General features: G+C 47.0%; 6 protein-coding genes, 1 long non-coding RNA gene, 2 other non-coding genes and 2 pseudogenes across 20 annotated transcripts; 6 read left to right on the top strand and 5 right to left on the bottom strand.

The window, feature by feature from the left end:
- Positions 1-2986: 2986 nt before the first annotated feature.
- On the bottom strand, positions 2987-3746 carry LOC105730263 (translationally-controlled tumor protein-like; annotated as a pseudogene).
- A 16103-nt stretch (positions 3747-19849) lies between these two features.
- PATZ1 (POZ/BTB and AT hook containing zinc finger 1) lies at positions 19850-40474 on the top strand. 4 transcript variants are annotated; one of them, XM_012471336.3, is made up of 5 exons: positions 19850-21859; positions 23220-23283; positions 30942-31113; positions 37420-37492; positions 38965-40474. In XM_012471336.3, the coding sequence occupies exons 1-5, from the start codon at positions 20589-20591 to the stop codon at positions 38996-38998; spliced, it is 1614 nt and encodes a 537-aa protein (XP_012326759.1). In that variant the 5' UTR covers positions 19850-20588; the 3' UTR covers positions 38999-40474. The 4 variants fall into 4 exon arrangements, with proteins under 4 accessions (XP_012326759.1, XP_012326755.1, XP_012326756.1 ...); XM_012471332.3 differs by having other exon boundaries at positions 37355-37492; XM_012471333.3 differs by lacking the exon at positions 37420-37492.
- On the bottom strand, positions 25691-74533 carry LOC105730265 (uncharacterized). The gene is made up of 4 exons (XR_001110446.3): positions 73036-74533; positions 39256-39435; positions 38067-38383; positions 25691-28804 (listed from the first exon to the last, which is right to left on the bottom strand). It is a non-coding gene; the product is annotated as an uncharacterized LOC105730265 (long non-coding RNA).
- Positions 57809-57949, top strand: LOC135271342 (U4 spliceosomal RNA). Its single transcript, XR_010339446.1, has one exon. It is a non-coding gene; the product is annotated as a U4 spliceosomal RNA (small nuclear RNA).
- PIK3IP1 (phosphoinositide-3-kinase interacting protein 1) lies at positions 73207-86451 on the top strand. The gene is made up of 6 exons (XM_012471338.3): positions 73207-73472; positions 74479-74595; positions 74700-74819; positions 76065-76265; positions 76371-76449; positions 84768-86451. Exons 1-6 carry the CDS (start codon positions 73403-73405, stop codon positions 84970-84972), a joined length of 792 nt encoding a protein of 263 aa, XP_012326761.1. The 5' UTR covers positions 73207-73402; the 3' UTR covers positions 84973-86451.
- A 1500-nt stretch (positions 86452-87951) lies between these two features.
- On the bottom strand, positions 87952-153519 carry LIMK2 (LIM domain kinase 2). Of its 4 annotated transcripts, XM_064367911.1 has the most exons (17): positions 153378-153519; positions 143264-143357; positions 139574-139677; positions 108688-108823; positions 107883-107992; positions 107042-107230; positions 104906-105011; positions 104369-104565; positions 101342-101528; positions 100408-100494; positions 99560-99691; positions 99266-99322; positions 95987-96052; positions 94417-94591; positions 93621-93676; positions 91822-91979; positions 87952-89778 (listed from the first exon to the last, which is right to left on the bottom strand). In XM_064367911.1, the coding sequence occupies exons 3-17, from the start codon at positions 139669-139671 to the stop codon at positions 89634-89636; spliced, it is 1899 nt and encodes a 632-aa protein (XP_064223981.1). In that variant the 5' UTR covers positions 139672-139677; positions 143264-143357; positions 153378-153519; the 3' UTR covers positions 87952-89633. The 4 variants fall into 4 exon arrangements, with proteins under 4 accessions (XP_064223981.1, XP_012326763.1, XP_012326767.1 ...); XM_012471340.2 differs by lacking the exon at positions 143264-143357 and having other exon boundaries at positions 139578-139677; XM_012471344.2 differs by lacking the exons at positions 139574-139677; positions 143264-143357; positions 153378-153519 and adding an exon at positions 118402-118845.
- LOC135271366 (U6 spliceosomal RNA) lies at positions 142905-143007 on the top strand. Its single transcript, XR_010339464.1, has one exon. It is a non-coding gene; the product is annotated as a U6 spliceosomal RNA (small nuclear RNA).
- A 5973-nt stretch (positions 153520-159492) lies between the features above and the next one.
- Positions 159493-203161, bottom strand: RNF185 (ring finger protein 185). Of its 3 annotated transcripts, none has more exons than XM_012471346.2 (7): positions 203034-203161; positions 178473-178696; positions 172815-172833; positions 170029-170141; positions 168460-168514; positions 163902-164019; positions 159493-162005 (listed from the first exon to the last, which is right to left on the bottom strand). In XM_012471346.2, exons 2-7 carry the CDS (start codon positions 178646-178648, stop codon positions 161908-161910), a joined length of 579 nt encoding a protein of 192 aa, XP_012326769.1. In that variant the 5' UTR covers positions 178649-178696; positions 203034-203161; the 3' UTR covers positions 159493-161907. The 3 variants fall into 3 exon arrangements, with proteins under 3 accessions (XP_012326769.1, XP_012326770.1, XP_064223980.1); XM_012471347.3 differs by lacking the exon at positions 203034-203161 and adding an exon at positions 202611-202881; XM_064367910.1 differs by lacking the exon at positions 203034-203161 and adding an exon at positions 185749-186718.
- Positions 202762-207023, top strand: LOC110567162 (small nuclear ribonucleoprotein-associated protein N-like; annotated as a pseudogene).
- Positions 207024-218847: 11824 nt separating this feature from the next.
- Positions 218848-224513, top strand: PLA2G3 (phospholipase A2 group III). Its single transcript, XM_012471354.2, has 7 exons — positions 218848-219518; positions 220549-220681; positions 220943-221077; positions 221344-221627; positions 222290-222422; positions 222527-222646; positions 223386-224513. Exons 1-7 carry the CDS (start codon positions 219005-219007, stop codon positions 223594-223596), a joined length of 1530 nt encoding a protein of 509 aa, XP_012326777.1. The 5' UTR covers positions 218848-219004; the 3' UTR covers positions 223597-224513.
- On the bottom strand, positions 224359-236065 carry INPP5J (inositol polyphosphate-5-phosphatase J). Of its 4 annotated transcripts, XM_012471350.2 has the most exons (14): positions 235804-236065; positions 233425-234103; positions 232935-233112; positions 232460-232573; positions 232227-232335; positions 231911-232027; positions 231412-231587; positions 230884-230995; positions 230622-230731; positions 230293-230476; positions 226077-226214; positions 225816-225893; positions 225586-225690; positions 224359-225395 (listed from the first exon to the last, which is right to left on the bottom strand). In XM_012471350.2, exons 1-14 carry the CDS (start codon positions 235990-235992, stop codon positions 224889-224891), a joined length of 2796 nt encoding a protein of 931 aa, XP_012326773.2. In that variant the 5' UTR covers positions 235993-236065; the 3' UTR covers positions 224359-224888. The 4 variants fall into 4 exon arrangements, with proteins under 4 accessions (XP_012326773.2, XP_012326771.2, XP_012326775.1 ...); XM_012471348.2 differs by having other exon boundaries at positions 232935-234103; XM_012471352.2 differs by lacking the exon at positions 232935-233112 and having other exon boundaries at positions 224362-225395; positions 234042-234103; positions 235804-236061.
- Between the last annotated feature and the right edge of the window lie 7728 nt (positions 236066-243793).

The following is a 243793-nucleotide window of genomic DNA, read 5'->3' as shown; positions in this document are numbered from 1 at the left end:
GGGCGTGGTGGCTCAAGCCTGTAATCCCAGCACTTTGGGAGGCCGAGGCGGGTGGATCACGAGGTCGAGAGATCGAGACCATCCTGGTCAACATTGTGAAACCCCGTCTCTACTAATACAAAAAAATTAGCTGGGCATGGTGGCGCGTGACTGTAATCCCAGCTACTCAGGAGGCTGAGGCAGGAGAATTGCCTGAACCCAGGAGGCGGAGGTTGCGGTGAGCCGAGATTGCGCCATTGCACTCCAGCCTGGGTAACGAGAGCGAAATTCCGTCTCAAAAAAAAAAAAAAAAAAAAAAAAAATTAGCCGGGTGTGGTGGTCCATGCCTGTAGTTCCAGCTACTCAGGAAGCTGAGGCAGGGAAATCGCTTGGGCCCAGGAGGTTGAGGCTGCAGCAAGCCGAGATCTTACCACTGCACTCTAGCCTGGGCAACAGAGTGAGACTCCATCTCAAAAAAAAACAAAAAACAATGGTTAAAGGGCACCAAAAAATAGGATGAATAAGACCTATTTGATAACATAATAGGGTGACTATAGTCAATAATAACTTAATTGTACTTTTAAAAATAACTTAGGCCGGGCGCAGTGGCTCACGCCTGTCATCCCAGCACTTTGGGAGGCCGAGGCAGGCAGATCACCTGAGGTCGGGAGTTCGAGACCAGCTTGACCAACAAGCAGCATGGAGAATCTCTGTCTCTACTAAAAATACAAAATTAGCCAGGCATGGTGGCGGTGCCTGTAATCCTAGCTACTCAGGAGGCTGAGACAGGAGAATCGCTTGAACCTGGGAGGCGGAGTTTGCAGTGAGCTGAGATCACGCCATTGCACTCCAGCCTGGGCAACAAAAGCAAAACTCCATCTCAAAAAAAAAAAAAAAAAAAAGGCCAGGCGCAGTGGCTCATGCCTGTAATCCCAGCACTTTGGAGGTGGGTGGATCACCTGAGGTCGGAAGTTCAAGACTAGCTTGACCTACATGGAGAACACCCATCTCTACTAAAAACACAAAAATTAGCTGGGTGTGGTGGCGCATGCCTGTAATCCCAGCTATTTGGGAGGCTGAGGCAGGAGATCACTTGAACCTGGGAGGCGGAGGTTGCAGCAGCTGAGATTGCATCATAGCACTCCAGCCTGGACAACAAGAGTGAAACTCCACCTCAAAAAAAAAAAAAAAAAAAAAAAAAACCAAGCAAAAAAAAAAAAAAAAACTAATGTTCCTTGTCCCCTACTAAGCAAAAAAAAAAAAAAGTCAGGTCTGCACAGGAGGGAGCTAGAGAGTCAAACTAGGAAGGAATCTCAAGGGGTTTGAGAGTGTTTTTGTGAATGTGGACGGTGGACTGCAAGCTTCTGCTTATATCTCCACCTACCCCTCACCCTAGCCCGGGCCTGAGACAGTTGACCATAAAACACTACAAATTCCTGAGCTGGAATGGATCTGAGGCTCATTTAGCTAATAATTCTTTTTTTGTTTGTTTTTTTTAAGACAGGCTCTCTATAACCCAGGCCGGAGTGCAATAGTTCAAACACAGTGCACTGCAGCCTCAACCTCCTGTGCTGAAACCATTCTCCTGGCTCAGCCTTCCGAGTAGCTGAGACCACAGGCTCATGCCTCCATGCCGGGCTAATTTAAAATTTTTTTGAGATGAAGTCTCACTCTGTCACCAGGCTGGAGTGCAGTGGCGCGATCTCAGCTTGAACCACCTCCCAGATTCAAGTGATTCTCCTGCCTCAGCCTTCCGAGTAACTGGGACTACAGGCACGTGCCACCATGCCCACCTAATTTTTATATTTTTAGTAGAGACAGGGTTTCACCATGTTGGCCAGGATGGTCTCGATCTCTTGACCTGGTGATCTGCCCGCCTGGGCCTCCCAAAGTGCTGGGATTACAGGTGTGAGCCACAACGCCTGACCTATAAAAAGTTTTTTTTGTAGACACATAGTCTTGCCATATTGCCCAGGCTGATCTTGAACTCCTGGGCTCAAGCAAGCCTCTTGTTTTAGCCTCCCAAAATGCTGGGATTAAAGTTGTAAGCCATGGCACTGGGCTATGATTCTTTTTTTTCTATTTTTGAGACAGAGTCTCACTCCATCACCCAGGCCAGAGTACAGTGGCGCAATCTCAGCTCACTGCAACCTCTGCCTCCCATGTTCAAGTGATTCTCCTGACTCAGTCTCCTGAGTAGCTGGGATTACAGGTGCGCGCCACCACAGCCAGCTAATTTTTGTGTTTTTAGTAGAGATGGGGTTTCACCATGTTGGTCAGGCTGGTCTCGAACTCCTGACTTCATGATCCGCCCACCTTAACCTCCCAAATTGCTGAGATTACAGGCATGAGGCACTGTGCCCGGCCTCTCTATTGCTTTAGAAATGACAAAAGTAACAATTTACATTGTAAAAATAAAATAAAATACTATATGAGTATTTTTTTTTCTTTGACAGAGTTTCACTCTTGTTGCCAGACTGGAGTGCAATGACACGATCTTGGCTTACTTCAACCTCCACCTCCTAGGTTTTGTTTTTTTTTTAATTACCTCCCAGGTTTAAGCAATTCTCCTGCCTCAGCTAAGTGAGTAGCTGGGATTACAGGCATCTGCCACCATGCCTCGCTAATTTTTGTATCTTTAGTAGAAAATGTTGTATCTTTAGGATTTCACTATGTTGGTCAGATGACCTCGGGTGATCCACCCACCTCGGCCTCCAGAAGTGCTGGGATTTTAGGCATGAGCCATCTCGACCCACCTCTTTATTGCTTTTCTTTTTTTTTTTAAGCACAAAACTTCAAGGAAATCATTTTTTTATCTATTGCTTTTCAAATGACAAAAGTAACCATTTGCGTTGTAAAAATAAAATAAGCACTATATAAATCTTTAAGGTAAAAAGTGAAAGTGCCCCACAAACATACTTACCTACAGTCCCCGTGTTAATCTGCAACATATTCATAATATACTGATTCATTTTTTTTTTAGTTTAAATGCATTTTATTTTTAGAGAAACTACATGACATGTTTTTCTTAAAAATAATGCCTCCACTCCAAATAAATCACGGTCAAAATAAATGAAGACCTCAAGATGACATCAGTCCCATTTGTCTTAAGTCCTGGTGTGTGGATGACAAGCAGAAGCCAGTTATGATGACAGGTGATAGATCCAAAGTAATTGCCAAATTTGTTAACATTGTTCCATTTCTAAACCATCCTTAAAGAAAATCATATATGGGGTCACACCATCCTCACGGTAGTCCAATAGAGCAACCATGCCATCTGGATTCATGTTTTCACCAATAAAGAACTGGTAGTTTTTGAAATTAGCAAGGATGTGCTTGATTTGTTCTGCAGCCCCTGTCATAAAAGGTTTTACTCTTTCTGGTCTCTGTTCTTCAAGTTTGCCTTTGATTGATTTCATGTAATCTTTGATGTACTTCTTGTAGGCTTTATTTGTGAAACTTGTTTCCTGCAGGTGATGGTTCATGACAATATCGACACCAGTGATTACTGTGCTTTCTGGTACCTTCACCCTCGGGGCCTTCAGCGGAGGCCTTTCCACCAATGAGCGAGTCATCAATGTTACATTCTGTCCTACCGACCATCTTCCCCTCCACCTCCAGGCATAGTCCATCCGCGATCTCCGGGATCTTGTAGATGTCAGAGAACATCTCATCGTGGCTGATGAGATCCCGGTAGATAATCATGATGGCGGCTGACGGGAGAGGACGGCGGCGCTAGCTTAGCAGGAGCCCGGAGCGAGCGCTGTGCAGCCTGAGCGGCGCTAGCGGGGAGCAGGGAGCGGGCGGAAAAAGCTATACTGATTCATTTAAGAAGCAGGAGAGGCCAGGTGTGATGGCTGGTGCCTCTAATCCGAGCTACTTACTTGGCTGACGCAGGAGAATTGTTCTTAACCCACAAGTTCAAGGCTACAATGAGTCATCAGTGCACTCTAGCCTGGGTTATAAAGTGAGACACTCATCTCTTAAAAAAAAAAAAAAAAAAAAAAAAGTATATCTTCATTAGTAGCATTTTTTTTTATTTCTTTCTTTTTTTTTTTTTAATAGAGACAGGGTCTCGCTATGTTGCCCAGGCTGGAGTGCAGTGGCTATTCACAGGCCCGATCCCACAACTGATCAGCACGGGAGTTTTGACCTGCTCCGTTTCCGACCTGGGCCGGTTCACCCCTCCTTAGGCAACCTGGTGGTCCCCCGCTCCCGGGAGGTCACCATATCGATGCCAAACTTAGTGCGGACGGACACCTGATCGGCATAGCGCACTATAACCCAGAACTCCTGGGCTCAAGCGATCCTCCCACCTCAGCCTCCCGAGTAGCTGGGACTACAGGCACGCACCACCGCGCCCGGCCATTAGTAGTATTTTTAACAACTATGCACTGAAACAGAAAAAAAAAAAAAAGTCTGAATGAAAATATACCAACATTTGGCTGGGCGTGGTGGCACTTTGGGAGGCAAAGGTGGGTGGATCACCTGAGCTAAGGAGCTGGAAACCAGCCTGGGCAACATGGTGAAACCCTGTCTCTTATCAAAAATACAAAAATTGGCTGGGCGCAGTGGCTCACGCCTGTAATCCCAGCAGTCTGGGAGGCTGAGGCGAGCGGATGACGAGGTCAGGAGATCGAGACCATCCTGACCAACATGGTGAAACCCCGTCTCTACTAAAAAATACAAAAATTAGCTGGGAGTGGTGGTGTGCCTGCAGTCCCAGCTACTCAGGAGGCTGAGGCAGGAGAATTGCCTGAACCCGGGAGGCGGAGGTTGCAGTGAGCCGAGATCGCGCCATTGCACTCCAGCCTGGCGCCTGGCAGAATGGAGATTCTTTCTCAAAAACAGAGCGAGACTCTTTCTCAAAAAAAAAAAAAAAAAAAAAAAAAAAATTAACAGGGCATGGTAGTACACACCTGTAGTACCAGCTACTCGGGAGGCTGAGGGGGAAGAATTGCTCGAGCCCCAGAGGCGGAGAATGCAGTGAGCTGAGATTACACTATTGCACTCCAGCCTGGGTGGCACAGCAACACCCTATCTCAAAAAATAATAATAATAAAAATAAAAATAGCCAGGCGCGGTGGCTCACGCCTGTAATCCCAGCACTTTGGGAGGCCGAGGTGGGTGAATCACCTGAGGTCAGGAGTTCGACACCAGCCTGGCCAACATGGTGATACCTCATCTCTACTAAAAATACAAAAATTAACTGGGCATGGTGGCATGGGCCTGTAGTCCCAGCTACTTGGGAGGCTGAGGCAGGAGAATTGCTTGAACCTTTGAAGCAGAGGTTGCAGGGAGCCAAGACTGTGTCACTGCACTCCAGCCTGGGTGAAAGAGAGAGACTCTGTCTCGAAAGATAAGAAACAAAAAAATAGGGCTGGGCGCGGTGGCTCACGCTTGTAATCCCAGCACTTTGGGAGGCCGAGGCGGGCGGATCACGAGGTCAAGAGATCGAGACCATCCTGGTCAACATGGTGAAACCCTGTCTCTACTAAAAATACAAAAAATTAGCTGGGCATGGTGGCGCGTGCCTGTAATCCCAGCTACTAAGGAGGCTGCGGCAGGAGAATTGCCTGAACCAGGGAGGCGGAGGTTGCGGTGAGCCGAGATCTCACCATTGCACTCCAGCCTGGGTAACAAGAGCGAAACTCCGTCTCAAAAAAAAAAGAAACAAAAAAATTTAAAAAAATAATAAAATAGGCTGGGCGCAGTGGCTCACGCCTGTAATCCTAGCACTTTGGGAGGCCGAGGTGGGCGGATCACCTGAGGTTAGGAGTTCAAGTCCAGCCTGACCATCATGGTGAAACCCCATCTTCAAAAATAATAATAATAATAATAATAAATAAAATAAAGTAAAATAAAAAATGTGTGGCACCTACTCTTATGCTCTGTCACTTGCTCCTGTTTTCACCATGTGACTTGCCTGATCCCCCTTTGTCTTCTGCCATGATTGAAAGCTCCCTGAGACTTCACCAGAAACTGAGCAGATGCCAGCACCATAATTCTATAGAGCCTGAATAAATGTGAGTCAATTAAATGTCTATTCTTTTTTCTTTATATTTTTTTGAGATGGAGTCTTGCTCTGTTGCCCAGGCTGAGTGCAGTGGTGTGACCTCAGCTCACTGCAGCCTCCACCTCCCAGGTTCAAGCAATTCTTCTGCCTCAGCCTCCCGAGTAGCTGGGAATACAGGTGTATGCCACCACGCCCAGCTAATTTTTGTATTTTTAGTAGAGACAAGTTTTCACCATGTTTGCCAGACTGGTCTCGAACTCCTGACCTCGTGATCCATCGCCTCAGCCTCCCAAAGTGCTGGGATTACAGGTGTAAGCCACCACGCCCAGCATCTTTTTTCTTTGAGAGGAAATTTCTCTTGTCACACAGGCTGGAGTGCAATGGTGTGATTCCAGCTCACTGCAACCTCTGTCTCCTGGGTTCAAGTGATTTTCTTCCCTCAGCCTCTGGAGTGGCTGGGATTACAGGCACATACCACCATGACCAGTTAACTTTTGTATTTTTAGTAGAGATGGGGTTTTACCATGTTGCTCAGGCTAGTCTCGAACTCCTGATCTCAGGTGATCTGCGCACCTCAGCCTCTCAAAGTGCTGGGATTACAGACATGAGCCACCATGCCCAGCCTAAACCTTTTTCTTTATAAATTACCCAGTCTCAGGTATTTCTTTGTAGCAAGGCAAGAACAACCTAATACAGTTACCCTTGCCCATGTCTTGTAGTCTCTCCATTCAGGTCACTTCAGTCAACAATCTTGAAATATATCAAGCACCTACAGGCTTTGTGTCCTGTGCTGAGGGCTGGAGAACAGAAGGGACCTAGGGACCACTCTGTCTTCTCACAGTCTGATTGTACTGACACAAAGTGCTCAAAGGAAACTGGTTGCTGAACCAAATGTCACCTAGGAATCTCACCTAAAAAGCTTAACTCACACAACACCATAAACTTTCTTTTTTTTTTTTTTGAGATGGAGTCTCACTCTGTCACTCAGGTTGGAGTGCAGTGGCGCGATCTCAGCTCACGACAACCTCTGCCTCCCACCTCCTGGGTTCAAGTGATTCTCGTGCCTCAGCCTCAAGAGGCTGGTCTCGAACTCTTGACCTCAAGTGATCCGCCCACCTTGGCATCCCAAAGTGCTGGGATTACAGGCATGAGTCACCATGCTCAGCCAAGCACCATAACCTTTGTTCATTGCTAGCAATCCTTACAACTGACGGTTTAGCTGGTTTCCAGTTTTCATTATTAAAAACAGTGCTCTGGCAAATCTACATCTTGGAGCACAGCTGTACTTATCTCATCAGATTTCTACAAATGAAATGACTGTGTTAAAGGGTAAGCATATTTTCAAGGTTTTACAACATATATTCAAATCACTGTCTAGGAAGTTGTACGAATGGCTGGGCACGGTGGCTTACACTGTAATCCCAATACTTTGGGAGGCCAAGGTGGGCAAATCACGAGGTCAAGAGTTCAAGACCAGCCTGACCAATATGGTGAAACCCTGTCTTTATTAAAGATACAAAAATTAGCCAGGCATGGTAGTGTAAGCCTGGAGTCTCACCTACTCAGAAGGCTGAGGCAGAAGAATCACTTAAACCCAGGAGGTGGAGGTTGCAGTGAGCTGAGATCGAGCCATTGCATTCCAGCCTGGGTAACACATTGAGATTCCGTCTCAAAAAAAGAAAAAAGAAAAAAGAAAACTACTAATTCAGCCTTCCAGCAGCAGTGTATGAAAACACTAGGTCCTTCCCATGTTAGGTTAGCTTTAATGGTGGTTAGTGAAATATCTGACAATTTAGAGCCAAAAATCATTTTTTCATTTATTCATTCAACAAGTGTTTATGAGTGTCTTCTGTGTGCCATGCATCGTGCTGGGCAATGGAGATGCTGTGGGGACAAAATATTTAGGGTCCCTGCCATCAGAGCCTCTGTCTAGTGGAAAAGAAAACAATTTAAGAGGTAACTATTGGCTGGGCACAGTGACTCACGCCTGTAATCTCAGCACTTTGAGAGGCTGAGTTAGGCGGATCACTTGAGGTAAGGAGTTCAATACCAACATTGTGAAACCCCATCTCTACTAAAAATACAAAAATTAGTTGGCATGGTGGCACATGCCTGTAATCCCAGCTACTTGGGAGGCTGAGGCATGAGAATCGCTCAAACCCAGGAGGCAGAGGTCACAGTGAGCCAAGATTGCACCATTGCACTTTAGCCTGGGTAACAGTGAGATTCCATTTAAAAAAAAAAGAGATAACTATTACCTCAAGGAATATAGCAACGTTAAGAACAGCCTAATATAGTCATCGTTGCTCAGCTCTTGCAGGCTCTCCATTCAGGTCATGTCAGTTAAACAAACATGAAATGTGCTGAGTACCTACAGTGTGGGGGTCTTTGTCCCGTGCCAAGGGCTGGAGAGCAGGAGTGACTTTGGGATCACCTCACCACAATGGTCAGGCTGGCCTCAAACTCCCGACCTCAGGTGATCTGCCCGCCTTGGCCTCCCAAAGTGCTAGGATTATAGGCATGAGACACCGTGCCTAGTCTCAAAATGTTTAATTAATCTTTAAAGATTCTTCTTTTTTTTTTTTTTTTGAGACAGAGTTTCGCTCTTGTTACCCAGGCTGGAGTGCAATGGCGCGGTGCGATCTCGACTCACCGCAACCTCCGCCTCCTGGGTTCAGGCAATTCTCCTGCCTCAGCCTCCTGAGTAGCTGGGATTACAGGCACGGGCCATCATGCCCAGCTAATTTTTTGTATTTTTAGTAGAGATGGGGTTTCACCATGTTGACCAGGATGGTCTCGATCTCTTGACCTCGTGATCTACCCGCCTCGGCCTCCCAAAGTGCTGGGATTACAGGCATGAGCCACCGCGCCCGGCCCGACTGCCTTTTTTTTAACTGAGCAATTCTCCTGCCTCAGCCTCCTGAGTAGATGAGATTACAGGCGTGTGCCACCACACCCGGCTAATTTTTGTATTTTTAGCAGAGATGGGGTTTCACCATGTTGGTCAGGCTTCTCTCAAACTCCTGACCCGGTGATTCGCCCTCCTTGGCCTCCCAAAGTGCTGGGATTACAGGTGTGAGCCACCTCACTTGGTCTTCTTTGAAGGATTTTAAACACTTAATGCGAAAGAAACCAGGAAAAGAACAAACATGGGTGAGCTACAAAGCAGAACAAAGTCTTATACAGTCCTTATCATTATGATTACTGTTCTTTTGCAAATGTGCTTCTGATCACAGCCTGGGCTCTTTATGTCTGATTGTACGAATTTTTTTTTTTTTCCTAAGAGATGGAGGTCTCGCTCTGTTGCCCAGGCTGGCAGGATCATAGCTCACTGCAGTGTCAAAATCCTACTCTCAAGTGATCCTCCTGCCTTGGCCTCCCAAGTAGGGATTACAGGTTGAGCTGCCATGCTGGCTGCAGGCAAATTTCTAATCTTGCTGGACTCCAGTCTTTCAGTCTATAAAGTGGGAATAATAGAATTTGCTTATAGGAATTTGGTGAAATGTGTAGTTCCGGCCTTAGCTGAAGACCTCTGCCTTTCTCTGCAGTAGGTTCATAAATCAGATCAGAGCAGACAATTGGTGTCTTTTAAAAACGGTATTTATCAGGGTCTTCTAACTATATAGGGTGTGAGGCAGAAATTCATATTTATTGAGTATTGGCCAGGCGCAGTGGCTCATGCCTGTAATCGCAACATTTTGGGAGGTGAGGCATGTGGATCACTTGAGATTGTGAGTTTGAGACCTGCCTAGTTAACATGGTGAAACCCTGTCTCTAGCTAAAAATAAAAAAATTAGCTGGGAGCGGTGCCTTGCGCCTGTAATCCCAGCTACGTGGGAGGCTGAGGTATAAGAATTGCTTGAACCTGGGAGGTGGAGATTGCAGTAAGCCGAGATGACACCACTGCACTCCAGCGTGGGCAACAGAGCAAGGCTCTGTCTCAAAAAAAAAAAAAAAAATTATTGAGTATTTAGGTGCCAAGTAAGGCACACTGGATCTTGTTCATAGTTAACTCGTGGAAACAGTTCAGCACGCACATTCTCTCAATTTTTCAGGGAGTAATTGTACTAAAGGAATCGTTTCATGGTCTCTAAGTCGAAATGTCTGACCACCAAGTCTCCATAGTGCGCCTCTGCCAGGAAGATCTTAAGGCACTTCTGGATATTCTTTCTCTGTAATGTGTAGCTGATTTTTTTCAGTTAGACAGTTGCCTTTCATGTGTATGTGTGTGTGTGACCATGTTTCCCGGCCCCATGTCACCAGTGATACCTTGACTCTCTCTCCTTCAGGTAATCTGGCATACACACAAAAAATCCTGGGCCAGCTGTGGTGGCTCATGCCTGTAATCCCTGCACTTTGGGAGGCCAAGGCAGGCGGATTATTTGAGGTCAGGAGTTTGAGACCAGCCTGGTCAACATGGTGAAACACCATCTCTGCTAAAAATACAAAAATTAGCCAGGTGTGGTGGCACATGTCTGTAATCCCAGCTATTTGGGAGGCTGAGGCAGGAGAATTGCTTGAACTCAGGAGGCGGAGGTTGCAGTGAGCTGAGATCGAGCCATTGTGTGAGCTGAGATCGAGCCATTGCACTCCAGCCTGGGGAACAAGAGCAAAACTCCAACTGAATAAAAAAGAAAAAAGAGGCCGGGCGCGGTGGCTCACGCCTGTAATCCCAGCACTTTGGGAGGCCGAGGAGGGTGGATCACGAGGTCAAGAGATGGAGACCATCCTGGTCAACATGGTGAAACCCCGTCTCTACTAAAAATACAAAAAATTAGCTGGGCATGGTGGCGCGTGCCTGTAATCCCAGCTACTCAAGAGGCTGAGGCAGGAGAATTGCCTGAACCCAGGAGGCGGAGGTCGCGGTGAGCCGAGATCACGCCACTGCACTCCAGCCTGGATAACAAGAGCGAAACTCTGTCTCAAAAAGAAAAAGAAAGAAATCCTCCCAGGTTAAAGTATAGAAATACAAACTTACATTTACTTTCATTTTTGGGCCTCATAAATGAAAAGAAAGAGTGTTAAAGTCTCTGCTACTGACCCAGAGGCAGGAAACATGGCCGATGATAACCTGTGGTCCACTGGGTCCCTGTCGGGCCCTGAAGACCACAGAACAGAAGGGCTGAGATAAACCAGGCAGAGGCAGGAGGCAGGAACTGCTGAGCCTCTGCCTCCTGAAAGATCCTTGTGTAGGTCAAGGAGCCAGGCCTCCGTGTCAGTTAGAGGATTTGCCTGCTCCTCCTAGTCATGAAGGAATCCCAATTATTGAGAAAGAAAAGAGGTCCACGGTGCAGGGGAAAGAACCTGGCTATTGGAATCAGGGAGATCTGCGCTTAATTTGGACTGCACCCTTCACAAATGCAGGCTTGCATGAATCCCCTAACTTTCCAGTTAGCTCACCTATAAAAAGTGGGCAATGGCTGGGCATAGTGGCTTATGTCTGTAATTCTAGCCCTGTGGGAGGCTGAGGCATGAGGATTGCCTGAGGCCAGGAGTTTGAAACCAGCCTGGGCAATACAGTGAGACCCCATCTCTACAAACATTTTTAAAAATGATCTGGGCATGGTGGCATATGCCTGGAGTCCCAGCTACTCCGGAGGTTGAGGCCAGAGGATCACTCGAGCCTAAGGCTTTCCAGACTGCAGTGAGGTATGATGGTGACAGTACATGCCAGCCCAGGTGACAGAGTAAGACCCTGTCTCTGAAAAAACAAAAGAGAGGGGCAATGATCCTGCCCTCAGAGGAAGGCTGTGGGGGTTAAATGAACTCCTGGCACTGTTCACCCAAAGCCAAACTATCACCAAGGGCAGACCTGGAACTTGAACTTGTGTCTGTCTGGCTCCAAACTCTGAACTTTGTTCTGCTTGAAGCATCAAGATTGTTCAAGGAATGGTCTTGTTGCTATTGCTATTAAGAAGCCAAACAGCACGGCACTGAAGAGAGTGAAGGAAGTGGGTTGGCTTCACATGCCTTCTAAGCAAGCCTGATAAAGGCTAAAGGCGAGTGGGGCAGAAACTAGGGCACCTCATTCCTGTGTTTCCCTCCATCATCTCCTCCTATCAGGTCCTCAATAAAGCTTGGCAGCCTGGATTTGTGCTGAAAGCCCCTGGAGCAGGTAGAGGTCCCCACACAGCCCTGCTATTCAGCATGGTTTGGGCCTTCCTCTCCCTTCCCCATCTGCTCATTTCTCAGTTTCCACACCAATAAAATGGGAATCATCAGAGTAAGTGCCTCATAGGGTCATTATGAGGATTCCAGAGGGTAAACCAAGGAGTACTCTCAGCACCATGGCTGGCACGGTTAGTGCTTAACAAATTTGTTATTATTAATGCCCTGTCTCTGCCCTTGGGGAACTTAAAAATGTGTTGTGAAAAAAATGCTTTTTTGCCAGACATAGTGGCTCAAGCACTTTGGGAGGCCGAGGCAGGAGCATCACTTGAGGTCAGGAGTTCGAGACCAGCCTGACCAACATAGTGAAACCCTGTCTCTAGTAAAAATACAAAATTAGCTGGGCTCGGCAGCGTATGCCTGTAGTCCCAGCTACTTGGGAGGCTGAGAGAGGAGGATTGCTTTATCCTAGGAGGCTTTGCAGTATGCCAAGATCACTCCACTGCACTCCAGCCTGGGCAACAAGAGCAAAACTCCGTCTCAAAAACAAACAAAAGAGAGAGATCCAAGATGGCCGATTACTAGCAGCTCAGGATTGTAGCTCCCAGTGAAAGCGCAGAGAACAAGAGGACGCCACACTTTCAGACAAATTTTTGCTGCTCATGGACCAGGAGATTCCCAGCGGAGGAGCCCCACGGGTCGCCAGCGCGACTCTTATGGCTGGCGCGGCGGTTCTCAGTGCAGAGTAAACGGGACTGGGTCCCCTTTCGGTCGAGGTTTGGAGCTCCGGGAAGGCAGAGTCACCCATTCAGCTGATTGAAAACAGGACTCAAGAGGGAAGCCAGACTGGAGATTCCCAGGCAGAAAAGCACCATGAATCTTAATGCCACTGTTTTGGCCGGGGCAGTGGATTGCTCAGATTCCGGCACTGGGAATCAACAAGTTGGACGTCCACTCAGAGACCTAATTTGAAAGTCAGTAATTACAAAGACGACAGGTGGATAAATTTACAATGACGGGAAGAAACCAGCATAAAAAGGCTGAGAATAGCCAAAATCAGAATGCCTCTCCTTCTACAGGGGATCACAGTTCCTCATCAACAGGGGAACAAGGCCTGATGGAGAACGAGTGCATTCCATTAACAGAATTAGGCTTCAGAAGGTGGATAATAAGAAACTTCTCTGAGTTAAAAGAACATGTTCTAGCCCAACGTAAAGAAACTAAGAACCTTGAAAAAAGGTTTGACGAAATCCTAATGAGAATAGACAATTTAGAGAGGAATATAAGTGAATTAATGGAACTGAAGAATACGAGACCGCCGTGAAGTATGCACAGGTTTTAACAGTCGAATTGATCAAGCAGAAGAAAGGATATCAGAGGTCAAAGACCAACTTAATGAAATGAAATGAGAAGACAAGATTATAGAAGAAAGTAAAAAGGAATGAGCAAAGTCTCCAAGAAATATGGGACTATGTGAAAAGACCTAATTTATGATTGATAGGTGTACCTGAATGTCATGAAGAGAATGAATCCAAGCTGGAAAATATTCTTCAGGATATTATTCAGGAAAACTTTCCTAACCTAGTAAGGCAGGACAATACTCAACTCCAGGTAATACAGAGAACACCACAAAGATATTCCTCAAGTAGAGCAACCCCAAGACACATAATCATTAGATTCACCAGGGTTGAAATAAAGGAGAAAATTCTAAGGGCAGCTAGAGAGAAAGGTCAGGTTACCCATAAAGGGAAGCCTATCAGACTCACAGCAGATCTCTCAGCAGAAACCCTACAAACTAGACGAGAGTGGGGGTCAATATTCAATACCCTCAAAGAAAAGAATTTTCAACCCAGAATCTCATATCCAGCCAAACTAAGCTTCATAAATGAAGGAAAAATAAAATTTTTCACGAACAAGCAAGCACTTAGAGATTTCATCACCACCAGGCCTGCTTTACAAGAGCTTCTGAAAGAAGCACTACACACAGAAAGGAACAACCACTATCAGTCATCCCAAAAATTTACCAAAAGGTAAAGAGTATCTCCATAATGAAGAATCTATATCAACTAATGGGCAAAATAGCCAGCTAGCATTAAATGACAATATTAAACTCACAAATATCAATATTAATCCTAAATTTAAATGGATTAAATGCCCCGATCAAAGACACAGACAGGCAAATTGAATAAGAAGTCAAAACCCATTGGTACGCTGTATCCAGATCCATCTCATAAGCAAGGACACACAAAGACTCAAAGGATTGGAGGAAGACTCACCAATCAAATGGAGAGCAAAAAAAACAAGAACAGGAGTTGTAACTTTTGTCTCTGACAAAATAGACTTTAATAGTAACAAAGACTAAAAGAAACAAAGAAGGACATTACATAATGATAAAAGGATCAACGCAACAGGAGTCAATGATCATAAATATATAAGCACCCAATATAGGAGCACCCAGATACATAAGACAAGTTCTTAATGACTTATAAAATGAGACTTGGACTCCCACACAATAATAGCGGGAGACTTTGACACCACATTGTTAATATTCGACGGATCAACGAGATAGAAAATTAACAGGGACATCTATGATTAGAACTCAGACCTGGAACAAGTAAACTCAGTGAATATTTATAGAATTCTCCACCCCAGGTCCACAGAACATACATTTTTCTCAGTATCACATTACACCTATTTTGAAAGTGACCACATAATTGGAAGTAAATCACTCTTCGGCATTTGCACAGCATTTCACAGACTTATATGAAATACTGGTTGGCTGTTTGTTTGTTATTTTCTTCCCTTATTCCTTCCTGTCTCCGCTGTTATGCACAATTATTGGCATAAAAGAGGTTTTTAATACCTATTTGTAGACTGCATTCCAGCCTGGGCAATAGAGCAAGACTCCTGTTCTCTCTTCCCCTTTTTCTTTCTCTTTTTTCTTTCTTTTTTTTTTTTTTTTTTTGAGACGGAGTTTCGCTCTTGTTATCCAGGCTGGAGTGCAATGGCGCGATCTCGGCTCACCGCAACCTCCGCCTCCTGGGTTCAGGCAATTCTCCTGCCTCAGTCTCCTGAGTAGCTGGGATTACAGGCATGCGCCACCATGTCCAACTAATTTTTTGTATTTTTAGTAGAGATGGGGTTTCACCATGTTGGCCAGGATGGTCTCGATCTCTTGACCTCGTGATCCACCCGCCTCGGCCTCCCAAAGTGCTGGGATTACAGGCGTGAGCCACTGTGCCTGGTGCTCTCTTTTTTCTTTCAAAAAAACAAAAACAAAAACAAAAACAAAAAAACCCAAAAAACCCAAAAGTTTGGAATGTGGATTTGCTGCTTGGATCATTCTGATAATGGTAGAATGAAACAGAACAGCTCTGTGACCCCTGGAAACTCTCATGTGTAAAAAAAAAAAAACCACAAAAAAAACAAACAAAAACAAAAACCAACAAAACTTTTTAATGAGACAATTTTATAAAGCATTATGTAAAATAAGACCCAATTAAAAAAAAAAACAACACAAAAATATACATATGTAGAAAGAGAAAAAGGCCAGAAGGAAATGTTGGCAGCGCTTAACTCTCAGTGGTGAAATTATAGATCTTTATTTTTCTTCTTTGTGCTTTCGTGTATTTCCTACATTTTCCACAATGCACATATCACATTTACAAGCAGGGAAAAGCAATAACAACAAAAAATGCAATGTAAATGCTGAGAGGAGCTATCACCTGCTTCTGGGCTCTTTGGTGGGGGATGGTCCAGGGGAGTGGATTTGAGCACAGCCTGAAAGGTTGGCAGAATGTGAATTGGGGAGGCGAGCCAGGTGAAGTCTTTTTTGTTTCTTGGTTTTTGTCTGTCTCTTCTAGACTACGGGTTCCTTGAGGGCAGTATCTGTGGTCTGGCTTGTTCACTGCTGTATCCCTAACATCTTACAAAACAAAAGCCTGGTGCTTAGTAGGTGCTCAATAAATACAAATCTAGTGAATGAATATATGACCTTGACAGCTCAGCTTAGCCTAGGAGACAAGGATGTTCTCAGTTCGCTGTCCAGCTGGTCTGCTGCCAAAACTGAGGTGCATGGTTTCCATGGCAACAGAATAGGGCCTGACAGGCCAGCAGCAGAAGGCAGATGCAGGGATTGCAAACTCTGCATGTTTTCAAGGTGTGGCCTAGAAATCAGGAACATGGCGGTGGGTTCTTTCAACAGATATTGAGGGAGAAAGAGCTTCATAAATACAGCTAACTCAGTTGTTCAACAGGCAGTTTTGTCAAATCAATCAATGAAAACTCGGGCAAGTAGTCGAGGTCTTTAAAGGTGACGTGGGAGGCTCTTAGTGTTTGAAAGGCTAGCAACTCGGAAAGTTTGGTTTTAGTCTGGACCCTAAGGGTGTGACCTTGGGTAAGTTACTTAACCTCTCTGGGCTTTAGCACGCGCATTCATAAAATGGGAGTTTCGACCAGCACTGAAATATTTATAAAAAGATGTGTGGTAGTAATGTAAAATGGTGCAGTCACTGTGGAAAAGAGTATGGTGGTTCCTCAGTAAGTTATACACAGAACTATCATATAACCCAGCAATTCCACTCCTAGGTATACACTCGAGAACTGAAAATAGGCATTCAAATAAATACCTGTGCACAAATGTTCATAGTTGCACTATCCCATAATAATCAAAAGGCCATCAATGGATGAATGGATAAAGGTAGTATATCCATACAATGGAGTATCATTCAGCCAGCCATAAAAAGGAACGAAGTACGTATACATGCTACAACATCAATGAACCTTGAAAACATTAAGAAGCCGTACCTAAAAGATCATGTATAGTATTGTATAATTCCATCTAAATAAAATATGCAGGCCAGGTGTGGTGGCTCGCACCTGTAATCCCAGCACTTTGGGAGGCTGAGGTGAGCGAATCACCTGAGGTCAGGTGTTTGAGACCAGCCTGGCCAACATGGCAAAACCCCGTCTCTACTAAAAATACAAAAATTTTTATGGGTGTGATGGTGCATGCCTGTAATCCCAGCTACTTGGGAGACTAAGGCAGGAGACTCGCTTGAACCCAGGAGGTGGAGGTTGCAGTGAGCCGAGATCGTGCCACTGCATTCCAGCCTGGGTGACAAAGAGAGACTTCATCGCAATAAATAAATAAATAATCCAGAATAGGTAACTCCATAGAGGCAGAATGCAGATCGGTGGTTGCCATGGGATGGAGGGAGAAGGGAATGGAAAGTGACTTTTTAATGTGTATGGGGTTTTCTTTTGGGATGATAAAATTGTTTTGCAACTCGACAGAGTTGGTGGTTGCAGAACATTGTAAATGTACTAAGTGCTAGTGAATTACACACTTTAAAATTGTTACTTTTATGTCATGTGAATGTTACCTCAAAGAACAAAAACCATATTCTGCAAGCATGCTTTGAAGCCTGAAGTTACATAATGGGAGATGGGCAAGACAGGGCGTAATGGATGAAGTGGAGAGGTTATTCCCACCCCCACAATAACACTGCCAAGGCGACATTTGGAAAATATCTCCCAGGTGGGGTCAGAATGGCATCTGGACTGTCTCTGGCCACTTCCCCAAGGTGGGATCCTGGGTCACTCTGGCTCCTTGAGCCTCAGGCTTTCTATCTGCAAAATAGGGCTGATGCATGTTCTGTCTTCCTCAGAGCACCATGGATGAGGGTCCTGAGAGCACACCATGAACCATCTTCACAGGGTGAAGCCGCTGAAATGGGGTCAGTCACGGCACCCTGTTTTCTAAGCATGGCAGGTAGAGAGCCAGTTCCTGGTTCAAGTGGAGCCATGGACGGGTGACAGGTTTCAGAAGCCAACTGGTGAGAAGGGGCAGTTAACCAGTTTGAATCCTGGCTCCATCACTATCTGTGTGGCCTTGGGCAGGTCACTCACCTTCCCCAGTTCCAACGGTAGAATGGGAATATCTATACCTACCATGGAGAGACGATGTGTATACGTATACAATGGACACTCAATAATCAACCCCCTTTCTCTTTCGTTGTGGATGTTCCCAGCGGCTCTCCAGAAAATAAAATGTGCCAGTTCCCAAAATCTGCTCAAGAAAGCTGTGGCTCAGAGGGAGGCACTAGCCCAAGGTGACAGTGAGTTTGGGCTTAGAACACAGATCTCCTGGCTTCAGGTTCAGGGAACTTAAGTCTCTAAGGCTCACTCATTATCTCCAACAGGCGTTTGGCATATACTATGCCCTAGAGCATAGGTGTGCAAGACAGGTGCTGTTGTCCCTGTGTACAGATTAAGAAACAGTTTAAATGAATCTCAGGGAAGCCAAGTGACTAAGCACCAGGACACAAAACCAGAACGAAGGGGTCTCGAATTTGAACTCGGATCATCAGCCAGGGCAACGCCCGGAAGCCCCCGGGCGCGCGTGGCTGGGCGCGAGCTCCGCGCGCAGCGGTGGGAATTCCGAGCGGAGTTGGAAGCCGGGCCCGTTTATTTGCATGCTAATACCCAGAATGCTTTTCCCCCGCACACCACTTCTCTTAATGGAAGCGCTCAGTTTGGAACCGTGGAAAGTTTGGAACACATACTTCGCTCCCTCTTTGCAACTGTGGGAACTTCCCGCCCGCACACGCGGCGCCTGAAGCCTGGGGCTCCGCGCCAGGCGGCCCAGCGGCGGCCGCCAGCGCTTCCCCGGCAGGCAAACCTTGGAGTCCAACTCTAGCGCGGTAGCATCCCCGGGCGGGCCGGGGACAAAGCACTGAGGCCTGGCGGCAGAGCCCATGGCCAGAGCACCCAGCGTCTCACAGGGCTGCGGGAGCAGGGGATGTTCCAAGCTTGGAGAGGCCCGCGGGTGTCCCCGACTCCTCCGGCACCCCCACTTCCCTGAGGACTCCTGGGGCTCCCTGCCCCGTCCATCGCCCTCATATTGCCTCCCGGAGCCGGTGACTTCACGCTCCCCAGGGACAAAGCTCGTCGTGCTGTGGTTTGGGGGAGAAGCTGGACGCTGGCCTCATCTACCCAGCTCTTCCGGGCGTGCAGCCCGTCAGTTCGGTCAGTGTACGGGGTGCCGAAGCAGCTCCGGAGGTTCGGCCTGACTCCGGCCAGGACCCCGGGCCCTCTCTGGTGGTTGAAGCAGGGAGGCGGTCACAGACGACTTCTGGGGATTTCGCGCATGAAAGCGGGGCTCCGAAGCGTGGACGACGCCCGCTCGACCTGCTAGTGCGCATCGCAGGCTGGGGGGGCCCGGATCCGCACCCCTCAGTTCCTGCCCCCCCACCCCCTCTCGCCGCCACTCTCAGCGGGCAGGGGAGGGGCAGTGGGAGCTGGTTTGCTGGCTCGGCGCTACGTTTGCATTGGTCCGGGGGGGCTGAGACTGCAGCCCCCGGCCCCGCGGGCGGGGTGGGGAGGCGGGGGCCGGACGGGGGCTCAGGCTGCTCTAGCATTGGCGGAGCTGGGGAATGGGGAGGGGGGGCAGGAAGCGGGGGGAGCGGAGCTGTGGGGGGGGTGTATAAATAGGGAAGGGGGGACGTGCATCCTCGGCTTGGTGAGGGGGGGGCGCTCGGCACAAAGAAAGTGGAAAGTTTGCAGCGCCGGGCGGCCGGGGCTAGGCATCCGGGCGCGCACGTGCAAGGACCGGGGCGCCGGGGGGCCCCACTCCGAGCTCGCCGTTTCTTTTTTTTTCTGCAAGCGACGGGGGGGGGTGTTGTTGGTATCGCCCCCTCCTTCTCCTCCCCCCAGGGGTGAAAGTGCAAGAGGAAGTGCAGCCGCTGCCATCTTTCCTCCGCTCCGAACACACGGAGCCCGGGGCCGCAGCGCCGCCGCTCCGCCACCGCCTTCTCCCGGCCCGGGGAAGGGCCCACTCTGACGCCGCTGTCGCCGCCCGCCCGCTCCAGCCGCCGCCGCCGCCACCGCCCTCCAGGCTCCGGGATCCGGCCCGCGCCGCCGCCCCCGTGCGCGCCCCGCCGCCGCCGCCTTCGCCTTTTGTTTCCTCCGCTCCGGCGCCCCCGCCCCGGCTCGCGCTTTGCAGGGGACGAAGCGCGCGCCCCCAGCGGGCCCGGGAAAAGCCGCGGCGCGCGCGCGCGCCTGCGCGGCGAACCCCTCCTTCTCCTCGCGTGCGCGTGCCCCTCTTGGCTGAGCGCCGGCGCCGCCTGGCGGGCGGGAGGGGAGGTGGCAGGCGCGTTTGCTGGAGGGGCGCACCTCTTTGCTCGCGCACCCCCCCGGAAGGTAGACCGGGAAGGGGAGACGGGCGGGCGGAGATTAGAGAGCAGCGCGCAGTCCAGCGAGGGCGGGGGTTGGCTATGTGTCGGGGGGTGGTGCACCCCGCAGTCTAGACAGTCGGATCCGGGCTGGGGGCGTGTGCGCTCAGCGCACCTGCGAGACTACAGAGCCCCGGGCCGGCACGTGTGGAGAGTGTGGACACGTCTGCTGCGCCCCACTTCTCGCTGCCTAGGGGAAGGGAGGGGGCGGGCAGGTGCGGCGGCCGGGCTAGTGGGAGGGGGCGGCGGCCATGGAGCGGGTGAACGACGCTTCCTGCGGCCCGTCGGGCTGCTACACCTACCAGGTGAGCAGACACAGCACTGAGATGCTGCACAACCTGAACCAGCAGCGCAAAAACGGCGGGCGCTTCTGCGACGTGCTCCTGCGGGTAGGCGATGAGAGCTTCCCAGCGCACCGCGCCGTGCTGGCCGCCTGCAGCGAGTACTTTGAGTCGGTGTTCAGCGCCCAGTTGGGCGACGGCGGAGCTGCGGACGGGGGTCCGGCTGATGTGGGGGGCGCGACGGCAGCCCCTGGCGGCGGGGCCGGGGGCAGCCGGGAGCTGGAGATGCACACTATCAGCTCCAAGGTATTCGGGGACATTCTGGACTTCGCTTACACATCCCGCATTGTGGTGCGCCTGGAGAGCTTTCCCGAACTCATGACGGCCGCCAAGTTCCTGCTGATGAGGTCTGTTATCGAGATCTGCCAGGAGGTCATCAAACAGTCCAATGTGCAGATCCTGGTACCCCCTGCCCGCGCCGATATCATGCTCTTTCGTCCCCCTGGGACATCGGACTTGGGCTTCCCTTTGGACATGACCAACGGGGCAGCCTTGGCAGCCAACAGCAATGGCATCGCGGGCAGCATGCAGCCAGAGGAGGAGGCAGCTCGGGCGGCTGGTGCAGCCATTGCAGGCCAAGCCTCCTTGCCTGTGTTACCTGGGGTGGACCGTTTGCCCATGGTGGCTGGACCCCTATCCCCCCAACTGCTGACTTCCCCATTCCCCAGTGTGGCATCCAGTGCCCCTCCCCTGACTGGCAAGCGAGGCCGGGGCCGCCCAAGGAAGGCCAACTTGCTGGACTCAATGTTTGGGTCTCCAGGGGGCCTGAGGGAGGCAGGCATCCTTCCATGTGGCCTGTGTGGGAAGGTGTTCACTGATGCCAACCGGCTCCGGCAGCACGAGGCCCAGCACGGTGTCACCAGCCTCCAGCTGGGCTACATCGACCTTCCACCTCCCAGGCTGGGTGAGAATGGGCTACCCATCTCTGAAGACCCCGATGGCCCCCGAAAGAGGAGCCGGACCAGGAAGCAGGTTGCTTGTGAGATCTGCGGCAAGATCTTCCGTGATGTGTATCATCTCAACCGGCACAAGCTGTCCCACTCTGGGGAGAAGCCCTATTCCTGCCCTGTGTGTGGGCTGCGGTTCAAGAGAAAAGACCGCATGTCCTACCATGTGCGGTCTCATGATGGGTCTGTGGGCAAGCCTTACATCTGCCAGAGCTGTGGGAAAGGCTTCTCCAGGTGAGGAAAGGCCCCCTCTTCCTCCCCTGCTCCCCTGCCATGATGTATCTTAGTCCTGAGAAGGCCCCTGCCAAGATCTGGGGGTGTGGGATTTGTAGGGGGTCACTTGACCTTATAGAGCCATGCCAATTTTGGGAAGAGTGATTTAAGGGCCCTTATTTTGCGATGGTATGCCCAAGACCTGTTTTCTCTTCCCTCAGGGAAGTTCTTTGACACTAAGTGTGCCCTACTGTCTCTCCTGGGGCCAGATTCCTCAGGCCAGAGCCACCGGACCTCACCATTCTTCTCCCTGGGCTCCCTTTGTGTTTCTGGCACCAAGCGTGGGGCCCCCTCTGGGGGCGGGAGACTGGGCTCCTCAGCGACTTCCCCGCTTGAATGGCTGCCGAGGGAGGGACTGGAACAAGTGCATCTGGGACTCCCTACACTCCTGAGGCACCAGATTCCCCAACACGGAACACTAGCCATCCTGATCAGTAGACTCCAGCTATGCCTCTTACACCACCCTGGGATCATGGGACACAAAACTGGGCATCCAGAGCTACTGCTTATAACCAAAAGCTTTGATCTGCTCTGACCTGGTAGCTCTAGAGCCTAATGGGCCCCACAGAGCCCCTTTATGTTCTCAGGACAGAAAGAAAGCGGGACAGGATCCCTATGTAGGTTCACTTTCTAGTTAGCTTGTTGGGGAACTGAGAACTTGTCTGGGAGCAGAGGGTTGTTTTGTTTTTCTCCTAAAATGCTGGTTTTAACTTGGAGGACCTTGTGCATGTGAACACAGGGATGGATAACTCCCTCAGAGGGGCCCCAACCAGGAACCAGTCTTACCGGTCAGGCAGCCCCTGCCCACCTGCTCAGGCGGGCATCTGGCTTACCAGCCCAGCTGGGGACTTAAGGCTCCACTGCTGGCCTCTGGGGACTGAATTCCATCCGGGTGGCATTCATTGGCTGCCCGCAGCGGGAGAGGCTGGGGGAGGGGAATGCTGAGTTTCTAAGGGGCTTTAGTGTGGACAATGAATCACACATACCCCCTCCTGGAAAGGCTGCAGTGAGGCAGCTCTGTCTCATTCTACTGCCACCGCCTCTGGTCCTAGAAATCATTGAGTTTCTGGTGGGGGGAGTTGAGGGGGTGGGGAGGCGAGATCAGAGACAAATGCCCACTTCCCTTCCCCCTCCAGAGAAAACCAGGGCAGAGAGGCCTGGGCCTGTGGAGCCAGATCTGGGTGGTGACTTTGTCTTTGTCATGCTGGGGTGGGGGAGAGGGAGTCCTCTCCAGCAGTGAGTGTGTGTACACGTATGCATGTGTGCCTGTGTGGTGAGGTCTGGCCAAGTTTCTAAAGTCTCTTGGTTCTCTGTTTTCCAGGCCTGATCACCTGAATGGACATATCAAGCAGGTGCACACTTCTGAGCGGCCTCACAAGTGTCAGGTAGGGGCTGGGCCAGGGCAGAGAGATGGGCTGAAGGAGATGTTGCTGTTCTCATGGTCGCAGCCATGAGCCAGCTGCCGTGTGCGCCGGGGGCCCGGCTGACTGCCCACCGCTTTGCACACCTCCCCTCCTCTGTTCCTCCACCCTCCCTCTGCTTTCCTCCTTTGTTCTTCCCCCAGTCCCCCTTCCCCCACGGCTGATGTTCCCTCTTCCTGGTTGCTTGGTCCTGGTTCCCACCTTTGCCTTCGCTCTGTTGCTTGGCTTTCCTCTCCTGGTGTTTGCTGGCTCCTTGGATGGTGGGCCATATCACACAGATGTTGTCTTGGGAGATGCGGCGGTGCGCAGGGCCTGGCTGTTGGTTCCCAGCAGTTTGTAGGAACTGCAGGTTTTTTTTAAAAGGGCTCCTGGTGGTCCAGCCAACCACTCTTCTCCTTTTCTGACCTGAGTTAGATCTCTTCCTGAGTCCCCTTAGCTTAGGGCACAAGGCAGTGGGGGAGGTCGGAGGTAGGGAGTGGGTGGTCCCCTCTCCCACACTGGCATCTGTTTAACCCATCCTGAGCCAGGGTTTCTGGAAGACTGGAGAGCAAGGTAGTCTCCTCTTCTCTTGAGCTCTTTGCAAAGTAGCAGGTAGGGAAGGCTGGACCAGATAGATTCTCACCCTTGGCTTACCTGCTTGAACAATATCTGGGGGCCCTGCTGGTGCCCAGAAGATTGAGTTTCCTCTCCTGGCCACTGAGCCTTCCTGTGTGGATAGTGAACACACCTCTGTCGTCTCCTTGGTTATCTCCCCTCTCCCATGCCAAGTTGCCACCAACTGAGGGCAAGCCATGAGTGTGGGGTGCTCACTACAGCCTCTGATAGGATAACCTACTTCTCCTTATCCGGGTGGCAAGGGGAGAGGGTTCAGGGAGATCGGCAGGGAGGGATGAATGTGCTGTAAGTAGGGCAGAGCCCCTGGGGGCTAGGCGTGGACAGTGTTCACAGGTGCTGGGCTAAGCAGTCTCCCTGGAGGAGGATAACCCAGGGTGGGCCTGCTGGGATCTGTCTTTGCCTTGCTGCCTTCTCTCTCTCTCTCTGTCTCTGATTCTCTCATCACAGAGCATACATTCTGACTCAGGTAGTATGCTGAGCAGCCCGGGCAGAGTAGGAGGAGCCCAGAGGGCAGTGGGGGCAAGCCCGGTGGCCTGGGGGGGTAACCTGCACTCTCTGCCCTTTTTCCAGGTGTGGGTTGGGAGCAGCAGCGGCCTGCCGCCCCTGGAACCTCTTCCTAGCGACCTGCCATCATGGGACTTTGCCCAGCCTGCTTTGTGGAGGTCGTCCCATTCAGTTCCTGACACCGCCTTTTCCCTTTCTCTAAAAAAATCATTCCCAGCCCTTGAAAACCTGGGCCCAGCACACTCCAGCAACGCTCTCTTCTGCCCAGCCCCGCCAGGATATCTGAGACAGGGCTGGACCGCCCCAGAGGGCAGCAGGGCCTTTACCCAGTGGCCTGTTGGCTAGCCTGGGCTTCCCTGGAGAGGTTTGACAGTGGAGGGGAACAGGAGTGGCAGCTGGCCTGAGACCCCTGCTTTGGGAGAGGCTAGCAGGGTTACGGTCCTGCCCACCATGCCCAGCTCCTCCCTGGGCGACTTGGAGTCTTTCCCATCTCAGAGCCCCCAAATGGGGGTAGCAAGGAGCACCTTTCTGGACCCCCCTATAGCATCCAAGTTTCTTTCTGGGCTCTCTTGCCTTTTCCCCCCTTTCACAGGTGGCACACCTGGGTATCTGTCCTTGCCTGTGTGATTTTGGAGTTTGGTGCCTTCCTGGGAACTAGCCACTAGCTTATCTGCTTCCCCTCCCCTGGTGTCACTTCCTATAGGCCTGGGGTTTCTAGACTGGGGCCTGACCACCCCTACCCCCACTCCAGGAGTGAGTCGGCCTCCAGAGAAGACTCTGGCACAATTCCAACTAGAGTTAACCCATGCTGCCCTCTGCCCTTCCCACTCAGATCTAGCTCCTGCTTTCATTCTGGCTAGTGAAGTAGACTTCTGTGTTTTGAGGTTTATTAGCAGGTCTGCTCAGGAACTATGAGTAGCTTTATATTGGGCCACCCCAATATATGGCTTTGGGGGCTGATAAAGCAGATGTAGACCCCCTTCCTGGGATCCCATTGGTGTGCCCTTTAGCACCCCGCAGAGTCTGCGGGGTGAACAGGAGTGATGATAAAATTTTTCATTCTAACATTTGAGGCTTTGTGTGTTTTGTCCTTGGTCTGTGTCGTAACACTGACATCACTGTCCCTTGGTGTACAAACGCGCTCCTGCCCTGCCCCTCCAACATACACTCTCACAGACCTGCTGGCCCCACCTCCAGCCTCATAGCCAGAACTTCCCTAACAGGGACCCAGCAGGTGAAGACGTGCTGGCTCTCGTGCTCTGGGCTGGCTAGCTGGGTGTGCCTGGGCTTGGTTAAACAGCAGGGGCATCTGTTTGGCATGGTGTGGGGATGCTGAAAACATCAGAGGTGAAGAGACATCTCTCTGTGAGTTTATTCCTTGGGCCCCCCACTGGCTAGGCACAGTCTATACCTCTCATCCCCTCCTGAGGCCAGAGAGAAAGAAAAAGGCCAGTTCCAGAGACTGGTGCTATAGGGGCAGGAAGCCTCAGGCTTGACAGTGGGATGTGTCCTTCGGGCTTGGCCTAAGTGTCTTTAACTGGCCCAGATGCCCTAGGCATTGCTGGATTTATGAGCTTAGTGGGCTGGGACATTTCCCCCACTTGGAGTTCACCCTGAAGCTGAGAGTCTGGAGCAGTTGAGATCTCCTCCCTAGCTTTCACTGGCTCCACTTCTTGGGGGCTGGTTAGAGAAGGATGAATTGAGATGGGCATGTGCTCAAGAAGAAGGGGGCCAGAAAAGCTGAGAGAGCTGGACCTTAATGCATTGCCCTTACGAGTTTTCCAGGGCTGTGGGAGAAGGCTGCTTCAGACTACCGTTGAGGCTTCCAGAGTTCAAGGGCCACCAAGGGTGGGGGTGTACACTAGTGCCCTTGGTACCATTTGGGCCCCATTCCCAAGCTGCTCAATCCTTAGGAAGAAAAGCTTTAGGAAATCTGTGAAGGCAGCAAGACTGGGGCTCAGTGTTGAGTGGTGATGACCTGCACTCAGGGAGACTGGGCCATGACCTGGCAGGCATGGCCCCTAACTACAGCAGGGTGTCTAAGCGCAGGGCTGCGGGCAGGGCAGCTCTTCTGAGTGCCACAGGCAGTCACAGCATTCTGCCCCTGGCTCATTCTCTTCACATCAGCCTCCCTCTGTCTTCTCTCTATCTCTAGGACAAAGACTGCTTTTCTCCTGAGGCCCCAGCATGGAAGTTCTGGATGTTCCCTTTGAGATCTGTCTCCCTCCACCCCTTCTCTCCTGGGTTGTGTAACCAAGCTCTTTCATGTTCTGTGTTGTCTGAACTTACGCTGTGCCTAGACTTTGGACTTTCATAGGCTCCCCAGAAAACCTGGGGACTGCAGCCACAGAGGGTCAATCCTGGCACAGAGAAGCCAACAATCACTTTAGCTTGGTTTTGTAACACAGGGAAAGCTTTTGTCATGTTTGTGTTTTTTCCCCCAGCAGCAGATTTACATTCCTAATTCTGTTTGCTCAGGCGAAAGTTAGCTTTCCTTCCTTGAGAGAGAATCAATGGAGGACAAGGTGGGGGAAGCCAGCCCAGTCTGAGATTTTAATTTTGCTTAGCTAATCTCTAAATGGATAAGCCACTTGTGGATAATTGAAGTTTGGCTGTCCATCATCTTTAGGTAGCAAAAGCATGACAGGCAAAGCCTTTAGAGGACAGATCCCAAACGAAGGTTGGCAAAAGAAACCAGGCATCTCTTTCCTATCCCTCTTGTGGCTCCCTCTCCTAGGGACCATGGAGTACAGAATCCTGAATGTGCTTTCAGCCCCTGCCTCACCCTCCCAAGTAGCTGGGACTGTAGGCATCCACCACTACGGCAAGCTAATTTTTTTGTATTTTTAGTAGAGATGGGGTTTCACCATGTTGGCCAGGCTGGTCTCGAACTCCTGACCTTGTGATCTGCCCACTTCGGCCTCCCAAAATGCCGGGATTACAGGTGTGAGCCACCGCACCTGGCCTCAGCCTCATTTTCTTACACTTGATCCACTTGTTCCTGTGAGTTCTGAGGCTTAGAACTCACCCCTCTCTCACCATTGGAGGGGTGATCTTTGGGTCACTGCCTGGCAAAGCTAACTCTTGTCCCCAAATAAACCAACAGGTGCACCTTTCTTTCCTGGGGTGGAGTGTTTATGCAGCCTCTGCCCTGGTTTACTGATTATAGACTGCTGGGCTATGTAGAAGCTCTGAGTGTTTTCTGCCACTGTGGCCTGTCACTGGGTCATGAGGTCCTTGGCTGGGGTGGGGCCCACCTGTGGCCATGAGAGCAAGCATCCATGGTGCTTTCTTCTTTTTCTTTTCTTTCTTTCTTTCTTTCTTTTTTTTTTTTTTTGAGGAGAAGTCTCTCTCTGTCGCCCAGGCTGGAGTTCAGTGGTGTGATCTCGGCTCACGGCAACATCTGCCTCCTGGGTTCAAGCATTTCTCTGCCTTAGCCTCCCAGGTAGCTGGGATTACAGGTGCCCGGCTCCATGCTCGGCTAGTTTTTATATTTTTAGTAGAGACAGGGTTTCACTATCTTGGCCAGGCTGGTCTCAAACTCCTGACCTTGTGATACATCCGCCTCGGCCTCCCAAGGCACTGGGATGACAGGTGTGAGACACTGTACCTGGCCCATGGTGCTTTTTAACTCACCTACATGCTGGAATTTCCTTGGACAAATCTGTTCAACGTTCCCTTTTAGGAGTCCTGGCTGCCAAGTACTATACACTGTGTTATAAAGTATGAGCACCTTTCACTCTCCAGAAGCTCCCTCTCCTGAATCTGGAGACGGTAAGAGCACAGGCTGTGGGACAGGTTCTTAGTCCAGCTGTCTCATGTCCTCTCAGAGGCCTCCACTGGCCCAGCCGTGAACTGGGAGGGATCAGAATATCCCAGAGTGGCCAGGAGGATTGGTAGAGTATTGGCCTGGCTGGTGAGGGTGGGTGTGCTAGACTTTCTTTAGTAGCTGAGTCTTGTGTTTTAGGCAAGTTCATTCTCAAGTTAGTTGCCTCATCTGTGATATGAATACACTGAATATATAAAACACATAAAAGCAGTATGTCATTGCTACAAATGCAATTCAAATGTGTAATGTTTACTTAAAAAGACAATGACAGAAGAGCTAGGTAAGGCTGTGCTAATGTGCACAGATATTTGGGACTGGGGTAGTAAACAGCGGTGTCTTCTACCTTGACGGCATTGCATGTGTTTGTTTCTCGCTTTGGTTGTACGGTAAGGAGATAGCTAGCTGTCTGTATGTGGTGACAGTGTTCAGACCCTTACCTTGAGCTCTCAGGTTCTCAGGATGTGCTTCTGTTAAAGAGAGATGGCAGGGGCAGTTCCATTCTAGCACAAGGTAGTCTTCAGTGGGTTACCATTTGATCTGTAACAAACACATTTAAAGGTGAATGTTGCTTTCTCTTACAGTTCTGTAACAGTAAACACACACACAGAAAAAAAGAAGTGAGTCAAAATTGACTAGAACCCCTGAAACATCTCCCTGGTACCAAAATAGCTTGAAAGCCAACAGACACATCTTTCTCAGGGATTTCCCCATATTCTGTGACCCCCATGGCTGGAATGCCTTTGTAAGCTCCAGCTGAGGAAGGGATGTTGTTGAGATACTGATCACTGATACTAAGTCAGGTCCTCAGGTACAGGAAATCCTGCCAACCTGGGTCCTTTCAGGGTGCTGGTCCTGACTCATCCAGCCTGGGGGCCTGGCTCTGAGTTGGTGCTCAGCTCACACCACAGCTTTCCAAAACCACACTCTCTTGGTGGGTGATCACACAGCTTGCCTCAGAGGGCTGCCATCAGGATGGGCTGCATGAGATAAGTGCCTCTAAAAGGCTGAGCATGGTGCCTGCCTGGCACACAATGTATCATCATCTTTGCTGTCACCAGCACTTCCCCAGCTTAATGTTTCACAAACACTTTTTTTTTTGAGTGGAGTTTTGCTTTTTGCCCAGGCTAGAGTGCAATGGCATGATCTCAGCTCACTGCAACCTCTGCCTCCTGGGTTCAAGAGATTTTCCTGCCTCAGCCTTCCGAGTAGCTGGGATTACAGCCACGCACCACCACTGCCGGCTAATTTTGTATTTTTAGTAGAGATGAGGTTTCACCATGTTGCCATGTTGGCCAAGCTGGTCTTGAACTTCTGGCCTCGGGTGATCCGGCCAACTTGGTCTCCCAAAGTGCTGCGATTACAGGTGTGAGCCACGGTGCCCGGCCAATTTTTTTTTTTTTTTTTTTTTTTGGGACAGAGTGTCACCTTGTTGCCCAGGCTAGAGTGTAGTGGCACAATCTCAGCTCACTGCAACCTGTGCTTCCTGGGTTTGAGTGATTCTCCTGCCTCAGCTTCCCAAGTATAGATGGGATTAACAGGCATCTGCCACAATACCTGGCTAAATTTTTTGTATATTTAGTAGAGACAGTGTTTCACCATGTTGGTCAGGCTGCTCTTGAACTCCTGACCTCAGGTGATCCACCCATCTCAGCCTCCCAAAGTGCTGGGATTACAAATGTGAGTCACCTTGCCTGGCCCACAAATGGCTCTTGAAGCCTCCGGCCCTTGTTCTGTATGCTAATTCTCAGGTCATTAGAATTGCCACTATCTTTTGTTTTGTTTTGTTTTGTTTTTTGAGATGGAGTCTAGCTCTGTCGCCCAGGCTGGAGTACAGTGGCACAATCTCGGCTCACTGCAACCTTCGCCTCCTGGGTTCAGGTGACTCTCCTGCCTCAGCCTCCCAAGTAGCTGGGATTACAGGCACTCAACACCACGCCCAGCTAATTTTTGTATTTTTAATAGAGACGGGATTTCACTGTGTTAGCCACGATGGTCTTGAACTCCTGACCTTGTGATCTGCCCGCCTTGGCCTCCTAAAGTGCTGGGATTACAAGCGTAAGCCCCTGCGCCCAACTGCCACTATATGGGCTGCTTTTTAAATTCAAACTCACGAAAATATTATGAAGAATTATCTCTGTGCTTTGTCCTGCCTTTCCTTTCCATTTCCCTGGCCAAGACTAATGTCACTTTTGAATAAAATGAATAAATAGAATTCTTTGTGTAAAACAACTAGGGAAAACCCAGGGATAGAGAACAGGAAGGCTGGTTTATATGCCAATAACTCATCTGTAAGTTCATGTAAATGTAATTCTGTGCTGCATTATAGCCAATGCACCTAAAGTCAATTCTCAATGTCTAAGGATGAGCGAATGTATAACTCTTTATTGTGTAGAGGGGTGTAGAACTTAGCTTGCCATGTCCTGGGCACATTTCCAGTAGTCATTTAGTTAGTACCAGTGATTTCCACTCAAGTGTCCTGTAAGGAGGCACCATGAAAAACAAGAACAGCTGCTTGGCATTCTGGGTAGAGAGCCCAAGCCAAACTCTAAAGCTCTCTTTATAAAGGGAGGTCATGTGATGGCCAAAAATTGCTCTTGCTTCATGGTGCACTTGGTAGGGAGTCAGGTGTGGTGTGCTGGGTTTCACCTCATCCTGTTTTCTTTTCTGCCTTCAGACTTGCAACGCTTCTTTTGCCACCCGAGACCGTCTGCGCTCCCACCTGGCCTGTCATGAAGACAAGGTGCCCTGCCAGGTGTGTGGGAAGTACTTGCGGGCAGCATACATGGCAGACCACCTGAAGAAGCACAGTGAGGGGCCCAGCAACTTCTGCAGTATCTGTAACCGAGGTAATCTGCCCACTGTTTCCTCACTTCCAGAGGATGGGCCTGAGCGTGTATGGGAGGCCTAGGAGTGTCTTGATGACCCTACCTCAGACTCCACACAGCCCTTCCCTTCCCACTGAATGATAAACACCTTCATCACCCAGCTAGCTGTTTGCGACCCCTTACTTTCCAAGCTTGGAGTGCTTAGAATGGGAGGTCCCAGGAGACCAGCAGGTTGGAATGGAAGGAGAGAAGTTCTTCCCAAGCTTGGGCCCATAACTCCCACCTGCTACTCAGGTGGCAGGATGGATGCATTTAGCAGACACCACTGAACTATTGAGGTTGGTCAGGGAGTTAATAGGTCCCAAAGTGGGAGAAAAAGAGGTCGGTCTGGCTTGAGAGCTTTTGTTGCTGGTTGATTCACTGGCATATGAAATTCAGCAGCCAGGGAAGGAGGCTGAGTCTGGAGATAAACAAGGAGCAGTCATTTGCTACCACAGGTGGTCAGAAGAGAGCCCAAACTCAGGTAGATTGTGGCCTTGATGAGAGAGGAAAGTGGAAGGTACTCTGAACAGGGCAGTGTGCTTGAGGACAAGGCGGGCCTAGGTAGTGTCTAACTCTGTGTGTGGCAGTGATGTGTTGGGTGAAGTCAAGCCTGTCCCCAAGGTTCTGCCGGTCTAGTTGGCTGTTGGAAGTGCTAGATGTTTGTGTTTGGCGAGCACAGCATCAGTGGAGGCTTGCGCTGTGTCTGTGCTAAAGGAGGTCGAGGCAGCTGTCTGTGAACATGAGGATGCTTCTGCATGGTGTGCATTGCTTTGACCAGGTGGGGAGGTCGCTGGGATGTCCTTCTCTCCTGGGGCATTTTTGCTCCTCCCAATGCTTCTGAGAGCCTGGGGTATGGCTTAGTGGGTTGAGCACTGAACCAGGAATCAAGAGACCCAGGGTTTTGTCTCAGCCTCTCACTAGATGGCCTTGAGTTCTCCCGTTCCCTCTCTAAGCTTCAGTTTCTTTATCTGTCAAATGGGGTTAAGAATACCCCCCTTTCCCACCTCACAGCGTTATTATGAGGATCCCAAGAGACAAGGTAGGTGAAAGGAGCTGCACACTTCGGAGGCCCTATCCTTGCACTTTGTCACAATGTTGGGAAAGACATGCTTGTTGACACTCTGGGTTGGACCAGGCACAACACTCCTGCAGGCCTTGGCGGAATCGTTGGGTGCCCGTGATGTGTTCATGTGCCCTGAGGTCCACGGTGGAAGGAGATTGCTGAGTAGCTGGGTGTTCTTGGTGTCCTGGAACTGGGTCCCTCCTTGCAGCTTCATACCTGGGGTTTGTACCACCAGGACACCTGCAGGGAGGTATTAGTAAAGGCCTTTTAAGCTGTCTGTTCTGTTTTCTGACATATCAGTAGAGCCCATTTCTGACAGGAGCTTCCTCCAGGTTGCAAGCAGTGGGCTTGCACATGTAGGGAGAGTTATCAGGCTGTGGCTGACTGTCTTGACTGAGGCTGCCCCAGCCCTAGATGTTGTTTCTTGTCTTGCTTCATCCTAACCTGGCTTCCTGACAGCTCCCCGAGATAACTCAAAACTTGCTGGAACAGGGATTTTGCCAAGTTTTCAATGTGGAAGTTCCCAGTATGAGAACTGGGGTCAGAGACCAGAGGCTGAAAACTGTTGAGTGGAGAAGGGTGCTCATGATAAAACTCAGAAAGCCCAGCCCAGATGATGGAGTAGGGCAGGAACTGGACAGGAGACCCAGGTCCACAGCCCTTGGGAGTCCAGCTCAGGAGGAAAGAAGAACTGAGAGCAGCAGGGATAGTGGGAAAGTTGGCCCAGTTAGGAAGCAGCTGATGTCGCAAAGCCAACAACTATTGTATGTCAGGATTTCTTTTCTAAGGGCTGGTAAAGAGAACTTGGGCAACAGCCATAAGCTACATGACTGGAATGGAGAATCTAGAAGAGTAAACCAGAGTCTACTTTTTCTCAGAAAAGCCAAGACTGGATCTGATCACAGGCCAAACATCTTTGGTCCCAGAGCCAGAGTGGGAAGTCCCTTTCCTGCAGGAAGACTAAAGAAGGTTCTGGTCCAACCCATGCTGGGTACACAGAAGGAAGAGAAAACAATTGCAGTTTTTATCAGAAGAGGAGGAGCTGGATTATACTCCTGGACTCATTCTTTGGGCAGAAATAAGAAGAGACAAAAAAAACAAAAAAAGGAAGAGGATAAAGTTCTTTCTGAGCACCGAAAACATTGAGATTAAGACATTGGAGTCAGAATGCAGAGAGCTCTGTGTCCTCCTTTGCCCTGCTGCCACCAAGCCTATACCTATAAGAGGAATTGCACAAATAAATGAATGTTCTTATCTCTGCATGCGTTCAAGCAAAGGCTAAATGTCAGCCAGCTGATTAGAACAGTTATGATTCAATCAGGTGAACTTCCAGGTGCCTTCAGATCCTTCACTCCCAACAATTCTTAGTTGACTTGAGTATCTACCTATAGATCTGTCTTTTTTAGTCTTTGCCATAAAAATGACTCCTGGCTGTGAAGAATGGGAAAGAGGGAAGGCAGCCTGACTCCTGCAGCCTCACACGTGAGTCAGATGCAAGTTGATGAGAGAGATAACTCTGGCTTTGTCATACAGACATATCAGGATGTGTATGATACTATTTGTAGAGGAAGATCATTTGCAGTAGAGGGAATATTATGGCTAGAAAAGCTTGTTCCCTCATTTTCGAGTTGAGGAAATCAGTTTAGTTTAACAGTTGAAAAGGAAAAGGCCCTGTCTGGTCACCATGGTTTTCTTCCTTTAAAATTTCTGTAGCAGGATCTTTGTATATATGCCTATGTGTTGGTATGGGGAAGAGGAATATATTATCAGGAATCTGCCTTTGACAGAGACATTTGGATGCAAACATCATTGATTGAAAGGTAGAGGAAGCCTTCTCCCATCAGAGGTAAGCACACAAGTAGATGGATGCAGAGAACCTGCCATTCTCCTGATCTCAGATAAAGCTACGTAGGCCCACTCCAACATAGTGCAGTTGGGGATGGCCTCTTCAGGGTTTGGACGAGGAGAAAGCAGTCCCCAAATCCCTGCATGGATGTGGAATCTGCCAAAAGATTATTTGCTTCTGAAGTGCCAAGTGCAGGCACGCAGTCAAGAAAACGCAACTGAGGAGCAGTGGCCTTTTGCTAATAAGCCTGTCATCTCTGGAGTGAAAGGGCCAGTGGCTTATTGGTTGTAGTGGCAGTCACATGTGTGCTCAGCATCTCCATTGCATGGATGGCTGGATCAAGCTGCCTCTTTGGCTCTTGATTAAATCGGTGGTGAATGGGTGGGTAAGTTTAGAATTCCGGCTAAATATGTCTGGCTTTAAAGATGTATTCTGCTCAGAAACTCAGCTTCTGTTTCATCCTAACACTTGGCTGCTGAGTTGCTCTGTGTTTAAATTCTAGGCTTTAAGTGGCAGCTGTGGATCCACTCCTACCAGCCCGCCATGTGGTTTTGCTATAGATAGTACAGTCTGCAGCTGGGGTAAAGTCAAGAGGACTCAGCCACGTGTTTCAGACTGTTTTTCAGGAAAACTCAGCAAGTTTTTTTTTGAGACTGAGTTTCACTCTTGTTGCCCAGGCTGGCGTGCAGTGGTGTGATCTTGGCTCACCGTGACCTCCGCCTCGGGTTCAAGTGATTCTCCTGCCTCAGCCTCCTGTGTAGCTGGGATTACAGGCATGCACCACCACACCCAGCTAATTTTGTATTTTTAGTAGAGACAGGGTTTCTCCATGTTGGTCAGGCTGGTCTCGAACTCTTGACCTCAGGTGATCCACCCACCTAGGCCTCCAAAGTGCTAGGATTACAAGCGTTGAGCCACCGTGCCCAGCTGAACTCTGCAGGTTTTTATTGAGCATCTGCTGTGTTCTCCTGGTGTAGCTCTCCCAGTAAGGAGTAAACATAATAATTCCTGGTACTCTCCCACTCCTTTCTGTCCCCTTTGATTGCAGCAGACTTGCTCTGGTTCATCATGGGGAGAGCTTCTTGCTACTTTAGAGACCTCACAAGGGATTAAAAACCAAAGGAAAAAATTCCCTTCTAAAGTGGTATCATCATATTACCAGAAAGTTCTGTTATCTTGTGCTGATTGATGGGAGCCAATGTCTCCTGGTTCTACTTTGTTTTGGGGGGACTCCATAGTACCACCCCAAGGGGCAGGGCTAAGAGCCTCTTTCACATTAACCTTGTCTCCTCACTCCTGACTACAGCCTCCCTCTTAGGGACATCTACATGGGACCCTCTTAGACTAATCTGTACCCGTGATCAGCCTTAGGCAGACCACTTCGGTCATAGCACAGGACAATTTGCTCTACTGGGCAAGGCAGGACACTAGCATCTGGTCTAGACAGATCTTTGAAGTGGCTGTATTGGGAAAGGAAGGAAAATTGGCCCAATCCCACATTTCCCTTCAGAACCACTAACTGCTGTCAGAGGAGTACTTGTTAAATAAAGTTCCCACAGCGTAGCCCTGTTTTTCCAGCAGCTTCCATTCTAACCTACCATTATGGCAGAAGAATACATGAGTATAAATGGTCATAATGAAACTTATTGCAAAAGTCCACTGGATGTTTCTAGGGCTCCGGGCTAAGACACAGGAATCAATAACCCATTTATGCTGGACGTTGCAAATTTTTTTTGTGAAAATCAGAACTTGACTATGATCTTGAGCAGTAGGATATAAATAACTCCTACAAGGTTAGGGTTCCAGTAATGGAACATGAGACATAAGTGGGTTAAAGCATCTGCCCAGTAGCTAAGGGCCAAATTCTGGTGGCACATGATCCCGGGGTTGGACTCTAGGCTCTGCCACTTAGTAGCTATATGTGTGACCAGGTTACTTAACCTCACCAAGCCTCTTATTTCTTCATCTGTGAAATGGGCATAATAGTGATCTGTAGCACATAGGGTGTTGGGCAAATTCTGTAGAATAGTGCATGTGTTGTGCTGGGCCCTGGTGTGCCATCAGCATTTGCTAAAGGTGAACCTTTATTACAGTTTCAGCAGCATTCAAAATGCCATGCCATTTCAGACTTTTTAAAAACAAATCTCGTGCAGACATTACATAGTACTCTTCAGCCGCCGACCCTTTAGCAGTGGATCTCACTGTTATCCTGTGACTGTGTAATTTTAAAAGTGAATGGAAACACCTGATAATGAGTCAACCTGATCTGAAGTGGATTAAAGGGACACTGTCAGGGCACTGGCACCCTAAGTGGGCCTTATACTAAAAAGCTTCAGTTCCTGCTAAAGGCACCTTCTGATCCTTGACCACAGTGGGGTTCGATGGCATACCTCCTTCCTGTGAAATCCAACACAAAATCCTTTTATCGGCCTGCCTGATTCTGTATCCTTGGACTTGTGGCTGCTGTGGAAATTGGCCCAAGATCTACTCTTCGTGGCTCAAACTGACCGAAGCATATGAGAGGTGGGCTGGAATAGTCCCAAGACGGCTGGATTGTCCTCCCCCCAAAATAAAGACAAAGATCATTCCTGTTTCTTCTCCTGTACGTGAACCTGGTGGATGCTCCAAAATCAAACCAAAACACTACCATGAATAAGAGATGACCGCACCCCTTTGATACAACTTCCTATTTTTGTCTTTGTTCTTCAAAAGATCTAAACAGTTACTAAATCCTGTTATGCTGAAGGTGGAGAAGTTAGAAAAATAGAACATCTCCTGACAGGTAGAAGATGGGATCCCTGGAGGCATTCCTTTGGGATTCATTTTATCTCCATCTCGTTTGTTGTCCAGTTTCCTTTTACAAGGATTAAGCAGGCTTCCTGCTGGCTAGAATCCTGTGGCTTCCCTGGAGCCTCAAATTCTTGTCTAACCACATTTCTAGTCATGGTTCCTGCAGGAGACATTCACTCAAACCACCTGTTACTGAGGCATCAAGCAAGCCTAGAGGCAGTGGGCCTCTGGCCCTAGCAGGAGCAGGATCTCAGGCCATCCCACTAGGTGGCCAGCCTAGGCTTCTCACCGCAGCCTTGCAGAGTGGGCTCTGCAGAGAAGCCGATTTGTGGACAGTGCCACCCTCCATCCTGAGCCACATGGCTCATGTGGTTGCAGCCATTTTTGAGCCAAGGAGGGGGCCCCCTCTAGGTGCAGCTGAACTGGGAATGCTAGCCAGAGCGGCCAGAGGAGAGGCGTGGGGGAAGGAGATAGGTATCTCTTGCTGGCCTCGGGATCTCATCTCCTTTTGTCTTGTTTAGGTTTCTCCTCTGCCTCCTACTTAAAGGTCCATGTTAAAACCCACCACGGTGTTCCCCTTCCCCAGGTCTCCAGGCACCAGGAGCCCATCCTGAATGGGGGAGCAGCGTTCCACTGCGCCAGGACCTATGGCAACAAAGGCAAGCGACCCCTTGCTCTGCACTTTGCTTCTCTGCGCAGACTGTGTTGTGGGGGCGCTGGGCTGGGCGTGGGGAGACGGGAAGGCTGCCGGCTTTCTGGCTGCCTTGAGGAGGTTCAGAGATCTCAGTGGCAGTGGCCTGCAGGACAAAAGTCACAGTGGGTATCCCACTTCAGGGCAGTGAGTGAGGCTTTAGGGCACTGCCAAGATCCAGCCTCCGCCTCCTCTTCCCCAGTCCTCCTCCTTTCCTCCTGGCCAGCCCTCACCGTCTGGAGCCCTGCAGGAACGCCCCAGGCCCTGGGCAGAAGAAGAGCCCTGCATGATGAGTCACTCTGGGCCTGTCCACTGCCTGTTGCCCTTTAGGATGGTGTGGAACTGCGGCTGAACGCTTTCTCCTCTTTTGACCCGGTGGGCCGGTGGGAGCCAATGTCTGACTTCTCTCACAATAGGGGTGATTGGTTGCTGTGAGTGGCCCTTTCCAGAGAGCCTCTGGCTGTGGTTGTGAGATGCATGGCAATAATGAGCTATCTGACTCCGACTTGGGAGTTGGTTTGTGGAGAGCTCCCCGGGCCTACCTTCACTTGTTGATTCAGGTCGTTTTATGGTATGTCACATTGTTGTTGCCTTGGGGATGAGGCCAGGGGCTTGGCAGATGGTAGAAACAGCAGAGATGGCATGCTCCATGCTCCCATCACAGACCTCCCTTCCCGGCATGGCTCTCTGGACCCAGGCAGGAAGCTGCTGATTGGTGGAGGACTCCAGTCTGCGCCAGGCAAGGCAGAGCAGCCAGGGTTGTCTCTTGGCCCAGCTTGTCTGGGGCCTAGGGTGGGGACACCCAGCTGACTGAGCTGTTCAGAGTTCCTTTCAATTTCTGTGCTTCTGCTGCTTGGCCCTGGAAGGGTTTTGGCAGAAGGAAGGCAGTAAGGGCAGGGCTTGTGTTTGCAGCATTAGGAGAAGGATTGGCTTCTGTCTGAGCCATTGATGGGGTCTACCCAGATTGAGGACCTCATGGCTCTGGTTTTGCCTGCCTCGCTAGGGTGTAGCTAGTCTGGTGTAGGAGACAAGGCCACTGTTACACTGGTTTGGCATCATCAGAATACCAGTTTTACTCTTTTACTCAAAAGAGTGCCTAGGAGTTGGGGGTCTTTGAGTTGTTCTGAGCAGCAGTAGTAGAGGTGCCCTCTCTGTATCCCTTCCTTGAAGCAGGCCGAGATGATGGTGAGCAGTATATGTGCAGCTGCATGAAGAGTTCACAGCAAGGGAGGCTGGTGGCCCTAGGGCCCTGCCATTTTACCCCTGTAGGCACTCCAAGCTCCCAGACTGACCAGTTGACCCTCTGTGGGTTCTGCCTGGGTGGTGGCTGGCCAACAGCTGCCCTCCACAGGTCTGTGAGCTGGCCCCTCATGACCCCTCCAGGAGGGGGCATCTCCAGAGCCTGGCCTCATCTCTCTCCTGTATTTTGTTTTTTTATAGAAGGCCAGAAATGCTCACATCAGGATCCGATTGAGAGCTCTGACTCCTATGGTGACCTCTCAGATGCCAGCGACCTGAAGACGCCGGAGAAGCAGAGTGCCAATGGCTCTTTCTCCTGTGACATGGCAGTCCCCAAAAACAAAATGGAGTCTGATGGGGAGAAGAAGTACCCATGCCCTGAATGTGGGAGCTTCTTCCGCTCTAAGTCCTACTTGAACAAACATATCCAGAAGGTGCATGTCCGCGCTCTTGGGGGCCCCTTGGGGGACCTGGGCCCTGCCCTTGGCTCACCTTTTTCTCCTCAGCAGAACATGTCTCTCCTTGAGTCCTTTGGGTTTCAGATTGTTCAGTCGGCGTTTGCATCATCTTTAGTAGATCCTGAGGTTGACCAGCAGCCCATGGGGCCTGAAGGGAAATGAGGCAGCTGCTCTGTCCCCACGGAAACAGCCATTTGGGGACTGTAGGGAAATGCTGTGAATGCGGAGGGAAGTGATGTCTTTGGGTTCTGTAGCTGAGAGATTTTTATTCATTTTTAACTACCCCCCAACCCTACCCCAACTGCTCCACCACCCATTCTCCCAGTGGTCTTTAGAAATAGATTTTCATTTGATATTCTGCAGAAATACCAATGAGACCCAGTATGGGAAAAGGGCAGAAAACACTACAAAGGCCTCCAAGGCAAAACCAGTCCCAGTTTCTCTAATGGGCAGAAGCTGGAATTCCTGGTGCTCAATTCTTAGTGACCCCAATCTTATACCCAAATCTACGGTATTCTGGGACCTCAGTGATTTTGGTCCTCTCCCAATTCTCTAATTCCTCATTCCCCCTTCTCATATCCTTCAAAAGAACCACACTAGGGCCTCCACTCACTTAAACAATGCGGATGCCCAACTGTTTTTAAGGAAGCCAGAAGCCTTCAGCATCCATGGACCATGGGGTGAGTGTCCTCCGAGAGCCCCCCTGAGCTCAGCCCTTTGCCTGGAGGGCTCCAGACCTTTCTGAGCCCTGCTTAGAGGCAAGCATTTTCACTGCTAGGACAAGCTCAGCTATTGAGGACACCCCCACCCCAAATTTCAGTTCTTACGTGATTTTAACCATTCAACTTGCTGTTGGGTTATAATTCTCTAATTATTATTATTATTATTATTATTATTTTTTAGGACCAGTTGTAGTGAATTGCTACTGAAAGCTATCCCAGGTGATACAGAGCTCTTTGTAAACCGCAGTCACACATTAGGGTTAGTATTAAACTTTGTTTAGATGTACCATAATTAACTTGGCTAGTTGATTGTTTGAAGTCTATGGAAGAAATAGTTTTATGCAAAATTTAAAAAAATGCCAGTCTGGTCAGGGAAGTAGGGGGTTTCAATGCTGTTGGGAGCCAGGGAGGTAGGAGAGCCAGCAGGCAGGGACAATGTGTACCTCAGTTGTGTCACATGTGAGCAAGCCCAGGTTGACCTTGTGATGTGAATTGATCTGATCAGACTGTATTAAAAATGTTAGTACATTACTCTCCCTGCTCCCTTGAGTCCAGTTTTTCAGCTGTGGGGTCTTTGGGACACAGAGGTGGGCAGTCTATACCCCAGCACCTGGGGTGGGAGTGGGAGCCCAGGAGACCCCTTTTCCACTTCATTGTACCAGTTCCACTGGGATTGACAGGTGGAGAGTCTCACTGAAGACTTAGAATGCCAGAATTCACCCATTTTTTCAACAAATATTCACTTCTTGTCTTCACTGTTGTATGCCAGGCATGGTTTCATGCTCTTGGGATATAGTGGTGAACAAGACACTGCTGTGAGGATTAATGGGAGAGATAGACAATTTAAATACGAATTCAGATAATGAGAAATGCAAGGAGAAAAACTGGGCAAGGTGAGGGGACAGTGACAGCAGGGGGGTGAGTAGCGTGGACCAGGGAGGTATTAAGCGGGGTGGGGCTCTGGGAGAGAAGACTTGTAGAGAGGGATCTGACATAGCCTACCCACCTAGCATCTGAGGAGGGACATGAGCAGGGACTCCTCATGGCCAAGGGGCTTTAAGAAGCTCAGCAACTTGTCTCCCCCCCATGTTATCTACCTGATGTTAAGTAAAAGATTGGTGCATGTTAGTGTTGAGTGTGTGAAGAAAAGAAGGAAAGAACAACAAACAGGAAGCAAGAAGCAAGCACAATGGATAATTAATGGGAATAAGAATGAAGAACAAGAGTGGACAGGCCAGCTGGGCCTGGCGGCTCACGCTTGTAATCCCAGCACTTTGGGAGGCTGAAGTGGGTGGATCACTTGAGGTCAGGAGTTTGACACCGGCCTGACCAACATGGTGAAACCCCATCTCTACTAAAAATACAAAATTAGCTGAGCATGGTAGTGCACGCCTATAATCCCAGCTACTCGGGAGGCTGAGGCAAGAGAATTGCTTGAACCCAGGAGGCAGAGGTTGCAGTGAGGCAAGATCACGCCATTGCACTCCAGTCTGGGCGATAAGAGTGAAACTCCATCTCAAAGAAAGAAAAAAAGGGGACAGGCAGACTTCAGCAACCCTGGGCATCTTGAGAAATCTCAGGGAAGAGAGAAACCCCTAAAAGGATGGAGACAGCATTTAACCTCCAAGCAAGAAGAAAACAACGGTAAAGGAGAGAAAAACAGACCTAGGGGAACAAACAGCACAAAAATTTTTAGACCCACACTGGTATCAGAATTACTTTTTTTTGAGACGAAGTTTTGCTCTTGTTACCCAGGCTGAGTGCAATGGCGCGATCTTGGCTCACCGCAACCTCCGCCTCCTGGGTTCAGGCAATTCTCCTGCCTCAGCCTCCTCAGTAGCTGGGATTACAGGCACGCGCCATCATGTCCAGCTAATTTTTTGTATTTTTAGTAGAGACGGGGTTTCACCATGTTGACCAGGATGGTCTTGATCTCTTGACCTTGTGATCCACCCTCCTCGGCCTCCCAAAGTGCTGGGATTACAGGCGTGAGCCACCGCGCCCGGCCTACTTTTTTTTTTTTTTAAATGGAGTTTTGCTCTTGTTGCCCAGGCTGGAGTGCAGTGGCGTGATCTAGCACAGCAACCTCCACCTCCACGTCCAAGCAATTCTTGTGCCTCAGCCTCCCAAGTAACTGGGATTACAAGCATGTCACCACACCTGGCTAATTTTTGTATTTATTTATTTATTTTTGAGACAGAGTCTTGCTCTGTTGCCCAGGCTGGAGTGCAGTGGCATGATCTTTGGCTCACTACAGCTTCCACCTCCTGGGTTCAAGCAAGTCTCCTGCCTCAGCCTCCCGAGTAGCTGGGACTATAGGTGCGTGCCACCACGCTCAGCTAATTTTTTGTATTTTTAGTAGAGATGGGGTTTCACTGTGTTAGTCAGGATGCTCTCAATTTCCTAACCTCAAGTGATCCGCCCACCTCAGCCTCCCAAAGTGTTGGGATTACAGGTGTGAGCCACCACTCCCGGCCTAATTTTTGTTTTTAGTAGAGATGGGGTTGCACCACATTGGCCAGGCTGGTCTCGAACTCCAGACTTCAGGTGGTCTGCCTTCCTTGGCCTCCCAGAGTGATTGGGATTACAGGTGTGAGCCACCACACCCTGCCTAGAATTACATTGTTCTGGTGTAAAGGTAAAGACTCTCAGCTGAATTTTTTTTTTTTTTTTTTTAAACAGCTCTAAGCCATTTACACAAAATCCTTAGTAAGCTGCTGGGCTTTGTGGACTGTGTGGAATTGAGGCTTTAGGCCATGTGATGTATTGAAGGAAAGGGTGACCCTAGAATGTGGAGACCCTGTGGACATATGGCTTTGTGACCACCACAGAACCTGGTCACACCCACCGAGTGTTAAAAGTAGAGAACCTGGCTTGAACCATGGACTTTCTTGAACTCATTTTAGTTCTGCTCCCTGGAGATCTGTGAACATGTCCGTGGACAGGTAGGGACCATAGGTATTAGAAAGGAGTATCTGTCACATAGGAGGGGAACAACAGAGCAAGCAGGCTGTTGCATGTTCCAAAGCACTGCTCACCTGGCAGCCTGAGCTTTGGGAGGTCAAGGCAGGACAATTGCTTAAGGCCAGGGGTTTGAGACCCACTTGGGCCACAGTGAGACCCCATCTCTACAAAAAATGAAAAACAGCTGGACATGGTGGTGCACGCTTGTAGTCCTAGCTACTCAGGAGGCTGAGGCAAGAGGATCGCTTGAGCCCAGGTGTTCAAGGTCACAATGAGCTATGATTGCACCACTGCATTCTAGCCTGTGTAAGAGAGTGAGACCCTAACTCTAAAAAAACCAAAACAACAAAAAAGAAGAATCTGAGCTTTGGCTCTTCAGCTTCACCATCTGCTCCCTGCCAACCTTGGGGAAATCCCTAAATCTCTGAGCCTGTTTCCTCATGAGGTCTTTTGTGAAAACCAAAAGAGACCATCATCATGAGCTAATGCTCTGCACAACCTGTAAGGTTGGTTCCATTATTCTATTATCATCCCCCTCTTGCAGATGAGGAAACAGGGTGAGAGAGATGGAGGAACTCCCTTGGGTCACATAGTAAGTCTAAGAGTCAGGATTCAGACTCAGGTCTGCCTTATCCTCAGTCTTTATTCTTAAGCTCCCAGTGATAGTTTCTTTATGCACATGTAACTACCTGGTACCATGCTTGGCACAGAGGAGACTCTTCTTACCTTGCCAGGTCCCCAGGATAAGGGCCTATATAGTTCAGGAGAAAAAAGGCACTGACAGTCAGACTAAGTGCCAGAGGAAGGGCCCAGCTATCCTGTGTAAGTGAGCATGCTCTCTTCATTCATGCACCCCACTCTCAGCAACCTTGGGCCCCACTGAAGTGAAGGTGGACTTGACCCCGGTAGAGGTGCCACACTATGGAATCAGTCCAGCCCCTGGCTAAGAGCCTAAGCCAAGAACAGGCCAAGACTGGAGCACTGTGCCCATCTCCCTCTGTGTGATTACCCATCCCTGCCTTGTGGAGGTGAGGGAGAGCTCGGGGCACCAAGGGATATGACCATGGAGAAATTTGACCACTAACAGTCAAGAGCAGGTGGGACCTGGGGGCCTGGTAGGTTGTGGCCAGTCTCAAGATATACTTTCTGAGAAACTTTTTACAATTCAGCCAGTTCTCCAAAGCGGGGCTTCCTTATCTGTAAAGGAGATGACAGGCCTGGCTGAGTCCCACCCTTACATGGTCGCAGTTAGGATGAACAATGTGCATCAGGTGTTGGGTGGAAAGCCAGGCTCTGTGAGAGTGGGATAAACTTCAACTGTTCCTCTGGCCCACTCTGTTCCTTCTTTCTGCCTTTCTCCTTTAGTAGCCTTGGGGGACCCCCAAAACCAACTCTTCACAGCAGGCACCTTTCTAAACACATTTCACATATTAATTCAGTTTGCCCTCATATTCACCCAAAGAGGTATGAATTGCTTTTACAATTGAACAGTTCTTAGCCCCTGTGCCTAACACAGCTGTCAGCAGTACGATGATGCTCTGAGCCTGGCAGTCTAGGCCCAGAGTCCTGTTTCTTTCTTGCCACCCTGCACTAGGAACGCCACGGCTTGGCGCCAAGTGTCCTTTCCAACCAGAGTCTCTTTCCATTTTGTTCTCAGCCACTGTTCTTTTACCCACAGGGCATCTTCCACCTGGAAGGCTCTTCCTCCACAGCTCCAGCATACCCGTTTCAGTCTTCCTTAGCTGCCACCACTCTCCTCTGACCTTCTGCAGCACTGTATCGGCCCCTTCTCTGGATTGTTATCACTGTCCTGGTTCATCGTGATATCTGGTGCAGATAATGGTGCCGCTACATTTTTTGTTTTGTTTTGTTTTTTGTTTTTTTTTGAGACAGTCTCACTCTGTTGCCCAGGCTAGAGTGCAATGGCAAGATCTCAGCTCACTGCAACTTCCGCCTCCTGGGTTCAAGTGATTCTCCTACCTCAGCCTCCCGAGTAGCTGGGATTACATGCGCCTGCCACCACGCCCGGCTAATTTTTTGTATTTTTAGTAGAGACAGGGTTTCACCATGTTGGCCAGGCTGGTCTCTTGTTAAACTCCTGACCTCAGGTGATCCACCCACCTCGGCCTCCCAAAGTGCTGGGATTACAGGTGTGAGCCACCATACCTGGCTGGTGCCACCACTAACTGGGTGACCTTTACCAGGTGTGTCTCTGTTTCTCATCCACAGGGCTGCTGTGAGGACTAAATGAGCTGCCACCTGTTGAAGCACATTGGGAAACACTCAAGAAGATCCCTTTTATTTACCTGTGTTGTCTCTTTGACTAGACCACATCCTCCTTAAGGAAAAAGTGATCAAGAGCAAGGGTTAGCAAACTTCTTCTGTAAAGGGCCAGAGGGTCAACACTTTTGTCTGTAACAGCTACTCAACTCTGTGGACGCAGTGGAAGAGCAGCCAATCACAGACAATACAGGAACTAATGGGCATGGTTACATTGTGATAAAACTTCATGGACGGACATGAATATAAAACGCTCTTAGCTTGACTGTACAAACATTGGAGGGCTGGATTTGGCCCACAGGCTATTGGGTCATTTCACATGACCAGCTTCTCTTCCGGCTTCTCTAGGCCCTCTCCTGGTTTTGGATTTTGGATTTCACTCTGATTCAGGTCCCATCCTCCTGCAGGCTTGTGGTTCATAAGTTAAATCAATCTGACACCCAGGGCTTGTAATTTCTTGGTCAGCCGATCAATCCATCGATCCACACAGAGTGCAGTGTCATGTACCTCGACCAAGGTTGCTCTAAGGAACTCCAAAGCCCACACCAAGAAGGGTCCAATGTGCGCAGAACAAGAGCTGTCAGCTAAATGCACTTTCTTCTGTGTTTTCTGGTCATTTTGTTTTCATTCATGTGTCTTTTGTGGGTAAGGACAGAAGAGGAGGAACAAAAGAGGAGGAACAGAAGAGGGTATCAGGAAGCAGGCAGAAGGAAGGAATAGAGGAAGTGGCAAATGAAGCCAGTGACTGAATCCTGTTACTATCTGCCTCTGCTTTCTGGCTTTTCTGAAAAGCTTGTTCTCTGAGGCACCAGAGACAAGTGAGGGCTGCCAGTTTTGGCAGTAAATTCTGAATTTCACAGTTCTTTTTGTCGTTGTTAGGACAGTCTCACTCTGTCACCCAGGCCGGAGTGCAGTGGCGCGATCTCAGCTCACTGCAACCTCCGCCTCCTGGGTTCAAGTGATTCTCCTGCCTCAGCCTCCCAAGTAGCTTGGATTATAGGCGTGCACCACCATGCCTGGCTAATTTTTGTATTTTTAGTAGAAATGGGGTTTCGCCATGTTGGCCAAGCTGGTCTCAAACTCCTGACTTCAAGTGATGTGCCCCCTCAGCCCCTCAAAGTGCTGAGATTACAGGTGTGAGCCACTGCGCCACCTGGCCCACAGTTCTTTTTTTTTTTTTTTTTTTTGAGACAAAGTCACGCTGTCAACCATGCTAGAATGCAGCGGTGCAATCTCAGCTCACTTCCACCTCCTGGGTTCAAGCAATTCTCCTGCCCCAGCCTCCCAAGTAGCTGGGATTATAGGCACGCACCACCATGCCTGGCTAATTTTTTTTTGTATTTTTTGTAGAGATGGGGTTTCACCATGTTGGTCAGGCTGGTCTCAAACTCCTGGCCTCAAGTGATCCGCCCACCTTGGCCTCCCAAAGTGCTGAGATTACGGCTCACAGTTCTTTTGAGTGCCTCTTGAAGGAGGAAATTACATAGCCATGCCCTCTCCCACCTTGAGTAACAATGGTCAGCACTCACCCTAAAGGTACCTAAAACCTACCCAGAAGTATCATTAGCGTCTCACAAATCCCTTCCATTTGTTGGAGGAGGCAGGCTGTCAGGATTCCCTCTAGTTTACATAATCGTGCCCGGCTGCTGAGCACCTGGCAGCATTATCTCCAGAATTCTACTCCTTACAAACCCCACCTCTCAGTCTCTCTCCCAAGGCTGCCTACTCTCCTCGGCACCTCTCCAAGAGTGGAGGGTGACTGGTAAATGGTGTGAAATGATTTTCACTGGGGGAAGGTAGGAGGAGGGCAGAATGATTAATGTCTAGATCTGCATCTCTTGCTAAACTGCTGTGAAAGGAAAGACCAAATATTTATCTAAGAGACTAATCCATCCTAACAAAACAAGTTTCCTTTGAGGACAGGGCAGTGCAGAGGTAGGAGCCTCTGAAATAAAGCTTCTTTGTATTGCTGTGAATGGAACACCAGCAAAGTAACTTATTTTTCCTTCAGAGAAGTCTTCTGCCCTCCAAAATCTGGCACCCTTCCCCATGGCCAGTCCATACCAGGCAGAGGTCAGAGCCTGTGGCAGCAATGAAGAGGGACTTTGAGATTACTAACATCTCCCTCCCTCCTTCCAAGTCAGAATCTGTGCCCTGAGCTGCTGAATGATTTGGAGTCCATGTTAAGGAACACAAACTCCATGAGCTGTCGGGCTTGTGTTTCATTTTTCAAAGCTTTTCTTTGGATGATGATAAACTATAGTTTATTTGTGAAGTTTCCTCTGCTCTAAAATACTTATCTCTTGTCTAAGGAACTCTTTTTCAGAAGCTCAGTTCAGATTGCCCCTTGCCTGCAAAGCTTTTCCTGCCCACTCCACAAGGCAGCCTACATGTATTACATCACTACCACGTGCCAAGCACCATGACAGGGGTCTTACATACATTAACAACCCTATGCAGTAGGTACTATTTTATTCTCATGGAGACCCAGAGAAGCAACTCACAATGTCACACGGCTGTGAAGTGGCAGAGCCAGGACTTGAATTTGGAACTGTCTGACCACGGAGCCTAGGGCTCCATCATAATGGAAGTGATCCTCTGTGCCACCTCCCTGTTCTGCACATATTTCTACTTTGCATCATCTTTTTAGGGATCTATCTCCCCATATGAGACCAGACTTCTTTGCTAATGGAGGTTGGGCAAAGATAATTCATCTCTGTATTCCCAATACCTAGAATAGTGCCTGGCACTTGGCAGCCACTATTTTTCAACAGATATTCTGAGTGACTACCATGTGCTAAGAGAGACTTAATTCCTGTTCTCAAGGAGCTTCAGCATATAGTAGAGCAGCACAGGATGTGGGACATATATATAAATAAATGATTATAACACGAGACAGAACAAGACATGTAAAGTGAAGGAAAATAAATGCTTTGGTGCTGTGGAGAAAGATGAGATGCCGGCCCGGTCTAAGATGCTGGCCAGGTGGCATTAGAGTAGGACCCTGGAGCATACCAGGACTGGGACATGTAGGAAGGAGGGCAGGGTGCTCACAGGAGGACATGAGCAAACCTGCCCTTGAAGTCCAAACGCCAGCTGATATTTGAAGTGACAAGCCCCTGCATGTCACCAAGGGAGACAAAGGGCCTTTTCAGACTGTGTAGAAGCTGCTGGAAAATGCTGGCCAGCCATCAGACTGTGAGGAGCCCCATGGGCAGGACAGACCATGTTCCAAAGTGGAGGCCAGTTTGGTGGGAAGCATACTGAGGCTGAACACCAGGATGAACACAGGAAAAAATGATGTTACCTGTCCTCACTCGAGGCTGCCTTTCCCAATAACACAGCTCCATACCTCACAACCCTCTTGCAAGCCCAGGGCCAGAGCTCAGAAGGAAAGGCCAAGTGGGATTACCGGGTGGAAATTCAGGAGAGATGGACATCCCCATTACATGGGGCCGCTTCCCAGGGCTCACCCCACTCTAGGTCCTGAGAACATTTTAAAATACTTTCAACTGTGCAAACAAACAAGAGGCACCTGAGAACCCCAATAGGCCATGCCTGTGGAAGCCACATTCCCTGTGCTTTCACATTTCCTTGGACTGTTGTTTAATGTCAGCCCGAGCATCTGCTCTCCACACCTCCTGCTGTATGGGATCATCCTTCTCATTAATACTGAAGTTAGAATGGCTTTGGTCCCATTCCATAAAGGGTGGGAGGTATCTCCAAGGAGTCTGAAGGGCTCCTTTTCTCTGATTTCTAACTTTAGTGGAATTCCCTTTGTCACCTAAAAATGGTCCCTTTTCTTGGCTGGGTGCAATGGGTCATGCCTGTAATCTCAGCACTTTGAGACGCCGAGGTGGGTGGATCACCTGAGGTTGAGAGTTGAAGACCAGCCTGGCTTACATGGTGAAACCCGTCTCTACTAAAAATACAAAATTAGCCAGGTGCGGTGGCACATGCCTGTAATCCCAGCTACTCAGGGGCTGAGGCAGGAGAATCACTTGAACCTGGGAGGCAGAGGTTGCAGTGAGCTGAGATCGCGCCATGGCACTCCAGCCTGGGCAATAGAGTGAGACTCTATCTCAAAAAAAAAAAAAAAAAAAAAGGTCCCTTCTCAAGCCAGGTGCAGTAGCACATGCCTGTAGATACTCAAGAGGCTGAGGCAGGAGGATGGCTTAAGTCCAGAAGTTTGAGTCCAGCCTGGGCAACATAGCAAGACCCTGTTTCTAAAAAAAATTTTTTTAAATGGTCCTTCTCTCCGCTGGCATCAGCCCAGACATGGAACCTAGGGCTTTTCCTTCACTTTTTTTCATAATCAGTAGGTGCTCTGATGTTCACCCTGATTTGGGGACAACAGAGGCTGTTATAGCCAGATATAAGACACACTGTCCTAGTCCTTTCATCATACCTGCCACAGGGAACATTTCCCTGGTGAGGCTGTTCCTCAGTGCCCTCAGGTGGCTGGTCATTCTCAATCTCCCCAGTCATCTGCCCTACTTCCTGGGCCCCCTCAATTTCTTCATCCTTGGCTTACCCCCATCCCCTCCCCAGAGACATAAAATTCTCATTGTATTTTGCAGAGTACTTAGATTTTTTTTTCTTTTTCTTTACACAGTTATCCAAGTAGAATACTTGGATCTTTTTCTTTCTTTTTTTTTTTTAAGGCAGGGTCTCACTTTGTTACCCAGGCTGGAGTGCAGTGGCATGATCTCAGGTCACTGCAGCCTCAATGTCCTGGGCTCAAGTGATCCTCCTGCCTCAGCCCCCCAAATAGATGGGATGACTACAGGTGTGCACCATCACACCTAGCTAATTTCTTTAATTTTTCATAGAGACAGGGTTTTGCCATGTTGCCCAGGCTGGTCTTGAACTCCTGAGCTCAAGTGATCTGCCCACCTTGGCCTCCCAAAGTGCTGGGATTACAGGTGTGGGCCACTGTGCCCCGCCCAGTTGAGATGTCTCTTTTTCTAATTCTGAACTATGTGGAGTGGGGATAAGGAGGAACAGGAATTCACCTTTCTTTTCATGTCCAAACAGATTACCGAGCTATTTCCTGAAAAAAGACAATTTCCTAAGAGGAATTCTGCAGCCAGCTTTTTAGATAGCAATCTTTCTCTTCTCATTATAATATTAACAACTATCATTTATTGGCCACACTTCTAATCCTTATGACTATGATGGGTACAGTCATGTCTACTTCATAGATAAGAAATGAGGCTCTGCTTGGACAACATAGACCTCATCTCTACAAAAAATAAACAAAAAAGTAGCCAGGTGTGGTGGCATGCACCTGTAGTCCCAGCTACTTGGAAGGCTGAGGTGGGAGGATTGCTTGAGCCCAGGAGGTTAAAGCTGCAGTGAGCTGTGATCATGCCACTGCACTCCAGCCTGGGTGAAAGAGTGAGATCCTACCTCAAAAAATAAATAAAAAGTGATTATGAGAAAACAGCAGGTTTTAAAAGAACAAAATTGCCTGGGTGGTAAGACCTGAACAATGTTTAAAAAAAAGGCATGAAAGGCCAGGCGCAGTGGTTCACATCTGTAATTCCAGCACTTTGGGAAATCAAGGTGGGAGGATCACTTGAGTCCAGGAGTTCGAGACCAGCCTGAGCAACACTGCACCTGTAGTCCCAGCTACTCAGGAGCCCAGGAGGTGGAGGTTGCTGCAAGCCGAGATTGTGCCATTGCACTCCAGCCTGGGTGACAGAGTGAGACTCCCGTCTCAATCAATCAAACAAAAAGATGCATGGAGAAAAGACTGGAAGGAAATGCAGTTGCAACAGGTTTATTGAGGTGTCTCATCCTACATAAATGTAAGCATTTTTAGTGATTTTCACTAGCCACCCTCAGTAACACCATGCTAAATTCCTCTTTCCCACTGGTTAGCTTAATAATGGATGCCATAGACTCAGCTATTTTCAGGAATTAGAACAGTTTCCATCTGGTATTTAAGATTAATTTAAAATGTTTACACATAAAAATATTCATTTAAAAATGTCCATCTCAGCTGGGTGTGGTGGCTCATGCCTGTAATCCCAGTACTTTGGGAGGCTGAGGTAAGTGGATTACTTGAGGTAGGAGTTCCAGACCAGCCTGGCCAACATAGTGAAACCCTGTCTCTACTAAAAATAAATAAAAACATTGGCCAGGCATGGTAGCTCACACCTGTAATCCCAGCTACTCAGTAGGCTGAGGCAGGAGAACTGCTTAAATCTGGGAGGTGGAGGTTGCAGTTAGCCAAGATTGCACCACTGGACACCAGCCTGGGTGGCAGAGTGAGACTCTGCCTCAAAAAAAAAAAAAACAAAAGTCCATCTCAGGGTTCCCTTCAAAGCTCACTGCAGCCTTAATCTCCCAGGCTCAACTGAACCTCCCATCTCTGCCTCCTAAGTAGCTGGAACCACAGGCAAACAACCACACCTGGCTAATTTTTTTTTTTTTTTTTTTTTGTGTGTGTGTGTGTGTGTGTATATATATATATATATATATTTTTTTTTTTGGTAGAGAGGAGGTCTCACTATGTTGCCCAGGTTGGTCTCAAACTACTGGGGTTCAAGCAATCCTCCCACCTCAGCTTCCCAAAGTATTGGGATTATAGGCATGAGCTACCATGCCTGGCCTGATTCCTTTTGGCAGTGAATAATATTCCATTGTTTGGATGTACCATAGTATATTCATTTATTTACCTACTGAAGGACATCTTGATTGCTTCCAAGTTTTGGGAATTATGAATAAACCTGCTGTGTGCAGGCTGTTGCGTGGACATAAGTTTTCAACTCGTTTGTGAAAATACCAAAGACTGTGATTGCTGGATCACATGGTAAGAGTACGTTCAGTTTTTTAAGAAAATGCCAAACTGTTCTCCAAAGTGGCTGTACCAGCAATTTTGCATTCCTACCAGCAATGAATAAGAGAGTTCCTGTTGCTCCACATCCTATTTGTTGTCTGGATTTTGGCCATTCTAATAAATATGTAGTAGTATCTAATCGTCATTTAAATTTGCATTTCTCTGATGACATATGATTTGGAGCAACTTTTCATATGCTTATATGCCATCTGTATACCATCTTTGGTGAGGTGTCTGTTAAATTTTTGGCCCATTTTTAGGCTGGGCGAGGTGGCTCATGCCTGTAATCCCAGCACTTAGGGAGGCCGAGGTGGGTGGATCACCTGAGGTCGGGAGTTCGAGACCAGCCTGACAAACATGGAGAAACTACATCTCTACTAAAAACATAAAATTAGCCAGGCGTGGTAGCACATGGCCTGTAATCTCAGCTACTCAAGAAGCTGAGGCAGGAGAATCGCTTGAATCTGGGAGGTGGAAGTTGCAGTGAGCCTTCTTACCATTGCACTCTAGCCTGGGTAAGAAGAGCAAAACTCCGTCTCAAAAAAAAAAAAAAAAAAAAGGATTTTTGGTCCATTTTTAAAATGCATAGTTTTATTTTATTGTTAAGTTTTAAGAGTTCTTATGCATATATTGGATAACAGTCCTTCATCAGATGTGTCTTTTGCAAATATTTTCTCCCCCCCAGTCTATGCTCATGCTCATCTTCTCATTCTTTTGACATTGTCTTTCACAGAAATATTTAATTTTAATGAAGTCTAGATTGTCAGTTATTTATTTCATGAATCATGTCTTTGGGTGTTGTGCCGAAAAAGTAATAAGCATATCCAATGTTTTCTTCTGTTATCCTCTCAGAGTTTATATTTAGCTTGTGTTTTATATTTAGGTCTATGATGCATTTTGAGCTAGTTTTTGTGAAGAGTGTAAGGTATGTGTCTAGATTAACTTTTTGCATGTGAATGTCCAGTTGTTCCAGCACCATTTGTTGAAAAAATTATCTTTGCTCCATTGTATTCCCTTTACTTCCTTGTCAAAGATCAATTGACTATATTTATGGGGGCCTATTTCTGGCCTCTCCATTCTGTTCCATTGATCTATTTGTCTATCTTTTCACAAATATGACACTACCTTAATTACTGTAGCTTTATAAGTCTCAAAGTCAGGTAGTGTCAGTTTTCCAACTTTATTCTTCTCCTTCAATATTATCTTAGCTATTCCAGGACTTTCTCCCTCTCTGTATAAACTTTAGAATCAATTTGTTGATATCTACAAAATAATTTCTGGGATTTTGATTGGGATTGCTTTGATCTACAGATCAAGTTGGGAAAAATGGATATCTTGACAATATTGAGTCTTCCTACCCATGTAGGAAGAACAGTGAACAGTGCTGCAATGAACATATGCGTGCATGTATCTTTATAACAGAATGATTTATATTCTTTTGGGTATATACTCAGTAGTGGGATTGCTGGGTCAAATCAAATTCTGCCTCTAGGTCTTTGAGGAGTCACCACACTGTCTTCCACAATGGTTGAACTAATTTACACTCCTACCAACAGTGTAAAATCGTTCCTTTTTCTCTACAACCTCACCAGCATCTGTTGTTTTTTGACTTCTTAATAACAGCCATTCTAACTGGTATGAGAGATGTGGGGAATTTATTGTTTTTACAGAGGGTGGAGGAAGAAGAGCCTGGCAGAAACTCCACCCAGAGCTCCACAGAGTTGTTAATAGTATTAACTCGGAGATAGAAGGGTCATGTAGCCAGTGCAGGACTGTGAACTCTGGGGATGCTCTTGTCTACATTCACCACCATTTTTACCTCAATTTTCACAAGAGCCCCAAATAAAACAAACACCGTGTACTCTGCCTGCATGGTGACTATGTCTGACCCAGGTCGCTTTGTCTTAGAAAAGGAGCCCATCTCCATTCTCAAGATAGGATCTGATCCCCACATAATGACCAACTCACTTATGGGCTCATGTGGTCACAATTCTCATGGTCTACAATGCTGCAGACCAGGAAACTGTAGCCCCCATCCCTGCTCTCCTGATTTTAGCTGGCAGTGGCCACCTTTCTTACCCTTTACACAGAAAGCTGCACTTCCCAGAACTGTTTTCAACAAGCTCTCTCTTCCTCCTCAAACCTGCCTGGGCTGGTCAGGGCACTCTACCAACAATGCTCTGTTTTCCCTTCCCAAACTTGGCTCTGGTTCCAGTCCTATCGGGAGAGACCAGCAGGGGGAGCCAGAAAAATTTAGATTTTTTTAGCTAGACAAAAAGAAGTCAAGGATAAAAGCTGTTTCTCAAGGCCCAGGTAATTTTCTATTTAAGCCATAGAGAACCGGCTGGGTGGCTGGGTGTGGTGGCTCATGCTTGTAATCTCAGCACTTCGGGAGGCCAAGGTGGGAAGATCACTTGAGGCCAAGAGTTCGAGATCAGCCTGGGCAACACAGCGAAACCCTGTCTCTACAAAAAATACAAATATTAGTTGAGCATGGTGGTGTGCACCTGTAGTCCCAGGTACTTGTGAGGCTGAGGCACAAGAACCACTTGAACCCTGGAGGCGGAGGTTGCAGTGAGCCAACGTCACACCACTGCACTCCAGCCTGGGCAACAGAGACCGTGTAACAAAAAAACAAAAACCAAAAACAAACAAAAAATATGTATATATTTATATATATGTGTATATATGTGTGTGTGTAAATATATATATATATAGAGAGAGAGAATCAAGTATATTGCTAAAGTAAGTTCTGATTGTGAGGTTCAGATGAGTGGAAAGCCAAATGGAGTTCACCCATTCAGTCATCAACAACTATTTATTAAGCACCTACTACGCTTCAGGCTAGACATCATACATAGAATAATTAAGAATGCTAAAGTCCTTGACCTCATACATTATAGAGATGAACTCAGGGAACTGGTGAGTGGAGGTCCAAGGCACTTTGCCTTGGGTAAAAGTGAAAATGTGTGGTAGGTTCATAGGACTCTGAAGTGGGAGAGACAAAACAAGAGAGTTTGAGGCAGGAAAATGCTGTGATTCTATCAATACAATACAAAACAAAACACAAGATTGTACACAATAAGACAGCTAAAAGAAATCAAAATGAGAACACACACCTTAGTATCTAAGGGAAACAACATCAAGAACAAGTAGAAAATGAAAACTATCCTGACTTTGTTTCAAACTAATCTTCTAGTGGTGAGAGGGAGTGAGTGGGGGTGGGGATGAAACAAGACTGGGTACCTGTTGATGATTCCACAAACTGGGTGACAAGTACTTGCTGATTCATTATATTTCTTTTTTTTTTTTTTTGAGACGGAGTCTCGCTCTGTCGTCAGGCTGGAGTGCAGTGGCGCTATCTCAGCTCACTGCAACCTCTGTCTCCCAGGTTCAAGCAATTCCCTTGCCTTCTGCATTCAAGTGATTCTCCTGCATTCAGCCTCCCGAGTAGCTGGACTACAGGCATGAGTTACCGCGACTGGCTAATTTTTTTTTTTTGTATTTTAGTTGAGATGGGGGTTTCACCATGTTGGCCAGGATGGTCTCGATCTCCTGACCTCGTGATCTACCCACCTGGGCCTCCCAAAGTGCTGAGATTACAGGCATGAGCCACTGTGGCTGGCCTATTATACTACTTTCTGTACTTTTGTGCATGTTTTTAAATTCCCATAGGGAAAGCTAATATGTATCTCTTTTTCAACAACTTAGTCAATTACCACTGTAGCCAAGTTTCACAGAGAACACCCTATTTGTTATGGTAGAAAATTGAGCAGACCTGCCCATGCAAAATTCCTAAAGAGTTCAGAACACACTGAAGCTGTGGATGTTTTCTCTCCTGTACCCTTCTCTCAGATCTGTTGCTAGAGCCTATGGTCCTGATCCTTTAGATAGTGGTACAATGGCTGTAAGTTATTTCAGAGGGGCTTCTTATGCATGTTATTCATGAGGGCAGGGACTGTGCCTATTTCATATTTGAATGCCTGAAATGTAGCCAGGATTCAATAAAAGTTTATTGAATGCACATCAAATGTGTTATAATTATTTAAAAGATCCGTATACAAAATATGAATTGGGTTATAACTCAAGGTTCTTTAAAATATATATTCACTGCATTCTACAAACCCATTAGGATGGCTATTATCAAAACATAAGAGTTGGTGAGGATGTGGAGAAATTGGAAACTTTATGCACGGTTGGTAGCAATATAAAATAGTACAGCCACTGGAAAATGGTATGGTGGTTCCTAAAAAAATTAAAATTAAAATTACCATATGACCTAGCTATTCTACTTCTGGTATAGGTCCAAAGGAATTGAAAACAGTGTCTCAAAATGGTATTTGTACACCCACATTCACAGCAACATTATTCACAACAGCCAAAAGGTGGAAACAACCCAAGTGTCCATCAATAGGTGAATGGATAAACAAAAGGTGGCTAAAATATTATTTAGCTTTAAAAGGAAGGAAAGCCTGAATGCAGTGGCTCAAGCCTGTGATTCCAGCCCTTTGAGATGCAGAGGTGGCCAGATTGCTTGAGCTCAGGCATTCAAGACCAGCCTGGGCAACATGGCAAGACCCCATCTCTACTAAAAATACAAAAAAATAGCTGGATGTGGTGATGTGCACCTGTGGTTCTAGCTACTCAGGAGGCTGAAGCAGGAGGATTGTTGACAAGGAGGCTGCAATGAGCTGAGATTGTGCCACTGCACTGCAGCCTAGGTGACAGAGTGAGACCGTGTCTCAAATAAAAAAAAAATACAAATAAAAAGGAAGGAAATTCTGACATGTGCTACAACATGGACAAACCTTGAGGACATTATGTTAAGTAAAATTAGCCAGTCACAAAATCCCACTGTATGATCCCACTTATATGCCATACCTCGAGTAGTCAAATTCATACCATAGAGTCAGAAAGTAGAATGAATGGTGGTTGCCAGGGGCTGGGGGAAGGGGGAATGGCAAGTTGGAAACTGGGATCTTAAATGTGGGCTAATGGCTAGGTAGGGTCGCTCACGCCTATAATCCCAGCACTTTGGGAGGCCAAGGCCAGTGGATTGCTTGAGCCTAGAGTTCAAGACCAGCCTGGGCAACATGGCAAAACCCTGTCTCTACAAAAAATACAAAAAAATTAGCTGGGCATCATGGCACTCACCTATAGTCCCAGCTACTGGGGAAGATGAGGTGGGAAGATCGCTTGAACATGGGAGGTTGAGGCTGCAGTGAGCCGTGAGTGTGCCACTGTACTCCAGCTTCAGTGACAGAGTGAGACTCCGTCTCCAAAAAAAAAACAAGTGGATTAATGAAATAATCAACCTGAAACCATCTCATTTCATTTCATTTCTCTCTCTCTCTCTCCCTCTCTCTCTCTTTCTCGATAGTCTCACTCTGTTGCCCAGGCTAGAGTGCAGTGGCTTGATCTCACGTCACTGCAACCTCTGCCTTCTGCATTCAAGCGATTCTCCTGCCTCAGCCTCCCGAGTAGCTGGGATTACAGGCATTTGCCACCACATCTGGCTAATTTTTTGAATTTTTAGTAGAGATGGGGTTTCACCATATTGGCCAAGATGGTCTCAATCTCCTGATCTCGTGATCTGCCTACCTCAGCCTCCCTAAGTGTGCTGCGATTATAGGCATGAGCCACCGCGCCTGCCCTAACCATCTACTTTCATCACTGAAATGAAATTCCACCTTGTGCAAATGTAAACTCATTTAGTCCATAACAATTTTCAGTAGGGACAAAGACTAGAGAGTTTTGTTATAAAACGTCAAATCAGCTTTGCGCAGTGGCAGTATCATAGCCAATGAGGTTTATCCAAGGCGTGATTATTGCTAATTGAAAACTTTTCCCAATACCCCACCGTGATGACTTGAAATATAGTCGGCATTGGCAATTTTTGACAGTCTCTATGGAGACTGAATTAAAATGAAAAAAAATAATAATAAATAAAACATTAAATCAGGCTGGGTGCGGTGGTTCACACCTGTAATCCCAGCACTTAGGTAGGCAGAGGTGGGTAGATCGCCTGAGGTCAGGAGTTCCAGAACAGCCTAGCTAACATGGCAAAACTTTGTCTCTACCAAAAATACAAAAACTTAGGTGTAGTGGTGCATGCCTGTAATCCCAACTACTTGGGAGGCTGAGGCACAAGAATCGCTTGAACCCAGGAGGTGGAGGTTGCAGTGAGCTGAGATCGAGCCATTGCACTCCAGCCTGGGTGACAGAGCAAGACTCTGTCTTGAAAAAAAAAAAATTAATCTACGAAGGATGTTAGTGAAATGGGTACAGAATCCAAGTGGAGAAGTGGAAAATCATCTGATTTCCCAAAAGGGAACAAGACACTCAAAACCTCCTTTGGAGAAAATACTGAGATGTATTTTCTATTGACCAATAGGGAAGGAACATTTGGTAATGATAACAAGAAAGGAATCCATGGCAGTAGGGGATGAATTCTGTTCCTAGCAGCACTCTGACATCACTGGATGACCATGAACAAGGCCCATAATTTCTGATAGCTCTTCCTTTCTTTCTCTTTTTTTTTTTTGAGACGGAGTCTTGCTCTGTCACCCAGGCTAGAGTGTAGTGGTGTAATCTAAGCTCACTGTAACCTCCACCTACCAGGTTCAAGTGATTCTCCTGCCTCAGTCTCTCAAGTAGCTGGGATTACAGGCACCCACCACCGTGCCTGGCTAATTTTGGTATTTTTAGTAGAGATGGGGTTTCACCATCTTGGCCAGGCTGGTCTTGAACTCCTGACCTCATGATCCACCCGCCTCAACCTCCCAAAAGTGCTGGGATTGCACCGTGACCAGCCACAGCTCTTCCTTTCTAAAGATGAGGGGTACATACGGAAACAGTGCTTATAAATGCTTCTTCTGGCAGCATGAAGGAAATAAAAGACAGGTTATTTCCCACATGTCTTCTCATCAGTATAGTATCTCAGGGATTGTACTTTACAACAAAGCATATCAGAGAGCATAAGGCAAGTGCCACTCTAGACCTCTGGAGAGCTCCAGTTCAAGGAAGAGGTTTTCTTAGCAGGCTTTCTGCCTCAGAAGTTCAGTCTACAACTGGCAGGAAGTATGAGCACTGAGCTGAAGCAGATGGGTGTAGCCTGAGTTTTTGTGAGGATGAAGTAAAAACAGCAGCCAGCATTCTTTGACATCAAGGGAGTGGGCCTCAGTAGCTAATGCGTCTGGGTCCAGATGAAATAGTGCAAACAAGGCATTCTAAAACAGTAAAAAACAACTCAGAAAACAGGGTAAAATAAGAGCCTGGAAAATCTAACCACAGCACAGTAAGGCAATAAAACAAACACTACTTAATTACCTTAAATGACAGGTGTGCTGATTATGCAAATGATCCACACAGAAGTACTTGCATCAAAAAAGGGAGAATATGAAATAATGATCATGATATATAAAAGGTACTAAAAATCAGAAGCACATCTGGAGTAACAAAAGTAGAACATTCAAAAAGCTAAATAATCAAAACAATATATGATACTGGTATAGGGTAGACATATATATATATATGAAACTCTCTGGATTGAGAGTCCAGAAACAAATTCACACATCTGTAATCAACTGATTTTCCACAAGGATATTCAGACTACTCAATGGAGAAAGGTTAACCTATCAACAAATAGTGCTGGATATCCACATGCAAAACAGGACATCAGAAGCATAAAACACTAAAGGAAAAAACAGATACACCTGAGTTCATCAAAATTTAAAACTGTGCATCAAAGGACTATTAAGAAAGTGAGAAGATAACCCACAGATTGGGAGAAAATATTTCCAAGTCATATATCTGATAAAGGTCTAGTATTCAGAGTATATCAAAAGACTCTTGGCTGGGCGAGGTGGCTCATGCCTATAATCCCAGCACTTTTGGAGGCCGAGGTGGTCAGATCACCTGATGTTGGGAGTTTGAGACCAGACTGAACAACATGGAGAAACCCCATCTCTAATAAAATACAAAAAAATTAGCTGGGCATGGTGGAACATGCCTGCAATCCCAGTTACTCAGGAGTCTGAAGCAGGAAAATTGCTTGAACCCGGGAGGCGGAGGTTGCAGTGAGCTGAGAGGTTGCCATTGCACCCCAGCCTGGGCAACAAGAGCAAAACTCTGTCTCAAAAACAAACAAACAAACAGACAAACAAACAAACACTCTTGGCTGGACTTGGTGGCTTATGCCTGTAATCCCATCACTTTGGGAGGCTGAGGCAGGATTACCTGAGCTCAGGAGTTCCAGACAAGCCTGAGCAGCATGATGAAACCCTGTCTCTACTAAAAATACAAAAAATTAGCTGGGCACTGTAGCATATGCTGGTAGTCCCAGCTACTTGGGAGGCTGAGGTAGGAGAATCACTTCAGTTTGGGAGGTGGAGGCTGCACTGAGCTGAGATTGCGCCATTGTCCAGCCTGGGCAACAGAGTGAGACCTTGTCAAACAAAAACAAAAACAAAAACAAAAAACAACTTCTTACAACTCAACAACAAAAGACAACTCAATTTTTAAAAAGGGGGAAAAGGACTTCAATAAACATTTTTCCAAAGAATATAAATGAACAGCCAACAAGCCCATTAGTCATTAGGAAAATGCAAATCAAAACCACAATGAGATCCTACTTCACACTCACAAAGATGGTAATAATAAAAAAAGGAAAAAAATCAATAACATCTTTGTTGGCAAGGATGTGGAAAATTAGAATCCTCATATATTGCTGGTGGGGATGTAAACGGGTACAGCCACTAGTACCTGTCTACAGACAGCCATACCACCCCGAACATGTCTAATCTTGTCTAAAATTTGATATGGAAAATAGTTTGATCAGGAGGCATGGTGGCTCACGCCTGTAATCCCAGCACTTTGGGGAGCTGAGCGGGGTGGATCATCTGAAGTTGAGAGATTGAAACCAGCCTGGCCAATATGGCAAACCCTGTCTCTACTAAAAATACAAAAATTAGCTGGATGTGATGGCACATGCCTGTAATCACAGCTGCTTGGGAGGCTGAGGCAGGAGAGTCACGTGAACCCAGGAAGCAGAGGTTGCAGTGAATCAAGATTACACCACTGCACTCCAGCCTGGGTGACAAAGTGAGACTCCATCTCAAAAAAAAAAAAGGCAATTCCAGCACTTTGGGAGGCTGAGGCGAGAAGATCATAAGGTCAAGAGATCGAGACACCATTGTACTGTAGCCTAGCAACAGAGCGAGACTCCATCTCTCAAGAAAAAAAAGAAAAAAAGAAAAGAAAAGAAAACAGTTTCATGGTTCCTTGAAAAGTTAAACATAGAATAACCAGCAATGCCACTCTTAGGTATAGACTCAAAAGAAATGAAAATAGGTATCAAACAAAAACCTGTATATGAATGTTCATAGTAGAATTATTCATAATAGCCAAAAGGGGAAACAATTCAAATGTTCATCAACTGATGACTGGATGAACCAAATACGGTACATTCATACACAGGAATATTATTCAGCCATAAAAAGAAATGAAATGCTGATACATGCTACAACTTAGATGAATCTTGAAAACATCATGCCTAGTAGAAGAAGTCAGACACAAAAGGTTGCATATAGAGGTTTGCACAAAAGGTTGTACATTCCATTTACATAAAATGTCCAGAATAGGCAAATCCATAGAAATAGAAAGAGATCAGTATTTACTTGGAACACTTGGGACAATAAAAAACAAAATAATAAGTAAAATTTTAGAAAAAGAAAGAGATCAGAAGATGCCAGAGGATGGGGAGAAAGAAAAATGAAGAGTGGCTGTCAACAGGTACTAGGTTTCTCCCATCCACATACTAACCAGGCCCAACCCTGCTTAGCTTCTGAGATCAGACAAGACTGGACATGTTCAGGGTGGTACGGCTGTAGACAGGCACTAGGGTTTCTTTTTGCGGTGATGAAATGGTCTGGAATTAGATAGTGATGATGGTTACACAACCTTGTGAATACACAGATATAAGCTGCATAATGATGTTTCAGTCAACAACAGACTGCATAGATGACAGTGGTCCTATAACACAGTGGTCCTCAACCTTTTTGGTAGCAGGAACTGGTTTGGTGGGAGACAATTTTCCATGGACAGGAGCCGGGGGATAGTTTGAGGATGAAACTTCTACCTCAGATCATCAGGCATTACATTCTTGGAAGGAGTGCACAACCTAAATCCCTTGCATGTGCAGTTCACAATACAGTTCATGGTCCTATTAGAATCCTCTGCCACCACTGATCTGACAAGAGGCGGAGCTCAGATGGTAATGTTTGCTCACCTGTAGCTAACCTCCTGCTGTGCTACTAGGTTCCTAACAGGTCGTGGCCTAGGGGTTTAGGGACCCCTGCTATAGATTATAAATAACATAGTTTTACTGTGCCTTTTCTATGTTTAGTATGTTTAGACACACTAATACTTATCATTGTGTTATAGCTGCCTACAGTATTCAGTACAGTCAGATGCTGTACAGGTTTGTAGCTTGGGAGCAATAGGCTATACCACATAGCCTAGGTATGTAGAAGGCTGTCCCATCTAGGTTTGTGTAATTATACTCTATGATGTTTGCATGACGAATTTCTCAGAACCTATTCTTGTTGTTCCTAAGGTCATTTAACTTGTTAAATGATAGAGTGGAAGAGTTGAGACTAGAATTGAACTTCTACCTCTGAAATCCAGGGTTCTCCCTGTCAGTACAGTGAGGTGGTGATTAGCATAAGCTATGAAATAAGACTGCCTGGGTATATATCCCAGCTCTTCCACTTATCTTTGTGGCTTTGCGCAAATTACTTACCCTCTTGATGATTGTTTCTTCATTTGTAAAAGGAAGATAATAATAGTACCTATATATAGCGTTTTTATGAAGAATAAATGAGATAATATATACAAAGCACTTAGAACAGTATCTGGCACCTACTAGGTGCTCAGTAAACATCAGCTGTGACATTTATTATTGTCCCACATTGAACTAGTGTTTGTTAAACACTGGACGACTGAATAAAATGTACATCTTTCATGCAGAGATTGCTGGATTACCCATTTTACTGACTCAGGACTAGAGTCTCTTAGGAATCCAGAGAGGGGATGTTAAAGCCCTAACAAGTAAAAACACAAAGTGATAACATTTTGACCTTTGAAGGCTTTTTGAGGTGGCAATAGCTACAAAACTGAGGGGAAACCAAATATTTTTAGCCCTATTTCCAGATAAATTGGATTTGATAAACCATCCAGCCTAACAAGAGCAAAAATTAGATGTTCAGCTAAGCTCTAGATTCTGATCCTAGATGATGACAATAACAACAACAATAGAATTAATGATAATAGCAGAAACTCTTAATATGTGTGAGGCATTCTTCTAAATGCATTACATACACTAACAATTTAATGTTCGTCAGAGCAGATTCTCCTACTGTATCCAAGAGAGCAGAAATTCAGAGCAAAAAGCAGACTGCTGGTTGTTACCAGAGCCACTCTAGGAATGGGGAGATTTTCTCACAAATCTGATGACTGGTGAAACTGACAAGAGGTTAGGCCACTCAGTGTTGGAAAAGAAAAGATCCTAGAAAGTGGAAATGGTCCACTATTGCTTTAGGGGCAACAGCCTGGCTGCAACTGGGCAGACTTTCTATTTCTAACATCAGGATAATAGGGAAGCTCCTGCCAATGCTGCATAGAACTAAGAACACTTAGCAGTGATGGCTGACTTCCAACTGAGCCATTAAGGTAAAAGTAGAAGAAAGCTCCGGGTAGAAATATCTTTGGGAACTCAGAGAACGCACTGAGTGTTTGAAATGGGTACTTAATCTATTATTAATCTCAAGAGTTTTCCATTCAGGGGCCAATTTGAGTCCATTTATGACACCTCACCACGACACTGCTCATTTCTGTTAACTGGGCTTCACAGAGGGTGAAAAGGCAGCAATCAGATCATACAGTTGGGCCTCATTGTAATAAAATGCTGATTTCTCTTGTCCTTGCACTTCCTTCCAGCTATAATCATGCTATGATCTTGTTTGAGATTCTTTTTTCTTTCTCTCTCCATTATACTGACTATAATGGAACAATAGCGAAGCTCTCAGTCTGTGTGAGGCATATGTATGAAGAATATATAACATTCACTGTTTCCCAATAGACAAATTATTTAAAGGACATCTCTTAAGAAGAGATGAGATGGAGCCAACTGTGGGAAGAAAATGGGTGAAGAAAGTTTCAAGAAGACACCACAAAGCAGAATGGGAAAAATGGCCAGGAGAAAAGTAAGATGATAAAAGGAAAAGTAGTCCCTGACACAGAAGGTACTCAACAGCTATTTGCTAACTGAAAGAATAAACACTAATATCAGAATGAAATACCAGCATTATAAAGAGGGAACAAAGATATTTTCCTATCTACCTTGTTGTTACTCTACTACCTAGGATATATTTAGGTTGGTGCAAAAGTAATTGCGATTTTTGAATAGTTAATAGATTAACAGCTAATTTAGGTTTGTTTACATACGTACAAATACAAACTACAACCATGTATGATAAATTTAAAGTAATAAGCTGGAGTCGGGCATGGTTGTTCACGTCTGTAATCCCAGCACTTTGGGAGGCCAAGGTGGGTGGACTGCCTGAGGTCAGGTGTTTGAGACCAGCCTGGCCAATATGATGAAACCCCATCTCTACTAAAAACACAAAAACTAGCCAGGCATGGTGGCGGGTGCCTGTAATCCAAGCTACTTGGGAGGCTGAGACAGGAGAATCGCTTGAACCTGTGAGGTGGAGGCTGCAAGGAGCTGAGATCGTGCCACTGCACTCCAGCCTGGGTGACAGAGTGAAACTCCATCTCCAAAAAAAAAAGGAAAGAAAGAGAGAGAGAGAAAGAAAGAGAGAGAGAGAGAGAAAGAAAGAAAGAAAGAAAGAAAGAAAGAAAGTAAGTAAGTTGGGCACAGTGGTGCATAACTATAGTCCCAGCTATTCCGGAGGCTGAGGTGGGAAGACTGCTTGAGCATAGGAGTTCAAGTCAGCTTGGGCAACATAGCGAGACCCTGTCTCTAAACAAAGAAAACCAAAAAAAGTAATTAATGCCAAACATTGCAATCAGGGTTCGCTGCACTTGAAATACACAAATGAGTGTTTTCACATGCTGAAGACACAGCAACCAACGACTAGGGGTAAAGTGCTACATTCCTAAAGTTAATTCACAGAGCCCATCATGCTATGCCAAAGTTCATTGCTCCGGCTCCAAACCTGGGACTTACCTTTCCTGTTTCCTCTCTCTGACAGCTTACAGCTACTGGACTCCATCCTTGAACTCCTCTGTTTATTGCAAATGTTCTTTATAAGCTATAAAATCTGAATTTGAGGTCTGGTTTCTTCAACTTTGAAACTCATTTCCCACTCTGAGTTCACACACTCTCAAAATGTTCATGAATTTTAAGCCTAGACCTAAAGCTTCTTTGTGCCTTCCTGACAGCCTGCCTTTGTTTTAGTACCTTCTAGCCTATCCTCACTCACTTGAGTTTTTACTCTAATTTCTGTCCAGTATCCCACCACTAGTCCCCTATCAAAATGCTTGCTGGGCATTTCTGTATACATACCTTGTTTGTCCTTATGTCAAATTCAAAACCACCAAGACCAAACCCAATATGTGTTCCCAAATCAGCTCCCCTTCCTCACCTCCCTCGTATGGTTACTGACCAATTAGAATGAATGTCCAACCACTCAGAATGCCACAGGCAGTAGGCCAAATCAGTGTACTGGGTCCAATGTCAGCCTTGTCCATAATCCCTCCAGCCAGCTAAACTTGAAGGAATTGTCTGTTCTCATAGTCTCCCTTCATCACCTTCTATTCCTTCTATAATCCACACATTTTAGCCCTCCTTCCTCACCACCAAAATTTCTCCTGACAAGGTCACCAATGGCCTTCTTGTTGCTAAAACCAATGAATTCTTTTTAGCTTTTATTTAACTTGACCATCCTTGGTAACATTTAACAATGCTGGCCATTCCCTCCTCCCTGCAACACTCTCCTTGGCTTCTCTGATACTATACTCTTCTGGTTGCAATCCAGTCACCTGTGGTGACACCTTCTCAGCCTTCCCCAAGCCTGCTTTTCCTCATGTTTCTTATCTCAGTGAATGACACCACCATCCCCTAAGCTCCTAAACCAGAAACTAAATTCCTTAGTTCTTATTTGCTTCTAACATTTCTTCAGTCATGGAATCCTGCTTATTATTCTTAGTCTGCTTCTCTTCACTGCCTGAATTTTTTTTTTTTTTTTGAGACAGAGTCTTACTCTGTCACTCAGGCTGGAGTGCAGTGGTGCAATCTCCACTCACTGCAACCTCCACCTCCATAGTTCAAGCAATTCTTCTGCCTCAGCCTCTCGAGTAGCTGGGACAACAGGTGCATGCCACCACACCCAGCTAATTTTTGTATTTTTAGTAGAGACGGGGTTTCACCATATTGACCAAGCTTTTCTCGAACTCCTGACCTCGTGATCTGCCCACCTCGACCTCCCAAAGTGCTGGGATTACAGGCATGAGCCACAGCGCCCAGCCTACTGCCTACATTTTTAAAGCATTTAACTATGTTCTAGGCAGGTGTGTCCTAAGTGACATAATCCTCACAACAATCCTATAAGGTAAATTTTATCATCTCCAATTTTCAGATTAGGTAACAGAGGCAAAGAGTGCTTAAATAACTTGCATAAGGTCAGTTAACTGCTAAGTGGCAGAGCAGGATTCAAACCCAGGTGGCCTGACTCAATTATGGATCCAGGTCACTATTCTGTCTCACTGAAATCTCCACAACAGCCTCCTTGTTGGTCTTCCAGCCGTCCATCGTGGTTTCCCTATGGCCACAGTGATCTTTGTCAAAACATAAGTCTGACTCTTGTTACTCTTTTGCATGAAATTCTTTACTGGTACTTTATTGCCTTCAGGATAAAGTCTACACTCAATATGACATTCAGGGACCTCCATAACCTAACCAGGAAGTGTTTACTTCTTTGGCTTCATGTTTTTGGTTTTTGGCCCCATTTTAACCACTAACTTGAAAGCTCTACTAGCACAATGACAGCCTACACTTTCGAGTTTCTGCATTGTTTGATGTACCAAGAATATTAACTCTTTCTCACCTTCACATTTGACTTCTTCTGATAAGCCTTTTCTGACCTCCTAAGACTAGGCTGTATGCCTCTCCTGTGAGGTCTCACAGCTCCCAGTTCTAATTCTTACTGTAGCATTTATTTCACTGTGTTGTTATTGCCCATCTACTAATATTAATATCTGCTTTATTACAAGATTGTGAGCTTCCTGAGAACGGAAATTATGTAGGATTCACTGCTGTATTCTCAGTACTTACTGCTGCCTACCTAATATACAGTAGGCAACATTCATTTAATGAATAAAACTTTATTGTCTATATCACAATTTTTAACACTTATATGATGCCCTCTATTGATTTCATTTTCATATGTGTTAGCCTGAACTTTATAACAAGAATGTCAGTTTCTTGATGTTAGCAAATATACCCAATACTTCTTTCATATATTTATTTACTCTTAGGCTGGGTGCAGTGGCTATAATCCCAGCATTTTGGGAAGCTGAAGCAGGAAGATCACTTGAGTCCAGGAGTTCGAGGTTAGCCTGGGCATAGTGAGACCTCATCTTTATAAAAATTGGCTAGGTGCGGTGGCTCATGCCTATAGTCCCAGCACTTTGGGAGGCTGAGGTGGGCGGATCACCTGAGGTCAGAAGTTCAAGATCAGCTTGACCAACATGGTGAAACCCTGTCTCTACTAAAAATAAAAAAATCAGCCAGGCATGTTGGTGGGCGCCTGTAAATCCCAAGTACCTGGGGGGCTGAGGCAGGAGAATTGCTTCAATCTGGGAGGCAGATGTTGCAGTGAGCCAAGATTATGCCATTGCACTCCAGCCTGGGGACAGAGAAAGACTCTGTCTCATAATTAAACAAATAAACAAACAAAATTAGCTGCACATGGTGGTATACACCTGTGGTACCAGCTACTCAGGAGGGCTGAGGTGGGACAACTGCTTGAGCTCCAGAGGTTGAGGCTGCAGTAAGCCATGATCATGCCACTGCACTCCAGCCTGGGCAACAGAGTGAAACCCTGTCTCAAAAAAGAAAAAAAGATATTTATTTTTACAGATGGGCTCTTACTTTGTCACCCAGGATGGAGTGTAGTGTCATAATCATAGCTCACTGCAGCCTTGAACTCCGGGGCTCAAGGAATCCTCCCACCTCAGCCTCCCAAGTAGCTGGGACTACAGGTATGTGCTGCCACGCCCAGCTAATTTTTTTATTTGTAGAGATGGGGGGGGGTCTCACTATGTTGCCTAGACTGGTCTTGAACTTCTGGCCTCAAGCAATCCTCCTGCCTCAGCCTCCCAAAATGCTGGAATTATAGGCAAGAGCCACCGTGCCTGGCCTATACCCAGTACTTCCAAGTTAGGGGTTACTCACAAAAATTCCTGAAAACAGCTAACATTTATTCAGGGATCAATGAATGTCAACAATCCAATGATTTTGATATTATTTCTCTCTCTCTCTCCCCCTCTCTCCATATGAGGAAACTGAGTCATATAGTTTAGTACCTTGCCTAAAATGACATAGTAGGAAAGAAAAGAGCTAGGATTTGAATCCTGATGTTGGCCCTTGTATTCTTAACCATTATGATAACAGACTAAGAAAACTTAGAATTATAGATGCTAAGTAACTTACCTAAATTTATTTTAAAAATTAAAAAAATTTTTTCCTTTTGTTAGTATGCAAGGACCTAAGATCATAGTGCAGTGCTGAGACTAGAACCCAATTATTTCCAAAGCCTATGTTCATAAATTATTTGGCATACTGCTTCTCCTACTTTAAAAGTCAGTACTTGGCCAGGTGAGGTGGCTCACGCATGTAATCTCATTACTTTGGGAGGCTGAGGTGGGTGGATCACCTGAGGTCAGGAGTTGGAAACCAGCCTGGCCAATATAGTGAAACCCTGTCTCTACTAAAAATACAAAAATTAGCCAGGCGTGGTGGCAGGCACCTGTAATCCAAGCTACTCATGAGGCTGAGGCAGGAGAATCTCTTGAACCTGGGAGGCAGAGGTTGCAGTGAGCTAAGATCACGCCATTGCACTCTAGCCTGGGGAACAAGAGTGAGACTTTGTCTCAAAAAAAAAAAAAAAAAAGTCAGTACTAAGCTCTTACTGGGTGCTGATACATTAAAACTGCAAATCCAGTTTACTGAAATTGGAGAATATCAGATCCCCTTCCAAGACAGGCATAACTGTAGCTTACTGGGTTAACTCACCTTTTATATTAACAGTCTAGTCTTATGAACCAATTAAGTTTGTAGTTTCTGCATTCTTCCTGTGACACTGAAGACTGTGTTTTCATCAATGTGAAAACCATGTTATCTAAGCTAAATCAAAATCCACTTTTATTCAAGAATTTATTCTTCCTTTTATTTCTCAACACCAGTGACATGTTCCCAAGTTCTCTGCCTTTGTGGCTCCTTTGTTTCCAGTGTGAGATGTCTTATTTCTGAAAGTAACCTGTCATTGACAAGCCTTCTTGGCTATTCTATAGTTTACCCTAAAAAAAAATCTTTTCTCTCTGTAGGTTTATTAGACTGCTTTTCCTTACATGGTACTCTGCTTTTCTCCTTTATTTCAAGCATCTATTGAAACTAAACTATGTACCAAGCATACACAAAATGGATATAACCTAACTCATTGAAGGCCACATTTTCAAAGAAACAGCCTTGGTGTTTAGACATTTTGACTAGAATATTATTTCCCTAACAACCTGGATAAAACCATCCCTGCTCAGTTTGTAATTATACACCAAAATATTGAGCCCAATCTCAGTAGCTACTTCTACAGCACATCATATAAAGTGAATTGCTGGAGCCAGCTCGTTAGATCTTACTCCAAAGATTTTTACCAACACCTTGGCCCTTTTTTGCTGACAAAAAGGGTTCTTAAGCCTTTTAATAGCTTTATGACTTCCTTATTAGAGCTCACCCACTAACGTATCCTGTTAATAAAATGAACTGCCCATCCTTTTTGGGAAACACTCTGGAAAATATTTCCTGATTTCATAGCACAGCTTTGTCTCTGGATTAGTACTCATCTAATATGAAACTGAGAATCAAACATCCCTGGAATATTTTGTAAATTATGAGTATTTTTTCAAATGTTGTCTTCAAGGATATAAACAATTCAAAATTTAAGTATTTGAGTAGTACTGTATCATATTTTTATTGCAGTGATATTTTCTGAAGAAATCTGAAGTCTGAAGTTAACTATGGGCCATAAAATATGGTCATCTTGCACCAATAAATGGAGCAAAGTTCAAATCTGGACTATCAGAAAAAGACAACAGGAACATTTCTAAACTAAATCTGATTGCCTTGAGGAAAGAAGGTACTGAACCTGTTAGAGTATATCTCTGAAGGACTGAAGCAAGCCCTTCATTCCTGAAAAAAAAAAAAAAATCAAATCAATCATGCAGATAAATATCTTAGTTACAGGGGAGAAAAAACAGATGACTAAGCTGGAAAAATCTCCTTCTGGCTTATATCTTTTCTAGGCAGTGCTGTTCCTGATAAGACACATGACACAAAATATGGTTTTGCTGAATATCAAGGTAGGTTAGGGAAAATAATAGTTTTTTAAATAGGAAAATTAGATGACAACAGCAACAGGTAAGGAAGCTTTGGGCTTCTTAGGTAGAAATATTAGCATCCCTATGCAGGCATGGCAATAATCTGAAAATGGTACAACTGCTGGCCTGCTATAGCCTGTCTCTACCATAAACAGAGGGAAAAGTATTACAATCCAGCAGAAGTAGCCCTTCAAAGTCTAATGAGTAGCATTTTATCGGATATCAATAAATGAGCCCTCGCTGCATACAAAGGCAATACATTAGGTGCTGAGTGATCAACTTCAAAGGACTTCCTGCTATTCTGAAATTTAAAGCTGTACTCTTATTTCCTCAAGCCTGTATTTTACATAATAAAACAAAATACACATCTATTGCAGCAGTATAAGAGTAAACAGAGGACCTCTCCCACCAAAAATTGTGCCAAGAGCCCTTCCCCTTCAGGCTTTTGCTATAGAAATATCCTTCTGGTTCCCTGAAAATAGTATAAGCTTTCTTCAGCAAGTGGAATATCACCGTTACTCTCTCCCTTATGCTGCTTCACTTTTTTTGCATAATGCTTAAGATTATCTGACATTTTACATATTTATCATGTTTCTCCCAACTAGAATATAAGCTTCATGGGGAGAGAGATTTCAAATATTTTATTTACAGATGTATTCCCAGTATCTAGAACTGTATTTAGCATGTAGCATTTGGACTATATTTAGCATGCAGCAGATTCTCAAAAAATTGTAAAATTAATAAAAACTTAAAATCCCTATTATATTGGAATTGTTAAAAAAAAATGTTATGACAGGGTTTCTTTGTTGCCCAAGCTGGAGTACAGTGGCTGATCACAGCTCACTGCAGCCTCGAATTCCTGAGCTCAAATGATCCTCCCACCTCAGCCTCCTGAGTAGGCTGGACTACAGGTGTGTGCCACCACACCTGGCTATTTTCTTTTTTTTTTTTTTTGCAGAGATGGGCGTCTTGCTATGTTGCCCAGGCTGGTCTCAAACTCCTGGGCTCAAGGGATTCTCCCACTTTGGCCTCCCAAGTGCTGGGATTTACAGGTGTAAGCCACTATGCCTAGACAAATTTTAAAATTTTGCCATATCAAGCCGGGCGCAGTGGCTCATGCCTGTAATCCCAGAACTTGGGGAGGCTGAGGCAAGTGGATCACAAGTTCAGGATTTCAAGACAAGCCTGGCCAATATGGTGAAACCCTGTCTCTACTAAAAATACAAAAATTAGCCAGGTGTGGTGGTGTGTGCCTGTAGTCCCAGCTACTCAGGAGGCTGAGGCAGGAGAATCACTTGAACCTGGGAGGCAGAGGTTGCAGTGAGTTGAGACTGCGCCACTGCACTCCAGCCTGGGCAACAGACCAAGACTCTGTCTCAAAAAAAAAAAAAAAACACCCATCTCTACTAAAAATAATACAAAAATAAAATAAAATTAGCCAGGCGTGGTAAGACATACCCTTAATCCTAGCTACTCGGGAGGTTAAAGCAGGAAAATCACTTGAACCTGGGAGGCAGAGGTTGCAGTAAGCCAAGATGGCACCACTGCACTCCACCCTGGTGACAGAGTGAAACTCCATTTAAAAAAAAAAAAATTATTTAGTAAAGTTGTTTTCATCCTTAAATTACTGCCTGCAAGATCGAAACAGAGTCTCCCATTTCTATTTTGGGATCTGACTGAGTCACAAGGTAGTCTTGGCAAATCACTCTGCTCTATCTCTCAGTTTATTGAGGCTGCCTGGGAACTTGAACTGTCAGCCAAACAGGAAGAAGGGCCCTTCTGCCTAACTCCAAAAGGCCTAAGTCAAATGGATATGGTGAGATTTAATGATGGATCTAATAAATTACAGCAAATGGATTTCCTATAGGGTGAGGGGGAGAAAAAAGCAAACATTTTACTTAACTTCCTCTATATAATTCAGGGCTGGTAGAAAGGGTAGACTATTACAATGTAGCTGAGCAAATTTTTCCATGTTTGCATAACATGTGTTTTCAACTGAAGATACTCCTATATTCCTACTGTATACAATACCCCCAAAAAACCTCAAATGTAAGAAAAAGCAATGTGACAGATTTGACCCTGGCCAAGTTATACTTTTTTTTTAAGTGTGTTCAGAAAGATATAAACTACAACGGCCCTTTTTCTTTTTCAAGGATAGGTATAAAGCGATACTCCCCCACTCCCACCAGATACTCTTATTTTTGCCCCCTATCTGGTCATGAATTCGTCCTGGGGTGCACACTCCCTAAAGTGTTCAGTGTTTTAGTGGTTATAATTTCCCACATCCCATGATGCCCCTTGATAGAATTAATCTTTCTGTACTCACACAAATGGAAACAGAAGAGATGAAAAACCCTGGGGATGTGGCCTCGCAGGTCTCAAAATCATCGGCTGCTAAGCACAACCTGCACTTCTCTGCCTCTCTTCTTGGCCGAGTTCCTTTCTTGGCTCAGAGTTAGATTTTGCATGGCCTAGGAGGCTTAGGACCCAGGGGGCGCCTTTCAGCTGAAAAACAGCTCGCGCTGCAGCAAGCTAGCTGGGAAGCTCCCAGTTCTAAAGAGAGGCTGTTTACCCGAAGAGCATAACAAGGGCAGGTCTGACTGCAAGGCTGGGACTGGAAGGCAGAGCCGCTGCCAAGGGGGACCCGGTTGGACACTGGTCGTTCAATCACCTGCAAGACGAAGGAGGCAAGGATGCTGTTGGTCTGGGTGCAGGCATTTCTCGTCAGCAACATGCTCCTAGCAGAAGCCTACCGATCTGGAGGTGAGATTACAATCTTTCCTTTCCGCAGCAAAACTTCATGAAGCAGAAGGGGTAAAGCCCCCTATTTCCCAAACAGGGCCAGGATGACAGGAAACGAAGCGTTTAGTTGGTTTCTGTGGTCCTGTGAAAGCTTTTCCACCCCTCTTTTCCTTGCCAGGGTCTTGCAGCTCCATCTTTGCCATTAAGAACAAAGGCAAGAAGCCACTTTTTCTTTGCCTTTCCTTGCTCATGAGTGGATGGAGCTTGGGGGTTCATGTCCCCTACGCCCCAAGTCCTATTCTTTCTAAGCCCTTTGCATGGTGTGGTCCTCCTTCCCCAGCCTCCTCCTGTGACTCTCCTGTAGAGGGGAATGGGAGCTTGGAGTCTCATTCAGGCAGCGATAAGGCCGGTTCACTCCGTTTGAGGCTCTCTTGAATCTTTTGCCTGACTGAATCAAGGCTCCTGGAGAATTATCTTGGGAGAGAGTATTGCCTGTTAAACGGGCGGAAGGTGGCCGTATCCGTGGAGGAGGGAACACCGGAGTTTACGTAACATGGCATTAAAACACAGGGATAAATGTCAGGTCTGGGTGCCCACCGTCCCAAAACTCCCATCTTCTCAAAGGGACCCTAAGCCAGGCCTCCTCCTCTCCATCTCCTCTTCCGAAGTGGTCACAAGTTCAAGAGTAACAACCATTTGCACTTCTACAGCTTTCCGGCTTTCAAAACAAAAACAACACCTAACAGTCTCTTGCGTTGACTGAAGGCCAGGCACAGGCTAGGGGCTTCACAGGCGCTTTCTTTCCTTCTCTTTCGGGCCTCACAGCAACCCTCTGAGGTGTCTGTGGGGTGTGCGGTGGGGGGTGTGGGGGTGTTGTCACGAGAGGAGACGGTGGCCCTGCAGGGCCTGGGGTCCGTTAGCCAGGCTGGGACTCGGCCCGGGTGATCCCGGCTGCCCTGCCTGCCACGCTGGGCGTCTTCCGTTCGCTGACCGTTACTCTGTGTCCGGGGGCTTCTCTTTCTCACAGGCTGTTTGTGGGACAACGGCCACCTGTACCGGGCGGACCAGCTCTCCCCTGCGCCGGGCCTCCGCTGCCTCAACTGGCTGGACGTGCAGAGCCGGCTGGTGTCGGCCCCCGTGTTAGGTAAGTGTCCTCCGGGGGACCGCGGCGGCGGCGGCGGGGCTGGCGGGCAGCAGCCGCGGTCCAGGTCCTAGCCCCAGCACACGTTTCCTTCTCTCCCCTCTCAGGCGCCGGCAATCACAGTTATTGCCGAAACCCGGACGAGGACCCGCGCGGGCCCTGGTGCTACGTCAGTGGCGAGGCCGGCGTCCCTGATAAACGGCCTTGCGAGGACCTGAGCTGTCCAGGTACCTCCCGGGACCCCCGCGCCAGGGGCTTACAGGTAGCGGCAGACACCCGCCGTGCACGTGCGGCCGCGCGAGGCCGGCCTGCCCCGCTCCGCCCACGCGCCGTCCGATTGGCCAGGGCTATCTCCAGGCCGCGGGGCTCAAAGCCCATTGGCCGCCGTCGCCGCTCATGTGAGCTCATCCGCCGCGAGTGCTTGTAAACAACTGCGCGGGGCTGGGTCTCTCCGCCGCGCCCCCTGAGGCTTGGCTTTTGGCCCCTCAATGTTGTGACTGTTTTGTGGAGCGACTGCAATTCGCTAGACATACTGCTCACAACCCCCGCTCCCCACCTCCCCCGACACACCCCGTGAGAAGAAGCCGTTTGGGGCATCTGAGCTTCAGAGAAGCGATTTACCAAAGGCAATGGCAGGGGACAGATTTGAATACACGTTTCTTAGATTCTAGACCGAAGGCTTTTTGCTCCCAAGGCAGCAAGACAGTTTTCTAGGATTGGATGGGATAATCAAAGTAAAGCCCTTCTTTTTTTTTTTTTTTTTTTTTTTTTTTTTTGTGACGGAGTCCCGTTCTGTCACTCAGGCTGGAGTGCAGTGGTCCGATCTCGGCTCACTGCCACTTCCGCCTCCCAGGTTGCAGTGATTCTTCTGCTTCAGCCTACCCAGTGGCTGGAATTACAGCCGTTCACCACCATGCCCGGCTAATTTTTATATTTTTAGGAGAGTTGGGGTTTCACCATGCTTGCCAGGTTGCTCTCGAACTCCTGACCTCAGGTGATCGCCCGCCTCGGCCTCTCAAAGTGCCGTGAGCCACCGCGCCCGGCACAAAATAAAGCATTTCACCTAAGGATTGGCACAGAGCGTGCACTTAAATGTGGGCTGCTCAAAGGAAGCATGGGTTGTTTCCTGGAGTGGAGGTGGGGGGATCCCCTGCAGAAGACGGCAACCGAGCAGGATTTGAAAAGATGAAGACGTGGAAGACAGGAGAGAGTCCCTTCCCTACGCCTTCCCTTCTCATTTGCCTTGTCTCTGAGATGGTGCAGCCCGCTCAGGCCTGATTTTGCCTGTAGGGCAGGTGCAGCCCTCTCAGGCCTGATTTTGCCTGTAGGGCAGAGTTTGACTTTAAGTTGTGTGTGTAGGGAGGCATTCTTAAGTGATCCACCTCCATCTCCCCTAACACTCGGACCAGGTTCAGCTGTGGAATTCACTCAGGGCAGGTCCTGATGAAAGCTGTTTCCCACCTCATCTCCAGAGACAACCTCCCAGGCCTTGCCAGCCTCCACGACAGAAATTGAGGAAGTGTCTGAAGGACCAGGTGCAGATGAGGTGCAGGTGTTTGCTCCTGCCAACGCCCTGCCCGCCCGGAGTGAGGCGGCAGCTGTGCAGCCAGTGATTGGGATCAGCCAGCGGGTGCGGATGAACTCCAAGGAGAAAAAGGACCTGGGAACTCTGGGTATGACGGCCCCCGACCCCTGCCCTTGCTGGGATTCATCAAGAGATGTCATTTGGTGATTGTGTGGGGTTTGGCTAATGGGACCTTATGTCCTGTCCTTGGCAGGCTACGTGCTGGGCATTACCATGATGGTGATCATCATTGCCATCGGAGCTGGCATCATCTTGGGTTACTCCTACAAGAGGTCAGTAGCTTCTCTTCTGGGTCCTCTTGAGAGGAGGAGGGGAGGAAGGTACACAAAGTCAAATCAAACTTTGTGGCTTTCTTACCCAAAAGGAAGCAAGATGTTAAAATCAGTTCAAGATGTAGACTTGGTCCTAGTCTTTATCCGCTGACCTTGGACAAACCCTTTCCTTTGGTGCCTTTACACCTCACTTTAAAAGCCTTGTGAGGTGTGGGTTCTTGTACCCCATTTTACAAACTAAGAAGCCTCTGTCAGAGACTTGCCCAAAGTCACACTCTGGGAGTGGCAGAACCTGGATTCAGACCTAGCTCTTTTGATTGCAAATTCCCTGCTGTCTGATCCAACATGCCTGACATTGAAGTGAATGGCACTGCAGAAATCAGGCTCAACAATGATTGCAGGGACTTTGAGACTGAATTCTTTCTGTGAGCTCTAAAATTCTGCTACTAGAAAAGGTTTCCAGCCATTGCTTTTTTGCAGTTGGGGTTTAAATTTCCTGAGCTATAAGCAGTGAGACTCCTCTGCTAGGGAAGAAAAAAGTGAGTTAGAGAACAGAAAAGTCTGTTTGCCACTCTTCACCACATGTGAGAAAGCCAAAGAGGCTACCTGTGAAACTCAAGGTCATGACCTGTGGCTGGGACAGCAGGAGAAGAATGCTTATTTTGTAAAGTCCTATGAGATGCCAGTCAGTGACTGGTGCATGATGGTAAACCAGACTGGCATTCATCTTTATAGTACTGGCTGATTCTGGAAAATTATTTGCCATTCTTGGGCAAAATCAGGAGGTTTGACTTCTAGCCCTGGTGTCTAATATTCTCCTCTATGTTCTGAGAAATCTTTCAGTGAAGAAAGTGACACAGTAGGCTGCATTTATCCTTCCTTCTTTCCTTCCCTTCCCTCCTCCCTCCCTCCCTCCCCTTTTGTTTCCTTTCTTTCCTTCCTTCCTTTCTTTGATTTTTTTTTTCAGGGTCTCACTCTGTTGCCTAGGCTTGAGTGCAGGAGTACAATCACGGCTCACTGCACCCTCAACCTCCCAGGGCTCAAGCGATTCCCCCCATCCACCCCCACTGAGTAGCTGGGATTACAGGCATATCCCATCATGCCTGGCCGAGTTTTAAATTTTTTGTAGAGACAGGGTCTTACTATGTTTCCCAGGCTAGTCTCGAACTCCTTGGCTCAAGCGATCCTCCTGCCTCAGCCTCCCAAAGGTTATAGGCATGAATCACCATGCCTGGCATGCAGCCTGCATTTTCTAGAAGTGAGGTCCATGTCTGAGCCCACAGCCTCAGTGGATCACCCAGCAGGGCATCTTTGGAGGCCTCGTAGTCAACCTTGTCATTACAGATGAAAAAGGGGAAGTGTTGGATATAATAACAGCAGTATCAAACATTTGCCATATGCCAGACACTGCTTCAAGCACATGCTTTAACTCATTTCTCATAATCACCCTTATGAGGTAAATGATGTTATCTCCAGTTTACAGATGAGGAAACTGAGGCAACAGGGGATTATATACCTTATCCAAGGTTGCACTCCTAGCATCTGGTGGAGAGAAGTCCTCTAACCAGCTATCTCTGTGACCTTAGGCAAATTGCTTTGATTTCCTACTCCAGATCATTGTGTGGAGCTGAGGCTTGTGACTACTTAGCTTAGGGTGTGGCACATAGTAAGTGGTCAGTAAGTGATAGCTGTTTTTCTTTTCTGTAAAATGTGTGGATGAGCAGAGTGGCTCATGCCTGTAATCCTAGCACTTTGGGAAGCCAAGGTGGGCAAATTACGAGGTCAGGGGTTTGAGATCAGCCTGGCCAACATAGTGAAACCCTGTCTCTACTAAAAATACAAAAAAATTACCGGGTGTGGTGGTGGGCACCTGTAATCCCCAGCTACTTGGGAGGCTGAGGCAGAATTGCTTGAACCCAGGAGGGGGAGGTTGCAGTGAGCCAAGATCACGCCATCGCACTCCAGCCTGGGTGACAGTGCAAGACTCCATCTCAAAAAAAGAAAAAAAATGTGGATAATAGGCCAGGCATAATGGTTCACACTCATAATCCTAGCACTTTGGGAGGCTGAGGCGGGTGGATCTCTTGAGCCCTAGAGTTCAAGACCACTGTGGGCAACATGGTGAAACCCTGTCTCTACAAAAAAATACAAAAATTAGGCATGGTGGTGGGGGTCTGTAGTCCTAGTTATTAAGGAGGCTGAGGTGGGAGGATCACCTGAGCCTGGGAGGTCAAGGCTGTGGTGAGCTGCGATCATGCCACTGCACTCCAGCCTGGGTGACAGAGTGAGAGCCTGTCTCAAAAAAAAAAAAAAAAAAAGTGGGTAATAGACTAGTGCTCTCTGGTTTCTTGTGCTCCAGGAAGCAGATGTCCAGACAGGGAAAAGTATTGACTTGAGAGGACATCCTGACTCCCAGTCTGAGGTTGTTTCCCACAATGTGATGGTTGACATAGTGGGTCCAGAGATACCTGTTTATTCATTTCAGAGTTAATGATGTAGTGGCCCTGGCCTTACAGTTCATAAGCGGACCTAAGCCACTTTGGCTGAATTTAGTCCTTGAAATATTTCCTTCTTCCTCAGCCACTGGATGGCATTTGGCTGTCCTCCAATTCTGTGACAGTTTCCAGGCCTTCCAGGTGCTTGAACTGACTAAACATTCTTAATTCTGAGCTCAGTTCTGGTGCCCAGTGGAAGTCTTTTTCTTCTAGATTTGTTCCTCTAGGCTGTCACGAGACTGCCCTGAGGCCTAGAATTTATTTTCCTGTAAACTTAGGGCAAGGCACCCAGTCACCAGACTCCCTGTCACTAACGACCAGGCCACCCCTTTCCTCAGCACAACTGTTCTGAGAACAGACTGTACAACAGGAAACCGCATGTGGGCTACAAACAAGCTTGAAGCTCCCATTTTTTCCTAAAGTGAGAGAGCAGAGTGTCCTGAAAAGAGTTGTAGGTTGAGTGTGGGTTCAGGTGTCCTCTGAGCCTTGGTATCTTGTCTGTTAAATGGAGATACATCCTCCCTCCACACCCACACATCTAAGATTATTATAAGTATTAAATGTAAACAGAAACAATAGCACACCAATTAGGTAATAATCACAATAGCAGCCAACATTTATTTCATGCTTTCTTAATAAGTAAGGCCCTATTATATGCTCTTCCCTGATTATCTTAATTTTTTTTTTTTAGACAGAGTCTTGCTTTGTCGGCTCACTGCAACCTCCACCTGCTGGGTTCAAGTGATTCTCTTGCCTCAGCCTCCCAAGTAGCTGGGATTAGAGGCACCCACCAGCATGCCCTGCTAATTTTTGTCTTGTTTGTAGAGATGGGGTTTTCACCGTGTTGGCCAGGCTGGTCTTGAACTCCTAACCTCAGGCAATCCACCTGCCTTGGCCTCCCAAAGTGCTAGGATTATAGGCATGAGCTATCACACCCAGCCTCCTGATTATCTTTACTAAGCCTCACAATCACACTAGGAGTGCTGTTATACCATTTTACAGTGAGGAGCTGAGACCTGGCAGAGTTAAGTACAATGTCCAAGCTACACAGCTAGTAACATATGTCTAAGGATTATAAGTATCTCCAACATGTCCAGTGAGGCCTTGTTGGGAGAAGAGGAGATTACAAGAGGCCCAGTAGCCTCATGTAAATTTGCTTTGAATTGCAAAGGACAGTAGGAAAAATAGAAACTTAAAAAGAAAAAAAAAGCCTGGATTTAAAGTCAGAAGAAACAAGATCTAGTTCTGGAAGTTTCACTTATTCTGGATGTGACATTGGACAAATTATTTACCTTCTCTGGACCTCAGTTTCTTCATCTGTACTGTGGCGGGAGTGGGGCGGATTAGATATGATGATCATCCCAACTCTATTTCCTAAAAAGACAATATTGCTGGTGGTAAGACTGGATTCAGATCTCAGCCCTGCCCCATTTGCTTGAACAAATGGTGTAACTTCTCTGCATTTGCCTTCCTAACTTTTCTTTTTTTTTTTTTTGAGACAGAGTCTCACTGTGTCACCCAGGCTGGAGTGCAATGGCCTGATCTTGACTCACTGCAACCTCTACCTCCCAGGTTCAGGCCATTCCCCTGCCTCAGCCTCCCAAGTAGCTGGGACTACAGGTGCTCACCACTACACTTGGCTAATTTTTGTATTTTTAGTAGAGATGGGGTTTCACTATGTTGGCCAGGCTGGTCTTGAACTCATGACCTCCTGATCCACCCGTTTTGGCCTCCCAAAGTGCTGGGATTACAGACTTGAGTCACCGCTCCCGGCCCTGCCTTCCTACCTATGAAACAGATCAAAATAGATACCACATAGGTTTGTTGGAATGAAATTTGAGGATGAAATTGAAATTTCATAGGTTTGAGGATGAAATTGGACAGTATAGTTTAGGCATACAATTGGTGTTCCATACCCTGGGAGAGGAAGTTGGAGGCAGCATACAACAGGGCCTTATTTACTAAGAAAGCAGGAAATAAATGTTGGCTGCTCTTGTGATTATTACCTGTGGCTCCTTGGGAACTTTTCCTGAGCAGCAGTGTGGCACAGCACTGCCTCTGACTGGGAAAATAGCAGTGGTTCAGAGTAATAATCGAAGACCTATGTAGTCTGAATGAGGTCTGTGGTGCTTCCATAATCTGGGAGAGGAAGTTGGAGGCAGGCAGCAGTTTCATCTACACCTGCTCTCTCTGGACAGCTCAGCTCCCAGTCCCATCCTGGCCTTGGAGCAAGCAGTCAGGGTAGTTACTGTAAGACTTGAACTCTGCCAAAGGCCATGAGGCTTGCCTAATGGGATAGAGCTTTTCCCTGGCTGGGAAGGCTGGGCAGGCACCAGTCTTCCTCAAACAGGGGAGGAAGGGCTGTAAATGGGGGTGGGTGGGAGCTCAGCCTGGCTGGGTCTTTGTCCTGGTCTTTGTCCTTTTCAAAGGGTCAGTCTGTGACTGAGGAGCTAAGTGTAGTGTCTGCACTAGCTCCAGAGGGAGGTCTTATTTTCTGATAAAAAGAGGAGGGAAAAAATGTAAGTCAACACCACTCCACCCCTGTGGGAGAGGAGCTAAGTCAGTGAATAAACCTTTTGTTCTTTCTTGGCTGCCAGACAACACCCAGGCTAACAACCCTCTACCCCCAAGCAGTGAGATGGGGCTAGGCTGCCCGATGGTCAGTGTAGGGGGCCTAGTGACCTCTCAAAGGTCTCCCAAGGGAGCTGGGAGTAGCCACTGCATCTCTAGGACTCACAGGCACCATTAACAGCAGGCACATGGGATTGAGTGTGCTTCCAGGCTTCTAAATGGATGAGACTAATCCAGACTAGTCCCAGCATCTGGTTCCTTTACCCTTGGCTGCTCTTCCAGCCCTGCTCTGCCCCATTAATACAAATTGATTTTTTCCCCCCAATCAGCAGCTCAGCTGGCCACAGGTAAAAGCAGGACACCGAAGTTAAACTCGAAAGCCTCAGTTTCTTCATCTATTAAAAGGGGGATTATAGGCTGCACCTGGTGGTTCATGCCTCAAAAGGCGAGAGGATCACTTAAGGCCAGGAGTTTGAGATCAGCCCTGGCAACATGGCAAGACCTTGTCTGTACAGAAAGAAAAAAAAAAGACATCCAGCAGGTACATAGGTAGCTCTTTTCATCCTGGGTGATGGGAAGGCCATTAGGCCATTTCCTGGCATCTTAGTAGATACTCAGGAAATGTGAATTCCTGGCTTTCTCTCTTCCTCCAGCCCCTTAGATTTTGAAATTCAGACCTTGGCAAAAGATACTTGGATATTCTGTTTCTTTTGTAAATTGCCCTTTGGTCTTCCATAGGTGTAGGGGCTGAAGAAAATTAAACCCAGACCTTCCAGATTTCTCCCTACATAAGCAACCTTGAAGAAACTGGCTTTTAGTATGGAGGTGTTTCCTTCTATGTGGTTAACAACTGTACTGATGAACAGTGCTCAAGGCTAGTGAATCTCAGGATGTGAGTGGGGGAACATTTGATCTAGACTACCCACCCATGAACACTGTCCCTTCATTTTCCCTATGGGTGCTCTGGGAGTTTTTCTGCTGTGGCAATTGGTGGTGTCCAGTACAGAAGCTAATGAGAAGAACAGGGCAGGAGCCTCAGGCTTGCATGTTCAGAAACCATCACTCAGGGCGATTCAGGAGGATGAACTCACAGATTTGCCTCCTTTGACCTTACAGGGAGAAATAGGAAATCAGAGCATATCTCATGTGAAGAATTTTACGGAATATCAGGGGCCCTGGAGATTATCAGCTCCAACTCCTTGTTTTACAGATGATGACATTAAGGCCCAGGGAGGAGGGGATTACTGGGGTCACATAAACAATACTTGACTTGGCTGGTCAGTAGAATTTCCTTGGAAAATCAAATTAAAATAATGTTGCTTGATGGGTCAAGTCATATTCAGGGCAAATCATAATAACATCTTAAAAGTTGTTTTTTTTTTTTTCTTTTTTTGAGACAGGGTCTCACTCTGATGTGCAGGCTGGAATGCAGTGGCGCCATCACGGCTCACTGCATCCTCGACTTCCCAGGCTCAGGTGATTCTCCTACCTCAGCTCCCAACTAGCTGGGACTACAGGTGTGTGTCACCACACCTGGTTAATTTTTTATTTTTTGTAGAGATGGAGTTTTGCCATTTTGCTTAAGTTGGTCTTGAACTCCTGGGCTCAAGTGATCCTCTCTCCTCAGCCTCCCAAAGTGCTGGGATTATAGGTGTGAGCCACCATGTTTAGCCCCTTTATGAATTTTTATAGCAGTTTCACTATTTTCAAAGTGCTTTCACCTTCATTATCATATTTTGAGGCAGATATTATCTCCATTTCACGCATGAGGAAACCAGAGAGGTTGTTTTGCCAAGAATTACACAGCTAAGGCTGAGCTGGTACTAGAATACAAGTAAGGAGAACTGGAGGGTTTAAAGACAGTTCTGAGACACCTGTGCAACTCTTCCTCCACTATACTCTTCCCTCCCCCACTCTTTTGCCCCACTATTCTTCCCCAGTCTCTAGAAGTCATTGTATTGAACATCTGATGGATGTGTAATCCATCTGATCTCAGCCATGTCCCTGAGGAGGTCGGAAGCAGGCCCCTGTGTTGTTTCAGTCATCTATCAACTGCTCCTTCTGGGAAGAACCTGTTTCCTCTAACAGCTGAACCCATATCTAGTCTAGTTGCTGGTTTTGGAGGATGCCAACTTGGGTCCTGGGTGCTGGTTTTGGTGTGCAGTGTGCTGGGCACTCATCAAGCCCTCTAGTCAGCACTAGGGGGTGACCTAGTCCAGTGGAAAGGGTCCTACATGTGCAGACAGAAGACTGGGTTTGAGTCCCTGCTCCACTATTGTTTGTGGGGTGAATTTGGTCAGGTCAGAACTTCTGAGAGCATCAGCCAGAGAGGTGGATTTGAGCCCACCACATCCTTGGAGAGTTCCTTAACTTCTCCAGGCCAATGAATAAGCCCTAATTCTTAGGGTTGAGCTGAGAATGATGTGGGTTAAGGTATATGAAGTCTTTAGCATGGAATGAGCACTCCACATGTAAAATGGAGTTATACCATGGTGTGACTGGGTCAGTGAGCACCATGAAAATTCAAAGGTATGTGAAATCTCTGAGAGGTTTGATGATCACTGTCTCATTGTTTCCCATTGATCCAAGCCACCCTCAGTCCTTTTTGCCCCCTGCATGGGTTAGGGATGGTCCATTTCCAGCATGGACTCACATCTTCTGGGACTTTAGGATAAGAAGGCAGTCTCACAGCCGGATGATCAGGTCAGTTTTCTGGGCAAATTTATGGGTTAAGTCAAAAGTTTAGATATCTCTCTGGGTCTCTGGGAGCCCTGGGTTGAAAGAATAAAACTGTGTCTTGCTTTAAGAGTCTCTATCTGGCCAGATGCAGTGGCTCACACCTGTAATCTCAATACTTTGGGAGGCAGGAGGATCGCTTGAGCCCAGGAGTTTGAGACCAGCATGGGCAACATGTTGAGACCCTGTCTTAGCCACAAAAAAAAAAAAAAAAAAGGCTCTATCCTCTACTTTATTTTCATTGAGCTCCGATAAAGCTATGTGAAGTCCATACTGCTGTCACCCTATTTTCCAGATGGAGAACCTGAGACCAGAGGTGCAGGAGCTTCCTGTTGAGTTTAAGGCAGTCTGGCAGAATGAATATCCTAGTATCCTGGAACTGAGTTTGAGTCCTGGCTCAGCCACTGATTTGTTGTGACTATGGCAAGCTGCTGCTCCTGCTAGGCCTCAGGGATGCTATCTAATAAGCAAAGCTATGCAGGAGGCATAGGCTTAATGTTTTTTTTTTCTTGCCAGGGGGAAGGACTTGAAAGAACAGCATGATCAGAAAGTGTGTGAGAGGGAGATGCAGCGAATCACCCTGCCTTTGTCTGCCTTCACCAACCCCACCTGTGAGATTGTGGATGAGAAGACTGTCGTGGTCCACACCAGCCAGACTCCACTTGACCCTCAGGAGGGCAGCACCCCCCTTATGGGCCAGGCGGGCACTCCTGGGGCCTGAGCCCCCTCAGTGGGCAGGAGCCCATGCAGACACTGGTGCAGGACAGCCCACCCTCCTACAGCTGGGAGGATCTACCACTTTATGTTCTGGTTAAAACCCTACCATTCCCCCACTTTTTTGGTGAATCCTAATAAGTGACAGAAGAAGGTAGTGCTGTGGGCTGAGGGTAAGGCTGGGCAGGGTCCTAACAGTGCTCCTTCTCCATCCCTTGGAGCAGGATTTTGTCTGTGGATGGAGGCAGTGGCAGCTCCCATAGTGGTGCTGCTGATAAGGGCTTCCAAACATTGCCTGCACCCCTGGAACTGAACCAGGGATAGACAGGGAGCTCCCCCAGGCTCCTCTGTGCTTTACTAAGATGGCCGTAATCTCCACCATGGGCTTTAGTGGCATACACTGTTATTCATGGTTAAGGTAAAGCAGGTCAGGAGATGGCATCGAAAAAATATAGTTTTTAAAATATTTGGGATGGAACTCCATACTGACCTCTGAGAGCTGGAAATGAGTTTGTACAGAAGTCAGAACTTCAGGTTGAGAATGAGATCTAGGTTTTGGGCTGCTGGTATGCTCCAGCTTGCTGGCAGTGATGTGCCTTGACAACCATGGGCCAGGCCTGGGCCCAGGGATTCTTCCTGTTTCATAAGGAAAGGAAGGGAAGAATTGCACTGAGAATTCCACTTAGGAAGAGGGCAGAGAAGGATCTGCTCCTACCTTGAGCTACAGGAGCAGAGACAGACCTGGGGTGCCCCAGTTTCTCTTCAGGGATGGACAGTGGTGACCTGTCTTCATTTTGCACAGGCAAGAGAGTAGTCAGCTAACCTATGGGAATTATACTGTGGGGACTTGCGAGCTGCTTCAAAGAGGTTAACCTGGAAACTAAGCTCAGAGGCAAGGTAATAAAGTACTTCAGGGATTGCTCCTGAAATGGGCCTGATTTAGCAGGTGGTCCTGTGGGCCCCCAGGCCAGCACCTTCCTGTAGGGCAGTGGGGCTAGGGTCACAGCCCCTAACTTATAAAGCAATCAACCTTTAGAAAGGGTTCATTAAGCCTTTTAGACACAGGGCCCCAGAGAGGAAAAAGTGACTTGCCCAAGATGTAGAGCAAGCTACTGGCATGGCGAGGGCCCAGCTTCCTGAGTGCAACATTTCTCCACTGCACTGTGCTAGCAGCTCAGCAGGGCCTCTGAGCCCTGATGTCACAGAGGCCTTGGCATGTCCTAGCCATAGAGCTTCCTTCCCAGAGCCCTTCCACTGCCCCAGGGGGAGAGGGAGGTTAGTGGGGCTTTCTGGGGAGCCATCTGCTTTGGGGGTCTAGACCTCGGGGGTCTCTTGGTATTAGTGATGCTGGAGAAGAGAACATTACTGGTTTCTACTTTTCTATAAAGGCATTTCTCTATATACATGTTTTATATACCTCATTCTGACACCTGCATATAGTGTGGGAAATTGCTCTGCATTTGACTTAATAAAAAAAAAAAGAAGACTCCATGTTTCCAAGTTTTTGAGGGGTAAGAGGAACATGCCCTGTACATTGAGATGCTTTGGGTTACCTTGTCAACACCTGTGTGGCAAGCTCTGGGCCTTTTCTTCATTCATCCTGGCCCTGTTACTGGAGGGTGGCAACTGTAGCCTGTGTCCAGATTTTTTTTTTTTTTTTTTTTTTTGAGATGGAGTCTCGCTCTTGTTGCCTGGGCTGGAGTGGAATGGCGCTATCTCAGCTCACTGCAACCTCCACCTCCTGGGCTCAAGTGATTCTCCTGCTTCAGCCTTCCTAGCTGGGATTACAGGCATGTGCCACCACACCCGGCTAATTTTTGTATTTTAGTAGAGATGGGGTTTTACCATGTTGGTCAGGCTGGTCTCAAACTCGTGACCTCAGGTAATCCACCCGCCATGGCCTCCCAAAGTGCTGAGATTACAGGCTTGAGCCACAGTATCCGGCTTTTGTGTCTGGTTTATCATCAGGAATCTTTCAGGTTGAAGCTGCAAGAAAGACAGGTGTGCAGGTGTCCCAATAAGGTGGTTGGTCATTGCAAAGCCTCTCCCCTTCAGCATTGTTTCCAAGGTGGAGGTAGTTAAAATGAATGTCCAGACAGCCCTTGTCAAAGGTTGGAGTGCAGCAGGGGTGGGGGATGGGTGACGAGGGTGGTGCTGCAGCAGCCAAAGGGGGAATAACTACAGAGGAGGGTCACTGGGCTGCGTGCAGCAGCCGTGGGCTGAGGAAGTTCCCTGCAAGGTGACTCCTATGGCTCCAGAATGAAAGATATCAGTAGGAGTGTTTCCTGGACTATTAGTAAGGGATTTCAGCTACAGGTTCTCAGCCTCAGGAATACCCAGAAGACCTCTGCCCATGCCCAGACATTGCTCTGTGGTTCTGCCAGCAAAGTGTACTCCAGATCATTTTTTTTTGGGAACCAGATCCTGTCCTAAAGTTGGATTCTTCAAACTTTGAGAGTGCATGGGAGAAATCACCTTCGGGTTTACAGATTTATATTGTGCCCAAGGTCCCACTAACCAGATAGCATTTTCCTTCCCAACGGTCACTCCTTCACAACATCCCCCATATGCAGAAGTAAGAAGAAACAAGTTTTCTCTCAAGCACTTGTAGGGAAACACAAGGGATGGGGTGACTTGCATTCACTTCTCTCCATTACAAAGGTGGCACCTAGCACTGAGGAAAGCAAGCCAGGATACCCAGGCTATAAATGTATTCATATATTAGAGGATGAAAGGGTAGGGCTCCTAAGGAATGACTCAGCTGGCATGTGAGAGCCAGGCCAGGAAAAGGTCATAGTCACACCTGCTGCAAGGAAGGGGCTGGCTCAGGTGGGATGTACATATTCCCTAGAGCAGATTGGTATCTACTTAAGGTAAGGGTTTTAGACTTGGGTGTGTGAAAACCCTCTGCTATGGGGAGCTTGTGTGGGCTAGGCCAGAAGGTGGCTAGCAGACCCTCTACATTTATGTCCCTGAGCCAGTCATGTTTTCACTCTGCATACAGCCAGTTTTATGTTAGCTGCTTAATTTATTTAGTCTGATCAATGGCCCAGTTCAGGCCCACCACTCCCATACTTGCTGGGGACGCCAGGACACAACCAGCCACACAGTGCTAAACTGTGCTGCTGCTGAGAGTCCAAGGCTCAGCCCTATAGCAAGCTTACAAACTTCACACATAAGTACAGTCTACATAGCAAGTAAACTCTGACCAGAGATGATATCTGTTCCCACAACTCATCAGGTCTATGTACAATATTCACATACCACCCAAAAGATAGAACAAGTTAATATTAACAGCAACCACTCTCCGCTATCAATTCCCCCTGCTCCAATACAACCACCACACATTGCATTAATACCCCAAACCCATTCCCAATTTATTAAATATGGTGCAAGCTCACAGACACTTAGGAAGAGGCAAATCTATTTGTGCTGAAAAGTTCCTAGAGCTCTGGGAGCCAAGATGCAGGGTAGCCCCAGGCTTTCCAGTACCTTCAGGTGTGGCTCAGGAGGATGCTGCCAGGAGCTAATGAGCTGGGAGAGCAAACAAGGGAGGTAGAAGTCATATGGCCCAGCTCAGGGAGCTGTCTCTCTCAGCATCTCAGCTTTAGGACTCTGCCACCATCTTTTCCCAGCCCAAGCTGCTGCCTAAACCAGGCATGTTGAAGGGTGAGCAATGGTTGCCACGAGGCCAAGACCAAGAGATTGCTGAGACTCCCACTCCCCTGCCTCAGACTCTAGGCCTGTGACAAGCCACACTATCCTCCAGAACCCATCTAGCTTTAGGCAAAATGTCTTAGGCATCTGACTAAGGAGCCCACCAGAGTATGAGTAACAGAAACCAGGATCTGGGCTTTCTAGAGGGCAGGGCCTCTTTCTAGTCCCCCAGTCTCTTCCTGTGCTTGTAAGTGACTGTTTTTTGCAGATGGAAAGGATGTTGTCCATAAGCTCTCAGCCAGTCTCCAGTAGTAAGTTTGAAAACATGAGGTGGAGGCTTCCCCTCACATTGATGTGGTCCCTGCGCTGGCTAGAGCCAGTGAGCAGGTGAACAGAAACCAGCCCTTTCTCTAACTCCTGGCCTGTTCCACCACATATTAAGGGATTCTTCAAAACCTACTCCCTCAACCTTGCTCCAGGAAGGGCAGGATCTGGAGTGGAAGTGGGGAGCATCACTGTGTTTTTCACACCCTTCAAGTGCCTCCTGGCCACCAGTCTTTCTTTTGTCCACACTCCCACTTGAAGTCTTCCTGCACCCAGCTGGACTAGCAACTTCAGAGTTCACAGGCAGGTTCACCCTGGGATCCTGCCCAGCAGGTCCAGGCCACGCTGATTAGTGTAAGCAAGAGGCTCCCACAATCCACTCCCAGGGAGTTCCTGGGTGGATCTGAGTAACAGATTCCTCCTGGCTCAAAGGCCAGGTTTTTTGTTGTTCTTCACAGCTTTCAGGCAAGTATTGGATTTGCAGACCAAATCTCAAAACCTGTGGAGATACATTTCCCTGGTGCTGCGCCCACTTGCCTCCTGGGGAGGTAGTAGGAATGGCTTGTTCTGCTTCTAAACAGGCCGCCAATCCACAGGAAGCCCGGACGGCCCTGCTCACAGCAGGGATGGGGCACAGAGGGGCAATGCTGGCTGTGGAACGCCCCCCTGCAGGGGGCTGGGCCAGGGCTAGGGGGGTGAGTCCCGGGTCAGGCCGTACTGCATGCTCACAGTGTGGTCCAACTCCTCCAGCTCTGCAGGCAGCGGGATGCCCAGCTCCCCCAGGTACAGGGAAAGGGCCTCAAAGGAGTCCTCCAGTTTTGAGAATGCTGGTCTAGAAGGAAAAGAGGTAAATCAGAGGCAGGTCCAGTATGAGCAGGGCCATCGGGTGGGTGGGAGGAATCTAGGCTCAGCCACTTCCTGGTTGTATGACCTCAGGCAAACTCCTTCACCTAGTAGTGCCTCTGTGAGAAATGGTCATAATATAACGTTACTGCTACCTCACATATTTGCTATAAAGATTAGATAACACCATGAGAAGGCTGGCCTAGCTGGGGTAAGTACTTAAACAAAAAAAAGGAGAAAAAGGTCCCTCCCATGTCTTAGAGAAAATGTGATTATCAAAGGTGGAACTGAAAACACCAAGCTCCTAGTGCCACGGAAGTGGCTTGGCTGGGAGCCTAAGACAGCTCAGGCCTACTCCTCTTCCTCCAAGTTTATGCTTTAATGTCATGTTACCTCAGTGAGGCCTGCTCTGATGATCATATTTAAAATTGCAACTTGTACCCTAAATAATCATCTTTACTTGGCTTCATTCTTTTTTCCATAGCATTTGCCACCTTCTAATATTCAATACAGTTTACTTATTGTATCTGCTGTATGATATAGTAAATACCATGCTAGAATATATGTTCTATGAGGGTAGGCACCTTTATTTTGTTCACTGCTATAACTGAAGAGCTTAGAACAGTACCTAGCACACAGCAGGCACTCAATACTGTATATGTATATATTTTAATAAATTAAAGATAGATATTTAGAATGACTGGCAAGGGGTATTAGAAAACAAATAGTGTGTAGCTTCACAATTTCTCCTCAAGCTCATACACTGGTGTTACTGAAGGATTGCGGTCCTTGGCCTATAAAGGAACAAGGTATATATTCTCCAACCAGAAAATTTCAACTCCACTGTGAACCGCTGGAAATCATTTTTAAATAAAGATTATGTGCCAACTGGTTATCCTGGGAGGGTGGAGTTAGGGGTGAGGAGAATGTTGAGGGGTATATTGGTTAAGGGAGATTATAGAAGACATATTTCCTATGCTATATACCTTGGTAATGTTTGAACTTGTTTTTAAAAGAAACATGATTTTTGATGGCAGGAAAAAAACCCACAAAGATTCTAGTTTTTTAACCAGAAACTTGAAAAGACCTAGGGTAACTCTTGTAATAATGAAATTATCACCTGAGAACAATAAAGATAATTTTTTTTTCTCATATGCAAGATACATTCAGAATAAAGGTAATTTTGAAAATACTTCTTTAAAGGAGAAATTAGCTAAATGCACAGAACTGCTCACTGTAGTTAATACCTATTGTAAAAGAGAAACTGGAAAAACCTGAACATCTACATTATAATATGTTCAGTCTCTCAATAGAATTTCATGTTGTCAACAAAAACGATAAACAGAAAGACTGGGTAGTAACAAGGGAAATGCAGGGCAAAATACAGAACTAGTTACTATTAAAAAAAAGTATATGTATAGATATGGACAGGAATATGGAAAGATGAATACACTTATTGTGAGCAAATGGTTTGGGTGAATTTTCTTCTTTTAAACTTTTTTATTGTTTTGAGATGGAGTCTTGCTTTGTCACCAGGCTGGAGTGCAGTAGCACAATCTCAGCTCACTGCAACCTCCACCTCCTGGGTTCAAGTGATTCCCATGCCTCAGCCTCCCGAGTAGCTGGGACTACATGTGCACACCACCATGCCTGGCTAATTTTTTTGTATTTTAGTAGAGTCAGGGTTTCACCATGTTGGCCAGGATGGTCTTGATCTCCTAGCCTCATGAGCCACTCACTTTGGCCTCCCAAAGTGCTGGAATAACAGGTGTGAGCCACCGCGCTCTGGCCTAAACTTTCTTTTAATGGCTGTGACTCTGTATCCTATCCAGCTTACTTGATGCTATGTCTTTACTTCTCTCTCCTCCAACCTGTACATACAAGTTGTCAGGTGGCTTCAGGTGTTGACAGCCACATTCTTGACCTCCAGGCTTCTCTCACCCCTGTGCTTGGGAAGGGCTCAGGGATGGCCTAAGGCTGAGGCAAACATCCTAGGACCCTGTAAGCTGGGAGAAAGAGGCAGGATACCAACCTGCTCTCAGGCTCTAGTCTGCAGCAGATGGCGGCCAGCGGGAAGAAGGCTGGGGGACAATCTGTGGGAACAAACTTCTCCCAGAAAAGCTTCACATTGAGGCCAAAGTCCAGTGTTCGGGGAAGGCAGTCAGGATCTGCATACACCTGCCCAATAATCTGTAGAGTGAGAAGACAGCTGTTTACGAAGGACAATAGAGGCCACAGATACATGGCAAGGGAAAAGGATGCTGGTATGTGGACAGGAAGAATGGGCAGAAGAGGGGGTGGCATAAACATAGGTTAGAGAGCTCTCCCCATCCCCAATCATCTCTCCAAATCTTGCTAATCCAGACCTGTCTTGACTGAGAGTCAGGTTACTGAAGAGGACTGAGAAGGGACCTCACTACAGAAGCCAAGTGTCCCAAATCGGCATCTGGAGGCTAGCAGCTTCCACTCATCCCACCCTGCCCTGCCTGTGTCTCCTTGTGGCTGTGTGTCTGCCAGAGTTAAGGCTCTGTGAGGTGCTGAGTCTGATTCATGTCTGAAACCCTTTGGCACCAGCCTAGTGCTTTGTAAACAGATGTTCAATTCACATCTATTAAAGAAAACAATTTTTTAAAAACCTTCCTTCATGGCCAGGCTGTGTGGCTCATGCCTGTAATCCCAGCACTTTGGCAGGCTGAGGCGGGTGAATCACCTGAGGTCAGGAGTTCGAGACCAGCCTGGCCAACATGGCAGAACCCCATCTCTACTACAAATACAAAAATTAGCTGGGCACGGTGGTACACACCTATAGTCCTAGCTACTTGGGAGGCTGAGACAGGAGAATTGCTTGAGCCAGGGAGGTGGAGGTTGCAGCGAGCTAAGATCGCACCGCTACACTCCAGCCTGGGTGACAAGAGTGAGACTCCATCTCAAAAAAAGAAAAACTTCATTATTCTAACCATTCCTTGTCTCTCCTCTCCTCTACCACTCACAACTTTGTAGGGATTACAGAAGGCTTTGAATGTGTGTATGTTTGAGTCTTTGAGATATACTGAACTATGCTGTCACCTGACTAAGCTCCTAAAGGTAGGAATCTTTCCAAGATTCCTCACTCTGTCCATGTGGAACTTAGCACAGGGCTGGTACTTCCTAGAGTGGCTACTTCTACTTGAAGGGAACTGAGAAGGGCTACATTTGGTCCAAGAGCTAGAAAGTCACATGAACAGTCTCTTGCCTTTCCTGATGTAATTCTGAGTCTCACCTGCCCCTTATTGACCATGTGTAAGCCACTGCCCTCTTCTGAGCCTCAGTTTCCTCAACTTAAAAAAAAACCTGGCTGGGTGTGGTGGCTCATGCCTGTAATTCCAACACTTTGGGAGGCCGAGGTGGGTGGATTACCTGAGGTCAGGAGTTCAAGACCAGCCTGGCCAACATGGTGAAACTCCGTCTCTACTAAAAATACAAAAATTAGCCGGGCATGGTAGTGTATGCCTGTAATCCCAGCTACTTGGGAGGCTGAGGCAGGAGAATCGCTTAAACCCAGAAGGTGGAGGCTGCAGTGAGCCCAGATCGTGCCACTGCACTCTAGCTTGGGCAACGAAGCGAGACACCATCTTAAAAACAAACAAACAAACAAAACCTGCTGAGTCCTTCTCTTAGGACCCATGAAATACAAATGTGGCAAAGACGGGCAAATGCATTATAAACCATAAAACCCTATACCCATGTTGATTTTAGTTAAGCTCTAGTCATCCTTAGGAGAAGCCCAGTTCTGAGGGAGGGCAGAGCTGCTAGGCCTGCTGCCTCGGGCATGGCCCTGGTGCCAGAGCTCACCTCGCAGAGAACGATCCCAAAGGAGAAGATATCCACCGTCTCATCATAGCTCTTTCCTTGGGGAACACAGGAGAGCAGGCTGTTAAGTTTACATCCCTCACCTGCTCTGCACTGGGTCTAGGGTCAATCTAAGTTACAGCCAAGAACCAGGGCTAGAATAGTTTCTGTAGGGATGCCCCACAGGCTGTCCTGGGCAGACACTACCTGAAAATAGTCCTTCCTCAGCTCTAGGTAACCTGCCTTGGAGAGCCCTTATAACACAACACTGCCTGGGATGAAACTGCATGGTTAAGTGGAAAAGAACCGGACTAGGGTTCATCCAGGCTCTGCCATTAGCCAGCTGTGTGCTCCTAAGGCAATCCACTGAACTTCTCTGGGGCCTCAGACTCCAAAACGGGTTGTATCAGACCATTTCTGCCTCACAACCCTCATTTCAAGAATCCCAACCAGCATCTCTGGCTGGTTTGAGCATTATCCACCAGAGGGCACCACACTTCAGTTCTCAGCATGGAGAGAGAAGGCAAAAGCTGGGACAATAGCCTGAGCTCTCAGCGACCCCTGAGGCACAAATGCTACAGTCAGACCTCACTCTATCCCCAGGATAGGACACTGATCAGTTCCCAGCCCCCTGAGCTCAGGGAGCTAATTTGTAAGGCCCCTCCTGGCAAGGGAAAAATATCCTCAGCTCTAGATATCTGATCCTACACTTCACAGGCCTCCCCTAGAGTTCCCAGGGCTCTGATTCAAGGGCAGCCTCTGTCCTCTGTAGTGTCTGCTCCAGAGCTTCAGGACTCACCATTCAGCATCTCAGGGGCCATCCAGTAGGGGTTTCCCACCACTGTGTAGCGCTTCTTGCGGTCATTCTTGCGCAAGGTGCGTTTCTTGGTGGTGGCCTTCTCCACAGGGGGTCTTTTCCTCTCTTCCACTATGAGCCGTGACAGCCCAAAGTCTGCCACCACCACAGTCTTGTCCTGGTAGGATAAAGGCCAGGTCAGGACTTCATGGGGATGTTCTCAAACCTGGCCCTGGGGAGGAGGCATAGGCAAGAGAAGCCACTAAGAAGGGGAGAAGAGGTGCATAGCAAGGGAGAACCAGAGCAGAAAGCTCTATCAAATAGACACACTCAGGCTGGGTGCAGTGGCTTACGCCTGTAATCCCAGCACTTTGGGAGGCCGAGGAGGGTGAATCAACTGAAGTCAGGAGTTCGAGACCAGCCTGGCCAACATGATCAAACCCTGTCTACTAAAAATACAAAAAAAAAAAAAAATGTTATGAGAAAACACTGAACATCTGTTAATAAAAAAAAGAAAAAGAAAAAAGAAGACAAAAATACAAAAAAAAAAAAAATTAGCTGGGTGTGATGACACACACCTGTAGTCCCAGCTACTTGGGAGGCTGAGGCAGAATAATCACTAGAACCCGGGAGGTGGAGGTTGTAGTAAGCCAAGATCGCGCCTCTGCACTCCAGCCTGGGCAAGAAGAGAGAGACTGCATCTCAAAAAAAAAAAAAAAAAAAAAGATACACTGGGCATTTGTGTTTCTGAGGGTCTGGTATCTGTGCACAGTAGATTCCCCAGCCCACAGGAGTTTCATGGCAGAGCAACTGGAGTCCTGGAGGTGAGGCTCAGGGACTTGGAGAGTGGAACTCAGAGGTGGGACAGGGGGTTGCTTTTGTTTTTCCCTGTCCTGCCTTATTCCTAAAAAGATTAAGGCAGTAGCTAGAACCAGGATAAGACAAAAAAAAAAAAGGCAAGATGGAGGCAGTAGGTGGGAGACTTAGGGGAGACAAGCTCTTTGAATAGCTACAGGGCAGTCATGTGGGAAAGGAATGAAGATTGCTTGGTGTGGGTCTAAAGGGCAGAGCCAGGGCCAGCTGGTAGACACCCAGGAAGCCAGATAGCAAGTCAACAAGATAAACAACATTGTAACCACCACAGCTGAGGGGCAGTGGGAAGAATGCTGGTCTCAAACTGGTCCCTGTAAATTCATTAGCTCTGTGGCCTCAGGCTGAGGCTTCAGGTGCCACCACTGTAAAATGGGGTCAGCAACAAGCTGCTTTACAAGACTATTATGGGGCAAAAGCAGGTAAAACGACAGGGCTCTACATATAGCCAAGAAACTTCTGAAGTCCCTTCTAACAAATTATTTCAAAGGTTGCTAATGAGAGAAGGTGAAATTAGTCTGTGTGTGTATAGGAGTTCCCAGAAGACAGAGAAGATCATCAGAAGCAGCAGGAAGGGAAAGACAGGAGCTCCTAGACAACACCTCTGCCCTTCTAGCCAGAGGGGACAAGTCAGCCTCCTTTGTGACAAGAAAGCCAGGAAGGATAAGACCCTGGAGGCCAGGCCTAGAGCAGTGGGACATACCAACTTGATGAGGCAGTTGTGTGAGTTCAAATCCCGGTGGATGATGCACATAGAGTGCAAATAGGCCTGGAACAAAAGCATAAGCTGAGGCTAAAGGGCCAGCAAACCAACTAGACCCTGATTCTGGAACTGGGGGCCACAGATACTCTCCTCCCAGTCCATGCCCACACAGCTTCAGAACCCAACCTGGACAACAGGGCAGGCCCTCCTGTGGCCACTCCCTTGTCCCAAAACCAACAGGAAACCTGGACTTCCTCTCCCTCCCTGCTGCCATCTCCTGCCCATTCTTTTGTTCACCAATCACTAGCACAGTGGCTGGCCAAAGCCCTCACTGCTCTCTCCTAATGTCCCCAACTTCACAGAACCCTGGCCCTTGTAGCATTTCCTCCACCTCTATCCATTTTACTTAGATCCAGGCTGTTCCCTCCTCCCTACTCTCCCAGTCTCTGGCTTCAGCCACTCTGGATCCTTCCTGCCTGCAACAGAGAAGTGACTTCTTCTTGCTCCAGCTAGCTGTCTTTCTGACATTCACCTCTCCTAAGACTCCACCTTCCCCACTGTCTAAACTTTAAGCTTTCTCTTCCTACCCAAATGTTTGTTAGCAAATTTCTGTTTATGTCTCCTCTCCAGGCCTCCACCACTGGCTCTTGACACTCTGAGGAGCAACTTCCTTTCTCCTTCCCTTCTCTTGTAAATGTAGAAGGAGCTACTCTCTGCTCTCCAGCCCCCTGCAATACTGCTTCCATCCCTTAGGTTTCTGGAGCTGCTCACACACCCAAGGAGCTGAATCGCTATAGCTCATGACTTGCGTGCCTGCCTGCCTGCCTGAGGATGTGCTCCTCAAAGACTGTCCACACCTTTGTTACGCTACCTGCTCCTGAGACTCTTGTGTGTCTGGTTTTTCCTTCCAGTCTGTTCAGTGTCAGACCTGCTCAAAGCCATCTCCACAAGCTGAGACACCCCCTGCCCTCGACCAGCCACATGGATGCCTCTTCTGTCCCACAGCTCCAGCTGCCCCTTCTCTGAAGATTAGGTGACTGGCAGCCTCTCTCTAAGCTCTAGTCTCATGGAGCCAGTTTCTTGCCTAGAAGATGTTGATAGGTTCTGCTAGCAGAATAGAAGGCATCAATGCTAAGCGTTCTTCCCAAACTGGTTCCTCAACCATCCCTGCCATCCCCCATCCCCCAAAAGTCTGATAAGTGATACCTCAAGCCACTCTAACTCCTCCTCCTCCTGTTCCCTCATTGCCAACCAGTCTCTCCATTCTGACTCCACCCTGCCTCACCAGTCTCTCCATTCTAACTTCACCCTGCCCCAGGCTCCGGTCCCCACAGCTACTACCTTAATTCAGAAATCTGAAATGTTTCATTAGCCCTCTATGCAGGTCTCCATGGCTTGAGAACCTCCCCATTCCACCCGAACCTACTAACCATATCAGACTAATATATATATATTTTTTGAGATGAAGTCTCTCTCTGTCACCCAGGTTTGAGTGCAGTAGTGTGATCTTGGCTCACTGCAACTTCCGCCGCCCAGGTTCAAGTGATACTCCTGCTTCAGCCTCCTGAGTAGCTAGGACTACAGGCATGTACCACTGGCCCAGCTAATTTTTTTTTTTTGAGATGAGTCTTGATCTGTCACCAGGCTGGAGTGCAGTGGCGCAATCTCAGCTCACTGCAACCTCTGCCTCCCAGGTTCAAGCAATTCCCCTGCCTCAGCCTCCTGAGTAGCTGGGACTACAGGCACGTGCCACCACGCCGGCTAATTTTTTGTATTTTAGTAGAGATGGGGTTTCACATGTTGGCCAGGAGGGTCTCAATCTCCTGACCTTGTGATCTACCCGCCTCGGCCTCCCAAAGTGCTGGGATTACAGGCGTGAGCCACTGTGCCCGGCCTTATATATTTTTTTTTAGTAGAGATAGGGTTTTACCATATTGGCCAGGCTGGTCTCAAACTCCTGACCTCAAGTGATCCACTCGCCTCAGCCTCCCAAAAAAGTGCTGGTACTACAGGCATGAGCCACCATACTTGCCCAGATTCATTTTGGAAAAAGCACAGCTCTTAAACTTTCTTGCTTAAAAATCTTTTCCTGCCAGGCACGGTGGCTCACACCTGTAATCCAAACACTCTGGGAGGCTGAGGAAGGAGAAATGCTTGAGCCCAGGAGTTTGAGACCAGCCTGGGCAACAAAGTGAGAACCTGTCTCTACAAAAAATAAAAATAAAAAAATAAAAAAATTAGGTGTGGTGGTACACACCTGTAGTCCCAGCTACTCGGGAGGCTAAGACAGGAGGATTGCTTGAGCCCTGGAGATCGAGGCTGTAGTGAGCCATGATCATGCCACTGAACTCCAGCCTGCGTGGCAGAGCAAGATCCTGTTTCAAAACAACAACAACAACAAAAACCCTTCCTGATTCAAGCCCCAGAAACAGGGGAAAAAAAAAAAACCCACAAAAACCAATCAACCAAAGAACTCTTTTACATCTGTCTCCTAAATATACTCCAGACTCCTTAATTTAAAACACAGGGACCTTAACATACCCCTAAACTGTTCCAGACTACTACTATCTTCATGGACCCCCATGTGAAGGGCAGTGGTTAAAGTCTCAGGCTTGGTGATCAGACCGATTAACCCAATCCCAGCTCTGTCCCTTTCCAGCCCAGTTTCTTATCTGGAAACCAAGGTTGTCATGAGGAATAAACACGCACCTGCATATTAATTCCTCAGCTCAGTGCCTAGCATATAGAGAACACTCAATACTTGTCAGCTGTTGTTATTGCTATGATTGGAATCATTTGTTTCCAGGTAAAATAGATGATTTTCTCTTCTTTCCTCCCAGGTCTTTGCTCCTGTCACTTCAATCTTGGAACCTCTCTGCCAATAGGAACTTTATCCAATTCTGACCCTTCAGGGCTCTGCTAGAACTCATTTCCTCTTCACTGATTTCCTAGGCAGTGAGGTGCTCTACTTAGTTCAAGGGCCTTCAGCGTCTGGACACCTGGAACAGCAAGGCCAGGCCATCTCAGGCCACAATTTGCCTCTCCAGTTTGCCTTGTCCATGCCGTTTGCCCTTAGAGATGTGTAATTCTTTGAGAATAGGGCTATGAGCTAAGAACAGTTGGCTAGAGGTAGTTTCAGTGGCACAGACAAACACAATGAATAGCTGCTGACCCACCCCACACAAGTTACCCAGGAAGGGGTCCCTAACTTCTAGTGAAGCCAATTCTTGCACCTCTCCCTACTCTCGCCCTGCTGGCAGGTTTGTTGGTGGGACTCACCATTCCGGAGGCGATTCCTTTGGCAAATCTGACCTTCTGCTGCCAGGGGAACGGATCCTGCAGGATGGGGGGAATGACTGTCGGAGGCTGTTAAGCCCTGTCCCACTCGTGGTCCAGACCCTAAGGTCAATATGGTCTCCCAGTGAAGCCTCCCTGTCTATGCCTAGTCCCGCCCAGCATGGTCCTTTGGGGGTGAAGCAGGGCCCCTCTGGCCTTTAAACTCCCAGGGTAGTGGTAGTAGAGGTGTCCGAGAACCCACCAAGGCTCCTGGAGACTATAGGGTGTTGTGCTCACCATTCCTCGCAGGAAATCCTTCAGTGTGCCCCCCTCAATGTACTCTGTCAGCAGGTTCAGCTTCTTATCCTTGTACAGCACACCAATGAACTTGAGCACATTGGGGTGGTCCAGGCTGCGCATCACTTTCACCTGGGGGTGGGGGAAGCCAAGGAAAGCTGGTGGTTAACATCTTACTATGTCTTCCTTACGCCTTCCCTCCAGGGAATCAGCTTGACAAGTGTTAACCACCTGCATCTCCTACCGCCTATCTTGTGATATGGCAGGGGACTAAGATCAAGATGAGGGAAGAACACCACCATATGGACAAAGATGGCTTCACAGGCCTCACCCTTGGCATCCTGGCTTTGTAGGAACTGCACTGGGGGAACAGTGGTGGGAGTGGCCACTGGAGGGCAGTACTTGGACCACAGGTGTCGCCAACTGAAGTTGCTCCATGATGTAACTTGGGAGAGGTGGTGAAAACTGTAAATGCTCAAGGAATTGAGTGCTCAGGGAGCTCCCCTCCAGGTTCCCTTAGCAGGGTGTTCAGGTAAGGATTATAACAGAGCTGTACTAAATTGGTCTGTTTTCATGTCCATCACCCTCATAATCTGAAAGCTCCTCTGAAACATGTATCTTTTGTTACTGCATCCCTTGTACCCAGTTTGTGCTGCCTTTAGTAAGTGTTTGTTGAACAAATAATTACGCTGTAATTTATAGGGAGTGGGGATATTCCTTTAGTGCTCTTTTTTGCTTAGTCTTTAAGACAGTGATCCAAACTATATTTCCTCTTGAAGCCATTATTTGTAAGGTCTTCCCTCTTCCCATGGTGACACCAAACTTCTAGTCCCCCTCCATCTTCTTACCTCAGTCAGGAAAGTCTTCTGGGTCTCTTCATCACATCGAATTAATTCCTTCATGACCATCACTTTGCCTGTGGCTTTGTGTGTCACCTATAGGGAGGGTAACTATTAATGGTGCTGAGACCAGAGGCAGTTCTGGAGAACTGTTTGAGAAAATCTATGCAACTGGCCATCCCACCCTTTGGAGGGTATACTGACCCGGGTCAGACTGACAGAGTTAATGTGTGGAAGATGCAGCGTGAAGCAACAGGGGATTCAGACAGAAGCATACCCTCTTTCCTGGAGAGCTGGGCATGCATGGAGGAGAACCCAGAAAAGCGAAGTGGGGAAGGAGGCAGGAAGGGACACTGACAAGCCAAGCAGGGGCTCTGGTCATTTGGCACAGGAGTGAGTCTCTTGAGTGAACAGAGAAGTCTGGGGGCAGGAAGGTCAGTGCCAAAGACATGCACCAGGGAGCTGGGTGGGTCAGGGGTGAACTCTCCAGCCCTGCTGCCCCTGCAAGCTGAGACACATGGCTTACCTGACCCCCCCTCCCAGTTCTCAGCAGAGGAGGAGGAGGAGAGAAAGAGAGAGGTTAGTCCCCAAGACTGTTCCCCAGGGAGGCAAGAGCTATTCCCCTGTGTGCTCCTTGTAGCATGCCCGGTACTAAGGCCTGGGGGCACCTAACAAACACCCACTGACTGGTGGCAGGAGGACCACAAGCACAGCTCAACCCAAGCTGGATCTCCAGGTCCACAAGCTCACTGTAACAGCAACATTGACCTTAGGTGGCCTGGGTGGGTGTGAAGGATACCTCTCACACCATCACCCAAAGCCAGGAAGGAGGCCTGATGTCCTGCAGGGTATGGGGTGGGGCCAAGTGATGAGAAATCCCCGAAAGACAGTGAGAGAGGGGGGCTGGGGGCAGAAAAACAAAGCAATTACTGCCTGCGCTCACCTTGATAGCCTGCCCAAAGAAGCCCTTCCCCAGGACCTCCCCATGGATTAGGTCACAGGGCCGGAAGATCTGCTGTGAATAGCTGCTGGAACAACGAAGGGATTCTGAGCGGCTGATGTCACGGCTGAATAGCAGGGGCTCCTTTGGGGAGCTGGGGCCAGGGGACTTGGAGATGCTGTTACTGCGCCTGAAGATGAAGAAAGATGGGAATAGGGATGCATAGTCCTCAGAGACCACCAAAAACCCTGGAGGAAGGAACCTAGGGGCACCTGTCCATTCCAATGTCTATAGTTTAGATGTTATTATTGGGGAACAGGGGCTCTTACATCATATGTGTCATTATGGGGTTGCAGACCAGTCATTTATTTAAGCATAGTAAAAACACATTCAAAATGGGAACTCTGCATACACACAGAACAATTAACTAGATTCTACTAGCTTATAATGCTCAGTATATGACATACATGACAACATTGTAGATGGTAATTCACCATCTCTCATATCTGCTTGACTTAAGGTACTAACTGGTTTAGAGTGACAGTTATACTAGTATCCAAAAAATGAGCAAATGGGATTTTATTTTTTTTTTGAGACAGTCTCACTCTGTCAGCCAGGCTGGAGTGCAGTGGTGTGACCCTGACTCACTGCAACCTCTGTCTCCTGGTTCAAGCGATTCTTGTGCCTGAGCCTTCTGAGCAGCTGGGACTAGAGGCATGTGCCACCATGACCAGCTAATTATTGTTTTTTTTTTTTTTTTGGTTGAGACGGAGTCTCTCTCTGTTGCCCACGCTACAGTGCAATGACATGATCTCAGCTCACTGCAACCTCCACCTCCCAGATTCAAGTGATTCTCCTGCCTCAGCCTCCCAAGTAGCTGGGACTATAGTTGCGCGCTATCATACCTGGATAATTTTTGTATTTTTAATAGAGATGGGGTTTCACCATATTGGCCAGGCTAGTCTCGAACTCCTGATCTCAGGTGATCCACCCACCTTGGCCTCCCAAAGTGCTGGGATTACAGGCATGAGTCACTGTGCCCAGACTAATTATTGTGTATTTTTAGTAGAGATGGGGTTTCACCATGTTGGCCAGGCTAGTCTCAAACTCCTGACCTCAAGTGATCTGCCTGCCTCTGTCTCCCAAAGTGCTGGGATTATAGGCGTGAGCCACCATGCCTGGCCAACAAATGGGATTTCGGATGATATTTTGCACATCTTTGTACCTGTTCATATCTCCTGAATTTTAAGATGATAAGAATATATGACTTTTTATAGCAATAAAGCCACTATGTTTATATTTTCAAAAGCGGTCCATTATAGTCATGGTCAATGACTGTTACTTTGACTTAGTGAAGAAGGGACAAGAAGGTTGAAGTCCACAGCACTGCAGGTAAACAGCCCTGCGAACTTTCTCTCCGGCGTATGGTCTGGTACTGTTTTACTTGTGCTACCCAGAGAGGACTGAAGCTGGATGGCTCTTGGCTTGTCCTGCCCTACAGGTTTACTTACCCTTGTTCTTTCGCTCTGCCTTCTCCTGACCACACCCACAAGGGCACACAAGTTTAGCTGACCACCTCCTCTGCATGGTGGCTCTACAGATATCTGGCCACCCCGAACCTTCCCTTTTCCAGGCCATGGATTTCCAGCCCTTCTCTGCCCTCTGGTGCCCTGTCTCCCACTAATTTTATCATACTGACCAAGACCAAGAGGCAGCGGGAGTTAGGGGAGCAATTTGAGCAGTGGGCACTGTTTCCAACACATGCCAGCTGAGAGGGCCCAACTTACTTACTCAGTTTGTTTGGTGAGAAGGGTGGATAAAAAAATCATATTTTTTATTTTTTATTTTGAGACAAGGTCTCACTCTGTTGCCCAAGTTGTAGTACAGTGGTGTGGTCAAGGCTCATTGCAGTCTTGAACTCCTGGGCTCAAGCAATCCTCCTGCCTCAGCTTCGAGTAGCTGGGATTACAGGCATGCGCCAGCATGCTCAGTTAACTTTTTTATTCTTTGTAGAGACAGGAATGTTGCCCAGGCTGCTCCTGAACTCCTGGCCTCAAGAAATCCTCTGGCCTTGGCCTCCCAAAGTGCTGGGATTACAGGTGTGAGCCATAGTGCCTAGCTCAGCTAATTAAAAAAAATTTTTTTTGTAGAGACAGTGTCTCACCATGTTGCCCAGGCTAGTCTCAAACTCCTGTACTCACGCCATCCTCCTACCTAGGCCTCTGAAGTATAGGGATTATAGGCATGAGCCACCATACCTGGCCAAGAACCTGATTCTTAGTGATACTAAGAATGCGTCATGTTTACTGAACGCTGTCCCTGTGGCAGCACTATACAACTTTATGTCCTTTTCCACATTTAACCCTAACATAATTGGTGAGATAGCCACCTTTGTCTTACCGTCACTTCACAGATGCAGAAACAGGCTCAGAGAGATGAAGTAATTTGTGAAGGGAGGAGCTCAGCCTGAAGCCCCAGTAGGGTATCAGTATTTCTGCCTGGGAGCCAGTGCTCTTGACTTATTTTCTGTAAGTCTTCCTACTTGGGGCTTCCACTCAAGGCAACTACTCCTTCCCACCCATGGACCTGGCAGAATCTGGGGTTTGGGCTTATTGGTCCCTCAAGTCTAAAGAGTTTTCATTTATCTTTTGCTTTATTGTTTTCAAAGTCCTTCTTTACAATTTTTTTCAACCCTATATGTGCCCCTAACTCCAGGCTATGAGCTCCATGCCTCCTCCACAGGCCATGCTGCCTTTCAGGGTACAGTATCACTGCCTCCTGTCCAGCTTAGGAGTTCAGTGGACAGAGCCTGACCCTCCAGTTTCTAAGGAAACCTGGCAGACAGCTGGGTATGCACAGGCTCTGGCTATGAACTGTGATCCCCACAGGGGCAGCTGGGTCAGCACAATCCTCATAGTCTGTCCCTGGCCAGCTGGTGCCTTGCCTAACTTTGCAGGCTTCTGAAAGCCAGCTCAGCTTCATCTGAGAGACAGACATGGGACAGAAAAGAGCCAGAGTGGGAGGTGGCACCTCAGGGAGCGTCTCCTCAGTGTCCCCTCCAGATTCTCCTTGGTGTCCAGGGTGCTGAGGGTGTGGGGGTGTTCGGCATTCTGCATGTGAGGAGAGAGCCGGGCCTCCAGCCGCAGCTGATCCAGGCGCTGGGAGACGGGGTCATGTTCAATCAACAGCTGAAGCGTCTGGCTCGTCTGACTAATTGCATCCTCCACCTGTGGCCAAGAGCAGTATAAGCCTCCCACAGGCTGCCCCATCCCAGGCCACCCATGGCCAACCCAGATAACTCAGGCACAGTGTGGCCAGTGCTCAACTTGGCCAATGGTGGCCTCTAGCTGCCAGTGGCCTCACAGTGCCCTCTGCCTGGCATCCTGTCAGCTCTCCCATTGGTCAACCATCCCTGCTACCCTCGGAATAGGTCATCAGTGGTCACAGGCTCAATGCTAAGACAAAGAGATAGACTAGGGGTAGGAAAACATAAAGGCTATAGCCTGATTTCCCAAAGGATCTGTTTCATGTCCCACCCTCACAAGACAGAATGGACACACACTCTACCTCCTCCACTCGAAGTGTGCGGACGGGGGTCCCATTGATCTCCAGAATGCGGTCCCCAGGATGGATGGCATTGCGATTGTTGGGACTGATGTGCATCCGGTTGACCCTGGGCCAGACAAGAGTTGAGGCAGAGTAAAGATGTCCTAAAAATCTGCTTGACCAATTCTGCTTGTGCAGGGAAGGTTTACCAGGTCCCAGGCCACCAGTGGCCCCTAAGGGGCCCAGGATACCCACACAGAAAAGCAACACCCTTTCCAGGATGCCCCATCTCAGTGAAGGGCACTGCCACAAACCCTGTGGCCTAAGCCAGAAACCTGGACAACATCTTCCCGTCTGGAGTTCCCTCATCCCTCTCCTACTACAATCTCTAAGAACTCTGCCTTCTTTCCATCACTGTAGTTATTCATATCTCTTACCTGGATCACTGTAATAGCTTCTTTAAAAAAAAAAAAAACTTTATTATTATTATTTGAGATGGAGTCTTACTCTGTCATCCAGGCTGGAGTGCAGTGGCACAATCTGGGCTCACTGCAACCTTCACCTTCCAGGCTCAAGCAATTCTCATGCCTCAGTCTCCTGAGTAGCTGGGATTACGGGTGCACGCCACCATGCCCCCTCTAATTTTTTGAAAAGATGGGGTTTCGCCGTGTTGGCCAGGCTGATCTCAAACTCCTGACCTCAAGCAGTTCACTCACCTCGGCCTCCCAAAGTGCTGTGATTACAGGCATGAGCTACCATGTCTGGACTTTACTTTTAATTTTAAAAAATAGAGACAGAGTCTTGCTATGTTGGCCAGATTGGTCTTGAACTTCTGGCCTCAAGCAATCCTCCCACTTCAGCCTCCCAAACTGCCAAGATTACAAGCATGAGTCACCATGCTCAGCCTACAACAGCTTCCTAACTGGTTTCCATACCTCTACGCTTTCCCCTCTCCACTCCAACCTCCATGCCAGTGATTCTTCTAAAATGTTAACTTGGTCACATCACCTTGCTGCTTAAACTCTCAATGGATCTGCTGGATCTTCATAATCCAGGTCCTCTATGCTTAACAGCCCCTTTTTTGGTCACACCCAACCTATACCAGACATGATTAAGACTCTCACTTTTGGAGAAATGCTTCTCCCTCTGCCCTGAACACAATTCCCTCTCCTCTTCATCTAATGAGGCTGCAGAACAGACCTTAGCTCCTGACTTCCCAAATTCTAGTACCTTTCACCTACTGTGCAAGCACTAGCCTAGTGTCCAAAACATGGTAGATGCACAATCAATATTTACATGGTAAGTGGCCAGGGGTATGAAATTACTGGTATTAGATAGACACAGACTCTTCCTCCTCTGGTTTCTGGCCTGAATATAGGATAGAGTCTTAACTTCCTTTGAGCCATGGAACACATTTTCTCCATTCATTCTCTCAACCAACAAAATAATAATCAACTCCTACCATATGCCAAGTACTATTCTAAGCCCTGGGCATGCAGCACTGAACAAGACAAAGCAAGTTCCTTCTGGAATTTACATTCTAGTGGAGAGGACAGAAGATAAACAGCTAGTACACATAATCAAGCCAGATAATTTTTTTTTTTTTTTGAGAAGAAGTCTCGCTCTGTCGCCCAGGCTGGAGTGCAGTGGTATGATTTCGGCTCACTGCAACCTCCACCTCCTGGTTTCAAGAGGTTCTCTTGCCTCAGCCTCCCGAGTAGCTGGGACTACAGGCACATAACACCACGCCTGGCTAATTTTTTGTATTTTTAGTAGAGATGGGGTTTCATTGTGTTAGCCAGGATGGTCTCGATCCCCTGACCTCATGATCTGCCCGCCTCGGCCTCCCAAAGTGCTGGGATTACACGCACCGTGCCCAGCCTGAGCCAGATAATTTCAAAAAGCAAACATCATTTGAAACCTGACACCTGAAAGGTGAGTGATTCTGGCCTTAAGTAACTGGTAGGAAGTAGCGTGGACAGAGAAAACAGTAAGTGCCAAGGCCCAGGTGTGGTTACAGCATAGTGGGGTCCAGGAGAAAGATATGAGATGAGGATAAAGGGAGTTCTGCATAAGACTTTAGAGTTCTGACCCCTCTGAGGCCCATTTACAGACTCTGCTCAAGAATCCCTGCTGAAGAATTCTCAAAATACTTACTCTTTCACTTGCACAGTAGTGGCGTAGTTGGAACAGGCACTCTCCACGGACACAGAGAAGCCCCGCCTGCCCTCAGTGGTGGCCGGCATGGAGATGAGTGTGACAGAATAGGGTAGCTGGTTCTGAACAGACTCTGTGGAGAGTCTCTCAAACATGGGTGCCAGCACCACCTCATTGTGGCATTTCCCACTGGGGAGAAGGAACAGAGGGAAGTAAGATGCTGGAGACCCACACAGAATGCCCCCAGCAAACACTGCATCATGTGGCTTTAAGCAACAGTACCCATAGTCTCACTATCACCCTCTCTGTCATGATTCTAGCTGACTGCTCAGAATGAGGATCCTGGATTCTCAGGGTGGGCTGGGACAGGAGGTGCTGAGCTGGATCTGCAGCAAGTGGTATATTGGGAAGAACACTGGCCTGGGTTGGGATGAAATGGCCTGGGTTCTCTTCATTCTGCCTTTGACTCACAATGAGAACCTTGCCCTGTACTCTTCTATGCCATGGGCCCAGGCTGACTTCTTTTGCTAACTAAGGTGGTTGGACAGGGTGAGCTAAGGGGTCTTTGAATTTAATGTTCTGGAATCCTCCTTGGAGAGTGCCTCCCACTGGGAGGATTGCAGGGCAGAGTGAGGACATTTTCAAGATAGGTAAGAAAAAAGGGCAGAGACATATGTAAATCATTCTGCTTGTAAGTTAAAAGCTGGTTAAGAGCACTGTTGTGATAGGAATCCAATGTTCTGCCTACCCTAACAGTGTTTCTGCCCAACTCACCCTGCCACCATCCCTCCCTCAGGCCACTCTTATATGGGAGAGGATAGACACAGGGTCACCATCTTACCAGTAGAGGGTGGCATGCTGCACCAGTGCATACGCATCCCCATCCTCAATGATCACCTTGCAGCTCATACAGGCAAAGCACTCTGGATGGTACTTGAACTCCCCAGCCACCTGTGAGCAGGTGGGGAGAAGGGTGTACAAAGGGAAGAAGGAAGTGAGTTATCACTGTTGCTGGAGTGAGGAGAGGGGTGGGTGAATGACCGCCAATCAAGGCCCCAGTCAAAATCCACTCTTTCAGTCTCTGCCCTAGAGCTTTCAAAGGAAGTATCAGATTGTTGCCTCCTGTCATTTCTGAGATTGAACAAAACTGTTTTGGTCTCAGTTATGAGAACAAGTCCCCAGAAGTAATCATTCCCACTAAAAAAGATCACAGTTCCTCCAATAGAGAGTTGGCAAGTCTGTGACTATACTTAAAGCCCTTGGTCCAGAGCAGGTACAAGAGGCAGCACCTCTCTCTGCCAGCTCATTCCAGAGTCTCCTTTTCTGATTCCCTGAACACAACCTAGGCTTATCCTCTTATCAGCCTGTAACACTCTCCTTTGAGGTCCTTATCCAACTATATTGTCTCTCCTCTCTGCCTGCCTCTCCTCCTACTCCCAACATTAAACTATTAAGTCTTTGAGGGAAGGATCTTACCTTTCACTTAACAGGTGCTCAATTGATACCTGCTGGCTGAATGAATGAATAAATAAAGGGAGATGCCCTGGCTGATGGAAAGACCAAAAGATGAATGGCCACGGGGAACCGGAAGCACTGTCAATGGACTCTGATGATCAAGAGGGGCAGATAGGAAGGGACTCACTCACCATAAAAGGCCCTGTCATCAGCAGGGAGCACCCATGACAGAACTCTCCAAACTTCCCCCAGTAGTCCTTGCGACAGTAGAGCTTCCCATCCTTCTCGTAGTACCAGTTGGTGAGGGAATCCTGGCACTCTGAACACCTGAAAGGCAAGACAAGAACTGAAACTCTCCTGGATCCCTGCAATCAGGCCTCACAGGCTGTCTCTGGATCCTAGGTCTGACAACAAAATGGACAGTCTGATCCAAAGCCAAGATGGGGGAAGTTACAGCCTCGTGCTGTCTCCCCAAGGGAAGCTGGTTCAGAGTGAACAAGGCCCTAGAAACTAGCTCTGTGTTGCCCACCTCAGTGGACAGACTAATGTTTCATAACCTCTTTGGGTCTTGGAGTCCTCTGAGAATTTGATAAAAGCCAAGAAGCCTCCCCTAGAAAAATGCACATATAAGGAAAATATGTATATAATTTAGGTGTGAGGGGTGTGTATATCAAGGATTCTCTGGCCAGGCACAGTGGCTCATGCCTGTAATCCCAGCACTTTGGGAGGCTGAGGCAGGTGGATCACAAGGTCAAGAGATTGAGGCCATCTTGGACAACGTAGTGAAACCCCGTCTCTGCTGAAAATACAAAAATTAGCTGGGTATGGTGGCGTGTGCCTATAGCCCCAGCTACTTGGGAGGCTGAGGCAGGAGAATCCACTGAATCTGGGAGGCAGAGGTTGTAGTGAGCAGAGATTGCGCCACTGTACTCCAGCCTGGTGACAGAGGAAGACACCATCTCAAAAAAAAAAAAGGATTCTCTGAAACCTATTTATGGCCCCAGTTAAGGACCTCTGGTCTAGACAGATACTTCAATGAACAAAAGCAGCTTAATCATCTCCACTCTTCAAAACAACCCATCACCAACAGTGTTATCAATGTAATGTTCTTGCCAAAAATATGTTAAGCATAAAAAAACGAATCAGGCAAATCTAGGATGTGGGTTATTCTATAAGATAACTGGTCTTGACTCTTCTAAAAAGTCATGGGTAAAGAAAAGGCACAGATTTTTAAAAAGCCTAGAAATACAGCAACCAAATACAGCACCTCAACCTTGGATTCAAATTTGGAAAAAAAAGGAAACAGCATGAACATTTTTCGAAAAACTGAGGAAATCTGGATTCAGACTATAATATTATATTGTAAAATTACTGTGAATTTTCTTCGACGTGATAATATTGGGTTTATATAGGAGAATTATTAGGAGAAACATATTGAAATATTTAAGGGTAAAAGTCAAGATGCCTTTAAGTTACTCTGAAATGGTTCAGCAAAAATAAATAAAAGTATATAGATAGATGGCGGGAGATACACAAAGTAGCATAACGTTAACAAATGATGAATCTGTGAAAGGTATATAGGTGTTCTTTGAACTACATTTTCAACTTTTCTATGTATTTGAAAATTTTTTCAAAATAAAATATTGGGGAAGAAACTCAACACTTTATTAGCACTGTGTAAGATGTACATGTTAGATCCATAGCTCGCTAAGTGCAGGGGCTGACACCAGTAATCCCAGCACTTTGGGAGGCTGAGGTGGGAGGATCACTTGAGCCCAGGAGTTTGAGACCAGCCTGGAAAACATAGTAAGACCCCATTTCTAAAAAAAAAAAAAAATCCATGGCTCCTTTCTCCCCTAATCACCTGGTTATGAAGCTCTACCTCTCAGGTCAGGTGTGTTCTCAGGACTTACCTGCACAGACAAACTCCTCCTCCCTTCTGAGCTTCCCAACACACACAAGTGAGAGTTCCCTGGCCTTCTGAGCCCAAGCCATTTCTTTCCTTCTAGTTCCTTTTTTTCCCTATTTTTGTTGTGAAGGTCTTCCACACTGGCCACATCCTTGCTTCTAAGAGGTTTGAACATTGCTTGGTTTGAATCTTGATCCTGCCACTTACCAGTTATGTCACCATGGGCAAGATATTTTACTTCTCTGGCCTAGTTTCTTCATCTATAAAATGAATTGATGTGAAAATTAAAGGAAATAGTATGTATTAAAAATATAGAGAGCACCCAGGCACAGTGGCTCACACTTATAATCCCAGTGTTTTGGGAGGTTGAGGCGGGTGGATCATGAGGTCAGGGGTTCAAGACCAGCTTGGCCAACACAGTGACACCCCATCTCTACTAAAAATACAAAAATTAGCTGAGCATGGTGGCACAGGTCCACCTACTCAGGAGTCTAAGGCAGGAGAATCACTTGAACCCATGAGGCAGAGGTTGTGGTGAGCTGAGATTGCACCACTGCACTCCAGCCTGAGCAGCAGAGCAAGACTCTGTCTCAAAAAAAAAAAGATCTAATAATAGAAACTCAATATGTGGTATTATTAAAGATGGTAATGATAATGTAATGGCAGCTCACATTATCAGTCACTTACTGCCACTAAGTGGACACCTTCTCTTAGTAGCTTTCGCTCTTTGACAAAATCTAACTAATAGCATCCTATTATTACAATGAGCTAGCGTGAAGAGGAAATAAGCTAATGTATGAGAGAAAGCCTTTTGCGAGGCAAGTACAGCTAAACACTGCTGCTATAAAAGACAAATACACAGGGCACCCCACTTCACCTTTCATGAGCTTATGAAGAGTTGAGGAAGAGAAAGTCTAAATAAAACTTAACAATACAAGGTGAGAGACCACAATGAGTTCTACTACTTCTGAGCACTGAGGGAGGCAGAGAAGAGAGGCAGGAATGAGCTGAAGCAGCTGAGCTAGGCAAGTTTAGAGAAGCAAGACCCTGAGAATCCCTTTATTTTTCTGGAGTGCCCAATTCCCCTGGGTGCTCAACAACTACTGATGGCTATTTTCATCCTATAGCTTTTCCTACTTGTCCTGTGGAAGGGGAACTTCAAGGTCTTGAGGGTTGGGTATGGTATGAAAAGTATGGCTGTGAAGTATCTAAAAACTGCACAGTGAGGATGGAGGCAGAGGGGAAGACTGTTCTCAGTTGTGGCTCACACTCCTCTCAATGTAAGATACATGTGGATGAGCTCTAAATGGGGAGGAAAGACATACAGGTAGAAGTTCTTGGGTGTTAACATGGCTTTGGACAAGCCCCTTTCCCTCTCTGGGTTGTTTCCCCACCTGTGAAAGAAGGGGACACATAATCCCAGGTCTCCTTAACTCTATGCATAGCTGTGTTTTTCCCTAGATAATCTGAGGTTCTAATCTTAGCACCACCATTTACCACCTCAGTGATATTGAGCTAGTCCCTCCACTTCTCATTTGTGAAATGGCAATGTCATCACCTACTTTCAAGGTAGCAGTGAAGATTTATTTATTTATTTTTGAGATGGAGTTATACTCTTATCGCCCAGGCTGGATTGCAGTGGCACGATCTCAGCTCACTGCAACCTCCGCCTCCTGAGTTCAAGTGATTCTCCTGCCTCAGCCACCCGAGTAGCTGGGATTACAGGTGCATGCCACTATACCCGGCTAATTTTTGTATTTTTAGTAGAGACAAGGCTTCCCCATGTTGGCCAGGCTGGTCTTGAAATCCTGACTTCAAGTGATTTGCCTGCCTCAGCCTCCCAAAGTGTTGGGATTACAGGTGTGAGCCACTGCACTTGGCCTAACCATCTTCTTCTTCACTAGACTGTTAGCTCCCTGAGGACAAAAACAGCATCCCACTTACTCTTAGTACACTCAGCACCAGGCAAAGGACCTGGCAGAGCAAGGTCTTAGCAAATGTTTCCAAATGGAAAATGGCAAGAGTGGCAAGAACCAGTAGCCCAGGTGGAAGCACAAAGGTTTCATGGCTCATGGTCACCAGGTCCTTCTTTTCTTCTGTGTGCAGACATATTTGCACCCAAATGCAGGCCTGGGCTCTGTTACGCCTTTGCAATGGTATGTGCGCTGCAGGGCATGGGAGCACCAGAACACACCTTCCTTTCCATTGCCAATATCCTGCTTTTGTTTGCTGCAAGTAGCTCTGGCCAGGCCCAGGAGAGGGAGCAGGGAGAGAAACAAGTGCAGGCATGCAGAAGACAGTCAGGCCAGCCCCCTGGGAAGAACACCTGGCTGGAAAGCAACATCACCAGTGCATACATCTGTGTCAAGGAATGTCTTTGAAGGGCGCAGCCAGCTATGTGGCCAAAGTCACTGCCACAGATGTCTTTGAAGAACCAGAAGGTGAACAGCTGATAGGAGGGCTGGGTATAGGTCCCTAAGCTGTGTTTTGCCACAGAATACAACTGGGTTCTTAGACCACTTAAGAAGTTGCCATGGTAGACTTCAGAGTTCTAGCTTAGCTATCAATAACATCTACTATTTATTGAATGCCAACCACAATCCAGGTCCTACATGAGGTACCTTACTTAATATTATCTCTAATCCTGACAACCCTACAAGGTAGTAGGATTATCCCTGTTTTATAGATGACTGAAAAGCAAGGTTAAAGTCAAATCATTCTGCAAAGCTGCCCAATACATAATTGATGAGCTGGAATGTGAAGCTATGTGTGCTTGGCTGCAAAGCCACATCCACTGTACTGTCACTGGAGTGATACAGCACATCTCAACAGCTGAGTCTCAGGATTTTTACCTGTGAAAATAAGGAGGCTGGAGCCCTGACAGCTCAAGACCCTTTGAGTATTAACACTTCGTGATGCTTCTCCTTTAGCCCAAGTACTGAACGTTAAATGATACAATTCTACTCCTTCATATACTTCACAGTGTTCAATTCCCCAGCATTCTCTGTTCTTTTAAGCAAAGAATCCAGAATGCACTCTGGAAATGTAAGGTGCTACTCAAAAATGCCCCACCTCAGATTCTTAGAGGCCATGGACACCGTAAGTTCTTCCCAAAGCCAAGGCCTTTTTTCTACCTTTCAATTTTTGAAAGTTTCAGATGAAAGTCAAAATCTTCCCTGGCTGTAGGTAGAAGAGTACCCAGCTGGGAGGTGGTGAAGCTGACGTCTGAACCCAGGGCTGAAGTACCAGTCATCCCACTCTCCTGAGGAGCCAGAGTGAACTGAGCTGAAATCCTCAGGTCAGAGGAAATCACCTAGAAGCCTACATACACTGAGGCTACACCTAAGAACAACCTCCAAAACTCATCTTCCAAAACATTACTGAGGGCTTCTGAGGGCTTGGGCAGATACAAAGTGCACAGAACCCTGGCAGTTCAGTGGGTCAAACCAGATCCACATAGAGGCCTTTTGAGTCAGCAAAGAACACATGAGTTAAAAACAAAAAAACCAAAAAAAAAAACACTCCTCATTCTTTAATTAGAAAAAAAAAAAACATAATCAGTTGAGATTTTCTCTTTTAAGACCTGGATCCATATTCCTTCTCTGCCATTTACTATCTATGTCACCTAAGGCCAGTTACTTCATTATTCTGAGCCTCAATTTCCTCACCTGTATATTGCTGATATCTTATGGGGTTATGAGAATTAAATTATGTACAGATGTCTTTCATGATGCCTGGCTCACAGAGGTACCCAGTAAATGTTCATTTCTTTCCCTCCCCAATTTGAGAATGCTAAGGGCAACTGCAGACAAACCCCTTTTCCTCCTACGCCTAGCAATATGGACCTGCTTCTGGGCCCAGAACGAAATAGATTTCTGTAAGTAAAGAAGGAAGGTCCTAAAGTGAATTATTTATTCATTGAATTAGAATCAACCAATTTTTTTTTTTTAAAGAGACAGAGTCTTACTCTGTCACCCAGGCTCAAGAGATCTTCCTGACTCAGCCTCCCAAGTAGCTGGGACTACAGGTGCACACCACCATGTCTGGCTAATTTTTTATTTTTTGTAGAGATGGTCTCCCTACGTTGCCTAGGCTGGTCTCAAACTCCTGGATTCAAGTCATCCTACAGACTTGGCCTCCCAAAGTGCTGGAATTACAGGAATGAGCCACCATGCCCTGCTGAAATCAACTGATTCTAATAGATTCCTAACAATTATGAAATATTTACTGTTCATCTAGGATATTTAAGAACAAGCAGAGGCCGGGCGCGGTGGCTCACGCCTGTAATCCCAGCACTTTGGAAGGCCAAGGCGGGTGGATCACGAGGTCAAGAGATTGAGACCATCCTGGTTAACAAGGTGAAACCCTGTCTCTACTAAAAATACAAAAATTAGCTGGGCATGGTGGCGCGCGCCTGTAGTCCCAGCTACTCAGGAGGCTGAGGCAGGAGAATTGCTTGAACCCAGGAGGCAGAGGTTGCGGTGAGCCAAGATCGCGCCATTGCACTCCAGCCTGAGTAACGAGAGTGAAACTCCATCTCAAAAGAAAAAAAAAAAAAAAAAAAAAAAACAAGCAGGCAAGGTGCTGTGCTGGGAGAAGCCAAGTGAGATAAGATATAGACCCAGCCCTCACTCACATCCAAACTCTTCTGACAAAAATGTTTACAGGTAAATTCTCAACCTTACGAGGTAAGAGAACCAATCGTTATTGCAGCGGATTTACACATGTTAAAGCATAAACCCTCCCATGACCTGATGAAGGCCTGGCTGGCTGGTCATCCCTTAACCTCCCAGTGAGCAGCCAGTTGTAGACAAGCTTCTTTCAACCCCTAGCCTCTGAACTGACGGGCTGAAGGAGAGAATGGGAAGCTCCCTCCACCATAGCCTGAGGGCACCCGGAGAGCACCACAACTGGGGATGCCAACTTTTCCCCAGGGTCCAGAAGGGCAGATATGACAGGGGCCTAGAGACTGCTCCATAAGAGCTCACTCAAAAATCCCTTTATTACTCCTCCTTCCTGCAGATCCTATAGACTGAAACAGTCTGCCAATTAAGCTGTAATTATTATGGAATATGTTTTTATTATTTTAAAAAATTAACCAAACACACAATGAGCCTCTGAACAGCAAGAAGTAAGTGTTGCTAGAGTGCACTGATTCACTTCCAACCAAAAACCAGGAAGCCTGTAGTTTCAAGTAATTTGTGTAGTTGTACTGCAGTTAAAGACAGGGCCTCCATTATTTGGAAAATAATGGAAAAGAGCTTGTGTGCCTCTGAGGAGCCACATATATTGCAGAGTTGGGAATCATTCACCTGATCCAAGTCCTTCATTTTTCAGATAAGGAGAAAAAGAGTCCCAGAGGACCTAAGGCACCTGCCAACGGTTACTGTGAAGCAGGGCAGAGTTAAGCATGATTTCTTTCCTTTAAACATGGATTGCTTTGGAATACAAAGATATATTTGTTTTCTTCAAGAGATAATGTGTAAACCCAAGCTCATTAAATTAGTGTTGGACATGAATCGAAATTCTATAAAAAGAAAATTGCTTTAAAGATGTCAAACAAAAGCCACTCCCTAATTTACCTCTTTTGTAAATTCCAATTTAAGGTATTTTCTTACTTGGAGGCACAGTGGTAATTGCATCTCACTCTTCATGCTAGCATGGGTAGGGAAGACAGTACATTTCTGCTGAGTATGTATGGCCTGTCAGGCAGGGATGTATGGGACACAGAAATTGTATTCTTCATTCTCTTGCTCCCTCTTCCTCCCTCACATGTCACGCCTGATCACGTCCCCGTGGAATCTAGTTGCATCACTTTCCTTGCAACCACAGCCCCAGAACTCCTATAGACTTTGTATTCCCCAAGAGGCCTGAGGTCAAGGACTTAATTTGTTCCACAGAATCCAGCAAGGACCCTGTTCAGGAGCCCAAGAAGTCTAGCTTCTACTTTCTGCCAATGACAAAACTGAGGCCCAAAGAGGAGCCTTTGAGGACACCCTATAATAAAAGAGGGAGGGGCTAACGGCAGAAACAGCTTTCTGACCAGGTAGTGATATGGTAATTGATAGATACCTAGGAGAGCAGAGGGTCTGGGAGGTCCCTCCTGGGGGTGGGGTGGGGTGGGGTGGGAAGAGCACTGTGTGCCAGCTATCTCTTCAGAAGTGACTTCAGGCATATGGCCTCTTATTTAGGGGAAGGGAAAGTAGAGTATCTACAGAAAGTCAGTCAGTACCCCCCAGACTCCAGCTAGGCAAAAAACAGAGCTTGGGGTGTGGGGGCAAGGTCATCAGGTCCTCCAGAAAGGGTGGGACAGAACGAGACAAAAGACAGGTGGACCTGGGTGGCATTGGTGACTTGGCCCTTAAAGGTTCAGGTTGAGAGTTGACAGTTCACTATCTGCTCTAGCTCCAGCTCCTGAGAAGGTGTGTCCTCCCTTGCTTCCCTGCCTCTCCAAGGGTAAAAGGGGTATAGTTCCTGGCTCCTAAAAGAACAACCCTTCCCCTAAGCTGCCTTTCCAAGATTAAAAGTAAGAGAAAGTAATGAGGACCTGAAATGTGGCTACCTCAGGTAGATACTTGGCATCTTGATTCCACATGGTAAAAACCTTTCTCCTAAACTCAAGATCAATTTCCATTGGCTCTTTAGAAAACAATCTCTGCCATCCCTTCAACAAGTCAGGCAAACTATCCCTTTTTCTACTCTCTGCTAGGAGAGGAAAACAAACCTGCAGCCCCCTGAAGGATGAGAGAAAGGAAGACAGAAAAAGCTGCCCAGTGAGGGTCCATATGTTAACTTTGTTGAAACTGGTTGCCTCATCTGTAAAATGGGGATACATAATCTCTTTTGGCAGCTGTTGAGATTAAAGGATAAAGTGTCTAGCACGGTGCTTGGTAGAGTCAGCATTGAGGACCAGTTCCCTTCCCCCTTCCCCAGTCCAGACACTTCCCACCACTCTACCAGGGTCCAGTCATTCCATGAAACCACATGGTACACTGCTTTTCTGCCCAGGGCCTGGCCACCTGACTAGTATCCCAGCAGCAAGATCTGGGCACTGGACCTAGCTTAGGGAAGCCAGAAGGGAAAAGTCGACCAGGACCACTGGTGAGGGGGAGGCAGGCTTTTTGGAACAACAGGCTGCTCCCAAAGAATGAAAACAAGCCCCACCCTAGCCAGGAATGGCTCCATTCAGAAGGGACCCAGAGGGCCAGAAACCCCCTGGGGAGTTTCTATGGGAGGTGGAGTGGGGCAATGAGCAAAGAAAGCCAGGTCAGATGTAGAGTTTCCACATCTCCCTCTGAGAAACCCCACAGAGAGAGGCTCCTGGAGGTACTCAGGCCTAGGGACTTAGAAGCTGAGAGGACTGGCCCAGCAGCTCAGGAACACTCTAAAGATCACTGCTCCAGTCTCAAAAGCACTGGCCCAGGTCTCTCTCCAGCAACTGTATTTACCTGGGAGCTCAGAAGCCCTTCAAAGCCAGAGGCAAATGTGCCTCCCATTAAGAGAACAAATGTTTATAAGAAGCCTACTGTGTACCAGGCTACCCACACCCAGGCCTTGTCAGTTTCCACAGTTTGGCAAAACCTGCCCATCCTGCTTGTTGGGACAAATTCCTGGGCAGGCAGCATGGCCCGCAGGTAAGACATGTGAGAGCTAGAAACAGCACTCTATTTGTGCTATTCCCCCTGGAAGCAGTAACACCTAGAGTGGGCAGGTCAGTGGCATCTTTTGTAGGCTCTTTCAGGTTTGTCTGGGATGGAAAGGGAGCTAGAGCTCCCTAAGAAATTCCTGCTGGGCATATCCCTCCCCTCACCACTTCTATGACATAATGGGGGTACCTCACCCGGCCGATTCTGCTTGGGAATAACCTCTACTGGCTTCTGCCTGGCAGAACCGATGGTAAAGGACTAAGTGAGAAGCAGATTTAGGGAGACCACCATCCCCTCAGGACCAGGGGCCAGGAGAGGAGATGGAGAGGGGAACTTGGAGACCAACTCACCGAAATGGGTCTCTGGAGGTGAAGTAAGCCGGGACTGACAAGTAACTCCCCATCTTCTTCCCACACCAGATAAACAGGCTCAGCTGCAAATCCGTCTGGGAGTGCCTCAGGCTGGCTGTAGATGGCTACCATGACAGGCCAAGGGCTCCCGGCACCTCTGGCTGCAAGCAGGCTACCCTGAGCTCACCTCTCCCTCCGGAGCAGCTGGAGGAGCCTGAGGACTCCAGGCCACTGGCCCCCCAGCAGATTCCCACAGGGGCTCATGGCTGGAATGGCTCCTCCCTCGTTCTCAGAAGCTCAGGCGGCTCCTCTGGACTCCGAGAAAACGACCTCTCTGCGGAGGCTACACACACACTGGCATTCTCGGGCAGAGGCCGGTGACTAGCTAAGAAAGAAGCGCTGCTGTCAAGTTAGCCTTCTTCTTCAGTCCCACCCCTGAATGAGGGAGGGAGGGAGGAAGAGGAGGGGCTCCCGCAGAACCGAGGTGTGTGGTTGGAGCAGCTGTTAGGAAACAGACCTTGCCTGCAAGGGGTGGAGCTGGGCTGGATCGAGGCTGCAGGCTGGCGCTGCAGACAATAACTGGGACCAACTGAGCGTCCATCCTGAGCTCAGGGAAGGGTAAAGCAGGACAGAGGGGAAACATATCTGGCCCCAAATATCCTCACGCAGAGGAGCTGCCTACAGGACAGTAATTCTGCTTGGAGGTTAAAAAAAAAAAAAACAAGAGGATGCCAGCACCAGGCATAGACACACTGAAGGGGGGACCTCTGGTAGGAGAGGCAGGTTCAGAGAGCCATCCTAGCTTCCAGCTGACATCTGCTCTGTCCTGGCACTAGGGCATCCATTCATTCCCTCCCTTTGCCTGGCCTGGGGACAGCCTCAAGAACTGACCAATGGGAGGTGCCACTTCCACTCCAGGGCAGGGCTGTGTTGCAAATAAGGAAACAAAGCCCAGAGAATTAACCTACACCTGATGTATCTCCATGTACCAAACACTATATGCACTCTTTTACTTCTCTGAGACAGGAATTAGTCCCACTCTACAGACAAGAAAAGTGAGGTACAGAGAGATTAGGTAACTCACTCAAAGGCAAAAAGGGAGTCAGTGGCAGGGCTGGGATTTAAATGTAGCCCATGTGTCTCTAGAGCTGGAGCTCTCCCACTACCAGGCTTCATTCTGCCTCTTCAAGGAGAAAAATCATTTTCAAAGCCCTCTGCAAATAGTATGGAGCCAAGGTTACTCTCATTCACTCACTATTCACTGGGTGTTCACATGCAGAACACCATCTATGTTCAGTGATAGCCATGCTTCTCAAACTGAAAAATGGGGCATGACAGAGAAGGCCTGGGGTGCCTAGAGGGATTGATAAGCCTAGGTATCTGGAATGGGAGCCTGCCTGAAGAGCCCCAGTTGTGAGGATGACCAAACCAGAGGCTACCATGGAGAAAGCCCTTGTCTCCCTACCTGCAGGATTGTAAGGGAAAAAGCAAGGCTGCCGGAGGAAACCAGAACACTCAGACCACCATTGGATTTAGGGCAGTGACATCAGCTCTCCCTTACCAGGCACACCCCCCTCTCCATTGTAAAGAGCCAGAAGTCACCCTGCAGCTTCTATCTCTTACTGCGAACCATGGCAGGAAAGTGTGTGACAAAGATGGTAGATGGGGTTACAAGGGAGCCTTTTCCCATTCCACCAGTTGGACACAGGGACAACAATGCATGCGATAAGAGCATATTGGTTTGAATACCATTAATAAGCTACCATTTATTGAGCACTTAATATGTTCTAGGCCCTGTGTTAAGTGCTTAGCATCTATTATCCATCATATTTAAATTGCCAGTGGGGTAAATGTCATCAGCCTCATTTAACAGATTAGGAAATAGGTTCTGAGGGGTTATATCACTATCCTCAACACAAGCAGCTGGCCAGACACCGTGGCTCATGCCTATAATCCCAGCACTCTGGGAGGCCGAGACAGGTAGATCCCCTCAGGTCAGGAGTTTGAGACCAGCTGACCAACATGGAGAAACCCCGGCTCTTCTAAAAACACAAAATTAGCTGAGCGTGGTGGCTCATGCCTGTAATTCCAGCACTTTAGGAGGCTGAGGTGGGCTGAAGGTCAGGAGTTCAAAACCAGCCTGGCCAACATGGTGAAAACCCATCTCTACTAAAAATACAAAAATTAGCTGGGCATGGTGGTGTGCGCCTGTAATCCCAGTTACCTGAAGGCTAAGGCAGGAGAACTGCTTGTACCCGGGAGGCGGAAGTTGCAGTGAGCCAAGATCGTGCGACTGCACTACAGCCTGGGCAACAGAGCAAGACTCTATCTCAAAAAAAACCCCAAAAACACCAAAATTAGCCGGGTGTGGTGGCGCATGCCTGTAATCCCAGCTACTTGGGTGGCTGAGGCAAAAGAATTGCTTGAACCCAGCAGGCAGAGGTTGTGGTGAGCTGGGATCATACCATTGTACTCCAGCCTGGGCAACAAGAGTGAGACTCCATCTCAAAAAAAAAAAAAAAAAAAAAAAAATCAATCAATGAATCACAGGCCATATTAAAATAGGGATTGGGTCATAGCTTGCTGGGCTCTATTCAAGAGCCACAGAGCTCAATCACCACTCTGTTTACTGCCTCTAATGGTGAAGAGCAGCTCTTGGCGTTTGTGCGGAGCTCAGCCATTATCTGTCTACTACCACAAAGACACCACACTCTAGCCCCAGAGGCAGCCAGGGGAAGTAAGCCCTGAACAGCTTCTCACCCTACACTAAGCACTGCTTGCAGCACTACTTGTATGAATGAATTTTAACCCACACTATTCCACAGCGCTGTGATTTCTCTCTTTACAGATAAAGCAACTGAAGTACAGAGAGGTTATTGCCTGAGGTCACTCAGCTGTAAATGTGAGAAGTGAAGCCAGGATTTGAAGAAAGACTAGACATTGTAGACCATACCATGCTATACTGAAGCTCAGCCTGGGCCCACAGCCAGACTGTCTGGGTTTGAATGCGACAATGTACTGCACATAAGCCCTTGGCACAAAGTCTGGAACACATTAAGAGTTGATAAATGTTAGCCGTTAATATCATTAAGACTGTCGTTACAACTACTGTGGGCTAGCTATGTGGCCTTCAGCAAGTCACTGTCTCCGTCTGGGCCTTGGTTAGATCTCTAAATAGCTCCAAGCTTCAACATTTTTCAACCCTATGAGGTTGCAGAAGGCTCTCTGTTTTCTTTGGGTCTCAAGTTGAGTTTAAACTGCTGAGCCAACCCTGAGGAGGTCAGGATCCTGGCCTAGGGGCCACACAAGAGCCACAGAAGAGGTGAGGTGGGCTGAAGTGGGGAAACAACATACAGGATACTCAAAGGGCTGCCCAGCTGGAGAGCTGGGAGCTCTCCTTCTCCCAGCCACAAAGCCAACTATTTCTCACCAAAAATCTATTATGTTCCCCTGTAATTCAGTCAGGCAAGAAGGGGGCCCCAAATTAAGTCTGGAACTAGCAAATTATCTTTTAATTGTACCCTCTGATTTCCATGTGATGAACACAGTACTGATGGAAGAATACGCAAGCCACAAAAAGACCGAGGCCAGGGAGCCCATAAGCATAACTCCTCTTGACATTTCACACAGCTCTACTGTTCCAGCGGCGGCGGGCTCAGTGAGTCGGTGTCTAGGAATGTGAGCAGGAGGCTGCAGGCGTTCTCTTCTCCCCTTACTCCTCTTACAAAGAACTTGGTGGGTGGGAAATAAGTCAGAGGACATCTCAATGCCATGAAAACTGCCTCCTTCTGGAAGAGAAACAGCCTTCTCCTCATGTCATGAGTTGAAGTGGAAGCCCCTCCCAGGTGGAGTCCATTTGACCTCCATAAATCCAGACTTCAGGAGGAATCTTTGAAGGATTGATCACCAGATGTGATAAGCTGCTGGCTGCTCAGACCCAAGCGTGTGGTTCCTCAGAGCCAACTTCAAAGGGCCCAAACCATCCAGCATTGGGAGATGAAATGTCACACTGGAGGATATATTTCACCCTCCTGCCTCTGGAAACTGGTCCTGGATAGAAAACTGCTCTTCTAGGTCCTCAGGGCAGCTGGCAGAAGATTCAGCAGTTATGACTGCCAAAGGCAACTGCAGGATTCCTTCGACTGGCAGTTAGAGTAGGGATAAAATGGCAGGAGAGGTGTTAATCTCCAGCACATTTCACAAGTTTGGAAACCTGGCAGGGAGCCGAACAAACTGACTCCTTAGAACCAGCTGAGGCATAGGTCTTCAAGGCATCTGTGACAGGCTGGAGAACAATAGCCTTCAAAACTGGCAGCCCCAAATGAATGCTCAAGCAAGGTGTAGTAAGTGAATAAATCACTCCAACCTCTTGTTAGAAGAATGCTCTGGTCAAATAATTCAAAACCCAAGGAAACGTGTTTATGTGAAGCCCTTTATTGGCTAAAAGGACACCAATCAAGGAAGAGAATTTTTAAGGACTCTGAAGCCTCCAAATCCTGAAAGGTAAGCATTACCACCCCCATCTACTAACCATCTTTCGTGCTCTACTCCTCCCCTCTTCCAAATCACTTTTTACATTACAGCAGCAGTCATTCTTCTAAAACAAGGGTCCTGGCTGGGCGCGGTGGCTTACACCTGTAATCCCAATACTTTGGAAGGCTCAGGCGGACGGATCACTTGAGGTCAGGTGTTAGTGACCAACCAGGCCAAAAAAGGTGAAACCCTGTCTCTACTAAAAATACAAAAATTAGCCAGGTTGTATGCGCCTGCAATCCCAGCTACTCGGGAGGCTGAGGCAGGAGAATCACTTGAACCTGGGACGCAGAGGTTGCAGTGAGCTGAGATCGCGCCATTGTACTCCAGCCTGGGTGACAGAGAGAGACTCTGTCTCAAAAAATAAATAAATAAATAAATCAAGGATCCCAGCAATTCCACTGCTAAAAATTTTGCCTAGAGAAATACTTTCAACAAATGTGCAGACATATGTTCAAACAGTACAGCAGTGCTTAATACTAAAAGATTAAGAACAGTCCATGTGTCTATCAATAGGAGTAGGCTACTTTAAATACACCACCACATCCACACAATAGAATACTATGCAGCTGTTAAAAATAATGAGGAAAATCCTAGGTACTGAAGCAGAAACTGTCCTGGGTGAGATGTTAAGTGAAAAACCTAAGCTTCAGAGACAGTGTACAGTATAATCCCATTGTTTCAAAAGTCTATGTGTAAAATCCTTAGAGACAATCTGGAAGAGTGCCACTTGGATATCAGTTTCTCCTTTGGAGCAGTGAAACAAGAAGCAGGTATGAAACAGCATTCATTTTCTACCATTTATATATTATTTACATGTAAATAATTATGTTATTTACATTTTTTCTTACCTTAAAGTAACAAAATGGACAACAGCAAAAAGAAGTCCCAGGATTTAGAGCAAGTGCTTGCTCAGACTTCTTCCCTAGTGCTCTTGTCCAATGGCAAAGCCCACCAGGTGCACTGCACCCAGGACCCTGGGGCTATCACTTGAGCTTTCCCAGCTGGTCACCTTCTGCCCCTACTCCATTGATGACTCACCACATAAGCTCCTTGGGAGTCCCCCAAACCTCTGCTCTCTTAACTCTTTCTGTAGCCTCCTATATCTCCTGCAGGCACTGTCTTCTCCTACTTCTTCCAGGCCCAGCTCTGACAGAGCATTCATTCTCCTCTGGGAAGGATTCCCTCAATGTGTCCCCAAGCACATCACACACAGGAAGGACCCTGTGGCCATATCTGTCTATCACTAGATCAAACTACGTGAAGGTAGGCACTGGGTACTCTCAGTGCCCAGCATAGGCCTGGCCCATACCAGGTGTCCACAGATGCCTAGTAAAGAAATCTATGATTCAGAACCCCCATGATGAGCAGCTACAGCACTAGAATAGTGATAATAACTAATGTTTATAAAGCATCTTCAGTTTACAAAGGCTTTTTACACTTATCATCTAGTTTAGTTCCTGCAACAACCTCTTGAGAAATACAGCACAAGCAGGACAAGGGAAGCCCTGAGATGTTAAATAATTTATCCAAGTTTATGCTGCTGGGAAGGGCAGCACTGAAATTAAAAGTTTTCTGAGCTCAAATCCTGCCTCTATAATTCAGAGCCTCAAACTGCTGGGTATGTTGAGTTCTTGTATCTGATTTTTCTAAATTTCCTGCCCACATTCTTACTGTCTGGATATCAGAAAAGAGTTTATCAAATGCCTGTGGAAATCCAGGAGAAGGTCTCATGATGAGTAACCCAGTGAAAACATGAAGTCAAGTCTAAACTAGTCACTACTATTTCACTACTGATGACTCCTAATGATCGGCTCCTTTTCTAAGTGCTTACTGTCCACTTATTCCATCATCTGCCTAGAATTTTGTGAAGGAATCAAAGCAAAAGGATCATAAGGCTTATGTTTTCCAGTATCTTTTTCTTCCTTTTTGAAAACTGGGCCAGTTAGCTGTCTCCATCTTGATTTCATGACTACATCCCCAGTGCCTGGTATATAGTAGATATGGAACATTATACTTTAGAAATATTGCCCCCATTCTCCATAGTTTCTCCAAAGTTACTAACAGTGGTTCCATCACTGTGCCAACAAGTTTTCTTTTTCCAATATACTGGGAAATAATTCTCCCAGTCTGAAAATCTGAACATATTTCATGTGACTAGGTATTATCATATGTCTTGGGCTTCCAATTCTCTATTCCTAGTTTCAAGTTCATGAACTATAAAACAAGGGATTAGATTAAATCTCTAAAGTTCTATCCAGATGCCAAATTCTTTTCTCTTTCTGTGATACCTGATTAAGACAGATGCCAAATATTGTCTTTTACCTGGTGTTTGTGAACATGATGTCACATTACAGGAGCAGCAGATACTAAGCTCTCACTCTAGAAAATACCGACTAAGGCCAGGCGAGGTGGCTCACGCCTGTAATCCCAGCACTTTGGGAGGGCGAGATGGGCGGATCACGAGGTCAGGAGATCGAGACCATCCTGGCTAACATGGTGAAACCCCGTCTCTACTAAAAATACAAAAATTAGTTGGGTGTGGTGGCAGGCACCTGTAATCCCAGCTACTCGGGATGCTGAGGCAGGAGAATTGCTTGAACCTGGGAGGCACAGGTTGTAGTGAGCTGAGATTGCACCATTGCATTCCAGCCTAGGAGATAAAGCAAGACTCCGTCTCAAAAAAAAAAAAAAAAAAGAAAACACTGACTGAGTTCCGTGAGCCAGGTACTGAAGTGGGCTTGCTCACTTGTTCTCGTTTAATCCTTATAACCCTGTGAAGTTGGAGTTGTCATCTCCTTTTTACATATGAAGGAACTAAGGTTCACAGAGAAGGTTGCTGTTTGAGGTCACAGGTCTAGGAATTGACAAAGCTGGAGTTTGACCCAAGTCTTTTTGGAGATGGAGTCTTGCTCTGTCGCCCAGGCTAGAGCACAGTAGCATGATCTCAGCTCACTGCAACCTCTACGTCCCAGGTTCAAGCAATTCTCCTGCCTCAGCCTCCCAAGTAGCTGGGATTATAGGTGCCCACACCACTACCCAGCTAATTTTTATATTTTTAGTAGAGATGGGGTTTCACTGTGTTGGCCAGGCTGGTCCTGAACTCCTGACCTCGTGATCCGCCTGCCTTGGCCTCCCAGAGTGCTGGGATTACAGGGGTGAACCACCACACCCGGCCTAGTTTGACCTGTCTTTGGATTCCAGGTCCAACATACTAAAACTGCCTCAGACAACTATCTTATTCTTGCCATTTGATTAACAGTAGTATTTCTGAAAGTGTGACTAAAAGAATAGCATCAGTGGACCCCCCTCGTTGGCTTGCTGAAAATGAAGATTCCTGGGCCCCACCTCAGGCATACAGAATCTGAATAGCTGAGATTGGGGCTAAGAATCTGCATTTTAAACAAGCTCCAGTATTTCTGATCTACACTAACCACAAAAAGAAAACCACTGATTTTCTTTTTCCTAACTGCTTTCTACTTAATTTCATTTTATTCTCATACTACTCTCAGAGGCAGACAGGATAGATCACTATCATTCCTTTCTTACAAACAAGAAAATGAATGTACAGATAGCTTGTTCATCTTCTTATCCTGAACGTAGCTTAATAAATGAATGTTTAGTGACTGACATTTTGTTAAGCCTTGGTTCAGTAGAGACTTTCACCTTCTTGGTGCCACTCTTACTCATTTGTAACCCCACAGTAGCTGCCTCTCTCTTTCCTCAGTGACATGGCAGTGGTGCTCACATTATGGTATAAAAAGGTGATTCTAGAAGATAGGGTCATTCCACAAAAGTGCCATCTCTGGAACTAAAACAAATTTCAAACAAACAAACAAACAAACGAGGGATGACATTAGCCAACTTCAAAAACAGTTGGTGCTTCTGCAAGAGTCAGTGCTACTGATGGGAGTGACACACCCTCTGATCTCAGCAAAATCTCTATAGTGCATCCTCAGGAAGTCATGACCAGAATACGGCTGACACATGCAAGTCTGGCATGAGGTGCTGAGGGTTTTTTTGGTAATTGTAAGAAGGATGGAGAATTTGTTAGCACTCCTCCAGCTCTGCCCATGGGAGAAGGGACTCTAACCTTTGGGGAGGAAAATGAAAAACAAGAAAAAATAAGCACAGCAGGCTGCTACAGTTGCAGAAGGCATGCCATTCCTTGAGGCCCTGGTTTTGATGGCTTAAGACTTAGGGATGACATTTACAGACTGAGGTCTTAGTCTATAATAAAGTTTGAGCTTACCTTATCACCTCAAAAGATAAGCTCTTGCCTAAAAGAATATTGTACAGCAAAGAGTTGGTGATGGTACATATTGAATGGGCTTTATTCAAGTGTCCAAAGAGTCATTCAACAAATACATCATTCACCCAGCAAACACTCTGAGCACCCACTACATTCTAGGTACTTTGTTAAGCTCTAGGATACAAAGACAAACTAGAAATGGCTTCACATTTGGAGAATTTCATACTCTAACAGTGATACTAGATGTATAAACAAATACTGACATGAATATAACTGAGGTATGAAGAGAATAACAAAAAGAGAGAAAAAGTCTCTGACTGGTTGGGAGACATATGGGTGGATTTGAGGGGGCTCCTCCACAGAAGATGGAATGGTATTGGCTGACTCTAATAGGCTGATTGCCAGGCAGATAAGAGGCATTCTGGCCTGAAAGAACAACATGTGCAAGTGCACTGAGGCATAAAAGAGCATGGTATGCTCACATAATGCTGAATGGGTAGTGCAGGGCACATGTGGGCAGCAATTAGAGAGGAGGCTGGGATGGTAGGAGAGAGTAGGGACAGGGCACTAAAGACCAAGTTAGGCTGGAGTTGCTACAGGCAGTGAAGAGCTATCAGAGGTATTTAAGCAAGCAATGGTTCCTAATCAAAAGAACATAAAGCCTGAAATGCCAAAGAGAACGCTGATCTTTAGTTGCCAGTTTGGTTCTTTGAATGGGTATAAATGCCTCAAGTCTATAGCTGGCCATGTATATGTCCATATGAAGTTTGCTGGCCAACTAGTGTTCCCTAACAGCAGACTATGCCTTTGTCCTGGGGCCACATCTCTACTGCCTTGTCATTTTAACAGCTGAGAGTTGTCTATATGGACGGTAAGCACATAAGCATGGGATTGCAACCCCTTGTAGATAATCATCCACTGTTGCTCGATGATACTAATTAGGAAATTGAATGTCTAACATTCAGTATCAAATGCTGTGTTGACATAGACATCCTTCTCCAGGCTGCACTGGGAAAAATGCCTTGGATACCTCAACAAATCTCTAGGCAATTCAAGGAAAAAAGCCCTCATGTGGACCTGAAAAATTACCCTGGTTAACAGAAAATGTGCTGTGTGATCTTAGGCAAGCCATTAAATCTCTCTGGGCTTCAATTTCTTCCTCTGTAAAAGGAAGGAGTTAGGTGAGAAAAAATTCCATATCCATTAGAGGTCAGTGCTTAAAGAAGTAATGAGGAAGCGGGTGTGATCAAAGGAAGGGTGACTGGTGGACCAACCAGAGAACTCTTCAAGGCTGATGTTATCTTGGTGAATGACTCTAATCTACGCCTAGTTTTTGGCCTTTCAGGTTTTTGGCCTTCCTAATTCCCAGAGAGGTGCAGACATTCTGTGATGGTTCTGACCTAACCATTTATCAACACCACTGTACACTTATGAATTGACCATTAAAATCAGAACATCTATATCCCCTCTACAGGTACTACTTCCAGACCCTCCCTATTATTAAGAATCCCAGGAAACTAAATTAGGCATTGAAAGGTTCCTCCGTGAGCATGGCCTTAAAATAAAGGAAAATGAGAAGCCACCGAGAGAAATTTCATTGTGGCAGTGGTGAGTCAGCCAAACTAGCCCTGCTTGCCACAAAGAACCCTATTCTGTGACCAAATCTAGATTTAACATCTTTATCTGAATACAGTACTAGTTTTGCTTCATTAACTTTTCACTTTCTGTTTCATTACTGGCCACTTATTTATTATATTGGTTTTATCTGTTTTGTGTTTTTTTTTTTTTTTCAAGACAGTCTCGCTCTGTTGTCCAGGCTGGAGCACCGTGGTGCGATCTAGGCTCACTGCAATCTCCACCTCCCAGGTTCAAGTGATTCTCCTGCCTCAGCCTCCCAAGTACCTGGGATTGCAGGCATTCACCACCACACCCAGCTAATTTGTATTTTTAGTAGAGACGGGGTTTCTTCATGTTGGTCAGGCTGGTCTCAAAATCCTGACCACAGGTGATCTGCCCACCTCGGCCTCCCAAAGTGCTGGGATTACAGGCATGAGCCACCACTCTCAGCCTTATATTGGTTTTTAAACTAAGTTTTTTTTTTTTTTGAGACAGAGTTTCACTCTTGTTGCCCAGGCTGGAGTGCAGTGACACAATGTCAGCTCACTGCAACCTCCACTTCCTGGGTTCAAGCAATTCTCGTGCCTCAGCCTCCTGGTGAGTAGCTGGGACTACAGGAGCACACCACCATGGCTGGCTAATTTTTGTATTTTCAGTTGAGATGGAGTTTCACCATGTTGGCCAGGCTGGTCTTGATCTCCCAACTTCAAGTGATCTGCCTGCCTTGGCCTCCCAAAGTGCTGGGATTACTGGCTTGAGCAAATGTGTCTGGCTCATTTCTTTTTCTTTTCCTTTTTTTCTTTTTTTTGAGATAGGGTCTTGCTCTGTCATCCAGGCTGGCATGCAGTGGTGTAATGCACGGTTCACTGCATTCTGAACCTCCTGGGCTCAAGTGATCCTCTTGTCTCAGCCTACTGAGTAGCTGGGACCACAGGTGTGCACCACCATGCCTGGCTAAATTTTTGATTTTTTATGGGGATGAGGTCTTCCTCTGTTGCCCAGACTGATCTCAAAACTCCTGAGCTCAAGTGATCTTCCCGCCTAGGTCTCCCAAAATGCTGATATTATAGGTGTGAGCCCCACATCTGGCCTGTATCTCCATTTTCTAGATGAGAAAAATGAAGCACAGAAAGGGCAAGTAACTTGTCCAAAGTGCACAGATAATAAATGGCAGAATCAGGATTTGAAGCCAAGCAATCTGGCTCTAGAGACTGTGCTCTTAACTACAACACAATACTGCTCTCATTACATGTGGATCTAATTAGTTTCACTCACAGAGGACAAACTTCATTTCCAAGTTCTTGGGGGAACTGCCAACCTATCCACCCCACTCACCAACATAAATCACCTAAAAGTAAAAGATACTATTTTTGTTCCCATTTTTTCCACTTTATGCTCAATGAGTATCTTTAGTTAATCCTTCAAATATAAATTTAAGAAAACAAAACAAAACAAACTTACAATTGGAATTGAAAATTTTCAGATTTCAGGGCAATTCATAATCAGTTTGGTAGCTAGAGTAACTGAACTCATTCTTCCTCTCTTGCCCCACTCTCCAGAGGTACCCAGGGCTTGTTCCTACCTGGATTGTACCTACAGAGAAGTGCAGCTCAAGACCAGCTGCTGGAAAGAAGAACACCTGGGGTCAGCTTCTCTGGCTTCTACTCACTGTGGGATGGCTCCTCTGAGGGCAAAAGATAAAGCTTTAACTTATCACCTTGACACTTGAAGGCAGTTTTCTAAAACAACCCAATGTCTGGAACTGATTCCTCCTTGCCATTTACAGTAACTGCAGCCACGGTGGCTAAGGGAAGGATGTGGGGAAGGGGAAGGGCAGGGAAAAGCCTGACTTACATCATATCTCTTGGCCACCTCTAGCTATTCATTCAACAAATATCCCTCCTATGCCAACAATATGCTCAATGATAACACAATGAGGGGCAAAAACCCCACGGTCCATGACCAAAATGTTCTTACTATTAGAGGTCTTAAGATATCATTAGGGAGATGAACACATGAATAAATGTAAGATTATAGCTGTTTTTTTAAAAAGCCTCAAAGGAAAGGTCTATGGAAGCATAAAACAGGGACCTGGCCTATTTTTCAGGGTGAGGAATTACTACTGTATTTCTCTGAGACATCCAGGTAAAGATCTAAATGATAAGCAGGAGTTAAGTGAAAAGAGAGTAAGGGGGCATTCCAGGCAGAGGCAGTAGCATGAAAAAAGCCCTTGTCAGAAGGAGGCCCTGTGCAGAAGAGAAGTGAGGCTGAAGTGTAGGGAGAAGGAGGTTGTGGAGATGTGGAGAGAGGCCAGATTATGAATGGCTCTACTGTAACCCAAATTAAGGATTTTGGTCTTTATCCAAGAACACTGGGAAGTTGTGGAAGTGTACAAGGAAGGAGAGACAACAGAGAGTGATGTAGTCAAGGTTTTTTGTTTTGTTTTTAAGACCACTCCTTCCATCCAGGTGTGGTGGCTTACGCCTGTAATCCCAGCACTTTGGGAAGCTGAGGCAGGCTGATCACCTGAGCTCAGGAGTTTGAGACCAGCTTGGCCAACATGGCTAAACCTACTAAAAATATAAAAATTACCCAGGCATGGTGACAGGTACCTGTAATCCCAGCTACTTGGGAGGCTGAGGCAGGAGAATCACCTGAACCCAGGAGACAGAGGTTGCAGTGAGCTGAAATTGTGCCACTGAACTCCAGCCTAGGTAACAGAAGGAGACATTGTCTTTAAAAAAAAAAAACCACTCCTTCCAGCTGCTCATAGATTGGGGGATGCAGAGTGGCTGTGGGAGACAGAGGCTATTGCAGTCTTCCAGGTGAGATGATGGTAGCTTGGAGCAGGGTGGTGGTGGGAGAAATGGAAAGAAGTAAACCTACCAACATATAATTTAGAGATAAAACTGACAGGCTTAGATATGGAGGATGAAAGAGAAGAGGTATCAAGAACTCCTAGGTTTCTGGCTTAGGCAGTGAGTGGATGGTGGTGCCTCTCAATGATATCCACGTTTCAATGGAAGAGGAGCCAGTTTTAGGGGGAAGAATGAAAGTCCAGTGAAATCCAGAGAAGAGAGTCTGAAGTGCCTGGAAGACATCCAAGTGGACAAGCCAGGTTGATAGTAGAATATATGGGTCTAGAACTCAGTGGAAAGGTTTAGGATGGAGATACTGATTTTAGGGTCACCAGTGTGTGGAGGACATGGAAGCCATGGGTATGTGTAAGACTGCCTAGGGAGAAAACAGATAGCACACCTGAAGGAATGGTAACATCTCAGAGCTGGACAAAGAAGGATAAGCAAACAGGTATTACCAGAGAGGTGAGAGAAAACCAGGAGAGTATGGAATGTCACGAAAGCCAAAGGAAGAGAACATTTCAAGATTGACAGATACTAATAATAAATGTTAACATCTGTTAAGCCCCAGTCATAGCCAGGTATTATGCTTAGGACTTTGAATATGACTGAATTTAATGTGCTTAACAACTTTTTGAGGTGGGAACCATTTCCCTTTTCATAGACAAGGAAACTGTGGCAAAGAGTAGTTAAGCAGCTGACTCAAGGTCAGGTGGCTGGTAAGTGAAGCTGGCATTTAAGCCCAAGCAGCCTGACTCTGAACACTGATCTACTTTTCTCTAATACAACCCTTAGTGAAGTTTGGGAGGTCTTATAAGATGAAGCCTGAAGAGGGGTCAGTGGACAGACTGATGAGGCTGTCATTTGGAACATTACTAAAGGAATGTTGTTTCAGGGGGCAAACAAAATGGAAGCCAGGCTGGAGCCCATGGTTAGGAATGCTCCATGTCATTCTCTATTTCCAGCTGTCTTAGGAAACCAGTTAAGAGACCAGGCCAGGCGCAGTGGCTCACACCTGTAATCCCAACACTTTGGGAGGCCCAGGTGGGAGGATTTCAAGCCCAGGAGTTTGAGACCAGCCTGAGCAACAGAGTAAGACCCTGTCTCTAAAAAAAAAAAAAAAATTTACCTGGAGGATTGTTTAAGCCTGGGAGGTTGAGGCTGTAGTAAGCCATCATCATGCCATTGTACTCTGTCTCAAAAATAAAGAGACCCTGTCTCAAAAATAAATAAGCTAATGAATTAATTAAGAGACCAGGCTAGTAAGCTAACTCTGTATCCCCCACAGTACCTAATTTGATGCCTTTGATATATAGCAGATGACACTTGATATATTTGGATAGTTAATATAAGATGGACAATGCTGCCATGTGCTGCTGCTAATCCTTCACATTAAACCATTCTAATGTTTTCAGAGTCCTTGATCATCACAACTACTCCATGAGATGGATTACTTTTATGACATTTTACAGGTAAGAAACTGAGGCTCACAGGGGCTAAGGAATGTACCCACAGTTACACAGTTAGCATAGCTTAGCTAAGGCTCAAATCAGGTTTTCTGTCTCCAAGTCTACTGTGTTTTTTTGTTTTTCCATGGGAGTCCTAGTGGAAAGCAGATTCTCCTGGGAGCCAGGGAGACCTGAGTTCAAATGTCAGCTGTGTGACTCTGGACAAGTTACTCAACCTTTCTGGACCTTCCTGTTTTAGTATAAAATGGAGGTTGCATTGGCCAGGCATAGTGGCTTACTCCTGTAATCCCAGGACTTTGGAAGGCTGAGGCAGGAGGACTGACTGAGCTCAAGAGTTCAAGACCAGCCTGGGCAACATAGTATTAATAAGACTTGTCTCTACTTAAAATAAAAAAAATTGGCAAAGTGTGGTGGCACGCCTGTAGTCCAAGCCGCTTGCAAGGCTGAGGCTGGAGGATTGCTTGAGCTCAGAAGGTTGAGGCTGCAGTGAACTATGACTGTACCAGTGCACTATAGCCTGGACAACAGAGCAAGACCCTGTCTCAAAAAGAGGTAGGGGTTGCAGGGTTATTATGAGGACTGAATCAGATAATCTAAGTAAGGCTCTTAATACAATGTTTAATTATATCAGTTATCTATCTCTGGCCTCACCTCTCTCCATTTTTCTACCTCTGCCACCTATAGAAGCAGAGGTCACAGTATCCCTGTGAGGTTCTCTGGCTCCTTAGTTCTCTCTTCCCAAAGTAAAAAGCAGGATTAAGGCACATTCAAAGTCATATGCTGCTGCTACATCCTAAGAGTACCACTCTGTGGTCAAGCTAGAGTCCCTTGTAGGGGCAGAGGAAGACCCAGATGTCTGCCCTTCCTTCCTCTGTCAGGCAGGCCCCAGCCCCCTGTCCAATAGCCAGCCTTACTGATCTACTGGCTGGCTGTTTCCTTAAAGATAAATTGGACAAATGAGGAAACATCTTCCGGAGAAAGCCACAACCAGAATCAAAGGTTTAGGCTAGGAAGCGTAGCAGCATCAACAGCACAACAGCAGATGGCAGGGTTGCTTTACTGACTGTATCAGGAGCCTGAGATCCAGAAGAAAGTTAATAGCACTTTTGTTGACATTTTGGAGTCCATGAAGCCTGTGAACTAATACCCTTCAATGTTATCTGACACTACCAGTGTGTGGCAGGCAGGGTAAGGACTTTTTACCCCATATTATAGAAGAGGAAACTGAGCCTCAGTGAAGTTAAGAAATATGCTTGTATTCAAATCCCAGCTATGCTACCTACTAGGTCTGTGACTTTAAGCAACTAACCCACATTTCCCTATTTTTGAAGTAGGTAAGACTAGTACATTTTATTGAGTCATTGTAAGGATTAAATGTGTTATGCATGTGATATGCATAGGAGGGTATCTGGCACAGAGTACTCAATAAGTGGTACCTATTACTGTAATTATGATTCTACCGTGCTTGTTTAGATAGCGATGAGGGTGAGAAAATGAATTAGGCTTTCAGTATCACAGAAAGTACCCTGTTGTCAGCCACCACATTACAACACAGTCTCTGGTTGCTACGGTGTGTTATTTCTTCACTGGCCTTCCTGGAGTCACAAAATTTAGCGGAAACAGTCTGTTGCCTGATGCAGTGACCACAGTCTTCTATCTGCATTAGCCCTTTTCTAGAGTATAGGCATTTGTAACCACTTCTCAAAAGTGAAAGCTCAAATAGCCTTGTGTTTGTGATCCTGAGAAAGGAGGCCCTGAGAGTTCCTAGGAGTCTTAAGAGGGGTGGATTTTCCTTCTGATAATGCTGTTAGGAACCAGGTCAAGCAATAGAGACCCAGGCTGGGGCCATCAAAACTAACAGGAGCAGCTTTTCTGCCCTCCTCCTAGGCCAAACACCTTTAATCAGGGTGAAGAGATAATCATCAGAAAAGTTGTCAAGGTCCCTTGGCTTGCTAACATGCCAGGAGGCCAGGTCACCATTCATAGCTCCACACTTTAACCTCAGCTACAAATAACATGTTCTCTGGCTACTCTCCTGGCCTCTCCTAAGGAGAGGGAGCCAGGTTCAGAGAACGTCAGAAAGGACTGCCCCAGATATAGAATTAATGGCACTGCTCAAGGAAAGGAAAGAGAAGTACTCAGAGTTTTAAAAAAGGCCTGTTGGGCTGGTCCAAGTACAATGGTGTTTACAACTAATTGATCACTATCAGTTATGATTTGTTCCTTTTCCACTCCCACTATTTCACTTGACTAGCCTAAAGAAAAATAAAGGCCTGTTGGGAAGGTTTGAGAGGGCTGGTCAGCCATATGTCCAGGAGATCAGAAGGATCCTGGCCAGCCACCTAATCACACCAGCACAATTACTGACAGGGCTACTTTCAGTTTTGTCACTGGCCTCCATTGCACAGTCCCAGGTTCCAGCTTTAAATAGCTTCCTGTTGTCCTGGGCACCTGAGGGTCTGTTGGAAGGCTAACAGAGGCAGGATTATGAATGTGGCTGTAGACAGTAGAATGGGGTAATGTAAAGGAGAGATAAGCGGAGGAGTTTAGGATGGACCACAGTAATTTCTCCATTCAATATCCAGCCCCACCCTGTGACTAGGAAAACAAAGGTACTGGGGGAAGGGAAGAAGAAAAGTCACTTCCTTTATTGTAACTGTAGCCCAGCTGGGTAAGAGCAAGGCTGGAAGGGGGCCATGAAGACTTTCTCTGAGTAGCACAGAGGGAGAGTACTGCTCCCAGCAGGCCTGCACTCAGGTACTCTAAATTCATCAGAGAAACACTGGTAAGCTGGCGTGGGAGAGCTCTTATATGACCATTCAGGTTGATGCCCCATGTTCCTCAAAACCAAGGTTATCACTTGGGTCAGACAAATACAATCCTTCCTAATCCTGAAGATTTTCCTCCAATTGAGGCAAAAGTCAAATCAGATCCAAAAGATAGCCCCTCTCCTCAGGGCAAATTACCAGACTCCATCTGAGGGTGCCATGACATCCACTTTGAATTTACCAGGGGAAAGCTAAGAAATCAGGAGATGTGCTCCTTCAGTACAGCTGGATTAGAGTCTCTGTCCTCCAGGTAAAGCTGCAACTAGGTAAAGCTGAACCTAGGTACTCTACTTCCTTCACAGGAATGATCTTTGGCTTAATTGTGTCAGGGTAGTTCAAAGGCGCCCTTTGAACTCCACATCAGATAACCAATGAATGTGTAATAAGAGAAAAAGAAATGTATACATGTAGGTGTATATAGAAACACACTCACAACATAACATAGAGTGACAGTTACTGATTATTAAGGTTTTTTTTTTTTCATTTGTTTTGAGATAGGGGTCTTACTCCATCACCCAGGCTGGAGTACAGTGGCATGATCACGGCTCACTGCAGCCTTGATATCATTAGGTTCAGGGAAGCATCCCTCCTCAGCCTCCCAAGTAGCTGGGACTACAGGTGTGCATCACCACGCTTGGCTAATATTTTTGTATTTTTTGTAGACGGGGAGTTCTGCCATGTTGGCCAGGCTGGTTTCAAACTCCTGAGCTCAAGTGATCCTTCTGTCTCGGTCTTCCAAAGTGCTAGGATTACAGGCATGAGCCACTGAGTCTGGCCCTATTAAGGGTTTTCTATACGTCAGATACTATGCAAGTCACTTTATGTAGGTTATCACATTTAATCCTCCCTAACAATCATGTGGCATGAGTAATATTCTTATCCTCATTTTACAGATTAGGTGCCTGAAGCTCGAGGAAGTCATTAAAGGTTAGTTAATAAATTGCAAAGCCGGGATTTGAAACCATAGTCTCATTCCATAGCCTATATTCTTTGTATTTTGGTTTTTTTTGAGATGAAGTTTCCCTCTTGCTGTCCAGGCTGGAGTACAATGGCACAATCTCGGCTCACTGCAACCTCTGCCTTCCGGGTTTCAGTGACTCTCCTGCCTCAGCCTCCCGAGTAGCTGGGATTACAGGCATGTGCCACCATGCCTAGCTAATTTGTTTTTGTATTTAGTAGAGATAAGATTTCACCATGTTGGTCAGGCTGGTCTCAAACTCTTGACCTCGGGTGAGCCACCTGCCTTGGCCTCCCAAAGTGCTGGGATTACAGGTGTGAGCCACCGCACCCAGCCTGCCCGTACTCTTATCATGCTAACGTTTCTTACTTCCTCTTTATGTGTTTGTGTACGTTTCTCTTTCTGTCTCTATCACACACACACACACACACACACACACACACACACACACGTGCACGCAGGCACAGAGAGCTCTCTAACAAGCTAGCATCTGATTAGACCTACACATGAGCCAAAACTTCACTTCTAAGGCCAGCTCTTGTCATACATGGCCTAAGCAACCCTGAGCAAGTCTTTTTGGTTTCAGGTCTCTCATTTGTGATATGAAGGGGTTATAACCACATAGTAGGTGGTTTCTTCTAGTTTTGAAGTTCTTTAGCTCTAGGAGAATCCAGAAATTCCAAAGATTAACTTGCTCTACCCTGTCCTGCTTATTCTGGATAGAAAATATTCATACACATAGGAAAACAGCAAGAACAAATATGAACATATGGATTATGTGCCAAGGCGAGACCCAATATGTGGATTCACTGGGTTTTGACATTACTTGTTAATCTCAGCTGTAAAATGAAAGGGCCAGCCAAAGGCTTTAACTATAATGTCCCTTACAGCTCTGACACTCTCTGCTCCTATCATACTAAATGGAACAGAAAAGACAGATTCAACTTCCCTGGGAGTAAAAGGGGCAGGAACCAAGGCAGAAAAGACTTGAGAGCTCTCAGTTATAGCTGAAAGGAAAGGATAATAATGCTGGTTCCTCTCTAACTCTTCCAGAGGCCAGATGTCTCCAGGCCAATCCCCTATATGGTTCCCAGGGAAGAGGCAAGTGTTTAAAGGTCAACCCAACTACTTGGTATAAGCACAGGGCACGCTTTACAACATGAGCTATGTGCGGGAGCTGGAATCTACAGTACAAGGTGCCTGTCTAGTCTATCTCATTCTCAGGATATGAGCACAGCCTCACCACTTCAGACCTTAGGGGCCAGGTATGCCCATCCAGCCTCTGGAGTGGACCACTCCTCTTTCCACTGACAAATTTCAACTATTTTATGTTGTGAAGAATACAACGACAAGTTCCCCCCCTTGAGGATTCAAATCTGATGGGAGGAAGGAGTAACCATTCACTGGGTGTCTACCATGTACTAGGTACACTGCATATATTATTTTATTCAATCTTAACAAGATTATTATCGTCCGTTTTCCAGATGAGGAAACTGAGCCTCAGACAGCAGGAACAAATCTGACTTGAAGTCTGTATAATTTTTAAGAAACTGAGCTGCCTACAAAAATAATGTAGCTATAGGCAGGGTGTGGTGGCTTATGCCTGTAATCCCAGCACTTTGGGAGGCTGAAGCAGGCAGATCACTTGAGGTCAAGAGTTTGAGACCAGCCTGGCCAACATGGTGAAAACTAAAAATACAAAAATTAGCTGGGCATGGTGGCAGGCATCTGTAGCCCCAGCTACTCGGGAGGCTGAGGCAGGAGAATTGCTTGAACCCAGGAGGCAGAGGTTGTAGTGAGCCGAGATCACACCACTGCACTGCAGCCTGGGTGACAGAGCAAGACTCTGTCTCAAAAAAAAAAAAAAAAAAAATAGTAATAACAATAATAATAATGTAGCTACAATAAAGCTAATAACAAAAAGTAGGAACCTAGGGAGGCATCCTGTGGTGAGGAAGAGCTGCTAGCTCTGCCAACCACTCTAAAAACAACTCTTGGCTGGGGCGGTGGTTCATGCCTATAATCCCAGCACTTTGGGAGGCTGAGGTGGGTGGCTCATTTGAGGTTAGGAGTTCAAGACCAGCCTGACCAACATGAAGAAACCCTGTCTCTATTAAATTCCAAAATTAGCTGGGCATGGTGGTAGGTGCCTGTAATCTCAGCTACTCAGGAGGCTGAGGCAGGAGAATCACTTGAACCATGGAGGTGGAGGTTGCAGTGAGCTGAGATTCTGCCACTGCACTCCAGCCTGGGCAACAGTGTGACTCCCTCTTAAAAAATAAAATAAAATAAAATAAAAATAAAAACAACTCTTGAAGTACCTGCATAATCTGTAGTGCAGCCACAGGAAAGTCACTCTTCCTGGGCCTCAGTTTCCTCACCCATAAAGTAAGGGACATGGGACAACCCTGGAAAGGGCTCCTCTCATCCTCCCACCCTGCCTCTAGCTGCACTTGGCCATCTGTGGCTCTTCCAATTTAACCTGGGTTCAGGGAGGCCACACTTGAGGTTTGGTCATGAGCTCTTCCTTGATACATTCCTTTCCCCACCCTAAGACTGATATTCTCAACTCAGAAGCTTGTTTCTGTGTTTTCCACCAGAACGTGAAATAGTGTTTGGCCCACAGTACACTGGTAAAGATAGGAGGATAGGCTCACCTACCGGAAACAAGAGCCATGCCAGGTTTCGTTGACAGTCCTGTACCATATCTGGCTTGGAGCAATGCGGTCCCCACAGCCTGGACACCTCCAGACATCTTCACCTGCACACAAAACCGAGAGGTTGAGAGGCCTAAAGTAGCAGGAGGCAAAGGGACAAAGTTCCTACCATGTAGAATAAGACTGAATTAATAGCATCTCATTTGAAAGGGGTAGGCCAATGGTCTGCTAGATGCACAGTTTCCTCCTCCACAAGATCTCTGGTAAGCATTTGCTTAACCTCTGCTCATCTCTCCAGCAACAAAGAACTCATGGCCTCAAAAGTAGTCTCATTCCATTTTCTAAAAATGGTTCTGATTATCCTTTTTTCTTTTTAGACAGAGTCTTACTCTGTGGCCCAGGCTGGAGTGCAGTGACACGATCTTGGCTCACTACAACCTCCGTCCCCTGGGTTTAAGCAATTTTCCACCTCGGCCTTCTGAGTAGCTAGGATTACAATTTTCCACCTGGGCCTCCCAAGTAGCTGGGATTACAGGTGTGTCCCACCATGCCCGGCTAATTTTTTGTATTTTTAGTAGAGGTGGGGTTTCACCATCTTGGCCAGACTGGTCTTGAACTCCTGACCTTGTGATCCACCCGCCTCAGCCTCCCAAAGTGCTGAGATTACACACATGAGCCACCATGCCCGGCTGATTATCCTTTTTTCTACTGAAACAAAACTTGCCTTTTTCTAGAACTTTCAGCCTTTGCTTATATCTCTGAGTAGAAGAAATGAACACAATCTCCTTCTTTTCAGTGTTGGCCCTTCTTATGACTATTCCCAGCCAGCACCCAGAAACTTCTCCCCTCTGGGTTAAACATGTTATTGCCTTTTCCTATTCCTCAAAAGCCCTGTTTTTTCAGATTTTCCATCACCTAGTCCAAGATCTCATTTATTCAACCAACATCATTGGTCCTCTAGATAAGAGTCCCCAACCTTTTTGGCACCAGGGACTGCTCTCGTAGAAGACAATTTTTCCATGGACCCGAGGCCGGGGGTTGGAGGGCAGGGGGGATGGTTTTGGTATGAAACTGTTCCACCTCAGATCATCATGCATTAGTGAGATTCTCAAAAGGAGCATGCAACCATGAGCCCTTGCATGTGCAGTTCACAATAGGGTTCACACTCCTATGAGCATCTAATGCCACCACTGATCTGACAGGAGGCAAAGCTCAGGCAGCAATGCTCACCGGCCTGCCACTCACCTCCTGCTGTGCAGCCTGGTTCCTAACAGGCCACAGACCAGTAGTAGTGGGTGGTCCAGGGGCTGGGGACCCTTGCTCTAGATACAAAGCTCTTTGTATGTTGGAGGCTGTCAGATTACATAATCTCTGCTCCTTAAGAAGGAAATCCACTGTAAAAGAACCGATCTTTTATATTGTTAATTTTTCACTTTGATGTTATTTCAGAGATAGAACCAAAGTACTATTTTAGTTCAGAAAAAGAAAAGTAATGGGTATAAAAGGGAAAGAACAAACATTCAATGAATGTCTCCTATATGCCAAGAACTCTGCTAGGTGCTTTCATAGACCTAATCTCATTTAATTCTCAAAACAATCCTGTGAGACAGGTATTATTATATTCACTTAATGGATAGGAAAATTAAAACTTGGGGTGAGGGGCTGGGTTGAGTGGCTAAGTGATGGATCTAGCATTCAAACTCAGGTCTGGCTCATTCTAAAGCTTCTGCTCTTTTCACTCTACCACGTTAACTCTTGTTCACTCCAGCGAGGGGAACCAGGAAAGCCTTTGCAGATGAAGCTGACACTAGAGCTGAGCCTTGCAAGATAGGGAAGGTTTACCTACCAGTGGCTAAGAAAAGAGGGTGAAGCGTTGTGCGAACTGAGAGACCAGAATAGACAAAAGCACAGAGTCAGTCCATGTTCCTCCAAAAGAGAGGGGCCCCAAACAAAATACAATACTACTGGTATGGCTCAGATGCCAACTTCTTGAAATAAAGAGGGCAGCTGAGATCAAGCTGTGGTACCTGACTCAGCCCTAGAAAGCAGGACAAAGTTGTTACAAGACTCCCTTGTGCATTCTGTGTATGCAGCTTTGTTCTCTCTGGATAACTCCAGACTGCCACAGGCACAGTGACAGTCACCGAACCCTGTTTCACAGGCACAGGGGCCATGAATAGACAAAGCAAAGCTCCCGGCATTTCAAGATTGCTCAACACTATTCTGGAGCGGCCAATGCACATAGTTGTCCTCCTCGTACCCCAGAGGAGAGTTAAACAAGCTGGCAGAAGGCTTTAAAACACCACCTCAACCCACCTATTCCTCTCTTCTCATGCCTCAGTAATAGGACATATATGTGCCCATCAATCATTCTTCCTGGGTCTAAAATCCTCAGACTTCTTGTCAAGAGGGGCCTTTTTGGTTTTTGGGTAGCAGTGGTCAGAGAGTATGCCATCACTCCCACAAACTCCAAGGTAGAAAGTCTGACAGACTCATTCAAACCAATCCCAGGTTGGGTTATGGACAGTGGGCAAGACAATGAATTAGTGAGAGATTTTAATGAACACAAACATCCAAATGAATCTTCCAAGTTTTAGAAATATTTTTGGAAGTCTTACATGTCAGAGCTTTCCGGGTCAGTTTATGAGCTGCTGTGCCCCACCCCCAACAAATCTCATTATTTTAGAGCCGCACCTTGTTTCTTATTTTTACTTTTTAACCCAAAATGAATAGTCTCTAACCTGACCACCCACTTACTCAACAATTCAATGTCTTGGCTCTGAATGGCTTCTATTTCCACAATTTAAACAAGATCAGGACTTTCCACTATAAGGATATTCAAGATAACTTGTTATTGCCACACCCTCCTGAGCTTGCCTGGCTTTCTCCAGTCTTGAGAAACTCAAAGACATTCAATCAATACTTACTTTAGTACCTGCTCTGGGTTAAGCATGAAAGACCCAAAATCAAGACCCTTTACTCCCTCCTCTCATATCCACCTGGTTTCACTTTCCAAATGTCTCTCTAGTCCTTCCTTGCCCTTCACTTGAGCCCTATTTCAGATCTTTGGCTTCTTTTCCCCATCTACTGTATTCTTAGCTGCCTCATATACACTGCAAGCTATCTCAGCTCCAAGTTAGACTCCCCAGTGTCCACAGAACAAAGGCTGGGTTACTCAGTATGACACCCTTGTTCTGGATCCTATTCCATCTTACTTCTTAGAAGAACTGCACTTTCAGTTATGTTTATGGCACCCTTCTCCCTCATTGGTTCCTCATTATCATTTAAATAAGCTCAAGTCACTGCCATTAAAAAAAAACCTCTGGTACTCTTGCTTCAGTAGCATATATATTAAAACTGAAATGAGACAGGGAAGATTAGCATGTCCCCTGTGCAAGGATGACATGCAAATTCAGGAAGTGTTCCATATATTAAATTTAATTTAAAAAAAAAAAGGAGAGAAAAACCTCTGGATCCCATTTCGTATGTGTGGCTGGAAACAAAGGAAAAACCTTTGTTTCTCTCTTTCACAGCCATACATATGAAAAAGTTGTCTTGGGAGGCCGAGGTGGGTAGATCACTTGAGGTCAGGAGTTCAAGACCAGCCTGGCCAACATGGTGAAACCCCGCCTCTACTAAAAATACAAAAATTAGTCAGGCATGGTGGTGCATGGTTATAATCCCACTTACTCAGGAGGCTGAGGCAGGAGAATTTCTTGAACCTGGGAGGCAGAGGTTTCGGTGAGCTGAGACTTCAGCCTGGGCAACAACAGCAAAACTCCATCTCAATTAAAAAAAAAAAAAGAAAGAAAGAAAAAGTTGTCTACACATCACTGCCCTCATTTCCTCACTTCCCACTTTCTGCATAATGTACTGCAATCTGGCTTCCACCCCCACCATTTCTCTGAAACTGTCTCACCAAGGTCAACAGTAACAGTAACAGCTTATTGCTAAATTCAATGGACCCGCTTCAGTCATTCTTTCAGCAAATACTTATTGCATGCCAACTATGCATCCTAACACTGTGTTGGAGAAAAAGGAGCAAACAAAAGAGAGATTAAACACAAAGCAAATATTAAACAATAACAGAATTATAATTGGGGCAAGTGGTATGAAGATATCAAGTTCTTAACTAGGAAAACAAGGGCGGGAAAAGTTTTCCTTGAGGAAGTAATTTTCAAGCTTAGCTCTAAAGAATGAATACAAATTAACTGGGCAAAAAAGGGGGAAGGAAGGATAACATTGGAGATGAGGGACATGTGTGAAAGCCCTGGGACAGGAACAAAAAATTCTCACACACATCATTAAAGTTGGCTATTGCTACCTCCAAAGGACTAGCAAACCATGTCTGGCCCCGGTCTGCTACAATCTTTCAATAAACAATTATTGAAAGAGCAAATGGTCCTTACAGTGTGGTCCCAAAGGACCCTTCTTGCTCATCATTCCTTACAAAAGAATGCTGTAGTTACATTTTGACCTATTTTCTATTCCTGCCACTTATATTCATGTACTTGCATCCTGACACTCACATCTCAAGTTATTTTCTCTTTTTCCTTAATCAAATTTCTTTTCTTTTTTGGGGATGGAGTTTCGCTCTTGTTGTCCAGGCTGGAGTGCAATGGCGTGATCTAAGTTCACCACAACCTCCGCCTCCCGGGTTCAAGTGATTCTCCCGCCTCAGCCTCCTGAGTAGCTGGGATTACAGGCATGTGCCACCACACCTGGCTAATTTTGTATTTTTAGTAGAGATGGGGTTTCTCCATGTTGGTCAGGCTGGTCTCGAACTCCCGACCTCAGGTGATCCAGCCTGCCTCGGCCTCCCAAAGTGCTGGGATAACAGGCGTGAGCCACCGCGCCTGGCCCCTGAATCAAATTTCTATACTTTCTTTAAAGTTTCCTAAAATCAGGCAGTGTTTGTTTCATTTTGTCTATATTTTACTTACTTTGTTATTTAATTACACTGTACATGTTTCTGTCTCCTTCAGTTTCTCTCCACTCTCCTCCCCCACACCACGTTCAGAAAACTAAGTTGCAATAATTGTATCTTTACTATCTTCTTATCTCCAGGGCCTAGCACTGGGCCTGGTGTAAAACAGACATTCCTTTGTGTGGTGAACCAACTGAAAATTTGGATCCAACTGCCAGCTCTAAAGGCAATTTCCAAAGATAAGCTCCAAAGGTCAGCACAGATGATTTCACTGGAATAAGTTTTCTGGTTCCCAGATTACCTATGAGTAGTCTCATGTGTATAAACCTGGCCTCAGTTTTACCTGTTATGCATTCACACTGCTTTTCTGTTAGAAAGTACCTGAGCAAAGATAGTCACCCAAAGCACACAGCCTCCTAAGCCCAGACCCTCTTCAAGAGAACACTCTTGGCCTCTTTAGCTCTCTTATAGTCTTAAAATTCATTGATATAATTCTCTTACCACCTTTATTCTAGGAAATGTAAAATAAATGTAATATTATAGTACAAAGTCTTGGAGATTTCTGTGAAGCCCAATCCAAAGTCCAGTCAGCCAGGGAAGTTCTTCTTTAGGAAAATATCTCATTGTACCAGGCTGTTCATCCTCTCCCTCTATAGTGTTTACCTCTCATATTTGCAGACTTATCAATGGTGGCCACTGATTGTTAAGAGTCCAGAAAAGGAGGTAGCAAATGTTCACAACAGCCTCAAACAATAAAGGGCCCTTATTAGGTGTTTAATAAACAGAAAACTGTGTTTTTGGTTATTACTGGAATGTGTTGCTTTTGATAAATGTAACTGTGGAACCTAAGGTGAGAATTGCAACAAATGGCTCATTATAGAGGTTCTCACCTTTAGGACCTTTTCAATCTTGGTATAAAATACATTCACTTTATGTTTGCTTTATATATGCTTCTCTCTCCCAACTTAATAATTAGCAATGTGACCCTCAAACAATCTGTGAATCTGCTGGGGCGGGCACTAGGATGACAGGATGGTAATGCTTAAAGGGCCTTTTCTGGAAAAAAAAAAAAAAAGGAAGAAAATTGAGTTGCCTAACCATCACAAAGTTATTGAAAGATGGTCCAGCAGGGACTCAAACCCCTACCAGTCATATTTATTTTTTATTTTTTTCTTTGTCTTAAGGTTATATCTGAAGCCAGTCATATTTTAATACCCTACACAGCCTCAGACAAGTTGAGACTTGCTCAAGAACACAGCTATTCAGTGGAAGGGCTTGGCCTGGTATCCCAGCTCAGTGCTAATGCATTCTCCAAAATGCTCACCTTAAACCTGGTCTAAGAGCTTGGTTTCTGAAATGAGTCCTTTTTAGGCTTCAAAATGGTGAGAAATCCTCAAGCACTGAGAGCTCATGAGACTCTAATGCCTAGCTTAAATCAACATCCTATGCTTTCATTTGAAAAATCTTTGAAGCTTCTCATGTTCCACCAGACAATGAGAACCAGGAACAAAACTCAGCCAATTCAGTGCAGCATAAAACAAGTATGGTAACCACTGGGCCCCTTGGGAACTGGTGGGTCAGGTGTATAAATCCCACTTGTTCTGGGACAAAGCAGAAAGCAGAAGGGCAGGGCAGCAGCTGCTGGGGAAGAGCCAAGAGAAAAAGATCACATTTTAATGAAATGACTATCAAAAAGACTTAACAGTAATGATTAACATTCCTCTAGATACTCTCCCTGTAACCCAAGGAATTTTCTTTTTTCTTTTTACTGTATTTGGGCTCTGGGGTACACGTGCACGTCCTGCATCCTGCAGGATTGTTGCATAGGTACTTACATGCCATGGTGGTTTGCTGTCTTCATCCCCCCCACCCACCGTCGCCTACATCAGGCATTTCTCCCGGTGTTATCCCTCCCCATCCTCCCTGCCCCTCTGCTGTCCCCACTCCCCTCCCTCCTCTTCTCCCCACAACCTAGCCCTGTGAGTGTTGTTCCCTTCCCTGTGCCCAAGTGTTCTCATTGTTCATCACCCGCCTATGAGTGAAAACATGCGGTGTTTGGTTTTCTGTTCTTGTGTCAGTTTTCTGAGAATGATGGTTTCTAGGTTCATCCATGACTCTACAAAGGACACGAACTCATTGTTTTTTATGGCTGCATAGTATTCCATGGTGTATATGTGCCACATTTTTTTTGTCTAGTCTATCATCAAAGGGCATTTGGGTTGGTTCCAGGTCTTTGATATCGTAAACAGCACTGCAATGAACATACATGTGCATGTGTCTTTATGACAGAACGATTTATAATCCTTAACACAAGGGATTTTCTTCCTCACTAACTTACCAAATTTTACCAAAAAGGAGTGTTTCAGGAGAAAAAAAAAAAGATTAGATGATTTTTAAAAGAGCGTGTAAGCTTCTCTAAACCTTAGATGGTTCTTTTGTAAAAGGAGGGATCAAGTGATTTTTTTCCAGCTCTGAGAGACTGACACCAAACCAATGACCTCTCCTTTTTCAGGTTAAGGTACAGACACAGGCATCTCAGAAAGTTTCATTCTTACTGTTGTTCTCTTCTTCCCTTCTTTAGTTTATTAGGAAAAAATTGTGAGGCATAAATGTGTATATGTTTGAAACCTGGATCTGCCACTGTGTGCCTCTGTGTCCTTGGGCAAATTATTTGACCTCTCTGAGCTTGTCTCCTAATCATTAAAAAGAGGATAATACCACCTACTCTACAGGATTACCAAGTGGATTAATATAAATTATGTACTAGATGTGAAATATCTCCCATGGTGCCAGGCACTTAGTTGGACTGATTTGTGAGTAACTTCTCTTCCTTCCCGTGTGTGTATCTAGGAAGTTGGTTGGGGAAAAGGTTAAGCTGAATATAGAAACTTAAAGTCTAAAGGGAAGGTTTTCAAAACAAACTCAGCAAACTTTTTTTTATGTGCCCATGTGTAAGGTACAGACTAGGCCAGGAATTATGGGGGCCTGTGGTGAGTACTCCAGGGTGTGAAGGACATGGATATATACAGAAATAACATGTCAAAGAGGGACAAACCAGGTGCTAGAAGCAAAGCAAGCTCAGTACAGTAACAGAATACAGTGTAGAGTGACAAATGAGACAAACGGTTCTTATGGCTTTCAGGCCACCCAGGCTGTAAGTGAACTTCCAACCAGAAGTTCACTTAACTGCAAATGAATAGGCGTTTTCTTATCTATGGAGGGCCTATAAAAAATATCTTTATCAGAGAACTGGTTAACCAATTGATATATTCTCATACAGCAGTCCTCTGCCAGTTGTCAATGATAGGGGAAAAAACTACTTTATGCCAGGCAGTGTCCTAAGCACTATGCAAGTATGAACTGAATACAAAGATCCCATGAGACAAGGACTAGTCTTGAAGAACTATTATTGTTCTTATTTTACAGAAGAGGAAACTGAAATAGTCAGCTAATAAGTGTTTAAGTTGGGATTAGACCACAGGTCTAGTCTCCAAAGTCTGTCTTTAACTACATTGTAGACATTCTTTCCTGGACAAAACAAATTACAGGCAGAAAGACATAATAAAAAAGAATCCCAGGGTGAATGCTCAAGGAATACTTTAATGAAACCAGGCATTGGTTTCACGTTCTAGTTACTACTCAATGTAAATTAATAAGTAAAATAGCCTTATCCTTTCTACTATATAAAGATAGATCAAGAATGAGAAAGAAGGTAGACTTGTAAGAGACTGCTACAGTTTTATGTCCTCTCATTGAAATAAGATATGTGAGGGTGGGCCCTACTAGCCCCCCTCAACGTTATACTGACAAGAAGCCAGCCCCGTGCTGGGAATTTGCCTCCAGAAGATGCAGAAAATCCACCATGATTGTGGAAAGTCTAATAGAGCCCCTTGAACATGGTAGATTTTTATTTAGTTTTGAAATCTTGGTTGGGCGTGGTGGCTCATGCCTGTAATCCCAGCACTTTGGGAGGCTGAGGTGGGTGGATCATGAGGTCAGGAGATCAAGACCATCCTGGCCATGGTGAAACCCCATCTCTACTAAAATACAAAAAATTAGCCAAGCGTGGTGGCGCACACCTGTAGTCCTAGCTACTCAGGAGGCTGAGGCAGGGGAATCGCTTGAATCCGGGAGATGGAGGTTGCAGTGAGCTGAGATCGTGCCACTGCACTCCAGCCTGGCCAAAGAGCAAGACACTATCACAAAAAGAAAAAAAAGGGCCGGGCGCAGTGGCTCAAGCCTGTAATCCCAGCACTTTGGGAGGCCGAGGCAGGTGGATCACGAGGTCAAGAGATCGAGACCATCCTGGTCAACATGGTGAAACCCCGTCTCTACTAATACAAAAAATTAGCTGGGCATGGTGGCGTGTGCCTGTAATCCCAGCTACTCAGGAGGCTGAGGCAGGAGAATTGCCTGAACCCAGGAGGCGGAGGTTGCGGTGAGCCAAGATCATGCCATTGCACTCCAGCCTGGGTAACAAGAGCAAAGCTCCGTCTCAAAAAAAAAAAAGGAAAAAAAAAAAGAAATCTTGTTGTCATTTTGGACCCTACCCTGCTCCATCACATATCCAGGGCTATCCAAGTCACCCTGGCTTGTCCATGTCAGAGGCATCTTTTATTGGTTGGTGCCTTCATTCCTACCACTAACACCTCATCTCAGGGCCTGCTGTACCCACACCCAGATTGGTGGCCCTGTGCCCACATCATGACTTTTCCTGCCTCTAAACCTATGGTGTCTACTGCAGACTAGAAACTTCCAGAATCCTCAGTCTGGCATTAAACCCTCTAGTCTGGCTTCACCCACCTTCTCAGCTGTAACTTCTACTTCCTATGAATCTTCTATCTCCCAATCCTTGCCTCTACCACATCTATTTGCCACCTTTTATGAAGACGCAAAACTTGCCTACATTTGTCTCTTACTCCCAAAGTTTTTCTCCCTATTAAGATATCATCTCCCCCACCTTCTTTAAACCTACTGAAGATTTCTCAAATCTTACCCACTTCAAGAAGTATTTATTCCCTAACCAAAACTGATGGCCATCCTGGATACCCTACTATTCTTATTAAAAAATTTTTTTTCTTTTTTTCTCCTTTTTTTTTTTTTTCAGCTTTTACTCTATTATTCTTTTTTTTTTTTTGAGATGGAGTTTCACTCTTGTTTCCCAGACTGGAGTGCAGTGGAGCAATCTCAGGTCACTGCAACCCCGCCTCCCAGGTTCAAGTGAGTCTCCTGCCTCAGGCCTCCTGAGTAGCAGTGATTACAGGCGCTCCCCACCATGTCCCCCGGCTAATTTTTTGTATTTGTAGTAGATACTGGGTTTCAGCATGTTGGCTAGGTTGGTCTCAAACTCAACCTCAGGTGATCCACTTGCTTCGGCTTCCCAATGTGCAGGGATTACAGCCATGAGCCACCGCGCCCGGCCTATCCTACTATTCTTTAAACTTGCCAAACACATTCCCTGACAATTCACTTCTCCTATCCCCTATCCTACTTCAGTTCAATGCATTTATCCCTGAGTATGATATTCATATATTTACTTACTGTCTATCTCTTCCCACCAGAACACACACTCCATAAGGGAAGGGATTTGGTCATTCTTTTTCCTTGCTGTATCTCCAGAGGTCAAAGGTGTTTGGCACATAGTGGGAACTCAATATATATTTGTGGAATATATCTATGAGGAGAATTCTCCCTCATCTTTGAAATTCTATAATGTTATCATATTCAGGCCTTATAATAGCTTGTCTCATCAATTTTTTTCTTTTTTTTTTTTTTTAAGAGATGGGGATTTTGCTATGTAGCCCAGGCTGGAGTGCGGTGGCTTTTCACAGGTGCAATCCCACTACTGATCACCATGGGAGTTTCGTTTTTTTCCTTAATTACCTTAATTAGACAGTAAGTTTCTCAAAGGCACAAACTATATATTACTCATTTCCACAAATACTTATTAAGGGCTTACCCATGTGCCAGACCCCGTATGTCTTAAGCAGCCTGAAATACTGGAAAGAATACTGGAGAAGTCCTACCTTGCTGCTGGCTCTACCACTAGCTGAGTGACCCTGGACAACTCCATTTTCTTCCCTGAGCCTCAGTTTCTTCATAAGTAAAACAAGGAGACTATACATTATCTCAAAAGTCTCTCCTGGCTCTAAAACATGTTAAAATTTATAAGAGGTAAAACTTGGTTCTACCCAGTGCCACAGACATCACAGGCACTCAGTAAATATTTGATTTCTTTGTTGTTGATTCTCTGGTTACACAAGAGGAATCTGAGGTGCCTCAGAACACAGTTTGGATGGAATAACAGTAAAAGTTTAAGTCCTACTTCCTTAGACTCCATGGTCAACTTCATTCTGCTGCTTGTGTTACACAGAGGAAGCACTAAACTTGAAGTCAGAAAATATGAACTCTGACCACCACCACTTATTTAGCTACGGAACCTTGTCATTTCTGGGCCTTAGTCTCCTCATGTGTATAAAAGCCCTACCTGGCTGGACATGGTGGCTCATGGCTGTAATCCTAGCACTTTGGGAGGCCAAGGTGGGGGACTGCCTGAGCTCAGGAGTTTGAGACCAACCTGGGCAACATGGTGAGACCCCATCTCTGCTAAAAATACAAAAAATTAGCCAGGCGTGGTACCACTTGCTCATAGTCCCAGCTACTCAGGAGGCTGAGGCAGGAGAATCACTTGAACCCAGGAGGCAGAGGATGCAGTGAGCTGGGATCGTGCCCATGTACTCCAGGCTGGGCAACAGAGTGAGACTCTGCCTTCCCACCCTCGCCCCCACCAAAAGAAACAAAAAACCATATTGACCTTTGAGCTCAAAGGCATCACATGCCTTTCTACCTTAGGGCCTTTTTAAGCTGTTTCCTCTGTCTGGAATGTTCCTTGAGGTTTTTTTTTTGCCAGATTAACTTTTACTTATCTCCAGGGGTCAGCAAAAACTTGCATTTTTAAGAAAAGCATTCCCTTCAAAAACAAAAAAGTAGAGAATGGACATAGTGGTTCATGCCTGTAATCCCAGCACTTTGGGAGGCTGAGACAGGAGGATGGCTTTAAACTAGGAGTTCAAGACCACTGTGGGAGCAACATAGTGAGACCCTGTCTCTACCGGAAAAAAAAAAAAAGAAAGAAAGAGAATACCCCTCTCCCCGGTGCACTCTCACAGCACTTATCTCAATTGTTTATCTCAACTACTATAGTATTTATTGCAATTGTTACAATTATTTATTGTCCATCTCTAGGATTACAAGGACCACAAAGGCAAGAACTATGTCTGTTTTGTTCACCACTGTACTCCTCAGCATTTGGCTAAGTATATGACACAGAAGAATCCAACAAACATTCTACGAATGAAAGAAAGAATGTATAAACGAATGCATCTAGAGGCTTTATGCCTCTAGACTATTGCACTGTGAAACCTTTCACAAGTTTCTAAGAAACAGGGTTCAGGACAGGCAGCCTGTATTACATAGCTGTTAGAAAAAATTACTGGAAATCATTTGAAGAACTCCGGAAGCTAAAAAAAAAATCCTTTTTTAAGAGACAAGGTTTTGTTTTTAAGAGATGAGGTCTTGCTATATTGTCCAAGCTGGTCTCGAACTCCTGGCCTCAAGCAATCCTCCTGCCTTGGCCTCCCAAAGTGCTGGGAATATAGGCATGAGCCACCACGTCCAGTCTAAAAAAAAATTTTTTTTAGGCATTTCCACCTCTAGCTCTCTTTCTCCAGAGGCCTATTATCACCAATGAGAAAATCCCATGCTTCCATGGTGAGGAAATGACCCACTGGTAGCCCGGCCCTTGTATTCAGGATGAAGGAAGTGACTGTCCACAGACGGAAAGCCAGGAAGCAGGGGGCAGCCAGCCAGCCCCCCTCCACCTCAATACCCTCTTGTCGCCTCTCCAAAGCTTCTGGACGCTGACCCTGGTGGACCCAGAGGCTGGGCCATCCACACAGGTGGCTGGGAAACGTAGGAGACAGAAGGTTCCTGCTGCTGGAGGAACAGATGGGGAAGGCAGGAAGCTGCACGGTGGTGTGTGAGGTGACGGGGAGGAGACTGCAGGCGCAGCTAACCCAACTCTGAAGCCACCCCTCACCCTAGCAACTCTTCCTTCCAGGAGGTGTTTGGCCACATCCCTCTAGTCTTTAGAGAGGCCAAGGGGAGCTTCCACGGGAGGACTCAGAACCCCAGGTGACTTACTTTTGTCACCTGCAGCAGAGACCTTTGAGCTCCAAAAAGAATGGTCCGATCTCTCCCTACCCTTAGTCCTGTCCTAAGCCTCAAGGAGCTCCATACTCCCTTAATCCCTGCAAAGAGCTCCCAGCCCCGGGGGAATCCCAGGCATCAAGATGCCCGCGAGAAGCCTTGGGTCCTGGCGGGGAAGTCACATCCTCCTTCATTTCCCACAGAAAACCCAGAACCGGAGTAACTCTCTTAACTGTCTTGAACCCTAGAGGATCTTGTACTACTAGAATTCCACAGAGTTTCAACTCTAAGAGGACCCTATGCTTCTCAACTTCCTTAAAAACCGTTTTAATTTGGGGGTCTGCGGCCACCAGTTCCCTACAAAAACCTGGACTCCTGGCAAAGCCAGAATCTCTTCCTCCCGGGGACTTCGACTCGCAGGAAGCCGCCCAACCCGCCTGCCTCTCGGAGCCCTCTGTCTCCCGGATGCCCTGCCTCCCCATTCACGGAGTCCCACCCTCCGAGTGCCTGGGGAGCGCTGTGCCCACCCCGCCTTCCAGCTCTTCTGAGGAGCCCGGACCCACGAGGATTTAAACAGCCCGAAACCCCCGAGAGACTGCCGGTTTCCCTCAGGCGCCATGGAACCGGGCTTCGGAGATAACGGCAGGACAGGGCGCAGTCCTTCCTTACCCGCCAGCGCGGACATGGTCCCGGGAGCGCGGAAATGGGGAGAAAGAGGCGGTGGGGGGGCTGCAGCAGCTCCCCTCAGCCCCCTTCAGCTCCCTTCAGCTCTCGCCGCCGCCGCCTCAGGCGAGGAAGGACAGCAGCCCCAGGCGCGAACGGGATGCACTGCCTACGGCGCCCCGGGAGGACCAAACCACACCTGGCACTGCGGCCTGCCCGCCGACGGCCCGCCCCGCCGCGGCCAGGCCCCGCCCCCGAGACGCGGCCCCGCCCCCTGGCTCTGGCTCTGCAGGGGCCCTGGCGCCCCCTAGTGCGAGCGGCATCCCCACGAGGTGCTCCTGCTAGTAAGGGTGAGTCTGCGTGGGCCAGAAGTCACCACACGGATGACCGTCCGCACCCATCTAGTCGCCCTCATTTTACAGATAGGGAAAGTTACGGATCAGAGGCCGAATTTGACTACCTCGAAATAGCTCCGCTCATTAGGAGGAAAGCTTGGATAGGCCTATTGACTGCCAGTCCAGAGCTCTTCCCAATATTGTGTTTGGAATCAGGAATATTACTATGGAGGAGCCAGGTCTATCCCAGAAGCAGCTTTGAGGATGGACTTTTCTTAGAAGCTTCTAGCTCAGAGAAACCACGTCTCTGCGCCACTATAAGTAAGCTGACAGTAAATGATCTCTAGATCAAAGATGGTTGGAGAAGGCCAACCAGCATCCCAGGAGCAGATCCTCAACCAGGCCAATTAGGTATAGAAATAAGCACAGGATGCTGGAGCTTGTGCGCCCCACTGGAAAAATGAGCAGTCCAGCAGGACATGGGCCTACCAGTCCCAGGTCTTCCAACCTTTCAAAACATGCCAAAAATCCAGATGTTTAGGTGTAATTTGCCACTTTAAAGAATGTTGATAGCTGGCCAGGCGCGGTGGCTCATGCCTGTAATCCCAGTTCTTTGGGAGGTTGAGGCGGGTGGATCATGAAGTTAAAAGATCGGGACCATCCTGGCCAACATGGTGAAACCCTGTCTCTACCAAAAACAAAAATTAGGTGGGCGTGGTGGCACGCACCTGTAGTTCCAGCTACTCAGGAGGCTGAGACAGGAGAATCACTTGAACCCAGGAGGTGGAGGTTGCAGTGAGTCAAGATCATGCCACTGAATTCCAGCCAGGCAACAGAGTGAGACATCATCTCAAAAAAAAAAAATGTTGATAGCATCAAAAAGTTTTTAAAATGCCATGTAGGCCAAATGAAACAACACACCTGCCCACTAGATTTGCCCTGTGGGCTTCCAGTTTAGAATCTCCTATGAGGAGGAGAGATCACAGGACTAATAATTAAGACTGCTGACTGGGTTAGGGCAGCTGCTAGGTGGCTGAGTAGTTTTCAGAACCACTTCCCCTACTTCCCCTCATTAGGTTTGGGGTCCTCTGTGTGATGAAGGTATTAATACACTATCAGCCAGGTCAGCTGGTCCCTGATGACCCACCTTCCCATCTGATTCTTTCACAATTGTCATTTCCTTAGATCAGATTTAGATTGTGGGAAAAGTGTCCAAATGACCAACAAGAGGATAGGGCCCAGGGAAATGGATTCTGTCCCCCAGCCCCACCCCTGACCAAGGACAAAGTTCAGCCCAGCTGTTTCTGGTCTCAGCAGCTGGGCAAGCAAAGGCAAAGGCAAGCACAATTCTCTTTCTTCCTGCTCTGACCGTCGAATTCAAACCGGATGCCGGTCAGATTTTTCTCCTCTGGGTGTGGCAGGTGGCTCACCATGTCCTGAGTGTGCACAAAGTGCTGGGGAGGAGGACTGTGTCCCACTTCCGTTAATTCCTGGGAACTATTTTCAGTAGTCAGTTTTATAGTTTCTGAGGAAATCATTATAGTAAACACAAGATTGTGTATTGATTTAAAGTGACAGGAATCGGCCGGGTGCGGTGGCTCACGCCTGTAATCCCAGCACTTTGGGAGGTTGAGGCGGGCGGATCACTAGGTCAAGACATCGAGACCATCCTAGCCAACCATGGTGAAACCCCGTCTCTACTAAAAAATACAAAAATTAGCTGGGCGTGGTGGTGGGTGCCTGTAGTCTGAGCTACCTGGGAGGCTGAGACAGGAGCATTGCTTGAACTCGGGAGGCGGAGGTTGCAGTGAGCCGAGCTTGTGCCACTGCACTCCAGCCTGGCGCCTGGCGACACAGCGAGGCTCTGTCTCAAAAAAAAAAAAAAAGTGACAAGAATCCAGGGGACGCTCCTGACAAGCTGCCTCATGACTAGCAAACAGGGGACAGGGACTTTCCTCATCCTTCCTACAGAAAGATATAACACTGTATTTCCCCAGGCAACAAAGCACTGGCATCCTGAGAACCAAAACCTCCTGGGTGTCTTCCCTCTCCCTCCACTCCACACCAAGGCACCCAGATCTGTCTCTTCTCCCTCCTCCTTCCCTCTCACATTCCACTTCCTCTTACTTCCAGCCTCATGGTCTTCACCAGCAGGGAGTTGGGGGATATCCAAGTCCCCCAAGTTCCTCCCAGGGAAGTTCAGGCGACTCTGAGAAATGCAAGTTGAAAATGTAAAGGAAGGGAATATAGCTTTCTGTAGAAATGCTATGGCCAAGAGATATATTTTTAATATGGACCCAAAGAACATTCCAGAAATCACTTGCGAACTCAAGGGGGACTTCTGGAGGGCAGAAAAAGCCTGGGCAGGGAGTAGACCAACTGAGTTTCAATAGCACCCAAGTTACCTGTCCATAGTTTACTTCACTGACCATGGCTTGGTCAGTCCCTAGGGCCAGATCCTGCTAGCTGCCTCACAGTCAACTCTTGGAGCCTAGGATCCTGAAAACCTGGACCTTGAAAAACAACTCAAGGTTCTGCCCTGCTGAAGGTACTGGTCCACTGGTACCCAGCCAGACTTGCCCAGTATACTTTCACTTGCTTCAAACTGAGCTAGTCTCTGGCCTCCAGTCTCTGCCCTCCCTGAATCATCCTATCCAAAATGGACTAGTTAATCTTCCAAAAATATGTTTTTGGTCCTGTCATCTCTCTGTTCAAAACCCTTCAACAGTACCCCACTGCCTACAAAATAAAGGCCAAACTAGCCCTCATGAGCTGAGTATATCTCACCCTGCGGCCTTGTCTCCCTATTCCCTTCACTCCAAGACTCTTTTTCCTGAGCAAATCCTGCATTGCGCCATCTGCCATTCCTACAACAATCAGCTCTCTATGTTCTCTGTAATTTTGTGCCCCACTCTGCCAGAGTGCAGTCTTGTTTCTCAACTCTAAATGATTAGTAATGGCTTCTATAATATCACAAAGTAGGACTAGGAGACATTAAGTGCCTTCAGATAAGATGCACCAAGTATATACTATCACCTACGACATAGTCTTACAAAACAAAAATAATAAGCTTGAATCTGGTCAAGCTTCTAGATCTAACAACCAACCATCAGGAAATACCATGAGTAAGAGGAGCTTAATAACATTTCCATGACGCAAATAGCAAAACTGAGGCTGTGGGAAATGCAACAGGACATATAACCGGGTTTCTTTAACAGATAAACTGCAGAGTAGGAAAGATTTCAGAGGCAGTCCAGGCAAGGTGGCTCATGCCTGTAATCCCAACACTTTGGGAGGCTGAGGCATGTGGATCACCTAAGGCCAGGAGTTTGAGATCAGCCTGGTCAACATGGTGAAACCCTGTCTCTGTTAAAAACACAAAAAATTAGCTGAGTATGGTGGTGGGCACCTGTAGTCCCAGCTACTTGGGAGGCTGAAGCACGAGAATCACTTGAACCTGAGAGGCAGGGGTTGCAGTGAGCCGGGGTCACGCCACTGCACTCCAGCCTGGACAGCAAGTGAAACTCCATCTCAAAAAAAAAAAAGAAAGATTTCAGAGACAAATAATAGCAATGTATGAAACTGATTTGTATCTCAATGCAAACTACACAAGTTATGAGAACTAGGGAAATCTGAACAATGATTGGATATTTGATTTTAAGAAATTTTTTTAAACGTATTCTTTTTTTTTGAGATGGAGTCTTGCTCTGTCTCCCAGACTGGAGTGCTCTGGTGGAATGCTTACTGCAACCTCTGCCTCCCGGGTTCAAGCAATTCTCCTGCTTCAGCTTCCCAAGTAGCTGGGACTACAGGCACATACTGCCACGTCTGGCTAATTTTTTATTTTAGTAGAGATGGGTTCACCATGTTGCCCAGGCTGGTCTCGAACTCCTGAGCTCAGGCAATCCACCCGCCTTGGCCTCCCAAAGTGCTAGGATTACAGGTGTGTGCCACCGTGCCCAGCCTATTTTGCTTGTTTTTAAAATACTTGAGATGTGGCTGGGCGCGGTGGCTCACGTCTGTAATCCCAGCACGTTGGGAGGCCGAGGCGGGTGGATCACAAGGTCAAGAGATCGAGACCATCCTGGTCAACATGGTGAAACCCTGTCTCTACTAAAAATACAAAAAATTAGCTGGGCATGGTGGCCCGTGCCTGTAATCCCAGCTACTCGGGAGGCTGAGGCAGGAGAATCGCCTGAACCCAGGAGGCGGAGGTTGCGGTGAGCCGAGATCGCGCTATTGCACTCCAGTCTGGGTAACAAGAGCGAAACTCTGTCTCAAAAAAAAAAATACTTGAGATGCATACTGAAATACTTAATAGATGATGTATGATTGGAGTTTGCTTCAGAATCGTTCAGACAGTGGGAGAGAACAGTGTGCAGGAGGTATAGATGCAACAAGACTGGATCTGAGTTGATAGTTACTGGGGTTGGGTGATGATACATGGAGGCTTTATTGTCCTGTTCTACTACTGCGTGTTTTTTTTTTCACATAGAAAACAAAAACCTAAGGCCGGCATGGTGGCTTACATCTGTAATTCCAACACTGGGAGGCTGAGGTGGGAGGACCTCTTGATCCTATGAGTTCCAGGCTGCAGTGAGCTATGTTCACACTACTATACTCCAGCCAGGGCAACTAAGACCCTGTTTCTAAAAGGGTCTGTTGTCCTGGCTGGAATGAATGCACTAGCATGATCATAGCTCACTGCAGCCTTGATCTCCCAGGCTCAGGTGATCCTCTCACCTCAGCCTCCCAGCTAGCTGGGACCACAGGCATACACCACTGTGCCTGGCTAGTATTTTTTATTGTTGTAGAGACAGAGTCTTCCTGTGTTGCCCAGGCTGGTCTGAAACTCGTGGCCTTAAGCGATCTTCCCACCTCAGCCTCACGAAGTGAGCTGGGGTTTATAGGTGTGAGCTACCATGCCTGGCCTAAAATTAAAATTTTTCAAAAAAGAAAAAAAACCTTGTCTTTTCTCATTGGGCTTATGAGTTCCTGAAGTTCCCTTAACTTTGCATTCCCCACTGTATCTTGGTACTACTCAATTTGATAACCGTTAGATCAAAATCAGGAAGAAAAAAAGCTCTTTTCAGAGGAATTACCTGTAGCTCTGGCATGTTGACAAGCCTGAGGCTGGGCCAGATTTGTAACTTCAGCAACATCTTCCATCTCACACTACACCCTGCTACTAAGGAACCTTAGGGAGGGACGCACCTTCTGCTCCAGGGAGAGGACTTGGCTGAGAGCCCACCTGCCTTGTTACTAAACAGATGGAGAGATGCTGACAGTGAGTAACCTATGATTGTCCTAAAGGCTCTGGTCAGACACAAGCTAAGCACCATTGTGGCAGCTTGTCACCTGCAAGCTTAGGAATGCCACGTACTTGTCAGGACTGGGGCTGCCTGTCAGACAGGTTTTACCTTGGGCAAGGCTGTGTATGAAGCCAGGCCTCCAGCCTACATTTCTCATCTCTAACCATTGATAGTTGTTTAAAGTCTTTTCCTTTTTTGTTTTTTTAAGAGACAGTGTCACTCTGTCACCCAGGCTAGAGTTCAGTGGCATGCTCATAGCTCAGTGAAGCCTTGAAATTCTGGGCTCAAGCAATCCTCCTGCCTCAGCCTCCAGAGTAACTAGGACTACAGGCATACATACCATGCCCAGCTTCTTTGAAGACTTTCATCCTCCGTGTGACATTACCAAGGATGCACAGGAACCTCCATGAGGCCAGACCAGTGTGACTACTCCCCACCCATTCACCCTCCATGACATAGACAAGAAGTCCAAGCTCACAGTAATGTAAAACCATTTATTTAATTCTAAATCAAATCACTTTCACAACAGTGAAAATTACTGACTGGTTAAGGTGTGCCACTATACATATCATCATTTTCTGACTGTGGTCAGGACCTGGTCCTAGTCCACAAGGGTGGCAGCAGGAGGGTGGAGGCCAAGAACACATAAAACACACAAGAGAAAGGAAAGCTGCCTTGGCAGAAAGATGAGGTGGTGAGCTTGCAGAGGGGTGGTAGGAAGGGGGCTCCCTGTTGGGGCCAAGCCAGTAGTCCCGTCAACTCTCCTGCCTTAGCTCCTGGCAGAGGGTGAGTGGGGACTGATAAGGTTCAAAATCAAACAGGATTTGGCCAGCCTGGCTTTACTAACAGGTTTCCAGAGTGCCTTTGTTGGTGGAGCTCTCCTGGGCTCATTCCATTTTGTTGAAGAGTCCAAATTACTGATTTTCCTACCCAAACTCTTCAGTATTCTCCTAGAAACCCATTTCTGTTGAGTCCATCTGACTGAAGTCCTCTCTTCCTCCACTAGTTGGGGCCACTGCACTGAAGGGGTCCCACCACTTCTCTCTAGAGCAGAGACACTCCAGGGGCCCCTCCAACTATGGGGAATTCCAGAAGATGATAAAAAGAGCACTCTTGAGTGGGTGCCCAGGAATGTTTAAAAATCCATCAGGCACACTATAAAGCTAGTGGCTTCTTCCTACCAAGTGGATTCGGCAAATAAACCACCTACTCAATACTTTATATTTTGTCTGTTTAAACACTGAACTCTGGTGTTGACAGGTACAAAGGAGAAGGGGTGGGGGCTCTAAGAGGGGAGGGCTTCCCTCATCTTCCTCAAGATCTTTGTTTCCACAAACTATGCAGAGTCATAACTGGGAAAAAGCACTAAGTGGGGCTTCCTACCATTTGTTGGTCATTGCTGAGTGTTAGCCAGTGTGGATGGCAAAGTAATAAAGTAAGAAAGAGGCCCAGAGGAAGCCCATCTCCCCCGAGTTTTGGGGTCTCCAGAAAGAGGCTGGACTTCTGGGATGAAGCGTAGAAGGCAGGGCAAGAACTGTTCCACCAGGTGAACTGTCCTACCTGCTTAGTACCACACTCCCTCAATAAGGTTCAGAGGAAGAAGCTTGTGAAACTGAAAATCAATCAAGGTATTGGGAAGAATAATTTCCCCTCGATTCCACAGGAGGGAAGACCAAACCATATCACTGTGCTGGGGCTCCCCAAGCCCTGCCACCTGGCTTTACAAATCATCAGGGGTTGTCTGCTTGGGAGTCACATGCTTCCCTGATTTTAGCACACATAAAAGGAGTTTTCAGGGTACTCCATGAAGCCATACCAAAATCAGGGTCACATGTGGGTTTCCCCTTTCCTTGCCTCTTCTTAAAGGACAAGTTGGCTTCTGAGGATGGTGGTCTTCCACATGCAGTTGGGCTGACCTGACAAAGCCCCCAGTTTCCTGTGGCAGGTTCTGGGAAAGGATGCATTCAAGCTTCTGCAGCCTAGGGGACAGGGCTACTTGTTCAGTTGTTCCTGCATCGGAGCTCAAAATCCCACCAAAGTCCTGACTCCAGTTCTTTCTTAATGCACAGTAGTCAGTCTCAGCTTCAGCAGTAGTCTTGGCTGTGTGTTCTCTGGCAGAGAGAGGCAGATGCACATTGTTTTAGGGAGAAAGCTGATGGGAAATCTGTAAGTGAAGCCACATGTCTCACCAGGAATAATTTATGCCGGGAAACCAGGAAGTCATTCAAGTTGCTCTCTGAGGCCAAAGACGCCGAGCACAGCCCAGAGCCAATAAAAGATCTTTTAATCTATGGTGAATTCATGAAGTGACTCCAGCTTCAGCTGTTGCAATTATGATTTTTATGGGACAGCAATTTCTTGCATCTCTGAAGAGGAAGAGGAAGGGGAGGGCGAGGAAAGAGAACAGAGCAGCACTGGGATTTGGAAGGGGAACCTCTCTGAGAAGCCCCCACTGGCTTCAGAGGCAACTTTCCAAGGGGTATTTAAAGAGATGAAAGTTTCCAGAAATAACATTTGGTGCATCCTTTTGTTTTTGTAATATTAAACTCAGGTGAAATTATACTCTGACAGTTTCTCTTTCTGCCTCTTCCCTCTGCAGAGTCAGGACCTGCTGAACTGGATGAAACAAGATTTCATGGTGTCACCGATGAGAGAGGACTCAATGCCTAGGCCTGAGGTTATAGGGTGTTTACAGCAGTGGCAATACTCAGGGGTCATCACCAACTGGTCTTGAGTTCCAAAGCTCTGATGGAGAAACAAGACTCCTTGTTGTGTTACTGATCCCACTGATTCTAGGAGTCAAGGTTAGCCAGGAAGCCAAAAACCAGGAGTGGGGGTGGCACGTCACCAGTCCAGAGCCCTGCCACGGATATAGGCAGGAGCCCAGCATTAGGCGATCAGGAGCCAGAACATGATCACCAGGGCCGCAAATAGGAAGAGGCGTGACAGGAACTGCTCATCCACATACTGGGGTGTCCCAGGGACAGCTGGAGAGACAGGAGGGAGAAAAGAGGCTGTCAGAACACTGCAGCTATGCACACTGCCCACTCAGGCCAGAAGCTGACAGAATCAATCTTTATCTCTTTACAACATCAGAATCCTACACACTAAAAAGATTTCTAAACCCCAAATAATATCAGGCAAAATGAAACTATGTGAAACAATATAACAATGAGGGCAAGGTCTCCAATTTATTATAAAAGATTTGGCCTGCACATGCCAATAAACCAGGTGACTAACAGGAAACTCTTAGAGGAAATAACAAAAGCAAGTCTACCATTTGTTAAGTATCTTCTATCTGCTAAGTGTTTTGTACATTTTATTATTTGGTAGATATTATTTCCATTTTGAGTAGGAAGCAGCTGAAACATAGGTTTGAGGTGATCTGTCCAAAATCAAAAGCTCACGAGTTAGTGGCAGGGCTCTATAGTCATGCTCTCTAGCCTCTCCACACTGCCTCTCAAGGGCCCTGCAGGGACTGCCTTCCTTTCCCAGGACAGAACTAGGATCCAGACAGGCAAAATGACTTGTCTTTCAAGGCAGAGGCAGAAGAACTGGGGTGAGAATCTAAGTCTCCACTCTTCTCTGCTTTGAGAAAAGCTATCATTTAGAGCTCCCTGTCCTGACTTTGGGGGAAGGAGGATAAAATAATCTGTATCTAGGATGGCAAATTGTACCAAACATGACAAGGGAAAACTGTGACTGTGGCAGGGGGAATAAAGTGATCCAGAGTCTAGCCTGGCTGTGGAACTCTGCTTAGCTGGGGAATCCAAGGTTAGCCTTGGACCAGGTTAGAAGGATGCAAGCTCCCAGGCAGGTTCTTACTGGCTTCACAGGGATTTGCCCTTTCTTCAGGGCAGAGTAAATCATATCTTTTGGGGTGTCCTTCCTCTGAAAAAAAAACATGTGAACAGATGATTAATCTTCAAGGTAGATAAGGTAAGAAAGGGCATCCCCAAGATATCTTGGTGCTGAGATTCCTCAGTTGGATGCTCTGATGGATTCACAAAGGCAGACAGGCAGTCAAGAAAGCCTTATAGGTTGCCTGCTGTGTACCAAAAACCAGGGTGGGGATGAGAATAACTGGGATGACCCAGTTACTGTCTTTAGGGCATAAGCTCACACAATGGTCACTTCTGTACCAAACACTGCCCGGTGCACATGAAGCTCCAACGAGTATAGGCAGAGCTCAACTGATCATGGCATCTCTGCAGGCTCCACAGTAAGGATCTTGGCTCAAGTGTCAGAGTTCAGGGCACCCACCTCATTGCTTTGCTCTATACTGAATGCAGATGGCACTCTCAAACAGCGGAGGGAGAAATGCAGCAGCAGATGGTAGACCTAGGTGTGGTTCCCACAGGGTTGAGGCTTATGACCAGCCCCACGTTGTGTCATGAAGGAAGCTGGAAGCTGGACAGAGATGCCAGAGAATGGACATGCCCTCACTCTCTATGGGTCATCTCACATTTCCATGCCCCCAAATTGTCAAAGTGGGGAGCAAATGTGCAGAACTAGGCTTTTCCTCAGCTCTTTATAGTTTTTCATTTTATAGATATGGAATATGTCTTGGTAACATTACTGAGCATTTTCTGATCTGTTAAATGGAGCTAATCATACACCTCCTGTTCCACAGGGTGGTTGTTATGATCTCCTGAACTTGGAATGCAAAGTGCTATATGATATATATGTGCCTGATAGTTGGTAAGTACACAACACTGTTACCATGACTATACATGATCTGAAAACAGCTTAAGACATTTTGAAAAGGCTGATTATCCATGTAGTGACAATTATCTGTAACTTACATACTGCTGAATTCCAATGAGTTTTCAAGCAATATTACTAAGATATTTTCCTGATTTCTCAAGGAAATAGGGTCTTACCTGGAGGAGGCCGCCCATCATTTATGTTAAATGCTGTGGCAAATATCCCAAAGGGAAATGCTCCAATTCCAAAAGACATCTGGAAGCCACCATCTCCAAATCCAAATCCTTGAAATCCCTGTGTGGAAGAAAGGCAGTCAAGGGGAGGAGAATCGGGCAGGTTTCTCCTGTGCCTGTCAAACTCAACAAACCTCACACTGCATGTGGCACCTTCCTCTCCTCCCTACCCTGTGCCACATGTTTCCAAGTTGGTGGACAGCTTTTCCTCCCATATATACCCTGAAGCAGAGGAACTCTGGCAAGCCCTCTGCCCTTTTAGCCTTAGTTTCCAGCTAAGGATCTATGAATGGGCCAAAAAGGAGTGGCTCTGACCCAATGTGAAACACTCTGCTGACGTAAGTCAGGACTCTTAGAGCTTGAGGATATTTTCCAGAGTCCCACATTAGCTAATAATATCTTCTACATGCTTTATATAAGCAATATTGACAGTCACCCCCATGCCCAAGGGAACATCAGACAAGCTACACATTACCTTTAATAGCAAAAAATGCTGAAACCCCAATTAGCCAACAATGGAAGTCATAATCAAAATCTTGATACATGCATTCAAAGAACCATTATTCTGACTTATGCAGTAACACTGAAAAAGTCTTGTGACCAAGTTATCAGACAAAATTGTTTGGACACTGTGGTCACAAGTACACGACAATATGCAGGTATATGGACAAGTTATGGATTAAAATTTCTTTTAATATTGTTACATAGAATCTTTACATTTTAAAACACTTTAATATTTTCTAATTATAAAAGTAATATACGCTTGCTATAAGAAACTCACACATTACAGAAATAATTGACAAAGAAAGTCAGAGATCTTCTATTCACCCTCCCACTTCACAGCCACTCCACTTTACCTCTGAAATAACCACTGTCAGCAGTTTGGTGTATCACACTCAGTTTTTTTCCCTGTGCATGTTCTACACTGAATCATCTTTCACATGAAAAGATTCAGTAGCAACAATATTGTGAATAAATAACTCCCTTATTTTTTTTAAAGCATGAGCTCTGTGCCAGGCACCATGTTAAGCACTGGCACACACAAATCATGTTTAATTTTTACATTAGCTTCACCTGCATTTCACAGATGACCAAATTAAGGCTTGGAGAGGTGAAATAACTTACTAAGGAGTACAGTTTAGATCTAAAACTAGGTCAATTTGATCTGAAAACACATGCTTTTTTTTTCTTTTCTTTTTCTTGTTGAGACAGGGTCTCGCTGTCACCCAGGCTGGAGTGCAATGGTGTAATCATGGCTCACTGTAGCCTCAACCTCCCAGGCTCAAGCAATCCTCCCATGTTAGCCTCTTAAGTAGCTGGGACCACAGGTACACCCCTCTGTGCCTAGTTAATTTTTAAATTTTTTTGTACAGACACGGTCTCACTTTGTTGCCCAGGCTGGTCTTAAACTCCTGGGCTCAATGATCCTCGCACCTTGGCCTCCCAAAGTGCTAGGATTAGAGGCCTGAGCCCTGTGCTTGGTCTTCATGCTCTTAATTACTGTGCACATCTTTCAAATATTTTTTCTTTCCCTGCATCCCTGGTGAAAGGTTTAGAACAAATGATTTTAAAAAGAATAAAAAGGCCGGGCGCGGTGGCTCACACCTGTAATCCCAGCACTTTGGGAGGCCGAGGTGGGTGGATCACGAGGTCAAGAGATCGAGACCATCCTGGTCAACATGGTGAAACCCTGTCTCTACTAAAAATACAAAAAATCAGCTGGGGGATGGTGGCGCATGCCTGTAATCCCAGCTACTCAGGAGGCTGAGGCAGGAGAATTGCCTGAACCCAGGAGGCGGAGGTTGCGGTGAGCCGAGATCGCACCATTGCACTCCAGCCTGGGTAACAAGAGCAAAACTCCGTCTCAAAAAAAAAAAAAAAGGAATAAAAAGAAGACAGACTATTGGGCCAAATGCTTTTCACAAAGAGTTCACTTGCCTTCATTTATGAATCTTTTGCAAGTCACAAAAGTAGCTGCTCTCTGTCACATAATGAGAAGCCTTTAGTTCTAAACTTCTTGGCAGATGGTACCACCTATAAAGCCTAACAGCTGACTTAATGAGAGGGCAAATCTAAAGGGAAGGAAAACAATGAGTTTCTATCTCCTCAATACAAAATGCCTACCACTCAGTTCACGGTTGAACCTAAGGGCTCCTGGGACTGAGGCTGCCTTACCTGGGAAGGTGCAATTGTTTCATCAGGAACCACAGATTCATTCAGTGCCAATCCTGAGGACTAATCATTTTGCTTCCCTTTTAGTAACATCTATATGAGCTTACCAGTCCTCACATTTGGTGGGATTATGTTCCTGGGGCAGAGTATGCCAAAAAAATCACTAGCAGCTGGAGGTGCTTATAAATGCTAGAGGTATGCTCCTCGGTCATCAAGACCAGGGCCTCTGGCTTTCGAGGGCCTCTGATTCCTGCATTAGTTGCTAATGCTCTGTAGGAAACCAAAACCTGGGAATGTTAAAGTGGTGTCACCTGGTGGTCAAGAGCAGGGACTCCAAAACTAGCCAGATCTGGGTTTCAGCACTGTATGTATGGCCCTGGACAGGTCACTTCACCTATCTGGGCCTCAGTTTCCTCTTTCGTTAAATGAGTTGATGTGAGGCTTAAAGGAGATCAAGAATATAAAGCTCTTAACATATAGTTATTTCCATATAGTAGCCATTCAACAAGTGTTCACTGCTAATATTATTATTAAGGATAATCTGGAGAAGAGAACTTTAATATCTCTTTTTTATTTTTTGAGACTGAGTCTCACTCTGTAGCCCAGGCTGGAGTGCAGTGGTGCGATCTTGGCTCACTGAAACCTCTGCCTCCCGGTTTCAAATGATTCTCCTGTCTCAGCCTCCAGAGTAGCTGGGCATACAGGTGTGCACAACCACACCTGGCTAATTTTTCTATTTTTAGTAGAGACAGGGTTTCACCGTATTGGTCAGGGCTGCTCTGGAACTCCTGACCTTAGGTGATTCACCCACCTTGGCCTCCCACAGTGCTGGGATTATAGGTGTGGGTCACCGTGTCCAGCCAAGAACCTTAATTTCTATCAAGATCCCTGACTCAATAATCCTACTCCTGGGAATCCTAATGAAATGCCATTATTCAAACTAAAGAGTGTACAAAGATGGTTACTGTAGCATTACTTAAAGAGCAAAATGGGGAAACAACTAAAAGCTTCTTCGATGAGGAAAACCCAAATTATAATGCATCAAAGCTCAACAGGTTCCCAGTAAGAGCATAGAAAAATAAAAAAATAAAATAAAAACCTCAATGGGATAAATGGCAGCCTAAATAATAAAGAGGATACTTCAGAGCATCATGGAAAACCTGCCAAAATTAAATTTTAAAGCAAACAGAATGGTGATGGCTACATAAAAATACATATACACAGTATACAGATGAAGAGAACATGAGGAAATGAGAATATACTTGTTCTGGGCTCTTGGCAATGTGGATAAATATTTTGCTTTTAAAATTTCTTTAACATTTTAACAGAATTTGTTTTAAGAGTAACGTTTGATGTAAATATGCAAAAAATTTTCAATGTTTTTGTTCCTAGCCACTAGACCACCAGGGATAAACACGCAAATTTTTTTTAGCTAGTAATTTTACTTCTAAGAATTTATCCTAAGCCAGGCACACTGGTTCATGCCTGTAATCCTAACACTTTGGGAGGCTGAGGTGGGAGGATTGCTTGAGCCCAGGAGTTAAAGACCAACCTAGGCAACATAGTGAGACCTTGTTTCTACCAAAAAAAAAAAAAAAAAAAAAAAAAAAAATTAGCTTTGCATGGTGGCATGCACCTGTGGTCCCAGCTACATGGGAGGCTGAGGTACACTGCTTGAGTTCAGGAGATCGAGGCTACAGTGAACCATGATAGTGCCACTGCACTCCAGACTGGGCTACAGAGTGAGACCCTGTCTTATCGTAATAAAATAATAGTGAATATGCTCACAAATTTATCTATAAATTCATCAAAATATTTCTAAAATTGGAAAAAGAAAGCCGCTAAATGTCTAACAAAGGATTGAATTATGTTAAATCCACAAAACTAAATGCTAAATAGCTATTTAGTAAAATATTGCTGGCAACGTAAAATCTCAAGATAATACTAAAAGACTCCCACTCGCACACAGAAGGCACTTAAATATCTGTAGGACAAATGAAATTTTAAGAGAGGGTTACAAAACAGGAGCCACATATTGTAAAAAACAAAAACTGTAAAAAGTATACACACATCTGTAAAATGCATAGATTTATAACATTTATGTGTATATATAATTATAGAAAAATGGAAAAGAAAATAGAACCAAAATGTTTCCAGTGGTGACCTCTGGATTGGTATGATTATAAGTGATTTTTCCCCCTCTTTTCCTTTCTGTATTTTATAAGATTTCCTTTACTTTTATAATCAAAGAAAAAAATGATAAGGCTAACAAGGCAACTTCTAAAGCCATCGCCTCATTTGTAGAAGCTTCTCCTAGAATGTTTCTCACCCCTCTATTCTCCGGCTCTGGCCTCTGTCCTTGAGGACGGGGAGGGGTCTTCTCTCTGAAACAGAAATGGTGTAAAATAAGTCTATTACAAAATGCTTTCAGTTTCTCCCTATGAGGACTGGGAGCTCTTCACCAACAAAGTCAGGGCCATAGCCTCTTTCTTGCCCAGGACATGAACTTATGCCAAATTAATTCTCCAAATACTAACTCTTCATTCTACCTGCAACTGTTCTTCCCATCTGTATAAAGAACAAGGGAGAAAATCAGCTTGTTATGAGATATTCATCAGATTGCACTACAGCCTACTGCATTCACAGAGATCCTGACTCAGACAGTCAGGAACATGGCCAGATGCCTTCCCTAGGTCTGCATGATACTGGGCCTGTCACAGATATCAGAAATCCCAAATCCAAACTGGAGCAGTGGGGGCTGAGGTTCATGGTTTCTCTGACCTTCCCCTATTAACTTCAGCTCTATCTCCGACTATTCTTGGGCAAATACCCCATGCTATTATTTTCAAGTCTCAGCCACTCAGATCACTCAACCCATGAATACTCAATTGAGGCCTTAGTTATACAATAAGCATTATGCAGGATGCTATAATACTAATACTTATAACAGACCCAACTCTTGAGGTATTCATGGTTTCAGGGGGATAGAACCAATCACATGACAGTTTGCTGGGAACTGGGTGAGAATAACTAATGTAGAGAAGACAGACCACTTCAAGGAGGGGACTTTAGGGCTGCTCATGAGAGATGAGTAGAAGTTAGAGGAGAAGGTGGGGGTACAAAGGTAGCTGGAGCAGGACTGGGGAGGGCAGAAGGCAGAAGAGAGAGCAAATACATAGGCTGATAAATGTGAAAGAGCAAATCCCTTTAAGAGAAGTCTAATATGTCCAGTACACGTGGGAGAAGGCAAGAGATTCTTCTGGAGAGCTTGGGAATGCCAGACCATGAAGGGCTCTCAGTACTTTTGTTTATGGAATGCTGGACCCCACTCCATTTCTATAAATCCCAAACTACACAAAGTCACCCAGATCCTGTTTCCTCTACCCCCACGCTTGTATAAATCACTGCTGCAGCAAACCTACTCCCTGGAGCCTCTCCTGCTACACATCCTGCTTCGCAGGAGGCAGAAGTACTCTTTCTTTCTTTTTTTTTTTTTAATTTTTATTAATTAATTAATTAATTTATTTATTTAAAGACGGGGTTTCACCATGTTGGTCAGCCTGGTCTTGAACTCCTGACCTCAGGTGATCCGCCCGCCTTGGCCTCCAAAGTGCTTGGATTACAGGCGTGAGCCAGTACGCCCGGCCGGCAGAAGTACTCTTTCACAGTGCTCTGCACCCTTGTGATTGTGATGTCTGTTCACTGCTGAGTCCCAGCAAGTGGTAACTTGGATCCCCTCTCCTTCCTCCCCTCCTGGCTGACTCTCATCTGGATGAGACTGCTTCAAAACCAAGGGATCATCTAGTAATAAGTAAAGGGTGGGGTTAGGGGGTGTTGAACGGGAGTGAATTCATGTCTAAGAGGAGAAGTGGGTAGGAGAGGCATCCTAAGCCCTCACCTGGGGTCCTGTTGCCCAGTGCTGCCCCTTCCATAGAGGGGGATGACCTTGTCTCGACTGATGCCAGCTTTGCAAACTGGACACACCTGTCTGTTAGGTCTGGTTTCCAACCACTGCAAGCAGGAGAGAAAAATGCATGAATGGCCCAAGACCCACCAGAGTGATCAGCCAGAGCCACGAGAACAACACAGGCCAGAGGCCTCAAACTGGGAAACACCAGCATGAGCATGAACACCTTAAGAAACCAGACTACCATTCCTTCTCCTAGCAATCAATAAATACTTACCAGTGGTAAAATCAAAACTGCCTTTAAATATCATCATAATTGGCCAGGCACTGTGGCTCACACTTGTAATCCCAGTACTTTGGGAGGCCGAGGCGGGTGGATCACCTGAGGTCAGGAGTTTGGAACAGCCTGGCCAACATGGTGAAACCCCATCTCTACCAAAAATACAAAAACTAGCTGGGCATGGCAGTGCATGCCTGGAGTTCCAGCTACTCAGGAGGCTGAGGCAAGAGAATCACCTGAAGCCGGGAGGTGGAGGTTGCAGTGAGCTGAGATTATGCCACTGCACTCCAGCCTGGGAGACAGAGCAAGATACTGTCTTAAAAAAAAAAAAATCATAAATTAAACAGGCTTCTTCATGCTTTGTTTCTCTCTAGAGGTTCCTAGCAACACAGAGGGAAGGAAACTGCAAGCCTGGGGCAGTCAAGTCTGACATACTCAGCCTCAATTTAGGCTGCTGGTATAAGTACAACAAACTTTAAATCCATATCTTCCCAGTAGTAACAACTGTATTTTCCTGTCAGTAATATTTTTCTTTCTATGATGTTTTTTTGTCCCCCCAGAAGGATTCTTGCTCTGTCACCCAGGTAGGAGTGCAGTGGTGCCATCTAAGCTCACTGCAACCTCCACCTCCCAGGTTCAAGCAATTCTCCTGCCTCAGCCTCCCAAGTGGCTGGGATTACAGGTGCCCGCCACTGTGCCTGGCTAATTTTTTTTATTTTTAGTAGAGATGGGGTTTCACCATGTTGCCCAGGCTGTTCTCGAACTCCTGACCTTATGATCCACCTGCCTCAGCCTCCTAAAGTGCTGGGATTACAGGTGTGAGCCACCGCACCTGGCCGATTTCTCATTTTTATAGCATTTCCCCAACAACTGTGTAGCCCAGGCATCAGAATCAGGAGATAAGCTTATTATTTTCTGGTGACTTACCATGTGCTAAAGGATAGGTTTTGCTCATTATCTAAATTTGCTTAATGCTTTTTATGTACTTTCACATTGATTTTTTGCATTCAACTATTTCTTTCAATATAAAAAAATCCTGTTTTGGGTTTCTCAGGCCCTTTCACTGTTTAAAAAATTTTGTTTCAGCCAGGTGCGGTGGCTCATTCCTATAATCTCAGCACTCCGGAGACTGAGGCAGGTGGATTACCTGAAGTCAGGAATTCAAGACCAGCCTGGACAACATGGTGAAACTCCGTCTCTATTAAAAATCCAAAAAAAAAAATTAGCCAGGCATGGTGGCATGCGCCTGTAATCCTAGCTACTCGGTAAGCTGAGGCAGAAGAATCACTTGAACCTGGGAGGCAGAGGTTCCAGTGAGCCAAGATCTCGCCATTGCACTCCACCCTCGGCAACAGAGTAAGACTCTATCTAAAAAAGAAAATTTAAGGTGATAAAAATGTGTTTTCTTTTTTCTTTTAAGACAAAGTCTTGCTCTGTCACCCAGGTTGGAGTCCAGTGGCACGATCTCGGCTCACTGCAACCTCCGCCTCACAAGTTCAAGCAATTCTTGTGCCTCAGCCTCCTATGTAGCTGGGATTACAAGAGAGCACCAATACGCCTGGCTAATTTTTGTATTTTTTTGTAGAGATGGGGTTTTGCCATGTTGGCTAGGCTGTTCTCAAACTCTTTGCCTCAAGTGATCCACCTGCCTTGGCCTCCCTAAGTGCTAGGATTACAAGCGTGAGACACCACGTCTGGCCAAAACGTGTTTTTATTGACATTCTATAAACAAGAATCTAGGACTTCAGGGCTGAAGAGTCAGCAGCATTGAATGATTTTATTTCCTACTTTTATTGTTCACAGCTCCAAAACTTATGTATTATGTGTTCTTCAAAAACTCACAGTGAATATATTCTACCAGGTCCTGCTGGGGACAGAATATGCAGCCCTGTCCCCACCTTCTTTCTCCCATCCAGATTCTGAGGCGTTAGCAGTCTGGAACTTCTGTCCTCCTCCACATTCCCAGGCCACCTACGAGTGTGGTACTCTACTGCTGACGACCATGGAGACATTCAGCTGACTGTGATTATTCACAGCCACTTGTGAATGCCAGGCCCAGCTCTGTCTCACCAAGCAGGTGCTAAAGCAGGGAAACAGACTTTTCCCTCCTCATAAAAGCTCTTTGTTGATACCAAAAAAGTTTTACCCTTCCTAATATTTTCAAAACCTTTAAGGGCTCGGGGACTGTGATATAATAGGAGGTGCTGTTTTAATAGAAGCAGAATCTCAAAAATAAAAAGGACCTAACATACTATCAATCCACCCCAATTTATAAATGAGTAACCGAGACCCACAAAGGCCATCTGTGGCAGAGTTAGGACCATCCCAATTTCATTAAGCGCCTGTCAGTGGGCAGGTATGTAAAGAAGGGGGGTAAGTAAGCAAATGAGCCCACAAGCAGGTCAGATTGCAGCTTCTGACAGCAGTCTCCTGAGATGAGAGCTGTCTTGTGCAACCACAGCTGATGAAAGACAAAGTAAAATGAGATGCATCTTACCTGATGTAAACACGGCCAACTGCCAGAGTCCCCAGGGCAACCAGTCATCAAGGAGACGGAGAAAGGGGGAAAGGAAGAAAAATGCTTTCATTAGCAGAAACACTTGATAGGTAGGGTTGTAGTAGCAGAATGAGAAAACAGGAGAAAACTATGAAGCACTGCATCTCCACTGAGGTTCCGTAGGGACTACTGGTATTGGAAATTAGAAAAGATTGGGCTAAAATCACAGAAAAAAATGATGCAATGGAGATAAGACCCCAGTCTCTCTGCCTTTGGGATCTCCGTATACGTGAAATCCCCAGGGCTCAGACCACATAGACCCGGCTTCTCTGCAAATCAACCTGTGAGGATTATAGCATTTGAAGGAATAATTAACAGCTCGGAACCCCCATGCGAAAAAACTAATGGGGGCATTCACATTCACATGTACCACACAGTATTTTACACTCAATTTCAGTGAGTTCATAGCCTCCTCAGGCTCACAAGGGATGTGTGGACTCTCAGGTAGTTCACAGAAGTTTAACAAAATCTTCAGGCTGTCTTCATCCTTGAGAATTCTCCTAGCAGGAAGCAGCTTAAAAGTTCACGTCTACTCTAAAAGCATCTTTAAGTAATGGAAAGTATGGGAATGCTACTTGACAGAAAGGGCTACTTTTAACTTAGACAGCTGCCGTCCAATCTCTCCATTTTCAAATGAGGAAACCAAAGCTCAAACATAACATGAATTGCATCAGGATTTAATTAAAAAAGTCTCCTGAGTTCTAATTCACTACCCTTTCTATAATCTAACACTGCATCAAAAAAAATATTTACAGAATTGAAAGAAAACTATTCAGTTCTACATTTCAAATTTTTTTTGCTCTTGTTGCCCAAGCTGGGGTGCAATGGCAGGATCTTGGCTCACTGCAAGTTCCACCTCCCGGGTTCAAGCGATTCTCTTGCCTCAGCCTCCTGAGTAGCTGGGATTACAGGCATGCACTACCATGCTTGGACAATTTTTTGTATTTTTAGTAGAAATGGGGTTTCACCATGGTAGCCAGGCTGGTCTAGAACTCCTGACCTTAGATGATCTGCCTGCCTTGGCCTCCCAAAGTGCTGAGATTACAGGTGTGAGCCACAGCACCTGGCCCACATTTTTTATTTATTTCTTTCATTTATTTAGTCAACAAACATCTACTGTGCATCTACTGCGTGCCAGGACAGTGCAAAACGCAGACATGGCTTCTGTACCTCACATACCAAGTATCTTTAGCTGAGTACACTCTGAACTCAAAGGATAGTTCCTTTTCCAATTCCTGAACCACAGTTTAGTTGCACAAACCAGACACACAATCTTCCTGGACATCACATCTGACTCCAACATTAATCCTACAAAATCATTCTAAACTGAGTGGAGAACACCCCAAATCATGGCAGATCTCCACTGGCAAGTTCCCTTAAAGGCTACAGGGTAGAAGTGGAGGTGAATGAATGACCCTCAGGAGAAAGTTCAGGGTTTATAACAATGACCATTCCTCCCATTTATTAAGCAATGACAGACACACTGAACAACAGGGATAGTTCTGAGAAATGTGTCATTAGGCAATTTCATCATTGTGTGAGCATCACAGAGTATACTTACACAAACCTAGAATAGTTTACTACTACCTAGTATAGCCTATTGCTCCTAAGCTACAAACCTGAATAGCATGTAAATATCATAGGCAACTGTAACAGAGGGGTAAGTATTTGTGTATTTAAACATAACTAACATATAGAGGCAAGGTGCAATGGCTCATGTCTGTAATCCCAGCACTTTGGGAGGCTGAGGCAGGCAGATTATTTGAGGTCAGGAGTTTGATACCAGCCTGGCCAACACAGTGAAACCCTGTCTCTACTAAAAATACAAAAACTAGCCAGGTGTAGAGGCACATGCCTGTAATCTCAGCTACATGGGAGGCTGAAACATGAGAATAACTTGAACCTGGGAGGCAGAGGTTGCAGTAAGCTGAGATCGTGCTATTCGATCTGGAGTGCCACTGCACTCCAGCATGCGTGATGCAGTGAGACTCTGTCTCAAAGAAAACAAAAATCAAAGAAAACAAAAACCAGGCTGGGCGCGGTGGCTCACATGTATAATCCCAGCACTTTGGGAGGTTGAGGCAGGCGGATCACCTGAGGTTAGGAGTTCGAGACCAGCCTGGCCAACATATGAAACCCCATCTCTACTAAAAATACGAAAATTAGTCAGGTGTGGTGGCATGTATGTATAATCTCAGCTTCTCGGGAGGCTGAGGCAGGATAATCACTTGAACCTGGGAGGCAGAGGTTGCAGTAAGCCAAGATCACGCCACTGGACTCCAGCCTGGGCAACAGAGCTTTGTCTCAAAAAAAAACAAAAACAAACAAAAAAAAATCCAACATAACCTAACATAAAAAGGTAATGCACTGCTCTATGATAGTATCACATCACTAGATTATAGGAATATTTCAGGTCCATCATAATCTTACGGGACTGCTGTTGTTTATGTAGTCCATCATTGACCAAAATGTTGTTACGTGCTGCATGACTGTATTATGTGCTGGGCTGTAGCTGAATAGCTCATTTCTTAATGTCACTGGATGGTCACATTAACCTATGAGGCAGTGCAATTATCTCCATCTTACGGATGAGGAAACCAAAGTACAAGGAAGCTAGGAGATTTGCCCAGGGACACGACATCCAGATGTGAAGCATCTGTTTCATTTTAGAGTCTGTGTTCTTTCCAATGGTGTTCTGCCTTAAAAAAAAAAATTGATACAGGGCTGGGCATGGTGGCTCATGTCTGTAATCCTAGCACTTTGGGAGGTCAGGGTGGGCAGATTACTTGAGGTGAGGAGTTTGAGACTAGCCTGGCCAACATGGCGAAACCTCATCTCTACTAAAAATACAAAAAAATATTTAGCCAGGTGTGATGAATGCCTGTAGTCCCAGCTACTAGGGAGGCTGAGGCAGGAGAATCGCTTGAACCCGGGAGGCAGAGGTTGCCAAATAAGCCAAGACTGCGCCACTGCACTCCTGCCTGGGCAACAGAGCAAGACTGTCTCCACACACACACACAAAAAAAGATACACAATAGCTGTACATATTTAAATATATATATTTAATATATGTCATTAATACATAATTATACATTTTAAAATTTAATAAATACATATATATTGCACGCACACACACACACACACACACACACACACACAAGTATTTTTTTTTTTTTGAGATGGAGTCTCACACTATCTCCCATCCTGGAGTGCAGTGGCTCGATCTCGGCTCACTGTAACCTCTGTCCCCCCAGGTCCAAGATATTCTCCTGCCTCAGCTTCCCGAATAGCTGGGATTACAGGCACATGCCACCACACCCAGTTAATTTTTGATTTTTAGTAGAGATGGGGTTTTGCCATGTTGGCCAGGCTGGTCAACTCTTAACCTCAAGTGATCCTCCCGCCTCAGCCTCCCAAAGGGCTGAGATTACAGGCATGAGCTGCTGCACCCAGCCAGAATATACATATATCTTTAAGAGACAGGGTCTTTTTCTATTGCCTAGGCTGGAGTGCAGTGATACAATCATAGCTCACTGTAGCCTTGAATTCCTGGGGGCAAGCCTTCCTCCCAACTCAGTCTCCCAAGTAGCTAGGACTACAGGCACCGCCACCATGTCTGACTAGTTTTTTAATTTTTTTATAAAGGTGGGGCCTCACTATGTTGCCCAGACTCATCTTGCACTCCTGGGCTCAAGCGATCCTCCTACCTAGGTTTCTTAAAGTTGGGATTACAGGTGTGAGCCACTGAGCCCAGCCATAAGAGCGGTACATATTTTTTTTTTTTTAAGACGGAGTTTCGCTCGTTACCCAGGCTGGAGTGCAATGGCGCGGCGCGATCTCGGCTCACCGCAACCTCCGCCTCCTGGGTTCAAGCAATTCTCCTGCCTCAGCCTCCCAAATAGCTGGGACTACAGGCGCGCGCCACCATGCCCAGCTAATTTTTGTATTTTTAGTAGAGACGGGGTTTCACCTTGTTGATCAGACAGTCTCAATCTCTTGACCTCATGATCCACCCACCTCGGCCTCCCAAAGTGCTGGGATTACAGGCGTGAGCCACCGCGCCCGGCCCTGTACATATTTTTTATGTTACATGCAATAATTTGATACATTCATATAATCAAATCAGGAGTAGCCTGTTGTTTAATTCTCAATTTTGTCAATCATTTCAAGTCCCGGTTTTATGATACCCTGAAGTATCCTGAATTTCTAGGACAGTATGGATCACAACATTTTGACACAGAGCAATAATTAGGTCAAGAGCCTCAAAAATAAAAATCTCTGTTCCATTCTATTTATTCACCAATAAATTGATGTTTTATGCTGTTGCCAACTTAAAATCCCTTAAATATTGTTTAAATGGCTTTTTCTTCACATGATTTATCTGCTCAAAAAAACTCATTATCTCTATGTCCTTTTATCGAATCTGGGTTTGATAATCTGGCCCAATGCTCCCATAACCATTCTTTTTCCTAACACTCCCAGGCCCTTATCCAGAGTGCTGTAAGAAGTATACAGTAGCTTCAAGGGTCTCAGATGAGTCCAACAGCGCATGTGCCTATCCCCAGAAACGGCCTGCCTTGGGGTGACACACACACCCTTCACCTTACCTAGCATTTTCTGATGGACCCTTCAAGGTTCAGCTCAAAATCTCAAGACAAAAAAAAACAAAAATCAGCTGGGCTTAGTGGCTCACGCCTGTAATCCCAGCACTTTGGGAGGCAGAGGTGGGCAGATCACAAGGTCAGGAGTTGGAGACCAGCCTGGCCAGTATGGTGAAACCACAACTCTACTAAAAATACAAAAATTAGCCAGGTGTGGTGGCAGGCACCTGTAGTCTCAGCTACTCGGGAGGCTGAGGCAGAAGAATCGCTTGAACCTGGGAAGTGGAGGTTGTAATGAGCCAAGATCGTGCCACTGCACTCCAGCCTGGGTGACAGAGCTAGATGCTGTTTCAAAAAAAAAAAAAAAATCAACGTTCACCTAGGTTCTCAGAACCAGAAAGGGCTCTTGTAACCATCAAGGCTGGAACAGACACTGACCTTGACACTTCATTTTGATGTGTGTATATATCTATATATAAACATAAAATATTGTAACAATTATAGTCATAGATAACACATAGTATTTACTGCAAGCTATGTGCTCTTCTAAGCCTTTTACATATTTCGAGTCATTTAATACGTGCAAACAAACCTCTAAAATGAGACAGAATGTGTGTAAGCACCTTGCCCAAGGTCAAATAGGAAGGTGGCAGAGTCAAGCTTCAGGAGGAAGTTCAGTTCCACAGTCCTTGCTCAAAACCATTATGCTATACTGCCTCTAGGCTCAGCACAGCAAGTAGCAGGTAGTAAGGGCTCACTAAATGGTAAGTATTATTAATTTAGAGATGGAGAGAAGGAGTTCAGAGTGGAGACAGGATTTGCCCAAGGTCACCCAGCTCATTGGTAGCAGAGCTGGGTTGGGAACTAAGGTCTCTTGTCCCTTGAGCCTGAGTGTATTCCCAAAGTGAGCAGGAAGCATCCTGCTCCAAACTGCCCAGGGCCACAGGCTTTCCAAACTTGGCAATGTGTTTTCTGGGGTGGCAGCAGGGGTACTGACCAGAAGAGGTGGCCACACAGGCTGATGACGGCATCCTTGGCTGTGTCCAAGCAGATGTTGCACTCGAAGGTACTGTCCTGCCCTCCGCTCTCACCAGTGCCATTGCTGCTCCCACTGGGCCCCCCTGCACTGGAGTTCTCAGGGGAGGCAGAGGCCGAGGGCCCCTTGCTTGCCATCCTTGGCTGTCAGCGAAGCTCTGAGTGAAGACTCTCTCCAGGGAAATCCTAAAAGGCAGAGAACTCTTGACTGCCCATTTCTGCAGCCCTCTCCCCCAAGCTTCCATGCCAACATTCCTGTCTTCTCTCAGCTCCAGAGCTGATTATGACTGAACCCCTGAGCAGACTTCCCAAAGAGCTGCAGAAGACAAGAGTTGTAGGGCTCTACCCAGAGGGCAGTGATCCAGAAATTTCTCATGAATATGGTCCAGAATATATCACACAGATACACAAACTCCATAAATACAGAGCAGCCTCCAGATGGTTTGCCACAGGAACCAGGACCTTGTCTTACTTGTCTTTAGATTCTCCTACGATAATGAACCCAGGTTAAATATATGCTCAACTAAATGGAATGTTCAGGCTGTCCTCTAATGGACAGGTTCTACATTGGCAGGTAAATCTGCTAAGGCAGGAAGGTTGTGACCGGCATATGCCAGAATATTGTTTTTTGGAGACGGAGTCTCACTTTGTCGCCCAGGCTGGAGTGCAGTGGCACAATTTCAGCTCATTGCAGCCTCTGCCTCCTGGGTTCAAGCGATTCTCCTGCCTCAGCCTCCCAAGTAGCTGAGATTACAGGTGCCCGCCACCACGCCCAGCTAATTTTTGTATTTTTAGTAGGGACGGGGTTTCACCATGTTGGCCAGGGTGGTTTTGAACTCCTGACCTCAGGTGATCCACCCGCCTTGGCCTCCCAAAGTGCTGGGATTATAAGTGTAAGCCACTGCGCCTGGCCCATATACCAGAATATTAAGAAATTCCTGTAACTAATGAAAGGTTAGGAAGCTAAGAAGGACCAGAAAGATCATCTGGTCCAAGGTCTTCCATATTGCAGTCTTTTTCATTCCCTCTTATGCCACACTGGAATACTACTTATCTTATTTTATCTAAATATATCAACTTTGTAGTCTCAGTACATTTAAAGAAGAGGTTTATGTCACTGCTGTAAATGGAGAGCCAGTAATACTTACCATAAGTTAAAAGATTAATATAAATGTAATGAAGGAAAAGTTGTTTACTCTCATACCACCTGAAATCATGAGGCACACTGATATTATGTTTTGGGCAATCTTGAACTGGTCCAGTTTCTTTAGGAAACTGCAAGTTACTTCGGCTAGCTGACTAATGTGGGGCTAAGACCGGGACTCATGACAGTCTGTTTGTATTCAAACTACCGTACCACTACGTACTAAACTGGCCACTAAATGTTGGTATAAACAGACCACTGTTGACTATCACCTTCAAGTCAAAGAATGGGTTGAACAAGAAAGAGGAGCTGAACAAGAGAGGACAAAACCAAGACCAAGGGATACCCAGAAATTCTGGATGCAAATTAAGAATCTGTCAGGAGCCTTATCTGGCCACCCTCATCATCTCAGAAATTTCAAGTAGGAAATGTTGGCTGGCTACCACAGTCAGAGAACTGGAGGCTTGGATGCTGGACTCAGCCTCTAGCTTGCTAGGTGGTTTTGGGAACCTCCCTTCCCCTCTACTGATCATAATTTTCTCATCTGTAAAATGAGGCACTGGACTCCCCAGTGTCCTGGCTGGCTCCTTCCAGCTCTTAGACTATGCCTCTCCAGGTCATCTTAATCTACTAGTATCTCCGAAACAGGTGACCCCTTCACAAATTTAGGACTTACCACTGGAACACCAGAAAGTTGTCCTGATGTCAGCTTCCAGAGTATGAGAAGACAAGGACCAAAAAGTTACAGCCTTCTCAGACCCAGAAAGTGTCCTTCCTTCACACAGTGGACTCAGAGCTCCAGCCTCATGAGCATCCCTCATCACGATTCAGCTTAGTGACTTGAGCAGGGAGAGGAGGCTGGTTCACCACCACTTTTTCACTCAGTTACATCATTTTACATAATGTCCCAGAAGGGTAGCTGGCTGCTGGCAGCACCAGTGCCGTGCACTGGCCTTGGCTCCAAGACCTTCTCCCTGACGTTCCTCCTCTACATATTACATGTGCTCTCTTCGTCTTGGGATAAAGCCCACTTTTAAAGGCCACATTACTGTCTTTCCTCATTATTCCAGCTCAACAATCCTAAGTACCCAACCCATGTGTTTGTTTAAAAAAAAAAAAAAATCTTTAAAAATTAAGAATTATGTATATAGATTTTGGAAAGACAATCATAAAGTCCTATCAGTCACATCAGCCTCCGGACATAATGCAACAGAAGTATACAGCACCACCAATGAAGAATGTTTGCCTTAAAATTCAATCACTAATCAAGTATCTAAAATGAATTACCAGCCAGGCGTGGTGGCTCACCCTGTAATCCCTGCACTTTGGGAGGCTGAGGCAGGTGGATTACCTGAGGTCAGAAGTTCAAGACCAACCTGGGCAACATGATGAAACCCTATCTCTACTAAAAATACAAAAATTAGCAGAGTGTGGTGGCACATGCCTATAATCCCAGCTATTTGAGAGGCTGAGGCACGAGAATCACTTGAACCCCGGAGGCGAAGGTTATGACATACTTTCTAAGTCCTCCACGTTTAAAAAATCGACATTTTTACAAGTATTACTTTCTTTTTTTTTTTTTTTTGAGATGGAGTCTTGCTCTGTCGCCCAAGCTAGAGTGCAGTGGTACAATCTGGGCTCACTGCAACCTCCACCTCCCAGGTTCAAGCAATTCTCTCTGCCTCAGCCTCCTGAGTAGCTAGGATTATAGGCACCCACCACCATGCCCGGCTAATTTTTGTATTTTTTAGTAGAGATGGGGTTTCGTCATGTTGGCCAGGCTGATCTTGAACTCCTGACCTCAGGTGATCTGCCCATCTCAGCCTCCCAAAAAGTGCTGGGATTACAGGCGTGAGCCACCACAACTGGCCTTTACATGTATTACTTTTGCATTCAGTCAAATGAATAATAGTATATAAAAATTTTACCCCCATGTTCCAGTTTTCCTTAGTCCTAAAAGTTCTGAGTTCAAGTTCTGATTCCATCACTGACTGTCCATATGGCCATGGTAGATCCCTTGATGATTTGCATCTCTTTTCTCACCTGAAAAGTGAGAGTATCATAGGCTCCTACAGGGCTGAGATGGCCCTATGAAATAACACAGTGACCTGGAGGACCGATCAAGGCAGGATAGGGCTGTTGCTGTTGGGGAGGCACACATTTCTTACCATTTACCCTGGTCCACTGCCACCCCACTTCCTGGACCCAATAAGGCGGTACAGAGCCCATACACCTACACATAGGTATAAGGGGATAACCAGGATCAAGGTAGGTGTTGGAGTAGGAATGGTTAAGGGCAGTAACAGGTCAGCTCAGAGTTTGCAGGGAGTGACAGCCTTGTGCCAGGCCAGGCACTGAGACAGGCCTGCATGTCCCAACTGCAGGCGGACCATATCACTCTCCTTGTAATTCTTAGTAGACATCATGTGGTCCCCACCCAGGCTCTAGAGCCTCATCTTAATAGGCACTCAAATATTTGCTAAGTGAGTGAGTAAAGCCACGCATGACTGACTTTGGTCAACTACCAGGCTGGCTGGTCACCAACTTTTCTTTGTAGCCTCAGAGCTGCATTCTCATCCTTGGAGCCACCTCTCCTCACCTTATCCTACCCCTGTGCACAGGAACCTCAGCACACCAAGGTGGCATGGCAGAAATGAGCAGCTTCCCCTGGGGATTGTCTACTGAGCGCCTACAGAACCATATGGACCTACCAGGACTGGGACAGTGGCCCAAAAGATAGAGGTTCCTGATCGGCTCAGGAACTAGGCAGAAAGAGAATCAGGTCCTGAATATACCTATATTGCCATCCTGCTAAAATTTCTCACGGTCCCTGTAGAAGCTACAGACTTTGACCTGACCACAGAGAAACCTTGTTGTGGCTAGTTCTGTGCCTGACCTTACCCTGACCATTCTTTTCTCCCGACCAGAATTCACTCCCTAGTTTTCAAAGCATTTCACATCTATCACTGCATTTTATCCTCATGCCATTTTACAGATGAACATACTGGGCCAGGGACATTAGAGGACTGCCTAAGGCCAGGACACCATACAGCACCAAATTCAGACTTTGCGACACTACATAAGCACTCTTTTCATTCAGACTTTGCGACACAACATGAGCACTCTTTTCACTCCGTTTTTTTTTTTTTTTTTTAAGATGGAATCTCCTTCTGTCACTCAGGCTGGAGTGTAATGGCATAATCTCAGCTCACTGGAACCTCTGCCTCCTGGGTTCAAGTGATTCTCCTGCCTTAGCCCGAGTAGCTAGGATTACAGGCACCCGCCCCCACGCCCAGCTAATTTTTGTATTTTTAGTAGAGATGGGGTTCCAACATGTTAGTCAGGCTGGTCTTGATCTTGTGACCTCGTGATCTGCCTGCCTCCCAAAGTGCTGGAATTATAGGCGTAAGCCACTGTGTCCACCCTCTTCTCACTCTTATGTTACCCTATTAACATGCTGCTTTACAAAATTAAATACCTGGTCTTTGTCTTCCCTCAAATTTATTGTGCAATATTGTAACTTTTATGCTCTTTGAAATGAGTGCAGAGTCAATTAATCACTCATCCATTTCTTCATTCAACCAACAGTTTTCCAGTGCCAACTACATTTGAGGTCTGGTGCTACCAACTGTGGAGGAGAACAAAGAAGAACAAAACCAAGTTGAGGCCTTGGAGTCTAGTATAGGAGCTAAAGGCATGTAGATTAATTTTAGGAATTCTAAACAAGGGGCTCCATCAAACTCACCTGTTTTTGTTGTTGCTTTTGCCTGTTTTTCTTTTTTTTTGAGATGGAATCTCACTCTGTCACCCAGGCTGGAGTACAGAGGGGTAATCTTGGCTCACTGCAACTTCTACCTCCCCGGTTCAAGCAATTCTCCTGCTTCAGCCTCCTGAGTAACTGGGACTACAGGCGCATACCGTCACTCCTGGCAAATTTTTTGTATTTCAGTAGAGACAAGGTTTCACCATATTGCCCAGGCAGGTCTTGAACTCTTGAGTTCAGGCAATCTGCCCACCTTGGCCTCCCAAAGTGCTAGGATTACAGGCGTGAGCCACTGTGCCCAGCCTTGCCTGTTTTTCTTAAACAAAGCATCCTCCCACCCCTCCAAAGATCTGGTTCCCAGATCCCTTCAGAGATTTAAATAGGATCTGGACCCAGATCAGGCTGAAGAATCTGTATGTTTTTAATGTAGCCCTTACTTTCTACCCTCGATGATTCTCTAATTAACAGAGTTTTGGAAACCCAGATCTAGGAGAGGGTACAGCTCTATCAATAGCACAAAGCAATACCAAAACAATACAGTATTCTACAAGGACAGAAACCTTAGGGCCTATCCAGCCATAATCCACAGGGACTACAGAGCGGTCAAATAAACTTGGGGGTAAAGGACAAATCTGCTGAATTCAGATCAATCAGCACTTGGTCCAGCTGGAACACAGCTGATAATTTTAAGAAATAAGTTCACATCTAGTTTTGAAGAACAGTCCTAACTTTGAGATGTCCAGGGTGACACATGTGGTGCTGGGACTAAGGCAGATTTGCAGCACTTAATGATCCTGTAGGAACACAGAGCCTGGTGGCTGAAGTTGACTGACCCAGCATCTTCAATACTATTACCTTCCCAGAATTGGCCTTTGGTCCACTTGCCCTGGCCCACCTCATAGGAACTGAGCAAGAAAGAGAACACAAGAGTTGAATATCCCTGCTGGAACCACCAGAGAACTTGATCTCTTGAGGAAATCTCTCTGTAGCATTTTTACATTCAATTCTCAGGTTCTAGAGAATCTGCCTTCTCTGCTCCTTTAACTCCAAGAATTTCTAGACCAGGGTGTAGTGAGGCACCTAGAAACATTAATCTTAGTTACTAAGATTATGAATTTGGGTGATAAATAACTGGCACGATCCCAGCAGAGGTCTTGTTTCTGTGGACATAGGCTTATTCACACAGAAGCTTTCTGCCAGGAACCCTGGCATGCCTGAGCCTGTCTGTGCTGCTCATTAGACTGCTGCTGGACCACATGTAGGCAGAGATGGGATACGCATTCCAAGAATGTCTACATCACACTCATAGAAGGCTGGAATGAAAAGAACTCTGAATAAGTTTATTGGAAGTTGGAACACACAGAAACCAGTTTTGAAATTTTAAAGTCAAAGTGGTATTTAGGTCCCTAGACTAGCCCACAGAGATCTGGCCCTCAAATATAGGATCAGAAGAACAGAGAAGGCTGAAAGGATTGGCTTCTTTTCACTGGGGCTGCACTGGTCTTCTTCTCTGGTTCCCTCTAATCTTCCTATCTACTCTTTCAATGTCACTCTTACCTTCAAAGATTAATTAAAGATCCTATTATCTGCCAGACATTCAAGATACAGAGATAAAACGTTTCTTCAGTCTAAAGGGAGACACAGAGAAGTAAACCAGCAAGGCAACTGAGTGTACTGGGAACCAACAGCAGTGTGTACATAGTACCTGAAAGACAAGGAATGCTAGGGAGGACGTAGATACAGCACAAGGAACAAGTGTGTAATTCACTATGCCAAGTTCAGTGTAAATGAAGCCCAGGGCACATATAAGGATGGTAAGGTAGTAAGGGCTGGGACTGAGGCAAGAAGACAAGCCTTTGATTCTTAGTGTCCTTCAGCCCTGGCCTGCCTGGCTCACATACCCTTCTAGGGTACCTAACCCAGATCTGCCTAACCTTCCAGAAGGCTCCATGATTTTAACGTCTCTTTCTCTCCTCATCCAGGAGAGATCAGTTAAGCTCCCATTCCCTGGTTAAGTAAACTGGTATATTCACATAATAGATTACCAGAGCCATTAAAAATAATATTTTCACAAAGATTTTGCTTACATAGACATTTCAATTACATGACATAATGTTAAGTGAAAAAAGCAGGATGTAAAATTGTATACATAATTGAACATATAAGTGGCCAGGTATGGTGGCTCATGCCTGTACTCCCAGAACTTTGGGAGGCTGAGGCAGGCAGACTGCTTGAGCCCAGGATTTTGAGACCAGCTTGGGCAACATAGTGAATGAAACCCTATCTCTACAAAAAATATTTTAAAAATTAGCTGGGTGTGGTGGCATGCACCTGTAGTTCCAGCTACTCTGGAGCTGAGGTGGAAGGACCTCATGAGCCCAGAAAGTCAAGGCTGCAGTGAGAGGAGATCATGGCACAGCATTCCAGCCTGGGCAACAGAGTGAGATCCCATCTGAAAGAAAAAAAAAAAAACAATTTATTTGCTATCAGTAGATTAAAAAGATACCAAAAAAAGAGGTAAAAAATATTAGCTGTAGTAGTCTCTGGACAGTGGACTTATGGACAAAGTTCTTAAACTTTAAAAAATACTTACATGTACTTGCCACCTTTTCCATAGTGAGTACTGTGTTAGTACAGTACTGTGTTAATACAGAAAAAAACAGGCCAAGCATGGTGGCTCATGCCTGTAATCCTAGCACTTTGGGAGGACAAGATGGGAGGATCGCTTGAGGTCAGGAGTTTAAGACTAGCCTGGTCAACACAGAGCGATCCCATCTCAAAAATAAATAAATAATTACAAAATAAAAGATGTGAAAGGTCCAATCCCTTCGGATCTCAGTAGAGGACAAAAAGAAAAGCAATCTGAATTAAGGACATTCACAATTGAGGTATGAATGGTCCTTAGAATAACCATCATCTCAGAAATTTTAACAATTTTATGAATTTTTTAAAAAATAAGTGACACATTTATATGGCTCAAAATTCAACAGGTACAACAACAAAAGGATATAGGCTGAAAAGTCTCTCCCTATTCCTGGAACCCAGTAGCTGTGTTCTCTACCTTCAAGATTGCTTGACTATATCATTAGTATAAATCCTAGAAGTAGAACTGCAGGGTCGAAGTATCTATATTTGTAACTTTGAGATAGTGCTGAATACCCTCTAGGAAGGATGTACCAATTTATATTCCTATGAGAAATACATAAGACATTTGTTTCCCCATGTCTTTGACAATGACATGTATGTTTTCAAAAGAGAATATATGTTGCTGTTGTTTTTTTTTTTGTTGAGATGGAGTTTCGCTCTTGTCGCCCAGGCTGGAGTGCAATGGTGTGATCCTGGCTCACTGCAACCTCTACTTCCCAGGTTCCAGCAATTCTCCTGCCTCAGCCTCCCAAGTAGCTGGGATTACATGCACCTGCCACCACGCCTAGCTACTTTTTAAACTTTTAGAAGAGACAAGGTTTCACCATGTTGGCCAGGCTGGTCTAGAACTCCCGACTTCAGGTTATCCACCCGCCTCAACCTCCCCAAGTGCTGGGATTACAGGCGTAGCCACCATGCCTGGCTTTGAGAATATATGTTAAGTCAAATGTGAAATGTAATGTTGGCAGCCTGGGAGGATAGTTTAAATTCACCAATTTGCTACTAAGATTATGTTCCACACACTGCACTAGGCCATAGACACAGGACAATTTCCAAACATACACACACACAAACACACACATAAAAATATTCTGAGACACAAGTCTTGCTCAGGCACCCAGGCTGGAGTGCAATGGTGCAATCTTGGCTCACTGCAGGCTCCACCTCCAGAGCTCAAGCAATCCTCCCACCTTAGCCTCCCGAGTAGCTGGGATTACAGGTGTGTGCCACTATACCCAGCTAGTTTTTTTGTTGTTGTTGTAGAGATGGGAGTTTCATCATGCTGCCCAGGCTGCTCTCCAACTCCTGGGCTCAAGCAATCCACCCGCCTCGGCCTCTCAAAGTGCTGGGATTACAGGCATGAGCCACTGTGCCCAGATATAACACATATTTGAGTGGAGATTCTAGAGTCAACTATTTCTACTTTTTCACATTTTCATCCACTATTTTTTTTTTTTGAGATGGAATCTCACTTGTCGCCTGGTTGGAGTGCAATGGTGTGATCTTGGCTTACTGCAAACCTCTGCCTCCCGGATTCAAGCAATCTTCCCGCCTCAGCCTCCTGAGTACTGGGATTACAGGTGCCCGCTACCACGCCAAGCTAATTTTTTTGGTATTTTTGGTAGAGATGGGTTTCACCATGATGGTCAGACTGGTCTCAAACTCCTGACCTCAGGTGATCGGCCCACCTTAGCCTCCCAAAGTACTGCGATTATAGGCGTAAGCCACCGCGCTGGCCTCTTCCATTATTTTTAAATAAAAAGGATGTTTTGTTCATTTGTTGGATTTGAAGCTTCAATTATTTTTAAAAGATTATTAGGTTTCATTTTTTAAAAAGGACAAAATGGAGGCCAGGAGTGGTGGCTCACATCTGTAATCCTAGCACTTTGGGAGGCCGAGGCAGGAGGAACAGTTAAGGCCAAGAATTTGAGACCAGCCTGAACAATATAGTGAGACCCCATCACCACAAAAAAATTTAAAAGTTAGCCAGGCATGGTAGCATGTAGCTAGCCTGTAGTTCTAGCTCCTTGGGAGGCTGAGGCAGGATGATCACTTGAGCCCAGGAGTTCAAGGCTGCAGTGAGCTATTATCACACCACTGCACTCCAACCTAGGAGACAGAAGGAGACTTTGTTTCTTAAATTAAAGAAAAAAAATTTTTTTAAAGAGTGAAATGGGATTTGTACTACCACTGGCACAAACTTTTAAGGGTCATCCAAGAGGCTGCCCTTTGTCATAAAATGTTCCTTAACTTTTTTCCTTAAAAACTAGCATGGCACAGAGGAATGTGATGGCTGAGTTTGAATCTCAGCTCTGCCACTTATTTTGTGACTTCAGACAAGTTATTTTCTCTCTGAGCCTTTGTTTTTCTCATTTGCTAAAATGAGGCTAATACCGTCCTCACAAGACAGTTGTAAGAATTAGAGATAAAACAGTAGGGACTAGCATAGTGCCTGGCACATAGTTAAGTGCTCATGAAATGTTAATCCCCCTCCCTTTTAAGTTCTCTCTCTGAGTTCACTTAAGGTAAATTGTTTTTGTATATTCCTCATAGAGATATGCAACCAGCAGGTACTTGGTTAATGTGCTGAGTAAATGAGTCACAACTTCCCTTTCTGAATGAGCATCGTTCCTTGACTGCAGAATAGATGAGACATCAGAACTGTGTATGTTTATGAGCTGAGAGGAAATCTAAAGTTAGACACACTTTGACCCAGAGAAAATCAGATTTTCCCCAGTTGTTAAAATTAGGGATCACTTGTTATATTTCTTATCACTATAAGTTACATAGGCAACACTCTGCTCAGTCCTCTACATGAATTATCTCATTTAATCATTACGGCCTGCTTTTAAGTAAACACTACTGTATCATCATCAGCATCCCTTGGGATGTTACATAAAGGCTCAGAGTAGTTAGGTCACTTGTCCACGGTCACAGATCTAGTCAGAGGCAAAGCTTCTCAACCCAAGCCAATGTTCTTAACAGATGGTAACTCAGTGATCTATTCTTGTTTGTCTCCTCAAGCTGAGAACCAGCTTCCAGGTTCCTTATTCAGCACAGGGTTAGGTGCCTCAGGAGCACCTGATATATACATACGTGTGTGTGTGTGTATGTGTGTGTGTGTGTGTGTGTGTGTGTGTGTGTTTATGAGTTGACAGATCTGAAGCCCAGGAGCACTTAGAACTGCACAACTCAATATAGCCACAACTAGAGTTGTGGAAAATCAGTATCCTATAAGAGCAAAACATGCTGTTTAAAATTGGAAGTGTTACATAACTTGGAGTCATATATATATATTTTAAGTATTACCCAAAACTCTTAAACAAATGAAAAAAAAAATTCAGGGATCTGCAACCAGAAGACGGTTCAAGTTTTCCCAAATTTGTACCCACCTGTAGTAAAGATAACATACTCACATAGAGGTTTGGTTATCCACTGAACCCACTCTAGTGAGATATCTCCTAGGGCTAACAGCACAGTGCCTGACAGGAAGTGGATGTTTGACTAATATATGTGAATCAATGAAGGGGATTTGCCAATTTCAATCAGACCAATACAGCTGAGGAAAATAATGTTCTAAAGAAAAGCTCTTCAGACTGGACAGACACTGGTTAAGAACTATGAAGTTCTAGTATAACACTGTGAAAGGAATAATCTGGAGCCAGAAGACTTAGCTTAAGACTCAGCTCTTTGACTCATGATGCCAGTGTCCTTACCACAAATGGGGAATAATTATTTCTGCTGTCCCTGTGTCATGAGAAAAGTTTACAAAATAAGGGTTTTGCTTTTTTTTTTGAAATGTGGTCTCTCTCTGTTGCCCAGGCTGGAGTACAGTGGCATAATCTTGGCTCATTGCAACCTCCGCTTCTTGGGTTCAAGCGATTCTCCTGCCTCAGCCTCCTGAGTAGCTGGGACTACAGGCATGTGCCATCACATCTGGGTAATTTTTGAATTTTTAGTAGAGACGGGGTTTTACCATGTTGGCCAGGCTGGTCTTAAACTCCTGACCTCAGGTGACCTGCCCACCTACGGTCTCCCAAGTGGTAATCCCAGTGCTGGGATTACAGGTGAGAGCCACCATGCCCGGCCTTGTTGTTATTTAAAATAAGTATGAAACAGTGCCTAGCCCATATTAGACAAAAAAAAAAATAAGGAGGAAGTAGTAAGATTAATATTCTGAATTCATGATTACAGGTGTGCGCCCAATGCCCGGCTAATTTCTTTGTATTTTCAGTAGAGACAGGGTTTTGCCATATTGGCTAGTCTGGTCTCAAACTCCTGACCTTAAGTGATCTGTCTGCCTTGGCCTCCCAAAGTGCTGGGATTATAGGCGTTAGCCACCACACTTCGCTGGGTTTCACTTTTATTTTCACACAGTCAGTGAAATTTCATTAATTCAGATTCTATAAAATGTCATTAATTCATATTTTACCTGAGGTTGAGCTAAAGTCCTCTAAAATATTCTGAAGGTAGAGTGTAAAAACAATAAAGTTGACAAGATTTAACCAATTAAGAAAATTTTCTAGAGTTTAATACCTGGTATATACTTGACAAACAACGATCTCATTTCTCATTTCAACAGGAGGTCCTGATGAGGACCAACTGTGGTTAAAGATAAAACCAAAACGATATCATTTTGAAAAGTCTATAATATTGACTTCTACAAATCGGACTTGTGCCTTGAGCCACCTCCATTGTGTTTGTTACCAGTGCTGTTTGGCAAACACTGAGAGAATGCCAACTACTAGGCCATGATAAAAATAAATCAAAGAAGGTCCTGGTTCCTGTGCTCAAAGAATTTATGATCAAGTCAGAATGTAACCATTAAAAAAACAAAAAGCTTCTCACATTGAGAATTGCCTTGGCAGAGGTGATACTGTTAAGAAAAAACAAAAAACTTCCTTGGCTTTGCCCAGGATCCACTCCTGTATTCAGAGACCTGTCCATCTTTAAAAACCCCACCATGCCAGGCGCAGGGGAACATGCCAGATACTCAGGAGGCTGAGGTAGGAGGATTGTCTGAGGCCAGGACTTTGAGACCAGCCTGGGCAGCACAGAAAGACCTTGTCTCAAAAATAAATAAATAAATATAAAAAAATAAAAACCTGGCCGGGCACAGTGGCTCACACCTGTAAGCCTAGCACTTTGGGAAGCTGAGGTGGGTGGATCACCTGAAGTCAGGAGTTTGAGACCAGCCTGGGCAACATGGCGAAACCCTGTCTCTACTAAAGATACAAAAAAAGTTAGCCAGGAGTGGTGGCACAAGCCTGTAATCCTAGCTATTTGGGAGGCTAAGAAAGGAGAATCGTTTGAACCCGGGAGGTGGAGGTTGCAGTGAGCCAAGATTGCGCCACTGTACTCCAGCCTGCACGATGGGAGCAAGACTCCATTTCAAACAAATAAACAAAAATAAATAAATTTTAAAAACCCTAGGCTAGGCTCGGTGACTCATGCCTGTAATCTCAGCACCTTGGGAGGCTGAGGCAGGTGGATCACGAGGTCAGGAGTTGAAGACCACCCTGACCAATATGATGAAACCCCATCTCTACTAAAAATACAAAAATTAGCCAGGCGTGGTGGTATGTGCCTGTAATCCCAGCTATTCAGGAGGCTGAGACAGGAGAATTGCTTGAACCAGAAGGTAAAAGTTGCAGTGAGCCAAGATCACACCACTGCACTCCAGCCTGGGCAACAGAGTGAAACTCAGTCTCGAAAACAAAAAACAAAACAAAACAAAAACCCCTACAAAAAACCCTGGCCAGGCGTGGTAGTCCACGCCTGTAATCCCAGCAATGTGGGAGGCCGAAGTGGGTGGATCATCTGAGGTCAGGAGTTCGAAACCAGCTTGGCCAACATGGTGAAACCCTGTCTCTATAAAAAAATACAAAAATTAGCTGGGTGTGGTGGCACATGTCTGTAATCCCATCTACTTGGGAGGCTGAGACATGGGAATCACTTGAACCTAGGAGGTGGAGGTTGCAGTGAGCCGAGATCACGCTACTGCACTTTAGTTTGGGTGACAGAGTGACACTCTGCCTCAATAAACTAAAAAAATAAAAATAAAAAATAAAAACCACATCATTGTTTCATCACAAGTACTTCTGAGGAGCAATTCAGAGCGTGAATATCAAAGAATCAGGTGCTATAGAAACTGTCATAGGAATTAACCTGACAACTGGACCCAGGACAGAATGGCCAGTTAGTCCCCTAGGCCATTTCCACAGAAGCAGACACGATCTGGCTCAAAGAACATAGAAGTGCTGCTTCTAATCTCTGCACGTCCCAAGGCCAGCTGGAAGACAAGGATCCAACACTCAGGTGCTTCATTTCCAACGACCAATGAAATAAAGAGATGGACCCATGTTATCTACAGCAGACGTAGAGTAGAGAAGTAGGGTTTGAAGGCCAGGCACTGTGGCTTACGCCTGTAATCCCAGCACGTTGGAAGGCTGAGGCAGGTGAGATCACTTGAGCCCAGGAGTTTGAGACCAGCCTGGGTAACATGGCAAAACCCCATCTCTACAAAAAATACAAAAATTAGCCAAGAGCAGTGGCACATGCCTGTGGTCCCAACTACTCAAGAGTCAAAGGTGGGAGGATTACTTGAGTCCGGGAGGCGGAGGTTGCAGTGAGCCAAGATCACAACACTGCACTCCAGCCTGGGTGACAGAGAGACCCTGTCTTTAGAAAAATAAAAATTAAAAAGAGAGAAATAGGGTATGATAACCAGGCAGCAATTAGGGCCACCTCTGAAAATTTTAAACCAGGAGTCACTTGGTCATGACTTCAAAAGCTTATTTCTGGCAATGATTTCTTGGAATGACAACAAAAGTACAGGTAACAAAAAAAATAGACAAATTGGATCTCATAAAAATTGAAAAATTTTGTGTATAAAAAGATGCTACCAATAGAGTAAAATGGCAATTCACAGAATGGGAGAAAATATTTGCAAATCATATATTTGAAAAGGAATTCATATCCAGAATACATAGAGAACTCCTAAAACTTAACAACAAAACAACCTAATTCAAAAGTGGGGCCAGGTGTTGTGGCTCAGGCCTATAATTCCAGCACTTTGGGAGGCTGAGGTGGGCCGATCACTTGACGTTAGGAGTTTGAGACCAGCCTGGGCAACATGGTGAAATCCTGTCACTACTAAAAATACAAAGAAATTAGCTGGGTGTGGTGGCACACACCTGTACCCAGCTACGCAGGAGGCTGAGGAAGGAGAATTGTTTGAACCCAGGAGATGGAGGTTGCAGTGAGCCCAGATCACACCACTGCACTCCAGCCTGGGCAAGAGAAAGAGAGAAAGAAAGAGAAACTCTGTCTCAAAAAAAAAAAAAAAAAAAAAAAAAGTGGGGGGGAGGGTGGCAAAGGACTTGAAGACATTTCTTCAAAGAAGATATACAAATGTCCAACAAACACACAGAAGGTGCTCAACATCATTCATCATTAGGGAAAAGAGGCTGAGTGCGGTGGCTCACGTCTGTAATCCCAGAACTGTGGGAGACCAAGGTGAGTGGATCACAAGGTCAGGAGATCAAGACCATTCTGGCTAACACAGTGAAACCCCATCTCCACTAAAAATACAAAAATTAGCTGGGCGTGGTGGCATATGCCTATAGTCCCAGCTACTCGGGAGGCTGAGGCCAGAGAATCGCTTGAACCCAGGAGGTGGAGGCTGCAGTGAGCTGAGATCATGCCACTGCACTCCAGCCTAGGCGACAGAGCGAGACTACATCTTTAAAAAAAAAAAAAAAAAATTGGGAAAAGGAAATCAAAAGCACAATAAGATACCATTAGAAGGACTACTATTTTTAAAAACCATAAAATAACAAGTTTTGTCAAGGATGTAGAGAAATGGAACCCTTGTGCTCTGTTGGTGGGAATGTAAAATGGTACAGCTGCTGTGGAAAACAGCACAGAGGTTCCTCAAAAAAATTAAAAATAGAACTACCATATGATCCAGCAATTCTACCTCTAGGTATGTATCCAAATAACTGAAAGCAAGGTCGCAAAGAGATTCTGTACATCGATATTCACAGCAGCAGTATTCACAATAGCTGAAACATTGGAAGCAATCCAAGTGTGCATCAACAGATGAACGGATAAGCAAAACACATACAATGGAATATCATTTTATCTTAAAAAGGAAGAAAAATTCTGACATATGCTACAACATAAATGAACCTCAAGAACATCATGTTAAGTGAAATAAGTCAGTCACAAGAAGACAAATACTCAGCTGGGTGCAGTGGTGCCCACATGTAACCCCAGCTACTTGGGAGACTGAGGCAGAAAGATTACTTAAACCCAAAAGTCTGACATGGGCCACATGGTTAGACCTCATCTTTAAAAAGAAAAAAAAATGGACAAATACTGTATGATTCTACTTATATGAGGTACCTAGAGTAAACAAAATCATAGAGACAGAAAGTGGAATAGTGACTGGCAGTGGCTAGGGGAAGAAGAAATAGGGGGTTATTGTTTAATGGACACAGAGTTTCACTTTTGCAAAATGAAAATAGTTCTGGAGGTAGATGGTGGTGATGTTTCTAGAACAGTATCATAATACCACTGACCTGTACACTGAAAAAATGGTTAAGATGGTAAATTTTATATGAATTTCACTGCAATTAAAAAAAAACTGGAGCCAGGCACGGTGGCTCATCCCTGTAATCCCAGCACTTTGGAAGGCCAAGGCCGGCAGGTCACTTGAGGTCAGGAGTTTGAGACCAGCCTGGGCAAAGGGCAAAACCCCATCTCCACTAAAAATACAAAAATAAGCCAGGTGTGATGATGAGCACCTGTAATTCCAGCTGAGGCACAAGAATTGCTTGAACCCAGGAGGCAGGGGTTGATGTAAGCTGAGATGATACCACTGCAATGTACTCAGCCTGGGTAACGACGGAGTGAGACTCTGTCTCAAAAAAAAATAAAAAGCGGGGGAAACCCTACATTTCCATAAAAGGTCATATATTGTGTGATGTTCTTATTAGAGTCTTATTAGAAATATCTAGAATAGGCAAATTCATAGAGATAGAAAGTAGATCAGAGGTTACTAGGAGCTAGAGGAGAGGGGAGAGTGAGGAGTTATTGCTTCATGGGTAGAGTTTCTGTTTGGGACGCTGAAAAAGTTTCGGAAATAGTGGTGATGGTTATACAACACTGTAAATTTACTTAATGCCACTGAATTGTACATTTAAAAATAGTTAAAATGGAGCAGGAACAATGACTAATTGCTGTAATCCCAGCACTCCAGGAGGCTGAGGCAAGATGACTGCTTGAGCTTAGGTCGAGGCTGCAGTGAGCTGTGATTAGGCCACTATATTTCAGCCTAGGTCATAGAGTGAAACCCTATCTCAAAAAAAAAAAAAAATTAAATAAATAAAATTAGTTAAAACAGTAAATATTATGGTATGCATATCTTACCACAATAAAAAATTTTTAAGAAAATCTATGCTCCTTATTTTAAAAAATCAAAACTGACCGGGCGCAGTGGCCCACGCCTGTAATCCCAGCACTTTGGGAGGCTGAGGCGGGTGGATCACGAGGTCAAGAGATCGAGACCATCCTGGTCAACATGGTGAAACCCCATCTCTACTAAAAATACAAAAAAATTAGCTGGGCATGGTGGCTCGTGCCTGTAATCCCAGCTACTCAGGAGGCTGAGGCAGGAGAATTGCCTGAACCCAGGAGGCGGAGGTTGCGGCGAGCCGAGATCGCGCCATTGCACTCCAGACTGGGTAACAAGAGCAAAACTCCATCTCAAAAAAAAAAAAAAAAATCAAAACTACATTTCTAACCCACTAAGAACATACCAAGTGTTTATTATACACATTACGTCTATATAGTAAGACTTACTGAATAAATGAATAGTTAAGGAAATGGAAATCTATGCAGGCCATCAGAAGTAATGCTTATAGAAGAGGCTGGCAAAAACATGGAGACATTAACATTAAAATTTTTTTTCTTCAGTTTTAAAATGTTAATAAGAAAAAGCAAGATATGGAACTGTGTACAGTGAGTGATTCCAACTATTAAAAATATGCCCCATGGTGGGAAGCAGGAAGGAAATACAGCAACTGCAACAAAGGTTCTCTAGATACTAAAGCTAGGGATGATTAGCATGGAGAGAGGGAGTTTTTTTTTATTTTCCAAAATGTCTAAAATGAGCACATTGGGCGGGCATGGTGGCTCATGCCTATAATCCCAGTACTTTGGGAGGCGAAGGCGGGCAGATCGCTTGAGGTCAGGAGTTTGAGACCAGCCTGGCCAACATCGTGAAGCCCCATCTCTACTAAAAATACAAAAATTAGTCAGGCATGGTGGCACGTGCCTGTAATTCCAGTTACTCAGGAACTGAGGCATGAGAATCGCTTGAATTTGCAAGATGGAGGCTGCAGTGAGTCAAGATTGCGCCACTGCACTCCAGCCTGGGCAACAGAGCGAGACTCCATCTCTAAATAATAATAGTAATAAAATAAGCACATATTACTTTCACAATTTACATTACCGAAATTTTTGTTTGTTTTAAGGTACATGTCCAAGATGGTCTGGTTACATCCAAATGCTGTAGGGTCAAGATAGGCCTGGGTGCACCACAGTTCTGTAGCTATAAGCAGCTAGTCCTGAGCATTCAAAACCACCACTGACTGCTCTACTCCCTGCCTATAACCAGACATATATCAGAGTAGTGCCCAAAATGAAAGCTCCCTGACTGGTCTTATCATATCTTGGATGACAACCTCATTTCTGGACACAAATTGTACCCTTCCTTTCACTTGACCATGGCCACTCCAACTCCACATGGCCAGAGTGGCTGGGGTTGGTCAAGCTCTGCATGGTCAGTAGCCTCAAATGGAAATTTGCTCTGTGCTTCAGTATGTCCAAATCCAACTACATTCAGATTACAGAGATAGGGGCATTGCCTCAGCATTTGCAGGTCAGATCACTGAGTTATTTCAAGGAATCTGCAAACTCTTTGAATACCTGCATTCAAAACTGCATATGATAACAAATAACTTAATTACAAAATGGGCAAAAGATCTAAATAGACATTTCTCCAAATAAGATATGCAGATGGCCAATAAGAACATCATCATCATCATCACTGGCCATTAAGGAAATGCAAATCAAAACCACAATGAGATATCACTTCACACTCACCAGAAGAGATATAATTTTTTTAGTGGGCAACAACAAGTGTTGTTGTGGATGCAGAGAAACTGGAACCCCCATAAATTTTAGTGCAAATGCAGGCTGGGTGTGGTGGCCCACCTATAATCCCAGCACTTTGGGAAGCCGAGGCAGGTGGATCCCCTGAGGTTGGGAGTTCAAGACCAGCCTGGTCAATATGGTGACACCCCATCTCTACTAAAAATACAAAAATTAGCCAGGTGTGGTGGCACATGCCTGTAATCCCAGCCACTCAGGAGGCTGAGGCATGAGAATTGCTTGAACCCAGGAGGTAGAAGCTGCAGTGAACCAAGACTGTGCCACTGCACTCCAGCCTGAGCGACAGAGTGAGACTCTGTCTTAAAAAAAAAAAAAAAAAAGTGCGAATGTAAAATGGTGCAGCCACTATGGAAAACAGTTTGGCAGTTCCTCAGAAAGTTAAACACAGAGTTGCCATATGACCTAGCAATTTCACTCCTAGGTATACATCCAAGAGAACTAAAAATAAGTTCCAACAAAAACCTGTAAATCAGGCTAGGTGTGGTGGCTCATGCCTGTAATCCCAGCATGTTGGGAGGCCAAGGTGGGTGTATCACTTGAGGTCAGGAGTTTGAGACCAGCCTGGTCAACATGGTGAAACCCCATCTCTACTAAAAATACCAAATTAGCCAGGCATGGTGGCACATGCCTGTAATCCCAGCTACTCAGGAGGCTGAGGCAGGAGAATCGCCTGAGCCCAGGAGGCTGAGGTGACCTGAGATTGCGCCACCACACTCCAGCCTGGGTAACAGCGAGACTCCGCTTAAAAAAAAAACCCAGTAAATAAATGTTCATAATTACCAAATGGTAGAAACAACCTAAATGTCAATCAATTGATGAATAAACTGATGGATAAACAATATGTGGTATATCCCTACAATGAAACATTACTACACAATATAAATGAAGTACTGATACATGCTACAACATTGATGAATACTGAAAACCTGATGCTTAACAAAAGAAGCCAGACATAGAAGACCATATATTATATTATTCCATTTCTATTAAATATCCAGAATAGGCAAATCCAGAGACAGAAAGGAGATTAGTGGTTGCCAGGAGATAGGAAGAAGAGAGAATAGTGACTGCTAACTCTTTTGGGGGTAATGAGATGTTCTAGAATTAGTGGTGGTCGTAAAATGGTGTGAATATACTAAAAAACTACTGAACTGTGCACTTTAAAATGGTGAATTTGGCTGGGCACAGAGACTTACGCCTATAATCCCAGCACTTTGGGAGGCTCAGGTGAGTGGATTGCTTGAGCCCACGAGTTTGAGACTGGCCTGAGCAACACAGTGAGATCCAGTCTCTACAAAAAAATTTTAAAAATTAGCTGGGTGTAGTGGCATATGCCTGTGGTCTAGCTATTTTGGAGGCTGAGGCAGGAGGATCACTTGAACCTGGGAGGTTAAGGACACAGTGATTGTGTCATTGCACTCCAGCTTGGGCAACAGAGTGAGACTCTGTCTCAAAAACATAAATAACAAAAAAATAAAAAACAGAATGGTAAATTTTATGGTATGTGAATTATATCTCAATAAAAATTGAGATATTCTACAAAATAACTGGCCAGTCTTCTTCAAAAATTTATACTCATGAAAGACAAAAAAAAGAAAGAGGCCAGATGCAGTGGCTCACACATGTAATCCCAGCATTTTGGGAGGCCGAGGCAGGTGGATTATTTAAGGTCAGGAGTTCGAAACTAGCCTGGCCAACATGGCAAAACCCTGTTGCTACTAAAAATACACACACACAAAAAAAATTAGCTGGGCATGGTGGCATACACCTGTAATTGTAGCTATTCGGGAGGCTGAGGCAGGAGAATCACTTGAACCTGGGAGGGGGAGGTTGCAGTGAGCTGAGATTGTGTCATTGTACTCCAGCCTGTGTGACAGAGTGAGATTCTGTCTCAAAAAAAAAGGAGAATGAGGAACTGTCCCAGACGTCTGATGAGACCAGGGAGACTTGACAACTAAATGTGATGTGGGATCCAGGATTAGGTCCTGGAACAGAAAAAGTATATAGTGGGACAAATGGCAAAATTTAAATAAAGTCTCTAGATTAGCTAACAATATTGTATTAGTGTTAAAGTTCTATAATTTTGATATAATTATGTACAGTTTTGATATTAGGTGAAGTTAGATGACAGATATACAGAAAGTTTGTGTATTATTTTTGCAAGTTTTGTATAAGGTTAAAATTATTTTAAAATAAAAAGGCCAGTCACGGTGGCTCACGGCTGTAATCCCAGTACTTTGGGAGGCCAAGGCAGGTGGATCACCTGAGGTCAGGAGTTTGAGATCAGCCTGGCCAACATGGTGAAATCCATCTCTACTAAACATAAAAAAATTATCTGGGTATGGTGGTGCATGCCTGTAATCCCAGCTACTCAGGAAGCTGAGGCAGGAGAATTGCCTGAACCCAGGAGGCGGAGGTTGCGGTGAGCCGAGATCGCGCCATTGCACTCCAGCCTGGGTAACAAGAGCGAAACTCCGTCTCCAAAAAAAAAACAAAACAAAACCAAAAAAAGTTAAAAAACAATATATGGCTAGGAGTGGTTGCTGACACCTGTAATCCTAGCACCTTGAGAGGATGATGCAGGAGAATCGCTTGAGCTCAAGGGTTCAAGACCAGCCTTGAAACATAGTGAGAGCTTGTTTCTACAAAAAATGTAAAAGTTATCTGGGTGTGGTGGTGCGTGCCCCTAGTTCCCAGCTAAGGTGGGAAGAAGGCTTGAGCCCAGGAGGTCAAGGCTTACAGTAGGCTATGTTTGTGCCACTGCACGCCAGCCTGGCCAACAGAGCGAGCCACTGTCTCAAACAAACAAAAAATGTACATGTTGCAGGTCAGGGATTGGCAACTTTTATTTGTAAAGGGCCATACAGTAAATACTTTAGACTCTGTGAACTATTTGGTTTTATGGCAACTACTACTCAACACCACTGAGTAGCATTAAAGCACCCAAAGACAATATATAAATATACATGTATAAATATAAATAAATGGGTGTGGCTGAAATGAACATTGAAATTTTATTTTCCTGTAATTCTCATCTATGAAATATTATTCTTTTTTTATTTCCCATCATTTAAAAAGGTAGAAAGCATTCTTAGCTCACAGGCCACGTAAACAAGCAGTAGGTCCAGGTTTGGTTCGCAGGCTATATATAGTATGCACAACCCCACTCTAGGTCAGAATTTGCTAATGTGTACTTCAATTAAAAAAAAAAAAAAAAAAAAGATTTTACATCAAGTAGATTTAACAAATGAAACGTTATTATCTTGGCTTATAAAGCATATTTCCTTATTGCAGGACCTCTCAGTGCTTTTAATGTGGTATTACATATTGAGATGCTCCAAGAAAGGATAATGGCGTGTAGCTTTCTCAAACTTATTACTGGCAGCAAATCCTTTTCTCAGAGCCATTTCTTCAGACCAGTGGCCTGAAGAACACACTTATGAGAATGCCAATTCAGATACTTCTTTAAAAGGAAATTTTTAGGGGGGTGGGGAGTTGGGGAGAGATAGCATGGGGAGAAATGCCAGATATAGGTGATGGGGAGGAAGGCAGCAAATCACACTGCCATATGTGTACCTATGCAACAATATTGCATGTTCTTCACATGTACCCCAAAACCTAAAATGCAATTTAAAAAAAATAGAAATTTTTAGATTGAGAAGTTCTAAAAACTCCAACAAATTAAGATCATTTTACTCAGCACCTGGATAACATCTGAATAAGCATTTTGCAACTTTTTTTTTTTTTTTAAATCTTGGGAAACACAAGCAAGTCAATAAACACAGGCAGAAAGTTTTGGCTCAACCCTAACCTTTTTTTTGTGGGGGTGGGGGAGCAAGTCGGCAGAACTGGGTCATAATATGGAGCTTCTGCTCCCTAAGACAACATAAACATTCCTAAGCATTCTAACAGGTGTTGAAAAAGTGATTTAGGTAGAGCTCTGTAATGCATAAAATAAGGAAATAATGATATTTGATTAGAAAACTAAAGCTATGCTAGAGGCCAGGCATGGTGACTCACACCTGTAATCCTAGCACTTTGGGAGGCTGAGGCAGGCAGATCACTTGAGGTCAGGAGTTCGAGACCAGCCTGGCCAACATGGTGAAAATACAAAAAAATTAGCTGGGACTGGTGGTGTGTGTGAACTGGCAAGTCAAGTCTATAAGAGGACTGGTTTTATTTGATGGATGGAAAGCTAGCCTACAGACTGCAAAAGTTCTCTCACATCTATACACATATTGCTGAAGAAAGGATTCAAGAGGGGATTATGTTCCAGGGAGGAGAAGGCTGTTCTGAATGGCCTCAAGGGGTCCTTTCAACTGAGACTCCTCAATTCTGTGATTCAAAGAGTTCACTGGCTTCTCCTGGTCAAACACAAAATCTTCAGGGGCATTTTCAAGTTGTTCTTAGAAAAAAGCTACTAACCCATGGGGTGTGACCCAGTTTACTTATTCATTCAACAAACATTTAAGGTACCTCTATCAGATATTGGGTCATTCCAAAGTCCTTGAAAAGAAGGTTGGTGCACAGGACAACCAGGAAGAGATTACATAAGGTCAGATGCATTGGCCTTATTTACAGGAGATGTAGGCCAAAGTGATGGAAGTGTCAAGAAAAGAGAGAAGAAAAAGTCACATTTGTCCTGAGAGCAGAGTCAGCACCAGAAAGATGCAGAATAACTCCTTAGAATCACAGACTTTCAAGTTGGAAAGGACCTTCATCTACTACCTATATAACTCCCTCTAAAGGAGGCACAAAGGCAATCCGTTCACTCCATCGCTGGTCACCTCTGATGATTCTTTCATTTAAGTTCTTCTATTAAGCAAAAATTTTGTCTTCCTGTAGAATTCACCTGTTAGTCCCAGTTCTGCCTCTTTTAGCCCCAAAAATGAAGTGGAAGCCCTCTTTGCCATAACAATATTTTCAAATTTTAAAAAGTTAATTCCCTTCCAGTGCTCTCTTTACTGAAATAAGTTCTTTCAAAGTTCCTAAACTGGCACCAGCTGCCTCAAAGGGAAGAATGGATATCTAGTGCTCACAGCAGGAAAGCACTTAAAATCAATGCACTTCGAACATCAGTATAGACACGACCTCCCTAGGCATAAGCTCAAAAAGCAGTTTCTCAGGTTCCTACTCAGATTTTAAATCAGATGTCTGAATTGAGTCCTGCACCTTAATGTAAAGCCGGCATCTCAGAGAATTTCAAAGCAGATGGTGTAAGAACCATATTTTGAGAAACAGTGCCCCGTTTTAGACACAAGGAAACTAAGGCCCAGCACAGGGAAGAGATTTGGCCCAGAACGCACAATTGTCTGTCGGAGGCGAAATCTCGAATCCAGGTCTTTTACTCTCAGTCCAACTCTGTTCATCGCGCTCCCGGGCCTCTGCTTCTCCACTCAGGGCAAACTCGTGAAATGCACTCCTAGATGATAGAGGCGGACTCGCAGGGGCGATAGAATGGGAATCAGTGCCCGTGCCTCGAAAGGAGAACTTGTGGGAGCCCTTCTCTTTCTCAAGGCCTCAGTTTCCCCAATTTGTAATCATGGGGCGGAGAACCACAACGCCAGCTCGTCCTCTTTTCGGGGGCGGAGACACGGCTGGTCTTACTGTCTCTGGGCCCCTGGGCTCAGGTGTTGAAGCCCATGTGTCCTGGGAAGGCGGACCCGGGTCTCCCGGCCCCCGTCCGTAAACCGCGGCGGCTCCCGCCCTAACCGCAGCCCCTCACATACCTGCTTCCGCGCAGTTAACACCGTGGGGGCCGCCCGGTCTATCACTTAGTCGGCTAAACGGCCAGTCCTACTGCCCAATTGTTGAGTAGGACCTCCGATCCCTCCTACGCGGACTCCAGTCACCTGACGCGGAGCCGCCCCTTTCGGAGGAACTTCCGGCCCCAACCGGAAGAGATTGATGCCCAGGTCCGAAGCTGTAAGGTTCCGCTTGCGGGCAGGAAGCGGAGGAATCTTGGAGCTCCTTGGCAGCTTTTTAAAGAGCTTGAGTTCCGGGCTCTCAAAAGGAAAAATTGATTCCGGCCGGGCGCGGTGGCTCACACCTGTAATCCCAGCACTTTGGGAGGTGGAGGCGGGTGGATCATTTGAGGTCGGGAGTTCGAGACCAGCCTGGCCAACATGGTGAAACCCCGTCTCCACTAAAAATGCAAAAATTAGCCGGGTGTGGTGGCGCACACCTGTCATCCCAGCTACTTGGGAGGCTGAGGCAGGAGAATCGCTTGAAACCTAGAGGCGGAGGTTGCAGTAAGCCGAGATCGCGCCACTGTGCTCCAGCCTGGACGACAGAGCCGGGGGGAAAGAAAAGAAAAAACTGATTCCGGAAAGTACCAGATAAACTTGGAACATCTTGTTACACAAGAATATAAGGATGATGGTAATAAGAATCATGGGAATGTGTCAAAGAACACAGGAACTGTCTTTAAGGAGATCCCACTGGCTAAGTCAGGGCAATTTCAGAATCAAAATATGTAGTAATAGTAATAGAATATAACTAATTGAATAAAATAGTGATTCATGAGTCTTTGCAGACATAAAGAAGTGAGTATATTAAGGGACGAAGGGAAAGTCTTCCTTTTAGTAGAATGCCAACTAATAAACATGGTGGTAAAACTAGAGAAACGGGATGTTTAAAACATTAAAAGTGTCTCCCATAAATTACCCATTGATTACAAAGGGAAAATGGTGATGTTACAGAGGTGTAACCTAGCAGAACAAACAGATCAAAGTGATCAAAGTTAACACCACTAGTTAATGGGTCAGATCAAAGGCCTCCTAATAAGATGCACTGAGGACACATCTCTTCTGTGGTATTTCTGTCAAAAGTACACCATCTACATCTCATGAGGAAGCACTAGAGAACACCAAATGAAGGACACTCTACAAAATAACTCACTGTCATGAAAAACAGAAAACCTGAGGAACTGTTCCAGTTTAAAGGAGACTAAAGAAGCATGACAACAAAATGTGGTGTGTGATTCTAAATAGGACCCTAGACTGGGGTGGTGGTGGTCGTGGAGTAGTTGTAATGGACAATATTGGGACAAATAATGAAATTTGAATGTGGACTGTGGATTAGCTGTTAATACATATTGTATCAAATCACATACTGGTAGGTGATGGAGCTTGTGATTTTCACCCAAGCAGTCCCTGGAGTTCTCGACAGCCATCTTCATTCATTCAGCAAACATTTATTAAGTGCCTACAGTTATCCCAGGAACTGTTAAAGACTGGGCCTGAGTAGGAGGTGAACACAGTAAAGGGCAGGCGCGGTGGCTCACGCCTGTAATACCAGCACTTTGGGAGACCAAGGCGGGTGGATCACCTGAAGTCAGGAGTTAGAGACCAGCCTGGCCAACATGGTGAAACTTTGTCTCTACTAAAAATACAAAAATCAGCTGGGCGTAGTGGCAGGGTGCCTGTAATCCCAGTTACTTGGTAGGCTGAAGCTGGAGAGTCACTTGAACCCAGGAGACAGAGGTTGCAGTGAGCCAAGATTGTGCCATTGCACTCCAGCCTGGGCGACAGGAGTGAAACTCCATCTCAGAAAAAAAAAATGTAGATGAAATAAGCTCGTAGATGAAATTTCTAGTCTGCCAGCCACCTTCTCAAGTTCTTGTGACCAAGAAGTAATACAAGGGGTGTTTCCAGTCACACAAACCTGGATTTGAAACCTGGCTCTAAGAGAAAGGCAGACCCTGATATCCGGGAGATGGCCTGGCACTCACAGATAAACCTTGGTGTGTTCTCCTGTTGCACGTAAAAACTTCACAGAACATCGACATCAAACAAGGCCACTATGTGACCATGATGGATCAAGACAATAATAAAACCCCTCTAATCACATCTGAACCCAGACAAAATATGAACATTGTTCAAACTACAAAAATGGCCAAACATTTCCTTATTTTGACTCGTATAGAGATTATAGCTTTAGCCTCAGTCTACTTTTCCCTCCTTCTAAATAAAATTTATCAAGGCATTCATTCATAGACAGCATCCAATCCAGATCAAAGCCCCATTTCCTTAAATCCTCCTCCAAATCTCCTAAAGCAAGCCCAAATCCTATGTGTCCTTTGTGACACTTTGTTACTGAGATGCCCCCTTGTTTTGTTTGTTTTTGAGATGGAGTCCTGCTGTATCACCCAGGCTGAAGTGCAGTGGCGCAATCAGCTCACTGCAGCTTCCGCCTGCGGGTTCAAGCAACTCTCCTGCCTCAGCCTCCCAAGTAGCTGGGATTACAGGTGCTCAGCACCACGCCGGGCTAATTTTTGTATTTTTAGTAGAGATGAGGTTTCACCATGTTGGCCAGGCTGGTCTTGAACTCCTAACCTCAAGTGATCCTCCTGCCGTGGGCTCCCACAGTGCTGAGATTACAAGCGTGAGCCACCACACCTGCCGACACATTGTTTTTCATGATTCAAGTCCTCCCACCCTTACCCCATAACAAGTGACAAACTTGTTTGACCACAGGTGTGTTCCAATTTATTTCTACCTCAAAAAGTTATTATGAGGATACATGGAACAGGTTCAGCACAGAGCGAGCTTTCTCTATCTATCAATCAGTCCATCATCTATTTTTTATTTTTAGAGAAACGTGGTTTCAGCTTGTGGCCTAGACTGGAGTGCAGTGCACACCATCCTAACTCACTGCAGCCTCGAACTCCTGGGCTCAAGCAATCCTCCCACCTCAGTCTCCTGAATAACTGGGACTGCAGGCATGCAACACACTCAGCTAATATATATATATATTGGTAGAGACAGGGTCTCACTGTTGCCCAAGCTGGTCTTGAACTCCTGACCTCAAGGGATCCTCCCAGTTTGGCCTCCCGAAAGTGTTGGGATTACAGGCATGAGCCACCTCACCCAATGCTTTCAATATACTTTTTGAAAAATTATTGGCCGGGCACAGTGGCTCATGCTGCCCCCCAGCTTGCATTGTTTCTAAGAGAACCTGCACCATGCCTTTATCTGTTGCCTTCTCCCAGATCTTAAGAAGCACGAAGTTTTAACTGTGGACACAGGATTTGGTGGAACAGCAATCATGACTGTGGATAAGAGTAGCAAGACTGCAGCAGCACATTGACTATAGAATGAAATACATCCTGCAAGAAGGCGGAATCTTCATTGGCACCTTTGAGGCATTTGACAAGCATGTGAATTTGTATCTCTGCAATTTTGATGAGTTCAGGAAGATCAAGCCAAAGAATGTGAAACAACCAGAGCACAAAGAAAAGCATGTTTGGGGTTTGGTGTTGCTGCATGGGAGAACTTGGTATCCATGACTGTGGGGGGGCTACCCCCCCAAAGAAACTGGCATTGCTCGGGTACCACTTGCTGGAGCTACACGAGGCCCTAGCATTGTTAGGACAGCTGGTAGAGGAGTATCCGCTGGTGTACCAATTCCCCAGGCTCCTACTGGATTAGCAGGCCCTGTCCCAGGAGTTGGGGGACCATTACACAGAGAAAAGCATTACTGGAGCCCCAACACAGTACCTACCAGGATGGGGGACTCCACCCCCACTTGTTGGCAGAGCAGCCCCACCTCTAGGTATTATATTCCCTCCACCTGGTATGAAACCACCCATGGGCCCACCATCTGGGCTTCCCCTTGCTGGAGGGATGCCAATAAGCACGCCCCCTCCAGGAATGAGATCCGCCTCACCAGGAATTAGAAGTCCACCTTCCCCGGGAATGCATCCACCAAGACCCTAGGATACTGCTGATCCATCTCAGTCACTTTTCTCCCTGCAATGCATCTTGGGAAACTGTGTAGAGTGTTTGTTAGCTTTTTGTCCCCTCTCTCTGCATTAATCATAGCTAATAATAAATGCATACAGCAATTAAACTGTGGGAAAAAAAGATATTGGAGCCATCAGCTTTCATTAAGATAAACTCACTGATTATATTCCTCTTTGCTCTTTTTGTTGGGTTCATACAGCAGAAAAATTGAGAGAGTTCAACTTTTCCTTAGTCAGAAGTGAGGTCATTCTCATGGTCTTTTCTGGAAAGCAATAACCACATTCCTGAAACTTTAACATTAGGGAACCAGCACTGTTTATTTCTTCATGTTCTTGTTATTAAAAACGTTCCCAAGAAGCAACAGAATTGGAACTACCAAACTTGGAAGCACTTCAGCTTCAAAAATATATCAAGTAATATCTTCTCTGCTTTAGCACACTAAGGCACTTACGGTCCCTGGAAGCCCTGTTGGTGATGTTGGCATTTATCCTGCCAGAACCCAGCATAGATTTAATATTATTTGACGCCTACAACACATTGCGCTGAATAAAAAAAAAATCCATTCTGGTGGGAAATAATTTTAAAAACATAAATTTTCTGATTTCTTCCTCTGCTTGCTCCCAAGACTTCTCATTTTACTAGCCCTAACCTTCCTTCTGCCCCCCCTTTGCCCTTACTCCTCTAATAATAATAATAACAGTAGCTGTTGGCCAGTATGGGTGTAGACATGGTCTGATTTGTTCATCTGTAAAATAAGCTTGGAGAGGCGGAGTCATTGGCTGATAGTCATACCTACCATCTAACCATGGCAGAGTGGGATGAGAAATCAGGTTATTTTGAACCCTGGGCCCAGGCTACCCATCAGCCCCCTGGCCTGATATCTGACCTCTTCCAGGATCATATTCCCTCTTGAAACGCAACCAGTCCTCAGTGGAGACATTAAGGGATGTTCGCCCATCCAGGTGTGGGACATTGGGGTGGGGGGGCGGAGGCTTCCTGGAAGGGATTAAACCCCCACCCCCACCAACAAATTCACCTTGCCTGCTGCCTAGACAGAGCCAATTTATCAAGACAGGGGAATTGGAATGGAGAAAGAGTAATTCAAGCAAAGAAGGCTGTGTGGGAGACCTGAGTTTTATTGTTACTCAAATCAGTCTCCCTGAGCATTTGGGGACCAGTTTGTTTTTTTTTTTTTAAATTTTGGGACGGAGTTTCACTCTTGTTGCCTGGGCTAGAGTGTAATGGTGTGATCTCGGCTCACCACAACCTCCACCTCCCAGGTTCAAGCGATTCTCCTGCCTCAGCCTCCCGAGTAGCCAGGATTACAAGCATGTGCCACCATGCCCTGCTAACTTTGTATTTTTAGTAGAGATGGGGTTTCTCCATGTTGGCCAGGCTGGTCTTGAACTCTCAACCTCAGGTCTCCACCTGCCTCGGCCTCCTAAAGTGCTGGGATCACAGGCATGAGCCATCACAGCCGGCCTCAGGATCAGAGTTTATGAACTTCTTTAAGTGCTTTATTAAACTCTTTTAGCGACTAGCAACCATTTCCCCTACACAGATACATTTAGATTGACTTTGCACATCTTGAAAATAAGAAACAAATGAAAATACAAAAGTATCTTTATATGTGTAAATTGTGAAATTCGAAGTCTGCATTATTTTTTATTGGTCCAGTTTTCATGGGATGATTTATGAGTTCTTAAAGATAATTTGGCTGTAGGGGCTTGGGAAGTGGGGAGTGCTGATTGGTCAGGTTGAAGGTGGACTCACAGGGGGTTGAAGTGAGTTTTCCTTGCTGTTTTCTGTTCCTGGGTAGGATGGCAGAACTCGTTGAGCCAGATTATCGGTCTGGGTGGTATCAGCTGATCCATCCAGTGCAGGGTCTGCAAAATATCTCAAGCATTGATCTTAGGTTTTACAATAGTGATGTTATCCCCAGGAGCAGTTTGGGGAGGCTCAGACTCTTGGAGCCAGAGCCTGCATGACTCCCTAAATCGTAATTTCTAATCTTGTAGCTAATTTGTTAGTTCTGCAAAAACAGACTGGTCCCCACAAGGCAAGAAAGGGGTCTTTTCAGGAAAGGGCTATTATCAATTTTGTTTCAGAGTCAAATCATTAACTGAATTCCTTCCCAAAGTTAGTTTGGCCTACGCCCAGGAATCAGCAAGGACAGCTTAAAGGTTAGAAGCAAGAAGGAGTCGATTAGGTCTGATTTCTTTCACTGTAATGATTTCCTCAGTTATGATTTTTGCAGAGGTGGTTTTAGGATGGCTAAGCCAACATCTGAAGGATGAGTAAGAACAAGCCAGGTAAAGGACGGGGAAGAGTATTTTAGGCAAAGGGAACGCGTGTGCAACGGCTCTTAGAGAGCCTGATAATTGAGGATATGAATGTAGTTCTGTGTGGTTAGAACAGAGAAGTGGGGAGTAGGTGAGGTCAGCTGGGCTCAGATCCTGCAGGCCCACCAGGCTTCAACATGAGGGCCAGAGGGGCCAGAAGACAGATACAGACAGTGGAGAGACCTGGCTACATTTGTGTTTTAGAAAGATTGGGCCTGCTACCATTTGGAGAACCCCTGTTCCAAGAGGTAAAATTGAGAACCAGAGAAGAAAAGGGCTTGTTTAGGGTCATATAGTAAATCAGAGGGGGTAGGGCTTGGCCAAGAAGGAGTAGGCCAGTAGGCTCAAGGGACCAGGAAAGGGGTAAAGACAGCCTGGTTCAGGAGTGTCTCAAGGAGGCACTGGCATGGGGTGTCCACTAGATGACAGCAGAGGCTGGACCAAACTCCAGGGGCTTCCGGTAGGACCCATGCTGCTTTTCTATCTTTTTCCTCTTTCCATCTCCCTGGTCTCGGGCATGAGAGGGCCTCTCTCCTAATCCTCTTCTCCAGACCCCAGAGCAGCAAGGAGAGCTCTGGGTGTCAGGAGGCTCAGAGACTGGCCCTAGCTCCATTTCCCCTCTGCCATTGACTTTGGGTACATTCACAGATAAAACTGTTTGGGAACTTGGGTCTTTGGCTGTAGGAATGAAAGTGGCGTTATTGGTCTACCAGGAGCCAAATTCTGTAGTTAGATCTCCTGCTGAGCCTCTTGATCCTCCTTTAATGCTCCCTGTCCTCCCACCCTCTTCATTCTATCTTGTGAGTTAGTCCCAGAGACTCTCAAGGGCCCCAAGGCCCAGGCCAGCCCCAAGAGGGAAGGAAGGGATGTGAGCTAAGGTCTCTGAGTTAGAGCCAACACAAACAGCCCAGGTTTAAACCTCAGCCAAGGGGCCCTGTGTAGAACAAAAGACTGGATGTGTCGCAGAGCTTTGGGCAAATCTGATCTCCTCCTAGGGCCTCCGCTATGAAACTGGGTGAAGAGTCCCTGGGTGTCTTCACTTCACTCCTGCTGGGTAGGGCTACCAGATATAGTAAACAAAAACACAGGACACATGGTTAAATTAGAATTTCAGATAACTAAAAAAATAATTGCAGCCTGGTGCAGTGGCTGGCGCCTGTAATCCCAGCACTTTGGGAGACCTGAGTGGGCAGATGACTGAGGTCAGGAGTTCAAGACCAGCTTGGCCAACATGGTGAAACCTTGTTGCTACTAAAAATACAAAAATTAGCCAGGTGTGGTGGCGGGTGCCTGTAATCCAAGCTACTTGGGAGGCTGAGGCAGGAGAATCGCTTAAACACAGGAGCGGAGTTTGCAGTGAACCAAGATCACACCACTGCACTCCAGCCTGGATGACAGAATGAGACTCTGTCTCAAATAATAATAATAATAATAATAATTGCAATGTTTTGGCATATACTTACATTAAAATTATTTGTTGTTTTCTGAAATTCAAATTTAACTAGGCATTTCTTTTTTTTTCTTTTTTTTTGAGATGGAGTCTTGCCAACTGTTGCCCAGACTAGAGTGTAATGGCATGATCTAGGCTCACTGCAACCTCCGCCTCTCAGGTTAAAGCAATTCTCCTGCTTCAGCCTCCTGAGTAGCTGGGATTATAGGCGTGCGCTACCATGCCTGGCTCATTTTTTGTATTTTTAGTAGAGACAGGGTTTCACCATGTTGGCCAGGCTGGTCTCAAACTCCTGCCCTCATGATCCGCCCACCTCGGCCTCCCAAAGTGCTGGGATTACAGGCATGAGCCACCATGCCCGGCCTTAACTAGGCATTTCTTTTATCTGACAACTCTAGTGTTAGGACATGGTAGGATGTCGAGTGGGGTTGGAACAGGAGAGGAGTGAATCTTGCACTCAGCATCATTCTATTCCATACCCCAAGGTCCTTTGGGGCTTCATTGTCCAGTTAGAGAGAACTCTCACAGCCCATTCTGCCACTTGTTTCTACTGGAATTCCCTATAGTTTCTGTGAGGTTTTCCCCTCAGTGAGCTCCTTCCCTGCTATGATCTTCACTGCACTCAAAGGAAGAAAAAATAATAGGCATGAGCATCCCAATTAGTAGAGTATATAACAAGGATTCAGCCAAAGTAACTGACTTGCCCAAGGCTGCCCAGGAGGGGAAGTGGAGCCAGGGGTTGAACCCAGGGTATGGGGAAGGATCTCCTGGGCTTCTCAGAGCCCCACTAGCAGACTGGAGTTATCTGGGGACATGGAAGGAGCCCATGTTCTACAGCCTGACGAACTGAGCATCAGGTCAGTCACAATGTCATCTTCCCTGGCTTCTGCCCTCAAGTGCTCTCCTTAAATAATGATCTCATTTGTCAAAGGCTATTGTGTGTCAGTCACTGAAGCACTTTACTTACACTCACATTAATCCTCATGGCGTAAGTGTTATTATCTCCACTTTACCAATGAGGCCCAAAGAGGCAAAAGAATTTGCCTAAGATCACAGAGAAAGTGAGAAAAAATCTAGGTCTCAAATCTGGGTCTGACCTGGGCTTATTCCATCCTCGCATACTGCCTTCCGTGTTAGCTATGCCTGGAGTTTTTAGGTGAAAAATTAATCTGCAAACAATAACAGTTTTGTTTCTTTCTTTCCAAACTTGACAATTTGTGTCTTTTTTTCTTGTGTTATTGCATTGGCTGGGACTTTTAGTAGCATTAATAGTAGGTACCCATGATGTGTGCCTGATTTTAATGAAATGTTTCTATGTTAGTTACCTATTGCTGTGTAAAAAAAATCACTAAATTTAGCGGCTCAAACAAACATTTATTAACTCGCACAGTTTCTGAAGGTTAGGAATTCAAGAGCAGCCCAGTTGAATGGTTCTGGCTCAGAATGCATGAGGTTACAGTAGTGATATCAACCATATGTCTCCAAAGAAGATACAGGTTGAGCACCCCTAGTCCAAAAATTCAAAATCCAAAATGCTCCAAAATCCAAAAGTTTTTGAGTGCCAACATGATGCTCAAAAGAAATGCTTGTTGGAGCATTTCAGATTTTGGGTTTTCTGATTAGAGATGCCCAACTGGTAAGTATAATGCAAATATTCCAAAATCTGAAGAAAAAAAAACCCCAAATCTGAAACACTTCTGTTCCCAAGCAATTCAGATAAGGGATACTCAACGTGTATATAGATGGCCAATAAGCACATGAAAAGATGCTCAATGTCATGAGTCATTAGGGAAATGGAAATCAAAACCACAATGAGATACCACTTTGCAATAGGACAGCTATAAAGACAGACAATAACTAATATTGGCAAGGATGTGGAGAAATCAGAACTTTCATACACTGCACTTAAGAATGTAAAATACTGCAGTCACTTTGGAAATCAGCCTGGCAGTTCCTCAAAATGTTAAATATTAGAGTTAGCCTATGACCCAGCAATTTCACTCCTAGGTATATACCCAAGAGAAATAAAATCATATGTCCACAGCCAGGCACGGTGGCTCATGCCTGTAATCCCAGCACTTTGGGAGGCTGAAGCAAGCAAATCACGAGGAGTTTGAGACCAGCCTGGCCAACATGGTGAAACCCTGTCTCTACTGAAAATAAAAAAATTAGCCAGGCATGGTGGCACACACCTGTAATCCCAGCTACTCAGGAGGCTTAAGCAGGAGAATTGCTTTAACTTGGGAGGCAGAGGTTGCAGTGAGCCGAGATCATGCCATTGTGTTCCAGCCTGGCCAACAAGAGCAAAACTCTGTCTCAATTAAAAAAAAAAAAAGTCAGATGGGGCTGTACTCATCTGAAGACTTTGCTGAGGCTTAAGGGTCCGCTTCCAAATGGCTCACTTACAAGGATGTTAACAGAAAGCCTCAGTTCCTCCCTCACCACATGGGCCTCTTCATAGGGCTGCTTGAATGTCCTTTTTGTTTTTTGTTTTCCATTTTTTTTTTTTTTTTTTTTGAGCCAGAGTCTCACTCTGATCCCCAGGCTGGAGTGCAGTGGCACGATCTCGGTTCACTGCAAACTCTGCCACTCAGGTTCAAGCAATCCCTCTGCCTCAGCCTCCCAAGTAGTTGGGATTACAGGCGCCACCATGCCTGGCTAATATTTTGTATTTTTAGTAGAGATGGGGTTTCACCATGTTGGTCAGGCTGGTCTTAAATGCCTGACCTCAGATGATCCGTCTGCCTTGGCCTCCCAAAGTGCTGGGATTACAGGCATGAGCCACCGCACCTGGCTTGTTTTACTTTTGTCTTGTTTTTGAGGCAGTGAGACCTTGCAAGTCTGTTGCAGTTGGAGTGCAGTGACACAATCATGGTTCACTGCAGTTTTAACCTCAAGGGTGCAAGCGATCCTCCCACCTCAGTCTCCCAAATAGCTAGACCACAGGTGTGTGCCACTATGCTAAGCTAATTTTTTGAGACAGGGTCTTGTCATGTTGGTCAGGCTGGTTTGTAACTCCGGGCCTCAAGCAATCCTCCTGCGTCAGCCTCTCAAAGTGTTGGGATTACAGGCGTGAGCCACCACACCTAGTCATGCTTGAGTGTCTTTGTGATATATCAGCTGTCTTCCACAGAGTGAGTCATCCAGGAAGAAGAGCGAAAATTCAGGCACAATGCCTCTTATGAGTTAGTCTCAGAAGTTACCTCACTTCCACCACATTTTATTTGTTAGAAGCAAGTCATTAAATATAGCTCATACTCAAGGTAGGGGAATTAGGCTCCACCGTTTGAAAGGAGGAGTATCAAAGAATTTCTGCACATCTTTTTAAACTACCACAGCTTCTAATGTTACTCTGTGACCTAGAATGATTTCTGTAGTGTCCCTGACTCCCCATCTCTCTCTGTCTCTCTCTTTTATTCTAGTTTAATATGCTGTTGAATTGAATAAAGTGTTTCTTCCCATCTACTGAGATGTTTAGTTTTAGACACAAATTGTCTCATTCTTTATTCCTTCATACTTAGGGCTGGGCTTTGTTGATGGCAGGTATGGTAGAGGCTGAACTACTTGGAAATCTTACAGGTATGGTCCTATATCCATGGATTTGTACTCCGTAACCCTAGGATCTCCCGGAGAAGACTGCCTTCTGGGCCTCTTCCGCAGATACCAGACTGTCTGTCTCACTGGGTTTCCTCTCCTGGTGTGCAATAGGGGCTTCCCCAGCCAAATGAGTGGGTATGTTCCCAGATGTGTCAGCAGTCTGTTAACAAACTCCAGTCGCAGCACCATCAGGATCTGCAGAGTAGAGGCCACTGTCTTCCTGGGAAGCCCCCCAGCCAATATTTGGGCACAGCTGGGACATGAGGGCTTGGCCATTTCTGCCCAACTGGGACTCTTCTACTGGCAGTTTTTGTACCAGAGCTCCCTGCTGGCTGGCTGAGACTTTTTCAGAGTGGCGCTGCAACACGAGGCTCTTCTCAACCAACCCTCCTTCCGCTCTCTTCCCGTAGACGTCAGATCTGAAACATGGTCCGAAGGCTTTCCCTGCCCCAGTCCTGCCTCCTCCCCTTTTATCTTTCATAGGCATTTCTTCTAACAAATGTTTTGCACTTCTAACTCTGGCTTGGCAGCAGCTTCCTAGAGAACCCAGCTGACACCCAGGCCCTGGCCCCTCTCTGGTTGCCAGATCCCAGTTCCCTGGGGCATGAGTTCTCGCTCCTTCACCTCTCCTGAGTGCTCTATTCCCTCTCCCTTCCTCTCTTTTTTGCATGCTGTGTCCAGAGTCTCAACCCGTGGCTGGCACATAGTAGACTCAGTAACTCCTTGTTTTTGAATGGACACTCTGAAGCTAGGCACTGCCTGCTCCATTCTCCTGGTACAGAGAGCCACAGAGAGGCCCCTGGGTAAGGCTGGGAGTGCCAGCTCCATGGGGCAGAGGGAAGGCACCCTTCAGGTTATTGGGGAAGGAAGGCCTGAGACTGGGAGGCTGTGGGAGAGCCAAGAGTCTCCCCCGGGGGAGGCCCTTCCCACACGCCAGGGGAAGTCAGAGCTGGTTTCTCTCTGGATCTGCTGCGTGAGCAAGACACTCCTCTTCTTGGCCCTCACTCCATACCTCCCGACTATGGGATGAAAAGCCCCACCCTGCCTGTCTCCCCAGGGAGGGGCAGGGGTAGTGAGCTGCAGGTGAAGTCATGGCTGGGAAAACATGAATGGGAAAGGGCGGGGCACACAGGGTTAGGGGGTTTCCCCTCTGTGTTCCCAGGCGGGGGTCACCATGTGGAGGGGACAGAGGAGAGAAGGGAAGAAGAGAGATGGATTAGGTGAGAGGGAGTGGTGGAAACACAGAAGGAGAGAGGGAGAGAGACCCAGATACAGACACACAGAGAGGTAAACAAAGGACAGAGGGGAAAAATGCGACACAGAGAGAAAGGAAATGAGAGCTAGAGGAGGTGGTGAGGGAAAAAAAGGAGAGAAGCCAAAAGACACAGTGCAACAGAAAAAGGAAAACTGAGAGATGGGGGAGAAGATGAGGGAGAGAAAGAGAGAAATTAAGAAACCAATGGGAAGGCCGGGTGCGGTGGCTCATACCTGTAATCCCAGCACTTTGGGAGGCTGAAGCAGGCAGATCACAAGGTCAGGAGTTCAAGACCAGCCTAGCCAACATGATGAAACCCCGTCTCTACTAAAAATACAAAAATTAACCAGGCGTGGTAGCGGGCACCTGTAATTCCACGGCAGGAGAATTGCTTGAACCCTGGAGGTAGAGGTTGCAGTGAGCTGAGATCATGCCACTGCACTCCAGTCTGGGCAACAGAGAGAAACTCCATCTAGAAAAAAAGAAAGAAAGAAAAAGAAAGAAAGAAAAGAAAGAAGGAAGGAAAGAAAGAAAGAAGGCAATGGGAAAAGAGAGTGAAAGAGAGAGATACAGAGATGGAAGGGCAGAAACATGAGAAAGAGAAATAGGGAGGTAAGAAGGCAGAGAGAAAGAGAGAGAGAGAGAGAGAGGGGCACAAGCAGAGGAGAATGAAGCAGAATGGGACAATGAAAAACTGTAAAGAGAGACAGAAGAGAGAGAGAAATGGAGAGAGAAAATCAGATGGAGGGTTACAGAGGGAAACAGAAAGATGGAGAGAAGCAGGGATGGAGGAGGAAAAAAGAAATATGAGAATCAAAACCAGAGAGAGACCAAGAGACACAGAGGGATGGGAGAGACGCTAAAAAGGGCACAATACATGCCGGGGGACAGCAAAAGCCGTGGAGAGATGATCGCACAAGGAGGAAGGAGGAACCCTGCCCCTCCTTCTCTCATGAACCCCACCCCTATTCCCCACTGGGACCCACCATGCACCCTGCCCCACCTGGACAGGTGGAGACTCAGAAGAAAACCTCAGGCCCCCTTCCGTCTGCAGGACCCAGGCCTTCCTGTCCTGCTGGTTTGGCCCCGCTGCTCTGGGGCCTCTGAGGGGCACCCCAGTGGGAGGCAGGACTCTGAGCCTGTCCTGTGGCTGACTGATGTGTCTCTGGGTGGAGTCTGGACAGAAAGCTCAGTGACACCCTCCCTCGAGGCCTGAGCAAGCCCCAGTCCGATGCTCTTGGAACCCAGATTGGAAAAGACGTCAAAGGTCAACTCCACTGTACCTCTCACTGTACACAGGGGGAAACTGAATCTCAGAAAGGGACAAGGACAAGCCTGGAGTGACCCAGGCAGGTAGTGTCCTGGCCACTGTTCCCACAGTCGCCATCTAGCCTGAGCTCTCAGATATCACAGATGCTGTGGCCCCAAAACCTTGGGACATGCTTTCTCCTGAGTAAAGTGCTTCCCACCCAGGGGTATCCTGAGGCTTTAGCGACGGTGTTTTGGGTGCCAGGAACTGTGCTGGGAATCTTGCCCAATATCCTGTGAATGACTACTGTGATTATGCCCATGATATAGATGAGGAAACTAAGGCTCAGAGAAGTTAAGACTTCCAAGCCTAGGGTCAATGCAGAAACCCAAGCTGGATCTGTCTGACCTCAAAAGCTGGGCTCCTGGTATGGTACCTCCCAGCCTCCCCAGGTGATGGGCAGGGAAGGGCTCGCTAACACAGAAAATGGGGCAGAGGTGGGTGGCACTTTCTATGATGGGAGAAAGTCCCAGCATGATGGGACTCACCTTTGTTCAGCTGTGTCCTTGCCCTTGGGAACCCCAAGTCTCTCTACCTCCTCTGCCACCACTCGCTCTACTCCAAACCCCCTTTCTCAACCTCTGGGGAGAAGGGGCTTGGCCCCCACCCTCTTTCTCTTCTCATCATTCTTCCCAGCTATGACCCTTTGAGCCACAGGCCCAGGCTGGTTCTGAAGCTACAGAGTTGGACTTGCCCACCCTGCAGCCCCCTTCCCCCTTTGCCACACAGTGAGCTCCCCCTCCCCAGCTCTGTCCCTGGCTTTGCCTCATTGGGGCTCATCCCCCTGAAAGAGACTTAGACAGAGCCTGGGGCAGGGGGAGGTTGGAGAAGCAGCAGGCTGGTGGACAGATGGATGACAGACAAGTCACTGTCCTGGCCAGCTGTGACTCCCAGCCAGACCTCCCAAGAGCTGCACTACCAGCCTCTAAGACCTCCCCAGCTGGAGCCTGTCGCCTGAGGTTTTCCACCCTCACTGAGCCTCAGTTTCTTCATCTGCACAATGGGTGTAAGCACCCTGGCCTTACTAGATGGTTGGAAGCTGGACTTTGGGACCCAGGAATATAGCCCTGGGTATAGCCCCTTCCTGACGGAGAACTTCCTGCCGCATGGGGCACATATGATGCCTGCTGTGCCCCCCAAGTGTCCGGGGATGGAGGTGGCCATAGACATAGACCCTGGGCCACTCTCTGCTACTCTGGGGACCACAGTTCCTTCAAATCCAGAGCATCAGCCCTGCTTTATATGGTTCTCAAGGCCTGCTCCTGCTGTGTCTCCTCCAGTTATCAGACCAGGAGGGTTGCTTTTAGGCCAGGCTCGTGCTTGGAGTCCTAGGAAGTGGGGAGCCCCGGGGCCCTGTCCCCTGAGCATGCCAAGAGCCTTTCCAAGAACCAGGACTTGGCCAGGGAGCACCCCAGGTGGCATTCCCTTTCCCAGAAGCCTTGGGAGCTCCCAGGCTGGTGGCTTCAGAGCCCCAGCCCTGCCCTCACCTCCTTCACTCAGCCCTGGCAGAGATCCATGGCCCCCTGCCAGCCTGATGGAGGTGGGTGCCACCACTGTGGTAAGGGTGACAAGGGTGGCATCTAGGGCACTCCCCAAAGCTCCTGAACCCTCTTGCTTTCCTTTAAGGAGATGCGAAAGCCCCTGCGTGGTCCACACCCCACACACAGCCTAAGGCTTTGGCTCCCACAGTCCCCATAGAGGCAGGGCTGGCAGCAGGTGACTGGAGCTGAGAAGGGCAGGGAGAGAGGGGGCGTGGGCCCTGGGGAAGTGCATTCCTCAGCCAATCAGCGCCCTGCCCGGCCGGTGGATTCGGTTACAAGCCCAAGATCACCCCATACTCCAGCCTCTTTCCTCCTCCTCCTGCAGCTTCATTCATTGGTCCCGCCGCTGCACTGGGCCTGCTGGACTCTGCTTCCGTTCCACCGCTCAGCTGCCGCCTTGTGGGGCCACCAAGGGCAGGCATCCCAGGGTCTTTGTCTTACTGGGCTGGGCCAGTGCAGAATGGGGGTTCTGGCAGGGCTGTTCAAGATGCTGGGCTTCCTGGGGGTGGCTCTGGGGGGCTCCCCTGCCCTCTGTTGGCACAGCACCTCCTGCCACTTGGCCAAGCCCATCCCTGGCAACCCTCTGGGGTCCCTGAGCTTCCTGGCCAAGGATGCCCAGAGACTGGTCCTGATCCATGCCTGCTGGGATGCGCATAGGAGGCTGCAGGCATGTAGCTGGGAGGATGAGCCAGAGCTCACTGCAGCCTACAGTGCCCTCTGTGCTCATCAGACTGCCCGGGGCTCCTTCACCCACACCCCTGGACCTGAGCTGCAGAGAGCACTGGCCACTCTTCAGAGTCAGTGGGAGACATGCCGAGGGCCTGAGGAGAGTCCAGCAGGGGCCAGGAAGAAACGAGCAGCTGGGCAGAACGGAGTGCCTGGTGGAGGGCACCAGCGAGAGAAGAGAGGATGGACCATGCCTGGCACGCTGTGGTGTGGACTCGGAGACTCTGCTGGGAACTCCTCGGAGCTGGGTGAGCCATAAGGGGTGTGTGGGTTTGGGGATCTGGTCGGGGAAGCAAGGTTTCTTCAGCTCTAGCCCTTACTCTCCTAGGCTGTGTGTCCTTGGGAGAGTGACTTGACCATGGTGAGCCTCAATTTCCTTATCTGTAAAGTGGGAGTAACCATGAATCTCATCATCGGTGCTTAAATGAGATCATGGTTGGGGAAGGTCTTATTCAAACCTGGGAGTCCTCATTAAATACCATCTGAGGGAGTCAGCAGGCTGCCAGGGGTGAGGGGAGATCCAGGTTCAACTGAACCAAAAAGCCATTACCCAGGAAGAGGCTTTGTGGGCATGGGGTGCCCAGCAAAATGGACGCTGAGACCAAAGGCTTGGGTTCAAATCCCAGCTCAGCACATACAAGCTGAGCAAGTCACTTCCCCTCTTTGAACATATTTCCTCACCTGTAAGATGAAGGTGATACCTCCCTTTCAGGGCTGGCTGTGAGCCTGGATGTGGGCAGTGCCAGGCATGCGGGAAATGCTTAGTAAAGAGTGCTCTTGCTTACATGGTAATAAACATAGATGAATTTCTTGCGCTCTCAGAACAGCTGTCTGTGCATTTGTGTGCACGGTTGGGGGAGGACTTGGCACCTGACTCAGAGCAGGTTGGCATCCTGTGGCAACACCTCCTTGTGCCAGTGAGAAAGGTTGCACCCTGCCTGTTTGCCATTCCATTCATAATTTTGGCGTTTTACTTGGGGCATGGGCTTGGGAACTCTGGAGGCAGAGTCCATTTCCCCCGAGGAAGACCTTTCCATGCATTTATGGGTGGGCTGCCTGGCATCTAGAGTTGCCCAACAGGGGCTGCAGCTCGGGTTCTCTTTTCCAGCTTTGAAACTCTGACAGTCCCACAGAAGGGTGAGTGACTGGTCTGAGGACCCCTATGGCGTTTGTGTCAGGGCTGGGGTGAGGTCTCTGCCCTCTTGCTCCTGGGGTGGGCATAGCTGGTGTGTGATGCCTAGGACCCTGCTGAGCTGGTGCTCCCTCCCCTCCCTGCAGGGGTCTTCCAGGGACCTGACCTCTGTTGCCGGGAACACGACCGCTGCCCACAGAACATCTCACCCTTGCAGTACAATTATGGCATCCGAAACTACCGATTCCACGCCATTTCCCACTGTGACTGTGACACCAGGTTGGTGGCAGGCAGCGAGGCCCCAGAGCTAAGGGACAGGGCGGGGTTACCCAGTTCCTAGGTAACTAGACTTTGGGACTGCAAAGGATCCTCAAGCTCAGGCAGCTTGGACCCCACAGTGCAGGTAGGAAAGCTGAGGCCAGAGAGAAGGGATGCTTGGACCCCAAACCACCAGCTGGGTAGTGGCTGGGTGGGCTGGGGGAAGAGCCAGACAGCCCTCCATGCCCCAGAGTCCTGTCCTGAGTGTCTGCTCTGGGGCAGGTTTCAGCAATGCCTGCAGAACCAGCGCGACTCTATCTCGGACATCGTGGGCGTGGCCTTCTTCAACGTATTGGAGATTCCCTGCTTTGTGCTGGAGGAGCAGGAGGCGTGTGTGGCGTGGTACTGGTGGGGCGGGTACGTGGCCATCCCCTCGAGTCCCTTTGCAGACAGAGAGGGAGCCAGGGTCCAAGCCTGGTGAGGGAGGCCTATCTGTCTGTCTTCTAGGGAATGATGTTCCATCTTGCATGTCCTCGGAATGCAGACCTTCCTTGGGTATCCCCCATGACCCAGTGGGATGGGGGATGGGACTGGCAGAGCATTGATCTCCATGGAGATGACCCTGGGGGCTTCTGGGAGGGGGAATTCCTAGTCCCTAATTGCCACCAACTGCCACCCGCCAGGTGTAGGAAGTATGGCACAGTGCCCCTCGCTCGCCTCCAGCCCAGGACCCTCTACAATGCCTCCTGGAGCTCCCGGACCACCTCCCCAACTCCCAGCCCCCAGAGCCCAGCCCCTCCCAAGCCTCGACAGAAGCAGCGCCTTTGGAAATGGCCACCACAGCAGAGAGGGTCCAAGCACCCCAGCAAAGCCAACACCACAGCCCTCCAGGACCCTGTGGTCTCTCCTGGACTTGATGTAGCCCTCACAGGCCTCCAGGGCCCACAAGGTGGCCTAAAACCTCAGGGTGAGCTCAGAACTTAACCCTGGGGGTTCCTGCCATGAGGGGCTGTCCCTGCCTCTGTTTGGGGGTGGCCACGTGTTGCCTCTTTTCCTGCCCCAGTTGCCTCCTGGGATCTCCTATCAAATCACATTGCAGCATGGGGTTTTCATAATCCATGAATTTGAACACATCTTGCTTGCCCCACTGTGCACCCACCACCACACCTTTTTATCTTAGCCAGTGATGCCCCAACACTCACAGGCCCTCAAGTCTTGGCCCCGCAGACCCTATCTACCCCCTGTCAAAACTCTAGTTTCACAAATTTCACTTGGTTCCTCAAAAGCAGCAGGCTCACTCCTACCACGAGGTGTTTGCATGTGATGTTCCTCTTCTCCTTCTCTTCTCTCCCAGCCACAATTTAGCAGCCTCTGCCTCCTGGAAGCCTTTCTTGGCTACTGTCAGTACTCTGGGCATCTCCCATGCAGCACTGCTGTGTTTAGGGGGCTGGGGGTAAGGAGGCACTCCCATAAGGGCAGCACACTGAAAGCACAAAGACCCCAGCATGAAATGGAGGGAGACTGCGTGTGTGACTGAGCACATGCGCTGGTGTTTCTCCTGGATGGCACAGGCACTGGTGGGGCCTCCCTGGTGGACTGGGCTCCCATCAATACCACACCCACCCTCAGGTGCCCACCACGTCTGCTGCAGCTTCCGCCGCCACCTGGACCAGTGTGAGCACCAGATTGGGCCCCAGGAAACCAAGTTCCAGCTGCTCAACAGTGCCCGTGAGCCCCTCTTCCACTGCAACTGCACACGCCGGTGAGGCCCCTTTGAACCCTTAGGGGTAGACTGCCAGCTGCCGGGCATGGGAAGGGGCCCCTTGCTGGTGAGGCCTTACCCCTGTCTGAACCTGCCTCTCTCAGTCTGGCACGCTTCCTGAGGCTCCACAGCCCACTCGAGGTCACCAACATGATTTGGGAGCTGCTGGGCATGACCTCCTGCTTCAAGCTGGTCCCTCCACTGGACTGTGTGGAAGGCAAAGAGTAAGTGACATCAGAGCCAGGAGGGGTGGTGGGCTTTTCTCAAGGGGTGGGTTGCCTATACCCACTTTGAGTATCTGAGCAAAGGAGGGAGGGGAGGGGAGTGGGGGACTCTGCGCTCCCATCCGTAGCCTCATGCCTCTACCGCTGGCTGCCCCAGGTCCAGCTCTGCAGTTGGCCTCTGTGGGTTGCATCTTGATTGTGTCATTTGATTCCCACCTGACTCTGGCAATTGGTTCACCTTTCCAGGCTTCCATGTCTTTGTCTGTAAAATGGTTGTGGGAGCCAAGGAAACGGCACAAAGCACGTAGGTCATGCCCTGCCTGGCACACAGCAAAACGTGTGCTTAACTCTTACTCCTAATCCACAATCTCATTTGGTCTTGAACTCCTGGACTCAAGTGATCCTCCCACCTCGGCCTCCTGAAGTGTTGGGATTACAGGTGTGAGCCACTGTGCCCTGCTTTCATTTGGATTCTGATTCTCAAAGCCAGCTCCTTCTTAACTCTCCCATTTCATAGAGGAGGAAACTGAGGCTTCTGGCTTGGGTTTCCATAGCCAGCTAGTGGCAGAACCCAGGCCTCCAGGTACCAGCCCTTTCTCGGTGAAACCCACTCCTCTCTGCCTTGCTGGTGACTCTGGCCCCAGCCCTCTCTCTCTCTGGGCCTCAGCACCCCTGTCTGCAGAATAGGGTGGGATCCTTGTCAGCCCTGATCGTCTGCCCCATTCTTCTCTCTTTACAGCTGTTTCAGAGACCCTAGGGCCATCAAGGTGTCAGCCCGGCACTTGCGGAGGCTTCAGCAGAGGCGACGCCAGCACCAGGATAAAGGCACAGACGAGAAGCAGGCATGGCCTTCAGAGCCCTGGAGAGGCCCCGTGTCATTCCACAACCAATGCCTGCAGCTAACCCAGGCAGCCAGGAGAGCCGACAGGCAGAAATCCTGGAGCCAGTGATCTCAGTTTCCGCTTTCCTGGGTACCATCCTGGATCTTGCCTGAGGCTTTGCCGGACCCTAGGAATCTCAGCCTCCTCTCCATAGGTTAGACTGAAGCATGGTAGAGGCTCTTGTGGACAATCAGGAGGCTGAATGGGGGCGGATCTCAAGGCCCAAATGCCGGACTGTGTCTCCTGCTGTGCTGGGTGACCTTGAGCTGAGACAGAACTCTTCTGTGCCTGGATGTGGTGTTCAGGAAGCTCATTCTGATGCCCTGGGCTTTGGCCTTGACAGTGAGCATCACATACAGATGGGAATGAGGAAAGGGTAACTTATTGCAGCAGCCCCAGGCAGTACCAGGAGGAGGTACATATGTGTTCCTGTTGCAAAAATAATACATGCCTCAAAAACCTGTCTAGGGGAGCCCCAGTGCCTGGCTGCTGTGGCCTGGGGTAGCAGGTGGGAAGTTAGGGATGTCACAGAAATGTCTGTGTCTGAATCCAGGATTGGGGTGGGTGTTGGAGAGGGCTTCTCCTCCCAGGGGAGCCCCTTCTTTTAAGCTGATGTGCCCTTCCTGGCCCAACCCTAAACCTAAATTCAAATCTCCTCTGTGCCTTGGTACACGGGACCTCCCTCTCGCACTCTAAGCCTTAGTTTCCACCTCTGAAAAAAGGGGGTCTTTAAACAGGAGCTACCTCATAGGTTTGTTGAGGATTAAGTGACCCAATACATATATAGCACTTAGCACTTAGTACATATTCCCTCCGCACAACAACTAGCTGAACTATGGTTTGGTGTCTGATCTTGAGAGGTTGACAAGGCCTCTTAAAGGCCTCAGTTTGCTCATTTGTGCAATGGATCTAAGAATAACACTGAACTCACAGGATTGTGGTGCAGACTAAAGGAGATGGCATGTATGATGTATTCAGCTGGTGCCTGGTAAATGTCAGTTCTGTCATTCCCTTACCTCTTTTAGTCCCTGCCTCTGACTACCCCCATCCTAAGACTGCTAACAAGTAGAAAAGAACCAGGAATGAGGCTGGAGAATTTAATTCCTAACGGATGACCTCCAGGATTGGGACATCTGCCAGAGCTCCACCATCATCCCAGATGGGGGCCTGGGCGGGGCTTTGCTAATGGTCACAGTTGAGGTGCCAGGACTGAGTTTTGGGGGATCCCAGCTGTCCACCCCTGGCCAGGACAGAGTGGCAGGTGCAGATACAGCTGGAGCAGCAGCAGGAGAGAGGCAGGTGGGTTTGCAAAAGATTGAGGCAGAATGGTGGTCACCTTGGCCCATCTGCCTACCCAACCCTCAGGGCCCCAGGCCCCCTTCCTCCAGCCCCCGATGGCCCTGGGGACTGGGAGACAGGCTGTTGGGGGCTGGGGCCTCCCGATCAGGTCCCCAGGAACCGCCACCGCCAGGGTCTACAGTCTCTAGGCGCAAGGCGGGCAGCAGGCCCAGGCTTCGAGGCACAGCTGGTGGGAAGGCCCAGGGGCCAGGCAACCCACTGGGCCCCTCTTCGCTACTGCCCCAGCTACTGCCATCACTGCTCCTGTCAGGAGCCACCCGGGACAGGCAGCGGCTCTGGGGTGAGGGGCTCCGGCTGACACCACGGCGTTCACGCGATGAGGGCCGTAGGGCAAGACCAGGGAACCTGGCCAGTCCTGGGCTGCGGCTGCGGTGTCGCTTGGACTTGCCAGGACTGGGGCTGCGGGACTTGGGTGCGAGGAGCTCCAGCGTGCTGTCATCCTCTCCCTCTGAGCTGGTGCCCGAGCTGTCTGTGCTGCTGCTGGCCAACTCCGAGGTAGGCAGCGAAATCTGAAGAAAATGCTGGTCACTGGGGCGCCCTGCTCTCCAACCTGACCTCCCAAGGTCTGCTTCTCTCACTGGCAGATCTTGGGAGGTCAAGTTATTTGTCTGAGCTCAAGGAGCAGAATGTAGGATGTAGGGGCTGTGGCATTTGAAAAAAGTCTTGAGGCACCCCCAGCCCAGCAGTCTGGCCATTTACCTGGAAGGGTTCAGTGACGCCGATAAGGATGCTGAGGTTGTGGCTGTAGTAGCCCAGGATGAAGTCTCCATGGCCCTTGGGCAGTGACTCCTCACTGAATGTTACCTGGTGGGCCCAGGGGTACAGACCCAAGTTGGGATCAGGAAGGCTACCTGAGAGCCCCCAAGCTGAGTCCTGAGGTCCCAAGGGCAACAAGGACTTCCCCGGCCTCTCCCACTCCTTTCAAGTACCTGGTAGGTATTCCCGTCCACATCTTCGTGTTTGGCCCACACATAAGCCACGTAGTCCTTGCAATGGCGGAAACCCACCTGGGGGATCAGTGTTGTGGGATCAGTGTTGTAGGATCAGTGTTGTGATCCTCTAATGTCTGATACCAGCAGTCTCCCAACGTGGCATCAAAATCTGGACAAGCCATAACCCCACCATGCTGTCCAGCTGCTCCTCCAATCCCCTTTCTTCCCTGAGCCGCTGACTCCCACTGCCCCTCTCACCCGGTACAAGCCGATCCAGTCCCAGGAGCTGCGGGCGAACACTGTTTCCATGCGGTACCTCACCACAGCCTGCTCGGGCCGCACCCACTCATCTGCCACCTCCAGCCGCACCAGTGGCATGTCGTCCCTGAAGGCAAACTGTCAAGGCAGGGGCAGGGGGCCACATCAGGGGAGACCCTCCAGTATCCCACACACTTAGGGCTCTTGGGCCTTAGCACAAATTTCCTGAGACAAAGGGCCTTTGAGGCCACTTTACAGACTGGGAAATTGAGGCAGAACAGGTCTAGTATAAATACCAAGCCCTGTGCTGCCTCCCAATCCAGGGCTCCTTCTGCCCATAGCCTCGTTAGGGAGTGAGTGAGAACATAGCTTTGAAGTTAGTAGACCCTCGATTTGGCTCTGCCTCTGCCATTGACAGGCTGGGTGAGTTCCTCAGCCTCTCTGAATGCCAGGGCCCTCATCTGTAAACTCAGAGACTTTTTTTTTGAGATGGAATCTTGCCCTATCACCCAGGCTGTAGTACAGTGGTGTAATCTCAGCTCACTGCAACCTCCACCACCATGCCTGGCTAATTTTTGTGTATTTAGTAGAAGTGGGGTTTCACCATGTTGGCCAGGCTGTTCTAGAACTCCTGACCTCAAATGATCTACCCACCTCAGCCTCCCAAAGTGCTGGGATTACAGGCATGAGCCACCAAGCCCAGCCAAACTCAGAGACTCTTATTTCACTCTTGGAGTTATTCAGCAGATTCAGTGAGATACCATTTGCAAAGCACCCCACAAATACCCCAGTATACCAGTAAGTGCTCAATAAATGATTTATCTCTATGCTAGCAAGGAAGACCAATAAAGTTGTATGATGTACTGGGTATTCTGGGATAAGCTGAATATTCCCCAGCAGGCAAGAAGAGTTCTGGGTGGGAGGATGGAGACCTCAGTCCATTTCCAGGCTCTACCACTAACTCACCATGTGACCTCAGGCCAGGCTCCAACCATCCCAAGATTCAGTTTCTCCAACTGAGTCTAAGTACTAAGTGGCTACTAATTATTACCTTGTCATTAGTCCATGAAGGAAAGTTATAACCATGCGTATCCTTTCCCCAAGGTCAACCGAGACCAACCGGGGGCACCACCTGAATGGGTGGAGCCGCTGAGGTGGCAGGCTGCCAGCATATTGGCCCACCTCTGTCCCTCAGGGAAGGGCTCAGGTGGTGCCAATCCCAGATCTTTGTCTCTTCCCCTGTTTACCTAGTTTCAGGTTTCCCTCCCTCAGCTTCTGAGCCGAGCTGTTCCAGAAGTAGCTGGCACATTCTTTCCCTGTTCCTGAGTTCCTAAAAGCAGGGGCTGGCAAGGGTAGACCTTTGAAAATGCCCTCCAAGGCCTTGCGGTGTCAAAACCCCTACTGAGCCCTATTCTAACTGCATTGCCTTGGGTAAGAAACTTAAGTTCTCTGAGTCTCAATTTCCCTCACAGTAAAACAAGGAGGAAAGTTGGGACATCTCAGGGCCTCCTGAGGCATTCAAAGGGATGACATATGTAAAGTGCACTACATGGGGCCTGGCATGTAGTAGATACTCAATGGGAATTTTTTTTTTTTTTTGAGACGGAGTTTCACTCTTGTTACCCAGGCTGGAGTGCAATGGCGCGATCTCGGCTCACCGCAACCTCCGCCTCCTGGGTCGAGGCAATTCTTCGGCCTCAACCTCCTGAGTAGCTGGGATTACAGATGCATGCCACCACGCCCGGCTAATTTTTGTATTTTTACCAGAGACGGGGTTTCACTAGCTGGTCTCAAACTTCTGATCTTGTGATCCACCCACCTCAGTCTCCCAGAGTGTTGGGATTACAGGCCTGAGCCACTGTGCCTGGCTGGGAAATGTTTTTAAAGGGACAAAGTCCTGGAGGAGGCAGGAAGGACAAGGTGGGGTATGAAAAGGAGTGTTTTTCCAGGTGAGGTTCCTGATTGCAGGTTAAATCTTCATGCCCAACCCTTTTGCCAGAGGTCATGGCAGGCCAAGCATGGGCATATTTCCATTCCCAGCTAAAGACATTGGCCAATGTCCCAGTGACTGGCCATGTGACAGAGTTACCAGGAAAAAACATTTTCTGGCTTCTACCGGGCTCCCTCTTATCAGATCAAGAGACTTGAAGAGCCCAGAGTTGGGGTTCAGGGCTGAAAAGATGGGATCTACCCTGCTCTACCACTGCAGAACCTGTGTATGGTTTGGGGCATGTGCCCACCCCACAAGGAGCCTCCGATCTCACCAGAGAAAAACAGGGAGTGGACTACATGGTCTCACAGGTCTGGTTCTGACATTCCAGGATTTCCCCTTTTGATGTCGGCAACCAGAAACCTCAATCCTAAATACAATACTAAATTATAGTAACTACTTAAGAGTTCAGCTTTGTATTTTTTATAGCTTTGCTCTCTCTCCCCATCACTACACACTCTCATAATGCTTGGCATATGGTAAGACAGTAAGTACTCAGTAAATAATGAATGAATGAATATGAATGAATGTTTCGTGGAGTTTGATTTTGCTGGTCTTATTATATATGTGAATTTTTAAATCTTTTCTTTTTTATTTTTAAGATACTACTAGTGAAAATGATGACATATATGTGAATTTTTTTCTTTTTTTGAGAAGAGGTCTTGCTCTGTTGCCTAAGCTGGAGCGCAGTGGTATGATCACAGCTCATAGCAGCCTAGATTTTCCAAGCTCCAGTGATCCTCCCACCTCAGTCTCATAACTAGCTAGGAATACAGGTGTGTACCACCTAGCTAAATTTTATTTGTATTTGTATTTGTATTTTTTCCCAGAGACACAGTCTTGCTCATGTCACCCAGGCTGGAGTGCAGTGGCCCGATCTCGCTCACTGCAACCTCCACCTCCCAGGTTCAAGTGATTCTCTTGCCTCAGCCTCCCAAGCAGCTGGGATTATAGGCATGCACCACCATGCAGAGCTAATTTTTGTATTTTTAGTAAAGACAGAGTTTCCCTATGTTGGCCAGGCTGGTCTCAAACTCCTGACCTCATGTGATCCACCAGCTTCGGTCTCCCAAAGTGCTGGGATTATAGGTGTCAGCCATCACGCCCAGCCTTTTAAAATTTTTTTTTAGCGATGAGGTCTCACTATGTTGCCCAGGCTGCTCTTGAACTCCTGAGCTGAAGTGATCCTTCCATCTCAGCCTCCCAAAGTGTTGAGATTACAGGCATGAGCCACTGCACTAGCCTATAAGGGAATTTTAACATAAATTACCCTAAACCTTTCTCAAAAGATGGGTGTTACAGATTAGTAGAAAAGGCATGGGCTCCAAGGCTGGGCGTGGTGGCTCATGCCTGTAATCCCAGCACTTTGGTAGGCCAGGGTGGGTGGATCACCTGAGGTCAGGAGTTCAAGACCAGCCTGGCCAACATGGTGAAACCCTATCTCTACTAAATACAAAAATTAGCCAGGTGTGGTGGTGGGCACCTGTAATTCCAGTTACTCGGGAGGCTTCGGCAGGAGAATTACTTGAAACCAGGAGGTGGAGGTTGCAGTGAGCCGAGATCGCACCATGCACTCCAGCCTAGGCGACAGAGTGGGATTCCAACTCAAAACACCACCACCACCACCACCAGAAAAAAAAAAAAAATCAAAACCAAGGGTGGGGTGCAGTGGTTGAAGCCTATAATCCTAGCACTTTGAGAGGTGAGGCGGGTGGATCACCTGAGGTCAGGAGTTCAAGACCAGCCTGGCCAACATGGTGAAACCCCATCTCTATTAAAATACAAAAATTAGTTGGGCATGATGGCAGGTGCCTGTAATCCCAGTTACTCAGGAGGTTGAGATAGGAGAATTGCTTGAACCCGGGAGACAGTGGTTGCAGCGAGCTGACATCGAACCACTGCACAGGTGGCTGAACAAGACTCTATCTTAAAAAAAAAAGAAAGAAAGAAAAGAAAAGGCATGGGCTCTGAAATCAGACTGGCTTGGGTTCAAATCCTAACTGTTTCTCTTCCTAGCTGTGTGAACCTGGGCAGGTGATGCCATGTGTCTGAGCCTCAGCTTCCTCATCTGAAAATGGAGACCACAACTCCATTCCCCTCTGTTACAACAAAGGGATGCTGCTGAGGGAAGGTACAAGGGGTTATACAAAGGGTAATGGAGGCAGGCAGTGGTATATGGAGTTGGGTCTGGGGATATTACTCAGGGAGGATGAGGCCAGAACTCACCTGCAGGACGAACTGGGCGGCAACAGGCTTGTGGTCACTGACTGTGTATTCCATGTGGCTGCGGTAGCTGTGCTGGGTCACCTGGAGTCGGTGGCTCTCCCGTCCGGAGGGGCTGGGACCCCCACCTGGAGGCTTGACCTTCCACAGGATACGGTCTGTCCACGCTGGCTTCCGTTTCTTGGCGCTGCAGTGAGCAGGGGTACCCCAACTTTCAGGAGCTGGGGATCAAGGTGCAACCCTCTGCCTTGCCTCCTGCCCCTCTTCCCAAAGTCTCCCTTTTCCAGAAGAGCTCAGCCCACTTCCCCATCCCATCCTCAGACTGAGCTCACCTGGTATCATATTTGTTGGTACCCACATCAAACTTGAAGGTGGGAGCGAAGTTGAGGGGCCCCTCCTGAAAGCCCTTCAGAATGGGCCAGGTGCTCTTGGCCATGTTGAGCTGTGGGGAGTCCAGGAGGGCAGAATTGGACAACAGCTTGGGCTCTGCCACGCCCAGGGAGGGGGTGGGGCAGGTGAGGACAGGGACGGTAGTCTAAGGTACAGGCGTGTCCTGGGACATGCTCTGTGTGCTTCTGGGGCCAAGGACCCCACCTGGTCCTTCTCCCAGAGCTGATGGAGCTGGTCACTGTCGATGGCAAACTTGACAAAGTGCAGGTCGTAGCTCTCAATGCGGAAGTTCAGGTCCCCGAACCAGAACACGAGGCTGTTTGGGGTGGAGGATGGGGGGATGTGGGGCGGCGGTGAGTGTCGACGGGTCCATGGGGGTAAGAGTTCAGCCCAGATCCTTCCAGGCCCCATCCAACCCGAGGGGATGTGGTGAGTGGGTGAGTGGTGCCAGAGCCTCCAGCCCACCAAAGAGCAGATAAGGAGCAGGGCGACTGGTCTACAGGAAATTAGATTCTGACCTTCAGCAAGGCCTTGACCCTCAGCAAAGCTCCATCCTACAGGCCCCGCCCCTCCCCATCCAACTGTTCTTTGCTTTCGGGTTCTTACTAGTAGTTTGGGTGGTCACTTACCCCCATAGGCCCCGCCTCTCTGCATAAGCCCCACCCAAGCCGGTAGAAAAACCCCCATCACTAGCCCCACCCAAGTTTCATTTGGCCCCACCCCAGCCCATACTCGTGATCCAGGATGCCCTGTGCGCCGGGGCCTTGGAACTGCTGGAGGCTGAGGATGGTCTGGAAGTTGTCCTTGCGCTGCTCCGCCTTGTCCATATGCGCGGGCAAGTGGCAGTTCAGGAAGCAGAGCATATGCCCGAAGGCCGCCAGGCGCACGCTTACGCCACCCTTGTTACCCTAGGGAGGCAAGGTCGGGCGGCTCGTGGGAGGGGCTTAGGCCCGGAGGTGAGGCACTGGGGGCGGGGGTTAGAGAGGAGATGAGGGTGGAAGGTGGGTGGGTCCTAGGGAAATGAGGAACAACAATAGGACACAGAAATGGGAGAGAAAAGGGCCGGGGTACAGAGGAATAGGGTGTGGTACTGGGCGGTACATGGGGAGGGGTGGGCCTCAGGGTAAAGAGTGGAGGATGGGAAGGGGACCTTGCGGGTCCGTTGGGCCCGGGGACTAATCTAGGACCCCCTACGTGTCTCATTCCCTTCTGGGCCCGCTCGCAGGCTCACCCAGTAGCCGCCCAGGCCAGTGCGTGTGCAGTCGGTCTGCACATCTCGCAGGAAGGGCAGGTGGTAGTACTTGGCGAACAGCAGCAGGATGACACCCTGCATCCTCACCGAACTCACCTGCGGCGGGAGGCCACGTGGCTGGGGGACAGAACACGACTCCCCCACGCTCGCACCCACCTTCAGGTCTGCTCCTCCACCCACCCATGTCATGGACCCGGCCACGGAGGCCCAGCGGGCCCCACAGTGAGCCAGGGTACAGCTGGAGCCAGGAATTCAGCAGGGTCTCTGGCCGTCTAGGGGGTGAGGGGGCCGTTACCAGCACGAAGTTGAAGGGCCCAAGTGCATCCATGAACAGCTCACTCCACTGGTCGGTGAAGAGGGCATCCTTGAGTCGCTTGTTGATCATGGAGTTCACTTCCTGCAACCTGAGGGGTGGGAGTGGGGTGGCCATCAGATTGGAGAGGCACCCTAGAAGCCCCTGCCATGGATAGAGGGCCCGGAAGGCCCGAGGGTCTCAGGAGGGGGTCCAAAAACGCTCTGCCACCTCACCCTATGGCGATCATGTCTGCGCCGTCACTGTCGTCACCACCGCCCAGGTGGAGGAGGGATGTGACATCGTCTGGGGGCATGGCGGTGCCTACGTTCCATGTGACCACAGTGATCCTGTGGACAGGGGCATATGAGGGCTTAGTCCTGGCACCACTCCCTCACCCTCAAGCTTCCTTTCACAGGACTCCCTGGGGAACTAAACGGAGGCAGGTGTGGGCGAAAGCCCTAAGAAGGACCCACAGGAGGCCCGCATCTTGTCCTCCTGCCACACTCTCCCTGGGGAGATCAACTGAGATGGGGCAAGTTCCTTAGGAGGGGATACTGTCTTCCGAGGGTCTCGGAGTAGGCCCAGCAACCCCCACCCCAAAGACTCATCAGAGAGGGAAACTGAGGTAGAGCAGGCCATCCACCCTGGAAGAATGGCTAACCTCAGAGCTAAGCCCCAGCCACCTTTCTTGGGAGAGGGCCCCCTCACCGGAAGCCGGGGTCGCTCTTGCAGGTAGGCTGAGCTGACCAAGGGGAGGATGACAGGGTGGATATAGAAGGGGAGGTGGTGACTGGGGCTGAGGCTTCTTGGGCCTGAAGGTTGGGGCTCAGGCATCTGCCAGGCCCTGTAGTCTGGGTGCCAAGCCTTGGGAGAGCCATCTCTGGGGCTGGGGGAACACAGGGAGAGCGGTTGGGGGAGCGGCTTGGGGAACGGCTGGGTGATCGGGGTGGCTTGGGCAGAGGTGGGGGCACAGTCTGGCCTGAGGAGGCCCCAGGCCGAAAGGTGGGGGACAGAAGTCCAGGGGAGCGGGTCCCAGGCTCTGGAGGACCCTGGCCCACATCCAAGGGCAAGGTCTGGGGTGGCCGTGGCAAAACAGGACCCTCGGGGCTGCTGTGGAGGGCCTCAGGCCGGGCTCGGAAGGAAGGGGAGAGCCGAGGCTCTGGGGAGGTTTGGATGGAGGGTGGGGAGCCTTTAGGACCAGATGTCTGAGCTGGAGGCTGGAGATGCCCCTCAGAAGCGGGGAGAGGTCTAGGGGCTGCGGCATCCCTCTGTCTAGCTGGTGTCTGTCCCACAGAGGCTGGGGCCGATGCTATGGAGGCTGGAGCCAGGGCCTGCTCCTGAGAGGGAGACAGAGCTGGACTGGGCACTGGGGAAGGGGTAGACGTGAGTTCTAGGGGCTGCTCCTCAGAAACCAGGGCTAGGCTCAGGCCAGAGGCTGCCAGTGTTGGCTTGGGTCCCACGGAGGCAGGAGGCTCCTGCTTCTGGTCTCTGGAGGTTGGGGCCAGACTGGGCCCTAGGGTGGCTGGGGGAGATCTCGGCCCTGCTGAGGCAGACATCACCAGCTGCCCCAGGGACGTTGGAGCCAGGACTGAGCCTGTGGTCACTGGGGGAGGCTTTGGTCCAGCTGAGGCAGACATCACCAGCTGGCCCACAGATGTTGGGGCCAGGCTGGAGCTGCGGTGGGCAGGAGCTGTTTTCTGCCCTCCAGGGGTACACAGTGGAGCCAGGATTGCTTGGGGAGATGCCAGAGCCAGCCTCGGTCCTTCTGAGGAAGCTGACGTAGCTGCTCGTGGCCCCACAGGTGCCAGGGCCAACCTTGGTTCCAAGGGTCCTAGTGCTGCGCTCTTCTTTGCTGGGAGCTGAAAACTTGAGTCTACCTTGTGGAGGACAAGTCAAAGATTCAGAGTGACCCTAACCAGGACATTGGGACCCAACTATCATACAGACCCTGGCAGATTTTATCTAGCTAAGAAAGGCACATCTTTCCAAGGAAGTTCTTCCTACTATCTCACCTCAATCTATTCTGCTGCAGGTCAACTTCTGTCTTGGAGGAGATAGGCCACAAAACCCTATCCCCTCCTTTATGTCTGAAACCTCTTTCACAGATGGGGAAACTGAGACCCTGACTCAAATGAGGCAGAGTGTGAATCTTAACCTGAGGACTTGCCTTGCCTTCCTGGCTGGCACCTTCTGGGCAGCTTCCCTGGGCAACCCTCCCACTGCAGTCCCTGGAGCTCCCCCAGCCACGGTTACTGACCTGACATCCCAGGTCTGGGCACACTGGGTGCAGCCTGTTTATTTTTTTATTGCCAAGATACAGACCTATGGGTATAGCCTGTTAAATACCTCTCCCTTCTGTCCTTTATGATGCCCAGGAACCCTCATGTCCCCACCACCCCCTAAACATCCCAACTCCTTGGTTATAGCCCTCTCTGTTCTCTCACCCATTCCCAGAGCTCCACGCAGCAGCCAGAGCTGGGGGCTGAGACTGGCTGTGTAGATTCAAAGCCCAGCTCTGTGTGACCTTAGGCAAGCACCTCTCTGCCCACGGCCTCAGTTTCTCTGTCTATAAAATGAAGGGATGGGGTCTAGGGTCCCTGGCCACATTATGTTCTGGGGAATCTTTGTCTCACATTGTTTGCATTTATGAGCCCAACATTTGCTAGAATTCCATCTAGCCCCGTGGAATAGTCCATCCTCACCAAGTGTGAATCTAGCAAGTCCAGGATTCTAACTTGATCCTGGTGTCACATCTCTCTGTGCCCAGGTTGTGCCCTCTTATATCCTCCACTTTCTCCCCTAGCTGAGAGGACAGGCAAGGAAGTATCTCTTTTATGTCCGGCAGGTGGGTGGAGGGGAGTCTCGGAGCCCTGCAGGGACCTCTCCTCCTTCCCCATCTAGTCTCTCTTTCTGATGTCCCCTATCTCCAGAAGACAGGATAAAGTGTCCTTTGCCCAGGAGGGCAGAAGAAGATCCACACTTGCCCCAGGGTTGCTCTGGGTCAGGTAACAGAGCCCAGGGAGCCCCTGCCCCCGGAGATACAGTTCTGTCTCTGTCCTGTGTCCTTCTCGGTTCAGAGTACCTAAAACTCCATCTCCACCTCCCTTCTCAAACTCAGTTCTTTGAGGCTGTGATTTAGGCACCCTCCTTGGCTCCAAGTGTCACACTGTGTGCCGGCTTCCCTGCAACCACCACACCGCCTCCAGCACAACAACTTAGCCATCCCAGATGTCACAGTTTTAGTCTTCAGCGACAAGCCCCCTCATTTTGCATTGGTTCAGAGAGGAAAAGCAACTTGCCCAAGGTCACACAGCAAAGCTGGAGCACAGCTGGGTCCTCTGACACCCAGACCAGGGCTCTCCCACGGGCTCCTGGAAATGGCTAACTTCATCTCTCTCCGGGCATCCTGTCACTGCCCCTCAGCCCCCAAGGTACTCTCTTCACCCAGCCCCTGCTCAGTGAGCAGAGGAAAGTACCAGCCCCTCAGTCAGGAGCACCAGGGTGCCTGCAGTGTATATGGGGGGGTGTGGAACCAGGGATCAGGAAAGTGGGGGACGCTGGGTCTCAGGGGTCTTACCTTGGAGGGTGCCCCAGTTTGGGCAACACCCTGGGGCATGGGCAGGGGACCCAGGCCAGTCCGTGTACCTGGCCTCCTGCTGCCCCTGCTGCTCTGGCCCTCCATGTCTGCAGCCCCCGGCAGCCTGGGCTCCCTCGGGCTCCTGCTCCAGCTCCACGGCTCCCGGGAACCAGTGATGTCATCAGCCATTTCAACCTGCTGAGAATTTAAAGGCACAGGCTCCCAATTCCCAGCCTGGAGGAAGCCACAGCAAGGTGGTGACCCCCTGGGAATCCTTCAAACTGGCTGCTGAGACTGGAACTGCTAGCGGGTGGGGAGAGAAGAGTGTACCCATCTGCCTGGCCCAGGTCCCAACTGGCGGCATGAAGGAGGCTGTCTGTCCACCCCCACCTTTCTGCCGTAGGCCTGGCCATCCCTTTGCTACCGGGTGTGGCATTAATATACCTGCCTTAAGGTAGGACAGGTGGTTCAGAGGTCAGCACCCTCTCCAGGGCCTCAGAGACAACTGAGTTCTTGCCCTGATCTCGTGACCTTCCTGACTCTCTGCCAGCTCCGAGCTTGCCCCGGCCCCCACCCTTGCCCCATTTTCAGGTCTTGGTGCCACCCCCACCACCCGCTCCAGGCTCTATCCTTCCCGACCCAGAACCAGACACTCAGGCTCCTGCCACTGCAGTCCTTTCCCATCTCGGGCCTCAGCACCAGCCCCTCCTTCTCTGCAGACACCTAGCTGCCCTCAGATGTCCCCACAGCCGGTCCTGACCCAGCGCCGCTTCTCTCAGCTTTCCCCTCTCCAGTATTCGCTGGGTGTGGTTTGGGTGGGGGACTTGCTCAAGGTCACCTGGTGAACTGAGGAGGTCTCCTGTGTTTCAGTAAGAAAGCTTAGTGACCCAAGACTAGCACAAGCCCTTTGGGGTACCTAGGGGAAGGGCACTTGGGTGGAGAAGGGCCCGGCAGTGGGGTGACAGACTGGCAAGAGAGTTAAAAGCAGGCCTGGGAACTCCTACAGCCAGGACCCAGCCCAGGGCATGGTCCTCAACAGGTCCAAGGGAGTGTTTGTTGAACTAATAAATGAATGAGAAGAGTGAATGGGTGACGAGGGTCAGAATGGGCCAGGGATGGCTGTGGACTGTCTGTTGCCGATGGCTTAGAGAGCAGTGATCCCACCCACTTTAGGCAGAAAACATTCAGAGTTCTGTGTGCAGAGCTGCCTGTTAACCAACATGGAGCATCTCCATGGGCCTGTGCAGTCTTCTACATGAAGGCAGATGCCTCACTTTCCCCTCCTGAACGCACTTCCTACCTCTGCTTGACTGTCTGGAGGTCTAATCTGTATTTTCAGGCCAGCATCTCTGCTGGAATTTGCAGGGGCAGACACTCAGGCCATATTAGGTGTTGGGGTAGAAAGGTCTTTGGACAGTGATGATGGAGATGGTGACAGTGGTGACGGGGAAAGTGACTGCAGTGGTGGATGTGATGATGTATGTAATTAATGATGATGGAAGCGGGGGGCTGGTAGTGGTAGTGGTGAAGGTGGTGGAGGTGATAGTGATGGCAGAGACAGAGGTGGTGGTGGTACCAACGCTGAGGATGGTGTTGTGTTAATGGAAGAGGTAGCGGCGGGGTTGGAGGTGGCAGTCAGGATGTGAAAGTAGACATGGTGGTGATGCTCAGGTCACCAGAAAGAGAAGGAAGATTCAAAGTCATCCTGCCTCATCCCCTGACTCCTGTTTTACAAATAAGAAAATGGGAGTCCCTGGGCAGGGCATGGTGGCTCACGCCTGTAATCCTAGCACTTTGGGAGGCCGAAGTGGGCAGATCACTTGCGGTCAGAAGTTTGAGACCAGCCTAGTCAACATGGCAAAACCCCATCTCCACTAAAAATACAAAAATTAGCTGGGTGTGGTGGCACACACCTGTAATCCCAGCTACTCGGGAGGCTGAGGCAGGAGAACTGTTTGAACCTAGGAGGCAGAGGTTGCAGTGAGCCAAGATCGCACCACTGCACTCCAGCCTGGGTGACAGAGTGAGACTCTGTCTCAAAAATAAAATAAAATAAAATAAATACAATAAAATAAAGAAAGAAAGAAAAGAAAATGGGAGCCCCCAAGACTATGACTACTCAGCTTCTGATGTAATCCTGGAGGGAATGGGAATGGGGGTGGATCAGGCCTCTGGGACCAGTCCCAGGGCTCAGCCATCTAAGGCTGGGACACGGGCATCAGTGCCCTTTGGAAGTCAGGCAAATGTCATGCAAATGTGTCTACAGAGGGCTCCTTTGCGACCCAGGATTTCCCACCACCGGCTCCCTGAGCTCAGACCCTGCAGGGGACTTTGTTTCTGGTCCCGCCCCTGACTTACTTGAGGGGGTCACTCTGATTCCCAATTTGTGTAAGGGAAATCAAAACAACAGACACCTTCTAAATTTGCTGGTGAAGATTAAACAGGATAACATACGTGAAATGTTTAGCATAGAGCCTGGCACAGCAAGCTCTCCATAAAGGTGGCTGCTCTGTATTTATCATCATCATCATCACCATTGACTTCAGCCTGCCCATTTAGTGGATGCTGAAACTGAGGCTCAGAGTGGTTACACTCCTGGGAGGACAAGGAAGGGGCTCTAAGATCCAAGCCTGGCCTTGTCAGGAGAAGGGGGTTGGGGGCGGACCCCAGCTGAAAAGGGAGTGAGTTGGAGCTATATTTGAGCTCCTGGTGCGATGACTAAGGAGGTTGATAACAGGCTCTGGGGCTCAGGGCGGCAGGCTGGGGGCCGCTGTCAGGGAGAACCGCCCCCCTGGAGACGGCTGTCTCAGGAGGCCCTTTCTGGCTCCCTCCTTGCCTTCACTCTGGGCAGGGTGGGACGGTGTACTGATGCAGGGGGCAGGGCTCATCCAGCCCACTCCTGGAAACTCAGGGCTGTCCTTCAGGCTGTGTGGGTCAGGGATAGGAAAGGAGGATGCTAGCAGGAGACGGTGTATCCCAGTTACTCTCCATAGTTAACCCTTCGAGGTTGGTAATGAGGCCCCCATTGGACAGAGGAAGAAACCGAGGCCCAGGGATTACCCAACCAGTAGAGAGAGGACAGAGCCTGGAGCTCCTAGAGAGGTGGTGGATAATCCTCCCCGACAGAGGAGCTGACTGTTGAACCCCTTCTTTGAAGGAGAGTCCATGTTTGCCAAATTGAAGAAGAGAAATGCCCTGGCAGGAAAGCAGAGGGAACAGCAGGTACAAAGCATGGATGGGGAAGGAAGGTTCTGGCTGTGAAAGGATGAGAAATCTGAACATGTGCCCTCTGGCCCTTTGGCTCAGAGTAAACACATCATGAGCAGGGAAGGGAGAGAAGTCTTTTTCCTGTCTCTTTCTCCCTCCTTTTCCTCGGTCCACCTTCCAGGGGCACCCGAGGATTACAATGGTTCTGAAGGCTCTGTCCTCCTTCCTTTCCCTCCCTGGTCACCCAGACCCAGGCCAACCATGAGGGAGGTCATTGTGGTTACCATCTGGGAAGGTGTAGAAGCTGATACAGGATATTGTGAGAAGGTGAAAGAGGGTTTATCAGGGAGGGCTTCCCTGAGGAAGAAGTATACGGGGCACGAAGGAGCATTTCTTCTGCCGAGGCTTCACTCCAGGGTTTCTTATTGGTAACAAGTGTCACATGTTATGTCCCCAGCACTTCATTCTCACCCTGAGGCAGATGTCATCGTCACTCCCATTCTACCACTCAGGAAATGGGCTGGAGGAGGAGGAGTGACTTTCCCAAGGTCACACAGCTGGGGCTGAGCTCAGGCATCCTTCCTCCCTCTCTTCAGCTCCCCCTCCTCCCAGGCAGCCCAGCACCCGCTGTCAGCTGCTCTGAAGTGAGTGGCTATTTTTATTCTGGTGCGAGGGGATCTCAAGCAGCAGAGCCATGTAGGTTAGAGGCTCTAGGACACTCGGCCTCAGCAGGCCAGGGGAAACTTCCTGCAGCCACCAGACCCTGCTAAGCTTGCCTGGTGGCTCTCGTTCCTGGCAGACTAACCTGCTCTGGGCTCCCATGCCTCTGGAAACTTCATTATTGGAGCTCAGAACAGAGCATGGCACCAGATTAAGACCTGGTCATGGTCCTGATCCTCTAACTTGAACCCTACTCTTGGTGTTGACTGAGCCCTAATTGTATGCCAAGACTGAGCCTTTACTCCAGCTCTTGACTGAGCTCTGACATCACCTTAGAATGAACCCTGACTCTAGTCACATACGATCTAAGCCTGAATTAGGCTGATCCCAACTTGAGACCTTGGTTCTGGGCCCAGATCAAGCCCTTATCCTACTCTAAGACTGAGCCTTAGTCACAGACTGAATTCCAACCCCCAGTACAGACTAACTCTTGTTTTAGACTGAACCCTGACTCTGGCAGAAGACTGAGCCCTAATCTTGGTCAAAGACTGAGTCCTGAGCCTAATCATTGACTGAACTCTGACCACAGACTGAATTCTGACCCTGGATCATGCAATTCTAGTCACACACTAAGCCCTAACAGCAGACTGTGCCCTGAATCTGGTCACAGACTGAGCCATGATCCTGATCATACACTGGAGACTAAGCCCGATCATTGACTGAGCCCTGAATCTAGCCCTAGGCTATGGACTAGTCAACTAAGGGCTGACTTAGACCCCGTCTGAGCCTGACCCCATTACAGACTAAACCCCAACCTCAGCCCCACCTGAGGAAGACTGCTGGCCTAAATTACATGCTGCCACATAAGAGGTATGGATTACAGGCAGAGATCTGTCTTGGGAGATCTTGGGCTTCCCATGCTGCTGATGCCAACATGTTCCTGGTGCTATTAAGGTCACAGTCTCCACCACTGGTTCCACTGGCTGGTTGGTCAACCCTCAGCAGGCCAAGCTGCGGCCTGTAGGGGCCACAGTACCCAGGCTAATGCAATGAGAGTGGTTTGGTGGCATCTGTCCAGCGAACAATCAGGGCCCATGGGGTACTGGGGTTTGGCTCTGTCGGCAGAAAAAACAACGACTCCGTGGGGCCTCTGGCTTTAGTCACTCTGAGGGTTGGAGTAGAGGGAAATAGTGGGATATGTCCATTATTTTCGTAAACAAAGTTTACTGTTTGTGTTTAGGTAATCCATGCTAATTATATAAAAGACCGAAGGAAAACATTTACCTATAATTTCATCCACCAAGAAATAATCGTACTGACTTTTTGAATTGTTTCCTTATAGATATTTTTTTTGTTGGGGGGGTCTAAGTATATATATTTATATATATACATGTTGTACATAATATGCATATATATTTATATACATGTATATTTATATATATGTTATATATTACATACATATATTTATTACTATTTTTTGAGACAGAGTCTCGCTCTATTGCCCAGGCTGGAGTACAGTGGCATGATCTTGGCTCACTGCAACTTCCACCTCCTGGGTCCAAGCAATTCTCCTGCCTCAGCCTCCTGAGTAGCTGGGATTACAGGAATGTACCACTACGCCCAGGTAATTTTTGTACTTGTAGTAGAGACAGGGTTTTGCCATGTTGGCCAGGCTGGTCTCGAACTCTTGGCCTCAAGTGATCCAGCCACCTTGGCCTCCCAAGTGTTGGGATTACAGGCGTGAGCCACTGGCCTATACATGTTTTATACAACTGGTTGGTTACTGTGTTACTGCTGCAATGTCCAGCAACACAGTAGGGTTAAGATTAGGATCCTGTTACAACTGCAGCCTGGCTGGTGCAGTGGCTCACGCCTGTAATCCCAGCACTTTGGGAGGCCGAGGCAGGTGGATTATGAGGTCAAGAGTTTGAGACTGATCTGGCCAACATAGTAAAACCTCATACCTATTAAAAATACAAAAAATTAGCCAGGTGTGGTGTGTACGCCTGTAATCCCAGCTACTTGGGAGACTGAGGCAGGAGAATTGCATGAACCTGGGAGGCGGAGGTTGCAGTGAGCCGAGATGGCACCATTGCACTCCAGCCAGGGCAACAGCGTGAGGCTCCGTCTCAAAAAAAAAAAAGAAAAAAAGATTGCAGCCCATCGTCTTAACAGGAACTGGAATATGATGGACCCCACACACAGCTTCAGGAATGGGTTCCAGTTGGTTAAGCTGGTGAGCAATTCCCATTTTCCCAGGCACATGATTAGATCATGAATGGACTAGCAAGATATAAGGAAGTTTTTGCTCAGGGCTTTTGGGAAAGAAAGCTTATTTTCTCTCCTGAGGAGGTTGCCAAAAAAGATGATCTCCCCTCCATTCAATCTAAATGAAGAGGCCAATGGCTCTAGTTGCTGTTGGCAGCCATCTTGACACCATGCAGAAAATTGATCTACTGATAAACTGACATTACAGAAAGCAGAATGGAGAGACACCTAGTTTTGGTGACGTCATTAACTGGATCAAACCTCATCTGAAACCCTAACTGCCAGTGGACTTTTTTTTTTTTTTTGAGACAGAGTATTGCTCTGTCTCCTAGGCTGGAGTGCAAGGACGTGATCTTGGCTCACTGCAACCTCTGCCTCCCAGATTCAAGCGATTCTCCTGCCTCAGCCTCCCGAGTAGCTGGGATCACAGGTGCCCACCAACTTGCCTGGCTAATTTTTGTATTTTTAGTAGCGACAGGTTTCACCATTTTGGCCAGACTGGTTTCAAACTCCTAACCTTAGGTGATCTGCCTGCCTTGGCCTCCCAAAGTGCTGGGATTACAGGCGTGAGCCACCACACCTGGCCTGGACTTCAAAATTATTTGAGCCAACAGATTCCATTTATTTGTTTGTTTATTTATTTATTTATAGAATGAATCTTGCTCTGTTACCCAGGCTGGAGTACATTGTGCAATCTTGGCTCACTGAATCCTCTACCTCCTGGGCTCAAGCAATTCTCCTTCCTCCACCTCCTGAGTAATTGGGATTGCAGGTGCCCACCACCATGGCTGGCTAATTTTTGTATTTTTAGTTGAGACAGGGTTTTACCATGTTGGCCAGGCGGGCCTCAAATTTCTGACCTCAAGTGATCTCCCTGCCTTAGACTCCCAAAGTGCTGGGATTATAGGTATGAGCCACCGTGCCCGGCCAAGCCTATTATTTTTATATCTTTACAATCAAGTTTGTGAAGGGGAAGTAGCCGAGTGCAAACAAAGGACTCAGTGTAGACCTGACTTCTCCAGAAGGCACAGTAGGCTCAGTGTCTAAGGCCCACCATACTTTTAGGGTCTCCATGAAAGTGTTTTTAATATCCTTTAAAATTAGAAGGAAACACTGGGAAGTTAAGGTTAAAAAAAAAGGGAAACATATACTACTAATAATGAATCCAGCCTAGATTATAGTTATCTTTTTATTAAAGCAATTGTAAAATCAAATAGATATATGCTATTTATATATATGTATATATGTAAAACATGTATTTAACAGAGGCATATGTCCATATCCCAGCTACTCAGGAGGTTAAGGCAGGAGCATAATTTGAGGCCGAGAATTCAACACTAGCTGGGCGACGTAGCAAGACCTGTCTCTAAAAAAAAGAAAAAAGGGGCTGGGCATGGTGGCTCATGCCTGTAATCCTAGCACTTTGGGAGGCTGAGGCAGGCGGATCACTTGAGGTTGAGACCAGCCTGACCAACATGGTGAAACCCCGTCTCTACTAAAAATACAAAAAAATTATCCGGGCATGGTGGCACGTTCCTGTAATCCCAGCTACTCGGCAGGCTGAAACACTAGAATTGATTGAACCTAGGAGGCAGAGGTTGCAATGAGCCAAGGTTGTGCCACTGCACTCCAGCCTGGGCGATAGAACAAGACTCTGCCTCAAAATAAAAATAAAAATAAGGCCTGGCGAGGTGGCTCACGCCTGTCATCCCAGTACTTTGGGAGCCCGAGGTGGGCAGATCACAAGGTCAGGAGTTTGAGACCAGCCTGGCCATCAAAATGAAACCTTGTCTCTACTAAAAATACAAAAATTAGCTGGGCATCGTGGCGCACACCTGTAGTCCCAGCTACTCAG

The sequence above is a fragment of the Aotus nancymaae genome, unplaced genomic scaffold, assembly GCF_030222135.1.
Source record: "Aotus nancymaae isolate 86718 unplaced genomic scaffold, 86718_ANA_hifiasm-v0.15.2.pri h1tg000076l, whole genome shotgun sequence".
NCBI classification, from domain to species: domain Eukaryota; kingdom Metazoa; phylum Chordata; class Mammalia; order Primates; family Aotidae; genus Aotus; species Aotus nancymaae.
Note: the sequence above shows the minus strand (reverse complement) of the source record. Positions and strands in the feature narration are given on the sequence as shown.

Excerpts from the sequence above, each read along its gene's own strand:
- PATZ1 (XM_012471332.3), top strand. The coding sequence starts at position 20,589 with ATGGAGCGGGTGAACGACGCTTCCTGCGGCCCGTCGGGCTGCTACACC. Across the intron at positions 23,284-30,941 it reads AGCGGCCTCACAAGTGTCAG|ACTTGCAACGCTTCTTTTGC; the intron begins GTAGGGGCTGGG and ends TTCTGCCTTCAG. Across the intron at positions 37,493-38,964 it reads CAGGACCTATGGCAACAAAG|AAGGCCAGAAATGCTCACAT; the intron begins GCAAGCGACCCC and ends GTTTTTTTATAG.
- PIK3IP1 (XM_012471338.3), top strand. The coding sequence starts at position 73,403 with ATGCTGTTGGTCTGGGTGCAGGCATTTCTCGTCAGCAACATGCTCCTA. Across the intron at positions 74,596-74,699 it reads GGTGTCGGCCCCCGTGTTAG|GCGCCGGCAATCACAGTTAT; the intron begins GTAAGTGTCCTC and ends CTCCCCTCTCAG. Across the intron at positions 76,266-76,370 it reads AAAGGACCTGGGAACTCTGG|GCTACGTGCTGGGCATTACC; the intron begins GTATGACGGCCC and ends TGTCCTTGGCAG.
- LIMK2 (XM_012471340.2), bottom strand. Across the intron at positions 108,824-139,577 it reads TGGCATGGCTCTTGTTTCCG|GTGTTCAGAGTGCCAGGATT; the intron begins GTAGGTGAGCCT and ends CTTGCCTTTCAG. Across the intron at positions 107,993-108,687 it reads TGATGACAGGGCCTTTTATG|GTGGCTGGGGAGTTCAAGTA; the intron begins GTGAGTGAGTCC and ends ACCTGCTCACAG.
- RNF185 (XM_012471346.2), bottom strand. The coding sequence starts at position 178,648 with ATGGCAAGCAAGGGGCCCTCGGCCTCTGCCTCCCCTGAGAACTCCAGT. Across the intron at positions 168,515-170,028 it reads ACTGGGCAACAGGACCCCAG|AGAGAAGACCCCTCCCCGTC; the intron begins GTGAGGGCTTAG and ends TTTCTGTTTCAG. Across the intron at positions 162,006-163,901 it reads TGATGGGCGGCCTCCTCCAG|CTGTCCCTGGGACACCCCAG; the intron begins GTAAGACCCTAT and ends CTGTCTCTCCAG.
- PLA2G3 (XM_012471354.2), top strand. The coding sequence starts at position 219,005 with ATGGGGGTTCTGGCAGGGCTGTTCAAGATGCTGGGCTTCCTGGGGGTG. Across the intron at positions 219,519-220,548 it reads TGGGAACTCCTCGGAGCTGG|GGGTCTTCCAGGGACCTGAC; the intron begins GTGAGCCATAAG and ends CCCTCCCTGCAG. Across the intron at positions 222,647-223,385 it reads GACTGTGTGGAAGGCAAAGA|CTGTTTCAGAGACCCTAGGG; the intron begins GTAAGTGACATC and ends CTCTCTTTACAG.
- INPP5J (XM_012471348.2), bottom strand. The coding sequence starts at position 235,992 with ATGGCTGATGACATCACTGGTTCCCGGGAGCCGTGGAGCTGGAGCAGG. Across the intron at positions 225,894-226,076 it reads ACTGGATCGGCTTGTACCGG|GTGGGTTTCCGCCATTGCAA; the intron begins GTGAGAGGGGCA and ends CTGATCCCCCAG. Across the intron at positions 225,691-225,815 it reads TGGACGGGAATACCTACCAG|GTAACATTCAGTGAGGAGTC; the intron begins GTACTTGAAAGG and ends TGGGCCCACCAG.